The sequence below is a fragment of the Zonotrichia leucophrys genome, chromosome 29 (assembly GCF_028769735.1).
Source record: "Zonotrichia leucophrys gambelii isolate GWCS_2022_RI chromosome 29, RI_Zleu_2.0, whole genome shotgun sequence".
Taxonomy (NCBI): Eukaryota; Metazoa; Chordata; class Aves; order Passeriformes; family Passerellidae; genus Zonotrichia; species Zonotrichia leucophrys.
The window spans coordinates 3,378,786-3,637,178 of record NC_088198.1 but is presented as its reverse complement, the minus strand read 5'-3'; the positions used below and the strand labels follow the sequence as shown (position 1 = coordinate 3,637,178).

The window sequence follows — 258,393 nt, the reverse complement described above, 5'->3', positions numbered from 1 at the left end:
CTCTCCTTTTTTGGGGCGGTTTTTCTCTATTGATTTTTTATTTTTTCCCCCTATTTTTACCCCCTTTTTGGGCGGTTTTTCTCCGTTTATTTTTAATTTTTCCCCCTTTTTGTTTCTTTTTTTCCCCCTATTTTTACCCCCTTTTTGGGCGGTTTTTCTCCATTTATTTTTTAATTTTTTCCCCTTTTTTGGGCGTTTTCCAAGCCCTGCCAAGGAATTTTTCCCCCTCCAGGTACGAGGCGAGAATCAAAAGCCGCTGGAAGATTTTCAATCATTTCCCTCCCTTTTGTTCGCTGCATTTTTTATTTATTTTTCTGCGAAAAAAAATTAAATTCTTCCCCTCCGCCAAAAATTCCTGCCCGGGGCTCCGTTCCCTGCTGGAAAAGGGAATTTCTGCCCCAAAATCCCGATTTTTTCGGGGTTTCAAACTCCTGATTTTGGGCGTTTTTGCGGCCAAAAATCCAATTAAAAAATCGCGATTTTGGGGGCGGCGCTGCGGGGTTGAGCGGGGGGAATCGGGGTGAGAAAAGCGATTTATTTTTGGGGTATTTTGGGGTTTTTTTCACATTTTTCTCATTTTTTTCCCCCGTTTTTCCAAGCAGGAAAATCTCCGAACATCCCAAGCGTGGCCTGAGCTCCCGAACCAGAAATAAAACCCGAAATAAAAGCAGAAATGGGAATAAAAAACCGAAATAAAGCCAGAAATGGAAATAAAATAAAGCCTAAAAACCCCTCGGCGGCGCTCCCGCCTTTCCAGGGGGATTTTTCCCATTAAAATCCCATTTTTCTGCTCAGGGAATGCTCGGAAAAATCACTTTAAAAACCCCGGGGACGCCTTTTGTAAAAAAAGAGAAAAAAAAAAAAAAAAGAAAAATCCCAATTCCCGCTTAAATCGCTCGGAAAAACCCCCCGGATTTGGAATTCCTTTTTTAACTCAAAAAACCCCGGAAAAAAAAAATAATTAAAAACTGATTCAATCAGTTAAAGATAAATAAAAATAAAATTAAATATAACTTTTAAATATATCTAAAATAAATGGGAAAAATATTTTAAATACATTTAAAATAAATGGAAAAATATTTTTTAAAAAATTAAATATATTTTAAAAATGGAAAAAAACCATAAATTTAAAATAAAATAAAATTCCCTTTTTTTCCCTACTGAGAAAAATCCCGATTTTTCGGCAAAACCTCCCTGGAAAGAGAATTTATTTTGAATTTTCGGTCGTTTTTTGGGGGGGAACGGCCGGAAATTGCCAAGCTGGGTGGAAAAAAGGCGAAAATAATCAAATTGCAGGCCGGGCCATAAAAGGCGGCGCAGTTCAAGGTCACTGTCTCGGGCAGTAAAACGGGTCGGCATCCCATGCAAATGAGCGGCCGCCGAAAACCCCAAATATTCCCAATTTCCAGCCCAATTCCCGCTTTTTGGGAGCTTTTCCTTCTTTTTTATACCCGCCATTTTTCCCTTTTTTTGTTCCTTTTTTTCCCTTTCCCGTCGCGGCGCTGAAAAATTCAATTTTGGGGGATTTTTCCTCCTTGTAAATTCAATTTATTCCCAGCGCTCGGCTCGGCCCGGAGAGGGATTTTCAGTGCCAGAAATCCGAATTAAAAATGGAATAAATAAATTAAAATATCCCGAATTTTGCCAATTAAAAATGGAAGAGATGAATGGAAATATTCAGAATTTCGCCGATTAAAAATGGAAGGAATGAATGGAAATAACCCGAATTTTCCGTCTGGAAATGGGATTGAGCCCCCAAAAATAAAATGAAATTCCGTTAAAAAGCCGGAAAACGGGATTCCGACCCAAAAATAAAATACAATAAAATTAAATTAAACTCCATGGCAAAAATGGGAAATTTCTGTGAGCGGTTCCAGTTCGGGTCCCAAAGAGGGAAATTAATGGAAAATCCAATTTTTTCCCAAATTTTCTCATTTTCTGCCAGCGGAGAATCCCCAGAAGGGAAAATCCAACCCCAAATCGGGGAGGGAATTTCGGGTTTGACTCCAGCGCTGCTTTTGGGGCAGAAATTCGAGGTTTTTTTTCCCTGGAATTCCTAAAAAATCCCAAAAAATAACCTGGAAAAACCCGCGGGATTCTCCCGTCCCAATCGCGACTTAAAGAACCCCAAAAAAAGCGATTTTTAATCCATTTTAATCCCGTTTTTTGAGGAAAAAGAGGCGAAAAAAATGGAATTTCTGGGCCCCGAGCCCCGCCCGCAGCGCGGCCGCCAATTCCGGGCTCGGCTCCCAAAAATCCCCAAAAAATGGAATTTTTTCCCCACTTTGAGGCGGAGCAGCCAAGAAAGGAAAAAACCAAAAAAACCCCAAAAATCAAAAACACAAAACCCCAAAAAAACCAAACCCCAAAACCCCGGGAAGCGGCGCTGGAAACAATTCGGGAAAAATTTCTTGGCAAAGCTCGGGAAGATCCCAAAAATAAGAAAAAATCAACTTTATTTTCATTTTCTTCTCATTTTTTTCCTCCGTTTATTCCCCTTTTTAATTTTTTTTTTTTTAATTTTCCCCTTTTTAATTTTTCCTCTATTTTTCTCCTTTATTTTCCTTTTTTCCCCTCTTTTTTTTTTTCTTTCAAGGCCAAGTTTTTGCGGGATTTCGGGTAAAACGGGAGCTGCACTCACCTGGAGCTGAAATGAGAGAAATTCCCGATCCTGGCGGGGATTTGAGCCTTAAAAAATTGGATTTTGGGGAAAAAAAATAAACGGGGAAATGTCGGGTCGGGAGCGGGAATAAAGAGGGAGAAAAAAAGGGGAAATAATGGGGAAAAGTGGAAAAAATAAGGGGAAAAATGGGAAAAATAAAAGGGAAACAAGGAAGGGAAAATAGAAAAAAGAAAGGAAATAAGAAATGGGGAAAAAAAGGGAAAATAAAGAGAAAAAATGGGAAAAATAAAAGGGAAACAAGGAAGGGAAAATAGAAAAAAGAAAGGAAATAAACAGAAAAAGAAATAAAATCAGGTTTGAAGAGAGGGAAAGGATAGAAAAAGAAAGGAAATAATAGGAAAAAGAAAAATGAAGAGATAAAAGAAAGGAAACAAAGAAAGGAAAAATAGGAGGAATGGAAATAAACGGGGAAAGAAATAATAGGAGAAAGGAAAAATAGGGAAAAGGAAGGAATAATAGGGGAAAAAAGGAGATAAATGGGGAGAAAAGGAAAAAACGGGAAAGAAGAAAGGAAAATAGAAAGAGAAGGGGAAAGGGAAAAAATAAGGGATAAAAGGAAAATAATAGGGGAAAACAGGGGGGGAAAAAACGGGAAAAAATAAAAAAGAGGAGAAAATTCGCTAAAAACGAAGGAAAAAAAGGGAAAAATCAAAAATATCGAGGGGAGGGAGGGAAACGGGGCCGGGCCGGGCGGGACAGAGCCGGCCCAAACGGGATAAACCAAACCCGGTTAAACCAAACCCGGGATAAACCAAACCCGGGTTAAACCAAACCCGGGTTAAACCGAGCTAAACCCGGGATAAACCAAACCCGGGTTAAACCAAACCCGGGATAAACCAAACCCGGGATAAACCGAGCCCGGGTTAAACCAAACCCGGCCCGGGGCCCCCGGACCTCCCCCGTGATGTCAAGGTCAAGGGTAACCCCCGTGACGTCACCGCCCCGTGACGTCACCGCCGCCCGGGATCGAGTTTGGGGGCGAAAATCCGGGAAAAATCCGAAATTACCCGGAATTGCCCGACTTTACACGAATTTATCCGGAATTACCCGAACTGATCCGAATTTACCCGAACTGATCCGAATTTACCCGACTTTACCCGAGTTGATCCGAATCCACACGAATCGATCTGAATTCACCAGAGATTACCCAAACTGACCCGAATTTACCCGAATTTACCCGAATTTATCCGAATTTACCCGACTTTACCTGAATCCATCTGAATTTACCCGAATTTATACGAATTTACACGAATTTGCCATCAAATCCTGAACAGACTCGGGGACAGAATTCCCATTCAATTCCCGTTTTTCATTGATTTTCATTCATTCCAATTAATTCCAATTAATTCTAATTCATTTCCATTCATTCCAATTCATTTTCATTGATTCCAATTCATTCCAATGAATTTAAGTTCAATTTTCTTTCATCCCAATCCATTTCAATCCACCCCAATTAATTTTAAATAATTTTAATTCATTTTTCCCCTCTTCCCTCCAGGCGCTGTCACGACCCCGAAAATCCCAATTTTTGCCTTTTTTTCCCCCTCCTGAATTTCATTTTCTCCCTCAGCGCGGCCCCGGATCAGGAATTTCTATCCCAAAATCTTTCCAAGGTTTGGGTCAGAAATTCAATTTTTCGGGGTTTTTTTTCTTGGAAAAAAATGAAAGAAAACACCCCAAAATCCCAAATCAGCAGCGGGAGGAAGGATTGGTTAAAAAACACCCAAAAAAAGGGAAATTACGGAAAGAATTCGGGGATTATTTTGATTTTTCCAACCAAAAATTCACTTTTTTCCATTTGGATTAAATGGAGGAGGGGGAATCCCTGGATTTTCCCGATTTTTCCACCCAAAAATCCCCTGAAAATCCAACCTGAAGAGGAATAAATCAAAGGAATTTCTGAGTTTTGTCATTTTTGGGGGTTTTTTCCCGATTTTTGGAGGCTCAGGAATGAAAGAGAAGGAAAAGGAGGCGCAGGAGGAAAAATCGACCTAAAAATGACAAAAAATGAACCCAAAAGTGACCAAAAATGAATCCAGGAGTGACAAAAACTGAGATTGGAACCGACCAAAAATGATCCTGAAAATGCCAAAACTTGAGCCCAAAATGCCCCAAAATCTCCAATTTTCCATTTCCCACCCTTGGAAGAAAATCAGGAATTTTCCCCCCATTCCCAAATTCCCCCATTTTAAATTTTTTTAATCATCTATTTCTACAAATTCATCGATTTCTCTCCTTCTCCTATAAATTTCTCGATTTTTCCCAAATATTTCTGGCAGTTTCTATCAAACCCTGATGGAAATTTTAATTTAGGGCGAATTTAAAGGAAAAACCCCAAAATAAAAACCCCAAATTCTGAATTATTGAAACCCCCGGCTCTCCCACGCCCAAATCCGAATATTGGGAGCCCCAAAATCCGGAAAAAATGGAAAAATCCGCCCTGAAATCCTAAAAAAAATTGGGATTTTTGGAATTTTCGGGGTGAGATCCACGCGCCTGGAAGGAACACAGAAATAAATATTAAATGGATGTAAAATCTGCAATAAATTGATATTAAATCCACAATAAATTGAATATTTTGCCACCCTCACGAGCGGTTTTGCAGCCTCTAAAATTCCGATTTTTTCCCCCCATTTCCATCCCGATTCTGCCCTCGATTTTTGCCGCATTTCGGGCAAATTAAGCCCGAAAAAAATCGGGATTTTCAACCATTTCTGGCCCCTTTTCCTTCCCCTCGGGGGAGTTTAGGGAGGGAAAAATAAAGAGATAAAAAATTCCAATAAAATTGAAATTGGGCAAGAATGCAATGAAATAAAAACACATTCTATAAAAAAAAACCGTATTAAAGATGATGAAATCAAAACATGTGAAATAAAAATGCGGTCGAACACAAATATATCGAATTAAAATAAGTTAATTCAATTCAATTCAATGAAAAGATCTTACCTAGAAAGAGATTCAATGAAAAATGCATCAGAAACAGACTAAAAAAAAAAAAGACTAAATAAAATTAGACTAAAATAGACTAAGTAAAAAAAAGAATAAATAAAAATAGACCAACTAAAAATTAATTTAATAAAATACCCTCAAGAAAAATGAAATAAATAGAAATTAAACGCAATAAAAATCCCATTTTAGAGCTCTCCCTTCAACCCCTCGCATTTATTTTCTGCCCTTCCCATCCTTTAATTTTCCCTTTTTTTCTCCTTTTTTCCCGCTTTTTCCTCCCTCCATTCTCCTGAGGTTTTTAACCAATTTTCCTGCTTTTTTTCCCCCCAATTTTCCTGCTTTTTTCCCCTCAAATTTCCTGCTTTTTTCCCATTTTTTCCCCATTTTTCCCGTTTTCCCCAGGAATTCCCGCCGGGTGCTGAAAAAGCCGCACAAACAGAAATTTTTTTTTTTCTCTTTTTTTTTTGTCTTCCAGACAAAACAACGACCAAAAAAAGCGATTTATTTCCAAGGATCGGTACAAGGCGGACACCACGAGCTGACAGCGACAGCACAACCCCAAAAAATCCAAATTTCCCCCCCAAAAAAAAATCCAAAATCCGGCCAGAAATTCCCAATTTCCCCGTCCAAACCCGCGGGGGAGAACCCCAAAAAATCCCAAAAAAATCCCCAAAAATCCCCAAAATCCGACCCCAAACCCCGCTGGGGATTTTTCCCCATTCCCGATTTTTCCATCCTTAAAAAATTGGATTTTTCCATCCCTAAAAATTCGGATTTTTCCATCCTTAAACAAGCGGAGCCGACGCCGCCCTGGGGAAAATTTTTGGATTTTTTGGGGATTTTTGGGAGTTTTTTCACCATTTTTTTGCCACAGAAATAACGGCAAAAAAAAGGGGAAAATCGGGAATTTCCACTCTCAGCCCAAAATTCCGATTTTTTCCCCCAAATCCCGCTTTGGGATTTCGGAGTTTCGGGGTCGGAATTTTCCTTTTTTTGGGATTTTTCTCCTTAAATTCCCCGCGGGCACCGGGATAAATAAATACCGAATTTTTGCTCTTCTGCCTTCGCTTTTGGGGCTTTTTTTCGGGATTTTCGGCTTTTTCGGGGTTTTCTCCACCCCAAAGTCCCACGGGCACGAGGATAAACATTGAATTTTAACACTTTTTTCTCCTTTTTTCAGGGATTTTGGCCACCCCAAAGTCCTGCAGGCACGATGATAAATATTGAATTTTCCACCCATTGAAAATGGATTTTTTTTTCCCTTTTTTTTGGTGATTCTGGCAGCGCCAAAGTCCAGTGGGCACGATGATAAATATTGAATTTTCCACCCAATTTTTTCCATATTTTGGCAATTCTCGCCGCCCCAAAGTCCGACGACCAACACTGAATTTTCCACCCAATTTTTTGATTTTTCGGGTATTTTGAGCATCCCAAAGTCTCGCCGGCATGATGATAAATATTGAATTTTAACCCTTTGTTTTTCCATATTTTGGCGATTCCATCTGCCCCAAAGTCCGATGATAAATATTGAATTTTCCACCCATTTTTTTTCCATATTTTGGCGATTCTCGCCACCCCATAGTCCAAGGATAAATATTGAATTTTTAACCCTTTGTTTTTCCATATTTTGGCTATTCTCGCTGCCCCAAAGTCTTGCCGGCACAATGATAAATATTCAATTTTTAACCCAATTTTTTTCCATAATTCGGCGATCCTCGCCGCCCCAAAGTCCGATGATAAATACTGAATTTTCCTCCCATTTTTTGGCGATTCTGGCCATCCCAAAGTCCGGCGGGCACGATGATAAATATTGAATTTTGCACCCATTGAAAATTGATTTTGTTTTCCATATTTTGGCTATTCTCGCCGCCCCAAAGTCCAGTGGGCAAGATGATAAATATTGAATTTTCCACCCAATTTTTTTGATTTTTCGGGTATTTTGAGCATCCCAAAGTCTCGCCGGCACGATGACAACTATCGAATTTTTAATCCTTTGTTTTCCGTATTTTGGCTATTCTCGCCGCCCCAAAGTCCGATGATAAATATTGAATTTTCCTCCCATTTTTTGGCGATTCTCGCCGCCCCAAAGTCCAGTGGGCAAGATGATAAATATTGAATTTTCAACCCAATTTTTTCCATATTTTGGCGATTCCGTCCACCCCAAAGTCTGACGGTCAACATTGAATTTTTAACCCTTTGTTTTCCATATTTTGGCAATTCTCGCCGCCCCAAAGTCCGGCGGGCACGATGATAAACATTGAATTTTCCACCCAATTTTTTTCCATATTCTGGCTATTCTCGCCGCCCCAAAGTCCGACGACCAACACTGAATTTTCCACCCAATTTTTTGATTTTTCGGGTATTTTGAGCACCGCAAAGTCCAGTGGGCAAGATGATAAACATTGAATTTTCCACCCAATTTTTTTCCATATTTTGGCGATTCCATCCACCCCAAAGTCCGGCGGGCACGATGATAAACATTGAATTTTCCACCCAATTTTTTTCCATATTTTGGCGATTCTGGCCACCCCAAAGTCCAGTGGGCAAGATGATAAATACTGAATTTTCCACCCATTGAAAATCGATATTTTTCCTCCTTTTTTTTGGTGATTCTCGCCACCGCAAAGTCCTGTGGGCACGATGATAAACATTGAATTTTCCACCCAATTTTTTTCCATATTTTGGTGATTCCATCTGCCCCAAAGTCCAGTGGGCAAGATGATAAATACTGAATTTTCCACCCATTGAAAATCAATTTTTTTTTTCCGTATTTTGGCGATTCCGTCTGCCCCAAAGTCCGACGGTCAATATCGAATTTTTAACCCTTTGTTTTCCATATTTTGGCAATTCCATCCGCCCCAAAGTCCAGTGGGCGCGATGATAAACATTGAATTTTCCACCCAATTTTTTTCCATATTTTGGCAATTCTCACCGCCCCAAAGTCCGACGACCAACGCTGAATTTCCCACCCAATTTTTTGATTTTTCGGGTATTTTGAGCATCCCAAAGTCTCGCGGGCACGATGATAAACATTGAATTTTCCACCCCATTTTTTTCCATATTCCGGCGATCCTCGCCGCCCCAGAGTCCGCCGCCCACCGCTGACGTTGGCCCCCGTTTCCCGCCGGTTTCCCCCCGTTTCTCAGGTGTCGCGCGGGTGCGCGGGCCGGGCCTTGCCCTGCACCTTCTTCTCCTTGACGCGGCGGTTCTGGAACCAGATGGTGACCTGGCGCTCGCTCAGGCTGGTGGCGCCCGCGATGCGGCGCCGCTTCTCCTTGGTGATGAAGCGGCTGGCGGCGAACTCGCGCTCCAGCTCCTTCAGCTGCGGCTTCGTGTAGGGCACGCGCTTCTTGCGGCCGCGCCGGAACGGGCTGGGCTCCGGCTGCAGGGGAACGACATCTGGGATGGGGCAAAAATGGGGAGAAATGGGTAAAATTGGTAAAAAAATGGGTTAGAATGGGAGTTATGGGGTTAGAAATGGGGATAAAGGGGTCACTGTGGGGCACGCGCTTCTTGCGGCCGCGCCGGAACGGGCTGGGCTCGGGCTGGAGAGGAACGACGTCTGGGATGGGGGAAAAATGGGTAAAATTGGTAAAAATGGGAGTTATGGGGGCAAAATGGGGTAAAAATGGGAGTTATGGGGTCTGGGATAGGGCACGCGCTTCTTGCGGCCGCGCCGGAACGGGCTGGGCTCGGGCTGCAGAGGGACGACGTCTAGAATGGGGGAAAATCGGGGGAAAATGGGTAAAAATGGGAGAAAAATAGGTAAAAATGGCATTAGAATGGGAGTTACGGGGGTCACTGTGGGGCACGCGCTTCTTGCGGCCGCGCCGGAACGGGCTGGGCTCCGGCTGGAGAGGAACGACATCTAGATTGGGGCAAAAATGGGGAGAAATGGGTAAAATTGGTAAAAACTGCGTTAGAATGGGAGTTATGGGGTTAGAATGGGAGTTATGGGGCTAATAAAGGGGTCACTGTAGGGCACGCGCTTCTTGCGGCCGCGCCGGAACGGGCTGGGCTCGGGCTGCAGAGGAACCACGTCTAGAATGGGGGAAATTGGGGAAAAAATGGGTTAAAATGGTAAAAATGGCGTTAGAATGGGAGTTATGGGGTTAGAATGGGAGTTATGGGGTCTGGGATAGGGCACGCGCTTCTTGCGGCCGCGCCGGAACGGGCTGGGCTCCGGCTGCAGGGGAACCACGTCTAAAATGGGGGAAAAAATGGGGAAAATGGGTTAAAATGGTAAAAATGGGAGTTATGGGGGAAACATGGGAGTTATGGGGTTAATAAAGGGGTTACGGGGGTCACTGTGGGGCACACGCTTCTTGCGGCCGCGCCGGAACGGGCTGGGCTCCGGCTGCAGACGAACGACATCTAGATTGGGGCAAAAATGGGGAGAAATGGGTAAAATTGGTAAAAACTGCGTTAGAATGGGAGTTATGGGGGAAACATGGGAGTTATGGGGCTAATAAAGGGGTCACTGTGGGGCACGCGCTTCTTGCGGCCGCGCCGGAACGGGCTGGGCTCCGGCTGCAGGGGGACCACGTCTGGGATGGGGCAAAAATGGGTAAAATTGGTAAAAATGGGAGTAAAATGGGTAAAAATGGGAGTTATGGGGGAAATATGGGAGTTATGGGGGTCACTGTGGGGCATGCGCTTCTTGCGGCCGCGCCGGAACGGGCTGGGCTCCGGCTGCAGCGGGACCACGTCTAGAATGGGGCAAAAACGGGTAAAATTGGTAAAAAACTGCATTAGAATGGGAGTTATGGGGGAAATATGGGCATTAAAGTGTTAATAAAGGGGTTAATAAAGGGGTCACTGTAGGGCACGCGCTTCTTGCGGCCGCGCCGGAACGGGCTGGGCTCGGGCTGCAGGGGAACGACGTCTAGAATGGGGCAAAAATGGGGAGAAATGGTAAAAATGGGGTTAGAATGGGAGTTATGGGGGGAAACATGGGAGTTATGGGGTTAATAAAGGGGTCACTGTGGGGCACGCGCTTCTTGCGGCCGCGCCAGAACGGGCTGGGCTCGGGCTGGAGAGGAACAACATCTAGAATGGGGGAAAAATGGGTAAAATTGGTAAAAACTGTGTTAGAATGGGAGTTATGGGGGGAAAATGGGAGTTATGGGGGTCACTGTGGGGCACGCGCTTCTTGCGGCCGCGCCGGAACGGGCTGGGCTCGGGCTGCAGAGGCACGACATCTGGGATGGGGGAAAATCGGGGGGAAATGGTAAAAATTGGGTTAGAATGGCATTAGAATGGGAGTTATGGGGTTAGAATGGGAGTTATGGGGTTAGAAATGGGGATAAAGGGGTCACTGTGGGGCACGCGCTTCTTGCGGCCGCGCCGGAACGGGCTGGGCTCGGGCTGGAGAGGAACCACGTCTGGGATGGGGAAAAATGGGGTTAGAAATGGGGAAATTGGGAAAAAAACGGGAGAAAAATGGGTAAATATGGGAGCTATGGCGTTAGAATGGGAGTTATGGGGTTAGAAATGGGGATAAAGGGGTCACTGTGGGGCACGCGCTTCTTGCGGCCGCGCCGGAACGGGCTGGGCTCCGGCTGCAGGGGAACGACATCTAGAATGGGGGAAAATCGGGGAAAAATGGTAAAAATGGGAGAAAAATGGGTAAAAATGGGGTTAGAATGGGAGTTATGGGGTTAATAAAGGGGTCACTGTGGGGCACGCGCTTCTTGCGGGCTGGGCTCGGGCTGGAGAGGGACGACATCTAGGGAGGGGAGAAACGGGGAAAAAATGGGTAAAATTGGTAAAAAAAATGGGAGTTATGGGAATCCAAGGGTTAATAAAAGGTTGTTTAAGGGTTAATAAAGGGGACAAAGGGGTTAAAGATTTTTGGGGTGCAGAACGCGCTTCTTGCAACCCCGGCAGAACAGCCTGGACTCGGCCTGCAGAGAGACCACGCCTGGGATGGGGAAAATGGGGTTAGAAACGGGGAAATTGGGAAAAAACGGGGTAAAAATGGGGTTAGAATGGGGGAAATTGGGTCAGAAATGGCGATAAAGGGGTTAAAGATTTTTGGGGTACGGAACGCGCTTCTTGCAGCCCCATTGGAACGGGGCTGGGTCTGCAAAGGGACCCGGTCTGGGATGGGGAAAATGGGGTTAGAAACGGGGAAATTGGGAAAAGATGGGGGAATTGTGTAAAAGTGGGGTTGGGATGCGGGAAAGGGGTGAAAATTGGGTAAAAACGGGCAGAAATGGGAAAAAACGGCGATAAAGGGGTTAAAGGTGGGGTGAAGTGGAAACGGGTTAAAAATGGGGTCAGAAAGGGTCGAAATGGGTAAAAATGGAGTTAGAACGGGGAGAAATTGGTAAAAGAGAGAATAAAGGGGATAAAGGGGTTAAAAACAAAGGTGAAATGGAAACGGGTAAAAAAAACGGGAATAATGTGAATAAATTTGGTTTGGAGAGAAGCGGGGTGAATGGAAATGGGTAAAAAAATGGGAATTTTGGGAAATTAAATGAGGGGAAAAAAGGGGAATTGCGGCCTGTGGGGTTGGGGGAGGATTTTGGGGAGGGAGAGGGAAAATTGGGGTAAAATGGGGGAAAAAGGGGAAAAACCGATGGATAATGAGGGGGAAAGAGGGGAAGGAAAATGGGGGAAAAACGGGGGGAAAAGGGATCAAAAGGGGGAAAAAGGGGGAAAAAAAGGGGGGAAAAGGGGAGAAGAGGAAAAAAAGGGGGAAAAGGGAAAAAAAGGTGGGAAAAAGGAGGAAAAGGGCGGCGGGGGAGGCGCCAATGGCTGACGGTGTTGTGGGTAATGGGAATGCAAACACAGCGGGGATAATTCCTGTTTTAATTCCTGTTTTAATTAATTCCTTTTTAAATTCCCTTTTTTAATTCCTGTTTTCCTTCCCTGTTTGCCTTGGCCGCCGATGAAGGAGCAGCGCCCGCCCTCAGGCGCCTCAAATCCCGCAGATTTGGGCAATATTCGGAATTTTCCCCTTTTCCCTCCTTTCCTTTTTCTCCTCCCACCCCTTTTTCCTTTTCCCGCAGAGGAAAAATCCGCCCCGAGCAGCCCCGAAACCCCAAAATCCCCTCGGAATGGGCAAAATAATCCAAATTTTCCCATTTCCAGCGGCTTTTTGGGGGCGCTGGGGAAGGGGGAACGGGGGGCAAAATCCCCAAAAAATGGAATTTTGGGGTTTGGGGGGAGCTGGACCCCAAATCCGGCGCCCCAAAAGGGGCAGGAAAATGAGGACGAGCGCTAATTAATGCCTGGGCGTTAATTGGGGAGGTTTGGGGGGCAGCGGATCCGTTTTGGGGTCACAAAGAGGGGAAAGGGCCCCCAAAAAATAAAAATCCCCAAAAAATAAAAACCCCCAAAAAATAAAAATAAAAAGCAGCCGGATCCGCGTGGCCGAATTGCCAATCCTGGACCCCAAAATTCCCCGAAAAACCGAATTTGGGGGTTTTGGTGCGGATACAAAGGAAAATAAAGGGGAAAGGCGAATTTGGGGGGTTTTGTGCGGAAAAGGGGAATCAAAGGAAAACTCAAATTTGGGGTTTTGTGCGATAAAGGAAATAAAGGATAAGGAAAGGAAATTTGGGGGTTTTGTATCCATAAAAGGGAAATAAAGAGGAAAGAGAAAGGCGAATTTGGGGGCTTTGGTGCTAAAAAAAGGGAAATAAAGGGTGAAAGGAAAAGCCGAATTTGGGGTTTTTGGTGCCGATAAAAAGGAAATAAAGGGGAAAGGGAAAAGCCGATTTTGGGGCCGATAAAAGGGAATTAAAGGGTAAAGCCAATTTGGGGTTTTTATGCCAATAAAAGGGGAAATAAAGAATGAAGGGAAAAGCCGAATTTGGGTTTTTTTGCGCCGATAAATGGGGAAAAAACCTCCTTTCCCCGAACAGCTCCGGCTGCCACTTGACACCTCTGGCGTTAATTGCGTTAATTGGGAGCTGATTGAGCGCCCGGCCCCTGTCAGCCCCCCGAGCCGCTCCGCGATTCGCTTCCAGCGCGATTTTCATTTTTTTATTAATTTTTTTTTTCATTTTTTCCCTTTATTTGGAGCTCTCCGCCCGCGGGGGAGCGGCGGGAGGGGAGGGAGCAGGAAAGGCGGAATTCGGGAATTTTGGGGAATTTTGGGGTTGGATTGGGGCGAGATTGGCGAGGGAGAAAGGGCAGAATTCGGGAATTTTGGGGGGTTGGATTGGGGGGAGATTGGAGCTGGAGAAAGGGCAGAATTCGGGAATTTTGGGGGTTGGATTGGGCCGGGATTGGCGCTGGAGAAAGGGCAGAATTCGGGAATTTTGGGGGTTGGATTGGGCGAGATTGGCTGCGAGAAAGGGCAGAATTCGGGAATTTTGGGGGTTGGATTGGGCCGGGATTGGCTCCGAAGGGAGGGCAGTTTTAGGGAATTTCCGCGGAATTTTGGGGCCCGGATTGCTGCAGGAAAAATGGCAGAAATCGGGAATTTCCGCGGTCTTTTGGAGATTGGATAGTGCAGGGAAAATAGCAGAATTCAGGAATTAACTCCGGGTTTTGGGGCCGGGATCGGATCAGGAGAAAGGGCAGAATTCAGGAATTAACTCCGGGTTTTGGATCAGGAGAAAGGGCAGAATTATGGAATTAACTCCGGGTTTTGGGGCCGGGATCGGATCAGGAGAAAGGGCAGAATTATGGAATTAACTCCGGGTTTTGCATCAGGAGAAAGGGCAGAATTCAGGAATTAACTCCGGGTTTTGGATCAGGAGAAAGGGCAGAATTATGGAATTAACTCCGGGTTTTGGGGCCGGGATTGGATCAGGAGAAAGGGCAGAATTATGGAATTAACTCCGGGTTTTGGATCAGGAGAAAGGGCAGAATTATGGAATTAACTCCGGGTTTTGGGGCCCGGATTGTATCAGGAGAAAGGGCAGAATTCAGGAATTAACTCCGGGTTTTGGCGGGTGATGAAAAGGGCAGAATTATGGAATTAACTCCGGTTTTGATGGAGAAAGGCAGAATTAGGAATAACAGGTTTTGGGGAGAAGGGCAGAATTGTGGAATTAACTCCGGGTTTTGGATCGGGAAAGAAAGGGCAGAATTACGGAATTAACTCCGGGTTTTGGACCGGGAGAAAGGGCAGAATTATGGAATTAACTCCGGGTTTTGGATCAGGAGAAAGGGCAGAATTACGGAATTAACTGCGGGTTTTGGGGCCGGGTTCGGCTGCCGAGGAAGGGCAGAATTATGGAATTAAGCCGGGTTTGGGGCCGCGCTGGCCGCGCCCCGCCGAGCGTGCCCGTGCACATTGCCCGCTCCGCTCCGAGCATTCCTGAGCCGCTTCCCTCTAATTATCCGGGCCGCGCTCCGCGGGCGCACGGAATACACGGAGCGGGCGGAATCGGTGGGAAACGCGGAACACACCCGGATATACGGAATAAACGCGGCCGGATATGGGGGGGGAATGCGCCCTGGTACACGGAATAAATGCACCCTGATATACGGAATATAGGGAGTTAATATACCCGGATATAGGGAATTAATATGCCCGGAGAAATGGAATAAATGTACCCGGATATAGGGAATATAGGGAATTAATATACCCGGAGAAATGGAATAAATGTACCCGGATATAGGGAATATAGGGAATTAATATACCCGGAGAAATGGAATAAATACATCCTGATATAGGGAATATAGGGAATTAATATACCCTGATATAGGGAATTAATATACCCGGAGAAACTGAATAAATACACCCTGATATAAGGAATATAGGGAATTAATATACCCTGATATAGGGAATTAATATACCCGGAGAAATGGAATAAATGTACCCGGATATTGGGAATATAGGGAATTAATATATCCGGATATAGGGAATTAATATACCCGGAGAAATGGAATTAATATAGCCAGATATATGGAATATATAGAATAAATATACCCGGATAAATGATAAATGGAATATATAGAATAAATATACCAGGATAAATGGGATATATGGAATAAATGTACCCGGATATATGGAATTAATATACCCGGATACATGGAATAAATATACCCTGATATATGGGATATATGGAATTAATATATTGGGATATATGGAATAAATGTACCCCGATATATGGAATAAATATAGCCGGATATATGGGATATATGGAATTAATATACCGGGATATAGGGAATTAATAATTAATAAATCCGGATATATGGAAGAGATGGAATCATATATGGAATATATCTGGATATATGGAATAAATACACCCGGATATATGGGATAAATATATTGGGATATATGGAATTAATGGGCCCGGCTCTGTGGAATGGATGGGATAGATGGGATAAATGGGATAAATTGAATATATGGGACATATCCGGATATCGGGAGTGTGTGGGATAAATACATGTGGATATTTGGAATGTATGGGAAAGAATGGGATAAATAGATCGGGATTTATGGAATATATGGAATAAATCCGGATATAGGGGATAGGTGGAATATACAGAATATAGGGGATAGATGGGATACACGGGAATATGTGGGATAAATGGGATAGATGAAATAAATGGGATAAATGAGATAGATGGAATATATGGGATAAATGGGGTAGATGGAATACACGGAATATACAGGATAGATGGAATATATGGGATACACGTAAAATATGGGGATAGATGGGATAAATGTATTGGGATATATGGAATATATGGATAGGCGGGATAAATACATCGGGATTTATGGAATAAATCCGGATATATGGGACAGATAGAACAGGTAGGATACACTGAATAGATGGGATAAATCCGGATTTCTGGAATAGGTGGGATACACGGGATAAATGGGATTTCTGGGATACACGGGATATATGGGATAGAGAGGATAAATATATCGGGATATATAGAATATATGGGATAGATAGGATAAATATATCGGGATATATAGAATATATGGGTAGATAGGATAAATATATGGGGATATATGGGGTAAATCCGGATATATGGGATAGAAGGAATACATGGAATAGAGGGAATACATGGAATAGAGGGATAGATGTAATACACGGAATATATGGGATAGATGGAACAAATATATCGGGATATATGGAGAGATGGGATAGATATATCGGGATATATGGGATAAATCCGGCTAGATGGGGTAGATGGAATAGATGGGATAGGTGAGGTACACGGAATAGATGGGATTTCTGGGATAGATGGGATGCACGGGATATATGGAATAAACACATGGGGATAAATTGGATTAATCCGGCTAGATGGGGTAGAGGGAATAGATGGGATAGGCGGGAGACACGGAATAGATGGGATTTCTGGGATAGATGGAATAAATATATCGGGATAGATGGAATATATGGATAGATGGGATAGATAGATCGGGATATATGGGATAAATCGGGATATATGGGATAGACGGAATACACGGAATAGATGGGATTTCTGGGATAGATGGGATCCATGGAATATATGGGATAGAATGAATAAATATATCGGGATAGATGGAATAAACATATAGGGATAGATGGAATATAGGGATAGATGGGATAGATAGATCGGGATATATGGGATAAATCGGGATATATGGGATAGACGGAATACACGGGATCGACAGGACGGACGGGACAGATGGGATATACGGGACACGGGATTTCTGGGCTGCCCTGAGGAGCCGCTCCCGCTGCCGGTGCCGGTGCCGGTGCCGGTGCCGGTGGCGGTGCCTACCTGGGAACGGCGCCTTCCAGAGGTGCGCGGGCTGCGGCTGCTCCTTGGAGCAGTAAACCTGCCCGTCCCAGCCGGCGTTGGCCAGCGCCCAGCCCTGGTAGCCTTCCATGGGAAGCAAAGCCTCGTGCCGCGGCTCGGCCAGCGCCGGCACCACCGACACGTCCAAGTAGCCCGGCACGGCCTGGTACGAGCCGGGGAAGCCGGGGTAGAACGGGAACTCCTTGGCCCGCGCCGGCGGCAGCTCCTCGGCGCCCAGCGCGCCGCCGGCCTCGCCGAACTTCTCGGGCGGGTGGTACCCGCACGGCTTCTGCGGCAGGTTCAGGCGGCAGCCGTAGTAGCCCGGCGCGAACGGGTACGCGCCGTAGCCCAGCGAGCCCGACGGGCACTGCCGCGCCGGCTCCGCGCCCGCCAGCTCCGCGAACGCCGCTCCGCCGTCCGCGCCCGCTCCGCCGCCGCCGCCGCCGCCGCCCGGCGCGCCCAGGGGCAGCATCTCCCGGCAGTGCCCCAGCCCGTCCCGGCACTGGCCCAGGCTCTCCATGCGCGGCTTCTCCCGCGGCGCGTCCTCGCAGCGGCAGCCGAGCGCGTCGGGCCAGCGCGGGGGGAGCCCGAGCGGCGCCGTCATGTCATGCCGCGCTGCCGCCGCCGCCGCCGCCTCCCGCCGCCCGTGCTCTGCCGCCGCCTCCTCCTCTCGGAGCTGCTGCTGCTGCTGCTGTCGGTGCCGGTGCCGCCGCCGGTGCCGCCGCTCCGCCCGCTCCGCCCGCTCCGGTGCTGGCGGCGGGGGCAGCTCCGCGCCGCGCCCCGGGACCCCCCCGCCATCGCCGCGCCGAGCGCGCATGCGCCGCCAGCCCGCCGCCGCCGCTCCATTAAGAAATCCGCGCGGGCCACGCCCCTTTTACCGCGCCCGGGGACACGCCCCCCGCGGGACGCCGCGCGCTGATTGGTTCAGCCCCAACAGCGAGGACACGCCCACTCACCCCCCCCACCCCACTGCGGGCCCCCCCCCTTGGTGTCCCCCCCCCTCCCATGTCCCCCTCCCCAATTCCCGATTTTCCGCCGGATTCCAATGGGATAAACCGCCCCCCTCCCAATTTATAATTATTTACAATAATCCTAAATTATTCTTAATGCTTCCAAATTATTTTTTGTAATTTTTCCTGATTTTTTGGACCGTCGAGGGATTTTTTGGGGTTTTTTTCCCCTTTTTCAAGCGCTCTCCCCTTCCCGAAAATCCATTAAAAATAAGGAAAATTTCATCCCGTCTGTTCCCCACCTGCGTCTTCTTACCGGATTCCCGAGGAATTGGGTTTTCCCCAAAAAATCTGGGGTTTTCCCCCCAAAAAATCGGATTTTCTCGCATCCCGCCCCAAAATTTCGGGGGTTTCAGCTGCAGGGGTTAAGCGAGAGCAAGGGGGAAAAATGGGGAAAATCTGATTTTTTAGGATTTTTGTCCTCAGCGCGTCCCTATTTCAGACGCTCCCCACGGTTTGTGTGTCACTAAAAACCCAAAAATTCCCCAAATTTCCTCAAAATTGCGCAAAATTCCCCCGATCCCGCTGGTTTGGGGTCGCCCCCTTGTTCTGCTCCCACCTCCAGATCATCCCAAAGGGAAAAAAGCTGGAAAAGGGAAAAAAAACCCTAAAACAAACAAATTCCGGGAATGCCAAGTTCAAGTGGAAAGGGAAAATTCCCGGGTTTGGGAAAAAAGGGGGCGGGAATCGGGAAAACGAGGGAAAAAAGGGCAAAAACGGGCAAAAAATGGAATAAAACGGGAAAATAATTGAATGAAATAGGGAAAAGTGGCTATGGATGGGATTAAATAGGGAAAATGGAATTAAATGGGGGGAAAAAGGGAATAAAACGGGGAGAAAAAATTGAATTAAATCAGGAAAAACAGGCTTGGAATGGAAGGCGGTGGAATAAAATAAATGGATGAACAAGATGAAAACCGGCGGGGAATAAAACCCGTCAATAAATGAAATAAACCCAAAATAATTTTGGTTATATACATATATAAATAAAACCAGAAATAATTGTTAAAAACCCAGGAAAATTGGGGAATTCTGCTCCTTTGTGCCCGCGAGAATTCCCGGACAAAATTCCCAAATTAAACCCAACCGCGGCCTCGCTCCCGGTTTGGATTTGGATTTTTTTTTGTTCGCTTTTAATTTTTATGAAGTGCTGAACACGGGGCAGCACGTCCGGAACGGCCCCTAAATCCCGAGATTTATGGGGAAAAGCTGCGGCCGGGCGGGCGCGGCGGGAAGGGCCCGGCGCCGCCGAAAATGCCCCCAAAACGCCCCAAAATTCCAATTAAAACCGCGAATTTGTGGTTTGGGGAGCACGGAATTCGCGGGAATTTCACGGGAAAATTCGGGGTGGGAATTTAAGGGGTTTGGGGGTCGGGGAAGGGGGAAAAAAGGAAAAAATGAGGGGAAAAAGAGGAAAAAATCAGGGGGAAAAAGGGAGAAAATAAAGGGGAAAAAAGGAAAAAAAATAAAGGGAAAAATGGGAAAAATGGGAGAAATCCGAAGGAAAATGGGGAAAGGAGAAGAAAAGAGGGAAATGAGGAAAAAAATCTCATTTTTCGGAGGAAAAGGAGCAGAAATTCGCATTTCGGGCCGGAATTCCCGGGGGAGCGGCGGGAGCCGAACAAAGGAACCTTTGGGGAGGAAAAACGAGAATTCCATCAAATAAATCCATTTTTAAAAATCGCCATTTCCAGGAGTTTTGGGCATTTTCGGGGCTGGGATAAAAAATTGGGAAAAGGAGGCGCCAAAAATGGGGAACGGGAGGAAATCCCGGCGAAATCTCCCGGTCGGAAATTCGGGATTTTGGGGAATTTTGGGGTGAAAGCTGCGATCCCGGGGATCCCAAATCCCCGCTCAATTTGGGAATTGAGGAATTCCTGAAAATTCCATTTTTTTGCTCATCCCGGGCGCGCGGATCCCTCCTGGTAAATTGATTTTTACCGCGCAGAAAAATCGGAATTTTCCTCCCTCGAATCCCCCGTTTTTCCCCTTTTTTCCTGAAGGCAGATCCCGGGGAAAATCCACATTTTAATCTCTTTTTCCTCATTTTTTACCCCTGCCAGGAAAAAAGGCAGAAAAATCAGATTTCTCTCCCAATCCAAGAGGAAAATTCCCATTTTTTCCTCCTGGTTCTCGCTTCTCCCAACATTTTCCATGCAGCGCTTCACCCGTCGGGATTTGAGGAATTTTCCCATTTTTTCCATTTATTTCAGGAATTTATTCCCGGTTTTTCCTTTTAAAAAAACCCCAAAAATTGAGGATTGAGCCCAATTTTCGCAGGTGGAGCGGATTCGAGGTTTTGCACAAATTCCCCTTGGGAAAAGCGGATTTGGATGGGAAAGATTCCAGGGAGAGCGGCCAAAAAAGGGAATTTCGACCAAAAAAAGGGAATTCTGCCCCCAAAAAATGGAATTCTGCCCCAAAATCGCGAATCCCCAGAGCTGCGATTTTTTCCTTTTCCATCCCTGGGAAAGGAATTCCCTGGGAAAGCGGCGGTTTTGGGAAAAAATGATTAAAAACGGCGGCGAGAGAACAAAGAAAAATTCCAATTTCCATCAAATAATTCCCGGGTAATTCCCTGGGTTCTTTTTCCCTTTGTTTCCCGCTTTGATTTTTGCCCTAAAATGAAGGAAAATACCCCAAAACTCCTCGATTTTCCCTCGGGAAAAATGGGAATTTCTGCCTCTTCCCGCCTCCCCTTCCAAGAAAAATCGCGGAAATCGGAATTTTTCGGGAAGGAAAATCGGCACCAGCGCCGGGAAAATCCCCCGAAATGGGGAAAAAAGGATTTTCCATTATTTCCCATTATTTTCATTTTTTGGGGAATGAAGGAGGGAAACAACCCCGGGATTTTAATTCTGTTTTTGAGGGAAATCCAAACTCCAGCGGATTCTCCCCTCAAATCCCAATTTCGGGGGAATTTTCCGCCCATTCCCGGCTGAGTTTTCCCAATATTTGTCCCAAATATTTGGATAAATAAAAACCCCAAACTCACCTTTTTCCCCCCAATTTTTCCTCGCGATGATTTTGATATTTTGGGATAAAAAAGCGACTCCGAGCTGAATTCATTCATTCCTGCGGCCAAGCCCCAGCTCGGTTTTGCCTCAGACATCCCAGGAAAAACTTGGGAAAAGAAGAATAAATCCCATTTTTTTCTGCCCAAAAAAACCCCCACTCAAACCCCACCAAAAATCCGATTTTCCCTCAATTTCTGCATTTTCCTTCATTTTCCCCCAGCCCTTTGGCCCCAGAGCCCAAAAATTCCATTTTTCCCATCTTTTTTTCCGAGTTTTAAGTTTTGAATTCCCAGCCCGGTTCAGGGGGGGTTGATCCCTAAATTTGGGGGATTTTTTGGGATTTTTCCTTGGATTTCTCCTCATTTTTCTGCGCCTAAAGGTGACGCATAAAGGCACAAATATATAAATATATTTCTATATATATAATAAGGGTTGTTCCGTAAATGCCAGGACTTTACCCAGATAAACTCAAACTGAAGGGAAGCAAATAAATAAAAAAATAAATATAACTATTCCTTTATAAATGGGAATAAACAAACTCCGCTTTTCCCTTTCCCCCCATTTTTATTCCCTTTTTAATCCCCTTTTTTCCTTTTTATTCCCCTTTTATCCTATTATTTATTCTCTTTCTATTCCCTATTTATTCCCCCTTTTTTTCCCTTTCCTCCCATTTTTATTCCCTTTTTAATCCCCTTTTTTTTTCCTTTTTATTCGCCTTTTACCCCATTATTTATTCCCCTCTTATTCCCTTTCTATTCCCCTTTTTTTCCCTTTCTCCTATTTTTATTCCTTTTTTAATCCCCATTTTTTTTCTTTTTCTATTCCCTTTTGATTCCCCTTTATTCCCTTTTATTCCATTTTTATTCCCTTTCATTTCTTTTTAATCCTCCTTTTTTTTTCTCCCTTCTATTCCCTTTTGATTCCCCTTTTTATTCTTTTTTTCCCATTATTTTCCCCATTATTTTCCCCATTTTCCCCCCATTTTTTCCCCATTTTCCCCCATTATTTCCCCATTTTTTCCCCATTTTCCCCCCATTATTTACCCCATTTTTTCCCGTTTTCCCCCATTTTCCCCCCGTTTTCCCCCATTTTTTCCCCATTATTTTCCCCATTATTTTCCCCATTTTCCCCCATTATTTTCCCACATCATTTTCCACATTTTTCCCCATTATTTTCCCCATTTTTTTCCCATTATTTCCCCATATATTTTCCCCCATTTTTCCCCCATTATTTTCCCCATTAATTTTCCATTTTTCCCCATTTTTCCCCCATTTTTCCCCATTTTCTCCTCTTTTTCCCCCACTTTCCCCCATATTTTCCCCATTTTCCCCCAATTTTTCCCCATTTTTCCCCATTATTTTCCCCATTTTCCCCAATATTTTCCCCATTATTTTCCCCATTTTCTCCCCTTTTCCCCCAATATTTTCCCCAATATTTTCCCCATTATTTTCCCCATTTTCCCCATTATTTTCCCCATTTTCCCCCATTTTCCCCAATTTTTTCCCATTTTTCCCCCGTTTTTTCCCCATCCCCGCAGCCCCGATCCCTCCCCGCTGTTTTTTTGCCCTTTCCCGGCTTTTTCCGGGGCCGCTCCAGACAAAGGAAATTCCGGCGGCGCCGCCGAGTCCAAGTTCAAATCCAAGGTGAGCCCGGAGCGGCCCCGGCGCTCCCGGACCGCCAATTTCTTCCCCCAAAACTCCGTTTATTCCGGGTTTCAACTGATTTTTAAAAAAAAAATTAATTTAATTTAATTCTTCTTTAAATTGAATTTATTCCTTGCTTAAATTGAATTTATTTCTGACTAAAAATTGAATTTATTTTTAATTTAAATCTCATTTATTTCTTATTTAAGTTGGATTTATTTCTGGTTTAAATTGACTTTTAAAAATTTAAATTTAATTTAATTTAATTCTTATTTAACTTGCATTTATTTCTTGTTTAAAATGCATTTATTTCTTCTTTAACATGCATTTATTCCTTGTTTCAATCAAATTTTTAAAAAATTCATACTGAATTTATTTCTGATTTTAAGTTGAATTTATTTTTTATTTAAACTGAATTTCTTTCTGATTTTAAATTGAATTTATTCCCTACTTAAATTGAATTTATTTCTTATTTAAACCTCGTTTATTTTTAATTTTAATTGAGTTCCTCTTTTATTTAAGCCGGATTTCTTTCTGATTCAAACCGAATTTATTTGTTAATTGGATTAAATTTATTTGTTAATTAAACGGGATTTATTCCCGCTGTTGCTGTTGGGTTTTTTTGAATGTTTTCTCTTCCCAGGCCAGCGACCAAAAATTCCCTTTTTTGCCCCAAAATCTTTATCCAGAGTCCGGAATATTCCAGGCGATTTCTCCCCAAAAATTCCAATTTTTCCCCTTTATACCCAAATATTCCAGTCCTGGGAGGGATTCCCCAATTCCTTCCCATTTTTAGGGAAAACCACCGAAAATTGGAATTTCCAGAGACCCGACACCATCCCGAAATGCCAAATTTGGGGGTTTTAATATGAAATAAATTTAAATTATTGCTGGGAGGGACCGAGGGGGGGAAAAGGGAGAAAAATCCGAATTTCCGGGGAATTTCCACTCCCGAAATGCGCCTGGAAAAGCCGCAAATCCCGGGAAAAGGAAGGAATTCGTTAATTAATCCCCGTAATTAATGACCCCCGCCAATTAATGACCCCGGGAATTAATTAATGACCCCGCTAATTAAGAATCCGCGGGGATTTTGGGCGGAATTCCGCAATTTTCGGTTCATTCCCGCATTTCCCCAGCGGCTCCCGGGGCTCGGGAATTGGCCCGGGAATCAAAATTTGATTTTTTTAATATAAAATTGAATTTTTGGGGTCTCCCGGAGCCCAAAATTCCAACATTTCCCATCGGGCTCCGGATTTTTCCCGTTTTTCCCCAATTTCTGCCACCAGCGCCTGAAAAACCGAGGGGAAAATCGGAATTTTGGGGGAAAATCGGGGATTTTTGGGGGGAAAATCCAGCCCCAAAAATCGAATTTTACGCCCTAAAACCACCAAAATTTGGGGATTTAAAAGAATTCCCAAAACACCGAGATCCCGCTCCCGAGTGGCCGAATAAAACCGAGCAGAAATTCAGATTTTTCCATTTAAAAAAAAAGGGATTTTCCATGAAAAAAAGGGATTTTCCATTAAAAACCCTGGATTTTCCATGGGTATCGCTTGGCGCCTTTAATCCCTCCCGCAATTAATTTTTTCCTTAATTAATTCCGCTTTTCCCTCCCTTTCTTTGGGAAAAAGCGGCCAAAAATCCCGGGAAAATGGAATTAATTCCGTGGATGTGATTAATTTTAATATTTTACCAGGATATAATTAATTTTAATTGGTTTAACACCTTCGTTCTTATTAATTTTAATTAATTTAAATCCCTTTTTTATGATTTTTGTTAATTGTTTAATGATTCCCGGCTCCAGGAGCAGCGGCCCGCCTCCCTTTTCCCCATTTTTTCCCTTTTTTTTCCCCATTAAAAAATTCCATTTTTACAAATTCCTCCCCAAATCCCACCCCAAAAATTCCCGATATTTTCCCCGCCCCGCTCGGGAAATTTCCAAAGGGATTTTTCCTCATGGAAAAGCGCCTGGAATGGGAAAATTTGGGGTTTTTTTAAAGGAACATTTGACCAAAAATGAAGATTTTGCACCCAAATTCCTCCCCGAGATCCCGAACTCCCCATTCCCACCGGGAATTTCCGTGCTGGGAATTCCAGCGGGATTTTTCCTCTTTTTTCGGGCGATTTTGGGGATGAAAAAAGGAATTTTCCCCTCCTGGAATTGGGGTTCGGTTGCCGGGTTTGGGTTTTTCCTTTTTTCCCGTTTTTCCCTGGATTTGGGAATTCTGGGGAGGGTTTTGAGGGCAGACAGACGGGAAGGGGAAAATTAAAAATCCCATTTTTCCCCGATAAAAACCCATGGAAAACCATCGGGAGGAGAGGGGAAAAAAACCCAAAAAATGAGAAATTCCGCTCGAAAAAACCCTGGAAAAGCCGAAAATTGTGAATTTTCCGTGAGGACGGGTCCATTCCCAGCTCACCGAAATCCCGAATAATTTCAGGAATTTTTTCCTTCTCAGCTTGGAGCAGGGACCGTTTATTTGGGGATAATCCAATTTATTCGAGAATAAACCAATTTATTTGGGCATAATCCAATTTATTTGGGAACAATCCAATTTATTTGGGCACAATCCGGTTTATTTATGGATTGTCCAATTTATTTTGGGGTAATTTAATTTTTTAGGGATATTTTCTCTCGGGATAGTTTATTTTAGGGAATAATTTAATTTATTTAGGGATAATTTCTTTAAGAGATAATTTCTTTAGGGACGGTTTATTTAGGGATAATTTGTTTAGGGAAGGGAATTTTTCCCTCCAGGCTTCATTCTGATTTTCCATTTCCCTTCCCAGCGTTTCCCTCTCCTTTTCCCAGGCTTTTTAAATCTTTTTATTTTAAATTTTTTTTTTTTTTTGAGAAAAGCCGATCCCGGATCCTCCCGGGGCTTTCCTAGGAGGGGGAAATCGGGATGAGAATCCAAAAATAAAGGAAAAATTCGGAATAGAGGGGCAGGAATTGGATAAATGAAGAGTTCCAAAGGCATTCCCGAGCCCCGGAATTCCTCGTTTTTCCTGGGAAAATTCTTCTTCTTTTTTTTTTTTTTTTTCTGGTAAAAATCCTAATTTTTCCTCGGAAAATTCCTCATCTTTTTCTGGGAAAATTCCTCCTTTTTTTTTTTTTTTTTTCTGGGAAAATTCCTCTTTTTTTCCTGGAAAAACGCTGGATTTGGCAGCTCCGGGATCATCCTCGTCCTTCTCTCCCTCCCCAATTCCCGAATTTCCCTTCCCGATTTTTCCCTTCCCGAATTTTCCCTCTTCCCTCCCCGCCTTGGACAGGAAATTTTAGGAGGAATCGAAGCTTTTTTTCCTTTAAAAAACCGGGAAAATCCCAAAGTCCCTTCCGAGATCCCCCCTCGGGTTTTTTGGGGTTTTTTGGGGTTTATTTTTTGGGATTTTTGCTGTTTCCCGGCCTTTGCAATTTCTTTTTTTTTTTGAGCTCCCCAATTCCGTTGGATCCGGGCGCGGCTTTTCCCCGGATCCCCAAAAATTCCAGGCGGGAATTGCCCCAGCCCCTGCTGCCATCCCCATGGCATTTTTGGGGTTAACCATTCCCGGGGGAGGATTTGGGGATAAATATTCCCATTTTCCCTTTTCCTTTTCCCATTTTCCCTTTTTCCCTGTCCCTATTCCCTTTCCCCATTTTTCCCCATTTTTCCCCATTTTCCCCATTTTTTCCCTCCCCAATCCCATCGAGGACCCTCTCGGGCTGATTCCCTGTGGGATAGGATTGGGATGGATTTGGGATAGATTTTGGGATTGGGATGGAATTTTGGGATGGGCTTGGGACGGGGTTGGGATGGTTTTGGGATGTGTTTGGGATTTAGGATAGAATTGGGATGGGTTTGGGATTTGGGATGGGTTTGGATGGATAGGATTGGGATGGATTTGGGATAGATTTTGGGATTGGGATGGAATTTTGGGATAGGTTTGGGATGGGGTTGGGATGGCTTTGGGATTTGGGATGGGTTTGGGATTTGGGACGTGTTTTGGATTTGGGATTTGGGAGGATTTTGGGATTTGGGGTGTGGTAGGGATTTGGGATGTGTTTGAGACAGGCTTGGGATGGATTTGGGATGGGTTTGGAATTTGGGATGGATTTGGGATGGGGTTGGAGTGGATTTGGGATGGGTTTGGAATTTGGGATGGATTTGGGATGGATTTGGGATGGGTTTGGGATGGATTTGGGATGGATTTGGGATGGGTTTGGAATTTGGGATGGATTTGGGACGGGGTTGGAATTTGGGAAGTGTTTGGGCTCCGTCCCTCATTCCCGCATTCCCAAACCGGTCCGGCCGCTCCGGGATTTGGGCCACGCTTGGGCTTCGGCATTGCCGGAGCCGCCCGGGAGCGTCGGCAGCGCCGGAATTCCGGGTGACAAATCCTGGGAATTCTGCTCCTCTTCCTCTTCATCCACCCCAGCTCCGGCCTGGGGCCTGGGGAGGGAGGGAAAACCCGAATTCTGGGTGGAAAAATTGGGAATTTGGGGGGAAAAGTGGGATTTGTGGGCAGGGATTGGGATTCCTTGGTGGAAAAAAGGGATTTCGGGGCGGGAATTGGGATCTGTAGGTGGAAAAATGGGATTTCTGGGTGGAAAAACGGGATTTCTGCGTGGGAAAATGGGATTTCTGTGCAGAAATTGGGATTTTGGGGTGGAAAAATGGGATTTTGGGGTGAAAACTGGGATTGCCGTGCAGAGCTCTGGCAGGACGGGCCCTTTGCCCTCGGCCGATCCGGAATTTTCCGTGCGGGCGCGGCCCCGGCCCCGTGACTCAGCCCCGGCTCAGCCGTTCCCTGATCCCGAATTTCCCCAAACTGCCAAACCCGGCATCGGCCCCAAGGCGCCCACAAAGCCTCAGTTCTATCCCGAATTGAGGCCGGAGCGATCCCAAAGTTATCCCCAAAATTATCCCTGAAATGTTCCCAGAGTAATTCCAGAGTGATCCCAAAATTATCCCCAAAATTACCCCCAAATTATCCCAAAATTACCCCGAAGTGATCCCAAAGTGTTCCCAAAGTTATCCCCAAAATTATCCCTGAAATGTTCCCGAAGTGATTCCAGAGTGATCCCCAAAATTATCCCCCAAATTATCCCCAAAGTGTTCCCAAAATTGTCCCCGCAGTGATCCCCAAAGTGTCCCCGCAGTGACCCCCAAATTTAGGCCCGAAATTATCCCAGAGTGTTCCCAAAGTGTTCCCCAAAGTGATCCCAAAATTATCCCGAAGTGATCCCAAATTACCCCCAAAGTGATCCCAGAGTGATCCCAAAATTATCCCCAAAATTACCCCCAAATTATCCCAAAATTATCCCGAAGTGATCCCAAAGTGATCCCAAAATTACCCCCAAAGTGATCCCAGAGCAATCCCAAAATTATCCCTAAAATTATCCCCAAAATTATCCCAAATATTATCCCCAAATTATCCCAAACTGACCCCAAAGTTTGATCCCAAAGTGATTCCAGAGCGATTCCAAATTATCCCCAAATCATCCCAAAATTATCCCCAAAGTTATTCCCAAAATTATCCCCAAAGTTATTCCCCAAATTATCCCAGATTATCCCAAAATGATCCCAAGTGACCCCAGTGGGATTTTCCTCTCCCCAGCCAATCCTGGAAAATTTCTCCCGGGGCGATTTTGGGATTTGGGATCTTTGGGAATTATTGGGAATTACTGGGAATTCTGGGAATTATTGGGAATTCTGGGAATCCATGGGAAAGTGGGAATCCTTGGGAATTGTGGGAATCCCTGGGAATTGTGGGAATCCCTGGGAATTATGGGAATCCCTGTGAAAATGGGAATCTGTGCGAATTCTGGGAAAGTGGGAATTGTGGGAATCCTTGGGAATTGTGGGAATTCTGGGGATTCTGGGAATTTGGGCCTCCTGGAGCGCCAGCAAATCCCTTTGGCCAATCCAGCCCCATCCCTGGGAATTCTGGGGGTAAATCCCGGGAAAACGGGAACAGAGCGAAACCCCGGATTTGGGAGCTGCAGCTCTGCATCCCAAAACGGCAGAAAATTCCCAAATTTCCCTTTTCCCAAAGCCCCGGGGAAGGAGGGCAACCTGCCCAGATTTTCCCTATAAAGCAGAATTTCTCCCCAAAAACCAGGATATTTTCCCTATAAAGCACAGGGGGTTTTCCACTAAAAAAAGGAATTTTTTCCCCCTATAAAACAGGATTTCTCCCCTAAAAAACAGGGGTTTTTCCCCCTAAAAACCAGGGGGATTTTCCCTAAAAAACAGGGATTTTTTTCCCCTAAAAAACAGGGGGGTTTTCCCTAAAAAATAGGAATTTTTTCCCCCTATAAACCAGTTTTTTTCCCCTATAAAACAGGATTTCTTTTCCCCTATACAGCAGTATTTTTCCCCAATAAGACCGGTTTTTTTCCCCTAAAAAACCAGGATTTTTTTCCTCTAGAAAACAGGAATTTTTTCCCCTATAAGGCAGGCTTTTTTCCCCTAAAAAACCAGGATTTTTTCCCCTAGAAAACAGGATTTTTTTTTCCCTAAAAACCAAGATTTTTCCCCTATAAAGCAGGATTTTTTTCCCCTATACAGCAGTTTTTTGCCCCCAATAAAACAGGTTTTTTTCCCCAATAAAACAGGTTTTTTTCCCCCTATAAAGCAGCTTTTCCCTGTCTCTGCAGGATTTCTGGAAAGTTCCGCAGGACTCGGCGCTGATTATGGGGTGGGTAATTACAGCCGCAGCTCCGCGCTCCGGGCAGGAAAATCCCTTTTTTTTTTTTTTTTTTGTGGTTTTTTGTTTGGGTTTTTTTTTGTGTTTTTCCCGAATTTTTGGAGCCTGTCTGGGGGCGAACCTTAAACCTTTCAACAGGAGAGGGGCGGGGGAGCCCGAGGGGAGGAAATCAATCCTGGGGAATCGTAAATCCGTAAATCCATCGGTGCGGCCCCGCGGCGCAAACCCGAAATAAACCCGGAAAATATAAATAAATAAATAGATAAATAAAATAAAATAAATTAAATAAAGGAGGTTGGAGTTCTGAGGGGCCCAGGCTGGGAATGGAGGGGTGGATGGAGGGGATTTGGGATTCGGAAATGAGATTTGGAAAGGGATGGGATTTGGGATTTAGGATTTGGGATTTAGGGCTGGGATTGGAATTTGGGATTTGGAATTTAGGGCTGGGATTTGGGGGATCCTGGTGGGATCTTTGTGCCCCCAAATCCAGGCCCTGCAGCACCAAAATTTTGGATTTTGGGAGCTCAGGGGATCCTGGCAGTTGGGAATTTTGGGATTTGGGATTAAGGGCTGGGATTTGGAATTTGGGATTTGGGAGATCCTGGTGGGAGCCCTGTTCCCCCAAATCCAGGCCCTGCAGCACCGAAATTTTGGATTTTGGGAGCCTGGGGGATCCTGGCAGTTGGGAATTTTGGGATTTGGGGATCTTGGGGGGATCTTTATCCCTGCAGCACCGAAATTTTGGATTTTGGGAGCCCAGGGGATCCTGGCAGTTGGGAATTTTGGGATTTGGGATTAAGGGCTGGGATTTGGGATTTGGAATTTGGGATTTGAAGGATCCTGGTGGGATCTTTGTGCCCCCCAGTCCAGGCCCTGCAGCACCGAAATTTTGGATTTTGGGAGCCCAGGCAGGCGGGAATGTTGGGATGAAGGAGGGGAATTGATGGGTTGGGATTCTGCAGGGATGCTCCAATCCCAAATGAGAATTTGGGATTCTCCCACCCGGGACCGGCAGCAGCTCCGGGAGGATTTTAGGGGAAAACCAGGAATTTTCCGGAAGGATTTTAATGGAAAACCGTGAATTCTCCAGGAGGCCCTCAGGGGAAAAACTGGGAATTTACTGGGGGGATTTTAGGGGAGATTCCCACATAAATAAAATTCCGAGATTCCCAAGGAAAAGGCTGGGATTTTCACCGTACATTCCGAGATTCCCAGATAAATCCCGAGATTCCCACAGTGAATTCCGAGATTCCCAGATAAATTCCGAGATTCCCAGATAAATCCCGAGATTCCCACAGTGAATTCCGAGATTCCCAGATAAATCCCGAGATTCCCACAGTGAATTCCGAGATTCCCAGATAAATCCCAGCATTCCCAGTTAAACCGCGGCATTCCCGAGGCCCCGTTATGCTCCAGGTGGGTGGGCAGGATCCACCTGCTCGGGGATGATTCACCGATCCGAGATAAGGCCGGGGATGAATCAGCGATCGAGATAAGGCCGGATCCTCCCCCGCTCCCTCCCATTCCATTCCATTCCATTCCATTCCATTCCGTTCCGTTCCGTTCCCGCTGGAATTGTCCCGGAATTCCCGGGATTGGGCCCTTTCCCCTCGGTGCCCCCGTCTGTCCCACTGTGGCAATCCTGGCACTGCCTGGCTCCGCATTCTGGGTTTTATTCCTGATTTCGCTTCTCCCCTTTCTTTCCCTGTTTTTTCCCCCCCTTTTCTTTCCATTTCTTTCCTTTATTTTCCCTTTTATTCCCCTTTTTTCCCCTTTGTTTTCCCCTTTAATTTCCCATTCCTTTCCCTTCTCCCATTTCTGTTCTTTTTATTCCTTTCTTTCGTTTTTATTTCCCCATTTTCCCCCTTTTAACCCTTTATTCCCCCTTTTATTTCCCCTTACTTTCCTTTCCCCCATTTCTCTTCCTCTTAATCCTTTCTTCCCCTTTTATTTCCCCATTTTTCCCCTTTTATTTCCCCTTTCCTTCCCTTTTATTTCCCTTTCCTTTCCTCCATTTCTCTTTCTTTTATTCCTTTTTCGCCTTTTATTTCCCCATTCTTCCCCTTTTATTCTTTTTTTCCCTTTTATTCCCCTTCCTTTCCTTTTTATCCCTTTAATTTCCCATTCCTTTGCCTTTTATTTCCCTTTCTTCCCCTTTTATTTTTCCCTTTTATTTCCCCATTCTTCCCCTTTTATTTCCCCTTCCTTTCCTTTTTATTCCTTTTATTTTCCCTTCCTTTCCCTTCTCCCATTTCTTCTCCTTTTATTTCCCCTTCCTTTGCCTTTTATTTCCCCATTCTTCCCCTTTTATCCTTTTTCCCCTTTTATTTCCCCTTCCTTTCCCTTCTGTTTCCCCTTCCTCTCCCTTTCCCCCCATTTCCCAATATTTAATTTTATTTTATCTATATTTTGTGTGCTCCGGCCGCTCCCCGCTCCGGGCTCGGGGTGACTCAGGCGGGTCCTGCCCGGGCAGGCCGGGCTGGGCCGGGAACGGGAACGGGAACGGGCGACGCTGCCGGGGCGGGGTCACGGCTCGGTGGCACCGTGGAGAGCCCCAAATAGCCCTGGAAATCCCGGATTTGGGGTTCCTCTGAGAGCCCCAAATACCCCTGGAAATCCCGGATTTGGGGTTCCTCTGAGAGCCCCAAATAGCCCTGAAAATCCCGGATTTGGGGTTCCTCTGAGAGCCCCAAATAGCCCTGAAAAATCCCAGAAAATCCCGGATTTGGGGTTCCTCTGAGAGCCCCAAATATCCCTGAAAAATCCCGGATTTGGGGTTCCTCTGAGAGCCCCAAATATCCCTGAAAATCCGGGCTTCTGAGAGCCACAAATATCCTGAAAAACCCCACTTTTGGGATTCCTCTGAGAGCCCCAAATATCCCGAAAATCCCAGCTCCTGGGAGCCCCAATATAATCCCAGAAAATCCCGGATTTGGGGTTCCTCTGAGAGCCCCAAATATCCCAGAAACATCCCCACAAACATCCCAGGACATCCCGGCTCTGCCATTCCGGGCTTCCCGGGCCAGAGGGAGCTCGGGGCTCGCAGGGTCCCCAGGGTGGCCTTGGGGACTTTGGGTCCCTCGCAGGGGGCACCCAAAGGATTCCATTCCCGGCTGGAATTCTCCTGCAAAAGGGCACAAACCCGGGGCCATTCCCGGCTGGAATTCTCGTGGCAAAGGGCGCAAACCCGGAGCCATTCCCGGCTGGAATTCTCCTGCAAAAGGGGCACAAACCCGAGCCCATTCCCGGCTGGAATTCTCCCGGGAAAGCCCAGAAACCCGGGCCCATTCCCGGCTCCCAAGGATTCCATTCCCGGCCCATTCCCGGCTGGAATTCTCCTGGAAAAGGGCACAAACCCGGAGCCATTCCCGGCTCCAAAAGATTCCATTCCCAGCCCATTCCCGGCTGGAATTTTCCTGCAAAAGGGGCACAAACCCAGGCCCATTCCGGGCCCATTCCCGGCTGGAATTCTCCTGGGAAAGGGCACAAACCCGAGCCCATTCCCGGCTCCCGAGGATTCCATTCCCGGCCCATTCCCGGCTGGAATTCTCCCGGCACGGGGGCACAGCCGGGCCCTGCCCTGGCCGGGGGCGCCGCGCGGGCGATGCCGGGCAGGGAGCGGGGCAGGAGCGGGGCCAGGAGCGGGAGCGGGGCCAGGAGCGGGAGCGGGGCCAGGAGCGGGAGCGGGGCCAGGAGCTCCCAGGAACGGGGCCAGGAGCGGGAGCGGGGCCAGGAGCTCCCAGGAACGGGGCCAGGAGCTCCCGGAGCGGCGGCGGCGCCTCCAAAGCGGCGCTCGGGCGGTGCCGGGCGTGGGGCGGCACCGAGGGCGTGCCCGGAGCCGCTCGCACGCCAGCGCTGCCCAGGAGCGCTCAGAGGGCTCTCCAAGAGGCGCCAAAGAGCGCCCGAAAAGCTCCCAAAGAGGCGCCAAAGAGCGCCCAGAGCGCGCCCAGAAAGGGCCCAAAATGCTCCCAAGGAGCTGCCAAAGAGCGCCCAAAGAGCTCCTGAAAGGCTCCCAAAGAGCTCCCAAATAAATCCCAAAATGCTCCCAAGGAGCTCCCAAAGAGCTCCCAAATAAATCCCAAAATGCTCCCAAAGAGCTCCCAAATAAATCCCAAAATGCTCCCAAAGAGCTCCCGAAAAGCTCCCAAAGAGGTGCTAAAGAGCTCCCAAAAAACCCCAAAGAGCTCCCCAAAAAAATCCACAAAAGCTCCTGAAAGGTTCCCAAAGAGCTCCCGAAAAGCTCCCAAAGAGCTCCCAAAAAATTCCCACCCAAAGAGCTCCCAAGGAGCGCCCGAAGAGGCCCCAAAGAGTGCCCGAAATCGCCCCAAAAAACCCCAAAGAGCTTCCAGAAAGGTCCCCAAAAAGAGCTCAAAGAGCTCCCAAGGAAAGGTTCTGAAAAGCTCCCAAAGAGCTCCCAAAAAATTAAAAAAAAATTCCCAAAAAACTCCCAAAGAGCTCCTGAAAAACTCTCACAGAGCTCCCAAAAATTCCCCAAAAATTCCCAAAAACTCCCAAAAGCTCCCAAAGGCCCCGTCCCAGCCCGAGCCGCGGGTTTGGGGCCGCGCTGGGGAGGGGGCGCTGCCCCGGGGCCGAGGGAGAGGGAGGAGGAGGAGGAGGAGGAGGAGGAGGAGGAGGAAGGCCGCGCAAATGCCAGGGTGCGGAGCGTCCCGGCGCGGGGGGCGGGGCGGCAGCGGCCGCGGTGTTAATTACCGTAATTACCGTAATTAACGTCCCGGCCCGGGGGGGGCCCGGCACAAAGGGAGCCTTGTCTGCCTCGGGATGAAGGCTCCGAGCGAGCCCCGGCCTGCCCGGCGTGGGGGGGGCGGTGAGAATTGGGGCAGGAACGGGGCTGGGACCCCAAATCCGGGGCGGAAATCTGGGAATGACCCCAAAATCCAGGGGGCGATATCTCAGAATGACCCCAAAATCCAGGGGGATTTCTGGAAATTACCCCAAATCCAGAGGGGGATCTAAAAATGGCCCCAAATCCATAGGGAGATCTGGGAATGACCCCAAATCCGGGGGGAATTTCTGGGAATGACCCCAAAATCCAGGGGGCGATATCTCAGAATGACCCCAAAATCCAGGGGGATTTCTGGAAATTACCCCAAATCCAGGGGGGAGATCTTGGAGTGACCCCAAATCCGGAGGGAAATCTGGGAATGACCCCAACTCCAGGCAAACATCTGGAAATTACCCCAAATCCAGAGGGGATCCAAAATGGCCAAATCATAGGGAGATCTGGAAATTACCCCAAATCCAGGGGGAGATTTTTGGGAATGACCCCAAATCCAGGGGGATTTTTGGGGAATGAGCCCAAATCCAGGACGGATTTCTGGGAATGGCCCCAAATCTGGGGGCGATTTCTGGAAATTACCCCAAATCCAGTCAAACATCTGGAAATTACCCCAAATCCAGGGGGATTTCTGGAAATTACCCCAAATCCATTCCCATCCCATCCCATTCCCCTTCCCAACCCCGCAGCCAATCCCGCTCTGCCAGCTCCTCTCCCGACCAATCCCGCGCCGCCACCTCACGGCTCCGCCCACCAATCCCACCAATCCCTGAATCCCAAAAATCCCATAAATCCCCCAAATCGCCCCCTGCATCCCAATGCATCCCACCGATCCCAAAAATCCTCCCCTGCATCCCATCGACCCCACAAATGGGGATTTTTGGGGACAGAAATGGAGATTTGGGGTTTTTTTAGGGTCAGACATGGGGATTCGGGGCATTTTTAGGGTCAGAAATAGGGATTTTCGGGTCAAAAATGGTTGTTTTTTAAGGGTCAGAAATGGGGTTCTTGCTCAGTGCCTTCCCTGCTCCCCCCCCGCCGCCCCAATTAAAATCCGCAATTAATTAATCCGCAGCTCATTTGCATACGAGCCCTTCCCATCGCGGTTTATTTTTCCCGTTTATTTCTCCCCGTTTCGGGTTTTCACGGGGTCGCTCGCGAGGCGCCTCCCGCGGGAATGCGACATTCCCGTCGCCATGGCAACGCGACATTCCCGTCGCCATGGCAACAGCCGGGATGCCCTCAGGTGCGCGCGGGAACAAAGAGGGGGCGGCGGAAAATCCCCGAATCCCCGAATTTCCCGAATTTTCCGCTCCGGGATGGGCGCGGATGCTGCGCTGGGGAACCCCAAAAAAAACCCCAAAAACCCCAAAACCGCCCCGAATTCCCGCACGGGGTTTTGGGGTGGTTGTCCTGGGTTTTGGCACATCTTGAGGCCGGGCTGTACAATTTGGGGCTGCTTTGGGATTTTGGGGATATTTCCCATGATTTCCTGATTTTCAGTGCAGTTTATCCCAAACCTTCCAGGAGGATTTTGAGGATGTTTCCCTTGATTTTACTGCAGTTTAACCCAAAACCCCCAGGGGGACATTTTGGGGATGTTTCTCTTGATTCCCTGATTTTCATTCTGGTTTATCCCAAACCCCAGGGGGATTTTGGGGACATTTCCCCTGATTTTCACCCCAGTTTATCCCCAACCCCCAGGGGGATTTTGGGGACACTTCCCTTGATTTCCTGATTTTCATTCTGGTTTATCCCAAACCCCAGGGGGATTTTGGGGACATTTCCCCTGATTTTCACCCCAGTTTATCCCCAAACTCCAGGGGGATATTTTGGGGATACTTCCCTTGATTTCCTGATTTTCCCTGTGGTTTATCCCCAGCCCCCAGGGGGATATTTTGGGGACGTTTCCCTCGATTTCCCCATTTTCACCCCAATTCATCCCCATCATTTCCCCCCAGTTCCCATCCAGCGCCTCGCTTTCTGCGGAGCACCCGGGGTCAGTTTATTCCCAAATCCCGATTTTTTTACGGCCCTATTGAACCATTTCCCCCATTATTTACCCGTTAATGCGCCGGTCCCCGCGGAGACGGCCGTGCCTAATAAATAACGGCACAAATCATTAAGCAGGGCGATAAAATCAGAGCCATTTAAAAATGCATCAACCTGCGCGGGGAGCGGCCCCAGGGGCCCATCGGGAGCCGGGAGGAACACATGGAAAATAAAATAAAAACAGGGAAAAACAGCTGGGTTTGGTGAATTTCCTGGAAAACGAGGGATGGGGAAGGGGTGAAGGTGGGAAAGGTGAAATTCAGGAGGGGCTGAAGGCAGGAAAAGGAGATTTGGGATAAATCCCAACAGATCCCAGCCCGGGGAGGGAAAAGGGCGAGGCGTCGCCAGGGCCTGGGTTTGGGTGAGATTTGGGATGGGATTGGGTGAGATTGGGTTTGGGTGGGATTTGGGATGGAATTCCAGGTTTGGGATGGGATTCTGGGTTTGGGATGGGATTCCGGGTTTGGGACAGGATTCTGGGATTTGGGATGAGATTTGGAATGGGATTGGGATTGGGTGAGATTGGGTTTGGGTGAGATTTGGGATGGAATTCCAGGTTTGGGATGGGATTCCGGTTTTGGGATGAGATTCTGGGTTTGGGATGGGATGCTGGGATTTGGGATGAGATTTGGAATGGGATTTGGGTGAAATTTGGGATGGGATTTGGGACAGGATTCTGGGTTTGGGATGGAATTCCAGGTTTGGGATGGGATTCTTTGTTTGGGATGGGATTTGGGATGGGATTCTGGGTTTGGGTGAAATTTGGGATGGGATTTGGGATGGGATTCTGTGTTTGGGATTTGGGATGGGATTCCGGGTTTGGGTGAGATTTAGGAGAGGATTCTGGGTTTGGGATGAGATTTAGGACAGGATTCCTTGTTTTGGATGAGATTTGGGATGGGATTCTGGGTTTGGGATGGGATTTGGGACAGGATTCCTGGTTTTAGATGGGATTTGGGGTTTGGGTGGGATTTGGGGAGGACGGACCCTCCCCCAGCTGCACCAAACCCCAAAATCCCCAAAATTCGACCGTGGGCACCTCCCGCCCCTTCCCGGTGACGTCACCGCGCGTTGTTTGCGTGATTGCTGATTACACCAGCAGCGTAATTAGCGGCAGCCAATTACCGTAATTACACCGTGCCGGTCCGGGGGACTGCGGGAAAAACAGGTTTATTTGGGTTTATTTGGGTTTATTTGGGATTTTGGAGAAACAAGTGAAAAACGGCGCCGCCAGACCCTGGGGAACATGGAGCTCCCAAAAATTCCTCATCCCAAAAATTCCTCATCCCAAAAAAAATCCTAATCCAAAAAAAAACCCTCATGAAAATAATCCTTGTCCCCAAAAAATCCTCATCCCAAAAATTCCTCATCCCAAAAATCCTCATCCCAAAAACTGTGGGATAACCTGGAAGAGCCGTTCCCGTTCCAGCCGCGCTCCCTGAAAAAAACAATTCTGGAAAACATTCCGAGAAACAAATTCCAGAAAACATCTCCAAAAAAAGCAACTCCAGAAAACTTTCCTGAAAAAAAAAAAAAAAACCAATTCTGGAAAGATCCCCAAGAAGGAATTCCAGAGCTCCCCAGGGAAATTTTGGGGGAATTCTTGGGGAATTCTGCCCTTCCCAAGGCCGGCCCAGCCCCGGGTCTGCGACTGGAGAGGGGAAAATGAAAATAAAACAGAGCTGGGAGGGGAAAATGAGAAAAATGGGAATTGGGAAGGGAAAATCGATCCCTGAGATCCCTCTAATTTTTTAATGGGATTTTTTTCTCCTTTTTTTCACCCCTCTTTTCCCTTCCCAGATGTTTTTTCCCCTCCTCAGGGAAAATCCTCCCCAAGCCCCGGCCCAGCCCCAAAATTCACCTTTAATCCTTCCCCAGGCCCAAAATTCACCTTTAATCCTTCCCCAGGCCCAAAATTCACCTTGAACCCTTGAGAGGGGGGGAAAAACCCAACCCAACCCAGAGAGCCCCCAGGCCCCACAGAGCCCCCATTCCATCCATTCCGTCCCATTCCATCCATCCCCCCATTCCCATCCCATTCCCGTCCATTCCCGTCCCATTCCCCCCATTCCCATTCCCATCCCATTCCCATCCCATTCCCGTCCCATTCCCATCCCATTCCCGTCCCATTCCCGTCCCATTCCCATCCCAGTCCCCTCCCAGTGCCCCCAGCTCGGCTGCGAAGCCCAGGGCAGGGCAGGCAGCACCAAAATTCGGATTTTTAAGGAGAAAACCCTGAATTTCTGCCATTCTGGGGCTGCTTTTGTGACGTGAAATGGAGGAATTTGAGGGGAAGGGGGCCGGGATTGGGTCTGGGGGTGTCCGGGGGGCCCCGGGAGCGATTCCCGTTGTGCAAACACCGGGACCCCGCCGGGCAGGGGGAGGAGAAAATTCCCATTTTCTGTCCGGCCGTAATTCCTGTCAGCCTGTCAGCCGGGAGCGAGGGAGGGAGGGAGGGAAGGAGCCGCATTCCAGCGCCGAGCGCCGGCACAAAACCCCGAAAAATAATTCTGTTCCCAAAAACCCCCTCCCAAAATCATCCCCCTGCCAAAATAATCCCCCTCCCAAAATAATCCCCCTCCCAAAATAATTCCCTGCCCAAAACCCCCTCCCAAAATCATCCCACTCCCAAAATAATCCCCCTGCCAAAATAATCCCCCTCCGAAAATCTCCTTCCCAAAATCATTCCCTGCCCCAAAATCATTCATCTCCCAAAACCCTTCCCAAAATAATCCCTCTGCCAAAACTCCCTCCCAAAATAATCCCTCTGCCAAAATCATTCGGTTCCCAAAACCCCTCCCCAAAACCCCCTCCCAAAATCATTCCCTGCTCAAATTCCCCCCCCCCAAAATAATCCTCCTCCCAAAACCCCCTCCCAAAACAATTCCCTTCCCAAAATCTCCTGCCCAAAATAATTCTGCGCCCAAAACCCCCTCCCAAAATCATTCATTTCCCAAAATCCCCCTCCCAAACTCATTCAATAATTCCCTCCCCAGCACTTTGGCCTCTGGGCCTCCCCCCCGAGCAGCAGGGACCCAAATCCGCCAGGTTTTGCCCCATTTTCCTGCCAAGAGCGGCGAGCGCGGCCCCGTTCCAGCTGCGCCTTTGGAAACCAGGCCCCATTTCATTTTTTCTTTTTTTTTTTTTTTTTCTTTTTTTTTTTTTTTTTTTTTTTTAGGGATTCTGGAAGAGCAGCAGGAGGGGAGGAAGGGTTTGGAATTTTTTTTTATTTTTTTTTGTATTTTTTAAATTCATTTTTTAAGGGGAGGCTGTGATGCCGTTTATTTTAAAAGGAGGAAAAGGGGGAAACAAAATGGGTGGAAAATTGGGGGTTTTACACCGGGTTTTGGGGTTTTTTTTTGGTGGTTTCACCCCAAACCGTCCAAGCTGCAGGCCTGGGCTAAGAAATGCTGCCCAAACCTCCAACCTTCGATGGATTTGGGGACAAAAAGCAAAGGAAAAGGCCGAAAGGAGCCCGGGAGGTTTTCCCGCCCCCGGGAGCCGCCCTGGCCCGATTCCCGCGGGATTAACCCCAAATCCGCCGCTGCGTCACCGGCACCGACGGCGGCGCCAATTAACGCTCACGCGCTGCCAATTAACGCTTGCGCAAGGGACGCGGTCCCGGCCCCAATACCCAATTACCGATGCGGTTAATTGGGCTGGGCCGGGCCGGGCGTTAATCCCGGGCTCTCCTGCGATTTGGGTTTTTGGGATTTTGCGTTTTCCCTTTTTTGGGGGGATTTTTGAGCCCCGCTCCGGTTCTGCCGCGTCAGGGATGGGAACGGTGAAAAATTAATTGTGGGTTATGGAAAAGGGCCCCGGGCTCTGGAGCTGAGATTTAATTAATCACGCGGGGTTGTATTATCTCGGGCCAGCCCTTATCAGCGAGCCCTAAGGGATCCTTATCAGCGATCCTTATCAGTGATCCTTGTTACTGATTCTTATCAGCGATCCTTATCAGCGATCCTCGTCACTGAGCCTTATCAGCGGATGTCACCGATCCTTGTCACTGATCCGTATCACTGAGCCTTATCAGGATCCTTATCAGCGATCCCAGGCCCGGGTTTAACCCCTTAGGGCTCGGTTTTACCCTTTAGATCTCACTTTTACCCTTTAGGGCTCGGTTTTATCCTTTCAAGGCTCGGTTTTACCCTTTAGATCCCAGTTTGGTCCTTCAGGGCTCGGTTTTAGCCCCTAAACCCCCGCGCAATGCCCGGCTCTCCAAAGTCGGGTTTGGGGCCCAAATCCCCCCTGAGACCCCAAATCCCTCTGTGAGACCCCAAACCCCCCCCGAGACCCCTGACCCCGGCCCCATTCCCGGGGGTCCCCTCCCGGTTCCCTCTCCAGCAGCCCCGTTCCCTTTTTGTCTCTCCTTCCACCGGAGCTCCCGCCGGCTCTGGCTGCGGCCGGGGGTGCCCCGTTTCGGGGCATTTTGGGCCATTTTTGGGCCATTTTGGGCACTTTGGGCCGCTCCGCCGCAGCCGCGGCCGCCGCTCGGCGCTGCCATTTCCCCCCCTGGCGGCCGCTCCGCGCATTGCACCCAGCGCGGGCTCATCCGGCCCCGAACCCTTCCGAACTTCCCCGAACCTTACCGAACCTTGCCGAACCTTGCCGGACCCTTCCGAACCCCGCAGAATCCCCCGAACCGTTCCGAACTTCCCCGAATTTCCCCGAACCTTCCGAACTTTGCCGGACCTTGCCGAACCTTCCCGGAACCTTCCGAACCCCGCAGAACCACCCGAACCGTTCCGAACTTCCCCGAACCTTACCGAACCTTGCCGGACCTTGCCGAACCTTCCCGGACCCTTCCGAACCCCGCAGAACCACCCGAACCGTTCCGAACCGTCCCGAACCCTTCCGAACCGTCCCGAACCCTTCCGAACCGTCTCGAATCTCCCCGAACCCCGCCGAACCTGTTTGGCCTCAAACCCATCCCAGGTTTTTGGGGTTTTTCCCCGTTCTTTTCCCCCATTTCATCCCTGATCGCCGATTTCCCCATTAATTGATGGTTTGGCCCCAAAACTCAGCGAGCGCCCCCGGCGGGATGGGGACAAATCCTGCAGGGTTATCCCAAAATTCCCCATTTTCCCGAAATCCCCCATTTTCCGTGACCATTCCTCCTGCAGCTCCCAGCCCTGTTTGTAGCCCGGGGGGGTTGAGAAACAGGGAAGGGGCAAAAATCCCATAAAAATACTCAAAATCCTACAAAATCCCTCAAAATCAAAATCCCACAAAAATCCCACAAAAATCCCATAAAAACCCCACAAAATCCCATAAAATCCCACAAAAATCCCATAAAATCCCATTAAAATCCCTCAAAATCCCATAAAAATCCCACAAAATCTGGGGGGCTCGTGGGGCTGCTGATACAGAGCTGTGGCCACCAAATTCTGTATTCCTGCAGTGTCCCACCCAAAATGGGCCAAATTTCCCTCAAAAGAGCGAATTTCCCCCAAAAGAACACCCCAGTGAGTGGAGGCCGAGCCCAGGCCGGGAATGACCCCAAAAAGGGGCAGAAAATGGGGCAAAACCCCAGGATTTGGGGCAAAAGGACCCAGAGCAGAGCAGGGACACACAGGGGGTTTCAGAACAGGGGAAAAAGGGGGAAAATCGGATTTTTTCCCCATTTCTTTTGAATTTTATTGATTTTTTTTCTCCGATTTATTTTTAACTTTATGGATTTTTCCCCATTTCTTTTGAATTTTATTGCTTTTTTCCCGGTTTTTTTTGTTTTTTTAATTTTATTGATGTTTTTCCCTTTTCTTTTGAATTTTATGGATTTTTCCCCCCCAAAGCAGCGGATTTGCAGCGCCGGCTCCTCCCGGGAGGGATTAATAAATAAATTGGGCTGGAACCCGGGGGAATGAACATTTCCTGACCTTTTCCAAGACCATTCAAATCCCGCTGGAATTGGGGATTTTCAGCAGAAAAACCCAAGCTCTGCACGAGGAAAATAGAGAAAAACCCCAGATTTTTAAAGAAAATCACCATTTTTTCCTTTTTCAGCGCAGTTTTTGGGGGATTTAAGGGCGTTTTGGGGTCTCTGCACCTGCTGGGGGAGGCAGAATTTCCCCCCGGCGATTTTGAGGCAATAAAAGGGGATTTTGGGGCGGGGGAAATTCTGTTTATGGAGCCTCTCTGCGGTGCTCATTACCAGCGCCGAGCTGCTTTCGGGTTGTTTAACGGGGATTTTTTATTTTATTATTGCCTTTTATGGCTTTTATTTTTTTTTTCTCTCTCTCTTTTCTTTCCGAGGTAGAAACGAGGGCAAAAAAAAGGAAAAAAAGGGAAAAAAAAAAAAAAAAGAGGGAAAAAAAATCTCATCCGCAGCCCCCCCCGCGCCTGGGTGTAAAATCGGGAACAATTTGTCACTTCCAGCAGGAAATAAAAATGAAAAACGAGAGGGGTGGGAGGGCCGGGGCTCGGCGGAGGCTTCACCTCCTGAGCCGGGAGAAAAGGAGGGAGAAAAATTCCAGTTTTGGGGGAAAAAATGGGATTTTTGGGGGTAAAATTGGGATTCTGGGGGGAGAAATTGGGATTTTGGGGGGGATATCTGGGATTTTGGGGGAAAAAATGGGATTTTGGGTGGGCATATTGGGATTTGGGGGGGGATTCGGATTTTAGGGGAATATTGGGATTTGGGGGGATATCTGGGATTTTTGGGGGCTATTTGGGATTTTAGGGGGAAAATTGGGATTTTTTGGGGGGATATTTATGATTTGGGGGGGGAAATGGGATTTTGAGGGGGAAATTGGGATTTTGGGGGAGAAACTGGGATTTTGGGGGAGAAGCTGGGATTTTGGGGGGACAGGAAGGAAGGAAGGAAGGAAGGAAGGAAGGAAGGAAGGAATGAGAGAAAAAATAAGGAAAAAAAAAAGAGGAAAAATGGGGGAAATAGAGGAAAAAACAGAGAAAAAATGGGGAAAAATGGGGGGGAAAGGGCAAAAAGAGGGAAAAACAGGGGGAAAAGGGATTTCTGCCTCTCGGTGTCCCCTCCCCCGCCGGTGAATTTTCCGCAGTTTGGGTTTTTCTCGCTGCATACAAATGGCCCCGAGCCGCTCGCGCCGCCCCTGACGCCGTTTTCAGGTTTTTTTCCCATATTTCTGATTCCTTTTTTTTTTTCTTCTTTTTTTTTTTCCCCTGCCCGTTGCCATGGAAACCTTGCCGGGCTGCGCTGCCCCCTCCCGGGGGACAAACGGGACACGGGGACAAACGGGGGACAGACGGGGGGATTGGGGAATTTGGGGGGAATTTGGGGGGATTTGGGGTTGGGAATTGGGACTTGGATTTTGGGGATTCAGGGTTGGGAATTTTGGGGTTGGGAATTGGAAATTGGGGATTTAGGGTTGGAAATTTGGGGTTGGGAATTGGGGACTGGGAATTTGGGGATTTAGGGTTGGGAATTTGGAATTTGGGGATTCAGGGTTGGGAATTTTGGGGTTGGGAATTTGGAATTTGGGGATTCAGGGTTGGGAATTTTGGGGTTGGGAATTGGGAATTTGGGGTTGGGAATTGGAAATTGGGGATTTAGGGTTGGAAATTTGGGGTTGGGAATTGGGAATTTGGGGTTGGGAATTGGGGACTGGGAATTTGGGGATTCAGGGTTGGGAATTTTGGGGTTGGGAATTGGGAATTTGGGGTTGGGAATTGGAAATTGGGGATTTAGGGTTGGGAATTTTGGGGTTGGGAACTGGGGATTGGAGATTCGGGGTTGCGAATTGGGAATTGAGGATTTAGGATTGGGAACTGGGAATTTGGGGTTAGGAATTGGGGATTTAGGGTTGGGAATTTGGGGTTGGGAACTTGGGAATTGGGGATTTAGGGTTGGGAATTTGGGGATTGGGAATTTGGGGATTTAGGGTCGGGAATTTGGGAATTCGGGGTTGGGAACTGGGAATTGGGAGTTGGGGATTTAGGGCTGGGGATTTCGGGTTGGGAATTTGGGAATTGGGCATTTGGGGTTGGGAATCGGGGATTTAGGGTTGGGGATTTGGGGATTGGGAATTGGGGATTTAGGGTTGGGAATTTGGGGTTGGGAATTGGGGATTTAGGGTTGGGGATTGAGAGTTGGGAATTTTGGGTTGGGGATTGGGATTTGGGGATTTCGGGTTGGGGATCGGGAATTTGGGAATCGGGAATTTGGGAATCAGCCCGGGGCTGATGGCAGGATGGTGGCAGTGCCATCAGGGCCTGTCCCCAAGGCTCGGGGTGACCTTTCCCTTTTTCCCTTTCCCGCTGTCCCCGAGCCATTCCCGGGTTTTATTCTCCCAAATTCCCGCAGTCCCCGCCCCGCTCTTGGCCCAGAATTCCCAAAATCCCAAAATCCCGAATAATTCCCGCTGTCCCCGGCGCTGTCGGAGTCAATCTCCAGCCCCAATAAATTTCCCATTAAATTTCCCCATAAATTTCCCCATTTCCCCCTCCCCGTCCTGCAGGGAAGATCTGATCAGCCTTTAAATGTCAGGCGGAAAGGAAAGTTTGTCATAAAAGAGCGTGTAAAAAAAAAAAATAAAATAAAATAAAAAGGGGGAAAAAAATCGGGGAAAAGCAAATCCCGAACTGGGCCGGGCAGAGCTGAGCGGGGTCAGTGAGCACAGCCCACCCCAAAAGGGCCCCCAGACCCAAATCCTGAGTGAGAAACCCCAGTTCTGGGGGAGAAATCCCAATTTCTGCAATGAAACTCCCATTCCCAGGATCAGAACCTCCATTTTGGGATCAGAACCCCGATTTAGGGATCAGAACCCCAATTTTGGGATCAAAGCCCCCATTTTGGGATCAGAACCCCCCTTATTTGGATCAGACCCCCAATTTTGGGACCAGACTCCCCATTCCCGGCAATTCTGACTCCTTTTTGGGGCCGTTTCTGGGGATTTTCACAGCCCGGCTCCTCCTGCCCCTCCTCGAACCCAAAAGCCCCGAAACTGCCCCAAACCCAAAACCCCCGAAACTGCCCCAAACCCGAAACCCCCGAAATTGGCCCAAAGCCCCGCGGCTCCCCCGGCCCCTGTCGATGTCCCCGTGTCCCCCCGGTCCCGGTGTCGCCCCCGAGCATCAGCGGCTCCGATCGCTGCCCCCGCGGTGCCCGGGCCGGGTCGGGGTTCGGGGCCCCCCCCCCGCCGGAGCCGGAGCCCCCCCAGCCGCGGCTCCTCCGCATCGATTTCCCGTTCGTGGCCGTTAATTATCGCCCGGCTTTAATTAACGGCCGTGACGGCAGCAGCGCCACAGAAGAGAGCCGCGGACGGGGGGGTGGCGGGGTCCCCAAGGGGGGTGACAGCACCTGGGGGGGGCAGTGTCCTCAAGGGGGGGTGACACAGGACAGGGGGGTGACAGTGTCCGCAAAGGGGGGGGACAGCACCTGGGGGGGGCAGTGTCCTCAAGGCGGAGGGAGGGGGTGCCAGGGTCCCCCAGGAGGGGGTGGCAGTGTCCCCAAGGGGGGGTGACACAGGACAGGGGGGTGACAGTGTCCCCAAGGGGGGGTGGCAGTGTCCCCAAGGTGGGGGACACACCACCTGGGGGGACATAGACCTGACGGGGGACACTGCACCCAGGAGGGCGACGCAGCACCTGGGGGTGACACTGTGACCTGCCTGTACCCCCGGGGACACGGTGGTGGGGACACGGTGTCACACACACGCTCACGTGTCACGTGTCACGTGCTCTCCCCAGGTGCGCACACCTGCGCTCCCCAGCTTTCCCGCCAGAGGGCGCGCGCGACCTGGCCCCGCCCACCCCGCTCCAGGCCCCGCCTCCCCCGCTCCGCTCCGAGTCCTCCCGTCCGGCAGGGGGCGCCCCCCCATATCCCGGCCGCGCATGCGCACATGGAGAGGCCGCGACCTGCCCGGCGGAGCCCGGTGAGAGCGGGGGGGACAGAGAGGGGCGGGGACAGACCGTGAGGGGACACCGAGAGCCCCCCAGGTGTGCCCGACACCCCCGGGGCCCGTCTCGGCCCGGGGGCTCCGCTGCCGCACCGCCGGTGACACCTGCAGCGGCACCTCCGTCCCTGGGCTCACGGTGCCACCACCGCGGTGCCACCGCCGTGAGGGGACACCCGGGTGACAGCGGCACGCCCTGCCCCTCCCGTGTGTGCCCCGCCCTGCGTGACCCCCGAGCCGGGGGCACCCGTGGGGCCGCAGCCCCCGAGCCTCAGCCCCGTGGGTGGGGACGGACGGGGGGACAGGGACAGAAAGGGGGACAGGGACAGACAGGGGACAAGGACAGGAGGAGTGGGGGGCAAGGGGGGAAGGGGAGACAAGGAGGGACAGGGTTCTGGGGGTGACAGGGGGGCTTTGAGGGACGGGTGGGGATAGGGGCTGTGGAGGGGACTGGGGGTTATGAAGGGGACAGGGGGCTCCGGGGGACATGGGACTGTGGGTGACAGGTCCCTGTGAGGGGACAGGGACCGAGGTGGCCGTGCCCCCCAGGAACCCCTCTCTGAAGCAGCCGCTCTTCTCCTGCACCATCCTGGGCTTCGCCCTGTCCGAGGCCGTGGGGCTCTTCTGCCTCACGGTGGCCTTCCTCATCCTCCTCGCCATGTGGCAGCGGCACGGACGGCAATAAACACGGTTCGGTGACAGTCAATAAACACGGTTCGGTGACACTCGGAGCTGCTCGTGTCTCCTTGGTGGCCCTGGCAGTGTCACTCGTCTGCCAGCCCTGTCCCGGCTTTGGGGTGTCCCCAGTGCTGGGGGGACAGTGCCAGCCGTGTCCTCCTGGCTTTGGGGTGTGCCAGAGGCCCGGGCCTGGGATTCGGGGGGTGCCTGTGAGCCGGGGTGTCCCGGGTCTGTCCCAGGCTATCCCGGGCCTGTCCCGGGTCTGTCCCGGTCTCTCCCCACGTGTCGGGATCCCCGCGGGGCCTCCAGGGCGGGGCCTATGGCTGGACACGCCCACTGCGTGTGAGAACCACGCCCCTTCGCCGCTGAGGCCCCGCCCCCGGCGAGTCCCATTGGCCTCCGCGCCGTTACCCCCGCGCGGGTCTCGCGAGAGCCTGGCGCGCGGGGCGGGGGGAGCCCCAGCGCGAGCGGCGCCAGCGCGAGGACCCGGCCCGGCTCCCTCAGGTAACGGCAGCGCCGGCCCGGCGGGAGCGGGGCCGTCCCGAGCGGTTCCGCGGCGGCGGCGGCGGCGCCGGGGCAGCTCCGGGGGCGGCGGGAGCCCCGGCCGGCCCCTCCCCCCACAACTCTCCCCGAGTTTTCGTGCGGCGGCGGCTCCGCCCGCCCCGCCCCCGCGCTGAATGGCAGCGCGCCGCCGCCTATCGCAACGCGCGCCGCCCCTGAGCGGCGGGAGCGGCGGCCAATGGCGGGCGAGGGGGGCGCCGCTATGCAGTCAAGCCCCGCCCCTGGGGCGGGCCCGAGGAGCAGCGAGGGGCCCGGGCGGTGCCGGGGGGAGCCCCGGAATGAGGAGGGGGAACGGGGCTGAGAGAATGGGGAAGGGTCTGTGAGGGGCTGAGGGCAGCATCGGGGCTCCATCGTCCCGGGGAATGCGGAGGAGCTGGTGGGCAGCTGCGGTCGGTGCCTGCCCTGGCGCTGGGGAAGGGAGCAGCAGCAGCAGGGGCTGGGGGCTCTTCCTCCACATCAGGAATTGGGGGTTGAGGAGTTTGTTCTCCATCGGGGGGATTGAGGGCTGGGCTGGGGGCTCAGAGCAGCGGGGTCCCTCAGGCTCCCTGAGGAGGGGTCCCATCCCTGAGGAGGGGTCCCATTCCTGAGGAGGGGTCCCCATCCCTGCTGTCTGAAGAGGGGTCCCATCCCTGCTGTCTGAAGAGGGGTCCCCAGCCCTGCTCCCTTAGTGGCGGGGTCCCGTCCCTGCTGCTTTCAGCTCCTGGCCCAGCCCTGCTCCGGCTCCATCCCCAGCGGGCTCAGCACCGCTCAGGGAAGGGTTTTGCTCCTGCTGCTCTGGGTTGGTTGGGGTTTCACTGGGCAGGCGCTCTCCCACAGCCCTGCCTGCTTTGGGAACCCAAAACCAGCCCTTTTCCTGTGAATTTGGGTGCCCTGAAGGTCCTGAGCTGTGCAGAGCCCCAGGGGTGGTATCCACCAGGAATTCCAGCCTTTTCCCGGGATTCATCCGTGTTTTCCTGCATCCCTGGGCCGTGCCCGGAGCCCTGGGGTCTCTGGGAGCAGGCTCTCACAAACTCTGGGAATGCCAGGCTCCCTCTGAGATTCCTCTTTCGCTGTGCCAGGGGCTGTGACGCGCTTTGTTTCTGTTTTGGTTCTGCTTTCTCGGGGTTCCTCATTCCCGGGGCTCTCCCGTTTCCCGGCAGGTCCCTGTGCTGGGCCAGGTGCTCCCGGGGCGCTGAGCACACCTGGGCAGGTGCCCACGCCTGGCTCTGCCTTTGGGCTCCCTTCTGCCGCGTCCCACGTGAGGCTGCTGCGCCTGCTTGGGTTTATTTATCCTCGCGCTTTCTTGGGGCCTTCTCTTTCCTTCCCTTCTCTTTCCTTCCCTTCTTTTCCTTTCCCTTTCTTTCTCTTTCCCCTTCTTTCTCTTTCCCCTTCTATTCCCATTCCTGTCACTGTGAATCGAGGCCAGATTTCCCAAACTGCTTTTCCCCCCTCGTTCAGCACGGGCTGTGCTGCAGCCAGGACAGCTTGGAGGTGGTGAGGGATTCCCAAGGGGTGCTCCCCATCCTTGTCCCTCACCTTTCCTTTATTTTCCCTTTTTTTTTTTGGCATTTCCCTGTCCCCAAAACCTGCCAGGATCCCTTTAGGGTGCTGGTGCTCCATCCCATAAAGTTCAGTTGGAGTTGTGAGATTCTGTGGGGGAACGGGGGCTTTGCTGCCCACCAGAGCACAGCTCAAGCCATGGCTGCAACACCTGGGCTTTCTGCAGACCCCTCTGCAATCCCCTTTTCTGCAATCCCTTTCTGCAATCCCTTCTGCCTGGAGCGTTTCTCTCTCCCCTCGGATTTTCAGGGCTCGTGCATCAAACACTGTCACCCTAAAAGCCTCCAAAAGCCGAATAGAGGGAAGTGCCCAGGTGGGATGGGATAATAACAGGTGGGACAGAATATTTGTGTCACTCTGGGGGCTCCCTGTGTGCCCTGGCTCTGTTATTGGGGTTCATGGCAGGGTTCTTATCCAGGTGCTCATTCTCACCCCAGGCTCTCAGCCCTGACTTTGCTCTTCCCTTCAAACCATCCCCACACACACGTCGGGCAGGGAAAATATGTTCCAGCTCAGCTCGGGGCTCTCGTGCCTCGTTTGCAGCAGCTTTCATTGAAACAAGGGCTCTGAAGTGGTGAAATAATTTCAGGAAATGGGACTCGGGTTTCTGGGTCACTCAGGCATTTCCGAGGTAAAATACTGCTCCGTGCGAGGCCGTGCTGTAATTGCGGGGCCGGGCGGGAGCCGGGCCTCCCCTTCCTGCCCTAAAGCTGAATTATTTCCCCGCGCTGCCGTAGATCTCAGCAGCGCCGAGATGGATCGCCCGCTCCGAGGCCACCCCGGATCCTGCCGGGAGCCGGATTGCTGCTCGGGGAGGAAACGTTCTCCTGCATTAATGTGGGGAGGAAACCTTCTCCTGTGCAATCTGGGGAGGAAACCTTCCTTCTCCTGCAGCAATTTGGGGGGGGAAACCTTCTCCTGTGGCAGTTTGAGCTGCCGGAGCTCCAGGTCTGACAGGGCTGGGAGATCCTGGAGGTGTCTCGGAGATCCTGGGGGACACTCGGAGCTCCCAGAGCTGTCTCTGAGCTCCTGGAGGTGGCCCGGAGCTGCTTGGGGATGCTCAGAGCTCCTCAGGGACATTCGGAGCTCCCAGAGGTGTCTCAGAGCTCCCGGAGGTGGCTCAGAGCTCCCGGAGGTGGCTCGGAGCTCCCGGAGGTGGCTCAGAGCTCCTGGAGGTGGCTCGGAGCTCCTGGAAATGTCTCAGAGCTCCCGGAGGTGGCTCGGAGCTCCCGGAGGTGGCTCGGAGCTCCCGGAGGTGTCTCAGAGCTCCCGGAGGTGTCTCAGAGCTCCTGGAGGTGGCTCGGAGCTCCCGGAGGTGGCTCGGAGCTCCTGGCAGACACTCGGAGCTCTGGAGGCCGCTCCAGCCTCAGGGGCTTCCCTTTGGCTCCGCAGGTGCCAGAGCCACCGGCTGCCCCCAGACAGGGCCCAGACACTCCCAGTCCCTGTCCAGGTGCTCTGGCCGAGGCCAGGTCGGTGTCTGGCTTGGCTTTGTGGTGACAGCTCGGTGACAATGCCCCTGTCCCTCCCCACATCAGACCCTCTGCTCACGCAGAGCTCCAGGACCCTCCGTGCGCTCACCTGAGAGGCTCCAGGTGAGCGGCTCTGACAGCAATGGGCTCCCCAAGGCTGCTCTGAGGCACATCCCAGCCAGAAATGAGGGTTTGCACATCTCTGACACCCCGAGGCTGTGGGGTTTTGGCGTTTTTGGGATGCTCTCGGGGCCCGAACACCCAGAAAGGCCCAGCCCGAGGGACTTGGCTGAGGTTTCTGGTTAAACACGCTGTGGCTGGGGGGGATTCGTTTCCAGCGGGTTCCCTGCCAATATTCCAGTTTATACAGTTGGGTTTGCTTTGCTTTGTCAGGCCCGCGAAGCGTGAGGGTGTTGTGCCTCCAGAGCAGGTTTTATGGCCCGGGCTCTTGGCCTGCTTTCCCACACGACAGTTTTAAGCTCTCGCAGCTTTCTGGTTACAAAGCAAACACTCTCCCTCCTTCCCTCACACCCCAAAATAGCTCCAGAGTCGGAGTTCGGGCCCAAGAGCCGCCCTGGGGGGGCCTCTCCCTGCAAAACTGAGAGGGTTTCGCAATTTCCATGGGTGGATCCGGGCGGGGAGAGGCAGCGAGAGCTGCGGGCACCCCGAGGGGCAGGAGCGGGCCTGGCCGGGTGTGTGGAGCTCGGGATGGTTCTGAGGGACAGGAGTGGCCCTGAGCCTGATGTGTGGAACTTGGAATTGTTCTGATTGTTCTGAGGGACGGGAGCAGCCCTAGGCCCGAAGTGTGGAACTCGGGATTTCTGCATTTCTGGGTGGATGGGCGGCTAGGCACGAAGTGGGCACCGGGCAAGGCTGGCCTGATGTGGACTCGGGATGGTTCTGAGGGGCAGGAACGCCCTGACCGTGTGTGGCAGGGGCAGGAGCAGCCCTAGGCCCGAAGTGTGGAACTCGGGATTGTTCTGAGGGGCAGGAACAGCCCTGACCCGGTGTGGGCAGGGGCAGGAGCAGCCCTGGGCCCGGTGTGTGGAACTCGGGATGGTTCTGATTGTTCTGAGGGGCAGGAGCGGCCCTAGGCCCGAAGTGTGGAACTCAGGATTGTTCTGAGGGACAGGAGCAGCCCTGGGAGCAGCCCCAACCCAGTGCCCACAGCTCCAGCTCACCCCGAGGTCCCACAGCAGCAGGGATGAGGATGAGGATGAGGATGAGGATGAGGATGAGGATGAGGATGAGGATGAGGGACCCCCCTCCCGCTTTTCCCTTGGATGTTTGAAGGAACAGCTGGAGCTGTTCTTGCTCCCTTACATGAGGGTGGGTCATGGTGCTCACAGTCGCACTCAGGCTGGGGATGGGGACACCGGGCCCTGTCCCTGCCCTCCAGGGTGGCCCTGTTGACCCCAGCCCGTCCCAGCCTCGGGAAGCTCAGGGCTGGCCATGGCTGCCCTCAGGAAAACCACGGGAGCCTTTCCTGGCCGGCCTCGGAGCACTCGGCTTCCTGCCTCGAGCGTTGAGGGGAAACCTCCGAGCTTCTGGAGAGCCGGGGGACAGGCCAGGGGCACAGCCTGGGGACAGTGTTGGGGCACAGCCTGGGGACAGGCCAGGGGCACAGCCTGGGGACAGTTGAGGGACAGTGTTGGGGCACAGCCTGGGGACAATGTTGGGGACAGTTCAGGGACAGTGTTGGGGACAGTCAGACAGGTTGGGGACAGTTCAGGGACAGTGTTGGGGCACAGCCTGGGGACAATGTTGGGGCACAGCCTGGGGACACAGCCCTGCGGTTCCTCCTCCCGGGCTCTTAATGGCAGCCGGGGCCGCCTCCCCTCGCTGCTGCTCCCCCAGCACGATCCGGGGCTGGCTCTGGGGCTTGTGTGTTCTCCTGGAGGCCGCTCCAGCCCCGAGCCGCAGCCATCCATAATAATCCGGTTTATTGTGGCTCTCCGTGCTCTCCCCCTGGCCGTGCTCGGGGCTGGGCCGGTGCCCGGAGCGCCGTTTGTGTTTGAATGGGTTTGTTTGTGCTGCTGGCACGGCTCCCGGGCTGGCACGGCCGCCCCAGGAGAGGAGCGGGGCTGGGCCAAGAGTTAACCCCATGGAGCTGGGGGTGAATTAACCCCATGGAGCTGGGCTGGCCAAGAGTTAACCCCATGGAGCTGGGGGTGAATTAACCCCATGGAGCTGGGCTGGCCAAGAGTTAACCCCATGGAGCTGGGGGTGAGTTAACCCCATGGAGCTGGGGGTGAATTAACCCCATGGAGCTGGGCTGGCCAAGAGTTAACCCCATGGAGCTGGGGGTGAATTAACCCCATGGAGCTGGGCTGGCCAAGAGTTAACCCCATGGAGCTGGGGGTGAATTAACCCCATGGAGCTGGGGGTGAGTTAACCCCATGGAGCTGGGGGTGAGTTAACCCCATGGAGCTGGGTGGCAAGATTAACCCCATGGAGCTGGGGGTGAATTAACCCCATGGAGCTGGGGGTGAATTAACCCCATGGAGCTGGGGGTGAGTTAACCCCATGGAGCTGGGCTGGCAAGAGTTAACCCACAGAGCTGGGGTGAGTTAACCCATGGAGCTGGGGGTGAGTTAACCCCGTGGAGCTGGGGTGAGTTAACCCATGGAGCTGGGGGTGAGTTAACCCCATGGAGCTGGGCTGGCCTGGCACTCACTGGGCTCTGAGTTAACCCCATGGAGCTGGGCTGGCCAAGAGTTAACCCCATGGGGCTGGGCTGGCCTGGCACTCACTGGGCTCTGAGTTAACCCCACGGGGCTGGGCTGGCCACTCCTGGGCTCTGAGAATTAACCCAGGCCGGTTTTGTGGCTCCTCAGGCCCAGCCCGTTTTTGGGAGGCGGCTCTCGCAGCCCTGCTGGCTTTGGTTCATGGTTGGTGCAGCCCTCAGCTTTGATTGTGTGGTCACGTTAATGTGAAGTTTATCCTCGTGGTTTACGGGCATAGCCCAGAGCCGTGGTGCTGCTGGTGGAGGAGAGAGTGCTGGAGAGGGATCCCAGCTGGCACAGAGCAGTGCCTGCATCCCCCGAGTCGTTTTTGGGGCCTGCAGCATTCCCAGTGCAATTCCCAGGGCAATCCCAGTGCAGTTCCCAGTACAATCCCAGTGCAATTCCCAGTGCAGTTCCCAGTACAATCCCAGTGCAATTCCCAGCTCATTCCCAGTCATTCCCAGCTCATTCCCAGCTCATTCCCAGCTCATTCCCAGCTCAATCCCAGTTCATTCCCAGCTCATTCCCAGCTCATTCCCAGTACAATTCCCAGCTCATTCCCAGCTCATTCCCAGTACAATTCCCAGCTCATTCCCAGCGCAATCCCAGCTCATTCCCAGCTCATTCCCAGCACAATTCCCAGCTCATTCCCAGCTCATTCCCAGCTCATTCCCAGTTCATTCCCAGCTCATTCCCAGCGCAATCCCAGCACAATCCCAGTTCATTCCCAGCTCATTCCCAGCTCATTCCCAGCTCATTCCCAGCTCATTCCCAGCGCATTCCTGCCCGTCCCGCAGTGCCCAGCTGCAGTCCCTGGGCACCAGCATTCCCGCAGCGGGGTCACGTGCCAGGACAACAATAGAACTTTATTTTTAGAGCATTTCCAGCTCCGTGCCCGGCATTCAGCAGGGCCGAGCTCCAGGGAGTTCCTTCCGTCCCCACGCTGAGGGTGAAGGAAAGGTGATTTTTGCTGTTTGGTGGCGTTTCTCACGGGGATTGAGGCGCTGCAGCAGCCACAGCGTGGTTTGCAGTGAAGGAGAAACCCCCAAATTCCTGGGGGAGAAATCCCCAAATCCCTGGGGAGAAATCCCCAAATTTCTTGGGAGAAACCCCAAATCCTGGGGGAGAAATCCCCAAATCCCTGGGGAGAAATCCCCAAATTTCTTGGGAGAAACCCCAAATCCTGAGGGAGAAGAACATCCCCCTGGAGCTCCCCCAGACTAATCTGCCTTTCCCTGTTCCCAGAGCATGCCAATGCCACCCCAGCCGTGCCAACCCCGTGCCAGGGCTGCCAGGAGAGAGCTCCCAGCCCCAGCCAGCTCCTGCCTCGGCCTCTGCCCGAGCACAGGATTTATGGAGGGAATTTATCCCGGCTAAACGTGACATAAATCTGAGCACACGTGTGTGTGTGTGTGTCCTGTGCGTGCTGCGCAGCCAGGGGCGGCTGGGCCCTGCTTTGGGAATGGGGGGATCAGTTAAATCCTGCTTTGGGAATGGGGGATCAGTTAAATCCTGCTTTGGGGATGGGGGGATCAGTTAAATCCTGCTTTGGGAACGGGGGGATCAGTTAAATCCTGCTTTGGGAATGGGGGATCAGTTAAATCCTGCTTTGGGAATGGGGAATCAGTTAAATCTGCTTTGGAATGGGGAATCAGTTAATCCTGCTTTGGGAATGGGGATCAGTTAAATCCTGCTTTGGGAATGGGGGAATCAGTTAAATCCTCTTTGGAATGGGATCATTTAATCCTGCTTTGGGAATGGGGGATCAGTTAAATCCTCCTTTGGGAATGGGGGGATCAGTTAAATCCTGCTTTGGGAATGGGGGATCAGTTAAATCCTGCTTTGGGAATGGGGGAATCAGTTAAATCCTGCTTTGGGAAATGGGGGAATCAGTTAAATCCTGCTTTGGAAGGGGGATCAGTGATCCTGCTTTGGATTGAACGGGGATCCTCCCGGATCAGCGGGATCCATGCACAGTTCCGGTGTCACCTCCAGGCCTGGGCAGGGTTTGGTTTGTCCTTGCTGCTGTCCCTTGCTCTGCCCCCTCCCGTGTCCCTTTTGGGGTTCCTGGGCCCGCTCCTGCGTTTGGGTGCCTTTGTTCCCCCTGGGCCGGGCTCTGGCTGCCAGCCCGTGCCCCTGGTGACAGGGACATTCATCGCCATTGCTGCGGGTGACAGGGACATCCATCCCCATCGCCGTCAGTGACAGGGACATTCATCCCTATTGCTGTGCGCACAGCGCCCGGGGTTTGGCTGTGTGAATGCAGCCCCAAACCCAGCGCTGGGGCTCTGCCTTGTGGGGTCTGAGCTCTGTGAATCCCAAGCCCCAAACCCAGCGCTGGGGCTCTGCCTTGTGGGATCACAGCTCTGTAAATCCAGCCCCAAACCCAGCGCTGGGGCTCTGCCTTGTGGGGTCACAGCTCTGTAAATCCAGCCCCAAACCCAGCGCTGGGGCTCTGCCTTGTGGGGTCTGAGCTCTGTAAATCCGGCCCCAAACCCAGCGCTGGGGCTCTGCCTTGTGGGGCCTGAGCTCTGTGAATCCCAAACCCCAAACCCAGCCCAGCTCTGGGGGATCACAGCTCCTCTCCTGAGCCTGCCCTGTTGGTTTGGCTCCATAAATCCGGCCCCAAACCCAGCACTGGGGCTGTGCCTTGTGGGGTCACAGCTCTGTGAATCCAGCCCCAAACCCAGCCCAGCTCTGGGGATCACAGCTCCTCTCCTCAGCCTGCCGTGTTGGTTTGGCTCCATAAATCCAGCCCCAAACCCAGCGCTGGGGCTCTGCCTTGTGGGGTCACAGCTCTGTAAATCCAGCCCCAAACCCAGCCCAGCTCTGGGGTAATCACAGCTCCATAAATCCAGCCCCAAACCCAGCCCAGCTCTGGGGGTCACAGCTCCATAAATCCGGCCCCAAACCCAGCCTGGGGCTCTGCCTTGTGGGTCTGAGCTCTGTGAATCCCAAACCCCAAACCCAGCCCAGCTCTGGGGATCACAGCTCCTCTCCTGAGCTGCTGTGTTGGTTTGGCTCCATAAATCCAGCTCCAAACCCAGAATTGGGGCTCTGCCTTGTGGGATCACAGCTCTGTAAATCCAGCCCCAAACCCAGCCCAGCTCTGGGGGTCACAGCTCCATAAATCCGGCCCCAAACCCAGCCCAGGTCCGGGAGATCACAGCTCCTCTCCTCAGCCTGCCCTGTTGGTTTGGCTCCATAAATCCAGCCCCAAACCCAGCGCTGGGGCTCTGCCTTGTGGGATCTCAGCTCCATAAATCCGGCCCCAAACCCAGCCCAGCTCTGGGGGTCACAGCTCCTCTCCTGAGCCTGCCGTGCTGGTTTGGCTCCATAAATCCAGCCCCAAACCCAGCCCAGCTCTGGGGGATCACAGCTCCTCTCCTCAGCCTGCCGTGTTGGTTTGGCTCCATAAATCCAGCCCCAAACCCAGCCCAGCGTCCCTGCCTGGTGCCATCACAGCTCCTCTCTCGCCCTGATTCCCCTCCTGCAGCTGAGAACCAGCGGCTCCGTTCATTTTCAGCAGCTCATTGATCCCTTCCCGCTGTCCCTGCCGCATTCCTGGAGCTCCTTTCTCGCACAGCTCCTAAAAATACCGGCCCTGGGGCTTTGCTGCCAGCGCAAAGCCTGCCCAGCCCCGAGCAAACAGCGTGGCTTTATCACATCTCCCTGAAATCCTGCTCTGAAATATCAGTGTGTGGAGGAGGGAGCCGTCGTTCCCCAGTTTGAGTCTGGGGGGGAGGGTTTTGCTTTATTTACTCTTATTTTTTATTAATGAGAGCAGCTTCACTTGTAGCATAATAGGAGAGAGTGTTTTGTTATCCTTGGCTGTAATCCGTGATAAACTGCCCCTGCCATCAGCCTTGTAGTTTACCCACTGGGGAGCCCGATTATTGCCTTGTAAAACGGAGCACCACTCCTATAATCCCTTAATTAATTAAATGACAAATTTTAGTTCTCTCCCATTGAAAATATAACCGGTGCAGAGAGAGGCCGTGGATTTATTGGACGGCTGCTCGCTCGCACTTTGTGTTCTGTGCGCTGCCGCCGTCCCTGCTGGTTTGTTTGTGCTGGGGGGAACCGGGGCTGGCTCCGAGCATCCCGGGGGTCCCAGGGTGTTCCCTGAGCCCAAAACGCCCCTGTGCCTCCTGTTTGTGGGGAAAACTCTGCTCCTTTGCCTCCTGTTTGTGGGGAAAACTCTGCTCCATCCCTTTGCCTCCTGTTTGTGGGGAAAGCTCTGCTCCTTTTCCTCCTGTTTGTGGGGAAAACTCTGCTCCATCCCTTTGCCTCCTGTTTGTGGGGAAAATTCTGCTCCTTTTCCTCCTGTTTGTGGGGAAAACTCTGCTCCATCCCTTTGCCTCTGTGGGGAAAGCTCTGCTCCATCCCCTTTTCCTCCTGTTTGTGGGGAAAACTCTGCTCCTTTGCCTTCTGTTTATGGGGAAAACTCTGCTCCATCCCTTTGCCTCCTGTTTGTGGGGAAAACTCTGCTCCATCCCCTTTGCCTCCTGTTTGTGGGGAAAACTCTGCTCCATCCCTGTGCCTCTGTTTGTGGGGGAAACTCTGCTCCATCCCTTTGCCTCCTGTTTGTGGGGGAAACTCTGCTCCTTTTCCTCCTGTTTGTGGGGAAAACTCTGCTCCATCCCCTTTTCCTCCTGTTTGTGGGGAAAACTCTGCTCCATCCCCTTTTCCTTCTGTTTGTGGGGAAAACTCTGCTCCTTTTCCTTCTGTTTGTGGGGAAAACTCTGCTCCATCCCTTTGCTCCTGTTTGTGGGGAAAACTCTGTTCCATCCCTTTGCCCCTGTTTGTGGGGAAAACTCTGCTCCATCCCTTCTGTTTATGGGGAAAACTCTGCTCCATCCCCTTTTCCTCCTGTTTGTGGGGAAAACTCTGCTCCATCCCCTTTTCCTTCTGTTTGTGGGGGAAACTCTGCTCCATCCCCTTTGCCTCCTGTTTGTGGGGAAAACTCTGCTCCTTTTCCTCCTGTTTGTGGGGAAAACGAGGGGGGACAGGTGGAGCTGTGCTGGGGGGGGTTGTGCTGCTGTCCCCACCTCGGGATGTGACACCCGTGGGTGCTGCAGGAGGGGACACCCGTGGGTGCTGCAGGAGGGGACACCTCTGGGTGCTGCAGGAGGGGACACCCGTGGGTGCTGCAGGAGGGGACACCCGTGGGTGCTGCAGGAGGGGACACCTCTGGGTGCTGCAGGAGGTGACACCCATGGGTGCTGCAGGAGGGGACACCCGTGGGTGCTGCAGGAGGGGACACCCGTGGGTGCTGCAGGAGGTGACACCCGTGGGTGCTGCAGGAGGGGACACCCGTGGGTGCTGCAGGAGGGGACACCCGTGGGTGCTGCAGGAGGGGACACCCGTGGGTGCTGCAGGTGCCCAGGGAAGCTCCCACACCTCCCCAGGTTCCCCTCCAGCTGTAAAACCCTCCCAGATCCTGAACCCGGGCCGCGATAATTCCGTCCCAGCAGAGGGGCGGCTCCCGCGGGTGCTGTGGGGATTTTTGGGGCTGTTTAAGGATTTCTGTCCCTTCTCTGCTCCCCAGGCCGTGCAGGATGGGTGACGACCGGCCCTTCGTGTGCAGCGCGCCGGGCTGCGGACAGGTACGGCCCTGGGGGCTGCTGGGGGGTCTGGGGGCTGCTGGGGGGGCTGGGGGCTGCTCTGGGGTCTGGGGGCTGCTCTGGGGTCTGGGGGCTGCTGGGGGGTCTGGGGGCTGCTGGGGGGGCTGGGGGCTGCTCTGGGGTCTGGGGGCTGCTCTGGGGTCAGGGTTTGCTCCAATGGCCTTTTGGCTCCTTTGGCTTTGGGCTCTGCTCTGATGAGATTTTGGCTGCTTTGGGATTTGGTCTCATGGGATTTTGTCTGCTTTAGGGTCAGGGTTTGGTTTAATGTGATTTTGGCTGTTTTGTCTTTGGGGTTGTGGTTTGGTCCAATGGGATTTTGGCTGGTTTGGGGTTGGGGTTCGGCCTGATGGGATTTTGGCTGTTTTGGATTTGGGATTTAATGGGATTTTGGTTTAACGGGACTGTGGCGGGTTCATCCCCGAGCCAGAGCGCTCCGAGCTGCTGCTCCAGGGGATCCCAGGGGGAAAGCAGCCCCTGGATCTGTGGGGTGCAAACAGGGGGATCCTCCAGGATCAGCTGGATCCTGCTTTGGGAACGGGGGGATCAGTTAAATCCTGCTTTGGGAACGGGGGGATCCTCCTGGGTCAGCTGGGGCTGTCGCTGTGCCCTGGGCTGTTGCTGCTCCCAGGGATAAACGCAGGGCCCGGCAGGGCCAGGGGCTCCCCGTCCCCCTCTGGAGCAGCTGGGAATGTGACAGGTGACGGAGATGGTCCCCAAAACGCTATTTTGGGATGGGCTCCTGCCGTGCCCTGCGGGGATTGCTGCTCCTCCTTCAGCCTCTCCTTCCCATCCCCTTTTCCTTCTGTTTATGGGGAAAACTCTGCTCCTTTTCCTTCTGTTTATGGGGAAAGCTCTGCTCCTTTTCCCTCTGTTTGTGGGGAAAACTCTGCTCCATCCCCTTTTCCTTCTGTTTGTGGGGAAAACTCTGCTCCATCCCCTTTTCCTTCTGTTTGTGGGGAAAGCTCTGCTCCATCCCCTTTTCCTTCTGTTTCCATGGAAAATGCCCCAAAGCTGAGCTCGGGGGTCCCTGGCAGTTGGTACTGGGTACTGGGGATGATGGAATTGCTGCTGGTTTAATGGGATCTGCTGGGCACTGGGGGATCATGGAATTCCTGCTGGTTTAAAACCACATATTCAGGGTTTCCCAGCTTTCTGCTCATTGTGGCACGAGCCTCACCCAGATCCCCCTTGCACGTGAACTTCCTCCTTTTGCCTTTTCTTTTTTTTTCCTTTTTTTTCCTTTTTTCTTTTTTCTTTTTTTTTTTTTTTTTGGGAGGCTGCTTTTTATCTGAAACTTCTTTGCCTGTGAAATTGTGCAGGCCATTTATAAAATGTATTAGCTGTGTTTGAGCACTTAATGGTGTGAGCCCTTCAATCACGCAGCCCTAAAATCGGCTTCAAACAAGCAATTAAGGCAAACAACAATGTATTTAAATTTAATCTCCCACAATCTCCCACAAATGACATATAAAGGTGGCTGCTTCCTCCTCTGGCTGTTCCAGCCTGCTGCTTATGGGTAATTCCGACAATTCCTCATGTTAATATGGAAATGCTGGAATCCTGGCAATTGCGAGCGGGGTGATTCATGGGGATCCAGCCTGACCTCGGGGCTGCTGCTCCCAGGACGTCCTTCAGAGCCGGGCAGGGCTGGCGTGGGATGGCGTGGGATGGCATGGGATGGCGTGGGATGGCATGGGATGGCATGGGATGGCGTGGGATGGCATGGAGCTGGGCACACAGGGCTGGCATGGGATGGCATGGGATGGCATGGGATGGCATGGGATGGCATGGGATGGCATGGAGCTGGGCACACAGGGCTGGCATGGGATGGCATGGGATGGCATGGGATGGCATGGAGCTGGGCACACAGGGCTGGGCACACAGGGCTGGCATGGGATGGCACGGGACTGGGCACACAGGGCTGGCGTGGGATGGCATGGGATGGCATGGGATGGCATGGAGCTGGCATGGGATGGCAGGGCTGGCATGGGATGGCATGGAGCTGGGCACACAGGGCTGGCGTGGGATGGCATGGGATGGCATGGGATGGCATGGAGCTGGGCACACAGGGCTGGCATGGAGCTGGGCACACAGGGCTGGCATGGGATGGCATGGAGCTGGGCATCCAGGGCTGGCATGGGATGGCATGGAGCTGGGCATCCAGGGCTGGCATGGGATGGCATGGGACTGGGCATCCAGGGCTGGCATGGGTTGGCACGGGACAGCAGGGCTGGGATGGGCTCAGGGAATGCCTGGGGTGGCTTCATGATTTCCCCCCTCTGTCGCTGACACCAGACCCATCTTTTGTGCCATAAAACCCTTTTCCCTCCATTTTCCCTCCTTTTTTCCCTCGTTTTTTCTTCATTTTTTCTCTCTTTTCCTTCCTTTTTCGTCCTTCTTTTTCCTCGTTTTTCCCCCTCTCTCTTCCTCCCTTTTTCCTCCTTTCCCCCCCACTTTCTCCTCCTTTTCCCCCCCTTTTTCCTCTTTTTCCCCCCATTTTTTGCTCCCTTTTCCCCTCCTTTTCTCTTTCCCTTTTTCCCCCATTTTCTCCTCCTTTTTCCCCTCCCTTTTCCCCCCCCATTTTTCCCTCCCTTTTCCCCTCCTCTTCTCTTTCCCTTTCTCCCCATTTTTCCTCATTTCCCCTCCCTTTTTCACCCATTTTTCTCTCCTTTTTTCCCTCCTTTTCTCTTTCCCTTTTCCCCCTATTTTTCCCTCCATTTTCCCCCCATTTTTCCCTCCGTTTCCCCCTCCCTTTTCCCCCCACTTTCTCCTCCTTTTTCACTCCTTTTCTCTTTCCCTTTTCCCCCGTTTTCCCCCCATTTTTCCCTCTATTTCCCCCTCCCTTTTCCCCCCACTTTCTCCTCCTTTTCCCCTCCTTTTCCCTTTCCCATTTCCCCGTGCTGCCCGTCGCTCCCCTCGCCGCGCCGTGCTCGGTGCGTGCGCGGGGCTCGGCGGGGCTGTAAACACGTTTGGGTTGCCAGGGCTGCGGGGCCATCGTTCTATTCCGGGATTCTCCCGCTCCGTGCCGGGCTCGGGTGTCCGGAGCCGCCGCGGGGACAGGTGGAGGATTCCCGGCCCCGGGCTGGGAACGGGCTGGGAATGGAGCTGGAGCGGGGCAGGGCAGCCCTGGGAGCCGGGGTTCCCTGGGGAAATCAATCCAGGGGCTCCCACCCCCAAACATCTCCATTCGGGGTGCTGGGTGCTGCTGATCGCCCCAGAGCTCTCAATTCCCAGTGCTGTCACCCCAAAGCTCTCAGTTCTGGGTGCTGCTGATCGCCCCAAAGCTCTCAATTCCAGCCACTCCAGGGGCTGAGAGCTGGGACTGAGGGTATTCCATCAGCTCCACCTCGTTAATTAGGGAATTAAACCTTCAGGTTTGGGAAGAGTGGGGAATTAAACCTTGAGGTTTGGGGAGATTGGGGAATTCGACCTTGAGGTTTGGGGGATTGGGGAATTAAACCTTCAGGTTTGGGGAGATTGGGGAATTAGACCTTGAGGTTAGGGGGAATTGGGGAATTAAACCTTCAGGTTGGGGGGAAATGGGAATTAAACCTTCAGTTTAGGGGGAAATTGGGAATGAAACCTTCAGGTTGGGGGGAATTTGGGAATTAAACCTTCAGGTTAGGGGGAATTGGGAATTAGACCTTGAGGTTTGGGGAATTGGGGAATTAGACCTTGAGGTTTGGGGGAATTAAACCTTCAGGTTAGGGGAATTGGGAATTAAACCTTCAGGTTAGGGGAATTGGGAATTAAACCTTCAGATTGGGGGGAATTTGGGAATTAAACCTTCAGTTTAGGGGGAATTTGGGAATTAAACCTTCAGTGTAGGGGAATTGGGGAATTAAACCTTCAGGTTGGGGGGAATTTGGGAATTAAACCTTCAGTTTAGGGGGAATTGGGAATTAAACCTTCAGTTTTGGGAAAATTGGGAATTAAGCCTTCAGTTTAGAATGAAATTGGGAATTAAACCTTCAGTTGAGGGGGAATGTGGGCGCTGCTGTTGGCACTGGGCGCTGTTCCCAGCTCTGTGCAGTGGCACAGCTCCCCCTCATTAATCAGGCCATTAAGCCTTGCTCTGGCTCATTAAGGCCCCCCGAGCGCAGCGCTGGAGCCGGGGCTGCCTCGGGAGCTCTCCCCCCGTGTGGCTCCGTGTCCCCCCCGTAAAACGGCCCCAGAGCCCCCCGGGATCCCGGCAGGGCCGGCCTGGGGGCTGCGGGCTCTGCTGGGCACCCTCCTGCAGGAGCTTCCCTGCCAATGAACCCGCGCGGCCGCCCCAGGGCCAGGGCAGCGCCAGCGCCTGGGACTGAGGGTGCAGAACGTGCTCAATGTGGGCAGTGTGCTGGATATAGGGAATATACGGAATATACTGAATATAGGGAATATAGGAATGAACCCGCGCGGCCGCCCCAGGGCCAGGGCAGCGCCAGCGCCTGGCACTGAGGGTGCGGAACGTGCTCAATATGGGCAGTGTGCTGGATGTACAGAATACACTGAATATACCGAATATACTGAATATGGGGAATATAGGGAATGAACCCGCGCGGCCGCCCCTGCTGCCCAGGGCAGCGCCAGCGCCTGGCACTGAGGGTGCGGAATGTGCTCAATATGGGCAGTGTGCTGGATATAGGGAATATACGGAATATACTGAATATAGGGAATATGGGGAATACAGGGAATGAACCCGCGCGGCTGCCCCGGCTGCCCAGGGCAGCGCCAGCGCCTGGCACTGTGTGCGGAATGTGCTGAATATGGGCAGTGTGCTGGATATAGGGAATATACTGAATATAGGGAATATACTGAATATGGGGAGTGTGCTGGATATAGGGAATATATGGAATATACTGAATATGGGGAGTGTGCTGAATATACAGAATATATGGAATATACTGAATATACTGAATATGGGGAATATAGGGAATATGCTGAATATACGGAATGTACAGAATATACGGAATATACTGAATATAGGGAATATACTGAATATATGGAATATACTGAATATAGGGGATATGCTGAATATACAGAATATATGGAATATACTGAATATACGGAATATACTGAATATATTGAATATACAGAATACACTGAATATACAGAATATACTGAATATATTGAATATACTGAATATATTGAATATACTGAATATACAGAATACACTGAATATACTGAATACATTGAATATACCGAATATACAGAATACACTGAATGCACTGAATATATAGAATATAGTGAATGTACTGCATATACAGCATATACTAAATATACAGAATATACTGAATATCCTGAGCAGGGAGCACGGCTTCCCCAGCCCTGCCCTCCGCAGCGTTTCCCTTTGCAGGGCACACAAATCATCCTGCAGCCCCAGTTGCAGAGCTCCAGTTATCCAGGCCATTTCCTCAGACAGTTGTTTGCTTTTTAAACCCCCTTTAATTTGCCAATTTATTCCCCCAAGCCCCTGCTCGGCTCGGAGGTGCTGCTTTGTGCAGCGTCCAGGAAACGCCGAGCCCAGAACTTTTCACCAGGCCAGAAAATGATTTTTTATTTTTTTCCCCCTCTCCCTTCTTGCCGGTTTATTGTATCCTCTTATCTTGTCATATAATAGAAATAATGTTTATGGCGTCGAGCCTCAGCATCACTTGGCATTTAACCAAGCTCAAAAGCAGTTTATTGCTTTGTATACTCTGCTGCCATGGCCATTATCCCTTAAATCTCTATTGCCCGGTAATGGATGGGGCCGGGGCTGCTGCTGCCATTGGCTGGGCTGGGCTGAGGGGCTGCGCTGCCCAAAACGTGTGGGTCGTTCCCTTTGTGGGGTCTGAGAGGGGAGAGCAGCCCAGGCCGTGTGGGTCGTTCCCTTTGTGGGGTCTGGAGAGAGGGGGACAACATCCCAAAACGTGTGGGTCATTCCCTTTGTGGGGTCTGAGAGGGGCGAGCAGCCCAAACTGTGTGGGTCATTCCCTTTATGGGGTCTGACAGGGCAAGCAGCCCAAACCGTGTGGGTTATTCCCTTTATGGGGTCTGGAGAGAGGGGGACAACATCCCAAATCGTGTGGGTCGTTTCCTTCATGGGGTCTGGAGAGGGGAGAGCAGCCCAAACCGTGAGGGTTATTCCCTTTATTCACCCCAGAATTTTGGGGTCTGACAGGGAGAGCAGCCCAAACCATGAGGGTTATTCCCTTTATTCACCCCAGAGTTTTGGGGTCTGGCAGGGCAGAACATCCCAAACCGTGTGGGTTATTCCCTTTATTCACCCCAGAGTTTTGGGGTCTGGAGAGAGGGGGACAGCCCAAACCGTGAGGGTTATTCCCTTTATTCACCCCTGAATTTTGGGGTCTGGAGAGAGGAGAACAGCCCAAACCGTGAGGGTTATTCCCTTTATTCACCGCAGAGTTTTGGGGTCTGACAGGGCGAGCAGCCCTTTCCCCTTGCCAGGCAGTGGGGAGCTCACCCTGGCACTGCTGTGGGGTGGCACCGTGCCCGCCGGCTGTGGCTGCTCCGGGCTGTCCTGTGTGGGGTTCCCAGTGTGGGATTCCCAGTTTGTGGTTTCCAGTGCAGGGTTTGCAGTGTGGGGTTTCCAGTTTCGCGTTCCCAGTAGTTTGGGATTCCCAGTTTGGGGTTTCCAGTTTGAGATTCCCAATTTGGCATTTCCAGTGTGGGATTCCCAGTGTGGGGTTCCCAGTGTGGGATTCCCAGTTTGGGATTTCCAGTTTGGGGTTCCCAGTTTGGGGTTTCCAGTTTGGGATTCCCAGTTTGGGATTCCCAGTTTGGCGTCTCCAGTTTGGGGTTTCCAGTGTGGGATTCCCAGTTTGGGGTTCCCAGTTTGGGGTTCCCAGTTTGGCGTTTGCAGTGTGGAATTTCCAGTTTGGGGTTTCCCATTTGGGATTCCCAGTTTGGGGTTTCCAGTTTCGGGTTTCCAGTTTCGGGTTCCCAGTTTGGGATTCCCAGTTTGGGGTTCCCAGTTTGGCATTCCCAGTGTGGAATTTCCAGTTTGGGATTCCCAGTTTGGGGTTTCCAGTGTGGGGTTTCCAGTGTGGAATTCCCAGCTTGGGGTCCCCAGTTTGGGGTTCCCAGTTTGGGATTCCCAATTTGGCATTTCCAGTGTGGAATTTCCCGTTTGGGATTCCCAGTTTGGCGTCTCCAGTTTGGGGTTTCCAGTGTGGAATTTCTTGTTTGGGATTCCCAGCTGTGGCCCCTGAGCTGTGCCTGCAGGGGTGGGAGCTGCAGGCCCTGCACGGTGGCAGCTGCTGCAGCTGCTGCAGCCCTGCACTGCTGGGAGCTGCACTGGTGGGAGCTGCACTGCTGGGAGCTGCACTGCTGGGAGCTGCACGGGTGGCACCGGTGGCTCCTGGCAGGAAAAGCAGGAATTGGCTGAATTTGGGCGCTGCCAGCAGAGCCCGGCCGGCTCCCCCAGCTCTCGCCCAAGGTGTTTTTGGAGGTGGGCAGGGGGAAGGCTGATTTTGAATAATAATAAGCTCGGGAAGGCATCTGAAACCAGTAAACGTTTATTTTTTACACTCCTATAACTTAAAAACGGCCAAACCAATTTAAACCAAATTGGATAATAAAAAATATTGCTCCTAGGCTGAGCCCCTGTTTGCCAAGTTCCAGCCTAGAATGAATTTTTATGGCCAAATTATAAACCCCCTAGAAATGAAGGTTTAAAATGGAAATGTTGACAGACCTTTAACTACAAAAGCACCGTAATAGAACTTCTTTTTTTCTAAAATGGCCGGTTTAAAATATAATTAAGACTTAAATATTATTTAATAGCAGCATTTCCTGTAAGTTAAAATCTTTATCATTCCTCTGGCCGGGATTCCTTGGCAGCTCTTGGAAGCGTTTCTGTGGCGGAGCACGGGCGGGACACGGGCACGGGGGGCACGGGGAGGGCTGGGGATGGGCATGGGGCTGGGCATGGGGCTGGGCATGGGGCTGGGCACAACAGTGGGGCTGGGCATGGGGCTGGGCATGGGGATGGGCACAACAGTGGGGCTGGGCACAACAGTGGGGCTGGGCACAACAGTGGGGCTGGACAGTGGGGATTGGGCAGTGGGGATTGGGCAATGAGGCTGGGCATGGGGCTGGACATGGGGATGGGCATGGGGCTGGGCAATGGGGCTGGACACAACAGTGGGGCTGGACATGGGGCTGGGCAGTTGGCTGGGCATGGGGCTGGACAGTAGGACTAGACAGTGTGGCTGGGCAGTGGGGCTGGGCAGTGAGGCTGGGCAGTGTCCTGAATTCAGCCAGGCAGTGGGGCCGGACATGGGGCTGGGCAATGGGGATTGGGCACTGGGGCAGGACAGTGGGGCCAGGCAGTGTCCTGAATTCTGGCTGGACACTGGGGCTGGACATGGGGCTGGACATGGGGCCGGGCAGTGGGGCCGGGCAGTGTCCTGAATTCTGGCTGGACACTGGGGCTGGACATGGGGCTGGGCAGTGGGGCCGGGCAGTGGGGCCGGGCAGTGGGGCCGGGCAGTGGGGCCGGGCAGTGGGGCCGGGCAGTGGGGCCGGGCACTGTCCCAAACTCCGTCCCGGAGCCGGGGCCAGCCTCGGTTTCCCGAGGCTCCGAGGGGCACCAGCCCCGGGTCGTGCCCTGGGAGAGTCCCCAGCGCAGGCAGGCTCCCGGGGACACCGGGATGAGCCGGGATGAGGCTGGAAATGAGCCGGGGATGAGCTGGGAAGGAGCCGGGAAGAGCCGGGGTGAGGCTGGAGCTGTGCTGTGCCGGTGCCGCAGTGTCCTTGCAGGGAAGGGTTTCTGCTGCAGAGCCCGGTCAGGCTTCTGCCTGCTCCCTTCCGAGGGGTGCACGGGCCCGGGGTGGCACTGGGTTCAGGGTGACATTGAGCCAGGGTGGCACTGGGTTCAGGGTGACACTGGGTTCAGGATGGCATTGAGCCAGGGTGGCACTGGGTTCAGGGTGGCACTGGGTGCAGGGTGGCACTGGGTGCAGGGTGGCACTGGCCATGGGGTGGCGCTGGGTTCAGGATGGCATTGAGCCAGGGTGGCACTGGGTTCAGTGTGACACTGGCCCAGGGTGGCACTGGGTTCAGGGTGGCACTGGGTTCAGGGTGGCACTGGGTTCAGGGTGACATTGAGCCAGGGTGGCACTGGGTTCAGGGTGGCACTGGCCCAGGGTGGCACTGGCCCAGGGTGACACTGGGTTCAGGGTGGCACTGGCCATGGGGTGACACTGGGTTCAGGGTGACACTGGGTTCAGGGTGACACTGGCCATGGGGTGACACTGGGTTCAGGGTGACATTGAGCCAGGGTGGCACTGGCCCAGGGTGGCACTGGGTTCAGGGTGGCACTGGGTTCAGGGTGACACTGGGTTCAGGGTGACACTGGCCCGGGGTGGCACTGTCCCAAGGTGGCACTGGCCCAGGGCGGCACTGGCCGAGGGTGGCACTGGCCATGGGGTGGCACTGGCCATGGGGTGACACTGGCCCGAGGTGGCTCAGCCAGGTTTGGGCTGAGCCAGGCTCAGTTGGGCTGAACCAGGCTCAGTTGGGCTGAACCAGGCTCAGTTGGGCTGAACCAGGCTCAGTTGGGCTGAACCAGCTCAGTTGGGCTGAACCAGCTCAGTTGGGCTGGGCCAGGCTCAGTCGGGCTGTGCCAGGCTCAGTTGGGCTGAACCAGCTCAGTTGGGCTGGGCCAGGCTCAGTTGGGCTGAACCAGCTCAGTTGGGCTGAACCAGGCTCAGTTGGGCTGTGCCAGGCTCAGTTGGGCTGAACCAGGCTCAGTTGGGCTGAGCCAGCTCAGTTGGGCTGAACCAGGCTCAGTTGGGCTGAACCAGGCTCAGTTGGGCTGAACCAGCTCAGTTGGGCTGGGCCAGGCTCAGTTGGGCTGAACCGGCTCAGTTGGGCTGAACCAGCTCAGTTGGGCTGGGCCAGGCTCAGTTGGGCTGAGCCAGGCTCAGTTGGGCTGGGCCAGGCTCAGTTGGGCTGAACCAGCTCAGTTGGGCTGTGCCAGGCTCAGTTGGGCTGGGCCAGGCTCAGCGTTTCTGGTGCCCCTGGGCCCAGGGGGAGCACAGAGCTGCTCGGAACCGAGGTTGGAGCCTGAGCCCGGCTCAGAGCTGGGCCTGAGCCGGGTTTCTCTCGGGAGCTGCAGATCCTGCGTGCTGTTTGTCCCCAGACCCACGGAAATGGGGCTGTGCCCGCCTGGCCGGGCAGGGAGGGTCTCAGCGCGCTGCCAAACTCTCGGCTCTGAGCTTTTCCTCCCCCTCGCCAGCCCTGGGTGTTTTCCTGGCAAGTGCAATATTTCCCGGTGTTAAACCCAGCGTTTTGGAGTCAAGGCTGTTTGGTTTCGGAGCCTGCTGCTCTGAGACAGCCGTAAATCCTTTTTATTTTACTGTGAGAACAAATCACTGATTGCTGGGAGCAGCAGCCGCGCTGACAAAGAGCTCGTTATCGGCATCGCGGATATCCCGGCATCAGCAGGGCTGGCGCTGGGGGAAAGGATTTATCCGGCCTCAAAAACCTGCCTGGCTCGCAGGATTTGCTGTAAACTCCGTGTCCAAAGCCCAGCCAAGCTGTCACTTCGCGGTTTAAAGCCCAGTGTGAGGGAGGAATGGGGAATTTGCCGGGGTTCCGTCCCTTCCCCGCGGCTGCAGGAGGGACCGGCGGCTCTCAAACACCCCAACAATCGGCGCTGGGCTCCCGAGCCGCGGCCCCGCTCGCCGCCAGCCCCAAATCCGCCCTTTTTTCTCCCAAGGATGCTTTGTTGGCTGCGGAGGCCGCTCCGCCCCTCTGCGGCAGCCGCGGGATCCCTGCGGCAGCGGGAGCGCTGGGGACACCGGGGACACCGGGGATACTGGGAAAACTGGGGATACTGGGAAAACTGGGGATACCGGGGACACTGGGGATACTGGGGATACTGGGGATACTGGGGACACTGGGGACACTGGGGATACTGGGGACACTGGGGACACCGGGGATACTGGGGACACTGGGGATACTGGGAGGGACTGGGGATACTGGGGACACTGGGGACACTGGGGACACTGGGGATACTGGGAATACTGGGGGCACCGGGAAAACTGGGGATACTGGGGGCACTGGGGATACTGGGGACACTGGGGATACTGGGGACACCGGGGACAATGGGGATACTGGGAGCACTGGGGATACTGGGGATACTGGGGATACTGGGGGCACTGGGGACACTGGGGACACTGGGGACACTGGGGACACTGGGAGCACTGGGGATACTGGGGATACTGGGAGCACTGGGAGCCCGGGAGCGCGGGCAGACAGGACACGGCGTGTCCTGAGTGCCAGGGTGAAAAAGCCCCTTGAATTCCTGTGTTTCTACAGAAATACCTGGGGTTTCACTCACGTGGTTTTTCACTTTCGGGGGTTTTTATTGCTGATGTTTTCACCCTCAGTTTCTCGCTGCTGTGTGCGAGAGCCTTTCTGGGGGTCGGGTTTGGGGTCAGTAAAAGGGGTTTTGGGGTCAGTAAAGGAGTTTACGATCCATAAAGGGGGTTTGGGGTCGATAAAAGGGGTTTGGGCTCCATAAAGGAGGTTCGGGGTCAGTAAAGGGGGTTCGGGGTTGGTAAAGGGGTTTAGGATCCACAAAGGGAGTTTAGGATCCACAAAGGGGGTTCAGGGTCCATAAAAGGCGTTCGGGGTCCATAAAGGGAGTTCGAGGTCCAAGAAGGGGATTTGGGTTCGGTAAAGGGCTTTAGGATCTACAAAGGGGGTTCAGGTCATAAAGGGGGTTCAGTATCTCATAAAGGGTTCAGGGTCATAAAGGCTTAGATCCACAAAGGGGTTCAGGTCGTAAATGGGGCTGAAGTGCAGCAGGAGCAGGGCGGGCGCTTGGGGCTGGCTCCACGTCCTGCTGTCGGCACAAAGGGCTGGGGATGGGGATGGGGGCTCAGCAGAGGAACCAAACCCACATTTGGGGTTTTTCCTCAAGGCCAGAGCCCAGGCCGGGCTCCAGCGCTGCCCCGGGCTGGGCTTTGGCCCTCGGTGCTGCTCCCACAAACACCTGCTCGATGCTCCAGCACCAATCCTGCCCTGCCCGCACCCGGCCCAGCTGCTCCGCTCGAGCGGTTTTCTTTCTTTTAATTTTTATATGCCGGATTAAAACAATAAAAACATTACAGTGCTAAAATCCCCGCAGGGAATAGAGATGCAGACAATAAAGATTTGTGCGACAGGAGCTGGGCTGGGCTGGGCTGGGCTGGGGGGGCTTTGTGGCAGCGCACAAGGAGCCGGGAGGGGTTTGGGGTGTTTGTCCTGGGGGCGTTTGTAAACCGGAGTGTCTGCGAGGGTTTGGGGGTTTATCCTGGGGCTGTTTGTGGGGTGTTTGTCCTGGGGCTGTTTGTGGGGTGTTTGTCCTGGGGGTGTTTGTGGGGTGTTTATCCTGGGGTGTTGTGGGTGTTTGTCTGGGCTCTTTGTGGGTGTTTATCCTGGGGCTGTTTGTAACCCGGAGTGTCTGCGGGCAGGGAGGGCTCGGTGGTCCCCAGAGCATCCCCCCGGCTGCAGGGAGGGGACAGAGCCGGGTCTCAACCCCTCGTTTGGAGGATGAGGCCCCAGAGGAGCGGGGATGGAGGGAGGGAACGAGGAGGGAGTGAGGCCCCAGCCAGGCTTGGTTGAGGGCAGCGCTGCCATGAGCGCTTTTCCCTCCCCGTCCCTTTGTTGTGGCGCTCCGGCCCTTCCCCGCTGCAGTGCCGGGAGCCTGCGGAGGCACCGGGGGTGATCCCGGTGCCGGGGATTCGGGAATGAGCCTTTCCCTGTGCCGGGGATTCGGGAATGAGCCTTTCCCTGTGCCGGGGATTCGGGAATGAGCCTTTCCCTGCAGTGCTGGGAATTCAGGGTGAGCCTTTCCCTGTGTCCTGCAGTGCTCAGAATTCAGGAATGAGCCTTTCCCGATGCCTTGGAATGCCCCGGGCCGGTGAGTTCGATGCCTTTCCTGCCTGGGATTGGCATGAGCCTTTCCCATCCGCAGGGAATTCGAGAGCACATTCCGCGTCCGGGATCAATCAGTCTCCCTGCAGCTGGGTTTGGTGCAGCCCCCATGTCCGAGTGCACAAATTCAAAATGGCTTCCAGATGCCTATTCCAGGGCTCGCATGAGCACTTCCAGCAGCTCTCCCCGCCCATCCCGGGGGTGGTGTCCCGCCCCCGGTCCGGCCACAGTTCTGCGGCTCCCACCCAGCCGGGTTGGGTTAAAACCCTATCTCGGAAGTTTGGGGCCGCTCCAGAGCACAATTCCAGGTCTCCCAGCCCAGCCTGGGTGTGCAGCCCCCATCCAGAGCACAATTCCAATGCTCCAGAGCACAATTCCAGCGCTCCAGAGCACAGTTCCAGGTCTCCCTGCCCAGCCTGGGTGTGCAGCCCCCATCCAGAGCACAATTCCAACACTCCAGAGCACATAGGTTTCCAGAGCATTTCCCTCCGCCCAGCCGGGTGTGCAGCCCCCATCCCAGAGCACAATTCCACGCTCCACCCAGCACGGGTGTCAGCCCTCCAGGCACAATTGCAGGTCCCAGCCCAGCCTGGGTGTGCCGCCCCCATCCCGGGCGCAGTCCCAGCGCTCCCGCGGGGTTTGGCCGCCCGCAGCCCGAGCGGGGCCGCAGCAGCGGCTCGGGCTCTCCAGGGACGGCCCTGCTGACCTTGGCTTTGTGTTTCCGCACGGCTGCGCCGGCAGCTCCTCGCTGCGGGAAGGGCTCGGGGCCGTGTCTGCTGCAGGAGGGAGGGTCTGGGACGTGACTGGGGAGCCGAGAGCAGCCGGGAGGGAACGGGATGGTGGGAATGGTGGGAATGGTGGGATCGGGTCAGGGTGAGCTGGAACGAACAATTGTGGGCTCAAACATCCCAGGGGGAAATGGGGAAAGGCAAGGGAAACCCGGGAACACCCAGCGCCTCCTGAAAACAGACTGCAGAGGGTTTGGGGGAAGAAAGGGGGATCGGGGAGCTGAACCGTAAATCTGTGGGGAGAGGTGACCGAGAGCCTGGAAAGGCAAGGAAAACCTGGAACACCCAGCTCCTCCTGAAAACAGAGGGTTTGGGGAATAAGGGGATCGGGGACTGCAGAATGGAGCGTGGGGAGAGAACCGTAAATCTGCAGGGAGAGGAGGTCACCGAGAGCCTGGAAAGGCAAGGAAAACCCAAAACACACCCAGCTCCTCCTGAAAACAGAGGTTTTGGGGAATAAAGGGGGATCGGGGAGCTGCAGGATGGAGCCGGGCATGGGAGGGTGCCACAGGAACCGTAAATCTGAGGGGAGAGGAGGTCACCGAGAGCCTGGAAAGGCAAGGAAAACCTGGAACACCCAGCTCCTCCTGAAAACAGACAGGGATTTGGGGAATAAAGAGGGATCGGGGAGCTGAACCGTAAATCTGCGGGCAGAGGAGGTCACTGAGAGCCTGGAAGGCAAGGGCGTGCCCGCTACCCATCCCTGAAAAACGGGTGGCTTGGAGAAGCACAGAGGGATCGGGGAGCTGAACCGTAAATCTGCGGGGAGAGGTCACCGAGAGCCTGGAAAGGCAAGGAAAGCGTGGAACACCCAGCTCCTCCTGAAAACAGACAGTTTTAGGGAATAAAGAGGGAATAACGAGGGGTCGGGGGCTGCAGGATGGGCTGTGCCGGGATAAACCGTAAATCTGCGGGGAGAGGAGGTCACCGAGAGCCCATCGGGGAGGCAGCAGCGGCTCCGCGGTAATGGCCCATAAATCCGCGCTGAAAGAACAGGTGGCTCCTGCGAGAGGACAGGAGCGAACGCGGGGCTCTGGTGCCGCTGCCGATCTCCTTCCTAAAGCGTTAATCACCGCAGTGCCGAGCGAACGCGGGGCTCTGGTGCCGCTGCCGATCTCCTTCCCAAAGCTTTAATCACCGCAGTGCCGAGGCGCGGGCCGGGAATGCGGCGGGAGGGGAACACGGGCAGCGAGGCAGCGAAGGGAGCTGCAGGATGGCCGGAATGGCCAGGAAAAGGCACAGAAACGAGGGTTTATACAGGAAAAGGCACAAAAACAAGGGTTTACACAGGAATGGAGGCACAAAAACGAGGGTTTATACAGGAATGGAGGCACAAAAACGAGGGTTTATACAGGAATGGAGGCACAAAAATGACATTTTATACAGGAATGGAGGCACAAAAATGAGATTTTATATAGGAATTGAGGCACAAAAATGAGTTGTTATACAGGAATGGAGGCACAAAAACGAGGTTTTACACAGGAATGGAGGCACAAAAATGAGGTTTTGTACAGGAATTGAGGCACAAAAATAAGATTTTGTACAGGAATGGAGGCTCCTTTAGAGGGGACAAACCCCAAAGCCGTGAGTGACTGGAATTCTCTTTGTGTCTGACCTGCTGCCCTTCCCAGGCAGCTGCTGCTGTGCCGCAGCTTCCCCAGGAGATGAATCCGCACACAGATCCGCTCACCAACCCTTTCCAGGCGATAAAGCCATCAGCAGCGGCGGCTGCGCGCCGCGAACGGCTGGGCGCGTTCCCAGCGTCGCTCTGAATTGAAGGAAATCGGAAATCGCCACCGCAGGGCCCTGGAGGCTGAACGGGGCCGGGGCTGAGCCGCGGCGGAGCTCGGGCACGGCCGGGCCCTCGGAGCCCCGTCTGGGCTGGGGGCTCGTTTGGGGTCCCGGAGCCCGGTCTGGGTTAGGGGCTGTCTGGGCTAGGGGTTGTTTTGGGTTAGGGGTTGTTTGGGTTAGGGGTTGTTTTGGGTTAGGGTTGTCTGGTTAGGGTTGTTTGGGTTAGGGGTTGTTTGGGTTAGGGGTTGTTTTGGGTTAGGGGTTGTTTGGGTTAGGGGCTGTCTGGGTTAGGGGCTGTTTTGGGGTTGCGGAGCCCACGTTTGGGGTTAGGGGCTGTTTGGGGTCCTGGAGCCCGGTTTGGGTTAGGGGCTGTCTGGGTTAGGGGCTGTCTGGGTTAGGGGCTGTCTGGGTTAGGGGTTGTTTGGGTTAGGGGCTGTCTGGGTTAGGGGTTGTTTGGGTTAGGGGTTGTCTGGGTTAGGGGCTGTCTGGGTTAGGGGCTGTCTGGGTTAGGGGCTGTCTGGGTTAGGGGTTGTTTTGAGGGCACGGAGCCCACATTTGAGTTAGGGTTTGTTTTAGGGTTACAGAGCTGATATTTGGGTTAGGGTTTGTTTTGGGGCCATGGCATTTGGGTTAGAGTTTGTTTTGGGGTTGTGGAGCCAATGCTTGGGTTAGGATTTGTTCAGGTTAGGGTTTGTTTTGGGGTCGTGGAGGCCACGTTTGGGTTACGGTTTGTTTTGGGGTCATGGCGTTTGGGTTAGGGTTTGTTTTAGGGTCGCAGAGCCCACGTTTGGGTTAGGGTTTGTCTGGGTTAGGGTTTGTTTGGTTTAGGGGTTGTTTTGGCGTCGTCATTTGGGTTAGGATTTATTTTGGGGTCGTGGAGCCGACGCTTTGGGGACTGCCTTTGGGGAAGGGCCAGGACTGCATTTGGGAAGGCTGCAGCTGCATTTGGGAAGGGCTGCAGCTGCATTAGGAAGGGCCGTAGCTGCATTAGGAAGGGCCGTAGCTGCCTTTGTTCCCCGCCTGTTCCGTGCGCGGCCCCGCAGCCGCCGGGGCTCCGGGGGTTCGGAGCCGCCCCGGTACCGGGGTTCCCGGGGTTCCCGGGGCTCGGAGCCCCCTCCGCGCCCACCCGGGGATCCCGGGCTCCCCAGGGTCACCGGAGCGGCCCCGGTGCCGGCGCTCTCCGCGGCGCCGTGATTGGCTCACACCGAGCGGCTCCCGGGGGACGCGGGCCCGGCTCCAGCGCGGGGCGCACGGCGGGGCCGCTCCCCTGGCTCCGGGCTGCCGTAATTAACGCCCGGCCGGTAATCCGGTAATCCGTTAATCACCGCGCTCGGGCGGACGGGAGAGCGGCGCTTCAGAGCGCTCCGCCGGGCTCGGGCAGCGCGGCGTGCCCGCCCGCGGGGTTTGGGGCACGAAAATCCCCAATCCTGGAGGGTTTTGGGGGTTTAAAAAATCCTATCCCGCGGGGTTTGGGGTACAAAAAAAACCTCAATCCTGAAGGGTTTTGGGGGTTTAAAAAAATCCCATTCCGCGGGGTTTGGGGTACGAAAATCCCCAGTCCTGAAGGGTTTTGGGGGTACAAAAAAAACCTCAACCCTGAAGGGTTTTGGGGATTTAAAAAAACCCCATCCCGTGGGGTTTTGGGGGTACAAAAAAAACCCGTCCCGCGGGGTTTTGGGGGTTTAAAAACCCGAATCCACGGGATTTTGGGGGTACAAAATCCCCATCCCGCGGGGATTTGGGGATTTATAAACCCCATCTCGCGAGGTTTTGGGGATCCGCTCCGTGTGCCCAGCTGTGCCCAGGTGTGCCCAGGTGTGCCCAGCTGTGTCCAGCTGTGCCCAGGTGTGTCCAGCTGTGCCCAGCTGTGTCCAGCTGTGCCCAGCTGTGCGAACCGCGGCGCTGCTCCTGCCCAGGTGCTCCCAGCCCAGCCCGTCCATCTGCTCCTTCCCAAACCCGGAGGTTCCCTGGCTTTGCTGTGAGGGGTCCCTCGGCCTCGCCCCGTGCCCGGCGCTCCTGGCCCGGCTCCGCTCCCTGGGCCCGGCTCTGCCGAAATTCAAGGGGAAAACGAGAAGGGAAAAGGGCGCGGGGTGCGGAGGATTCGCCCCCGCCGTCCTTGGCTCCTCACGCACCGAGCCAGATGCTTCCTCCCCCTGCCCAGCACCTGCATCCAGGAGGGGGCCGTGCCGGAGGAGCCCTTGGGGATGAGCGAAGCCATAGAAATGTAAATTAAATTATTTACCTCCTCCCCGTTAAACGCTCTGCCCTTCTGGCCAAGGAGGATGGCGGTGGGATGGGGTGGGCTCCGGAACCCGCTCGGCTCTTTGTGTGAAATTGCGGGGAACTTTGGGCAGTAACCTACCGAAAAAAGCATTATCTGAGCAAACAGGGGAGAAAGGGGAAAATTCTCAATTGTGATGCTTTGCACAATGCTCCGTGGGGCTGCTGGGCCGGGGATTCCTCACCCAGCGCTGCCCACAGCGTGATTATTATTGTTATTCCTCCCTTTTTTTTTTCTTTTTTTTTTTTTTTTTTTTCCACACAAGGAAGGACCCGGCATCAATCACGGGGCAGGAGGGAGCAGCGTTTTAAAGGGAAAGGCAGAGACACAGCAGCGTCCCTGGAGCCGCCAGCGCCAAAATGGCCATGTCAGGGTTTAAATCTCGCTGCGGTTTTAGCCGGGGGCAGCTGCAGGGCGGGAACGGCTCCAAATGCAGCCCGGGAGCCGCTGGAGCCGCTTTCCGTGGAGCGGCTCTTCCTCCCCTCCCGCTTTCCGTGGAGCGGCTCTTCCTCCCCTCCCGCTTTCCCTGGCAAAGCGCGGCCCCGCCGGGCAGCCCGGGCTCTCCCAGCGCCTTTCCCGGCCTGGGTTTCCTTCCTGAGCTGCTCCCTCCGAGCCTTCCTCCCTCCTCCTCCTCCTCCCCCGGCAGCACCGGGAGCGGAGCCGCTTCCCGTCCCTGCTCCGGCCGTGGGGAGCGGCCCGAGCGCCCCCGGCCCCCAAAGCGGAGCCTCTGTGGGCGCTGGCACGGGTCGGTTTGGAGGAGGCAGACGGACAGACGGCTCCGTTTGTCCGTGCGGGGCTGGGTCCCTTTGGAGGAGGCAGACGGACAGACGGCTCCGTTTGTCCGTGCGGGGCTGGGTGGGTTTGGAGGAGGCAGACGGACAGACGGCTCCGTTTGTCCTTGTGGGGCTGGGTCCCTTTGGAGGAGGCAGACGGACAGACGGCTCCGTTTGTCCGTGCGGGGCTGGGTCGGTTTGGAGAAGGCAGACGGACAGACGGCTCCGTTTGTCCGCACGGGTCCCTTTGGAGGAGGCAGACGGACAGACGGCTCCGTTTGTCCGTGCGGGGCTGGGTCGGTTTGGAGGAGGCAGACGGACAGACGGCTCCGTTTGTCCGTGCGGGGCTGGGTCCCTTTGGAGGAGGCAGACGGACAGACGGCGCCGTTTGTCCGTGCGGGGCTGGGTCCCTTTGGAGGAGGCAGACGGACAGACGGCTCCGTTTGTCCGTGCGGGGCTGGGCTGTGCCGAGCCGAGCGAGTGCGCGGCGCTGGCCCCGCACCGACACCTCCTTCCCGCCGGTGCAGCGGGGCTCGGTCATTGCCGAGCTCCTTCCCTGCCGTGAATCACCGCGACCGGGGCGCTTGGGGCACATTAGCGAATTAATTCATTAATCCGAGTGGCCGGGGAGGAGGGAATTACCGGGCATTGCTCAGATGGGAGATGGGGATGGAGCCGGGGTCAGCACACCCGGGACAGCCCCCGCGGGTCCCCTGCCCACAGGGTCACCCCGACCCCGCCTGGGGCCCGGTGAGCAGGGAATGGCGATGAGCTGGGAACGTCTCTGCAGCCCGGGGATGAGCAGGGAAATGAGTTTGGGTCTCTGCAGCCCCGAACGCAGAGCGTGGCCGCGTTTCCAGGCGGTGACTTTGAGCTCAGCCCGTGCTCGCCCCGCGTCGCTTCCCTCCCGCTCCGCAGCGCAGCCTCCTGCCGCTCCCTGGTGTCCCCTCCGCGCTCGGCTGGCTCAGGGCCGTGTCCCCAAGGGCACGGCGGCTCCGGCGCTGTCACCGCGGTGGCCGCAGTGCTGTGATCGCAGTGGCCTCAGCCCCGTCACCACGGCGGTTCCAGCCCTACGGCCGCGGTGGCTCCAGAGCTGTCACCGCGGTGGCCCCGGCCCCGTCACCAGGGTGGTGGCCCCAGCCGTGTCACCCTGTCACCCATCCCCGTGGCCAGGGCGGCTCCAGTGCCGAGTCACGCTCGGAGCAGGGCTCGGCCTCCCCGCGCCGCTGACAGCTCGTTAATTAATCCCGTTAATGCCGCCCTGAGCGGCCCCGCAGCTCCCCGGCCCTGCCGAGCCCGGTACCGCCGGGAATTGCGGCCCGGTACCGCCGGGTTCCGCCGGGAATTGCGGCCCTGGAGCCGCTCGGTGCTGCCGCAGCCCGGTACCCTGGGGTTCCGCCGGGAATTGCGGCCCTGGAGCCGCTCGGTGCTGCCGCAGCCGGTACCGCCGGGTTCCGCCGGGAATTGCGGCCCGGTACCGCCGGTGCCGGGCTCGGAGCGGGCCCGGCTCGGCCGAACCCTGCCCCGGCTCCCCCTGGCGCGGCCGCTCCGGCTCTCGGGGGGCAGGAAGGGCCCCGAGCAGCCAAGCGAGCCCTCGTCGCTCGTGTCGCGCTCGTTAAGCGGCGGCACCAATCGCTCCCGCATGGTGTGTGCGCTACGGGCGGCTCGGAACGGCTCGGGACGGCTCGGCACGGCTCGGAACCAGCGCGTCCATCCCGGGGCTGTCACAGCCCGGGGGCACCGCGGGTTCGTCCCGCCCGGCCCGGCTCGGTTCCGTCCATTTTCCATGCGGAAAACGCCGAATTTGGGGCTGCGGGAAAGCCCGAGGGCCGCTGGCAGCGCTCGCCCTGCTGCTGTCCCTCGCCCCAAAGACTTTACAGCCAACATCTTCTTTTTAATTCCGACACCCGCAAAATAGCAGCTGAAATAACCCTGCTGCATGTCAGCTGCTGATGGAAGGAGATTAAATATTAAAGCCAGCGCTGTGGCTTTAACTCATTCCATTTTTTTTCCCCTCGTTCCCCCCCTGCTCTCCCCCTCCGCTTCCCCTCTCTGTGTAAAATGACATGATTTAGAGCCCGAGCGCCAGACTCAGCCTCTGGCTTTCGGCGTTTGGAAATGCGTGCGGGAAGATATATTGTGTCTGTGAGCATTTCTGCGCAGGGAAGGAGAGAGCTCCCGAGCTGCGAGCCCACATAAAGATGTTAAATAGAGCTGTAACGCGCGCCCGGCGCACCCAAAGTGCCGGGAAAAAAAAAAAAAAAAATTAGGGGAAAAAAAAAATCCGGCAATGAAGGAAAATGAAAGATTAAAATAAAGCTGGCGTTGGCGAGGCCGGGCTGGGGCTGCTGGGGGAGACACGACCCCGCGCTGCGCCTCCCGCTCTTCCCTCCCTGGCCCAAAAATCGCATTTATTCAGCGCAAAGCGGAGCGGGAGAATTGGGGATTTTCTTCTTTTTCGTTTCCCCCCACCGCCGTCTCAGGTGCTCGGGTTTCCGACGCCGCCCGCCTGCTCAGTATTCAAATATTCATCCCAGCCCCGCACAAAAGCCGGGTTCGTTTCCCTCCCTTCGCCCCATCCCAGCAGGGTCCCACCGCGGGCAGCCCAATTCCATAAAACCGGGGGATTTTGGGGCCAAAAACACGGAAAAACGTGGGTGTCCCTTCCCCTCAAAACCACGGAAAAACGTGGGTGTCCCTTCCCCTGCAGGGCCCCTCGGTGGGGCGATTCCCGAATTCCCGAATTATTGAATTCCCGAATTCCCCAATTATTGAATTCCCGAATTATTGAATTCCCGAGTTCCCGGATTATTGGATTCCCGAATTATTGAATTCCCGAGTTCCCGGATTGTTGAATTCCCGAATTCCCCCTGTCCTGCTCCTTTGTTCGGAGGTTTCGGGGATGGATCTGTGAGAGCTCCTCGGACAAAAAGCGTTTGTGGGAGGCCGGGGCCGAGCAGCGGGCAGGGCAAACAAGCCCGGATCAGGCAGATTTTGGCCGGGCTGCCGAGAAGTTGATGTGGGGTTTATTTAGGGTTGGGTTACGGAGCAGAGCCGGGGGAGATGGAGGGGCTCCGTGCCTGGCAAAAACCAGCTCCGATTTCTCTGAATCTGAGCCCAAATCGCGGGCGGCCAGCAGAGCACCTGGAGAGCTCCGGAGGATGCTCAGTGTGTGTGTGACCCCCTTGTCCTTGGGCCCGGGGACAGGGCCGGGGCCGGTCTGGGTGTCCCCGGGTCTGGGTGTCCCCAGGTGTGGGTGTCCCCAGGTCTGGGTGTCCCCGGGTCTGGGTGTCCCCAGGTCTGGGTGTCCCCGGGTCTGGGTGTCCCCAGCTCTGGGTGTCCCCACGTCTGGGTGTCCCCGGGTCTGGGTGTCCCCGGGTCTGGGTGTCCCCAGTATGGGTGTCCCCACGTGTGGGTGTCCCCGGATCTGGGTGTCCCCAGGTCTGGGTGTCCCCGGGTCTGGGTGTCCCCAGGTGTGGGTGTCCCCAGGTCTGGGTGTCCCCAGCTCTGGGTGTCCCCAGGTCTGGGTGTCCCCAGGTGTGGGTGTCCCCAGGAATGGGTGTCCCCAGGCTGGGTGTCCCCAGGCTGGGTGTCCCCAGCCTGGGTGTCCCCAGGTGTGGGTGTCCCCAGGTGTGGGTGTCCCCAGGCTGGGTGTCCCCGGGTCTGGGTGTCCCCAGGTCTGGGTGTCCCCGGGTCTGGGTGTCCCCAGGTGTGGGTGTCCCCAGGTGTGGGTGTCCCCAGGCTGGGTGTCCCCGGGTCTGGGTGTCCCCGGCTCTGGGTGTCCCCGGGTCTGGGTGTCCCCAGGTGTGGGTGTCCCCAGGCTGGGTGTCCCCGGGTCTGGGTGTCCCCGGGTCTGGGTGTCCCCAGCTCTGGGTGTCCCCGGGTCTGGGTGTCCCCAGGTCTGGGTGTCCCCGGCCATCAGGGAATTGTCCCCTGCCATTGAGGGGACGGATTGTCCCCTGTCACCGAGGGATTGTCCCCCCTGCGCTCAGCTCAAGAATCAGATTGATTTGCTCACAGAGCAGAGCCATAAATAAAGCCGTGGACAGGCCCGCGGTGCGTGTCCCCGTGGGGCAGCCCCACAGGAGCGGGTGGCTCTGGGTGGGCCTGGGAGGGAGGGAAGGGGAAAGGGCCGGAATGTGGAATGTGCTGCTGTTCTGCTGCTGTTCTGCTGCTGCTTTGCTGCTGCTTTGCTGCTTTGCTGCTCTGCTGCTGCAGCGTTTGTTGCCGTGCCCAGGGCGCTGCGGAGCCGGCCCGTTCCCCGCTCGCTTTGTCGCAGTCTATTAGGAGAGCTGCAATCCATCCTGCGCTTTATGGGGCTGTGCTTTAACCCCGTCCGTGCCGAGCTGCCCCTGCCTGCTCGGCCTTTGTGTGCCTCTGCAGCCCCACGGCCAGACCCAGAGCCTGCCCCAGAGCCTGACCCAGAGCCTGACCCAGAGCCTGACCCACAGCCTGACCCACAGCCAGACCCAGAGCCTGACCCACAGCCTGACCCACAGCCTGACCCAGAGCCAGCCCCACAGCCTGACCCAGAGCCTGACCCACAGCCAAACCCAGAGCCAGCCCCACAGCCAGACCCACAGCCAGACCCAGAGCCTGACCCACAGCCAGCCCCACAGCCAGACCCACAGCCAGCCCCACAGCCAGACCCACAGCCAGCCCCACAGCCTGACCCACAGCCAGACCCACAGCCCTCCATGGGATTTCACCCTCCCTGAGGGTGGGGTCCATCCTGCGGCTCCCCCCGGTTTGGGGTTTGGGTGGGGGGCAGATGCTGCCCCTCCCTCACTCCATAAAACCTCAGGAGCTGAACCTGCAGCTGGGGGCCAGCTCTGCCCTCGCCCCACGCAGCAAAAGTTGCCCAAATTGCACCAAATTCGCCTCTTCCTCAGCCAGCAACAGAGTGGGAATCTTGGGGTTCAGAATTTCATTGCGTTTACCCCTAACCCTTACCCTGCTCCCACAGCCCTGTCCCCTTCTGTCCCCTGCTCCCACAGCTGTCACCTTCTCACACAGCCCTGTCCCCTTCTGTCCCCTTGTCCCACACCCTGTCCCCCTCTGTCCCTTCTCCCACAGATCCTCTCCCCCTCCATAGGACGAGCCCATAACCCCCAGTGCTGATTGCCCGTTCTGTGCCCATAACCCCGAGCGCTGATCGCCCGATGTGTGCCCGTTTTGTGCCCGTTCTGTGCCCATAACCCGAGCGCTGATCGCCCATTCTCTGACCATGACCCCAAGCATTTATCACCCGTTCTGTGCCCATTCTGTGCCCATGACCCCGAGCATTGATTGCCTGTTCTCTGACCATGACCCCGAGTGTTTATCACCCGTTTTGTGCCCGTTCTGTGCCCATAACCCTGAGCGTTGATCGCCTGTTCTGTGCCCGTTCTGTGACCATTCTGTGGCCGTTCTGTGCCCATTCTGTGCCCATACCCCGAGCATTGATCGCCCGATGTGTGCCCGTTTTGTGCCCATACCCCGAGCGTTGATCGTCCATTCTCTGACCATGACCCCGAGCATTGATTGCCCGTTCTGTGCCCATTCTGTGCCCATACCCCGAGCGTTCTGTGCCTGTTCTGTGCCCATGATCCCGAGCATTCATTGCCCGTTCTGTGCCCATACCCCGAGTGTTGATCTCCCATCCTGTGCCCGTGCTGTGCCCGTTCTGTGCCCACACCCCGAGCGCTGATCGCCCATTCTCTGACCATGACCCCGATCATTGATCGCCCGTTGTGTGCCCGTTCTGTGCCCGTTCTGTGCCCATAACCCGAGCATTGATTGCCCGTTCTGTGCCCACACCCCGAGCGCTGATCGCCCGTGCTGTGCCCGTTCTGTGCCCATTCTGTGCCCATACCCCAAGCGCTGATCGCCCATTCTGTGCCCATTCTCTGACCATGACCCCAAGCATTGATTGCCCGTTCTGTGCCCATACCCCGAGCATTGATCGCCCGTTCTGTGCCCATTCTGTGCCCATACCCCGGCTGATCGCCTGTGTGTGCCGTTGCCTTGCAGAGGTTCACCAACGAGGATCACCTGGCCGTGCACAAGCACAAGCACGAGCTGACGCTCAAGTTCGGCCCCGCTCGCACCGACTCCGTCATCATCGCAGGTACGGCACAGCTGCGCCCCAGAGACCCCCTCATCTGCATTTCATCAGCCTCCCACGGTTTTTCTTTATTTTTTATGGTGGTATCAGGTTTTGTGGGGTTTGGGGTTTTTTTTTTAATATTTTTTTTTAAGCTCTCGCCGTTTTTTATTAAAGGCTGGAGGATTTATGGCCAGAAGGGCTTTCACGTCTCTGCGTGTGCTTTGAGCGCGATGAGCCAGCCCTGACGGAGCAGCTTCCCCTCTCAGCCCAGGTGTCAGTTTTCCCCGAGCTTTTGGGAAGCTGCAGTTAATAAATTAAATAAATAAAGTAAAATAAATAAATAAAATAAATTAAAGCCCCACGAGCTCTGCAGAGCCCCAGCCAGAGCTCCCACAGCCTCTGTAAAATGGGGGGAACCCAAACCCCACAAGACCCCCAGAGTCCCTCTGTGTCCCTGCTGGGTGATAGAGGGGACACCCTGGAGGGGTTTTGGGGAAAACGAAACAAAACAAAACAAAACAAAGCAAAACAAAACAAAACAAAACAAAACAAAACAAAACAAAACTGCAGCAGCAGCAGCAGCAGGCTGGCACCTCCTTCCCTGCTCATCTCCTGCCCAGCCCCGGGGCTCAGCCAGGGAACGGGAATGCAGGGAATGGGAATGCAGGGAACGGGAATGCAGGGAACGGGAATGCAGCTGGGCTCCCCAGGGCTGGGGTGAGCTGTGCCTGTGGGCAGAATTCATTCCCAGGGGGAATTTCAGGATTTCTCTCTCTGGAAAAGCACGAGGGGATGAAACGCTTCAGGAGCACAAGGAACAAGGTCACCCTGACACTCGGGGCCGCTCTGGGGTAAAACACAGAAAAAACCCCAAACAAACCCAATTTAGCCATGGTCACATCAGGACCAGCTGAAGCCCCAAAAATCAATTTATCCACAGCTGGTCCAGGACCAGCTAAACCCCCAAAAATCAGTTTATCCATGATCAGTTCAAGACCAACTAAACCCCCAAAAATCAATTTATCCGTGATGAGATCAGGACCAGCTAAACCCCCACACCAGTGCAGGCCCAGCGTGTCTGGCACAGACGGGGGAGTGAGGGCTGTAAAACCCTGCTGGCTGTGAGCAGAGAGATCTGGGCCCGTTATTGCCTGAAATTCCATTATCCCAGGCTTTTCTGAGCCACCATTTTGTCTCTGGGATTTTTGGGACCATTTTGTCTCTGGGATTTTTGGGACCATTTTGTCTCTGGGATTTTTGGGACCGTTTTCTCTCTGGGATTTTTGGGACCATTTTGTCTCTGGGATTTTTTGGGACCATTTTGTCTCCGCGATTCTTTGGGACCATTTTGTCTCTGGGGTTTTTCTTTACCATTTTGTCTCTGAGATTTTTTGGGACCATTTTGTCTCTGGGATTTTTGGGACCGTTTTCTCTCTGGGATTCAGAGCTGGCACAGGAGGGGAGAATTCCCAGGGAATCACTTTGGGGTGGGAGGGACGGGGATCCCACAGCCAGGAACTGACAGAAACCCTCAGAATGATCCCCTTGTGATTGTTCCCCTGAACAGCAGAGAGACAAACCCAGCTCACAGTGACTGTCCCGTTCCACAGTGTCACCGGCTGTCCCCAGGGTGACACCCACGGCCCCGGGGCTCCCACTGAGGGGTCTGGGTGGTAAAATGGGGATTTTTGGTTTTGCTCTCCCTGACCAATTCCCGGTGTTCCGACCCAGATCAGACCCCGACCCCGACGCGGTTCCTGAAGAACTGTGAGGAGGTGGGGCTGTTCAACGAGCTGGCCAGCTCCTTCGAGCACGAGTTCAAGAAGGCGGCCGAGGATGACGAGAAAAAGGCAAGAGGGGACACTGGGAGCACTGGGAGGGACTGGGAGCACTGGGAGGGACTGGGGGGACTGGGAGCACTGGGAGGGACTGGGAGCGACTGGGAGGGACTGGGAGCACTGGGAGGGACTGGGAGGGACTGGGAGGGACTGGGGGCACTGGGGGGGACTGGGAGGGACTGGGAGGGACTGGGAGCACTGGGAGCACTGGGAGCACTGGGGCACTGGGGGGCACTGGGGGGCACTGGGGGGCACTGGGGGCACTGGGGGGGACTGGGAGCGACTGGGAGGGACTGGGGGCACTGGGGGGGACTGGGGGGCACTGGGGGCACTGGGGGCACTGGGAGGGACTGGGGGGCACTGGGAGGGACTGGGAGCACTGGGGGGGACTGGGAGCACTGGGAGGGACTGGGAGCACTGGGAGCACTGGGGGCACTGGGAGCACTGGGGGCACAGAGGGCACTGGGGGCACTGAGGGCACTGGGAGGCACTGGGGGGCACTGGGAGCACTGGGAGGGACTGGGAGCACTGGGGGGGACTGGGGGCACAGAGGGCACTGGGGGGCACTGGGAGCACTGGGAAGGACTGGGAGGGACTGGGAGGGACTGGGAGGGACTGGGGGCACTGGGGGGCACTGGGAGGCACTGGGAGGGACTGGGAGGGACTGGGAGGGACTGGGGGCACTGGGGGCACTGGGAGGAACTGGGAGGGACTGGGAGGGACTGGGGGCACTGGGAGCACTGGGGCGGCTCCTGTGCAGGCACGGCCCTGGCGGGATCTGCTGCCCTGCGGGGCCTTGCTGGTGTCCCTCGGGTGACTTTGGCGCCGTTCCCACCGATGCTGGCCTGCCGAGAGCTGATTGAAGGGTTCATTATTCCTTTGGCTTTGCACTTCGGAAAAAGGGGGGAAATAGAGAGGGGGAGAGCCCAAAATACCTGACAGGGAAGGAGCTGCAGAAATAGAGAGGGGGAGAGCCCAAAATAATGGCAGGGAAGGAGCTGCAGAAATAGAGAGGGGGAGTACCCATAATAATGGCAGGGAAGGAACTGTGGAAATAGAGAGGGGGAGAGCCCAAAATAATGACAGGGAAGGAACTGCAGGGCCCGGGGAGGGATCAGAACCCCCGGACCCGGGGAGGGATCAGAACCCACCGGACCCGGGGAGGGATCAGAACCCACCGGACCCGGGAGGGATCAGAACCCACCGGACCCGGGGAGGGATCAGAACCCCCGGACCCGGGGAGGGATCAGAACCCACCGGACCTCGGATGGGATCAGAACCCACCGGACCCGGGGTTACAGCAGAACCCCCCGGACCTGGGTTGGGATCAGAACCCACCGGACCCGGGGAGGGAGCAGAACCCACCGGACCTCGGTTGGGATCAGAACCCCCCGGACCCAGGGTTACAGCAGAACCCACCGGACCCGGGGAGGGATCAGAACCCACCGGACCTGGGTGGGATCAGAACCCCCGGACCCGGGGAGGGATCAGAACCCCCGGACCCGGGTTGGGATCAGAACCCCCCGGACCCGGGGTGGGATCAGAACCCCCCGGACCCGGGGAGGGATCAGAACCCACCGGACCCGGATGGGAGCAGAACCCACCGGACCCGGGGAGGGATCAGAACCCACCGGACCCGGATGGGATCAGAACCCACCGGACCTGGGTTGGGATCAGAACCCACCGGACCCGGGGAGGGATCAGAACCCACCGGACCCAGGGTTACAGCAGAACCCCCCGGACCCGGGGAGGGATCAGAACCCCCCGGACCCAGGGTTACAGCAGAACCCACCGGACCCGGATGGGATCAGAACCCACCGGACCCGGGTTGGGATCAGAACCCACCGGACCCGGGGAGGGATCAGAACCCACCGGACCCAGGGAGGGATCAGAACCCACCGGACCTGGGTTACAGCAGAACCCACCGGACCTGGGTTGGGATCAGAACCCCCCGGACCCGGATGGGATCAGAACGCCCTCGGGGCCCCGGCCCGGCGGGACGGAGCCCGGGAGGGGCAGCACGGGCCGGGGGCACCGGGGCTCCGTCGCAGCTCGGTGGGCAGGAGGGAGCAGATTCGCTAACAAAGAGCTCCGCGCTCCGCCAGCGCCATCGATCCCGGCTGCCCCCGCAGGCCGGGAGCGCCGGCGGCTGAAGGACGCGCGGATCTCATCAGAAAGCAGCTAATTAAGGACATTTGCAGCCCCCGCCCCGCCCGCTGGCCGGGCGGGAGCGGCAGCAGATGCGTGCCGGGCGCGCAGCCTGGCACATACATTTACTAAATTGATGTATGGCCGCGCATACGCTCGCAGTCAGCGGCGCTGCTCGGAAATAAACTGCGGGAGCCGAGCCGCGTAAATCTTGCCGAGATGGGGAACGGAGGAATTCAGAATTAAAACTGAAACCTGCCTTCCCAGCCGCTCCCCCCCTCCGCCAATAACAGGCTCTTTAAACCGAAATTGATCTCTCTCATTGGTATGCGGCTGCGGCAAAGGCTCCTGCCCTTTGTTCTGGAGCGGGGAAGGGAGGCACGAACGGCCGGGAATGGGGGCAGGAATGGGCAGAGATGGGGGGCAGGAATGGGCAGAGATGGGGGGCAGGAATGGGCAGGGATGAGGGGCAGGAATGGGCAGAGATGGGGGCAGGAACAGGCAGAGATGGGGGGCAGGAACAGGCGGGGATGGGGGGCAGGAGCAGGCAGGGATGGGGGGCAGGAACAGGCGGGGATGGGGGGCAGGAATGGGCAGAGATGGGGGACAGGAATGAGCAGAGATGGGGGGCAGGAACAGGCGGGGATGGGGGGCAGGAACAGGCGGGGATGGGGGGCAGGAATGAGCAGAGATGGGGGGCAGGAATGAGCAGAGATGGGGGCAGGAACAGGCAGGGATGGGGGGCAGGAACAGGCAGAGATGGGGGGCAGGAACAGGCGGGGATGGGGGGCAGGAATGAGCAGAGATGGGGGGCAGGAATGGGCAGAGATGGGGGCAGGAACAGGCGGGGATGGGGGGCAGGAGCAGGCAGGGATGGGGGGCAGGAATGAGCAGAGATGGGGGCAGGAACAGGCAGGGATGGGGGGCAGGAGCAGGCAGGGATGGGGGGCAGGAATGGGCAGAGATGGGGGGCAGGAATGGGCAGAGATGGGGGCAGGAACAGGCCGGGATGGGGGGCAGGAATGGGCAGAGATGGGGGCAGGAGCAGGCGGGGATGGGGGGCAGGAACAGGCAGGGATGGGGGGCAGGAGCAGGCAGGGATGGGGGGCAGGAACAGGCAGGGATGGGGGGCAGGAATGGGCAGAGATGGGGGCAGGAGCAGGCGGGAATGGGGGGCAGGAGCAGGCAGGGATGGGGGCAGGAATGGGCAGAGATGGGGGGCAGGAACAGGCAGGGATGGGGGCAGGAACAGGCAGGGATGGGGGCAGGAACAGGCAGGGATGGGGGGCAGGAATGAGCAGAGATGGGGGCAGGAACAGGCGGGAATGGGGGCAGGGAAACGGGTATTGCTGCACCCCCGGCCGCGGCTGGGCTCTAAAAGGGCAGGGAAATGGGAATAAGGGCAGGGAAATGGGAATAAGAGCAGGTACGTGGGTATGAGGGCAGGTAATTTGGTTATTGCTGCACCTGCTGTGGGCAGACCCACCCGAGGAACCACACAGGAGGCTGGAGCTGTGATGCTGTGTGAAACAGCCCAAACGGAGGGGCTGGAGCTCTGAAATAGCCCAAAACACCCCAAAATGAGGGGATGGATGGACAGATGGAGCAGGGATGGACGGATGGATGGATGGATGGATGGATGGATGGATGGACGGATGGATGGATGGATGGATGGATGGATGGATGGATGGATGGATGGATGGATGGATGGATGGATGGATGGAGCAGGGATGGATGGATTGTGGATGGATGGATGGATGGATGGATGGATGGATGGATGGATGGACGGAGCAGGGATGGATTGTGGATGGATGGATTGTGGATGGATGGAGCAGGGATGGACGGACGGATGGAGGGACAGGTGGACGGACAGACGGACGGGCAGGGAGCAGGCAGGGACGGGGCGCAGGCTGGACGAGCAGCTGCCAGGGCTGCTTTGGGGCAGGAGCAGGGCCCGGGGGATTTGCCTGCTCTGGAGCAGCATCCCTGCCCTGCCACGGCCCCCCTGCACGTCTGGGACCCCAAACTCAGCCGTCCCCTGCCCCGGGGTCCCCTGCACGTCCCTGGCTGGTTCCGCCGGGCCACGTGGCTCTGCTGGATCCCAGGGTGGTGGCAAGGGGCCAACTCCAGGCATATGGTGGGGTTTTATTTTAATGGGGCGCTCATAGATATTTAATAACTTGCATGGCTCTTTGTTTGCTTTTGATAATCGGGTAATAAAATAATTCAGGCTGATTTATACAATGTTTTACAGCTCTTGTGTGAGTGGAAGTGGCTCCTGTAACTCGCAGGCGCTTGCCTGGGGTGCCTGTTCTCCTTCGCAGGGCCCTTTTTGTGCTGAAAATCCCAGAGACAGCCCGGGGGCAGTGCTGAGTGTCCCTGGGCCCCACACGGGGCTGCCACGGGGGCTGCTGCAGTGCCAATAAATAACAATGATAATAATGATAATAAATGGGCAAGGCCGGGGGCCTGAGCCTCCAGCCCGGGGAGCAGAGAGCCTTTCGCAGGCAGCGCGAGATGGGGGCTCCTTCCAGGGTGTCTGTCTGTCCTCCCAGCCTGTCTGTCCGTCCATCCCGGCTGACCGTCTGTCCCTCCCGCAGGGCTCGGCCGCCCTGGACATGTCGCTGCCCTCCACGCCGGACGTGCGGATCAAGGAGGAGGAGCCGCTGGACGTGGACTCGTCCCCGCCCGAGAGCCCCTCGGCAGCGCGGCCCCGCTCGCCCCCGCGGGACCGGGACCGGGACCGGGACCGGGACAGGGACAGGGACAGGGACCGGGACAAGGTGCGGCTGGGCCCTGGGGACCCGGCTGGGCTCCTCAGGGCGGGATTTGGGCTTTATTGAGACCTGATTTGGGCCTTTCTGGGGCCTGAGTTGGGCCTCTGAAGGGATGGAGGGGCTGGAGATTCACCCCTTCCTAAAGCACCCCAAATGGAGGGGCTGGAGCTCCTAAAACACCCTGAATAGTGAGGGGCTGGAGCTTCACCTCCATCCCAAACACCCTGAATAGTGAGGGGCTGGAGCTTCAGCTCCCTCCCAAACACCCCGAGCTCAGTGGCTGGAGCTTTGCCCCCTCACCGTGTGGGCCATGTGCTCCCCTGAGTTTCTGCGATGGGGTTTCTGGAGCCTGAGGATCTGGCATTGAGCAGCCCCTGTCTGTGCTCTGTGCCCCCCAGGAGGGCCCCCCCAAGGCCGTGGTCCTGTCCACCCCCACGCCCACCATCGTGCGGCCGGGCTCGCTGCCGCTGCACCTGGGCTACGACAGCCTGCACGCCGCGGCCACGCTGCCCTCGCCAACGTCGGTCATCACACAGGCACCGCCCGCCAGCCGGCACCTGGGGTGAGTGTGGGCTGGGAGAGATCCGACAGACAGACTGACACACAGACAGACTGACAGACAGACTGACAGACAGACGGACAGACACAGCTGGGTGAGTGCAGGCACCGCCCGCCAGCCGGCACCTGGGGTGAGTGTGGGCTGGGATCCTGACAGACAGACAGACTGACAGACAGACAGACTGACTGACAGACACACAGACACACGGACAGACAGACACAGCTGGGTGAGTGCAGGCACCGCCCGCCAGCCGGCACCTGGGGTGAGTGTGGGCTGGGAGAGATCCAACAGACAGACTGACACACAGACAGACTGACAGACACACAGACAGACTGACTGACTGACAGACAGACAGACACACACAGCTGAGTGAGTGCAGGCACCGCCCGCCAGCGGCACTGGGTGAGTGTGGCTGGGAGAGATCTGACAGACAGACGACACACAGACAGACTGGTGAGAGCTGACATGACTGACTGCACGGACAGACACACAGGCGGCGCTGGTGAGTACAGGCAGGGAGAGCTCCAGAGGCAGGAATTCCATCCAGGAATCATCCCCTGGGAGCCAGGGAGAGCTGCCACAGTGGGGCTGCTGGGCTGGCACAGCTGGCACAGCTGGCACGGCTGGCGCTGCCATGGCCCGGGCAGTGGTGCAGGGCTGCTGTTGTGTTTTGCAGCTCTCCCAGGGCAGTTTTGCAGAGCTGCTGTTGTGTTTTGCAGTTTTGCAGAGCTGTTGTTGTGTTTTGCAGTGGTGCAGAGCTGTTGTTGTGTTTTGCAGTTTTGCAGAGCTGTTGTTGTGTTTTGCAGTTTTGCAGAGCTGCTGTTGTGTTTTGCAGTTTTGCAGAGCTGTTGTTGTGTTTTGCAGTTTTGCAGAGCTGTTGTTGTGTTTAGCAGTGGTGCAGGGCTGTTGTTGTGTTTTGCAGCTTTGCAGAGCTGTTGTTGTGTTTTGCAGCTCTCCCAGCTCCTCCCTCCCTCTCGTCGTGCAGCTCGCCAACGGCCAGACCGTGCCCGTGCTGCCCGGGCCCCCCGTGCAGATGCCGTCGGTCATCTCGGTGAGAGAACCTTCCAGAACCTGCCCTGTGCTCCGTGCTGGTGTTCTGGCACCCAGGGTGGCAGGGGCTGAGCACTGCTCGGGGTTGGCAGCCCGGCCCTGCCAGGAGCTGCTCCGGTGCCAACGGCTCTGTCCCGTGCCCGCAGCTGGCCCGGCCCGTGGCCATGGTGCCCAACATCCCCGGCATCCCCGGGCCCCCCGGCAGCACCGGCGGCAGCAGCGGCGGCAGCAGCGGGTCCCTGTCGCCCTCAGCACTCCCGGTGCACTCGGAAGCCAAACTGGTGAGTGGGGGCACTGTCAGGGGTCCCCAGGCTCCTGCAGCTCCTGCCTGGGGCAGCCCCCAGAGCCAGGGAGGGGATTGGGCACCATTGGCACCATTGGCACCCCTGGGTCCCTCAGGGAAGGGATTGGGCACCACTGTCACCCCTGGGTCCCTCAGGGAGGGGATTGGACACCACTGTCACCATTGTCACCACTGTCACCCCTGGGTCCCTCAGGGAGGGGATTGGGCACCATTGTCACCCCTGGGTCCCTCAGGGAGGGGATTGGGCACCACTGTCACCACTGTCAGCCCTGGGTCCCTCAGGGAAGGGATTGGGCACCAGTGTCACCCCTGGGTCCCTCAGGGAGGGGATTGGGCACCATTGGCACCATTGTCACCCCTGGGTCCCTCAGGGAGGGGATTGGGCACCATTGTCACCCCTGGGTCCCTCAGGGAGGGGATTGGGCACCATTGTCACCCCTGGGTCCCTCAGGGAAGGGATTGGGCACCATTGTCACCACTGTCACCCCTGGGTCCCTCAGGGAGGGGATTGGGCACCACTGTCACCATTGTCACCAGGCACCCCTGGGTCCCTCTGCACCCTCAGCTCCCGCTGCGGGCGCTCGGGGACACCTGGGCCCTGCAGCCTGCCTGGCCCCTGGGGCTGCCAGCTGGGCAGGGCTGGGCTGGCACTGCCCGCTGGGCTGGGCGCTGCTGGTGCCCGTGTCCAGCGGGGTGGCTGCAGGGGCTGCAGGGGCTGCCGGGGCCCTGGCAGCTCCTCCGATGTCCCTCTCTGTCCCTGGCAGAGGCTGAAGGCCAGCCTGGCAGCCTCCTCCTCGCTGAACGGCAGCAGCCTGGCCGTGGGCTCGGCCAGCACCTTGGTGACCGCGCGGCCGGAGCAGAGCCAGGGGGGACAGCACCCCGACACGCCGTCCCCGGCCCAGCCACAGGTGTGTGAGTGTGTGTGAGTGTGTGTGTGTGCGTGTGTGTGCTGGGGCTGCTGCTAGTGCTGCTGATAATGCTGCACTGGAGCTGCTGCTGGGGCTGCTGATAATGCTGATAATGCTGCTAATGCTGCACTGGAGCTGCTGATAATGCTGATAATGCTGCTAATGCTGCACTGGAGCTGCTGGGGCTGCCCTGGGGCTGCTGATAATGCTGATAATGCTGCTAATGCTGCACTGGAGCTGCAGGGGCTGCCCTGGGGCTCCCAGGGCTGGCAGGGAGCACAAACCCTCCCCGCGCCCTCCCCACACCGCAGAAGGGGTTAAACCCTGTCACCCTGTCCATGCCAGGGCTGCTCAGCCCTGAGGCGCCCCCAGCGCACCAGGCAGGGCCTCCAGCCCTGCTCACCTGCCCGGCAGCCCCGGGGCTGGTGGGGAAGGAGCGTTTCCCCTCCTGCCCCTGCCCAGGCCTGCGTTAAACGCTCCCGCTCAGGCGATCAGCCGGGCTGGCTCTGCCGCAGCCGAGTGCCAGCAGCCTCCGTCAGCGAGGCCACCTGCTCCCCCCGGCTGGCTGTGCAGGGCTTGATCTCCATCTGCTGCACCGGGGCTGGGCCGGGCCCTCATTGTGTGGGGCTGGGCTGGGCTGGCCCCTCCTTGTGTGGGGCTGGGCCGGGCCCTCTCTCCATGGGGCTGGAGCTGCTCCACTGCCAGCCCTGGCTGTTCGCCCCAATAAAACTGAGGCCCTACAAACCCTCCCGTTCCCTACAGCTTGTTTGGCTGGAGGTTTTGAGGGGAAAATTAATTTTTAAAGCAAATTGCATTCTTGAAAGCCGGGATTATCTGCTGCCCCGGCGGTGGCAGTGGGACCAAGCTCCGCTCACTCTGCGGTGCCAGCGCCGTGTCCTGCCTGTCCCAGAGCCGCTGCTGAGCCTGTCCCTGTCCCCTGTCCCTGTCCCCTGTCCCTGTCCCCAGGTGTCCCCAGCCCTGCCCAGCTCTCCCCATGTCCCCCTGTCCCCTCAGGTGTCCCCAGGTGTCCCCAGCCCATCTCCCTGTCCCCAGGTGTCCCTGGCCCATCTCCCCCTGTCCCCTCAGGTGTCCCCAGGTGTCCCAGCCCATCTCTCCCTGTCCCCTCAGGTGTCCCCAGCCATGTCCCACTGTCCCCAGGTGTCCCCAGCCCATCTCTCCCCATGTCCCCCTGTCCCCGCAGGTGTCCCCAGGTGTCCCCAGCCCATCTCTCCCTGTCCCTGTCCCCAGGTGTCCCTGGCCCATCTCTCCCCATGTCCCCCTGTCCCCGCAGGTGTCCCCGGCCCAGCCCACGCCCAGCTCGGGCTCCGGGGGCCGGCGCCGGCGCGCGGCTGACGAGGACCCGGACGAGCGCCGGCAGCGCTTCCTGGAGCGGAACCGCGCGGCCGCCTCGCGCTGCCGGCAGAAACGCAAGCTCTGGGTGTCCTCGCTGGAGAAGAAAGCCGAGGAGCTCACCAGCCAGAACATCCAGCTGAGCGTGAGTGGGGCACAGGGCTGGGCACGGCCTGGCACGGGGCTGGCACGGCCAGAACATCCAGCTGAGCCTGAGTGGGGCACAGGGCTGGCCCCACGCCTGGCCACTGGGCTGGCACGGCAGAACATCCAGCTGAGTGTGGTGGGACAGGGCTGGGCACGGCCTGGCACGGGCTGCCCGGGCCCGGCCAGAACTCCAGCTGATTGTGAGGTGGCACAGGCCCTGGCCACGGCCTGGCACGGCTGGGAGGCTGGCCGCCAGTCTGCGAAGCTGGCTGAGGTGGGGACGCTGCGCAGGCCTGGCACGGAGCTCTGGTCCCTCAGAACAGTGACCGCCAGAACGAGTGGGCAGTGGCACTGCGCTGGCAAGGAGCCGGCACGGCGCCAGAACATCCAGCTGAGTGTGAGTGGGGCACAGGGCTGGGCACGGCCTGGCACGGGGCTCGGGCCGGCCAGAACACCAGCTAGCCTGATGGCCAGCCCTGCACGGCCTGGCACGGCCCAGCTGGACACCCTGATGGGTGGCCGGCTGGGAGCCTGCAGGGCTGGCTGGCCAGAACTCAGGAGCCTGAGGAGTTGGCAAGCCCTGGGTGGGCCTAGGAACCAGGTTTTTGGAAGCTCTGAGGGTTTTGGGTCACCGAGGGTGTTGGGACGCTCTGCGCAGTGACTCAGTGTCTCTGTGTCCCTCAGAACGAGGTGACGCTGCTCAGGAACGAGGTGGCGCAGCTGAAGCAGCTGCTGCTGGCGCACAAGGACTGTCCGGTCACGGCGCTGCAGAAGAAGAGCCAGGGCTACCTGGGTGAGTGATGGCACCCCTGGGCCGGGCTGGGCCGGCTGCCCCTCGGGCCGTGCCTGCCACCCGCTGCCACCCGCTGTCCCCCGGGGTCCCTGCAGGGCAGGGCTGGCACAGCGCCCATGCAGAGCGCCCGGGTGGGCCCAGGACACCCCAAAACCCCCTCGGAGCCCCCCAGCACATTCCTGCCCATCCCCCAGACTGTCCCTGCGACCGTGGGGTGGCACCTGCTGGCACGAGGGCAGTGCCAGGGCAGGGTGGGGGTCCCTGTGCCCCCCTGTGCCCCCAGGGCAGGGTCCCTGTGCCCCCCATGTCCCTGTGCCCCCCATGTCCCTGTGCCCCCAGGGCAGGGTCCCTGTGCCCCCCTGTGCCCCCAGGGCAGGGTCCCTGTGCCCCCCATGTCCCTGTGCCCCCCATGTCCCTTGGAAATTCCAAATTTGCTGCCCCACACCAAGGCCACACTCCCCCCATGACATCCTGGAGCTCCATTGCTCATTCTCTGCCATTCCCTCAGCTTGGCAGTTAAACCAAAAGAAAAAAAAGGAAAAGGCTGGTTTTTATCTCCTTTTCTTCCCATAATTTTCTTTTTTTAATGCTGGCTGTTTCATTATCACCGAGCCGGGAGCTGACAGGATCTGGGTCCTGCTGCCCTGCCTGCAGTGCCAATTCCAGGCTGCTGAGAGGCTTTGGGAGGACGCTGGAGTCCTCTAGTGTTCCTTGGAAAAACGGGAGCACGGGCTGAGAGTGCAGGAACACGGGCAGAAAAAGCAGAAAAAAATACCTAAAAAATGAAAATTCAATGTTCAGGGCTGTGCCTTGCCCCCTGTGTGGGTCTGTGGGGTTCTGCCCTGCCTGGTGGGACACAGGGGTCTGGCACAGCCACTGTAATCCCTGGAAAAAATACCTAAAAATGTGAAATTCGGTGTTCAGGGCTGTGCCTTTCCCCCTGCCTGGGTTCTGCCCTGCCTGGCGGGGCACAGGGCCACTGTCACCCCTGGGTGGCTCCGAGCCCCTCAGGTGTCCCCAAATCCCCAAAGCCCTGCTTCTCCCTGCTCGTCCCAATTCCCCTCAGCAGCAGCAGGAATTCATCGCGCATCTGCAGGCTGGGAATGAGATTCTCCCGTCCCCTGTGCCCCGTTTATGGCCGGGGTTTGTGGCCAGGCAGGTCCCGCACAGAGCCCCGGGTCCGGGGGGATTGCAGCTGCTCGGGGCTTCATTGGGAGCTGCGTTGTGGGTCTGCACTCTCGGGGTGCCAGGAGGGGCTGAGCCCCACACCGGATTGTATTGGGGTTCCCTGTGCCAGAAACATCCCAGCTGTGCCCTTGTTTGGTCCTTGAAAGGGAGATGGAATTCCCTGCTGGCGCCTCTGGGTGCAGAGCCCTGGGCGCTGGGGTTGTGGGATTTTATCGGGGTTTCCTGTGCCCAGCTGTGCCCTTGTTTGCCCCTGCAAAGGGAGATGGAATTCCCTGCTGGCACCTCTGGGTGCAGAGCTCTGGGGTTGTGGGATTTTATCGGGGTTTCCTGTGCCCAGCTGTGCCCTTGTTGGCCCCTGCAAAGGGAGATGGATTTTCCTGCCGGCGCCTCTGGGTGCAGAGCCCTGGGCGCTGGGGTTGTGGGATTTTATCGGGGTTTCCTGTGCCCAGCTGTGCCCTTGTTGGCCCCTGCAAAGGGAGATGGAATTCCCTGCTGGTGCCTCTGGGGTACCCGAGGGCTCCCAGGCCATCCCCAGGCTCAGGAGCTCTGAGCTCTGCCAAATTCCCCAAATTCCCGAGGAACAAAGGGAAGGAGGCTCTGCCTTTGTCTGGGGCTGCAAATTCCCCAAAACCCGAGCAGGCAACGCCTCGTGATGGGCTCTGATTGATTTCCATGGCGGGGGAGCAGTAAAGAGCAGAGCAGGTGATTTAGGGATAAAACCCCCCCAAATCGCAGCTCCAGGGCATCTGCTCCCGCTGGCAGGTGGGGAAGGGGCTGCTCCGCCTCGGCTCCAGGACCTGGGGGAAGTTCATTAACTCCTGTTAATGAGGGCTGGATGGGCTGGGGCTGAGCGTGGGAGGGCGGCTGTGCCAGGGCTGCCCTCCTGGGGAAGCTGCGCTGGAGCCGGGGAGGGTCAGCAGGGTCTGGGCAGGGGGCAGCGGTGCCAGCGGGCCGTGGGCAGGGGGCTCCACATGCCCTGGGCTTGGCTTCTCGCTGCTGCAGGCTGGAGTGCCCGGCCCGTTCCTGCTGCTCCTGATCCCCCTCGGGGCCAGCAGCGTTCCCAAACCCAGACAGGCCCCATTCCCACCCAGACCCAGACCAGCCCCATTCCCAAACCCAGACCAGCCCCGTTCCCAAACCCAGACCGGCCCCGTTCCCAAACCCAGACCAGCCCCATTCCCAAACCCAGACCAGCCCCGTTCCCACCCAAACCAGCCCCATTCCCACCCAAACCAGCCCTGTTCCCAAACCAGCCCCATTCCCAAACCCAGACCAGCCCCATTCCCAAACCCAGACCAGCCCCATTCCCAAACCCAGACCAGCCCCATTCCCATTCCCAAACCCAGACCAGCCCATTCCCAAACCCAAACCAGCCCCATTCCCAAACCCAGACCAGCCCCATTCCCACCCAAACCAGCCCCGTTCCCAAACCAGCCCCATTCCCAAACCCAGACCAGCCCCGTTCCCAGCCCTTCCCCATTCCCAAGCCAGCCCCGTTCCCAGCCCAGCCCCGTTCCCCCCGGTGCTGCCCCCGTCCCTGACCCGCTCTGTCGCGCTCCTGTCCCGCAGAGAGCCCCAAGGAGAGCTCGGAGCCCTCGGGCTCGCCCGCGCCCGTCATCCAGCACAGCTCGGCCTCGGCCGCCCCCAACGGGCTCCGCTCGGCCGCCGAGGCCGTGGCCAGCTCGGTGCTGGCCCACATGGCCGGGCAAAGGACAGAGCTGGCCGTGCCCGCGGCCTCGCCCGTCATCATGGCCCCACAGGGACACTCTGCCGGCAGATGATGGCCCGGCCCGGGGGGACCTGCATGGACTGAGCACAGCCCGCGGGGCGCCGGGCCCTCCCTTCCCTTCTGGAGCGTTGTGAGCACCGGCGGGACCTCCCTGTCCCCTGTGGAGCGTGTTCGTGGGCACCGGGACCTTCCCTCCTGCCTGGGGTCTGTTCTGAGGGCCCCAGGGCCTTCCCTGTCCTGTCCGGGGGTGTGTGATGGGGGGCACGGGACCCTCCCTGTCCTGTCTGTGGTTCTGGGGCACACAGCCTTCCCTCTCCCGGCTGGGTTCTGTTCTGGGGGTCCCAGGACATTCCCTGTCCCTTCTGGGGTTTCGTTCTTCCTGTTCTGGTTTGGTTTAAGGGCGGCTCTGGCGCTTTCCCCTCGACGGAGCCCCCGGGCAGGGCGGGTTCGGGGCTCCTGTGGCAAACACTAAATGTGGGGAGCCCCAGTGGGGGCCCTGTCCCCGGGCTGGGGGCTGTGACACTCCGGTGACACTCCCTGCTGTCCCCGTGTGCTGTCCCCGTGCTGCAGGGGGCTGTGACACTCCGGTGACACTCCCTGCTGTCCCCGTGTGCTGTCCCCGGGCTGGGGGCTGTGACACTCCGGTGACACTCCCTGCTGTCCCTGTGTGCTGTCCCCGTGCTGGGGGCTGTGACACTCCGGTGACACTCCCTGCTGTCCCCGGGCTGCTCCCAGGCTTGTCCCCACTCCCCAGACGGTTGCACCTTCACCAGGAGCCTCCCGGAGCTCTGAGCTCTGGCACCGAGGGCTCCTCCAAGGGCAAACCCAGCCCCGGGAGCTGCTGCCCCTCAGGGACCCCGATGACCTCAGAAATGGCCTTAAACGATGGGATTGTCCCGAGGGAGGGAGCGGGAACGGGCCGGGGTTTGGGGCCGAGCCTCGGTCACTGCCCGGCCGGAGCAGACAAAGGAGGGGCAGGAGCTGGGGTCGGGTCCTTGTCCTGCGGGGGGGGCACGGGGCTCTGTCCCCTCTGTGCCTGGGGGGCTCCGGAGCTTCCGCAGGTGCTGCAGATGGAGCGGGGAATGGGAGATAACAACGGGGAATGGGAGATAACGGGGAATGGGAGATAACGGGGAATGGGAGATAACGGGGAATGGGAGATAATGGGGAATGGGAGATGGGGATGGGAATGGGGGATTATGGGCAATGGGGAATTATGGGGAATGGGGGATTATGGGGAATGGGGAATTATGGGGAATGGGAGATGGGAATGGGGAATGAATGGGAATAAGAAATGAGGAATGGGGAATGGGAATGGGAAATAATGAGGAATGGGGAATGGGGAGTGGGGAATGGGAAATAGTGAGGAATGGGAATGGGAATTGGAAGGGCCCCGCGTGGCTCTGGGGTGCGGATGGAATCCTGTCCCGGTCCATGGCCCTGCCCCAGCCCCTGGAATCGCTGCCCCTCGGTCCCTCCTCAGCCGAGCCCCCCTCAGGTCGCACTCGCCACTTTGCAGCCACGTTGGTTGGTTGGTTGGTTGGTCCGGGTGATTTTGGTCGGTTCCTCCGCACTTGGAAGGTTCCCAGGGACAGCGCAACCCAAAGCCGGGGCTGAGCAGGGCCTGGGATCCCGGCGCTGATGGGAAGTCCTGAGGTTTGGGGTTTTCGCGGCCGTGGAATTCAGCTTCTGCCCTCCCTCCCTGCCTGCCTGCCCGCTGTGCCTCGCCCGGGGCCGGGTCAGGCGGGGTTTGTGTTGCTGCTCCTGCTCTCCCCTTTCTCCTCCTGCTCATCCCAGCTCCTCTCCTGCCGCAGCCTCGGGGGTCTCTCGTTGGGGTCCCACAGATCCCCCAGAGCCCTTTCCCCCCTAAAGCTGTTCCTGAAGCCCAGCCCCGGCACTGCCCGTCCCGACCGGGCTCTTGGTGCCGCAGGGCGCGGCCGGGAGGGCCCGGGGCCGTTCTGGGGAGCGGATTTTGGGCAGCAGCTCCCCCAGCCCCTCCTGGGATGGGGGGCGGGAGCAGCTCCCCCTCCCCACACCCCCACGCCAGTGCCTTGAGAATTCTGCAAATCCCGGAAAAGGAAAGCGCCAAAGGGGCTCAGGGACAGGCGGGAACGAGCGGAGTCCGGGTTCGGCTGTGCCTGGGTCACTCGCGGCGTTGGAGCTTCCCGTGCCCGTTCCCCGTGTGTTTTACCCCAAAAGCAGCGGCCCCTCCTCGCTTTGGGACCGCTTTTGGGGCGACCCGCCCCGATTCTGCTCCGAGCGATTCCTCCCGGGGGCGGCAGCGCCGGGGGCCCGCGCTTTGCTCTGCCCGGGACTCCGGGGGACGGAGCCTTCCTCCGGTGTCCTCCTGTGTCCGCCTGTGTCCCCCTGTCCCCGCTCCTGTCCCCGCTCCTGTCCCTCCCTGCCGCGACCCGCGGGACACCGGGGGCTCCCAAGGGCTCCGGCCTGGGGCGGGATCGGCTGCGGGGTTCGGGGTTTGTGGATTTTACCGGAGTTACGGAACAGGAACGGGCTGCAGGCCCCGGGGAGCCCCGCGGCGGGGCAGCTGCTGCTCCCTCCCTCCTCCTCCTCCCTCTTCAGCCTCCAGATCCTCGCGGATCGGGAAGAGTCGGTCCCGCTTCCCCCCGCCCCGGTGTTTGGTCCGGGATCCTTGGCCCGGGTGGGAATTGTGACGTTTTGGGGCTCCTGGACCCGTTCCGGCTCTGTTGGCCCCAGAACGAGCCCGGGAGGTGCGGAAGGGACAGGGCAGGAGGGTCCCGGCGCGCCCCCCACCCCCCCCAGCTGCTTTGTGCCACGAGCTTTGACGATCAATAATGGAAGAAGCCAAAAAGGACCCCGAGTACCTGTGTAGTATCTTATCAGTCCATATCGACGCGTATACGCACCCATGTATCGTAGAGCGGCCGCCGCGGGCCTGCCCCGACCCCCGGCGCCCCCGAGGGACCCCCGGCCCGCCCGGCTCCTGTGAGCGGGTCCTCACAGCCCCGCGGGGGCACCGGGGGCGCTCCCAGCCTGCCCGCCCTCGGCCGTGTCATACCAAACATGTAACGTGCCTTTTATTTATGCTGCAAATATAACATTAAATATTACCCAGGAGCCGCCGGCTGCTGCTGCCCTTTGTGGGGGGGCGGGCTGGGGACACCCTGGGGTCACTCACTCTGTCCCACGGACACCCCGGGGTCACTCACTCTGTCCCACGGACACCCTGAGGTCACTCTGTCGCACGGACACCCCGGGGTCACTCTGTCCCACGGACACCCTGAGGTCACTCTGTCCCACGGACACCCCGGGGTCACTCTGTCCCACGGACACCCTGAGGTCACTCTGTCCCACGGACACCCTGGGGTCACTCTGTCCCACGGACACCCCGGGGTCACTCTGTCCCACGGACACCCCGGGGTCACTCTGTCCCACGGACACCCCGGGGTCACTCACTCTGTCCCACGGACACCCTGAGGTCACTCTGTCCCACGGACACCCCGGGGTCACTCACTCTGTCCCACGGACACCCTGAGGTCACTCTGTCCCACGGACACCCCGGGGTCACTCTGTCCCACGGACACCCCGGGGTCACTCACTCTGTCCCACGGACACCCCGGGGTCACTCACTCTGTCCCACGGACACCCCGGGGTCACTCTGTCCCACGGACACCCTGAGGTCACTCTGTCCCACGGACACCCCGGGGTCACTCTGTCCCACGGACACCCCGGGGTCACTCTGTCGCACGGACACCCCCGGTGTCCCCGGGGTTCGCGGTGTGGGTGGCACCGGACCGAGGGTGACACCGGCTGGACCCGGGACGGCGTGGGACTGCCACCCCTCCGCGGGGGAGCTGCTTGCGGGGACACCGCAGTGCCCCGGGGCGCCCTCGGGTGCCTTTTTTGGGGCGATTTCGGCTGGTTTGGGGTCGGCGGAGCCGCGGCCGCGCCGTCGGGGCTGCAGGAGCGCGCAGCGGCCACCGGGGGGCGGCAGCGAGACCGGGCCGAGGGTGGGGGGCGCGGGGGGACCGGGGAGGAGTCGGGGGTTGGTGGGGAACCGGAGAGGGGTCCCGGTCTGAGGGTGGTGGGGAACAGGGGAGGGGGGTCCCGGTCTAGGCTGGTTGGGGAACCGGAGAGGGGTCCCGGTCTGGGGGTGATGGGTTTGGTGGGGAGCAGGGGAGGCGCCCCCGTCTCAGGGGGTCCCGGGGGTCTCGCTCCGCAGCCCCGGCGGTGCCGGTTGCGGAGCCCGGGCGGGGCGGGAGGTGCGGGGCTCCCCTGTCCGCCCATCCATCCATCCCATCCATCTGTCCGTCCGTCCCCGGCGGCGGCTGTCGCGGCTGCTAAATGGGTTTCATTAACGGCGGCGGGGCCCGGGCCGCTCCCGCCGCCCCCCGCTCCCCCGGGACCCCCGGCCCGGCCCGGCCCGGCTATAAGAGGCGGCGGCGGCGGCGGGGCGGGGGCGATGGCGATGGCGGTGGCGGGGTGCCCGGTGCTGCTCCCGCTGCTGCTGCTGCTGGCGGGGACCCCGCGCTCCGCCCGCGCCTGTCCCGGGACCCCCGGCCCGGCCCCGGTGAGCCCCGGCCCGGCCGCGCCGCCGGCTCCGGTTCGTGGGGGGTGCTCGGGGCTGGGGGCGCCGCGCGGTTCCAGGGCCGCCGTGAGCCCCGCGGCTCCCCCGCCTCCGGGGCCGCCCCCCGCCGCCGCCGCCGCCGCCCTGGGAGCGCTGCTCCGGTCCCTGCGGCGCCCCGGCCGCGCCCCCGGCGCCCCCCGGCCGAGGTGAGCGGGGACGGGGCCGGGCCGGGGGGTCCGGGGGGCGGGGACGGGGTCTGGGGACAGCGGGAGGTGGGGAGGGACCGGGGGGGCTTGGGGGGCCGGAGAAGGGTCGGTGGTGCGGGGATGGGGTCCCCGTCTCGTGTCCGTGTTCAGCCCATCCCCATCCGTCCGTCCGTCCATCCCCGCCCCTCTGTCTGTCCCCATCGCGTCCCCGGTGCGGATGAACGGTGCCGTGTCCCCCGGCAGGTGGGGCTGGGGGCTGCAGGGGGGTCCCCAGGCCCGGCTCAGCCCCCGCAGCCGGGACCCCCCGGCGGCCCCGTTCTGGACCATGGCGACCCCGCAGCGCTTCGGCCGCCGCCGCTGAGCCCGACCCCGACCCCGGCCCGGCCCCTCGGGGGCTCCGTCCGCGCCCCAATAAAGGATCTGTGCCCCCACCCGAGCCCTGGGGGCTCCGTCCGCACCCCAATAAAGGATCTGTGCCCCCACCCGAGCCCTGGGGGCTCCGTCCGCGCCCCAATAAAGGATCTGTGCCCCCACCCGAGCCCTCGCTCTGTTTCTGCCCCGCTCCCCGGCCCCAAGCAGACACCGACACGGGGCGTACAAACCCCCCCAGCTTTATTCTGGGGGCCGATGGCACCCGGGACCCTCCAGAACGGGAGGCCAGGACGGAGGGGGGCCCCGGGCCCTGAGGTCCGTCTGTCTGTCTGTCTGTCTGTCTGTCTGTCCGTGCACCCGCAGCGGGGTCGGGGCGGGGGCCGCGGGTGGGGCCGAGTCCGGGGGTCCGAGCGCTGCCCGGGGGCGGCTCCGGGGGCTGTGCCCGGGCCCGGGGGGCTCGACTGCCCCGAGCAGGGCTCGACTGCCCCGGGCAGGGCTGGATTGCCCCGAGCAGGGCTGGGTTGCCCCGAGCAGGGCTCGCTGCCCCCGAGCAGGGCTCGACTGCCCCCGGGCAGCGCTCCCTTGCCCCAGGAGTGGCTCCCTTGCCCCGGGCAGCGCTCCCTTGCCCGGGCAGAGCCCCCTGGCCCCGGCGGGGCTCATTTGCCCCCGGCCATGATGCGCAGGTACTGCAGCGCGTTCCGGGCCGCCTGGGCGCGGGCGCCGTCGCGGGACGGGGCTGTGCCGTGGCACACCGTGGTCGGCTGCGTGGAGAGCTCCACCAGGCACTGGTGCAGCCCGCTGAGGCTCAGCGCGTCTGGGGGCACAGCGGGTCACCCACGGCCCCCGGGCACCACCGGGGCTGGAGGGCACAGGGCAGGGCTGGAGGGGCACAGGGCAGGGCTGGAGGGGCACAGGGCTGGAGGGCACAGGGCTGGAGGGCACCGGGCAGGGCTGGAGGGGCACAGGGCAGGGCTGGAGGGGCACAGGGCTGGAGGGCACAGGGCAGGGCTGGAGGGCACAGGGCTGGAGGGGCACAGGGCTGGAGAGCACAGGGCAGGGCAGGAGGGACACCGGGGCTGAGCCGGGGCACAGGGCAGGGCAGGAGGGGCACAGGGCAGGGCTGGAGGGCACCAGGCAGGGCTGGAGCGCACAGGGCAGGGCTGGAGGGGCACAGGGCTGGAGGGGCACAGGGCAGGGCTGCAGGGCACAGGGCAGGGCTGGAGGGGCACAGGGCTGGAGGGCTCAGGGCAGGGCTGCAGGGCACAGGGCAGGGCTGGAGGGGCACAGGGCTGGAGGGCTCAGGGCAGGGCTGGAGGGGCACAGGGCTGGAGGGGCACCGGGCAGGGCAGGAGGGGCACAGGGCAGGGCTGGAGGGGCACAGGGCTGGAGGGGCACCGGGCAGGGCAGGAGGGGCACAGGGCAGGGCTGGAGGGGCACAGGGCTGGAGGGGCACCGGGCAGGGCTGGAGGGGCACAGGGCTGAAGGGCACCGGGCAGGGCTGGAGGGGCACAGGGCAGGGCTGGAGGGCACAGGGCTGGAGGGCACCGGGCAGGGCTGGAGCGCACAGGGCTGGAGAGCACCGGGCAGGGCTGGAGGGCACCGGGCAGGGCTGGAGGGGCACCAGGCAGGGCTGGAGGGCACCGGGCAGGGCTGGAGCGCACAGGGCAGGGCTGGAGCGCACAGGGCTGGAGGGCACCGGGCAGGGCTGGAGCGCACAGGGCAGGGCTGGAGCGCACAGGGCAGGGCTGAAGGGGCTCACCGATGTCCAGGTAGCTGATGGCGAAGCTCTGCTCCTCCGAGAGCTCCTGCAGCAGCGCGCAGGCGCCCCCCGGCGTGGCGCTGCCGCCCCGGCTCCGCAGCTGGCCCAGCTTCTCGCCCGCCGAGTTGCGCAGCGAGTCCCACGTGCAGCCGGGGGCGCGGCCCCGCAGCCCCTCCAGCCGCGGGCACGTCTGGGCAGGGGCACGGGGGGCTCGGGGAGCTGCCCGAGGTGTGGGAGCCCCCCGGGGACACCCCCAGAGCCACCCACAACCCCAAACCCAGGGGGTGCCCTCCCCATGGCCCGGAGCAGGGGGGCAGAGGGGACTCGGGGGGGCTCTGGGGAACTCTGGGTGACCCAGGGTGGCTCCGGGTGGCTCTGGGTGACTCTGGGTGACCCCAGGGGAACTCTGGATGGCTCTGGGTGACTTGGGGTGACCCAGGGTGTCTCTGGGTGACCCAGGGTGACTTGGGGTGACCCAGGGTGGCTCTGGGTGACCCAGGGTGGCTCTGGATGGCTCTGGGTGTCTCTGGGTGACCCAGGGTGACTCTGGGTGACTCTGGGTGACCCAGGGTGGACCCAGGGTGGCTCTGGGTGACCCAGGGTGGCTCTGGGTGACCCTGGGTGTCTCTGGGTGACTCAGGGTGTCTCTGGGTGGCTCTGGGTGACCCAGGGTGGCTCCGGGTGACCCAGGGTGACCCAGGGTGGCTCTGGGTGTCTCCGGGTGCCCGTGCCCCCCCCGTGCCCCCAGTACCATGTTGAACTGGTCCTCCTCGCCCTCGGCCTCGCTGCCGTCGCGCGGCTCCATGGGCACGTTGTGGATCCTCACCAGCATCTTGGCGGCCGCGTTGCGCTTGGCCAGCTTCTTGGAGGTGCCGCTGCCTGGAGGGGCCGGGGGTGAGCCGGGACCCCGGAGCCCTGCCCGGGACCCCCGGGACCCCCGCCCGGCCCTCACCGATCTCCACGAAGCGCTCCACCCGGCACGTCATGGTGAACTCCTTGCGGTGCGCCGGCCCCGACTCCTGCGTCACCGTGTACTCGGGCAGGCGCCAGCCCTTCTGCACCACCAGCTCCTGAGGGGACACGGGGACATGGGGACACGGCCGCGCCACCAGGGACAGCCCCGAGCCACCACCGGCGCGGTAACCTGAGACAGCCGGCCCAAAGCGGGGATAACCGGCCCCAAAATGGGGATAACCGGCCCCAAAACGGGGATAACCGGCCCCGAAATGGGGATAATGGCCCCAAAATGGGGATAACTGGCCCCAAAACGGGGATAACCGGCCCCGAAATGGGGATAACCGGCCCCGAAATGGGGATAACCGGCCCCAAAATGGGGATAATGGCCCCAAAATGGGGATAATGGCCCCAAAACGGGGATAATTGTCCTCAAAATGGGGATAATCAGCCCCAAAACAGGCATAACTGTCCCCAAAAGAGGGATAACCCACCCAAAGCAGGAATAACTGTCCCTAAATGGGGATGAGCAGCCCCAAAAGGGAAACAACCATCCATAAATGGGGATGAGCAGCCCCTAAATGTAGGTAACTGTCCCCAAATGGGGATGATCAGCCCCAAAATGGGAATGTTTGTCCCCAAATGGGGATGAGCAGCCCCAAAATGGAGGTTAACTGTCCCCAGGAGGAGGTGACTGTCCCCACAACAGGAACAATGTCCCAAAAAGGACCAAGCGCCCCCAAACCCCATCGTGTCCCCCCACCCTACAATGGGTGAGGTTCCCCCCCAGGGCCGTGTCCCCCCCCTGCCAGGGCAGGTTGGTGTCCCCTGTGGTGTCCCCTCCCGGGGGTGGCACCCACCTGCAGAGCCCCCACGGGGTTACACTCGGCCTGGGGGGGGGACACTGGCGTCTTCATCTCCAGGGGGGGGCCCCTGTGGGCACAGCGGGGTCGGGGGGCACCCACGGCCCATGGGGGGCACAGAGGGGTCAGGGGGCACCCACGGCCCCCCGGGGGGCACAGCGGGGTCAGGGGGCACTGGGGGTCAGGGGGCACAGAGGGTCAGGGGGCACCACGGCCCCCATGGGGGGCACAGCGGGGTCAGGGGGCACAGCGGGGTCAGGGGCACCCACGGCCCCATGGGGGGGCACAGCGGGGTCAGGGGGCACCCACGGCCCCATGGGGGGCACAGCGGGGTCAGGGGCACCCACGGCCCCATGGGGGGGCACAGCGGGGTCAGGGGCACCCACGGCCCCCTATGGAGGGCACAGAGGGGTCGGGGGCACCCACAGCCCCATGGGGGGCACAGAGGGGTCAGGGGGCACAGCGGGGTCAGGGGGCACCCACGGCCCCATGGGGGGCACAGAGGGGTCAGGGGGCACTGGGGGGGTGGGGACACGTGACTCCCTTACCTGGGCGAGGGCGGGGGCGCGGCGGGGGCCGGGGGGGGCGCGGCGGGGCCGGGCGCTGCGGGGGGCTCCGGGGGGAACGGAGAGCTGGGGGGGGCAGGGGTCAGAGACTCCCCCACAGGCATTGCGGGGACCCCCAGACCCCCCCAGAACCCCCCAGGCACCGCCAGACTGCCCAGACCCCTCCAGGGACCCCCAAACTCCCCTGGGAGCCCCCAGACCCCCCGGAACCCCAAATTCCTCAGACCCCCCCATAACCCCCAGACTACCCCGAGACCCCCAGCCTGCCCTGGGAGCCCCCAGACCCCCCCGAGCCCAGCAGAGCCCTCACATCCCGCAGGATCCCCCAGCCCCCTTTGGGTACCCACCCCCCCAGAGCCCCCCAAACCCGGGTACCCCCAGCCCCCCCAGCCCCCCCAGCCCCCCCAGCCCCACCTGTGCTCCAGGGGCTCCAGCATGGCCCCCCCCCCTCTGAGCAGCCTCAGGGCCACCTCGGCCGCCTTGTGCTTGGCCGCCTTCTTGCTGGGACCCTGCCCTGGGGGACACGGGCACGTCAGGGACAGCAGGGACACTCAGGGGACACCAGGGGACACCGAGGGGCCCTGGGAGGTTCGGGGTCCCACAGCGGCAGTGATGTCCCCACAGGGACAAGAGGGACAGGGCGGCCCAGGGGGTCCCACTGGTGATGTCCCCGAGGGGACAGCAGGGACAGGGGGGCCCAGGGTGGCTGTGGGGGCTCCCCAGGGGTCCCACCGGTGCAGCTGATGTCCCCGAGCGTGACGCGGAAGGTGAAGTTGGGCTGGTGGGCCTGGCCCTCGGCCTTGAGCAGGTCGTAGCCCGGGGTGCGGCCTAGGCGAGTGCCATACTCCTGCAGGAGGCTGATGGGCGTCTTGCCGGGGCTGGCCGCCACCATCTGCTCCAGGCTGCGGGACACCGACACCGTCAGGGCGGGACAGGGACAGGGGTGGCACTGCCACAGAGTGCCACTTGTGCGTGATGTGGTGACCCGGGGACAGGGATGGAGCCCCAGCGGTGGGAGGGGAAGCGGTGGCACTGCCACCCAGCCTGGGGACACAGCGACAGGGATGGAACCCCGGCACGGCGTGGGGGTGTGGCACTGCCAGCTGGGACACGCGCGTGGCACGGCCGGGACACGGGCAGGGATGGCAGTGCCACACACCGCGGGGACACGGGCAGGGATGGCAGTGCCACACACCGCGGGGACACGGGCAGGGGATGGCCCTGTCCCACACCGCCGGGACACGGGGACAGGGATGGCAGTGCCACACCGCCGGCACAGCCCTGTCCCCCCATCCCTCTCCCCTCCCCGCCCCTCCCCGCCCGAACCCGGCCTAGGCCGCCGCCGCCCCCCGCCCGCCGCCGCCAGCGCGGGGTCCCGGGCGGTGCCGGGCAGCCCCGGAGGGCCCCGGCGGTGCCGGCGGTGCCGCAGGGCCCCGGGCAGCCCCGGGGGTCCCGGTACCTGGGGAAGGCGCCGCCGCTCCGCCGGGCCCCGCCCGCCCCCTCCTCGCTCATCCCCGCCGCTCCGGCCGCCGCCCGCGCCGCCAGGGGGCGCGCGGCATCACGGGAGCGCCGCGCCGCGCCGGGGGCGATGGGAACTGTAGTCCGCCCGCAGCGCGCGCAGCCCCCGTCAGCCCGCCGGAGGACTACGCTTCCCATAACCCCCCGCGCCAAGGGGAGGGCGGGAGGGCGGAGGAGGCGGGAAGCGGGGTCACGTGGTGCTGGAGGGGCGGGAAGGGGGCCGTGCCTCAGTTTCCCCCAGGAGGGGTCAGGGGACAATGGGGACAGTGGGGGTAATGGGGACAGTGAGGGACAGTGGAGACAGTGGGGAATAATGGGGGTAATGGGGGATTATGGGGACAGTGGAGGTAATGGGGACAGTGGGGGCACTGGGGGATAATGGGGGCAATGGGGACTGTGGGGAATAAGGGGGGTAAGGGGGGTAATGGACAGTGGGGGTAATGGGGACAGGGGGGACATTGGAGGATAATGGGGACAATGGGGACAGTGGGTAGATGAGGGACAATGGGGACAGTGCGAACAGTGGAGACAGTGGGGGATAATGGGGACAAGGAGGACCATGGGGGACAGTTGGGACATGGGGACAGTGGGGACACTGAGGGACAGTGGGGACTGTGGAGGTAATGGGGACAGTGGGACATGGGGGGACAATGGGGAGAGTGGGGACAGTGGGGACAGTGGGGCAGAGGTGGCACTGGTCAGAGCGGGAGCGCTGGCGATGGAGGGACCCCGCACTGGGAGCACTGGGATGGCCCCCATGGCCCGTGCGCTCTGGGCCCGGTGCCGGTGTTGGTACCGGCGGGGTCACGGCGGCACCGGCAGGGCCGGGGCTGGAGTCCCGCTGCTGACGCCGGGAGGTGCCGGTGCAGGCCCGGGAGCGGTGCCAGTGTCAGAGCGGGGGTCCCGATGCGGTAACCGGGTCCCGTGCAGTATCTGGGTTCCGGTGCGGTACCGGGGTCCCAGTGTCGGTCACTCCGGGTGTGGTATCGGGGTCCCGGTGCAGTATCCGGGTCCCGGTGCCGGTCTCTATCCGGGTCCCGGTTCGGTATCTGGGTCCCAGTTCGGTATCCGGGTCCCGGTGCAGTATCCGGGTCCCGGTTCGGTATCTGGGTCCCGGTTCGGTATCTGGGTCCCAGTTCGGTATCCGGGTCCCGGTTCGGTATCCGGGTCCCGGTTCGGTATCTGGGTCCCAGTGCAGTATCCGGGTCCCGGTGCCGGTCTCTATCCGGGTCCCGGTTCGGTATCCGGTCCCAGTTCGGTATCCGGGTCCCGGTTCGGTATCTGGGTCCCAGTTCGGTATCCGGGTCCCGGTTCGGTATCCGGGTCCCGGTGCAGTATCCGGGTCCCGGTGCCGGTCTCTCCGCTGCGGCGGTTCCCGGGGCGGTACCGGCGGGGTCCCGGTGCAGCATCGCGGTCCCGGGGCGCAGCCGGGGGGGCTCCCGGTGCCCGTGCCGGTCTCTCCGGTGCGCGGGGCGGGGCCGGGGCGGGGCCGTTCCCGTCGGGCGGGGCCGTTCTCGCCGCTCGCCCCGACCGCGGCCCCGGCCCCGGTACCGGCCCCGCCCGCCGGGCCCAGCCCCGCAGCACCGGCAGCGCCGGGCCCCCCCCGGCCCCGGGACCCGCCGGGACCCCCCGGCAGCAGCGGCGCCCCCGGGCAGGGCCCGGAGCCCCCCCAGGTACCGGCACCGCTCGGGGGGGATGCGCGGGATGGGGAGGGGGCAGGGCCGGGATGCGCCGGGATGGGGAGGGGGCGGCGGGGCCGGGGGGGCTCGGGGGGGGCTCGGGGCCCCCCCATCAATCACCGGGACCCCCCAGGCCCGGGGGGGCCGCGCCCTCCCCTCCCCCCTGGGCGCGGGGGGCAGGGGGGGCCGGGGGGGGAGGGGATGCGCGCGGCCTCTTGCACGCGCGTGACCCCCCCTTGCACGCGCGCGTGCACGCGCCTGACCCCCCCCATTCCCATCCCCCCCCGGCCGTGCGCGCGCTCGTGACCCCTTGCACGCCCGCGTGCAGTCGGCGGCAGGTGCGTGTGCGCGCGCCCGTCGGGCCCTGCGCGTGCCCGCGGGTTCCCCTGGAGCGCGCAACCCCCCTGTGCACGCGCGTGCCCCCCGCCCCCCCTCTGCCCCTGTCACCCCCTCCATGTCGCGACAGGGCGCCATGTCCCGACATGACGCGCCGGCGGGGGCGCTGTTCCGCCCCCGCTCCCTCCTCCCGCGCTGCGCTGTCGCGACACGGGCCCGGCGCTGTCGCCTGTCGCCAGGGCCGCCCCCCCCCGCTCTGTCCCGGCCCCCCCCGGGTCGCGCCCCCCCGCTCCTGCCTCAGTTTCCCCGGGGGTGGGGAGGGGGGGAGGCCCCATCCCTTACCGGGATGACGTCACCGTGTGACGTGATGTCACCGCGGGGGGACACGCGCGACACCTGGAGGGGCGGGAGGCGCCCCCTCCCCCGCGGGTCCCTCGGGGTGACGCTCGGCCCCTCCCCCGCCCCAACCCCCCCAATTCCTGTGATGACATCATCGCTGGCCGCGCTGTTGCCATGGCGACCGTCTTCCCCCCTCCCTCCCCCCCGGGGACCCCTCGTGCCTCAGTTTACCCCGAGCGTGCCCGGGGCTGACCGGGCGGTGGGGGAGGGGCAGAGGGGTCACACGCGTGTGGGGGTCACCGCCACTGCCGGGGGTCCCCAGGGCCCCGCTGACCGCTCGCTCCAATTCTGGGGTGCCCCGCTGACCGCTCGCCCTGGTTTGGGGGTGTCCCTTTGACCGCTCGCCCCCAGCCCCATGGCCTGCCTGCCCCATCCCCGCTGACCGCTCGCCCCCAGCCCCATGGCCTGCCTGCACGAGACCCGCACCCCGTCGCCGTCGCTGGCGCTGCCGTCGGACGGGACCCCCGAGCAGGAGCTGACCCCCACGCAGTGCGTGCTCCGGGATGTGCTGCCGGCGCCCAGCGCGCCCCCCGAGGCCTGGCCCCGCCGCGGGGGCGCCCGGGGCCCCGAGCTCGGCCCCGAGGCCGCGGGGCCGCTGGCGGCCGACGCCGCCCACCTGCGCTGCCAGGCCGGGGGCGGCTTCCTCGAGGGGCTCTTCGGCTGCCTCAAGCCCGTGTGGACCATGATCGGCAAAGCGTACGCGGCCGAGCACAAGCACCCGCCCGAGGGTGAGCGGGCACCGGGGCACCGGGAGGGCAGGGGGGCACCGGGGGCACGGGGTAAACGGGAAAAGAACGGGGGAAAGGGGCAAACGGGGGTGAGGGGGCAAAGGAGCTTCAAAGCAGGGTGCAAGGGGGTAAGGGAGGGTGTGAGGAGAAAAGAGGGGGTGAAGGGCAAAAGCAGGGGTGAGGGGGGCAAAGCCAGGGCTGGGGGTGCCAGGGGGCTCTGGGTGCCATGGTGGGGGTGCCGTGGTGGGGGTCCTGCTGAGCCGTGGGTGCCATGGTGGGGGTGCCATGGCTGTGGGTGCCATGGGCTGAGTGTGATGCCATGGTGTGGGTGCCATGGCTGTGGGTGCCATGGCTGTGGGTGCCATGGCTGTGGGTGCCATGGTGGGGGTCCTGCTGAGCCGTGGGTGCCATGGTGGGGGTGCCATGGCTGTGGGTGCCATGGCTGTGGGTGCCATGGCGGGGGTCCTGCTGAGCCGGGCGCGCCTGCCCCCCGTGCCCGCAGACCCCTGGGAGGTGCCGTTCGAGGAGATCCTGGACCTGCAGTGGGTGGGCAGCGGGGCGCAGGGCGCCGTGTTCCTGGGCCGCTTCCACGGCGAGGAGGTGGCCGTGAAGAAGGTGCGGGACCTCAAGGAGACCGACATCAAACACCTGCGCAAGCTCAAGCACCCCAACATCATCACCTTCAAGTGAGAGGGGCTGCTGGCACCGCGGCACGGGGACAGCAGGGGCAGGGGGCAGCAGGGGCAGGGGGCAGCAGGGGCAGGGGACAGCAGGGGCAGGGGACACCGTGGGCAGGGGGCAGCATGGGCAGGGGGCAGCAGGGGCAGGGGGACAGCAGGGGCAGGGGGCAGCATGGGCAGGGGGCAGCATGGGCAGGGGGCAGCATGGCCAGGGGACAGCATGGACAGGGGGACACTGCAGGAATGGGACATGGGCATGGCATGGGGCATGGAGCACGCTAGAACATGGGCATGGCATGGGCATGGCATGAGCACAGCATGGGCACGGCACGGGCATGGAATGGGCATGGAATGGATGTGCGATGGACATGGCATGGACACAGCATGGACATGGCATGGAATGGGCACAGCATGGGCACAGCATGGATATGGCATGGACATGGAATGGGCATGGAATGGACATGGCACAGACATGGAACGGGCATGGAATGGACACAGCATGGACATGGAATGCACGTGGCATGGACACAGCATGGACACAACGGGCACAGCATGGACATGGAATGGACACGGAATGGACATGGAATGCACATGGCACAGGCATGGCATGGCCATGGAATGGACACAGCATGGACACGGTGCCCAGCATGGGCACGGCCACAGAGGTCACGGCCACCGCGGCCCGGGGCCCCGTGCTGGGTGTCCCCTGTGTCCCCTGTGGCCCCGCGGGCGCTGAGGTGGCGCTGAGGCGGCGCTGTGCCCGCAGGGGCGTGTGCACCCAGGCCCCCTGTTACTGCATCATCATGGAGTTCTGCGCCCAGGGCCAGCTCTACGAGGTGCTGCGCGCCGGCCGCAAGGTCACCCCCTCGCTGCTGGTCGACTGGTCCATGGGCATCGCCGGCGGCATGAACTACCTGCACCTGCACAAGATCATCCACCGCGACCTCAAATCGCCCAAGTGAGCCGGGCACAGGGACGGGGGCAGCCCGGGGACCCCCGGGCGTGGGGCTGTGCATGGGGTGGGTGCCTGGCACAGCGGTGCTGGCAGGGACAGAGCCGTGCCCTTGGTGGTGCCCTGTCCTCGGTGGTGTCCCATGGCAGGGCAGTGTCCGTGCTGGCATTGTGCCCATGGTAGTGCCGTGTCCGTTTTGGAATCACATCCATGCTGGTGCCATGTCCATGGTGGTGGCATTGTTCCGTCTGATTGGTTTCCCACGCCAGTGCTGTGTCCGTGTGGCCGTTGTCCCATTCTGTGTCTGTGTCAGTGCTGTCCCCTGTCCATGTCACCACTGTCCCCTGCCCATGTCACCGCTGGCCCTGCCCTGCCCGTCCCCGCCGTGCCGTGACCCGCTGGTGCCCGCAGCAGTTGCATGCCCGCGACGGTGCCGTGCCCGTGCCTTGGCGTGTCATTGGCGTGTCATTGGCGTGGCGCTGAGCGCGTGTCCCCAGCATGCTCATCACCTACGACGACGTGGTGAAGATCTCGGACTTCGGCACCTCCAAGGAGCTCATTGACAAGAGCACCAAGATGTCCTTCGCCGGCACCGTGGCCTGGATGGCCCCTGAGGTGATCCGCAACGAGCCCGTCTCCGAGAAGGTGGACATCTGGTGAGGCCACGGGGACACCGGGGACACCGGGGACACTGAGGGACACTGGGGACACTGGGGACACCGGGGACACTGGGGACACCAGGGACACTGAGGGACACCGGGGACACTGGGGACACTGGGGACACCGGGGACACTGAGGGACACTGGGGACACCGGGGACACTGGGGACAATGGGGACACTGAGGGACACCGGGGACACTGGCGACACCGGAGACACTGAGGGACACCGGGGACACTGGGGACACCGGGGACACTGCCAGCTGTGCTGGCACTGGGGACACTGCAGCGGCAGGCAGAGGGGACAGGAGACATTGTGGGGATGCCAAGGACATGGGGGGACAGAGATTGGGACAATGGGAGTGACGTGGCAGGGCCAGGGGACATCAGGGACTGCAGGAGTGGGGACACCAGAGGGGGAAGAGGTGAGGGGACAGCAGGAGGCCTCCGTGGGTGCCCACAGGTCCTTCGGGGTGGTGCTGTGGGAGCTGCTGACGGGCGAGATCCCCTACAAGGACGTGGACTCGTCGGCCATCATCTGGGGCGTGGGCAGCAACAGCCTGCACCTGCCCGTGCCCTCCAGCTGCCCCGACGGCTTCAAGGTGCTGCTGCGCCAGTGCTGGTGAGTGCCCACCCCGAGGGCCGCCCTGGGCACCGCTGTGGGCACCCGAGCCACGGGGGACCCCGCCACAGACAGGGTGGGCAGGGCAGGGGGGACCCCTGGCTGTGTTGGTGCCCCCCCTGTGTCCTGTGCCCCCCTCTCTGCCCCTCGTCCCCAAATCCTTCAGCGCTCCCTGAACCCCCCGAGACCCCCCAGCCCCCCTGAGAGCCGCGTCCTCCCCCCAGGAACAGCAAACCCCGGAACCGCCCGTCCTTCCGCCAGATCCTGCTGCACCTCGACATCGCCTCGGCCGACGTCCTCTCCACCCCGCAGGAGACCTACTTCAAATCCCAGGTACCGACCCCGGCCGCCCAGGACCCCTTCCTGCGGCTGGGCGGTGCCCGCAGCCCTGGATGGGCGGGGGTGGACAGGGCACAGGGTGGACAGAGCACAGGGTGGCCGGAGCCCAGTGTGGCCGGAGCCTGGGGTGGCCGGAGCCCGGTGTGGCCGGAGCCCGCTGTGGCCGGAGCCCTGTGGTGACCAGAGCCCAGTGTGGCCGGAGCCCGGTGTGGCCGGAGCCCGGTGTGGCCGCAGCCCGGTGTGGCCGCAGCCCGGTGTCACGGCGGCGCTGTCCCTGTGCCGCAGGCCGAGTGGCGGGAGGAGGTGAAGCTGCACTTCGAGAAGATCAAGTCGGAGGGGACGTGCCTGCACCGGCTGGAGGAGGAGCTGATCAACCGCCGGCGCGAGGAGCTGCGGTGCGGCCGTGCTGGGAGCGCTGGGAAGGGACCGGGGGGCAGCAGGGGCTGGCGGGGCACGGGGGGGGCAGCGGGTCGCTGTCCCCGTCCCCGCTGTCCCCGCTGTCCCCGTCCCCGCTGTCCCCGCTGTCCCCGTCCCCCGCGCGGTGCTGACGCCACCCGTGTCCCCAGGCACGCGCTGGACATCCGGGAGCACTACGAGCGGAAACTGGAGCGCGCCAACAACCTGTACATGGAGCTGAGCGCCCTCATGCTGCAGCTGGAGCTCAAGGAGAAGGAGCTGCTCAGGTGGGTGGGCAGCGCCCGAACAGCACCCCCGAACAGCCGCCCCACAAATAACACCCCCAAACAGAAACTCCCCTAAATAACACCCCCAAACTTCACTCCTCCCAAAGAGCACCCCCAAACAGAATCCCTGAAATGACACCCCCAATGACAACCCTCCACAAATGACACCCCCAAACAGCACCCCCACACCCTCTGTGCCCATCCCACGGTCACTCCCTCGCCATGGCCATCCCTTTGTCCCCCCCATGGCCGCTCCCCCCCGGCCATGGCCGCCCCCCGGGCCCCGCTTGCCCCGGGCAGGGGCGCGGGTGCCCACGCGTGGCCCGTGCAGGCGGGAGCAGGCGCTGGAGAAGCGCTACCCCGGGCTCTTCAAGCCGCGGGTGCCGCGGGGGCTCCTGCACGGCAACGCCGTCGAGACCCTCATCAAGAAGCGAAACGTCCCCCAGAAGCTCTCGCCCCACGGCAAGCGGTGAGGGGGCCGGGGGTCCCTCGGGGGGCACCTTGGGGCGTTTGGGGCGGGGGGAGATGGGGGTAAATGGGGGTGCCGGGGATTTGGGCTGGGGGGCGTGTGGGTCCAGCAGGGGGGGGTGTCTGGGGACCTGGCTGTGGGGTCGTTGAGGGGACTGGGAGGACGGCGTTCTTTGGGGTGGGGGTGTCTGGGCTCTTTGGGGAGGGGGCAGATGCTCTGGGTGTGCAGATGTTGGGAAATCTGGATTTGGGGTCGTTGAGGGGACTGGGGGTGTCTGGGTTCTTGAGGGGAGAAATGCTCCGGGTGTGCATTTGGGGACCTCGGAGTGGGGCTCGGGGGGGTCCGGTCTTTGGGGGAGTTCCGGTGCTGCGGACCCCGGTGTCCCGGGGCGGGAGGGGTCTCTTCGGGGCTGTGGCGGCGCCGGATCCCCTCCCACAGCCTCGCCCCTGTCCCTCCCGCGCCAGCCCCGACATCCTGAAGCCGGAGGTGCTGCTGCCCAAGCTGGACGCGGCCATGGCGCAGGTGGCGCTGCCGGGGTGTCCCAAGGGCCCCCCGTCCCCCGGGCGCAGCCGCCGCGCCAAGGGCCGCCACCGCAAGGCGGGGCCGCGGGGGGGCTGCGCGGAGCCGGGGCCCGAGGCCGGGACCCCGCGGGGCCCCCCCGCCGCCGCCGCCAGCCCCGACATCCTCGGGGGCACCCTGGAGGCCGCGGGCGCGCCCCCGGCCGCCGAGCCCGACGCGGGGCCCGAGGGCGCCTCGGGCAGCCAGGGCTCGCCCCCGGCGCAGCCCCCCACGCCCGGGGAGCCCGAGCGGGAGAGCGGCGCCGGCCGGGGGGGCAAAGGCGCGGCCGGGCAGCACCTGACCCCCGCGGCCCTGCTCTACCGGGCGGCCGTCACCCGCGGGCAGGTGAGACCCCCGACCCCGCGGCCCTTTTTGGGGGGGCGAGGGGACCCCAGGGCCGACCCAAAGTGGGAGGGGGGATGGATCCTCGGGGGAGGGGGCGCCAGTGTTCCCCGCATCTCTGCCGGGTCCCTGGCGGGGTGGGGGGCGGGTCAGAACCGGGGGTCCTTCCCGAGGGGCCTCAGGAGGACCCCAGGACCCCCTCCCTGCGCCCCCAGAAGCGGGGGGTCTCGTCGGAGGAAGAGGAGGGCGAGGTGGACAGCGAGGTGGAGCTGCCGCTGCGGCAGAGGTGGGTGCGACCCCCGGCCCGGGCACACCCCCCTCGCTGGAGCCCCCCGCGCTCACCCCCTCGCCCCTGCCCAGGTGGCCCCCGGGGATGAGCAAGCGCCAGTCGCTGTCCACCTTCAGCTCCGAGAACTTCTCGGACGGCGACGGCGACGAGGGCCACACGAGCGAGCCGTCGCACAGCGCCACCCCCGACGTGGGCAGCACCAACACGGACGAGCGCCCCGATGACCGCTCCGAGGATCTGCTGTCCCAGGGCTCCGAGATCCCGCTGGACGCGGCCCCGCCCGACGGGCCCGGCCGCCGGCACGGGGGGCTCAGCCCCACCAAGGTGAGACCCCCACCCAGGGATGGGCGCCGGGGAGTGGGGGTCCGCCGAGCCCCCCAGGTGGGGTTGGCAAAGGGAGGGGGGTCCACAGGCCCACCAGGAATGGACTCTACGGGGTGGGATTGGGAAAGGGGTCCCTGTCCCTCAAGAATGATCCCCATGGGGTGGGGGTTCCCTGAGCCCCCAGATGGGGTTGGCAAGGGGAAGGGGGTCCACAGGGCCCCAGGAATGGTGCCCATGGGGTGGGGGTCCCCAAGCCCCCACAGTGGGGTGCCAAAGGGAAGGGTGGGGGGTCCCTGTTTGCCCCGGAATGGCCCCTATGGGGTGGGATTGGCGAAGGGAAGGGGGGCTGTAGGGCCTCCCAGCAATGGCCCCCGTGGGTTGGGTTGGGGGTCCCTGTCCCCAGCAATGGCCCCCGTGGGTTGGGTCGGGGGTCCCTGTCCCCAGCAATGGCCCCCGTGGGTTGGGGGTCCCTGTCCCCAGGCATGGCCCCCATGGGTGGGTCGGGGGTCCCTGCCCCCAGGAATGGCCCCCATGGGTTGGGTTGGGGGTCCCTGTCCCCAGGCATGGCCCCCGTGGGTTGGGGGTCCCTGTCCCCAGCAATGGCTCCCGTGGGGTGGGTCGGGGGTCCCTGCCCCCAGGCATGGCCCCCGTGGGTGGGTGGGGGTCCCTGTCCCCAGCAATGGCCCCCGTGGGGTGGGTCGGGGGTCCCTGTCCCCAGCAATGGCCCCCATGGGTGGGTCGGGGGTCCCTGCCCCCAGGCATGGCCCCTATGGGGTGGGTCGGGGGTCCCCGCCCCCAGCCCCGCCGCGATGCCCCATTCCCGCGCGCCCCCAGGTCTCCGAGGACTCGGACTGCGACAGCGCGGAGCTCGACCACTCAGGCAGCGGCGAGGGGCCCCCCCGGCCCACAGCCCCCCCGGGCCTGTGACCTGCGCGCCCCCACAGCCCACCCTGCACTCCCCCTCCTCACTTGTACAGCCCCAAATATTTATATAAATATCTATCGCTCTCTACTGTGGCTGCTGCCTTGGGGAACGGGAGGGGAAAGGGGCAGGGGGGTCCTGGAGCCCCCCGTTTGTGCAGGTCCTACTGGAGCTGCCCCAGTTCAGACTGGGGAAAATGGGGAGGGGGGTTTGTCACTCCTGGAGGTGCCAGGGGAGTTGGGGGGAAGAGCAGAGAGGGAACAGAACCAACAGCAGGTTCCCATTTCAAACCAGTCTGCAGGGAAATGGGAAAGATCCCCCAAAAATTCACCCGGAGGGGCAGAGCTCCCTCCCCGGGCCTGGTTGGTCCCAGCCCAGCCGGGCCGCACTGGGAGCACCAGTCTATGTCTGTCTGCCCGTGGCACCCTCGGGCAGGATCCCCAGCACCAGCTGGGGCGGTTCGTCCCTCTGCAGAACCAAACCGGGCCATCCTGGGAGCACTGGGAGGAGCCAGGGGCATTTCAAATAAAGACCGAGACAGGCAGATCCATTAACCAAAATATCCTGCAGGTTCTATTCACAAGGAAAAGCTCCAGTCCATCTTTTTATTCAGTTTTTTTTTTGAAAAATTTCCTGACGTTACAGAACTAAACTGAAATGGTTTTTTTTTTGGTTTTTTTTGCTTTTTTTTCGTTTTTCTTCCACTCTTACATGTCATGACAAAAACAGAAACTTCATGAGCCGAAAAAATGGGGAAAGGAGGGGAGAAGGTGCCGGGGGGTGGGGAGAGGAGAGAGAGAAGCTTTATAAAACTAAGATTTGGGGTTCAGCAATTTTAAGAGCTGAACGAAGGAATTAAAATGCTTTTAATTTGAGAAGGGGGAAAAAAAAATATAACCCCGAAAAACAGAACAAAAACGAAAAAACAAAAAAATCGAAACAAACTGAACCTGGTGAGTGGCGCGAGGCTGGAGGAACCGAAAATGTACAAACTAGTTTAAAACCTGGGTCGGTGCTAAGGGGCCGCAGATGGATGGCGAGGCGGGGGGGTCCGGGGCCCCCCTAACTGCTGCCCATGCCCCCGGTCTCCGAGGAGAGCCTGCAACGAGAAAAGGGCGTCAGAGGGACCCCCGGCACCGAGACGGGGCGGCAGGGACGCCCTCGGGGGGCTCTGGGGGGGTTGCAGAAGCAGCCGGGGAAGGAGGAGCCCCCCGCCCTGGAATGGTCTGGGCTGAGCGTGGTGGGCTCTGCTGCGAGGGCTGGGGAGGGGGAGATCCAGGGCCCCCCCGGGTGGGCGGGGCAGGGAGGAGGCAGCACAGGAGGGGGTGCAGGGAAAGGGGGGCACCCCCAGCAGGGACCCCCGGGCGGGCGGGCAGGGCACACACAGACACTGCGCAGGGTCCCTGGGCCAGCAGGGACCCCCGGGGCAGCCCACCCCCCAGCCCTGCCGTGGGCTCGGCCCTCGCTGAGGTTTGGGGGCGCGGGTGGGGGTGGAGACCCCCGGGCGGGCAGAGGGGACCCCCGGGCCGGGCCCCGCTGCGGCACACATCTACCAGAGCAGATTCTCACCGTGGCAACTTTATTACAGGTACAGACAGTTAAGAGAGGACAGGTGAGGCCCCCAGGGCACCGGGGATGCAGTTCCCCCTCCCCCAAAAAATCACAGAGTCCCTTCCCTCCCTCCACCCCCTATCCCACCCCAAACCCCACAGCTGCACCCAAACTACTCAAAAAAGAAAAAATGGGAAAAGGAGGAGAAATGGAAAAAAAAAAAATTAAAAAATAACAAGCAACAACTGGAGGCAGGCAGAGAGGGAGTTGTGACCGCTCACAGGACAAGGGGACACAGTCTCTCGGCCGGCAACAACAGCTCTGCTGCTGCCACGGCAGCGCGAGCTCGGTACAAAGGAAAACTAAAAAAACCCCAAAAAGAATTAAAAAAAAAAAGAAAAAAAGAGGAAAAAACTGGTGTTCCAAGTCTCCTCTCCGGGGTCCTGGTGCTGCCACCCCCTGGAGCAGGCTCAGTACGGGGAAAACCTCTGCTTCTCGGCTTTGAGTTTGTTAGTGACACAGGGCACGGCGGGCGCCGCGGCGCCTTTGGCCGCAGACACGACATTTAGCGCCAGGAGAGGGACAGGTTTCATGCCAAGCAGACTGGAGACACAAGGGGCGGTCGGAAGAGGGTTGGGGAGGCTGGAGGGCGCGTCGGAGGCCCCCGCGGTGGCGAGCGAGGGGGTGGTGGTGGAGGAGGAAGAAGAAGAAGGGGTGGAGGGTTGAGAGAGGTTGATGCTGAGGTGGTCAGGGATCGTGACGGAGGCTGCCTGGGAGGAGGGTTTAGCGCTTTCTAAACTGTAACAGAGGAGAAAAGGAAAAACAACAACAAAAAAAAAGAAAAAAAAGAAAAATAAAAAAGAAAAAAAAAAAAAAACAAAACACGGGTGTGGGTGGGAGGGAAGGAACAGCACAAAATGCGAAAAAAAAGCACAGGACAAACAGCGAAAACGGCGCAGGAGCCGAGCTGGGGAGGAGGAGGGAGGGCAGGAGGGAGGGAGGAAGGGATGGCGCTGCCAGGCCCGGCCCAGCTGCACACGGGACCCCCACACCCCCCGAGGATCCCCCAGGAAGGAGCCAAAGGGCAGAGGAGCCTCCCTGAGGGAGCAGGGACACAGCCCAGGGAGCCCAGAGCCCAAGAGCCAGGAGATGCCACTGCCAGCTCCAGGCAGGGAGCAGGGACAGGGGACACCAACAGGACAGCCCCGAGCAGAGCGGAGCAGGCGCTGCCAGCAGCACCAGCAGCTCCGCGATGGCAGCAGGGACAGGGCTGGGCAGCCCCTCCTGGCACCCCTGAGGGTGGCACAGCAGAGCCAGGCTCCCCCCAGCCCCTTCCTCACCCTGCAGCACCCCTGGGTGGAGCGGGGAGGGGACAGCAGGCAGGGGAGGGGACAGGGAGGGCACAGGGAGGGAGAGGGGACGCTCCCCTCATGCGGGGCACGGGCAGGGAGGGCACGGCGAGAGCAGCAGACTCACCTGACATTAATTAGATACTGGGCCAGGCTGATGCTCGCTGCAGATCCAGTTATGGTCACCTGCCTGTCAGTAGAGCCTTCCACGGGGTTGGCAATCTTGATCTGAGCCCCGGACATCTGGCGGATCTCGTTGATCTTGGCGCCCTGACGCCCGATGATGCAGCCAATCAGCTGGGGAGGGACAGCAAATGGGGTCAGCTCGGCCTCATCCTGCCCTGCCACCTCGGGGGGACAGCGGGGACATTCCTGCCGGAAAGGGCTGTCCCGGCCCCACAGGCCGCCCAGGGCAGGAGGGGACGACACCGTCCTGGGAGGTGTCCAAAAGGAATGGTGAGGATGTGGCCCCTGGGGACATCCCCTTGGCGACATGGGGACATGTCCTTGGGGACACAGTTCAGTGGTGGGGGACAGCTGGACTTGGTGGCCTTGAAGGCCTCCTCCAACCTCGACAGCTCCAGGATTATGGGATTCCTGGGAGTGGGGCGTTAGTTGGAAAAGAGGGGTTAAAGGATTGAAAAAAGGCTTTTTTGCCTTGAAGATCACTGGAATGGGGACAAGGGACGTGGTGGCAGCCAGAGCGGCCTGAGGAGGGGGTTTGGGACACAGCCACGAGCCCAGCACAGCCTCAAAGGCAAGGACAGCGAGCCCAGGGCCCCCGTGAGGGGGCAGCCACCCCCAGCCCAAGCCCCGGGATACTCACATCGTTTGGAATGGTGAGTTCATGGGAGGTGGTTTGGGCAGAGGCATCCAAACCTGCTCGGAGACAGAGAGAGGGGCCCGGGTGAGGCGGGGGCGGCGGGGGCTGCAGCACCCACGTGCTGCCAGGGTCAGGCGCCCGGGAGGGCTCCGAGCCGGTGGGGGGCACAGCAGGCTGGGGGGCTCCGAGCCCCCTGCTCCCCTGCCCCGCTCCCTCCGCCACCCCAGGGCTCTCCCCGCGCCCCCTCCGCCAGGCGGGACAGCCCCAGAGCGGGGGCTGGCACCGGGGGCTCCAGCCGGGCACTGCCTCCACTCCCACTGCGGGTCCAGCCTCCAAAGGCCACAGCCCCTCATCCTCCTCCTCCTCCTCCTCCCTGCCACCCTGCAGGGCTGTGCTAAGGCAGGCACTGGCTGGGAGGCTGCTCACACCCCACACGGGGCTGAGCTGTGTGCCTGGGGCGTTCTGCACACACTTGTCCAGCTCTCCCCCCTTCCCCAGCTCGCTCCCTGCCAGCGGGAGCAGCGGCGGTGGCCTCGAGCCCTCACGCGGGGCTGTGGCAGGGGGACAACACCCAGGGCTGTCCCCCGACTCCTGGGGCAGCTCCAGCCCCTCCTCGGCCGGGGGCTGCTCCCCTCTGTGTGGGTTTTGGGTGTGGGGTCACAGCTCGGGGCCCACAGCTCAGTGCTGTCCTGCTGCTCTCCACTATCCAGCTGTGCTCCAGGGCCCAGGCAGCTGAGCCAGGCTGCACCTCCAGCCCTTCTGGGGCTCCCCTCAACCCCCTTTCCTTCCCCCCATCCGGGCAGCATCTATCAGGGAGAATGAGACCCCGGGCAGCATCAATACACAACAGAGTAACTACAGATGGTGTGTTTGGATCATTACCCCAATAGCCTTTCACCTCTGCAGAGCTGGAGTCAACGCCTGTTAAGATACAAGTCACAATGAGTTTGGCTGTCTCAAGTTTAGTTTAGAGCCCCAAATGGGTAATTTTGATTTTCTTTCTTTTTTTTTTTTTTTTTTTTTTTAGGTGGCCTGGTTTTCTTCCAGCCATCTTAGCAAATCTGCAGTGAATTTGGCACAGTCAGCAGTGGCCTGCAGTGGGCCTGGAGCAGCCGGAGGGGAGAGAGCGGGCGCTGCTCTGAGGGCACCAGGCAGGGCGGGAGGGAGGGCAGCAGCGTGGCTGGGCGGACGGACGGAGCCCTGGCCCTGCAGCCCCAGACACGTCCCCAGAGCAGCGGTTACCTGGCCGGGCCCGGGCAGCGTTTGGGGTTAGGTTTGTGTGAGCTCGGCCCCACACGGGGCTGGGCTGCGGCCGCGCGCGAACGCACACGGAGAGAAGGAGTTTCCATACCACTGAATCCAGTGTTGCCATGAGACATTGGAAAGTGTGACTGTTGCATTGCCAACTGGTGCAGCTTGGTCAGCTAAAGGAGGGACAGGGGAAGACAGGGAGAGGGAGAAAGAGAGAGAGAGAGGCTGGCGTTAGCCTTGGGCCGGGGGCAGCACTCGCCGCGCGCACCCGCACGGACACGGCCCCGCGCCCGCCCCTGCCCCTGCCCGGCCACTGCGGGCCGGGGGCTGTGCCCTCCCCCCGGTGCAGCAAGGGCTGGAGCAGCGCAGGAACAGAAGCGGAGAGGAGCGGGAGGAGGGAGCAGGTGCCCTGGCACGGCGGGGAGCGCAGGGCCCGGGCACGGAGCGCGCTCGGCTCTGCCGCGCCAGCCCGGCCGCCGCGGAGCCCCCGAGCCCGCGCCAGACCCCCCTCGCTGCCCTACGGGTGCCAGGAGCAGAGAGCAGCCCCTACGGGATGAGGATGGGTGCCAGAGGATGGAGGTGTCCGACGGCGCCGGCCGCTCCCGGGCTGGGCCGGGGCCAGCCCCCCTCCCCGACTGCCACCTGCGCCCGCCCGCCGGGCCAGCTGTCCCCTGCCCCGCGAGAGCCACCGCGGGGACACCGCCACCGTGTGCCGGCGGGGGGGGCGGTCTCGTGCCAAATTGGGGGGGGGGCGGGGGGGCAAAGGAAAAGCCAGAGCTGGTGTGAAATGCCAAGCCAGGGAAAGGTGGGTTTGGAAAAAAAATATAATATAAGGAGGAGGGAAGTGTCAGAGAGGAGGTGGGGGAGGATCCAAGGAGAGATCTGAGGCCGGATGGAGCTGGCTGCAGGACGGCCAGCTGAGGGGGTGAGTGGTTTTTTTTTGGGGGGGGGGGAGGTTCTGGGGAGCTCAGATCAGATCGAGTATTCAGCCCCAAGCTGAGCCAGCTCGAGTGGAGAAAGCACGGAGAAAATTTTTTGGAAGGTGGGGGAGGAAAAGGGTGGATTTCAAGACAAGAAGTTGTAAATAAAAACTTACATCTGGCTGTGGAATGGCATACTGTCCTTGAATGGTATAGGCCTACAAAAGGAGGAAAACAGTCCTATTAACAACCATCGGACAGCCACCCAGGGACAGACAGATTTCAACTAGCCAGGAAGTCAGAGAGCCAAGGTGGAGAGTTCTCCGGGGCGAGGGAAGTGGGGCAGGAGAGGCGGGGACGGATAAATGCTGTCACAAGCAGTTTCTAGGCTGGCGGTTACTCGAATTGGCCTGACGTGGCGGGTACGGGGAGGGGGTGGGCAGAATCGGTGCCGTCCCCCCCCCAAAAAAAAGGTGGCAGACAAAAAATAAGGAAAAAAAAAAAAAAAAAAAAGAAAAAAGGAAAAAAATAAAAACCAACAAGAGAACGGCTGGGATCTTGATGAAGATGTTATGGTGTGGTGAGTCCGACAATGCTGCTATCCCTGCGCCCCCGCGCAGGCAGGGAGGATCCAACGCCCCCGCCGGCCCTGCTGCTGCTCCTGGCCCCTCTCTGCCCCGGCCCGGCAGCTCCCCCGCCTCCCCTCCCACCCCAAAAAAAAGGTTTTGCCCCGTTCCGAGTCCTCTCGTCACTCCACACGCCTAGGACAACGTCGCCGGGCAAGCTACAGGTCAGTGCTGGCGCTGGCTACCACTGCTCACACGGCCCAGTGCTCGGAGGGGAACGAGGCGAGGGCCTGACCTGCCACAACTCCGTGTCCCCGGGTTACAGGGGACAGCCACACACTTCAGACTCCTCCTGAAGCTACCCAGGAAGGGCGAGGCACTGGCTGGGGCCTGGCTGGCTAAGGTTCGGGGAGGTCTGGGGGGGCCGGGCAGGTGGGGGCGGGTGGGAGAGGAGGGGGAGAGGGGGGTACACAGCCTCACTTCCAGGTCACCGGAAGAACTGCAGCCCAGGCTGGAATTGGCCCAAGTTCGTTGCCATGCAGTGGCTGCCGGGTGGCCTGCGTGAGGAGAGGTTGGTGGGCTCAGAGTCCAGTTCCCAGTGGACAGGAGTCCACAGCACAAAAAGCCACCGTTGTCGGTTTTGGGGGACGGGGACAGGGATGCCACCCTTGTTGGCAGTCTCAGAGAGGCCAAGGATTGAACGGGCCGTGGAGACTGAACTCCCCTCTCACCTCCTGAGGTGGTCCCTCCAAGTCAGAGTTGAGGCACATGGATGGGGCGGTGTGGGGGTAGCTCGCACTGCCGCTGCTGTACCTGTCCTGTGGATAAATTAGAGGACTTCAGTCTCCAGGGCTGTCAATCCGAAACCTTTCGCTAACACCAAACTCAACATCCACATTAGCTCAGTGCTGATCGAGGGCTCGCCCTGCTCTACGCGCGACTCTGAGCTGCAGACAGAGAGCGCAAGGCCCACCGGGAGCGGGGCCCGGGGGCTGCTGCGGGCCTGGGCCGGGCACGGGGGCGGAAAGAAGGAAGGAAGGGGGAGAAGAGGGGCAAGGGGAGGGAAGAGATGCGTGGCTGTGGAAGCCTGCTCCTCACTGCTCTAACGGGGAAGGCGGCCGGCTCCCGCCCCGGTGGGAGCAGAGCGGCGGGAGAAGCTGTCGGGGAGGCGGGAGGGGGGGCTGACCGGGTTCAGGTGGGGAGGAAGAGGCAGGGAGAGGGGCGGGGCGGGGAGGAAGGGGACGGCGGAGGGTCCGTCCCCACAACAAGCGTGGCGGGGCTGGGAGGGGGCAGAGCAGAGTCAGGCCTGGCTCTCGGGGAGGCCGGCGGCAGCTACAGCCCTTCCCTGACCCCCTTCCCTGCCTACTGAGGCCCCCACTGACAAAGCCAGGCCCTGCCCACCCCGAGGGGCGTCCCTGGCAGCAGGAAGGCAGCGGATGCGTTGTCGCCATGGTCTCTCCGAGCGTTGGGGCAGCCCCGGGGGCGCAGGGTGGGAGCAGCTGACCCGCACCCGGGCCCGTTACGGCGGGACAGGATCCCAAGGGACACCCGTCCCCCGTAAGGCGGCTCGGGGCAGGGCTCGGGCCACCGCCCAGCTCAGCGCAGGAGGGACTAAAGCCCAGTCACCTGGCACTACTCCTATCTGACACCCTCCCCTCCTGAGAGACGAAGCCTTTGCGCACCCCAACCCTACCCAGGCACAGGCTGAGCCTTTGCACCCCGAGAACCAGAGGCAGAGAGCAGAGAACCGCCAGCCTCCGGGCCAGTCACCCACAGAGGTCACAGCGAGTCCTTGGAGCCAGCCCGAGGCAGGGGGGCAGAGCCCGGGTGAGGCAGCTCGGCCCCGTTCGAGCCCCCACTGCCGCCACCACACTGCCAACCGATTTTTTTTGGCTGGTAAATTCCAGGAGTGTTTTCCAGCACCCTCTCCTCCCAAATCAGCCGTTTTCTGTTCGCTGCTGCCGTCCCTCAGCAGGGGAGGGGCCGAGGGCACAGCGTGGGTGACGGGCACGCGGAGCGGCCGGGGCGCGCTGGCAGCTCGGAACGACCCTGCCCGCCCTCCCTGCCCACCCCGCACCCCAGGAGCAGAGGAGAGGCCTTACCTGGCCGCCTGCAAAGATGACGGGAGAGCTGGATGGCTTGGGTCGGTACGGGATGGTGACACCCTTCGGGGGAGACTGTGACAGGCAGGGAGGACAGGTCAGACACCGAGCGCCGCTGGCACCGACAGCCCCCTCCCCCCCACAGCCCAGGGGCTCTCTCTGCACTTCCAGCTGGCCCTCAGTCACCCAGGGCAGCGGGACTTGTTCCTCACCCTGGGCACAGGGCCGAGGGAGGACACCCAGCAGCACAGCAGGGCCGTGGGTGACACCATGAGCTGCTCTGAGGCCCTGCTCGACCCTGGCTTTAAGCAGCTCCGAGCCTCACCTGGATGAGGCTGTAATCCCCAGCTATCCCTTTATCCCCCAGCAGCTCCTCGCTTCTCCCTCCTCAGCACTTCCACCCCTCCAAGGGCAGCGGGATCCCCTGCAGCACCCGTGTCCCAGGGCACGGGCCCAGGGAGGGGCCCTACCTCAAGCATGACGACGCAGATCTGTTTGACGCACTCGATGATGGACTGTGGGATCCCAGCGATGGTGATGGCTCGCTCAGTCGAGTTGGGCAGCATGTCCCCTGCCACCTGGACCTGTGCCCCCGTGCTCTGCCAAGTCGAGGGGTAAAAATAGCCCGTCAGAGCCCGGGCAGGGCTGAGACCTCAGCGATGAACCCCGTGCATGGTTATACAGCGCCAAAGCTGCCCCCCCAGCTCCTCCTGTCCCCCAAAATAAAGTCCTTTAATCCCAGCTGGATACAATTCGGTCACCAGGAGCCTGAGGCAGTAGAGGGGGACCTGGCCTCAGCCTGTCCCTGTAACCCAAGCCAAGCCAGCCTCCACGCCAGCAGAGTTAATCCAACAGCACCCAGTGCTAAATGGCATGGCCAAGGGCAGTGCTGGCCTGGAGCCCATCTGCCTCTCCAAAATCTGGGAAAGGCTGGGGAGAGGGCATTCAGGAGCCATGGAAAGGGGGGAACAGGAACCCAGGCTGTGAGAGACAGCAGCGGGCAGACAAGGGTCTGGCCTGAGTCTCAGTTTGCCAAGCACTAAAACACAGGGAGCACCAAAACCTCCCAGTGATGCCACATCCCCAGGGCAGGGACAACACAGGGATTTGTCCCTGGGGACACCTGAGCCCCCCGTGGGTCCCCCGGGCTGGGCAGCACGCACCTCTCGGATCTCCTTGATCTTGCAGCCTCCTTTGCCAATGAGGGACCCGCACTGGCTGGCGGGCACCACGAGCCGGAGGGTGACCGGGGGCCGGCTGGCAGCTGTGCTGTTGGTCATGGAGCTGCTGATGTCCTGCGAGGAAGAGGAGGTGTTGAGGGCTCAGCCCTGCTGGGACGGCACGCGCTGGGGCCGTGCCCGGCACAGGGACAGGGACGTGACGCTGGCACCGGTGGCTGAGGCCAAGGTGACCTCGGGGCTTTCCCAGGACTTCCTCAGCAGCCCAGAAAAAACACAGATGTATTTTGGGGAAGCAGCAGCCAAACTCTGCTGCCTCGCTGGAAATGGGTTTAGGCACCGGCCCAGGCCGGGTGCCACCTCAGCCAAGCAGGAGCCGGCCCCGGAGGGGGACAAGGACGGGGCAGGGGGGCTCGGGGACGCCGCGGCTCCAGGGCCAGCGCGGAGCCTCGCGCTGCACCAGGGATCAAGGCAGCAGCTCCGGGAAAACAATCCCGGCGCCGATTACAGCGGTCATGTGCTGGCAGGGGGAGGGGAGGCACAAGGCCAGGGCTCAACTGACCTACTAAAAGCAAAGCTTCAGCTCCAAGGCCGGTGCCCAGAGCGCTGCAGAGCCCGTGGAGGACTCCGGCTCCCTGCATTCGGCACAAACAGCTCCAGGCCCTGCAGCCTTTAACGCCGCAGTGAGGGCAGGGGGGTTTGGCTCAGAGCTGCCAGCACAGGCTTGTTTCTCCCTGAGTAGTGTCCCACATCTAAAGGGCAATAGAATTTGTACCCCCACAGGCAGGGTGAGGGCCACAGAGCTCTGCCCCACAGCAGGCGAGGAGCACTCCCAACTCCTGCTACCTCCAATGCAGAAACATCAACATCACAGCTCTGAGAGCAGGCTCTAACACCTGCAAGATCCAAGTTATGCAGCAGCAAAATCTGCCCTGGAAATCACCGATTTAACAGGACCAGGGACACGATGCAGCTCCTCCAGCCCCACACAGCTGCAGCCCCATTTCCTCCTTGGCAGGGCTGGGGAGAGTTGAGCCCTGGGGTGTGCTGGGGGAAGTGACACCAGCACCAGCTGAGTCGGGGGGATTCCAGGCCCTGCTCTGCCCCACGCTGCGGGCAGGAAGTCCCTGTGGGGCCCCAGCTCCAGCAGTGCCTGGACCTTGCCCCAGCACAGCACTGGACAAAGATCGGGGCCGGGCAGGGAGACGCCGGCTGCCCGTGTGGAACAGTGGCCCTGGGCCCCCCGGGGCCTGTGCCGGGGTCAGCTCTGCTAGAGAGAAAGGACAACCGGAGCAGCGACTGCAGGGGGCCGTAGACACACCTCTTCCAGTTTGTCAATGATCATCGCAAAAGCTTTGAAGATGGCGTTGGTGGGTCCCGCCAGGGTGATGATCCGCTCGGGGCAGTTCCCTTCAGAGATGTTGATGCGAGCTCCGCTCTGCGGGGAGGCAAACGCCACCTCAGTGCTCCGGGATTCCTGCGGATCCCCCGCCGGGGACAGAGCCCTCCCTCCTCCTCCCCTCCCTCGGCTCGGGCAGCCATCTTCTCCTCCTCGGCTTCCTGCCGCGCCTGCCCACAGCTCCCGGCATTCCCCGCGCCTGCCGCCGCGCCGCGCTGCCTGCGGAGCCCGCGCCGGGCCCGGGCCCGCCATCCTCTCCTCGCCGCCCTGCCCGGCTCCTGCCGTCCTGATCCTGCCCCGCTCCCCGCTGTCCTGCCCTGCTCCCTGCCATCCTGATCCTGCCCCGCTCCCCACACGCCATCCTGATCCTGCCCTGCTGTCCTGCCCCACTCCCCACACTCACCTCCTCACGCATCTTCTTCACGGACTCCCCTTTCTGTGAGGGAACAGAGAAGGGAGAGAGGCGTCAGCGCCGCGGTGGCAGGCAGGGAGGGAGGGAGAAGGGGAAAGGGAGGGCTAGGGGAGTTTGTTCCTCACTTACCTTCCCAATGATGCTTCCCACCTCCTGGGATGGAAACAAAAGCACCGTTAGTCAGCGTTTTAAAAACTCCTGGAGCCCCAAGCCTAAACTCGGCTCTTTTCACAGTCAAAACAAGCTCCTGAGCACTTGAGCTCTGCCCCTCAGATAACTGGGGTTTATCCCAATTGTGCTGATCTTGTTTCCACCTTAACTCCCATCGGGACATTCTGTCCCACCCCAATAATGATTTCCTTTGCTGGCTGCACCCCAGGATCTGCCCAGGCACCAGCAGCACATTCCTGGCCCCACAGCAGCTCCAGGAGACCCCGCGGAAGCTCCCAGCCCACCCCGTGCCAGGCCAGGGCTCCAGGCAGGGGCTGGGGACACGAACCTTGCCGTGCATGAGTAGCCGGATGGTGAGCGTGACATTGAGACCCCCTTCGATGACTCCGGTGTCCATGGTGGGCAGCGCGGGGTCAGCTCAGGCTGCGGCAGCGCTCGGGCCTCGGCTGGGGGGAGAGGGGCTGCGTCAGTGGGGGGCTGTGACCTGAGGGGCTCTGCCAATCCCCCCAGCCTGTCCAGGCAGGATTCCAGCCTCCCTGTGCTGCTTCCACCCTCAAATCGCCCCCTGAAGTGTTGGGATGATCCGTGGTGGTTTGGCTCCGTTCCTATGAATGTCCAGTGCTGAACTGGCCCAATCCCACCTGGATCCAGCAACTCTCGGGGTCATGAGGGTCCTGCTCAGCCCCTGCCTCGTCCCAGCCCTGCTCCTTGCAGGGCTTTCTCTGAGGGAACGCTGAATACCTCAGGGTGACCCCCGGTAGCACTGGGGACACAAACGGTTCCTGGACACAACCAGGGATGCCGAGGGGGCACTGAGGACTAATCGTGGTCCCTTACAGTTCCGGGGAAGCCACCGCTCCCTGCGAGCCCCACACTTTTCCCAGCCCAAGTCTTCCTGCAGCTGCCCGATAGAAGCGGGCACCCCAGTCGCGGGGGTTTGGCCCTCTGGGCAGCCGGGATTGTGGAGAAAATAAACGGCATCTGCGTTCCCGAGCCCGCGCGGGGCCCCTCGGAGCAGGTTCCGAGGCGATTCCCTCAGACCCAGATAAGGCCACATGAGCGCACGATCAGGTTTCAAACCACCTGAGTCGGCAGCGTTGCAAAACAGCCCGGCCGGCCTCAGCCGAGCTTTTCATAGGAATCCGGTAAATAAACTCCCATTTCGGCCCCCGCTTGTGCCCCATCAAAGTTTAACCACGGCCGAGGCAGGCCGGGGCCGCGCTGCCTCGCTGGCACCGGAGGGCTTTGCCGCGGCCTCCATGAGCCCGGCCCGGCCTCCCCCCCGCAACCAACCCGGTCCGGGGAGCGGAGCCCGGGATCGCAGCCCCGGCAGCGGGGCGAGGGCAGGACGGGCCCCGAGCCCGCCCGCCCTGGGGACAAAAGGGGCCGAGAGGCCCCGCCGGGGGTGAGGCGGGCCCGAGCCGGGCTCCGGGTGAGGCCCTTCCGCAGGGAAACTTCCCCGAGAGCTCCGTCCCAAAGCCGGGGCCGCGGCTGCTGCGGCGGGGCCGCGGCTCTGAAACGAGCCCGTCCCTGAGGCGGGGACGCGGCACCGGAGCCAGCTCAGCCCTGCGGGAGGGGCGGGGGGGGGGGACCGGGCCGGGGGTACAGGCTCCGAGCTGGGCCGGGGGGAGCGGAGCGGCTGTCCCGGAGCGACCCCGAGTCGCGATGGAGCCCCCGGAGGGGCCCGATCACAAGGTGGGTGAGGGGGATCCCGGGTCAGGAGGCACCGGCCCGGGGCTCCGAACCCACTCTGGACCGGGGATCACCGTTCGGCTCCGGGCAGGCGCGGGGGGAAGCTCCCGGATCGCCCGGGGAGGCGGCGGCCCCGCGCGGGCCCGTCCGGGGCCCGGCCGTGCGCCCCCTTCCCGCTCCGGCGGGGGAAAAACAACAGCGCGGGATGGCGGAAAAACTGGGCCCGGGCGGGAAAAGAAAAACTACTAGAATAAAAAAAAAAACCTAAAAGAAAAAAAAATAAAAAATTAAACTCAAAAAAAGCGGAGAAAAAAAAAAGAAAAAAAATCTCCCCACGCCCCTCGGGGCCCCCCCGCAGCCGGCCCGGGCGGGGGGCGGCGGCGCCATGTGACGCACGCGGCGCCCCGAACCCCCCCGGCCCGGTTCCGGCGGGGGGGCGAGCCGGGGGGGGGCGGCGGGAGGCGGCAGCGGCGGCCCCCGAGCCCCCCGGGGCCGTTTGTGCCCCCGGCCGGCGGCGCGGGGCGCGCGGGCCGCACAGGCCGCACAGGCCGCGCAGGCCGCGGGCGCCGTGAGGGCGCGGCCGGCGGGGGGGCGGCGGGGGGGCCGCGCTGAGGGCCCGGCCCGGGGGGGATCGGACCCGGATGGCGGCCGGGGGGGCGCGGGGAGCCCGCGGGGAGGGCCGGGGGCGGCGGTGGGGGGGCGATGGGGGGGGGGGCGGGGGGTCGGGCCTACCTGTGTCGGCGCCGGTAACGGCGTTGGGCGAAGGGCGCTCCGGGCGGAGCGGGAGGAGGGAGGGCGGGAGGGAGGGGGGGGGAGGCGGGGAGGGAGCGCGGCGGGCGGGCGCGCGGGATGGCGGCGGCGGCGGCGCGGGCGCGGCTGCTCCGACTGCGGCGGCCGCGGGTCTGGGAGGGGGCGGCGGGCGCGGCCCGATTTACACCCGCCCCGACCCGGAAACGCACCGCGCGTGCGGGGCGGGACGGAGCGGCCGCCGCCCCGCACAGCGCCCCCTGGCGGCGGGGAGGTCCGGGAGCGGACTGGGGGCGCTGGGGGAGAACTGGGGGACACTGGGGGGGCAATGGGGGGCAATGAGGGAGTAATGGGGGGACAGGGGCAGCTCTGGGGGAAATGAGGGTAAAGGTGAGCGAATAAAGGTGTAATAGAATTGTGTATGGGAGACATGGGGCAACTGGGGGGCAATAGGAAGGGCTGGGGGCAATAGGGGCACAGGGGGCACAGGGCAGCCCCCCCCTCCCTGGGAGCATTGGGGTTTGTGTCCCCCCGAAGCCCAGGCCCCTCGGCGCGAAGGAGACGCTGACGCACATTGGGGTGTCCCAGAGCTTTATTGGGGGACAGCGGGGACAGCCCGGAACCCCCTCGGCAGCAGGGGATGGGGGACATGGGGACAGGATGGGGGTCCCCAAGTGGTCCCAGGCGGTTCCTGGTGGTCCCAGAGGTTCCAGGAGGTCCTGGCGGGTCCCAGGTGATTCTGGGGGGTCCTGGGGGTGCCTCAGTCGGAGCTGCTGGACGAGGAGGAGGAGGACGAGGACGAAGAGCGCTGGGGGGAACAGCAGAGCCATGAGCCCCGCACCGAGGGGTCTGGGGGTGACCCCCCGTGTCCCTCCCCGGGTCCCCCCCACCTTGTGCCTCTTGTGAGCCTTCTTCATCCTCTTCTTCATCTTCTTGGCCGCCTTCTTGTCCAGCCCGGGGGGGAGCGAGGGGAGCACCCCCGGGTGCGGGAGCACCCCCGGGTGGGGGGGCTGCGGCAGGGGGGGGCCCAAGGGGGGGCCCGAGGGGGCCAGAGGCGGCCCCGGGGGGTACGGGGGGGGCCCAGCGGGGTACGGGGGCTGCCCCGGCCCCCCCAGCGGGTTGGGGGGCGCCGCGGGCGGCGGGTACACGGGGTTGGGGGGTGGGACCTGGGGGGGGTACGTGGGGTTCGGGGGGTACGCGGGGTTGGGGGGGGGCGGCTGTCCTGGGGGGGGAAAGGAGGAGATTGAGGGGGGAGTCTGACCCCTGAGGGGTCAAGGCAGCCCCCCCAGTTTGGGGCGTCCCCCTGTACCTGCACCAGGGTTCCACATGGGGGGAGACTCCAGGACCTGAGGGGGGGCACGGGCGGTGAGCGGGGACCCCCCGAACCCCCGCCGGCACCCAGGGTAAACTGAGTCAGGGGTTTGGGGGGCGCCCCCGGCACTGGATGGGGCCGGGCGGCGGGGGGGCTGCGGGGGAGTCAGAGGGTTTGGGGTGCGGGGGGGATTTGGGGTTTGGGGTGCGTGGGGGGGTCCTGGGACTTCGCTCCCACCTTCGCTCCGGCCGCGGCCCCTCCCGGAAGGAAGGAGGGCGGGGCTGCACCAGGGGCGGGGCTTGGCTCGGGCTCCTCCCAGGGGCGGAGTCTCGTCCTGCCCCCTCCCGCCCCGTTCCCGGTGTCCCCGTGCCCGCCCCGTGCCTAAGTGTCCCCGCAGATCCCCGGTGGGTTCCCGGTGTCCCCCTGCCCTGCCCGTGCCTCAGTTTCCCCGCAGATCCCCGGTGGGTTCCCGGCGTCCCCGTGCCTCAGTTTCCCCGCAGATCCCCGGTGGGTTCCCGGTGTCCCCATGCCCTGCCCGTGCCTCAGTTTCCCCGCAGATCCCCGGTGGGTTCCCGGTGTCCCCCTGCCCGCCCCGTGCCTCAGTTTCCCCGCACGCACCTGGCGGGGGGCGGCCCCCGGGCCGGGGTCCCCCGGGGCCGGTGCGGGTCCCGCGGCCAAGCGCTGGAGCCGCTGCAGCGCCCGCTCGGCCGAGAGCCGCGCCTCGGGGTCCGGGTCCCAGCAATCCTCCAGCAGCTCCGGCAGAGCCCCCCCGGCCTGTGGGACCCCCACCCACCCCGGGTCGGCGGGGGATGTCACCCGGGGATGTCACCCCCGAACGGGGACAGCCCCCGGTGCCCTCGGCACCATCGCTCCAGCGGGGAGGGGACCCCAGGGCAGGGACCCCCCAAACACCCCTGAGACCCCCTCGGGCATCCTCAGCCACCCCGCACCCCCCTGAGACCCCCGGGGTGACACCCAAAGCACGGGCACGGCACCCTGGGCACCCTCAGCATCCCCGGGCACCCCAAATACCCCCGGGCACCCAGGCTGGGACCCCCCCCGGACTCCCTGTCCCCCTCGGGGGTCACCCCTGTCCGCGCCCACCCGGGGGGCTCCCGGAGCCGCGGGGCTCTGACCTGCGGGGTGCGGTGCCAGGCCGGGGGGATGAGCGGCCGCCGCCTCTCGTCCGCGGCCAAGCGGCGCAGCTGAGCCCCGCTGGGGCTGGAGCCCAGCTCGGCCTCGTAGGCCAAGCGGAACGGCGGCACCGGGGCTCCTGCGGGGCGGGACGGGGCGGCCAGAGGGGTCAGCGGGGCCGGGGGGCCGCGGGCAGCGCGGGGGCAGCGCGGGGCTCACCGGGGCTCAGGGCCTGGCACCGGGACAGGATCTCCCAGAGCAGCAGCCCCAGCGCGTAGACGTCGGCCTGGCGCAGCGCCCGCCCCCAGGCCCGCAGGTCCAGGCTCTCGTCCAGGATCTCGGGTGCCAGGTACCGCTGGGTGCCCGCCTGCGCCACACCGGGCCCTGAGCGTGGGGCTCGGGGCCACCGGGGCCGCTGGGGCCACCGGGGCTGCTGGGGCCACCACAGCCACCGCGACCACCGGGGCCATCGGGGCCACCAGGGCCAGGGACGGGCTCAGCTGGCAGCCACAGCCCACACTGCCAGTGACATCCAGGGTGCGTGCCATCCCCAACCCAGGGCTGTCACCTCCCCATCCCATCCCATTCCATGGATCCCATCCCATCCCATCCCATCCCATCCCATCCCATCCCATCCCATCCCATCCCATCCCATCCCATCCATCCCATCCCATCCCATGGATCCCATCCCATCCCATGCCACCCCATCCCTGTCCCCCCTGTCCCCCCGTCACCTTGCGGATGGCCACGCTGTGCCGGCTCCCGGCGCTGTCCTGGGCACGCGGTGGCAGCGCCAGCGCCAGCCCGAAGTCGCCGATGGCGCAGGTGCCGTCCTCTCGCACCAGCACGTTCTGGCTGCTCAGGTCTCGGTGCACCACGCTGGGCTTGTACAGCCCTGGGGACACCGGGGGTCACGGGGGGACGGGGCAGGGACAGGGACAGGGGCAGGGCCGGGGGAACCCAGAGCAGAGCCCAGAGTGGGACAGGGCAGGGGAGCCCCAGGCAGGGGGACGGGGGACAGCAGGGGTGCCACCCTCACCGTCACGCCACAGCTCCTGGTGCAGGAAGGCCAGCCCGCGGGCCAGGGACAGCGCCAGGCGCACGCTGCCCGCCCAGGTGCCCACGTGCTGCCCCAGGAAGTGGCGCAGGGAGCCCTGGGGACAGCGAGGGACACGGGAGGGGACGTGGGGCACCCACAGAATCTCCCGCACATGTCCCCCCACCGCGCCCCCATCCCCACCGCTGTGCTCCCCGACCGTCCCACGCACCCCCCCAAGCCCCCTCAATCCCTTGCACACCCCCAGGCCCCCCAAGCCCCCGTTACAATCGAGGCCCCCGAGCCCCCCAAACTCCTATTATCCCCCCCGTCCCAGTATCCCCCAAGTCCCCAAACTCCTGTTACACCACCCCTGTTGCCCCCCATATCTCCCGAGCCCCCCCAACTCCTGTTACCCCCTCCCCAGTCCCCCCCAGCCCCCGGGGTGACGCACGGCCGGGTAGAGCTGCAGCACCAGGAGCCCCCCGCGGGCCCGGGGCGCGGCCGCCCGCGTGTGCAGCAGCCTGGCCACGTTCTCGTGCTCCATCAGCGGCAGCGAGTGCACGGCGCGTTCGGCCGCGAACCTCCGGCGGGCCCCGGCCGCGAACGCCTTGATGGCCACGGGCCGCTGGCGCAGCGTGCCCCGCCACACGGCCGAGAAGCGCCCGGACTGCAGCACCTGCCCCGCGGCGGGGACACACGCGGGGGACGCGGCTGGCACCGGGCGGCCCCAGCACAACGGGACCCCCACACGGGGACCCCCTCTGGGGGTCCCTCAGCGCTGTGTGCCCCCCCCGGACTGATGCTCCCTCTGCCATGGGTGTCCCCACATCCCCTCCCCATGTGGGTGCCCCCTCCCAGCATGACCTCCTTCCCTGCCCTCCCACTTGGGTGCCCCCGTTGGGTGTCCCCTGCCCCGCTGGGTGTCCTTTGGCCCATGGGTGTCCCTTGGCCCATGGGTGTCCCTCACCCCGTGGGTGTCCCCCGGAGGACGTCCCTCCCCCTGTGGCTATCCCTCCTCCCGTGGGTGTCCCTCTATGGGTGTCCCTCACCCCGTGGGTGTCCCCCGCCCCGGGGTGCCCCGCACCTGCAGGAAGCGCAGCGCAGGCAGGTCCGGGCTGGGGGGCTCCGGGGGGGGGACCCCGATTCTCCGCCCCCCCCGCGGTGGCTGCCCCGCGCGGGCCCTCGTCCAGCGCAGTCCTGGATGGGGGACACCAGGGACACCCCGATCCGGGGACCCCCCCACAGGAACCCCCCAAATCAGGGACACGGCACCTGGGGGCACCAGGGACCAATAGCCCCCCCTCGCCTCGCCGGGCAGGGGGTGTGGGGAATGTGGCATCCCGGGGGACACCCACCCGGGACACCCACCCGGGACACCGCACCCAAGGGAGTCACAAGGACACCGGGGACCCCCGCCCCAGGGACAGTGTGACACCACACTTGGGGTCTCCCCCACCTCCACCCACTCTGGGAACACCAGAGATGTGGCCTTTGGGGACAGCCAGGGGACATGGGGTAGGGGCTGGCTGTGCCCGGGGGTCCCCCCGTCCCCGCCGTGTCCCCGTCCCTACCGAGGACACCGAGACAGATGAGGAGGATGAGGAGGGGGCTGGCACCCAGCAGCCACAGGGTCCCCGAGGACCCGCCCCGGCCGGCCACTGGGGACAGAGACCGAGGTGACACAAAGCCCCTCGACCCCGGGGGTCCGGGGTGGTGGTGGGGGACACTTTGGGGGATCCTGCAGCTTTAAGGGATCCTACAGCTTTAGGGGATCCTACAGCTTCAGGGGATCCTGCAGCTTTAAGGGATCCTACAGCTTTAGGGGATCGTGCAGCTTTAGGGGATCCTACAGCTTTAGGGGATCCTGCAGCTTCAGGGGATCCTGCAGCTTTAGGGGATCGTGCAGCTTTAGGGGATCCTACAGCTTCAGGGGATCCAACAGCTTTAGGGGATCCTGCAGCTTCAGGGATCCAACAGCTTTAGGGGATCCTGCAGCTTCAGGGGATCCTACAGCTTTAGGGGATCCTGCAGCTTTAGGGGATCCTGCAGTTTTAGGGGATCGTGCAGCTTTAGGGGATCCTGCAGCTTTAGGGGATCCTGCAGTTTTAGGGGATCGTGCAGCTTTAGGGGATCCTGCAGCTTCAGGGGATCCTGCAGCTTCAGGGGATCCTGCAGCTTTAAGGGATCGTGCAGCTTTAGGGGATCCTGCAGCTTTAGGGGATCCTGCAGCTTTAGGGGATCCTGCAGCTTTAGGGGATCCTGCAGCTTCAGGGGATCCTGCAGGTTCCCCTACAGCGCCCTGAGAACCCCAGGCTCTCCCATGGATCCCCCTGCGGGCAGATATCGCGATGTCACGCTCAAGATATCGCGATGTTACGCTCAGGCAGAATCCTTCCCCTATTACCGGTACCGTACCGTTCCCCGTGTTATAAATCACCCAGTTCCGCCGTTAATAAACACCATTTCCCCGTCCAGCACATTGGTGTGTGCGTGTGCTCGGTCCGTGGGGCAGGGCTGCTGCCGCCGAGCCGTGCTCGGGCCAGGACGCCGCGGCCCCAGCGGCGGCAACACCCCCCCGTGGGTCCCCTGAGGGTGCCGGGGTGCCCCGTGGGTCCCCTGAAGGTGCCGGGGTGCGCTGTGGTCCCCAGCCCCGAGTGCCCCCCAGCACCCCCCCAGCCCCGTACCTGGGCCCTGGCGGGGCCCCCCCAGCCCGCCGGTGGCCGCCGCGGGCCCGGTGGCGTTGCCGTTGCAGAGGTGGCCGTGGCACAGGCACAGCAGCACGGAGCTGCCCGGGTGGCCCGCGGGGCTGGGGGCGCAGGTGGCCGAGGGACAGGCGTCCCCCCGGCCCCCCCAGCAGCCTGGGGACAGCGGCACGGTCACCCGGGGGGCGGGGGACAGGTGGGACCCCCGTGCGGGTCCCCCCCCGCCCGCAGCGGCTCCTCCCCAGCGCCGCCGCAGCCGCTGCTCAAGGCCAAGGCCAAGGGAGCCGCTGGGGAGGGACCAGAACCTCCCCAGTGCCCCCGGCCCGGATCAGCCCCCGCTCCTGCCCCCCCCGGCCCGGATCGGACCCCTTTTGCCTCCCCAAGACCCCCCCAGGGCAGCACCAAAGCCCTCAGTCCTGCCCCAGCCCCTTCTATCCCTTCAAATCCCCCCCCGGGGCAGGACCAGGCTCTCCATCCTACCCCAAATCCCCCCCTGGGGCAGGACCAACCCCTCCAGCCTCCCCCATCCCCTTCTGCCCCTCCAACCCCTCCCGGGGCAGGCTCAAAGCGCAGCCACCTTTCCCCCTGCCCAGAGCGGGGGTCCCGGGGGTCTCCCCCTTTCCCCTGCCCAGAGCGGGGGTCCCGGGGGTCTCCCCCTTTCCCCTGCCCAGGCCGGGGGTCCCGGGGGTCTCACCCTGCACCAGAGCGTGGCTGCGGTTCCAGATGCCCACGCAGCACTGCCCGGGGGGGCAGCGCACGGCTCCGGCCGCCGCCCCCCCCGCGTCCCCCAGCGCGCCCCGCACGCTCGGGTGCTTGTAGGACACGCAGGTCAGGTTCTGGGGACCTGCCAGGGGACACCTCGCACCAGGGGGGGCTCTGAACCCCCCAAAAGGGACCCCCAGCCCCGGCTGAGCCCCCCCAGCACCCACCTGGGCGCCCCATGGGAGCCTCCGCGGGGCCGGTGGGAAGAGGAGCGAGCGGGAGCAGCAGGAGCAGGAGCAGGAGGAAGAAAAGGAGAAGGAGGAGGAGGAAGAAAAGGAGAAGGAGGAGGAAGGTGCTGCCCCCGCATCAGGGAGGAGAGAGCCAGGGTGTCTGGTGGGAGGGGGGCAGCCAGGCCTGGCCCCCTGCCCTGCATCACCCAAACGGAGCTCAGTGTCCCCTGCACCCCCCAAAACCAGCCTGTGACCCCCCAAAAGGGGCTCAGTGTCCCCTGTACCCCCCAAAACCGGCCTGTGACCCCCCAAAACCGGCCGTGCCCACCAAGGGACCCCCCCCTCAGACTTCCAGACAACGCCAGCGACTTGTGTTTATTACAAAAAGAACTCGTCGTTCCCCATTTACAAAGGAGCCCCCCAAAACTAACAGTTTCATCTAAGTCTTTTTGTACAAAAAAATAGCACTTTGGGACCCAAAAAAAAATCATCCACCACCCCCTCCCCCCAAAAAAAATCGCCTTTGGGGGGGGAGGTTTATGACATCAGCCACCGGATTTGTGAAAACCAACCCCCCCTCCCCTCCCCTTCCCCAAATTAAAACAACAGAGACGGGACGAGATCAAACAGGGAGAGAATTATTGCCAGTTTGGGGGGGCTGGACCCCCCAGGACCCCCCCGCTGCATAGAGAACCGGCCCCGGCCCCCCGGAATGAAGGGGTGACAGTGGATTAAAGCTGGGGGAGGGGGCAGCCCCCAGAGCCCCCCCAGCCCCTCTGTGGGGCGGGGGAGCGGAGCAGGGGGGCTCACCCCAGCCTGACACCCCCTTGTCAAGGCACGTTTGTGTTTTGTGTCCCGGGAATGGCTGGGGGGGTCTGGGGGCTGCTGGGGGAGTTTGGGGTGCCGGGAGCAGGGAGGGGACCCCGGTGCCAACAGAGCCAAAATGGGGGCGGTGGGATCCAGCTGCCCCCCACCCCCCGGCACTGGGAGCAGCGCTGGTGGTGTGGACCCCCCCAAAATGCTCTGATCCCCCCAAAAACCGCAGGGGAGCAGCCCAGGCTCTGAGAGAGCCCCCCGGGGGTCCCCGGGGTCCCCCTCCCTCCTCGGGTCCCTTTCCATAGGAAAGCCGAGCTCCTTGGGGACAGTCCACGGGGAGGGAGGGGACACCGGGGACACCACCCGGGACATCCCAGCGCCGGAGCCGGGCTGGGGTTTGGCACTTGATCCCCTCTGGGGACAGAGCTGGGCTCGGGGGGCGTCGGGGTGGGGGTAAAATCACCAAATTGACCATTAAATTAAGAAACCTCCTGTTGTTTGTCCTAATCCTTTGTGGATTTCGGGCTGGGGGGGGTCGGGGGGAGCTCATAGTGCTTCACAGGGTTATTAAAATACAAATGCTTAAAGTTTCCTATATAAAAATATACAAATGCAAAAATAGATATCAAGAGAGAGAGCCGGGGGGGCCGGGCCCTGCGCCCCCTCCCCGGGGAGCTTCTGCTGCCTTTCCTTTTTTTGCGTGTTTTTTACAAAAAAAAACCAACCCCAAATCAAAACAAGATTCCTGCTTCCCGCCGGCTCCCGGAGCTGCCGAGCGAGCGGAGCCAAGCTCGGGATGGAGATGGGGCAGCTCCGGCTGTCCCGAGGGACCGCGGCTCCTCCCCGGGCGCCTGGCACGGCTGGAGCTTCTCCCGGGACAACCGTGGGCAGCGGGACACGGGCCGGGCCGGGAAGCACTGAGGGGGCGTGGGGTGGCTGCTCTGCACCTGCCCTGGGGGGACAGGTGGGAACAGCACGGGGCAGGTGGGGATGGCCCGGGCAGGTGGGGATGGCCCGGGCAGGTGGGGATGGCCCGGGCAGGTGGGGATGCACGGCCCGGGCAGGTGGGATTCACGGACCAGCTCCCATGCCGGGGGGCTCCCCACTGCCCCGACCCCAAAACGGGAGCAGGGAAGTTGGGGGTCCCCTCGTGGGCCCCTGCCCCGCTCAGGCCCTGCTGGGCTCGCCCCAGAGCTGCTGCTGGGAACAATCCCAGATTTCCTTTTGGGGATCCACCCCTGCACCCAGAGCCCCGCTGGGGACGAGCCCGGGCAGGGCAGCCGGGACGGGGCTGGGGCAGGAAGAGGAGGGTATGGGAGGAAGAACGGAAAGGACCGAGCCCTCCCCCGGCGGGAGGAGCAGGATCCTGCAAAACCCTTTTTGGGGGTTTTTCTAAAAACTGTCCCTGTTTCCAGCACCCTTTTTCTTTGTCAGGAGCCACCTCCAGCGGTGCCACAACAAAACCCTCGAGTGTCCCTCGTGTCCCTGCGGTGCTTCCCCCTCACTCCAGACCGGCTGAGCTCCGCAGATGCTCTTTTTTCCCGATTATTACTATAATTATTATTAATTCCAATGCTGGCTGTAATAAAAAAAAATCAACTCTTCTCCCCCGAGGAGGCTCCAGTTGTCCCCCCAGGGCTGCGTCCCAGCCCCTCTGTCCACGACCTTCCCATGGAGCAACTCCACTCCCACGGGACAGGGAGCCTTGCCAAGAAAACGGCTGGAAAAAACCAAGATCTGAGAAAAAAAATAAAAACAACACCTGCCAAGGCAGGGGAGGGCAGTGGGAGTCCAAGGGTGAAACATCCAGCGGGATCTCCCCCCGAGAATGCCAAAGGAATTACAGAGTCACCTCAAAGCAAAGCGCCGACAGCCCGGGCGGGGTCGGGGGCTCTGGTGGGAAATGGGATCGGGGAGGGAAGGGGAGCTCGGGCTCGCCCGGCGCGCCCCAGAGGGGCCGACCTGCTCCAGGATAAGGCATCAAAGGGACCACGCCATGGTCACAGCAACATCTCTCCTCTCTCAAACGAACACATTTTATATTTTTATATATATAATAATAATATAGAATCTTTTCTCTTCTTTTTTTTTTTTTTTTTTTTTTTTTTTTTCTTTTTTTTTTGTGTTTGTTTTTGTTTTTTTTTTTTTGTATTGTTTTGTTGGTATTTCTGTCGTTGGGTTTTTTTTTGTTTGCTTTTTTTTTGTTTTTTTGCTAAAAGGACCAAGGCATGATGACGCCAAGGGACCTCGGGTTGGGGGGAGAGGCAGGAGGGGAGGAAAAAGGGACAAAAAAGGGGGGGGGGGGAATCAAGCCAAAATTAAAAAAAAATATATATATAGCTCTGGCCTTCAGGTGGAGGAGGCGGCCGGGCAGTGCTGGAGGTGCCGCTCAGAAGCCTCAGAAGCCGTTGCCGCTGATGTTGATGGACTGCAGGTCGGCCACCTGCATGACGTTGATGCCGCTGCTGGCCAGGCGGGCGATGCCCTCGGGGCAGATGGCCTCCATGGCCACCATGTTGGTGGCGATCAGCGCCGAGGGCGTGGCGCCGCCGTTGCCCTCGGCCGAGGCCGCCGTGTCCATGGGGACGGCCGAGACGTTCATGGCCACGCTGGCGGCGCCTCCCTTCTTGTTCTGGTGGGTCTTGATGTGCTTGGAGAGGTGGTCGCTGCGCATGAAGCGTTTGGGGCACTCCGGGCAGGCGAACTTCTTCTCTCCTGCGGGAGGGACAGCGCCGTGAGGGACGGAGGGGGGAAGGCTGGGACTGGGGAGGGGGTCCTGCCCTCTGAGAGGGGGTCAGGCCCTGGAGCGAAGACATGAAGGCCAACGCTGCAGGGTGCTCGAATTTTGGGAAAAGATTCCTCCCCACAAGAATGCTCAGGCTCTGGAGGGGCTCTCAGCCCCAAGAGCTCAAGGCCAGCACTGCAATTTCAGCTCCACAGATCCCTGAGGCTGCCCCACGAGGCAGAGCAGCCCCCCCAGAGCCCCCCGGAGCCCCCAGCCCCACCTGTGTGCGTGCGCTTGTGCCGCTGCAGCTCGTCGGAGCGGGTGAAGCGCTTCCCGCACAGCACCCAGGTGCAGATGAAGGGCCTCTCCCCCGTGTGCCACCGCAGGTGCGCCCGCAGGTGAGACGTCTTGCCGTACACCTTCCCGCAGCCCGGCACGTGGCAGATGTGCTGCTTCTTCTTGCCTGGATCCCCAGAGCTCCTGCGGGAAGGGAAAGGTTAAACCTGGGGGAATTTCAGGGGATACGGGGAGAAGCTGCTGGATTAGGATCGGACCTGTGGGACTGATGGGTTTGGGGAGAGCCAGGTCCTGTCCTTGGCTGACAACAGCCCCATGGGACACGGGGAATTGGGGCTGGAAAGCTGGGAAAGGACCTGGGGGAGCCCAGGTGGCCACGTGCATGTGGCACTTGGGGACACGGGTGGCCTTGCCAGGGCTGGGGGAACAGCTGGAGCTGATGATCTGAGGGACCCTTCCCAACCCAAATAACCCCATAAAACGAGGCCCTGTGGGGCTGATGGGGCGCTCCTGGTGGCAGGGCCTCACCTGCCCTCTCCTTCCTTGCAGTAGGGACAGGTGCAGGCTTCCCTCCGCGTTTTGCGGCCCTGCTGGGGCTGGGGGTCGGGGCTGGTCTCGCCCTCCTCCACGGCCGTGCTCTCGTCGCCCAGCCCGTCCCCGCTGCCGCCGTGCAGCCCCAGCTGGGCCCCGTGCTCACCTGCAAGGCAAGGGACAGGCACGTTACAGCAGCTCCTCCCTGGAACCAGGCTCTCCTCTGCCAGAGGCGAACCCCATCCTTTTCCCTCGGCTTTCCGGACATTCCCCGGCCTGGGGCTCTCCCTGGCTTCCCCTGGAACTCTGCATTTCCCCCATTTTGGCCCAGGTCTTTAATTTATTTCCAGGGGCTGTGATTCCAGCCCCAAATCCACCTTTTTCACCCCAATTTCCTGACAGGAAGGGCATGCTGTCACTGAACGTGGCAGGTTTGAGACAAGCACACCTGGGGTTTTATCTCATTCCAGGGTTGCTCTCCCAAGGCCGGGAAATGAAGCTCCAGGCAGGAATTATTCCCAAAAATCCCATCTGGGGCTTTTCCTGGTGCTGTCTCCAGCAGCTGCAGTGAGGAGGAGGCAGCAGGAAGGCCAGTGGGGGTGTCCTGGGGCTGCTGGTCACTCGCTGCCCTTTCCAAAGCTGGCACTCCCAAACCCCAGCCCACGATCCTTCTGGGCAGCCCTGCTGGGAGCAGCACCTCGGCCAGGCAGGGAAATCTCCTTTACCATCCCGGTTTTCCCCACAGGAGCTCTGAGGCAGGAGCCAGGGGGGTTGGAGAAGGACAAATTTCAAATGCCCCATGAGGCACAGGCTGGGCACGCCTGGAGGTGCCAGGAGGGAGTTTCACAACCCGGAGACAGCGCTGGGAATGAGGAAGAATTCCTGGCAGGAGCAACCGCCCCAGTCCCTGCTGGTGCCAGTGCCAGCAGGCGTCAGTGGCGCTTGGGCAAAGCTCCACGAGGGACAGGAGGCACCAGAACGGATCCCGGCGGCTCAGGGGCCACCAGAGCAGATCCGTGGGGCTCAGGGGCCACCAGAACGGATCCCTGCGGCTCAGGAGCCACCAGGGCAGATCCCTGGGGTTCAGGGGCCACCAGAGCAGATCCCTGGGGCTCAGGAGCCACCAGAGCAGATCCCTGGGGCTCAGGAGCCACCCTGCACATCCCTGGGGTTCAGGAGGGACAGGAGCCACCAGGAAAGTGAAGAAATCTTCCCTAAAATCCAAGCTGAAGCTTCCCAGCACAGCCCGAGGCTCCTCTATCACCGGGGAGGAGAGGCAGTGGGAGGTTGGCTGCCCCCCAGCCCACAGGGATCCAGATTCCCTGGGAAAGGCAGAGCTGGCCTGCCAGGGACACCCAGAGCTCCAAAGAGCCCCAGGAGCAGAGCCCGGCGCTGTCACACACTGGGGACAGGGCGGGAGCGGCCAGGATGCCACCTGGCACGTACACCCCAGGCATGCCCAGGACTGTCCCCTCACCCAGCCCTGCGCTCTGCCCTCAGCCCCGGCAGCACGGCAGTGCTGGGGAGGAAATGTCCCCTGCAAAGGGACACGGTTTGAAGGCTGGCCCGCGGTGCCACACTCCCCAGGGTTCCAGGAGCTCCCCAGGCCCTCCCTGCAGCTCCGTGACGTGTCTGCAGTCACAGCCCTGCACGCAGCCGGCCGGGGAGGGCTTTGTAAGCTCCCTAAGCCAGCACCGACAGCTTTGTGCTCCAGCCACGGATTAGAGACTTCCCCGGATGGGAAGAGCTGCTGGGGAAATAAAAAAAATAAAAGCGAGAAAAAATAAAAGGAAAAAAAAAAAAACACCACAACTTCTCTCCCCCACAAAAATCCCAAACCAGGAGAAACACAAGTTCTTTCCCCAAAAATGCAGCAGGGAAGGGGAGAACCCAGCCAGGATGCCTTGGAATGGCTTCAATCCTCCAAGAGGCAAAAGCCTACATGGCGTTTTCTGGCCTTTCGGCGCTGGGGGAACAAACTCAAATCCTGCTGCTGGAGATCTGTGGCCGCCTCTCAGTGAGGCATAAACCCAGGGCAGCAGATCCCCGACCTGCAGGGATCATCCCACCCCAAGCAGGAGCTCTGAAATCCCTGGGATACGACAGGTTCAGGGGAAAACGGGCAGAGAGGATAATTCACGTTTATTATCCCCCCTAATGCACATCCCTGCTAAGACTAAAGCTTCCCCGGAGGCTCCACACTCGGGTCAGCAAAGCCCTCAAAAATACATTATTAATAGAGCAAGAGGAGGTTTAATCCCTGGAAAAAGCCTGGGGAAAAAGAGGGATTTTGGGAAGGCAGGAGAGGGGAGCTGCCCCTGGCCCAGCTCCAGCAGCGACCTCTGAGACGCCCCAGGAACGGGGCAGTTTCTGGTGTCCCACTAAAAAACCCCAAACCCCGGAATCTTGGCCGGGGGATTCTCTGCAGACAAGGTGCTCCTTGTGCAGGAAAAAGCTGGGGCTTGTTTGCTTTATTTAGCAAACTACCAGGAGGTGAGAAATGCTCGGCAGGGAGGAGGGAGCAGCTCTCACACCCACCCCGGCCGGCCTCAGGCAGGGGAACAGACCCCGTGTTCACTTTTAGGGGAAGAGCAGGAAATAAAACCCAAAACCAACAGAGCAGGGCTGATTGTGCAAACTCTGCACCTCTGGCAGCTGTGCCTGGGCAGAGGGCGAGGGGGGAGAGCTGGCACCAGGCACGACGTGGCTTCCTGGCACGAGGAAGTTTTCGGGTGAAAATAAAGAAAAGCAAAACCTGGGACACTCAGCCCCAACCTCTCCGGGTGTGTTCCTGAAAACACCTCCAAAATCCACATTTTCTAGCTCACAACTCGAGTTCTCCCCATTCCCTGCCTGTTTTTTGGGGTCACTGCCCTGCCCAGAACAAACCCTAGCTGCTCCAGGCACACCAAGAGCTGCACAAAGGGACAAAGTGGCTTTGGAACGATGTCCCCTTGGTTGATTCCCTCCCTGGTTTGCCAAACGAGTTAATCTGCACCAGGAGCTTATCCATGTAAATGAGCCAAGCTCTGGCTCAGCAATTCCTTGGAGATCGGGGCCGTGGAGAGGGAACCAGGGGATGGGGCAGGCTGGAAGCCTGCAGCCCAGTGAGTAATTGGGCTTTAATTTGGACTCTGATGACTCCAGAGGCCACTCCTTGGGCAGCTCCTGTAATTGCTGGAGGTTTCTGTGCATCAGGATGAGCGACCCGTCCTTTGGAGAGGGGATAAACTGGGATGGAGCCGATGGAGTGAGGGAGGTGGGCTGTAAACGGGGACAGAGCTGAGGCAGGGAATCACCTCATCATCCACCTTGCCAGATCCCTGAATCCTCCGGGATTTGCCAAATGCCTCTGTTGAGCTGCAGATGACAGACAGAGCCCCTGTGCCCTTCAAATCCCCGCCTGAATGGTCACAAAACTGGGATGAAGCCTCCAGTCCTGCCTTGGCGGGGGTGAAAGCACCCAGAGCAGCTCACCCTGCAGCACAGGCAGCTCCCACCACAGCACCCCTGCCAGCCAGGCAGAAATCCCTGTGGCAGGAGGAAAATGCATGGCTTTTGCCAAGGTAATTCCAATAATTTCCAAGGCAAAGGTAATTCCCCAGGTGGGGAACCCCAGCAGGCGGCTCCCACCTCACCCGAGCCTCTGTGCGCCTCTCCCTCACAGCAACCAGGAGCGGGAGCTTTCCTGAGCCACAAATCCCAAGTGTTTGATCCCAAGGAGGAACTGACGCCTGTATCAGCCCCAGGATCTGACCCAGGCCTGCCGGGACGGGGTGGGAGGGGATGAGGAGCCGTCTGGAGGCTGCCGGCCGGGCTGAGGTGGGAGCCCACGCTCTGGAGAGGAGCCACGCGGAAACTCCCCCGAAGGCGGGAGCCAGGACGGGGCTCCTGCGTGGGGCGATAAGGACGGGGCTCCAGCAGGGCTGGGGCTGGCCCAGATAAAAGGAAAAGGCAGATCAGGGCCCGGCAGACGGGCCTGGAGCCGGGACCTGTCCCGGGAGGAGTCACAGGGTGGGTGCCGCACACCCGACCCGTCCGACCGGCCCGGCACGGCCGCCGGCCCTTCCCAGCCCCGCCGAGCCGGGCCCGGAGCAGCAGCAGGGACAGCGAAAGGAGCAGCAGCAGGGACAGCAAAAGGAGCAGCAGCAGGGCTGCCCCACTGCGCCCAGCACCCACAGACTGCCCCCTCCATGGGGCCCAGCAGCAGGGCTGCCCCACGGCGCCCAGCACCCACAGACTGCCCCCTCCATGGGGCCCAGCAGCAGGGCTGCCCCACGGCGCCCAGCACCCACAGACTGCCCCCTCCATGGGGCCCAGCAGCAGGGCTGCCCCATGGGGCCCAGCACCACAGGGTGTCCCCTCCATGGGGACCGTGTGTGGGGCACAACCTCAGCCACACAAAGCCGGCACAAGGCAGGCTCTGCCGGGAGCGCTCCCCTTCCTCCCAGGCAAACCAAGGCTCTCTGGGGGTTCGTGTCAGCCCCCAGGGAAGGACACGGATGGCGGTCAGCCCAGGAAGCCAGAGGGGATGTAAAGTCCAGCCTGGCCGGGATTCAGAGCAGGAAGTTTCACAATGCGCTGGTTTGTGCCGTGATGTCACGGCTGCGGTGAGACAAACAAGGGCCGCGCGTCACGGCAGGCTCGGCTCCCTTCTCCCCTCCCCGTGCCATGGGGATGCCTCACCCAGGCCCTGCCACAAGGCTGCCCTTAAAAACCAGCACGCAGCACACAATGGGGGCTTTGTGCCACGGGCCCGGCTCTGGGAAGGGCCCTGGAGCAGGGGGCCATGAGGGGATTGTGGCACACGTGGCCGAGGGCTCCTGTGCCCACCAGGGATGGTCCTGACGGCCCAGCTCCCCCACATCCTCGCCCAAGGAGCTGGAAGGGAGCTCGTGCTGCCCAGAAAATCCCAACCCCACCCAACAGCTCTTTCCAGCCCTGGAATCAAACATCCCAAAATGAGGGATATCCCTTGAGTGCCCCCAAAACAAGGGTGTTTAATTCCAGTGCTGACGTCTCTGGTGGTCACCTGTTTACGCAGCACATTCCTCAGCCAGGTAGGGCTGGGACGGGGACGTGGGGACAGCAGGGCTCTGCCAGGGACAAGGACATGGGGACAGAGCCACTACAAGGACACCGAGCTCAGAACAGCCCCTCCCTAGGGCAAAAGAGGAAGAGAAACTGCGATGTCACAAAATCGCCACCATCATCCCCCTCACACAGGATGTCCCCTCCCTGGGCGGGCTGGGGTGGCACTGAGGTGGCTCTTGGGCCCCTCTGAGGTGTCCCAGCCCCTGGCGGAGCCCCAGACCCCATCCCACCCCAGGAGGGTTTTGGGGCGCTGCCGGCTGAGGACCCCCCCTGCCTGGCTCTGGGTGCCCTCCCCAGGGGCACAGCCAGTGGAAGCAGAGCCTGTTTGCCCACATGCCACCCCTGGGGCCACAGACCTGCCCCTGCCTCTGCCCCTGCCCAGCCCGGCCAGGGAGGAGGAGGAAACAGCCCCTGAGCCACCCCATTAACACAGGGTCAGACCTGCACAGAGCTGGGCTCTGCATTCCACGCAGGAAGAAAAAAATCCGAGTTTTAAAGACCTTTTCAGGTATTGCTTTCTCCCTGAGGGATTTTCCCCTGTCAAAAACCAGGAGAAAACCTCATTGGCAACAGAGCCAAGGGGCTGGGAGGCACAGCCCCCCATCGCTGGGGCTCATGAGGGGACACAGAACCCTCTGGAAGGGGCAGGACACGCAGCGCTGCCCGCCCGGGTGGCACTGCCTGGGCACCTCCTTCCCCCGGAGCACAAACCCAAGGAAAAGCAGCCCCAGTCCCCTCCCCAGCCAGGGCTCATTTTCCATCTGCCTCCCCCGGAAGCAGAGGAGCTTTTCCTGCTCCAAAAACCCTCCCCAACTCCTTGCCTGGAGCAGAAAATTCCAGCACACGTGGAGGCTTGGAAAGCTCTCAGGGAATTGGGGAGCGTTGGGAACAAATCCCTCCCTCACATTCCCATGGCAGAGCTCGGATCCGGAGGGACACAGGCCTGGGGGGCTCAGCACCCCCTGGAGAGGGGCTGGTGGTGCCTGGGGGACAAAGGGACCCACTGCCACGTCTGAGGGACACGGCCAGGGAAAGCTGGAGGCAAACCCTGTCCCTGGGCGGGCGCCAGGCAGCTCCGTGCCGGCCTCAGCTCTCCCCATTTCACCCCAGGAGCCTCCCGGACCATCCCACCGAGCTGGGGCTCCCCAAACAACCGCCCTGAACCCTGCCCGGGCTTTTCCTTTAAAATGTCCCCGTGTCACAGCGACAGTGCCAGCGTCACTCAGGGCTGGGGACAGAGCCACGAGGCCCCGCTGCGACTGCTGCTGCTGCTGCTCATGGGGAATTCTCCACGGCAGATCAAGGGCTGAGAGCGGCTGAGCTAAAAAAAAGGAGAGAAGGAGGAGGAGGAGAAAGAGGAGGAGGAGGAGGCGGTTGCATGGGTGGTCTCTAGAACGTTCCTCCCTGTTCCTCCTCCGAGGGCAGAGCCAGGCACGAATACAGGAACTGGGCTCGCCCATGCCTTTCTGCAGCGCCTTCAAAACAAGGAAGGAGCCCGGGAGCACGGAGGAACGAGCCCCGGCCGGGCAGGAGCCGCCCCCGGTGCGGGGATGGCACCGAGGGGACCCTGCAGGTCACCCGCGTGTCCCCCCGGTGCCAGCCCCGCCTGTGGGAGCCCCGCGGGTCCCTGCGCTCCGGGAAATCCAAGGATCAGGCTAATCCCCAGGCTAGAGTGACCCGTGGCCTGCCTGCGAGCCAAGCTGCTGTAGCAACAGCCCAAAATAATGCTGCAAAACAAGCCCGGGGGAGCAGCAGCCGCCTCTCGCGAGAGGGAAGCTCGGGCTGGATTGAGCAACATTTTCTGCTGCCTCTCAACTGTGACTAAATCCAGCAACAGCCCCTTTTAGCCAGAGCCAGAACACAAAAAAAACCCGGAAAAAAACCCCCAAGGAAAACAGTGGAAAAGCAAGTGGAGAGCGTTCCCAGAGCCGATCCCTTCCGCGGCAGCAGCCGAGCAGGCTCCAGCTCAGCTGCCACACTCCATATCCTGCTTTTCCCAGGCGTGGGACACGGTGGGGTGGATCCCTGGGGATCCGAGCAGGGTGCCCGTGCCCACGGGACCGGCTGGGCCACGCTGAGGTCACGCTGTCCCGCACCCAGACACTTAATGAGCCCTTTCTTCCGCCCCTGGGAGGAAATTCCCCGCAGCTCCGTGACTGTGTTTGTTTTCTCGGGCTTTTCAGTTAATCCCTGTGTTTTACGGCCATGACTCCTTGCAGGCTCAGCCAAGGAGCCGAGCTGCACTCGGGTCCTCAGCCCAGCCCTGACCCGAGGCTCCTGGGTGGCCTCCAGAGCAGGACAGTGGCACAGAGCCAGTGTCCCCTTTCTTCTCCACTTTGCCCCCACTGCCACCTCCTCCCTTTATTTCCAAGACTTAAACTCCCCAAAAAGGCCTTTAGTGTCTCCTGGCGATCAACACACTCCATCCCCAGGGCCAGCACAAGCCCCACCCCGGCCACCAACACCATTTGACACCAACCACGCCCAGCCCGGCCGGGCCGAGTCCAGCGTTTCTCCTTGGCGGGCAGCCGAGCACTCACCGGGGGCGTTGGCGATGGTCAGGGGCAGCCCCTGCAGCTGGTGCACCTGGATCCCGGACGCTCCCAAGGCACTGAGGTTAATAGTCTGGAGGCCCGGCACGGAGGAGAGCTGGGCGGCGTTGACGGTGACGGTGCCGCTGGGCAGGGAGGCGATGGGGGTCAGCGTGGTGCTGGTGCTGCCCGTCTGGCCCAGCGACACGCCCTGCATGGGGGCCAGCGTGATTGTCTGCGCCTGCGGGTTCTGCACCTGCAGGTTCTGCAGCTGGATGGTCTGCCAGCTCACCTGCCCGTTGGGACCCACCGTGGGCGTGCGGATGATGATGGGCCCGGAGTTGGGCACGGCTTGGAGCTGCAGGTTCTGCAAGGTGTCTTGGGAGATGGCTTGAGTGGCAAAGGTCTGGCCGGACAGCGGGGTGGTCTGGAGGGCTTGGATTGTCTGCCCTCCCTGGACCAGCTGCGGCTGGATCAGGATCTGCTGCTGCTGCTGCTGCTGCTGTGACTGCTGACTCTGATCGCCCTCCTTCTGCTGGCCCGGCTGCAGGGCCACCCCCGACACCGGGGTCTGCAGAGAGTCCGAGCTGGGGACGCTGCTGGCCCTCTGGGGGGTCTGCGCCTGCATGTTGGTGCCCACCGTGGCGCTGGTGGAGAAATTCATGACGCCCACGTTACTGGTGGTGGTGGTGGTGGAGTAGCTGTTGGCATTGGTGAAGAAGGCGCCCGAGCTGGCCTGGGACGTGGCCGTGCTGGCCGAGCTGCTGGCAGCCCCCGAGGTGGCCGGCTGGGAGCTGCTGTCCGGCGAGCCCGAGCTGCTCAGGGTGCCCGTCTGGGACGTGGGGGCCAGGCTGGCGGCCACGCTGTTGACCGGCAGCAGGGTGATGTTGCCGTTCAGGGCCACGGGCACGTTGGCCACGTACTGGGTCTGCCCGGAGAGGCTGTTGTTGGCCAGCCCCACGCCCTGGATGGGCACGGCCTGCTGCAGCAGGTTGGGCATGGCGATGAGGTTGCTGCCGCCCGCGCGGCTGGTGATGATCTGCTGGTTGGAGCCGGGGATGATCTGCAGCTGCCCCGAGGCATCCTGCTGCACGTTCACCTGCGCCGGGGTGGTGGCAAACTGCAGCTGCTGCCCGTCGATGGTCTGGAACTGGGGGATCACCTGGTACTGGATGTTGGGGATGACGCCCGGCAGGCCCGTCAGCACCTGCTGGTTCTGCAGGCCGGACGCCGAGGTGACCACATAGGGCCCGGTGCTGACCGGGCGGCTCTTGGAGGCGTCACCGCCGTTGCTGCCGTTGCTGCCCGGCTCCTTGGAGCCCGTGGGGGTGCTGGAGCCCGCCGAGATGATCTGCCAGCCGTTGGCCGACTGGGTGAGCTGGGCGGCGGCCGCGTTCAGGTCCAGCTCGCCGCTCCCGCCCTGCTGGCCCTGGGAGCTGTTGGAGTTCTCATTGGGAGACTCGATGCGGCTGCAGGTGGCTGCCAGCAGGGCCAGCGGGGACGGCTGTGACTCCTGGGGACGAGAGAGGAGGAGTTATGGAGGTGGGAGGAGGCCCGAGGGGCAGGCCCGGAGTGAAAAAAAAAAACAAATAGGGAAACAAAAAAAAAAAAAAAAAAAAAAAAAAAAAAAAAAAAAGACCAACTTAATAAGAGAAAACAGGGAGGAGCATACTCGGAAAAGATAAACACTCCTTCCTGAACAAACCCACCCACAGCCGGAAAAATACAACTGCCAGGCACAAGGCTGTCAGGCCGGGACAGCCTGAACCCACACGGAAAAGCATTTTGGGAGGGAGCCTGCCTGGGAAAGCCAAGAGAGGAGAGGGCTCCTCCACCCCCAAGGCGGGGAATCCCCCTGAGGCAGGACAAACCCCCAGGAAGGAGGCTCATTCCTGGGCTCCCCGAGCTGGAGGAGGGCCAGGGGCCCGTGGTGTCAGGGGAGCAGGGGAACTGCGTGTTTCCGAGGAGAGCAGGGGAAGCCACGGGCGCTGCTTGGCAGCGCTCGCCCTCCTCTTCCTGCCCTGCCGAAACGCTTGCCTGGGCCCAGCAAACAGCTCGGCCCGGGCCTGGACTTTGCCACGGGATCCCCGGGGCCAGCGGGGCCGATCCTTCCCCCGCTCACCTGGGCCTCCCCACCGCCGGCGCTGCTCGTGCTGCTGGCGTCGCCTTCGCCCTTGTCGGGCTTCACAGCCGACATCTCCTCGGTGCTCTCTTGGTCTGCGCGGGAGGGAAGTGACAGCCCCGGTTAGGGACATTTTGGGGCAGGGCAGCGGCACGAGGCTCGGCAGGCCCGGAGGAGACACGGCGGGCTGGCCCTGGGGGGCCCGTGTGCTCCTGGCGCGGCCGGGAAGGGGCTGCGAGGAGCGGGGAGCTGCCAAGGAGGAGCTGGCAGCGGGACAGGGGGGGAGGACCCGGCCCTGCTCCAGGCGCGGCTCCTCCCCGGCCGCCCGGGACACTCCCTGGCCCCCGCCGAGGCGCTCCCCGGGCCTCCCCCTCGCCCTGCCCGCGGCCCGGGGCACGCACCTCCCGCGGATCCACCCCGGGATTCCCCCGCGCGGGTCCGGCCCGGGGGCTGCCCCGCCCGCCACCCCGCGGCGCGGGGGTCCCCGCTCCCACCGAGTCCTTCCTCTCCCAGCGCTCAGGAGCCTCCTCATCCTCCGCCGGCCACCGGGGCAGCGCCCCCCGCTCCTGCCCTCGCCCCCAGCGCCCCGCACCGGGGGCTGCCCCGGGCAGGGGACGCGGAGCGCCCCCCGCCCGCTCGCTCATTCGCACGGCCCCCCCGCTCCCGGGCCCCGCATCCGCCCCCGCAGGGCGCCGTGCCCGGGAACGGGGGAAAGCCCCCCGGTGCCTGCGCTCGCAGCCGCCCACACCCCCGGCCTCCCCCGCCATCTCCGCGCCCGATCCCCCGGGAGCTCGCCCCCCCCCCCGCCGCCCCCAGCCCCGATTCCCGGGGCCTCCCCATCACTCCCCGCCGCCCCCTCCTCCGCTCCAGCCCTGCCCGGCGCGGCCGCCGGTCCCTCCCCCGAGGCCTTCCCCCCTCCCCCGGGTCCCTCCCCCGGCAGGTCCCCCCGGCGCGGCGCGGCGAGGCCCGGCCCGGCGGGGCCCGGCCCGGCGGGGCGGGGCCGCCTCTGGCCCCTCCGAGCGGGCGGGCGCCGCCGCCTCTGCGTGTGCCCGGGGCCCCGCGCGGCGCTCGGCCCCGGCCCCGTCCTTACCGCTCATGGTGCCGGGGCCGGGCCGGGCGCGCGGGGCGGGGCGGGGGCGCGGGCGGGCGAGCGGCCGAACCCGCCGGTGCCGCCGAGGGGCTGCCGAGGGAGGGGCCGCGCGCCGCGGCCGCAGCCCCGCGCCCCGCCCCCGCCGCCCCCGCAGCCAATGGGCGCCGCGCGTACCGCGGAGCGACGGACGGCGCGGCCAATGGGAAGAGAGGGCGGCGCGGCGCGGGGGGAGAGAAGGGCGGGCGGGCCCCGCCCCCGGCGCCCCGCCCCGTGGGGGAGGGGGAGCGCGGCGGGGCGGCGGCCAATGGGGGCGCGGGGGGGAGGGGGCGGGCGGCGGCTCAGCCAATCGGCGCCCGCGCGGGCTCGCAGGGAGACCCCGTATGGGCGCGGCCGCGGCGGCGCGGGCCGCGGCGTGATGAACGTGCGCCGCCGCCAATGGAGCGCGGGAGGCGGGGCGTAGCGGAAACTGGCAGAGCCCAGCACCAACCGGCTGCGCGGGCCGCGCCGCGGGGCGGGAGAGGAGCGGATATTGATGGTAGCGCCGACTAATCCCAGCGCGGAGGCGGCAGCCGCGGCGCGGCTCGGTGCCAATCAGCGCGCCGATCGGTCTCAAACGAGCCAATGGGCGCCGCGGTGGGGCGGGGCCAGCGGCCGGGCTGCGCCCTTGGGGGGACGGCGCGGCGAATGGCGGAGCCGGCGCCATGTTGTGTTCGAATCCCTCCGAGCCGGCCGGGCTCCCCCGGGCACTCCCGGGGCTCCCCTCGCCCTCGGTACCGCGGGTTACGTGCGGCCGCTTCCAGCCCTGAGTCCCCGCTCCATGCCGCAAGCCGGCTCGGCCGTGTCACGACAGCCGCCATAGCGGTGCGACACGTCCTCACGGGTCCGCGGCTGTGTGAACACCTCAGAGCCTGTCACGACATCGCCCAGCCCTGTCCCGCCATGGCGGGCGCCACAGCGGGGAGCCCGGACCGCCCTTGCCCCGGGAACGCAGCTTGGGGAGTTTGGGGGCGTTGCGGGATTTGCGGGTTTGGGGCCAAATCCTTCCTTTCACATCAAAACAAGCGGTTTGGGGGCGAACGGGGACCGCGGCCAGCGACACTCCAGGGAGGGGACAGCAAGGGACACGCAATGGCGTTCGTTTCGCTTTCCAGCATCAGAACCGCCCCCCCGTCCGTGACCTTCCCATTTCCCGGTGTTTTCGGCCCAATTCCCGCCCCACAGCCCGGGAAGGCCCCGCGGCCTCGCCCCCGCACCCGACGGGGCTTGGGGACAGCCGGTCCCTGTTCCGTCCCCGTCCTGTCCCTGTCCTGACCATGCCCTGTCCCCCCCGTCCTTGTCCTGCTCTCCCCAGACTCTTGGGGTCGCTCGGTGTCCCCTTGTCACCTGCAGTGGTGGCACCTGGGGGCAAAAGGGCCCAGCACGCCCTGCCCCAGGGCTGGGGGACACCGGGACTGTTCCCGTCCTGTCACCGCCCTGAGCCCCGGGGCTGCGCTGGGCTGGGCAGGTCGAGGGGGGCACGGCAGGACCTGCCCCCGTTAGCCCCCCCCCCCGTTTAAATCCCCTCACCCCTTTAGTCCCAGCAGGATCCTTGTCCCCTCCAGTGACTCCCACCATCAGCACCCGAAGCCCCATCGGGACTCCCCCAGTTAACACCCCCAATTAACCTCTCATTTCCCCCCCACCACGAGACCTCCCCCCATTAACCCCTCACTGCCCCCCATGGGGACCCCTCCCCAGTGCGCCCCCGGGACCCCTCCCCAGTGTTTTTGGGCGCCCCCCGGTGGTCGCGGCCGGGTGGTGCCACCCCCGGGCCCGCGGCTTTGCTGCCGCCTGGCGGGGGCGCCACGGCGGGACCCGGGCACCGACTGGCACCGACTGTCACGACAGTGTCACCGACAGTGTCACCAGCCGTGTCCTGTCACCCGCCACGGTGGAACCCGGGCACTGACTGGCACCAGTCCTGCCCTGGCACCAACACTGTCACCGACCCTGTCCTGCCCCCAAAAGTGTCCCTCGCAATGTCCCCAAAGCCGCCCTGTCCTGTCCCAATAGTGCCCCCATCCCTGCCCTGCTCTGTCTCCAACCCTGTCCTCACCCGTGTCCTGTCCCCGGGGTGCTCACATCAGGGTGCTGTCCTGTCCCGTGTCCCCAGCCCTGTCACTGCCCCTGCTCTCTCTGCTGCTGTCCCCAAGCCTGCCCTGTCCCCACCTCCCCCTGGCCTCTCAGGGCACACGGGACAGGGACAGCGGAACCCTCAGCCTCGGACTGGGGCAAACTGGGAGCACTGGGGCGAGCCGGGGGGGCCCAGCCTGGGGTGCCCCACCCCCGCTGCCACCCCCCGATTGTCCCTCTGGGTACCCCCCCCGGCAGGTCGCGGCCGCGGAGGAATCAGGGCGACGCCGGGCGACTCCCAGCAATTTTGGGTTGGGAACCGCAGAAATGCAGCGCGGCGCGAGCCAGGGCGGACCGGCCCGGGGACAGCGGCGGGCGGGGGGACCGGGGGGGTCACAGGGCCCGGGGGGACACTGGCAGCTTTGGGGGGGGAGGGGTCCCAGGACAATTCGCGGTGGTCCCTGGGCTTGGGGGCACGTGGGTACCCCAGATTTGCATGGGGGGATCTTTGGCAGCTTGGAGGGGACGCGGGGCACGGTGGCAGCTTGGGGGGGCCCTCTCGGCAACCGGGGGGTCGTTCAGCAGCCGGAGGGGGGTCGGGCTCCCGGTGCCGCCCCCGCCGCTGCCGCCGCTCTGATGTGGCTGCGGCACCGCAGCGCAATGGGAGCCACATGGCGGGGGGGACACGGGGGGAGCACGGACCGCCCTGTCCCCCCGCGGCCCCCCGTGTCCCCCCAGGGGCACCGCTGTCCCGCGGGCTCTGTCCGGCCGGCCCAGGGTCCGTGTGTCCCCGCCGGGGTCCGTCCGGGCTCGCTGCCCGTGTCCCCCCCGGCCCCCGCGGTTATTTCCAGGGATAATTCCGGGATAATTAAAGGGTGGGAGGAAACACCGGGGCCGTGGGCGCAGCTCAGCCCTGGGGCCACCCTGCCCTGGCTTCCCCGTGGGTGGGAAGCCCCCAGCCCCATTCCGGGCGCCCCTCTGTCCCTGCAGGTCCCTGGCTCCCATCCGCCCCTATGTCCCCACACGTCCCCCGGCTCCTCCTGCCCCGCGACCCTCCCTGTCCCCCACCTCTGTGATGCTGGGGGGGCTCCGAAAACCGGGGTGCCCCCCGTGGGTGGTGCTGGGGGGGCACAGCCCCGTTCCGAGCCCTCGGAGCCTCCCCGGCCCCCCCGGTCCCGCGGGGCCCGTGGGCGGCCGTGGCCGGCGCACCCAGCGCGGGGGCCGCGCTATTTCGGGGCCTCCGACCGCAAGGGAAACATCCGGGGGCCGGAGAGAGCGGGCGGGGCCGGGCCGGGGGGGACACGGGGGGACCCCGCGCCAGGTGAGGGCTGGGGGGCGCGGGGTCACCCGGGGCCGGTTCCGCTTCCTCTCCCGGAGCCCGAGGGGCTGCGGTGCCCCCGCCGTCACCGGGGGGGACAGCACTGCCGGGACCCCCGCGCTGGGCTGGGGGCGTTCCTGGCCCTGGGGACCGCGGTGGGGACAGGGACACCTCCAGCCCTGCAGCCTCGGTGGTGCTGAGTCCCCCGGACTCATCTCAGGGGGCTGAGACCCCCCAAACTCGTGTCATGGTGGGGCTGAGATCCCCCAGACTTGGGGCAGAGGGCCTGAGACCCCTCAAATTCCTGTTAGGGTGGGGCTGAGATCCCCCAGATTTGGGGCAGAGGGGCTGAGACCCCTCAAATTCGTGTCAGCTTCTGAGCAGGCTGATGGATGGGCTGAATGAGGCAGAGGAGGGACGGAGATAAGAGAAGGAGGGATGGAGAGGAGGACGGAGGGAGGATGGACAGACGGACGGCCGGACGGTGGCTGGCCGGCTGCCCGCGGCCGGAGCCCCCCCGCTCCGTGTCCCCCCCGCGCTGGCGAGGTCCCGGCGTCCGGCCGGGTATAAATACCGGGTAATTGCGGGGGCCCGGCGCGGCCGCGGGGCCGTGGGCGGCCGAGCCCGGCGCCGCCCTGTAATCAGCCCCCGCCGCCGCCCCCCCGCGCGCTTTGAAGGGTCCCCACCGCCCCCGGGCCGGGGAGAGACCCCCGCCCCAACCGACACCCCCGGCCCAGCCCGGCCGCTCGGGCAGCGCCGGAACCCCCCGTGAGCCGGAGCTGGTGGGAGTGAAACCCCCCAAAAATGCACGCGGGCTGGCTGAGGAGGAGGAGGAGGAGGGCTGGAGTGGCCGTCCCAGTTCGCTCCCAGTTTGTGGGCAGTGGAAGCCCCAGCGAGGGGGGGCCGGCGGTTGTGGCCCTCGGCGGCGCCGGCGGCTGCGGAGCGGAAAGCCCTGACTCAGGGCTGGGAAAGGGCCCCGCTGGCTCCGGCCGGGGGAAACGGCGACGGGGAAAGCGAGGAGAAAACGGCAACCATGGGGGAGTAATACAATTTAAAAAAAATGCAGGGGAGGGGGTGGTAAAAGAGCAGTTGGAACAATTCCTTCATGTGGGGAAACTGAGGCACAGGGGGTCCCCAGCCCTATCGCCAGAGCCACGTGTGTCCCTGTCCCCCTGCACATGTCCCCTGTCCCTGTCCCCAGCTCTGTTCCTATAGAACCCAGCTCTGACCCCCATCCCTGGTCCCTCCAGCCCCATCGCCGCTCCATTCCCAACTCCCGTCCCCATACTCACACCTCTGACCCCATTCCTGAAGCTCCAGCCCACGTCCCTCTCATCCCCATCGGTTGTCCCCTCCTGTCCCCATCCCCATCCCTGCTCCATCCTGGGACCTTCTGGGGTCACGAGCCTCTGGGTGCCCCAGCTGTCCCGTCCTGCTTTGTCCCTTTGTCCCCCTTCCCCTCCGCATCTGTCTATTCCCTCTTTCCTTCTCCCCTCTCCAGCCCTTTCCCTATTCATCCTCTTCCCCTTCCCAGCCCCTTCCTCCTCCTTTTCCTGCTGTCCATCCCTTTTCCCCCTCTTTCTCCTTCCCCTTTCCCTCCTATTTCCTCTCTCTTCTCCTTTCCTTTTCCCTCCTTTCCCTCTCCCCACTCTTCTCTTTCCTTTTCCCCACACTGGTCCCTGTCCCCTCTCTCCCCTCCTTCCTCCAGCTCTCAGCCTCCTCATCTTCCTCCCTTCGTAACTTTTTCTTCAATTTTTCTTCCATTTCCTTATTTAATTTTCTTTCCTCTTCCCTCCCTTTTCATTTCCTTTTTAACCTTTCCTTTCCCCTTCCTCCCTTTTCCTTTCTTCATCTCTTTTCTTTCTCTCCTTTTCTCTCTACCTTATTTCCCTCTTCCAATTCCTTGTTCTTTTCCCCCTTTCCCTTCTCTCCCCCCCCTTTCTCTTCTCTCCCCCCTTTCTCTTTCTTTTCCCCTCTCTCATCTTTTCCTTCCTCCTTTCCTTTTCCTCTTCCCCTTCCCCTGCCCCCCTCGCCGCGCTCCCCCGGCCCCCCCGGCTGGGGGCGGTTCGGGGCCGGGCTCCGCTGCCGTCCCCGGTGCCGGCCCGGCCCAGCCCCGCCGCAGCGGCACAGCGGGGCGGGCGGCGGCCGCGGTGCTCCGTCCCTCCCTGTCCCTCCCTCTCCGTCCGTCCCTCCCTCCGCAGCGAGCCCCGGCATCCCGGGACACCGGCATCCCGGGACAGCGGCACACCGCGACAGCGCGACAGCGGCAGCCCCGCGGGCAGGACCCACCCCCGGCATCCCGGTAAGGACCCCCGGGACCCCTCGGGCTGGGGGACACTGCCCCGGCACCGGGAGAAAGGAACACGGCGTGGGGGATCCCCCCGAGGGACAGGGACACTTTGGGGTGGGGGATCCCCCTTTGGGATGGGGATCCCTGCTCTGGGGCAGGGACCCTTTGGGATCCCCTTCGAGGGACAGGGGCACTTTGGGATGGGAGGGGACAGGGACACTTTGGGATGGGGGATCTCCCTCTGGGTTGGAGGATCCCTGCTTTGGGACAGGGACTCCGGGATTTGGGACCCACAGAGTGGCAGAGTTGCTCCAGGATGGGGGAGCCCCCTGGGATATGGGACCCCCCCAAGGACAGGGACCTGTGTGGGCCCTGAGCATCCCCCTGGGGTCCCTGTGCTGGGGGACACGTGTGTCCCCTGCCCCAGCAGGGACTGCCCTGCCATCCCCAGAGGGGGAACAGGGACAGGGGATGGTGCTGAGTGCCACTGTCACCCTGAAGTGCCCCTCTGGCTGGGGACAGCGCCGCTGCACAGGAGCCAGGCCCAGGTGTCCTCGGGCTCAGGGCACAGGGGGTGGCACTGACAGGGTGGGGGAAACTGAGGCAAGGGCTGTGGGGACACTTGGGGCTAGGGACCGGGGACTGGGGACCAGGGATGGAGTTTGGGGATTGGGACTGGGGACAAGGACTGGGTTTGGGGCCCAAGAAACTGCGGACTTAAGGGACCAGGCACTGGGGGACAAGGGGACAGGGAATGGAGAACTGGAACTGAGCATCAAGAACTGGACACTGGTGGTCAGTGACAAGAGACCGGGAATTTGGGACACAGAATTTGGGACTGGAGACCCCCAGAGCAGGGGCTCGACCCCTCCCCAGGCCGTGAGGGGACTTGGGAGGGGTCAGGATCCCCGAGCCAGCCACAAAGGGACTGTCACCCTCGTGCGGCGCTCAGCCCGCAGCTCCCGGGGCTCCTTCCCTGCTCCTTAATTTCCCGGCGCAAGCGGAGCTGATTTATGGGAGTTTGACACTATTTTAAGCGTGCGCCTCCGTTTGCCGCTCGCCCTGGTTTTAATTACCTCGGCTCTCGCGGCAGGGCAGCGTTCCCGGGGCACAGGCCTGGCCCTTGTTATCCTTGGAAAACCGGGAGCGCGCTTGCGGCCACGGCCGGGGCCGGCGTAAAAATAGGCGCAAAAACCACGGAAAAAAAAAAAAAAACCAAAAAAAAAAGAAAGGGGGGAGAGGGGGGAACACCCTAAAAAACTCCCAAACAAACAAAAAAGCCAAAGTGGAAATGCACCAAAGAAGTGGGTGAAGAGATTAATTTAAAATAAAATAATTTCAATAAAGGGAATGGTGGGGGTGATGGAGGTGAGGGGCAGCTCACGACACCCCGGGCCAGCCCGCGCAGCTGAAAGCCATGACGGGTATAAAAGCAGAGGAAGTCACCCGGGGAGGGGGAGGCCACAGCATAATTCGATTAAAAGGCCATAAAGGCAAAAGGAGCCGAGATTGGGGGTGGGGGGAGGCCCTGCCACGAGAAGCCCCTTTGGGGGGGATGCTGGGCTGGGGGGTGATGGGGTGGCTCCAGCTCTGTGGGGGGAAACTGAGGCACAGGGGATTGGGAGCATTGGGGGTGGTGGGAATCGTGGGACTGGGGGTGCTGCTGGGTGTCCCAGCAGGGCTGACAGCCCGGTACAGCTGACACCCCAGTTGGGCTGACACCCCAGTACAGCTGCCCCCAGTGCTGACCCCCAGGACGGGTACCCCGTGGCACACGGTGCCCCTCGGAACCCTCAAGCCCTGTTCCCCTTTTCCACAGGCTGCCAAGTGCCATGGCCGCGAGCCCCCGCTGACATCGCCCCCCACGCCTCGGGGTCGCCGCCGCAGCCATGGGTGACTCCTACGCCGCCGCCTTCCCCAGCGCCCCGGGGCTGCTGTCGCCGTCCGCCAGCCCCCAGGCGTCCCCCGGCCCCTACGGCCCCGACTACGGCCCCTTCGGGCACCCCTTCCCCGCGCCCTCGGGCGCCCAGGAGGTGCTGGGGGCGCCGGTGGTGGTGGCGGCCAAGGGCCACCCCCCGAGCGAGTGCCTGCCCGGCGTGTACCCCTCGCTGGAGATGCCGCACCCCTACGGCTCCTGGTACAAGGGCGGCATCGGCGGGGGGCTGCCGGGGGGCTCCGGGCCCGCCGCGCCGTCCTGGTGGGATGTGCACCCCAACGGGGGCTGGCTGGGGGGGCCGGCGGGCGCCGAGGGGCTGCAGGGCTCGCTGCAGGGCCAGCCCGCCCTCAGCCCCCCTCTGCCCACCTACGGCTCCGATTTCGGCGCTCTGAACCCCCCTCCTTACAGCAACGCCCCCGCGGCGCCCCCCGCCCCCAAACCCGCGCCGGGCGAGACCCCGAAGGGTCCCCGCGGCGGCTCCTTGGGGGGACGCCCGGCGTGCGATTGTCCCAACTGCCAGGAGCTGGAGCGGCTCGGGGGCCCGGCGGGGTCGCGGCGGAAGCCGGTGCACAGCTGCCACATCCCGGGCTGCGGCAAGGTGTACGGCAAGGCCTCGCACCTGAAGGCGCACCTGCGCTGGCACACGGGCGAGCGGCCCTTCGTGTGCAACTGGCTCTTCTGCGGGAAGCGCTTCACCCGCTCCGACGAGCTGGAGCGCCACGTCCGGACCCACACGCGCGAGAAGAAGTTCACCTGCCTGCTGTGCAGCAAGCGCTTCACCCGCAGCGACCACCTCAGCAAGCACCAGAAGACCCACGCCGACCCCGGCCCCCCCAAGCCGCCCCCCGGCGCCGAGCAGCCCCCCGCGTCCCCCCGGCCCGCCTCGCCCGCCAAGGACGGCGGCAGCCCCGAGGCCGGCAGTTTGTTGGAGATTTGAGCCTTTCCGCCTTCATCTTCGTCTTCCTCCTCCTCGCCGCTGGGGATATTTATTACGGGGTGCTGCTCCCCCCGAGCCCACTCCCCCTCAGTTCCCCAGCTCCTCGTTAGCCATTCTAATTTATGTCTTAAATTATGGGGGGGCTCTCCGAGCGCTCTGCGGCTCACGGGGGGGTGTCAAGGTGAGACCCCCCCCTTTTCTCTTTTCCCTTCCACCTCCCCCAGCCCTTCTTGCCCCCCAGCCCTCGCCTCACGCCCCGCACTCAGGGACAGGGTTTGCCCCCCTCCCCTCCCCCGGCCTGGTTCATCAGTGCTCATGTAACGTGTCCCCCCCACTTTTTTTAGCTGCCTGCCCCTCCTGCCCCCTAGAAAAAAAGCAATAAAAGATTGAGAGTGGAGCCGGGCCCCTTCTGTGGCTGAGGCTGGGCGGCTTCATCGCAGAGATGTGTTCAGCTTCCTCCTCCCTGCAGGCCTCCGGGGGAAACTGAGGCACGGGGGGTGCACACGCGCCTGCTCAGGGTCACTGTGCCCCCCCTCTCTGGGGGTGGCAGGAGCTCGGCGGGGTTGGAGACAAGCTGGGCTGTCCCCTTGTCCTCAGCCCCTGGGGTGCTGTGTCTTGTGCCTCTTCCCTTCCCCAGGACCCTGTCCCCTGTGCTCCCCACAGTCTCCTTGTCCCCATGGCCCTGTGCCCCCAAGACCCTGTCCCCATGTCCCTCCTCATGTCCCCAACCTCAGGGACAGCCAGCAGGGCCTGGCAGGATTGTCCCCTGCCTGCCTCACCCTGCCCATGTGTGGGCACTCCCAGGGACATTGTGTGCACGGGAACACGCGTGTGCACAGCCCCGTGCCTCAGTTTCCCCCCGGCCACATCCCAGGGCCCACGTGGCAGCAGCGAGCACGCGGCGGGGCCACGTGTCCCCGAGGACACCCCAATTTTGGGCGCTGTGGGCTGGCGGGGACCCCGCTGCGCTCCCCCTCCCCCTGCCCTGGGCTCCCGCCAGCCCTTTGATGCGCTCAGCCCTGGTTTGGGGCTTTTCCTGAAAAAAAAAACCCAAAAAGCCACGGAAAAAGGCAACAGGAGGCGGAAACGAGCTCCAGTGCCAGCACGGAGCGGGGGGGGGCAGCTGCTGGCACCAGGGCCCCGCGGGGGGACAGGGACAGGGGTGGCAGCAGGTCCCGTGCCAGCCCCGGGTGAGTCACGGTGGCCACGGGCTGGCCAGGACCCAGCTGTCCCCAGGGAAAGGGGGACACGGGGCGGGGAAACTGAGGCACGGAGGCGGCAATGGAGCGGCCGGAGCTCAGCGCCACCACACAGAGCTGTCCCAGGGCGGCTCCCGGGGGGATTCAGAGTGGCAGTGCCACCTCTCCATGCAGCCCCCCAAGCCAGCCACACCCTCCCCGACACAAATTCGCCGATTTCGGGGTTTCCCCCCAGAACAGCAGCCCTGCTCGCCGTGGGTGGGCCAGTGCCAAGCAGGGCAGGGAGCCACGTCCCGGAGCCAAACCCCGGCCCGGCGGCCACCGAGGGCTCGACCGCCCGGAGCCTCCCAAACCACAGAGCCCAACCCCATCCAGCGACCCCCCCAACCCCACCGGGGACCCCCCCTCCGCCGCCACCGCCTTTTTTCCTGTCTCGCTGCCCCATCAGCCGCGTTTGGGGGGGTCCGAGGGACGCCACGAGGCCACGCCAGCCCTGCGGTGGCTCTGATGTCGGCGCCATCCCAAATCGTCGTCTCCTATCGAACCCCGCTCGCTCCGTAACGGGCGAGGAATGTGGGGCCCCCCGCCGCAGCTCCCCCCGCCGCCTTTATTTAATATCCTGAGAAAATTAAAATAACTCTTGCGGCCGCTAAGGAAAACACGGGGATAAACACGAGAAAAGCGGGAGCCCCGGGAGAAGGGCTGGGAGCGAGCCAAGGGGGGCACGCGGCGGGAGCGGCACCCAGGGCACACGGCGAGAACGGACACGGGCGCCCACGAGAGGGGACACCGGGGGAGGTGGCACCGGGGACACGGCAGCGCAGGACAGCGGGATGCCGCGGAAGCCCAAGAGGGGTCCGGGACCGGGGTGCCCGTGGGACACAGGGTGCCCGGAGGACACGACGATGTCCCGGGGGTCCCGGTCCCGGTCCCAGCGCAGCCCCGCTCGGCCACCACGTGACCCGTCGGCAGCACACGCCCCCTCGCCCCGCCCCTCAAGGGCGGCTCCGCCTTTCTTAAAGGGGCAACGACAGTAATAAGTGGTCCCATTTTAATCAATCCTCGTTACACCCGTAGAGCCACTAAGTCACCGGTGGGAGCGCGGCTGTGCAGGGCAGGCTGATATTCTCTCTCCTCCGCTGAGGAAAATCGGGGAGCGTGGCGTTGACCCTCAGCGAGGACTCCGCGTATTTCCCACGCGAGCGGCGGCCCTTTTAATTCCCCTCCCACACGCGCCCGGAGCCGCGAGGGCGGCGCGCGGCGGCGATTGGCGCGAAGCGGGAGCTGGAAGGGGTGAGAGGAGCCAAGATGGCGGCGCCGGGGGCTGAGGGCGGGGAGCGGGTGAGGGGGAGCCGGGGAGAACCCGGGGGGCACCGGGGGTTGTGAGCGGGTGTGAGAGGGACGGAGGGAGGGTCTCCGGCCTGGAGCCGGCGCACCCTGACGGCAGCGGCGGTTTCAGCTCTCGCCCCCCGGCCCGGTCTCGCCCCCAGGCTCGGTGCCGCCATGTGCTCCCTGGGGCTGTTCCCGCCGCCGCCTCCCCCTGGGGATGTCACCCTGTACGAGCTCAACAACGCCCTGGTCTGCGGCCGCCTCAGCGAGCAGCTCCCGCTGGCCTTCCAGAGCCAGGTGAGACCCCTGGGCCAGGTGAGCCCTCCTCGCTCCAGAGCCGTGCCAGCCCCCTCCAGCCTTGGGACTGCCACATTCGTCCCTCTCAGCCGTGGCTGCAGCTCTGTCCCCTCTGCTGGGGTCTCTCCAGGCACCCTCAGGCTGCTCCTTCGCTCCTTGTGCCCCTGCTTTCCTCCCATCGCCGTTTGCCCGCTGCCCTGGGGGCGTCCCTTTGTTCCCGGGGGCTCAGGGGGTCTCAGGGGTCTCTGTGTGCTGCAGGTTCCCGACCTGCCCGTGCTGACCCTGCCCAAGGAGCCCCTCAAGGCCCACGGCCGCCTGGAGCCCAGCGCCCGCCCGCCCTTCATCCACCACCGCGAGTCCCTCTGGAAGCGCTGCCTCAGCGCCTGGTGAGTGCCCCGCTGGCCCCAGAGAGCCCGACCTGTCCCCAAAGAGCCCGGCCTGTCCCCAGGACGGGCAGTGACCCCGCTCTCGCCGCAGGCGCGATGCCGGGCTCTGCGGGCTGCTCCGGGAGCTGGCCAGCGCCGAGGAGGAGGGTGAGTTTGGGCTGCCCGGGGGTCTCCGGTCTCGCTGTGATGCTTTGGCCGGGCCCTGCTGTCCCTGCCATGTCCCCGTGGTGCTGCAGGGACGCTGAGGGTCCCTTTGGCCTTTGCCAGGGCTGCAGTGGCTGCAGACGGGCTCGAGCCACGCTCTGGCTGTGTGCCGCTGGCTGTCCTCGCTGCACGGATCCCTGTTCCCACACCTGTCCGTGAGTCATTCCGCCTGATCCCTGCTGCTGCGGGAGCCAGGGGCAAGGGGAGCAGCCATTCGGGATGCGGGGTGGTCCCTTCCCCACTAACCCCCCCCCCCCCCCCCCCAAAATGCTCCTCCTGATGGTGCCCCGCTCCAGACACTGCTCCTTCCTCCACTGGTGGAAAATGGACACTGGGAAGGTGTTTGGTGTTCCAAGAGGGGCCCAGATCCAGGTGGGGGAGAGGGAGAAAGGGCTGGGAACTGGGGGTCCCTGATGCCAGCTGGGTGTTCTCCTGTCCCTGCAGCTGACCAGTGAGGACATGATCGCAGCCTTCTCCCAGGCCGTGGACTGGTGAGTCCTGGGTGTCCCGAAATCACTGTGCCAGGGTGGGAGTACAAGGACAGGGTGGCCCCGTTTGGGTGGGCCCAGCAATTAAAGGCAAACATTGCCCCACTGGCTCTGGCTGCTCTGCTTTGTGTGCCCTGGGTGGAGAGATATCAGGGTTAAAGGAGATCAGAGCCTGGAAAATTCCTTCCAGTTCCAACCCCAGCCCCTCAGCAGAGCCCTGTCAATAATTCCCAGAAACAGAGAATTTCTCAAAGAAAACGGTCCTGTTGGGCAGCATCAAGGAAGTTTTTATTTCTCTGAGAACTCTGAGCGGGGTCTTTGCCAGCCCAGTGGGTGCTGGGGGGGTCTCACCCTGCCCTGTGCCCCCTCCAGGGCCGGCTGCACCATCAGGGCCTTCGCCTGGCACCCCCACACCAACAAATTTGCTGTGGCTCTTCTGGACGATTCCATCCGTGTCTACAACTCCAACAGGTGGGACTTTGTCTGGGATTTGGGCAGCCTGGGGTTGGCACTGCCCTGGGGCTGCTGCCCGTGGCCCACCTGGCATACCTGGGCTCTCATTCAGCCCCCCTGCTCCTTCCTCGCTCTGCCCCGAGCCTCAAGAGCTTTGCCTTTCCTTTCCCTGCCTGCTCTGTGCCTCTGGGGACATCCCGGGGGTCACCCAGCGCTGGGGGTGGTGACAGAGCTGGGGGGACACGGGCTGAGTGTCCTCTGTCCCCCAGGTGTCCCTGCTCCCCCAGGGAATGCCAGTCCCTGCTCAGGAGAAGACTCTGCCGGCTGCTCCTGCAGCCCCCCCGGGTGTCCCCAGGCTGGGCCCTGGCCGGACTGGGGACACCTCGGCTCAGTCACACCAGGTGTGTGACACCTGGCTCGCTCCGGTGTCACCTGGCTGGGAATCGCTGTCCCCTCCCCGGCAGGGCACAGCCCCTCCCACCCTGCTGTCCCCCCTCACTGCGCTCAGGGCTGGCAGGGGACACTGTGGCTGCACCAGGGCTCTGTGCCCCACAGCTGTGTCACCTGTCCCCTCCCCGCAGTGCCACCGTGCCCTCGCTGAAGCACCGCCTGCAGAGGAACGTGGCTGCCATGGCCTGGAAGCCTCTCTGTGCCTCCATCCTGGCCGTGGCCTGCCAGAGCTGCGTGCTCGTGTGGCACCTGGACCCCACCTCCCTCTCCACCAGGTGACAGCTCCCACCTTCCCTTCCCGGCCATTGTCACCCCGCTGGGGCTGGCTTTGGGACAGCACCGCCATCCTGCCAGCAAACCCCAAGTCCTGCTGGCTTCTCGCTCGTCCTGTGCAGGCCCTCGTCGGGCTGTGCCCAGGTGCTGTCCTGCCCCGGGCACAGCCCTGTCACCAGCCTGGCCTGGGCGCCCAGCGGGGAGCGGCTGCTGTCGGCGTCACCCGTGGACACGGCCATGCTGGTGAGGACCCTCTGGGGACACCCAGGGACACTCGGGCTGGACACACACAGTGCCACCTGGGCCTGAAATGTTCCCTCTGTGTCCCCTAATCCCGGTGTCGCCATCATCCCCCGTGTCCCCTGCAGGTGTGGGACGTGTCCACCGAGACCTGTGTGCAGCTGCAGTGGTTTGGGGGTGGCGGTGTCACCTACTTGGCCTGGTCCCCCGACGGCAGCAAGGTGCTGGCAGCCACCCCCTCGGCCGTGTTCCGGTGAGCTCCTCATGCCCATCCTCATCCTCGCTCCAGAAAATCTGGATCCCAAACATCCCCCCAGCTCCTGCTCCTGCTCCTGCTGTGGGGGCAGAGTGGGGAGTGGCTGGGGGACAGGGTTGGACACTCTGGATTCCCAGAGCAGCAGGATTGGGGCAGATTCCCAGGAATTCTGCTCCCTAAAGCCTTCTGCATCCCCTGCAGGGTGTGGGAGGCCCAGATGTGGACCTGTGAGCGCTGGCCCACCATCAGGGGACGCTGCCAGGTAGGGTGGGATATTCCCCTCCCAGGGAATCATTGAGGCTGGAAAAGCCTTCTAGGACCACCCAGGCCAAGCCCTGGCACTGCCAAGGCCACCACTGACCCCTGTCCCCAAGTGCCACATCCACAGGGCTTTTCAATCCCTCCAGGAATGGGGACTCCACCCCTGCCTTGGGCAGCCAGCCCAAGAAATTGTGGAAATTTTCCCTGACTGTGTGGAAATCTTCTGAACCTCTCCTGGCACAGCCTGAGGCCATGTCCTCTTGTCCCTTGGCTGTCCCCTGCCATCAGGGACTTGTGGAGTGAAAAGTCCCTCCTGAGCCTCCTTTTCTGCAGTCTGAGACACGCCAGACAGGGTGGCAGTGTCCCACAGACAGGTGACAGGGTGGCACTGTCCCCAGACAGGGTGGCAGTGTCCCACAGACAGGTGACAGGGTGGCACTGTCCCCAGACAGGGATGAGAGGGTGACACTGTCCCCAGACAGGGATGACAGGGTGGCACTGTCCCCAGACAGGGTGGCAGTGTCCCACAGGCAGGTGACAGGGTGACACTGTCCCCAGACAGGGTGCTGGAGCCCCGATGGCAGCCGGCTGCTCTTCACCGTGCTGGGCGAGTCCGTCATCTACTCCTTGTCCTTCTCCGAGTACCGGGGTGAGTTTGTCCCATCTGGAGCTTCCCAGATGTCCCCACAGCTTTGGGGTGAGGAGCTGGGACACACAGGGAGTGTGTTGGAGTCTCCAAGCATGGAATCTCTGGAATTCAGGTTTTTCCATCCCTCCTGCTCCTCAGTCACAGTTGTGGGGTCTTGAAGGGATTTCAGGGAGACTCCGGTGGCTCCAGAGCCAGCTTGGGGGTCCTGGTGTTTGCTGTCCTCGTCCTCCATCCCTGTCACTCCTGGGACACCAGCACAGCTGCTCTGAGAAAGAAATAAATGCACGATCATCCGGGGAATGCAGTGGGCTGATGGAGTGTGGGTTTGTCCCGTGCAGGGGAGATGCAGGGGCAGGTGGGAGGCTCCAAGACAGCCTCGATCGTGGCAGACCTGTCCGAGACCACCTTCGAGACCCTCTACGGGGAGGAGAGGTGGGTCTGGCTGGGGGCACAGGGGGGTCCCTGCTCCTCCTGGCAGCCACCCCTGGCTGCTGAGCACACCTGGGGGTCTCTGCCCCCAATTTTGGGACTTGTGCTGTTGCAGGATCGGAGGAGAGGTTCATTCCATGGTGTGGGACCCCACCGGGGAGAGGCTGGCTGTGATCATCAGAGGTCAGTCCTGCCCCGTTCCCTGCTTGGCCTGGGGCTGCTGCTGCCCTGGGAGAAGGGACAGGGGGGACAAGGGAGAGCCCTCGTGCTGCTGTCCCCCCACAGGACACCCCGAGTGCGCGGGCAGCCAGCCGGCCGTGGCCGTGTTCCGCACCCGCAACAGCCCCGTCTTCGAGCTCCTGCCCTGGTGAGGGGGCTCGGGGGGGTGGGGAGGGGGCTTGGGTTCATTGCAGGTGGTTTGGGTGGGTTTGGATGGGTTTGGGTTCATTTGGATGGGTTTGGGTTCATTGCAGGGGGGTTGGGTTTGTTACAGGGGCTTTGGGTTCATTGGGTTCCCCACCTCACCCCCTTGGCTTTGAGTTGTCCTTTTCCAGTGCATCCCCCCTTGAACCCCAGACACCCCCAGTTCCTGGGATGTGCTGTTTCCCCTCAGACACCCCCAGTTCCTGGCATGTGCTGTTTCCCAGCCCATAACCCTGCCTGTTCCCCCACCCCACAGCGGCTTCGTGCGGGGAGAGCGTGGCGCCCAGCCCCAGCTCATCTCCTTCCACCCCTGCTTCCCTCAGGGCGCCCTCCTGACCGTGGTGAGTCCCTCCTGGGGCACTCCCAGTTCCAGGGGACACTGGTGGCACTGGGGAGGGGGCTGGGACCAGGGTGAGCCATGGGGGGCTCCGGGGAGAGGAGGCTTAACCAGGCCAAGGGTTGGGTGCTGTGTTTTGGGGACAGAGGGGTTGGACCTTTCCTGGTCCCTGGGAAGGGACCTGGAGGGACTGGGGGGCAGTGCTGGACGTGAGCCAGGTGTGCCCAGGTGGCCAAAAAGCCTGGTGGGATCCGGGCCTGGCTCAGGGGTGGTGGGGCCAGCAGGAGCAGGGGATTGTTTCTCCCCCTGGCCACACCTCGAGTGACATGTCCAGGTCTGGACCCCCCAATTTAGGAAGGATCTTGGGATCTGGGTCATGTCCAGAGAAGGGAATGGAGCTGGGGACGGGCCTGGAGCTCTGGGGGGCTGAGGGAGCTGGGGAAGGGGCTCAGCCTGCTGAGAAGGAGGCTCAGGGGGAACCTCATCAGTTCCCGTAACTCCCTGGCAGTCTGGTCACGGGCTGGGCTCCATCCCAAGGGGTTTCCCCGTTTCTGTGCTGTTTGGACGCTGACCCCTGCCCACCCTGTCCCCTGCAGTGCTGGTCCTCGGGGAGGATCTCCCACATCCCCTTCTTCTTCGTCAGCGCCCTGGAGCCCCGCGGCAGCCCCTGCCGCAGCCCCGCGCCCATGCTGGGCAGTGTCCGCGAGCAGCCGCTCTTCTCCGAGCTCTGAGAGCCTCCCAGGGGCTCCTGGGGCACCTCGGGGCCTCATGGGGCACCCCAGAACCTCCCTGGGCACCCCAGGGCATCCTTGAGCACCCCAGAACCTCCTCAGGCACCCCAGAACCTCCCCGGGCACCCCAGGGCTTCCGAGGGCATCCTCAGGCACCCCAGGGCTTCCTCGGGCACCCCAGAACCTCCTCGGGCACCCCAGGCCTCCTCTTCCTCCTGCTCAGCCTCCTCTCCCTGCAGGAGCCCCAGACCGGCTCAGGGTCTGGCAGTGTTGATCCTGCCCCAATTAAAGGTGGATTTTCTCTCCCTCTTGTTTTCTTTCCTCACCCGATGGGACTGGAGGATTTTTGGGGGTGAATTTGGGAAGTCTTGTGGGTCTGGAGGGCTTCTGGGGGCTCCAGAGTTGATTTTGGGGTCAGGAAGAGCTTGGAGTGGACTCACAGAAGCTGTTGGTGTGATCCCACTGCAGCCCATGGGCCAGGGCTGCTCTTTTGGGATCAAAGAGCCCCGTTTTGGGGACAGGTGATGGCTGAAGGGCTTTGGGGTGGGTTTTGGCCACGCACACAATCCCCAGCTTTGACTCGAGGGTGAACAAAAGTGAACCAAACCCCTAAAGTGAACCAAACCCTCCGGGGGTCCCCAAATCCCAGCCCTGGGGTCCCAGGGTGCTGCCCCAGGGGAGCCCCCCCGACCCCACAGGGTGGGGGCAGCAGCTGAGCCCCCCCAGAGGGGATTAATGCTGCTGCTGCTGCTGGGGGTGGCACAGTGAAATCCTGGGATTTCACTGTTTTTAATCAATCCCAGGATTACAGACCCTTAATCCCAAGATTACACTGCCCTGGCAGGGGGGACTGGGAGAGCACAAGGTCCCTGCTCCCCCCACCCCAACAGCCCCAGGACCCCCCAAATCCTTCCCGGAGCAAGGGGGAGACCCCCCTCTTTCCCCCCAGAGACCATCCATCCCCTTCCTGAGGCTGAGTATGATCCAGGGGGATCCGGGGTGATCCAGGCTCCAAACCCACCGCAGCTGCTGGGGCCAGCCGGGGCTGTTTCAGCCCCCGGGCCCGCCCGGTTGGCTCCCGGTGCCGCCGCTGAGCGGCTCCTCCTCCTCGCGGTGTTGCCGGTGCGCGGCGCAGGGCAGGGCCCGCAGGTAGCGCAGGTGCAGCCGCGTCTCCTCCCGGCTCCGGCGCACGAAGCGGCGCACGCAGAGCAGCACCAAGGCCAGCCATCCCCCCAGGGCCAGCAGCGCCACCACGTCCGGGGCCCGCGCTGTCCCTGCGCCCGTCCCCAGCGTCTCGTTGTGGCCGCTGGGCGGGAGCGGCACCGGCGGAGCCTCCCCGGGGCACCGGGAGCCGGCCCGGGGGTGCTGGGGCAGCCCCAGCAGCAGCAGCAGCAGCCCGGCCGCCGGCATGGCCCCGAACGAGCGGGAGGGAGGGGACACCGCGACCCCCCCGCGGTGCTGTGACACACAGCAGGGAGGGTGACACGGTGCTGGTGACACGCAGGATGGTGGCAGTGCCAGCAGGGGGGGTGCAGTGATTGCTGTCCCCATGCTGGGGGGGGTCACGGCTGTCCCTGGGTCACAGCACCCCCCCAGTGTCACATGCAGCCCCCCGGGACCCCTCAAACAGCCACTCCACTGGGCACACACTGGTTTTTACTGGTGTTGGCAGCACCTCGGTGCAGGGATGTGACAGAAACGGGGTCAAACTCCCAGGAAATGGAGCCAAAGAGTCTCTGGCTGGGCCGGTACCCAGCCAGCACGGGGGGTGGGTGCTCCGAGACCCCCGGGAGGGGCTGCTGCCCCCCCAGCACAGCAGATTGCTCGGAGAATCCAGGATCCAAGCGGGAACGGTCCCTGCACATCCCACACTGGGCCAGGGGCTCCCTTCTGGGGTGACCCAGCTGGGGAGGGGGCTCACGTGCTCTCTGTGCCCCCCCCGAGCTCCAGCGCCCTCCGGGCCATCTCCAGGGCCCCCTCCCGGGTCCGGTTGCCCCCGATGAAGCCGCTGGCATGGACGAAGACGCAGCCGGGGATTCCGGCCAGCTCGGACAGCGCCTCGTCCCGCAGCCCCCGCCAGGCCTCGGGCAGGGGGAGCCTGGGGGGGAACACGGGGCTTGAGAGTGATCCCTGCCACACTGGAGGGCGGTGTCAGGGCAGGGGAGGGCTCTCACCGGCTCTGGAAGCTGTGGGGGGCTGTGGGGACGCTCTGCACCCGCCACTGCCCGCCCCGGTCCGGGAACAGCACGAGCAGCAGCGGCCGGGGCAGGGCCAGCTCCCGCTCCAGCTGGAACAGGTGCTCCTTCCAGGGACAGCCGCCCTGGGACAGCTCCAGGACCTGCCCGCTGGCATCCACCTGCGGGGGGGACACGCTGGGGACATGGGGGAGACTCCCCAAACCACCCTGGGCTGCTGCCCCAGAACCTCCCAGTGCCCTCCTGCAGGGGCCGTGCAGGATATGGGGTGCAGGGCCCCCCTGGGAGGTTTCTGCTGAAGGGATTTAACCTCCCCACGCCCCAGTTCTCTCCCAAAATCACAGATTCCCCCAGACCAGCTCGGCGTTACCTCGAGGCGGCGCCGCACGGCCTCTTCCACCAGCGCCCGTGCCGGCAGCCAGGCCCGGTGGTAGAAATCCAGGCGCTGCAGGAACTCAGTGCCCACCAGCTCCATGGCCCTCCTGAACCCTGCCTGGGGACACGGGGGTCAGCACTGTCCCCGAGCAGGCTGTCCCCAGGGTCTGTCCCCAGGGCCGTCCCCACCTCAGTGTCCTGGTCGGGGTCGTTCCAGCGGGGGTTCAGGTGCCCCACGCGGGCGCTCAGGGTGGTGCTCAGGGCGTAGCGCGGCTCCCCCGCCGCCGGTGCGATCCCGTTGTCCATGGCATCGATCTCCTCCACAAAGTTCTCGTACAGCTGGGGACAGCGAGGGGACAGAAACATGAGGAGAAGTGAGGGAACAGCAAGGGAGGACAGAGGGGACAGCAGAGCAAAGCCTGGCTGGAAGCACGAAGGCCCCAGCCACTGCCACAAACTGCTCCCCTTTGCCCACCGAGGACAAGCCCCGGGGCAGACCCGTCACCCTGTCACCGCTGTCACCTTGTCATAGAGCGCTGTGACCACGGGCCCGTCCTCGGGCTGCCCCAGGAGCCCCGCCAGGATCTGCGCCCCGAAGTGGCAATAGACGAGCCCGGCGCTGCTCAGCTTCGTGCTCCAGGGCTTGTCCGGCCGCAGGCTCCGCATGGACTCCGTGAAGGACCTGCGGGGCCACGCGGTCACCGCGGGTCCCCCGGGGGTGCCGCCGTCCCCGGCGGGGTCTCACCTCTGGTGGTGGTCGTAGCGGTGCCGCCCCGGGTCGTACTCGCCCCCCACGTCCACCACGACATCGCAGCCGGCCAGGCGCTGCGGGTCCCGCGTCCGCACGATCTCCGCGTCCTGCAGGGGACACGGGTGAGGGTCCCCAGGGCCACCGGGACCCCCGGGAGCGGCTCCGGGTGACGAGGGACCGCGGGGACGGACCTTGAGGAGGGGGTGGGGGAGACAGGGGTGACCCCAGGTGGGACCGGGGACAGAACAGTGAGCCCCAGATGGGACCGGAGACCCCGAGGAAGGACCGGGGACACGAAGGGGACCCCCAGGTGGGATCGGGGACAGAAGAGCGGCCGCTGGGTGGGCTCAAGTGTCCCCACATGGAACCGAGAGAGGAGCGACCCGGAGGAAGAGCCCGGGACCCGGCACCGCACGGTGCTCCCGTCCCGTTCATGCCCCGAGCCGGGCGCGCTGCCGGTGCCGTACCTGGTAGCGGGGCAGGAGGCGCAGCAGGAAACACGCCAGCGCCTCGTCGCAGTGGAAGGTGCCGTCGTGGGTGCCGATGCGGGCGGCGGGCTCGGGGTGCGGCCGCTTGTGCCCGGTCCCGATGCCAGCGCTGGTTCCGGTGCCGGTGGCGGCCATGACCACGAACCGGACGGCGCGCGCGGCACCGCGCATGGCAACGGAGAGGCCACGCCCCCACAGGGCCACGCCTCCTCATCGGAAGCGCTTCCCGCCAATTTTGTCCCCGCGCTTGCGCGGGATCAGCCCCGCCCCCAGCGAGTGCGCACGCGCACGAGGCGGGGGGCCCAGGAGGCGGTTTGGTGTGGCGAGCGCCCTCTGGCGGGCGGGACCGGGATCGAGGGACGCGGACACACGGACACCTCCGGGACAGACACACACGGTCCTCCACGGCCCCCGGGGACCCAGGGATGGTCAGATACACAGGGATGGATGGATGGACGGACACACGAGCCTGGCGCTGAGTTGGTTTGCCCAAGCAGGAGTTTATTGGCCCGAGCCGGAGACCCTCTGGACACCGGGGACCCTCTTACCATTGCTCGTGGCCGCGGGGGGTTGTCATGGCTCTTCCCAGGGCTCTGGAGCCCCCCAGCTCCCAAAGCCCCCTTGCTCCGGGTGGGTACAAGGGCCTGGAGCCGCCTCCAGAACATGGCAGGGGAAGGAGGCCAAGCTGGAATTGGGGTCCCTGTCCCATCCCAGCAGTCATCACCCCATCCCGCAGAGGGGTCCCGCTCCAAAGCGGGGCTGTCTCCTGGAGATGCCCCTGCTCCCCCCTTCCCAGGGAGTGCAAACAAAGCTCGTCCTGCTCTTCCCTTTGAGGGTCTAGGACATTTCCCCCCTCGGGGCTTTCTCGGCTGCCTCTGGCTCATCCCAGTTCATCTCCCGGCACTTGCCCTTCCATACATTCGCAAAAAGAAGGGATTCGAGGCAGCCCGGCCCCAAACCACCCGCGGGGATGCGGGGAAGCTGCTCCTGGAGCAGCGACCCCAGACCCCGACCCCTGCCTGGGCTCAGCTCCTCCCGCACACCCAGCGCCGGTTCCCCGTCCCGCGGGGCTGCGGGGCCGCTCCTGCCGTGCGGGCGCTCAGGAGATCTCGTTGCCGAAGACCTCGAGCAGCAGCGGCGTGAGCTGCATGCTGTGCTCGGGCTGGAAGGACAGACAGCGGTACTGCCGAGAGTGCTCCTCGTTGAGGCTGCGCAGGTCCGCCAGCTTCTGGATCATCTTGGCGTAGAGCAGGCGGCCGCCGGGCGCGGCGTGCCGGGCGCGGATGTAGCTCTGCAGCACCTCCGAGAGCCGCTCCTGCAGCGCCTCCACCCGCAGCGGCTCCCGCACGCCCGGCCGGTCTGCGGGACGGGCAGCGCTCAGGGAGGCGACAGGGCTCTGGGGGGATTCCCTGCCTTTTGGGGCTTTTTATGGTCTGGGGTGATTCCCTTCCCTTTCACCCCTTTTTATGGTTTAGGGGGATTCCTTCCCTTTCACCCCTTTCTAGGGCTTTGGGGGATTCCCTGCCTTTTTTGGGTTTTTAGGGTTTGGGAGGATTCCCTCCCTTTCACCCCTTTTTAGGGTTTGGGATAATTCCCTTCCATTTTGTCCCTTTTTATGGTCTGGGGCTTTTCCCTTTCTTTCATCCCTTTTTAGGGTCAGCCGTTCTGATGGGTTTTTCCCCTCCCTTCTGTGGGTTTTTAGGATTTGGGGTGGGTCTGTCCCTACCTGGGGACAGGATGCAGATGGCCATGAGCAGCACATGCTCCTCCTCGTGCAGGTTCAGCTTCTTCAGCCCCACCTGGAACTTCACCAGCGGCTCCAGCAGGGCCATGCTGTGCCCGGCTGTGGAGAGAACGGGGCCTCAGGGGGGCTCTGGAAAAGGCTCATTTTCCTCTGGAAGGGGATCTTTCCCTTTGGACGGGGATTTTTTCCAACACATTGGGGTGGCACTGGGGCCATTGAGGAGGTGGCACTGGAGACCCTGAGGTGCCACTGCAGACCTTGAAGCACCACTTGTCACCTCCCAAACCCCCAGAATTTGGGGCAGGACCCACCCCCATTCTCAGCCAGGTACAGAGAAGGCCCAGCAGAGGGAAAGTCAGGGAATTTCAGGATTTGGGGCTGGGGCTCCCTTACCCTGGGTGACGTCGCTGACCCTGTACTTGAAGTCGCTGCTGCCGCAGGTCCAGGACATGTCCTCGAGGGTGAAGGACTCGTTGGAGCGCAGCATGATCACCTCCATGGCGCTGCACTTGAGCAGCACGATCTGGTCCTCCACAGACAGATCCCTGCAGGAGGATTTGCCGTCTGGGTGGGGAGCGGGGCACTCAGGGGACACAGGACAGAGACAGGAGGGTGCTCGCCAGGCCCTCAACTGAGGCTCCCTCTCCAGGAATTCCCATTCCAAGGTTTTTTCAGGTGTGTTTTGGTCCCAAATCATGGAATGAACAGAGCCTGAGGTGCCTTCTCAGGAATTCCCATTCCAGGGTTTTTTTCAGGTGCATTTTTGCCTCAAATCTTGGAATGAACAGAACCTGCGGCCCCTCCTGGGCCCCTCGGGAGCTGCAGGAGCTCTGGGTAGAATCTGTGTGTGTTTTCCAGGGTATTGGAAAAAGGGGAGAACCCCAGGGAAGGGGAGAGACAGAGAGCAGAGCTGGGAAGGGAACAGGGCGGAGGAATGGCTGGGAGGGGCAGCACGGGGTTCCCAGGGGCAGGAAATACCAGATTTGGGATCTGCAGCCTCACCTGAATCCCGGGATCATCTTGGCAAAGCCGATCACCTTCTGGATGCTGTAGCTGACCAGGTCAGCCAGGTGTGGGAGCATGGAGAGCTGGGAGAACTCCAGGTTCACCGAGGAGCTCTCATCCTGCTCCTCCTGCAGCGCCAGGCTGGGGAATGGCGGTGGCTCCGTGGGGTCTGCAGGGAGAAACGCTCTGAGCACCCCAGCGAGCCCCCCAGAGCTGAGCAGAGGCTCTGGAATCCCAAATCTGGGTGGAGGAGCTGCCTTTCTGCCCCTCTGAGCCCTGGAGGGGTGAGGGGAGGGAATCTGGGGGCTTTTGAGGCCAGGTTCTCTATAGGATTCAGGGGCTGGTTTGGGATCCCAGTCGGGGAATGTGGGATGAGGAAGAGGAGGAGCATGGCAGACCCTTGTGCTGGGGTTAATTTGGGCTCTGGCACAGCCCATCCCCTCCCCTGGAATTTGGGGTGGTTTGAGGTGTCACCTCCAGCCCAAGCGGGCCCTGGGGTCCCTCCCTGGCTGCCAATCCCAGTTTGGGGCCAGGAGGAGCTGGGGCACACCTGGGAATGTGCTGAAGGCCTCGGAGCTGAAGAGATCCGAGGAATCCTCTGAGGACAGGTCCTGGGTGAGCAGGGACGAGGATTTTGTGGCCCCTCTGCTGCTGGGTTGGCTCCTCACGGGGGGCTGGGGGAGAAAACAGAGAAAACTCCTTGAGGAACGGGGCTGGCAGAGGGGTCTGTGGATTTTGCAGGGGAAATTTGAGGGATGAAAGAGATCTTTTGGGGTCAGTACCCGAAATTTGGTGAAGTCAGCATAGGTGGGGTCGTAGGTTTTGCGATGGGCCTCGAGCAGGATGTCAATGACTTTCTGTTGCTCCTCTGAGAGTTTGGGTTTGAGGCTTTCCCTCAGGGCTTCCTCCTCCTTCCTCTTCAGGATCATCTCCCTCTTCCTCTGCACCTCCTCGTCCGTAAGGATGACTGGGAGAGGAAAAGGGGTGGAATCAGGGATTAGAAAGAGCCCTGGATGCCACACCCAGCCCCTGGAAAATTGCTTTTGCCACCTGGAAAATCCCTTTGTGCCCCTACAACAGCTTGGCCCCATTTCCTGCTGTGCCCAGGAGGTTTTTGGTGCTTTCAGGGGAGGCTCTGGGGGCACCGAGGCCGTGCCAGCCGTGCCCGTTCTGCTCCCTCCCTGTTTGCTCAGCCCTCTCAAATCCCCAAACCCTCGGCTCCCAGCTGCCACCAGGGGTGTCCAGCGCTGCTTCGGGGCAGATTTAATCTGATTTTTAAGGTCAAGGCACTCAGGGCTGGGGATTTATGGCTTTTATTGGGGTGGCGGCGCTCGGCAGCGGCCAAAGGTTGGGCTCCACGCAAGGCTGGGCCTGTTTGCTCAGGAAAAAGGAGCAGCTGAGGGCAATTTGGGCTCAAATCTTCACTTTTTTATCAATCACTCCAAGCCCTGAGCAACCTCAGAGGGGCTGGGAGTGACAAAGGCAGCGGGGAACTGCAGAAATCTCTGGGGTCACAGCAGAGCCCCCTCAAAGCGCTGTTTTGAGGAGGAGGAAAGGAAAAAGTAGTTCCTTTTCCTCAGCCCTTTCTGCAGGGACTGGACACCTCAGGGGCTGTTTCTGAAATTTCTGGTGCAGGGACCCCGTGCTGGGAGGGCCAAGGTGGAATTTGGGGCGAGAGGTCAGCGGGAGGAGCTCAAGGCAAGGAGGCCTCGGCCTTGCTGGCTCCTTTGGCCCAGGGCGATTTTCCATTCTCCATTTTCCATTCCCCAGCCTTGCACAACCTCACAGGGGCCTGGGACACCTCAGGAGGGGCCGAAAGGTTGCTCCCACCTCCACCATCGGGGAGGAGAATCAGGATTTTGCCATTTCCCTTTGCCAGTTTTTATCACAAAAAGCATCAGATCCACAGGGGCCTGCTCGGGGTCACCCACCCTGGTGCTGCACAGAGAGCAGGAGCTGTTAAAAAATCCCATTTTTAGGGACTATTAGGGAAGGATCCAAGGAAGCCTCAACATCCCTGAGGGACAGACACCCCTCCCTCAGCTGCAGGCAGCTGGAAGAAGGCAGGGAAAGGGTAATTCCACATTTTCTGGCCACCTAGAAAGTGGGAAAGGCCGGATTTCCCAGGCCATCCTGTGAGGAGGGGACAGGCCCTGGCTGAGAATTCCCCTATCCCAAGGCCTGGAGGGGTTTTCTCTGCCCTTCTTGTCCCCAGACAGGCAGAAAACCACAAATATTTGCCCAAGCTGGAAACGCCACGTGGTGACCTGGGCCTGGCACAGGGCTGGGAGAGTTGGGGTCACCAAACCCCTCAGCTGGCCAGACCCAGCTCCTCCTGCCCCAAACTGGGACAAACCCCAAATTTCAGAGGTGTGGAAGAGCCCAAATTATCCCCAGCTGAAGGCTCTGCCCTGCTCCTCTTCCTCCCTACCCCACATTCCCAGCCCTGAATCCCAACACTCTGTGGAAAACAAGGCCTCAAAACCTTCCCGATTCCCTTCTTCCACCTAAAAATAACCCCAACCCTTCGTCCTCCCTCATTTTTCCAGCAGCAAAGTCCATTTTTAGCTATTTTTAGCCTGTCTGGGTCAGTTTTGGTTAATGCAGGCAGGATTTGCTAACGGGGCTGTTTACACGTTAACTCCTGTGGGGAAAACGTGGAGAAAACCCCGTGGAATTGCTGCCCAGCAACTTGCCAGCCCTTCCTGGGTAATTAATTGGCTGCTGGTACAAATTACAGCACTTCCCTCATTAGAGGCTCCCAAAACACAGGGACAGCTCCCCAGAATTTGGGGACAGCCAGGGTGGGGTGCGGCCTTTTCCTCCCTCATCAACCTGCCAATCCCAAAGAATAAGATCCAGGGATTCCCATCAGGGTCATTGAAAATGTAAGCATTTTTGCCCTCACAAATACTCCAAACGCTGATTTTCTGGAGGCCCTGGGGTGACATCAGGCTCTGTTTAGCACATCAGAGAAAGGGCTCTGCTTCCATAGCCCGAATTTCCAGCTCCATGGACACCCTGGCCACAATCTCCCAGCAGAAAATGTTTGGTTGGAGCTCTCCAGGAGCACCCAGCTCCTCCCCAGCACCTCAAACATGTTTTAATTTTAAAAGCCACTTATCTCTAAATACACCCGGAGAAAACAAACATTTGGGCCACATTTGTGTGTTTGGACTGGGCTTAAAAACCGCTTTTATTCCCTCTGCTGTTGACTTAAGTCCCTGCTTTATCCCACATGGAAAAAAGGGTCAGGAAAAAAAAATCTCAGAGGGAGAAGAGGAAAACCCAACCCAGCTCCATGGGGATGGGAAAGCTCATCCAGCTCTCCCTGTGGAGCATAGAAAATGCTGGAAAAGAGAATTTTCAGAGCCATTGGGAGCCATGGAGCTGATTTTCCTCAAAGAAAACGCCGGGAGAATCCATGAGAACACAACTCTGGGATGGGAAGGAATCATTAAACCAGCTCCTCTCAATCATTACCCGCTGCTTCCTCTGCCCTTTGCATTCCTGGGAGGTTCCCTGTGGCACCAGGGAGGTGGCAGAGGCACAGCCAGGGCCCCATGAGCATTCCCTGGGCTGGACACTCACATTCACCGCCCTCGCACACTCACAGCCCTCGCACACTCACACTCCTTCATCATGCCGATGTCCAGGCAGCGTTTCAGCCGGCAGGCCTGGCAGTGCCGCCGGTTGTCCTTGGTGATGTGGCACTCCCCGCTGAAGGGACAGGTGAACATGGCCTTCCTCTTCATGCTCCTCCTGCAAAAGGGACAAAACCCCTTTTTGGGCTCCATTCCTGCTGGTTTGGCTGGTGCTCCAGACATCAGCTGGGTTGGGAGCTGCAGGCACTGCTGGGAAAGGAAAATTCCCCCCAGGGAAACACCCAAGGGTTTATCCCAAAATGGTTTGGGGGAAATGACCTTAAACCCAGCTTGATCCCCTTCCACTAAACCAGGCTGCTCTAAGCCCAGTCCAGCATGTAAGTTTAAGAAGGCTTTGGGTTTAAACAGGGATTTTTAAGGCCAGGAGGGTGGAAGGATTGCAGGATTGCAGAGAAACCCCCCCGGCAGCAAAATAAACCCGAGCTGGGGCCGTGTGGTTTAAACCCAGCCGCCCTAAGCCCGGCTTTGCTGGCAGAACTGGCCCGAGCACATTTTGGGTGTGCAGGGAGAGGAATTCTCGCTGCAGGACACAGAGAAAGGAGCCTGAAAATGACAACCCTGAGCTGCAGGGAAACCACAGCGGAATGGGAACGTGGAGCCACCGGGACAAAGGGTCAGAGCCAAAATAACCCAGGGAAAAGGGTCAGAGCCTGCCAGCCAACGGGGCAGAGCCAAAACCTTCCAAGGAATAACGGCCAGAGCCAGAATTTCCAAGGAAAAAGGGTCAGAACCTTCCAGGACAAAAGGTCAGAGCCAGAATCTTCCTGGGGTAAAGGGTCGGAGCCAAAATACCCCAAGGACAAAGGGTCAAGGGCAGAAACTTCCAAGGAAAAATGATCAGAATCTTCCCAGCACAAAGGGTCAGAGCCAGAGTTTCCCAGGAAAAAGGTGGTAGATGGGATATTGGGAAGAAATTCCTCCCTGTGAGGCCCTGGAATAGAATTCCCAGAAAAGCTGTGGCTGCCCAATCCCTGCAAGTGCCCAAGGCCAATACTCAGATAAAAAATGGGTCAAAAATTTCAAAACTGGGTAAAAAAAAAAAATTAAATTGGGGTAAAAGATGTCAAATATGGGCTAAAATATCACATATGGGTAACAAAATAAAAATTTTAGTAAAATATAAAGTAAAATATTTTAAAATGGGTAAAAGAATCAAATCTGGGTAAAAATCTTCAAGATTCCCTCGCCTGCAGCCCCAGGAATTAAAAGCTGCATTTAGAAAGGGAGAGGTAAACAAAGTGGCTGCACTCTGCCTTTTCCTGACAGGAATTTTGGATTTTCAGGAATTCATCCCAGAAAAATGGATGGCAGGGCCCTGTTTTCCCCCATTCCTCCAAAACCTTTGGAATTTTGCTGCTCCAAGTGGGGAAACACAATCCCAGCCCTTGGAATTCAGCCCTGGACACCCCAAAATTCCAGATTTTGGTGCACAAGAAGCTTATTTTTTTCCACAAAACCCCAAGGAAAGGCCGGGAATGCACAAGCAACGAGGCCTTGGAGGAGGGAAAAACATTCCCAGGGCTCAGGGCAGGCCAAAATTCCAGGTTTGGAATGAAAATTGCAGCTTGGGTGGCTCCAGAGGCTCCCAGGGTGACACCGGAGCCAGGCTGGGCTGGAATTCCATGGAAACCTTCCTGAGCCACCCATTCCCAGGCGGATTTGGGATCCCAGGGGCTAAAAATAGAGAATTCCAGGCCTCATTCCTGGCCTGGAATGAGGGATTGGTGCTGGGAGCTGGGGAGGGCTTCAGCAGGGAGCGGGGATGGGGGCACAATTCCCAGGGTGACCCAGAATTCCCAAGGGGGACAGCAGAATTCCCTGGAAATGCTGGATTTTGCAAAGAGCTGCTCCAGGGCATCCCCTGCCCTTCCTCATTCCCCAGTCCCAGAAGTTTTTGAGATTTTAGGGCTGGGGATAAATCCCAATTTGTAACCCCAGGGGAGTTTTCCCACACTCCCCCCTTCTCCTGAAGCACTGCAAATCTCCCAGATCCATGAAAAACCCTGGAAAAATGGCGCAAAACCCATCCCACAAAAGAAATCAATGATTTTCCCTCCTTTTACACCATGGGAAAGCAGCACCACCAGGAATTCCAGGCCTATTTCAGCACCCTGTTCATTTCCCATTGGGACTCCCAGAGTTTTTTGGGATGGGGGGGTGCAAAGTTCCCAGATCCATGAAAAACCCTGGAAAAACAGGGGGAAAAACCCCATTCCACAAAAGAAATAAACAATTTCCCCCCTTTACACCATGGGAATGCGGCACCACCGGGAATTCCAGCACCCCATTGGTTTCCCCTTGGGGTTCCCGGGTTTTTTTGGGATGGGGCAGTCCCAGAGGCCCGGGCCCACCTGAAGAAGCCCTTGCAGCCCTCGCAGGTCATGGCGTTGAAGTGGAAGCCGGTGGCTCTGTCCCCGCAGACCCCGCAGACCCTGGGCACGCCGCGCTCGCACTCCCCGGCGGGATCCGCCACCGAGGTGCTGCAGGCGCCCGGGTCCATGGCTGCCAGAGGAAAAAATGGAATTTGTCACCGATTTTCTATTAATTCCACCCCATCTGCGGCAAAGTCAGGGGCTCAGTGTAAAATTATCCCTAAAATCTAGGCGTTTTCCTTGCATTCCCCCTGATTCGGGCAAGGAATTTTTATTCCCATTGGCTCTGGGCATTAAAACTGCCCAAAAAGATTCCAATAGATTTTTGGGATTCTGGAATGCTGGGAAAGCTCTGGGGTTGGGAGAGGCTCACTTAACAACCCCAAGGCTCCTTAAAAATTCCCGGTGCCTCTGGAATGTTTTCCTTTAAAAAAAGGAGAGAAAAAAAGTGCTTTTTTCCCATTCCAAACCCTCCCATTCCCAAATTCCAGGTGCACCTTTAAATCCATTAAATCCCATTAAACTCCCAATTAAATAATTCCCTCTGCTTTGGGGCTGTTTTCCAGGGATTCCTGAGGGGGATTTTGGGGCAAGATCTGGATTTTTGGGAATTCCCTGGGACACCATTCTCAGGTCTCCTCTGCCACCATTCCCAACCAAAGCCTGGATTTTCACCTTCATTCCTTTAATTCCTTTGGAATTTTGTTTTCATTTGGATTTTCCCAGCTGGGCTTTGGGGTTGGGGCTGGGCTGGAGGATCCCTGGGGATCCCCAGACAAAGAATTCCCAAAACCCCACAGGAGCCACTGCACTGGGACATTCCAGATGAATAAAAATCCATGGAAAGCCGGGAGAGGGAAGGGGTGAAAGTTTCCCAACGGAATCGGAGCAAAGAGCAGGGACAGATCCAATGCCCCTGGGAATTCCAGCTGGGAAAAACGAGCCTGGCAACTCCAGAGCTCCCAGCCCTGGCACAGGAGGGAACTCCGGGGTGAGGAATTTGGCACCCTCAGATCCTGGTTTTCTCTCTATCCCATAAAAAATGGGGAATATTCCAGGTTAGCCCCTTGGATTGCCATTCCCTGGACTCCAAACACATCCCACTGCTCCTTCTAAATGGGAAAACCCAACTGAGCCCAGCTTTTCCTGGGATTTTACCCCAAAAAAAGATCCCTCCAGCACCCCTGTGGTCATTCCATGGAGAAGCCTTCCCCCCTTTCCAAGGAAAAATTTAAAAAAATCAAGGAATGGGATTTTTTTCCACAAAGTCTTCCCTGGTGTCTCCTGAACCCTTCCTGGATTTCCTCCTCCTGCCCCATATCCTTCCCCTTGCTCCTTTTTTTCCTAATCCCTAATTCCAGGCTGTCCAATTCCTTCCTCTCGTATCCCAGACAAAATCCGGGGAAGGCTGACAGGCAGAAGCTGCCCCTGCTTGTGGGAAATTCCAGAACTCCTCCGGAGCTTCTCCCTGGATTTCGAAATATTCCCAAACAGGTTTTTGCTCTGTCACCCTCCGGAGAGAGAAAGCCACCCCGGGAAAACACAATTCACAGGAATTTTCCACATGGATTTTTATTTTTTTGCCATTTCCAGCCTCCCTTGGAGCTTGTTTTTTGCCCCAGAGGGAGGAAAAATCCAGCAAAATTCCAGCACAATGCTCCTGAAATCTGCCCTGAAAACAGGGACTGGGGAGAGGAGCTGGAATTTGGGGAAATTCTACCTTAATTCCAGGGATTGGAGCAAGGATTATCTGAAGCTGCTGGGACAGGATCCCTGGGAAGGTTTAGGGTGGATTTTAGGGAAAATTCCTCATGCAGAGGGTGGAAAAGCTTCCCAGGGAATGGACAGGGCCCTGAGGCTGCTGCAGCCCAAGGAGCTTTTGCAGAATGCTCGTGGATATTTGGGATTTTTGTGTCCAGTGTAGGGCCAGGGGTTGGAGGGGATGATCCCAATTTGGGATTTTCCAGGATTCCACGGAAGAGTCTGGACTCCATGGCCTTGGGATCCCACATGGGGTCAGGGCCTTTCCAGGAATGAAACAGCCCCAAAATCCCAATTTTTGTGCCCTGTCCCAGGCAGTGTCCCCAGGGCCACCCTGGGCAGCAGCAGGACAGAAATCCAGGTTTTCCCCATGGAATTCTTAGAGGGTCCCAGCCCCTCAGGAAGGGATTGTAGAGCCCAGGACTCCCTTAGGCATAGGACACCAGGAGGAAATGGGAAAAGACCCCATAATTCCAGAAAAACTGCGCTGGGAAGGGCTCTCCCTATGGAAAAATTCCCAAAGCAGAAGTGGAACGGCAGCACCAGCCCCAAATCCTCTTTTGTGCTGGAAACAGCCCTGGGGAGGTGTGCAGCCACACAGGTGATTCCCAGCTGCGGCAATTCCCAGGAAATCTGGGATTTGCTGTCCCCTCCCAGGCGAGCCCAAGGCCAGGGGACACGTCCTAAAACTAGAGCTGGGCCTTGTCAGAATTTTGCTGGAATTTTGCTGATTTTTGGAGCAGGGAATTTAAAATCTGGAGTCAAAAGCTGGAGCAGGGGATTTATGGGGATGGGAGGGATCTTTGGGGGGAGGAACGGATTTTAGGGAGCTCCCTGGGGCAGCAAAGAGCCCAAATCCCTGTCCAGCCCTTCCCTGGGATGTGCCCACTGGAAAAGGGAATTCTCATTCCCTAGAACCTCGACCTGCCCAAGGAGGGAGGAGGAGGAGGGGATGATGCAGCAGCCGGAGCTGTTGCCGCCTGGAATTGGGAAATTGGAGCAGCAGCCACGCCTGGGGCACGGAGAAGGTGGGAAAACCCTCAGGAAACGGCCCCAATTTTTCCAGAGAAAAACGAGGGAGGCTTCGTGTGCCAGAAATGCCCTTTTCCACCCAGGGGGAAGCAGGAACAGGATCAGGAACGGCTCCAGGCAAGGAGAACCCCTGCCCAGGAGAGCCCGGAGCAGCTCCTGGGGTTCCTGGGAAAGAGGAAACGCCTTCGGGCGCCCGGATAAAAATCCAGGTGTTGTTTTCCACCCATTTCCGTTTATTAGCGAGGGAAAAAGGGCGAGGGTTGAGCAGATAAGGGCCGAGATAAGAGAAATGGGCCCAAGGAGGAGCTGAGTCAGCAGAGGCTGGAAATGAGGGGGTGGCACTGGGGACATCCTGGCAGTGCCACCCCTGGCACGTTTTTGTTCCATTCCACCTCAATTTAATCCTAATTTCCCCGGATTTTGCTCCCCTTGCTTTCCTCAAATTTTCCCTGGATTCTTTGCTCCTCTCACCCCTCACTTTCACCATCATCTCCCTGAATTTATTTATCTTCTTTTTAATTCCCAGAACCATTTCCATTCCCATTCCTCTCCTTTTTATGCTCCTATTTGCATCCTAGTCCACCTCCAAGAGGGATTTTCTCTCTCTCAATCCCTGACAATTCCAGAATTTCCCCTCAGGGAGCTCAGGCCAGGCTGGCTCTGCTTTGGCTCAGCCACAAGAAGTTAAAAATTATTCTCTGGAGCAGGATTAGCCATTAAATCGGGAAAAAACCACCTGGATTTTCCATTTATTCCTCCCTAAACACAGCAGGATTCAGGGAAACAAACCCCAGCCATGATCCCAGGCGTGTTTTTACCTGGGAAAAATCTGATTTTTGGGATTTTTGTTATTGCTAGGACATCTCAGTCCTGATCTGGTCACGCCCTGGAGATCTGGGGCAGACATCTCCTATCACCCTCATCATCATCTGCATCATCATATCCCAGATTTTCCTTGCTCCAGGACTCCAGAGGGAACCCAATCTCACCCTGGCATTTTTTTCCCTTTATTTCACCCCATTTCCACCAGGTCCAGCCCAACATCGGAGCTTTTTAAACTTTATTTAACTTTATTTGCACCATTTTTGCTCCCCTTGGTTTCCCCATATTTGCCTGGATTTCTCTCCATTCATCCTCGGGTTTAATCTTTATTTCCCTGGACTTTTCTCCCCTTACTGCTCGATTTCCCTGGATTTAATCTCAATGTCCTGGGATTCCTGTCCCCCTTGATTTCCCCATCACTTCCCTGGATTTTTCCTCCCTCTTCCTGGGTTTAAACCCCAATTTCCCGGGATTTTCGCTCCACTCACACCTTGCTTTCCCCATCACCTCCCTGGATTTTTGCTCCCCTTGGTTTCCCGGGATTTTTCCCGGGTTTGACCGCAATTTAAACCGCAATTTCCCGGGATTTTCGTGTCCCGCCGCAGCCGCGGCTCCTTCCCCGGCCGGAGGAAGATGAGTCACGGGCGGCTCCGGGGGAGGAGGAGGAGACGCCGCAAAAACGTCGCTTCTCCCGAAAACCTCTTTCCGAGAAAAAACACCCAACTTTTCTCAAAGCTCCAGCCTTGAAACGGAGAGGAAGGAGAGGCTCAGCCGCCTCTGCCGACCCCAAACCGCCCCAAAAACTCTTTTGGGATGCCCAGAGAGGATCCCTCAATTCCTGGTGCATAAAAATCCCCCCGTACCTTGATTTTCCTGGGGCTGGCACGGCTCGGGATCCTCCGAAATATGGAAGGCGCTGGGGAATCAAGAAGTAAGGCGATTAATTCCGGGTCGGGGGGCTCAGCCCCCCCAACCCCCCAAAAATCCCGAACTGGGACCTTGAACGTGGGTTTAAATGGGGTGCTTGATCATGAGAGCAGCCAAAAACCCCAAAATCAGCCTTACAGGAAACGCTAAAATCGCCTTACGGGAAACCCTAAATTCACATTGACACCCCCTCGGCACCCCAAAAATCACCTTACAAGAAACCTTAAATTCACATTAATACCCCCTCGGCACCCAGGAACCCCAAAATCACCTTACAGGAAGCCCTGAATTCACACGAACACCCCACGGCACCTCGGAATTTCCCGGTTTCGAAGGCCCCCCAAAAAGGGGGCGCCCCACAGGGGGGAGGACAGTGGTGCCTTTCCGGGATGTGGGGACGCCCCGGAACAGCCCAGAACTCCCGGATTACTGGGGGTGCTCGGGGCTGAGCCCCCCAAAACCAGGAGCCACCCCCAGAATGGGATGGGGACACCCCAAGGGGGGGGTCCGAATTTTGGCAGGGAAGCCCCAAAGCTCCCAGTTTAGGGGGTCACGTGGAGTCGGGGAGCGGGGGGGCACAGGGGACCCCCGACAGCTCCCAGGGCACCAGAGGGGGGTCAGACACGCACGGGACCCCCAAAGCAGCACGGGAACCGCAAACCAGGAAGCACCGGGGAGCCTCAGCGCCCGGCCCGTGTCGCTGCTGCCGCCGGGGACAGCCCGGGAGCTGGGAACCATCCCGCCACCCCCGGGGCCCCCGCACCGCTCCCGCACCCCCGGTTCGCCCGCAGCGGCCGCCCCCGTGTCCCGGGGAGCGCCGGTGGCACGGCCGGGGCGGCGGGCGCGGAGAACGGCTGGCCTTGGCCGGGTCCGGTGTCCCCTGTCCGGGACCTGAGCCCCGGTGTCCCCCTGTCCCCTGCCCCGTACCTGAGCCCCGGCCTCGGTGTCCCCGGTACCTCCGCTGTCCCTTGCCCAGTACCTGGTCCCCGGTACCTGAGCCCCAGCCCCAGCGTCCCTTGCCCGGTACCGGTACCTGAGCCCCGGCCCCGCTGTCCCTGTCCCTGCTGACCCCCGTGCCCAGTACCTCGGCCCCGGTGCCCCCTGTCCCCCGGTACCAATACCTGAGCCCCGGCCCCGCTGCCGCCCCCGGCCCGCCCGCTGCCGCGTTTTGAGGGGAACCGGCGCCCCCGGCCCCGCCCCTGCCTGCGCGGCCCCGCCTTGGCCCCGCCCATACACTCCACATAAGGGCAGGGATGGGCGCGGTCAGGGCGGAGGGGGTGTGGCGGGAATTTCACGTGGCCCCGGTAGCGCGGGGGCTTCCTCGGAGGGTCCCGGACCCCGCTGACCACCCGGTGCCCACCCGGCCCCGCTGCCCACCCGACCTCTCTCCGCCACCCGGAGGCGCCCCGATGGGCAGGGCACTCTTGGGGTGCCAGCGCCCGGCGCTCCGGGGGCTGCCGCCCCTCCCGAAAGCCCGGTGGGCTCGGGCAGCCGATCCAGCTCCCAGTGAGTGCCCGGTGCTGCACCGGGACAGAATGAATGCCACCGGTACTGGAGTGCCACCCCCAGCACTCCCGGCTCTTTGCAGGCTCCGGCTGCTCCTGCTGTCCCCTCAGAGCCCGAGGGTGATCCCGGCCTGGGGACCCGCAGGACACCTGGATTTGGCTGCTCCTGAAGGATCTGAGAGTATTTGGGATAGAGCAAGAACCGACCTTGACCATACAAAATCCTCTTATTGGTGGCTTGGAATGTGGGATTTTGGGCAGAACCAGCTCAGCCCACCCCAACCCAAGGATTGGGCACCCTGCACCCCCAGTCTAAAAAATCGGGATATTCGGCAATTTCCCCATTTCCTTCCTCACATCCCCACCCGGGTGCAGCCACCTGCAGCACCGAATAAAGCAGCGAGAGAGCTCCCAGAGAACCCCTGCTGCTGCCGCTCCAGGGTTTATCGGGTGTCCCCTAAACCCAAAATCCCGGGAGCAAACGAGCCCCCGGCGCAGCAGAGCCCCCGCAGCCGCGGGCACCGGGTTCAGCCGCCGCGGTTTGCGTGGGGAAAACGCTTCGAAATCGCCTTTAAATTGATTTAATGAGGCCGAGGAGGGGAAAACAACGTCTGGGAAGAAATAGGAGCTCATCAGAGGCAATTTCGTGGCGCGGAAGGATTTCGGGAGAGTGGTGGAAGCTGCTCATTCCCATCCTGGTGCTTTTGGGGTTATCTTTCCATGCCAAAAAAAAGGTCCCAAAATCTTCTAAGGCTTTTCCCCACTGGCACGGCCATGCCAGCGAGACGCGTTTTCCATACAAATTTTTACATTTTTCCCACCGGGAATTTGTGTCCCCCGAGCTTTTGGGAAAGTTGGTGGCCGAGGAGGGCTTGAATTCTCTCCCTCTCTCCTGATTCCCTGCTGCTTTTCTGCCCTCAATTCACCCGGCACGAGGGGTGTGGGGCCAAATCCCGGCTCTGCTCCGCATACCCGGGACAGCCGGCACGGGCAGGATTCGGGAGGATTTAATTCCTGCACGGAATTTCATTCCTGCCTGCAAATCCCAAGAGCTGTGAGCGGGAGCCGCGGTTTTTGTGCTGCTCCAGCCTGGAAAAAGGGATCGGCGGGGCTGGGAGAGGAGGAGGAGGATGGCCCGGGGATGTGGAGTGGCAGGAAGTGGGATCTCCAGATCTTCATGGAATGGTTTGGGCTCGGAAGGAACCTTAAGGATCGTCGTTGCCACCCCCGGAATTGTCCCTGCACGGGGCTTGGAGCACCTGGGAGGGCGGCACCTGTGGGACAAACGGGGCTGGATGAGCTCCAAGATCCCTCCTAAAAAATCCTGCGATTCCACGACCCCTTTTCAAGGCTCAGAAATCCCTGAAGGACACATGGAAAAGATGAGAAAAGCCCCAGTCCGGTATTTCCCGGTCCTTGGAGCAGTGATCCGTCATCCCGGGGATGGGTCCGGGCTCGCCCCATCCCGGGAGAGCGGAGATTTCCCGGGAAGCGCTTCCACAGTCCCGCCTGCTGGCTGGAAAAGGGGCTTTTCCCCCTTCCGCCCACTCCCGCTGGGTTTGGGGGCAGAAAAAAACTGGTAAAAAAACAGGGATCTAACCCAGGACGCGACAGGAGCCGAGGGGAGGCTGCGGGGGGAATTTTCGCTTCTTTCCCTGCTCTGGGGATTCTCTGCGGGGTCGAGCTCGTCCCAAGGGACTGGCAGGGATTTCTGCTTTCCCAATCCCTCTTCCTTCTCCTTTCCCAGCCCTTCTTCATGCCTCAGCCCCCGGGACGGTGCGGGAAGGAAGGAGAGCAGGGAATTCTACCCTCCCTGAAATTTCGCTCCTGGGAAGGAGAGGAGAAATGATCCATAAAATTTCCATGGGATACGTCTCCCGCGGTCAGGCAGGAGGTGCCTCTGGAGCTCGCAAAATATTTTAATTTTGCCATTAAATTTATTTTGGTAGTTTGGATAATTGGGAGAGGGAGGGATTTTTTTTTCCCATCGTTTTTCTCTGGGGTGTGCTGGGGGAAAGTCCCGCGGGAGGGAATTTATTGAAGTAAAACGGACCCGGGAGCTGTCGGGGCTGGGGGGGAGGTGGGAGGGAATGGCCTGGGGGCGTTTCCTCAGAAATTGAATGGGGCTGGAGGTGATGCTGGGCTGGACCGGGACAGGGGGCTCGGGCCGCTCGGGACCGCTCCGGACCGGGACAGGGGGGCTCGGACTGCTCGGGATCGCTCGGTCCCGGTGTGAGGCCGCTCCGTGCTGGGAGCAGGGCTCTCCCACTGGTGCGGCCCGAGTCTGTACTGGTGTGAGGGGGCTCATACTGGGACAGCGATCCCCAAACTGGGGCTCCCGAGATCCACACTGGTTCAAGCCCCGCCCCCCGCCCTCCAGCGCATGCACGCTCCTAACGGGACGCCCCCCCGTCGCGCGCACGCGCGCGACTCACGTCACGCCCCGCCTTGCCCCGCCCTGCCACGCCCAACCGGAACGACACCTTGTTTCTGCGCCTGCGCGAATATGACCACGCCTATCACATGCAAATGAAGGGTGTGGTCACTGACCACACCCCTGATTATTGGCGCGTGCGCTTTGGGTGAAATGACGGGGCGCGGCTCTCTAAACCCCGCCCTACACTGTGACGTTTGTCCCACTAGATGGGCGTGGTATTTGTAACCCCGCCCATCTCACGTGAGGAGAAACGGGCGGGGTCATATGAGTCCCCGCCCACGTCCACCGCCCTCAGTTGCCATAGCGACGGCGGCTGCGCGCGGGGACGGGGCGGGGCCGCGGCGGCGACGGGAGAGGGGCGCCCCCTGGCGGAGAGCGCTGAGGGAAGGGGTCTGTGAGGGGCGCGCCGGGACAGGGGGGCTCTGAGGGAGGAGGTCCCGAGGGTGGGAGTCTGTGAAGGGGAAATTCCTGAGGGAGGGCGTCTCTGAGAGAGGGGATCTTCAAAGGGCGGTTCCTGAGGGAGGGGGACCTTGAGGATGAGGGAGTCTCTGAGATGGGGTCCACAGTGGGGCCTGTTCCTCTCGGGGCGTCTCAGGGGCTCTGGGCTGTTCCTGAGGGGACGCTCCGAGCCCCGGGGCTGTGTTTTGGGGCGGGGTCTGCCTGAGGAGATGCTGCTCTCACTGGAGGAGGGGGTGCCTGGGCAGCGCTGGGTTTTGGGTGGCTGGAAATGGAGCCCATCAAGGTGTCCCCTTCTCCAGGGAAGCCCCGTGTGGATGGGGTTGTGGTGGCTTTGGGACTGTGGTTTAGAAATGGCTCAAAACCCCCTTTAACAGCCCAGAGCCGCTCCTGCCGCCTGTCCCAGGTGACACAGCCGTCCCCATCACCGCCACCATGGGCTCTGTGCGTTCCCTGTCCGCCGCCAGCGCCGCCCCGAGCTGCAGGAAGGCCGAGGATGAGGAGGTGTTGGTCAGCCAGGAGCCTGTGCAGGACGGGGCCAAGAATCCCTACGTGGAGTTCACGGGCCAGGACAGCATCACCTGCCCCACCTGCCAAGGCACCGGCCGCATCCCTTCAGGTGGCTGCTCCTCTGGGGCCTAAGCACCCCAAAATCCAGCTCTAAACAGCAAAAAAAAAAAGTCACTTATGTGATATTCCCATAAAATGTCACTTTTTAATGTGTTATTCCCATTTTGCTTCCCAGAGCAGGTGAACGAGTTGGTGGCTCTGATCCCCTACAGCGACCAACGGCTTCGTCCTCAGAGAACGTAAGGGAGGAGTTCTTTTATTGCTTTAGGGGCTGTTTTCACCCCAAAATATAGGGTATAAGTGTGATTTTAAATATTTCTACCATGAATACCACAAACTCACTCCCACCTTCCATCCCCTCACTGGAGTTTTGGGAGCAACTGCAAAAAGACCCCAAAATGCTGCTTTGGTTGCTCATTACCCAACCCTAAATGTGCAAAGGGAGGATTTTGAGCCATCTTGATATTAAAAATGTGACAGCAGCTCTTGGGTGCCTCTTCCAAGGAAACCAAACAGGGGGTGGGGTTTTTTAGGATCCTAATCTTGCAGAAGAGGTGAAGAATTTTTTTTTTTCTTTTCCCCCAGGAAACTCTATGTGCTGCTCTCAGTGCTGCTCTGCCTGCTGCTGTCTGGCCTGGGGGTTTTCTTCCTGTTCCCTCACTCGGTGCTGGTGGACGATGATGGCATCAAAGTGGTGCAGGTGTGGTTTGACAGGAAGAACTCCACTGTCCTCCTGGCCATCACGGTAAAGTTTCCATGGATTTGGGAAAACAAATCCCCAGGGGAAAGAGCCAGCAAGGTCAGGGCTGTTTTTGTCCCCTCCAGGCCACGCTGAGGATCAGGAATTCCAACTTCTACTCAGTGGCAGTGAGCAGCCTGAGCAGCCAGGTGCAGTACATGAACACCGTGGTGGGCAGGCAGCAGCTCACCAACGTCTCCAGCATCCAGCCCCTGAGGGACAAACTGGTACTGACCGGGAGCTCTGCGAGTTCACCTCGTGATTTCAGTGCCCAGGGGCCACAGCTGCTTTTGCTCTGTGCAGTCCCTCAGAAATGGGGTTGAAAGGTGATGAAGCTGCACTGAAATCTGATTTTTTTCCGCTCTGTTGCAGGTGAATTTCACCGTGAAGGCAGAGCTGGGTGGATCCCTGTCCTATGTGTAGTAAGGATTTACTGCTCCTTGGAGATACCTGGGGAGGGAGAGGGTTGGAGCTGCTTTGATTAAAATTTGGGGAATTAATTGTAAATCACTCACTTTTCCTGCTCAATTCCTTTGCCAGGAATTTTCTCAAGGTGCTGTGGAGATGGTTTTGTTAACACCAAAGTGAAAAATACCAGCAAGAGCTGCCAAAAAATCCCAAATTCCTCAAGTTTCTCACTTGCTGACCAATTTCCTTGATCTTTTCCAGTTTTTTCTGCACTTTGCCCAAGGTGAAGGTCCACAACATCGTGATCCTCATGAGGTGGGTGCTGCTCCTGGAGCTCTTTTCCCACCTTAAGATTCTGTTCTGTGGTTCCTGAATCCCAGGGGAATTCCAGCCACAGATTTGGGCCCCAGGGAGAAAATCCTGCTTGGATTTTTCCCCAGATCCACCTCAGGGTCAGGTTTTAATCCAGCCCAGGGTGGGTAAATATGGGGTGGAGCACACAGCTCCTTCCAGAGGCTGCAATCGCCACCTTTTCACCAAAACCCGCAGGAATTTGGGGTGTTTTTTTTGAGGAAAAGAGGAGTCTGTGATGAATCCAAACCTGCTGGGCTGTCCCTTTGCCCTGCCAGGACCTCGGTGAGGCTCTCCTACATCGGCCACAGCGCCCAGAGCACCCTGGAGACCTTCCACTACCTGGACTGCAGCTCCAACTCCACGGCGCCGGCCCGGGGGACGCCCTGAGGGCCCCGCGGGCACCCCGAGCGGCTCTGCGGGGACAGACCCGGCGCCTCCTCCACCGCCCTGCCGGGGATGCTCCTTCCCTTCCTTCCTGCCAAGGAATCCGGAACCGAGGGCTGAAATCCCAGAGATTTGCAGTGGTTTGCACCTGTTCTGGAAGCTTGGCACCATCAGGGTGTTTTGGGGTAAATGGATTTAATTTTTGAGAGTGAATGGGTTTATTTTTTTCAGGGAAAATGAGTTTGTTTTCCTGCTCAATGGTGGCAGCACCTCAAGACCCCAAAAAAGGGAGAATTCCCACCTGGAATGAGCCTCTGTTACACCTTTGGAAGGAGCCAAAGGAACCCAAGCCTTTGGAATAAACCTCTCCCTCATTTTCCCCCTGTGGCTCCGACCCCTTTGGCATCCAGAGGCTCTTCCCTGGGGTTTGAAATCCGGGAATTTGCTGCTTTTTGTGCTCCACTTCCCAAAGCAGCGGGGATTGGAGGGGGTTCTGTGGGAGGCTGGGATTCCAAGGCCTCCCTGCCGGGAGCTGGACATTCCTGCCAGCCGCTATCCCGAGCAAAGCCCAGCTGCCAGCCCGGCCCCCGCAGCCCTTTGGCATTTTGCCCCTTTTTGGGAGGTTTTTTCTGGAATTTCAGCCCTCCTTTCCCGTGGGATTCGGGAGCCAGACACAGTTACATGGGAGGGGATCTTCCCTGGATTTTGGGGTGACAGTGGCACAAAATCCACACTCCGCTCCCTTTTCCAGCAAGAGATTCCTGCCCCTGCAGCATTTGTGAGGCTGAATTCTTCTGAAATCAATAAACCTGATTTGGATCTTTCCATGTGCTGTCCTTTATTGTTTTAAGGAAAAGTTCTGGATTTGTCCTAAATCCAGTGCTCTGCTGGGGTTGCTCCTGTGTTGTTTTTTGCCCAAAAATCCCTGTTTTGCTGATGGATTTCCGCAGAATCCCAGAATGGGTTGGGGGATGCTAAAACTCCTCCGCAGCGATGGGGAATCCTCTGGGAATTCCATCCTGGGGCCTCCCTCCCCTCACAGGGAGGAATTCCTTCTCCAAATCCCACCCAAACCTCCAGACCCCAGTGGGAAGCCACTCCCCACGTCCTGTCCCTCTGTCCTTTATCCCAGGTCTGTCCCTGGCTCTCCTGAGAGGTCACCCTGGAGCCTTCCCTTCTCCAGGCTGGAAAACCCCATTTTTCCCAGCCCTTCCCAGGAATTCTGGGGGGAAAATGAGGGGGGAAAAACTCGACCAGGTTCCCGTTCCCAGCTGGGACCGGTGCCCAGAATCCCAATCCCAACCTCCTTCCCTGGTGACCAATTCCCACTGAGTTTTCCCTTTTTTTTTAGGAAAAGGAAGAAATCCCAAACTTGGCTTTTTCTCAATTTTTTTCCCCTCCTGGCTGGGTTTAATCCTGATTTTCTGGGGGTCTCCCCTCATTCCCTTTCCCCCTCTTAGCCCCCAGCCCCATCCCACTTTTCCAAGGATCCTGGAGGGTTTTTTGGGTGGGCGGCCCCCAGGAGGGACCCCCGAATTTTCTGCTTGGCTGCACCAGGAGGGGAAAGATTTGACCCCAAACCCTTGGTGCAGAGCCCCCATCATTAGGAGAGCGTCTCAAAGGGCACTTTTGGGTGGAAAATCCTCTTTAATCCCCCAATCCTCCTTAATGAATTTCCCCTGCCAATGTTTTGGTGCTTGGCCACAACTGGCAGCTGCTGCACTTGAAGCTGTGAGGGTTTAAAACTCAAATTCTGCCCCAAAATGGCTTTTTAAAAGCTGTTTTTAAAAATCTTTTCAAGTTTTAATTTCTCCAAGAGAAGCTTTGCCATCCACAGAGGCAAAAAGAGGAGTTTTGACCCAAAAGAATTGGGGTGAAACTCAGGAATTCCTCACCCAGGAGCTGCCTGGGGCCTCTTGCGGGAGAGATCTGAGCAGGTTTGGGCCTCTTCGGGGTCACTGGGCTGATTTTTGTCAAGATCATTAAAAAAATCCCATTTCTGAGCTTTTTGCCTGTAATGAACAGCATGGTGAGGAGAGGAATTTCCATGTGGGATTTTTTGTGGCACAGCAAGAGTGGAGTCTCCTACTTCCAGTGCTGCAAAACAGCCTCAAAATTGAGTTTTTGCAGGTAGAAAACAGGATAAAATTTGTAGGGAGGAAGGGACAGCCGCCCCTTGCCCTGGTGACACCAAGATTGTCCCAATCCTAATTATAGGACAAGAATTCCACAATTAAGCCTCCTGCTTTTCCAAAAATTTCTACTTCAAAATTTTTCACTTTCAAATTTTTCCTTTTTTTTTTTGGCTTTTCTGGGGGATTTCGCCCCCCTCTTCCCCCTTAGCTTGAAGTATCCCAACCCAAAAAATGTGCAGTTTTAACCCAAAATGAGGACTTCAATAGGATTTTTTCCCAACCTAAAGAACTTTATGGTGGTTGAAATGGGGAGAAAATATTTAAATTACTGCAAACACACCCAAAAGAAAGAGACTCAACTCAACTTTTACTTTCGACCAAAAGTGATTTTTTTTAGATTTTTTTCATTTTATACCAACAGATGTTAAAAAATACAGACTTGTTTTACAAGAATAGCACCATTTTTTGATTTTTTTTGTGTGTTTTTTAACTCATATTATACATGAACACTCCTGCTGAGGGGAAAGGGGAAAATTCGGGGTGAGGAGGGGATTTTTGATACCTGGATTGGTGAAATCCCATCTTTTTTTCAGGGAAAAAGGGATCACTGACATTCCCACCTCCACCTGACCTCAAAAACAGGTCTTCCAGGAAGAAAATAAATAAATATTAACGGGTTTTTCCTTTGATTCTGGTGTTGGGATGAGGTGGTTGCTCCCTGATTTGGGGTGAGCCCTTTCAGTGCAGAACTTCTCAGCTCCTTTTTGGGGTGGATCCCGTTTCTTGTGGTTTTTTTCTTTTTTTAAGGAATCGGGCCGGGCTTTTTAAAAAAACAAAAACCAAACCAAACAAACAAAAACCACGACAACCAAAAACAAACAACCACACCAAAAAAATCCTTTTTTTTTTACAAGAAGCAGACGGGGCCGAGGTCAACCCCAAACTCCTGCTCGGGTCCCCCAATGTCCATAGGTGCAATGTCCACGATGGGCAGGCGCGAGGTCTTCTGCGAGCGGTACTCGATGACAGTCCTGCCCCACTTCCCCGTGTGTTTCTGAGGTAAAAACAGACAAAATTGGGGTCATTTAACCTGTTACATCCTCGCCAAACCCTTCAAACCCCAGTTGGAACCCACATTTGTCGTCATCAGGCATAGAGAGGCCCCACTTCTTGGTGTATTTATAAGGAAAAAAATGGGTGAAAATGGGGTTATTTAATCCTCCAGAACTAAGTTTGAGCCCAAATTTATCATTAGCATTGGAAAAATTGAGTTATTTAATCCTCCATAATTTTCCTAATCTCAATTTGTGCCCCAAATTTATCATTAGCATTGGAAAAATGGATTTATTAATCTCCTAGAACCTTCCCAATCTCAGTTTGAGCCCCATTTCATTGTTAAACCAAGAAGGGCCGTGTTTCTCAGTGTATTTCTAGGGGGAAAACACTGGAAAATGGGGTTTGGAGTCCCCATCCCTGGAGCACCGCAGCCAGCTGGAGGTGTTACCCAAATCTTGGCCGTGGTGACACTTGGTAACACAAGATGCTGTCCCCTCACGGGTTGGTGGCACTTGGTGACAAGATGCTGTCACCTCCCAGGTCGCTCTCTCTGACCTCCCAGGTTCCTCCCTATGTGGTGAACCCCGCGATTTACGGATTTGCCCCTATTTGCCCCCTCTCCCTCCCAGCACGCACCGTGCAGCCGTCCTCCAGCACGCTGTAGGTGAACCTGCTGTTGCCCTCGGCGCGGATCTCGACGTCGTTGGAGCCCTGGATGAGCAGCGCCTTCCTCAGGCTGCCCGACTCCTCGTCCAGGTAGGCCACGCTGTTGCGGCAGTGGTAGGTGACGTTCTGGGAGCCCTCGGTGGACAGCAGCCTCAGGAAGGTCATCTGGATGTTGGCCGTGTTGGGCGCCAGCTCCTCAGCGCCGTAGCTGAACTGAAGGGGGGAGGGAAGATTTCAGATGGCATTTTTGGGGAATTTTGGGCTTTCTTGGGGGTATTTTTGGGGAATTTCCACAGTTTGCTTTCCAAGACCTGGAAACTGTCATGGCCTGGTGCCAAGAGTTCCATGAAAGTCTCTAAATCAACTGGTTCTGATACAAAACCCATCAATTTCACCTCAAGGAAGGACATTGCTCCGAGTTTTCCTTAAATTCCCTAAATCCACCAATATCTGATCCAAACCTTATCAATTTCACCCCAAAGAAGGACACCACTCCAGGATTTACATAAAGTCCACTGGATCCACCAGTTCTGATCCAAATACCCCCTATTTCACCCCGAGGAGGGACATCAACTCCAAAGTTTCAGTAAAATCCCCTAAATTAACCGTTTCTGATCCAACAACCACCAGTTCCACCCACAGGACGGACATCAGCTCCAAAATTTCCATATAATCCTCAAACCACCCAATATCTGATAGAACCACCAAAAGTTCCACCCCCAGGAAGGTAAGCAGCTCCAACTCTTCTGTGAAACTCCAGGCACCCGTTTCCCCTCCATGCCCTTCCCAGACACCCACGTGGAAGCCGCCATTGATGGTCTCGCCGAACCAGACGTGCTTCTTCTCCTTGGCCTTGCTGCTCCACCAGTTCTTCCTGGGGATGCTGCCGGGGCTGGGGTACACGCACGTCTCCCCCGTGGCCATGTTGCAGAAGACCTTGATGGCGTCCAGGGTGCAGCCCTGGTTGGGGTCGATCCAGTAATCACCTGTGGACCGAGGGCGCGGGGTCAGTGAGTGACCGCCCGTGGTGGGGTCAGTGTGGGCCTTGGTGGCCGGGAGGGTGGTGGAGGAGACAAGGAGGAAGATGGGGACACAGGGATGGAGGCAGGGATGGACACAGAGGGACGCAGGGATGGACACAGGGACAGACACAGATGGACAAAGGGATGGACACAGATAGACAGGGATGGACACAGGGCCGGGGCCTCTCTCTCACCGCTCTTCCAGTCGGGGTGGCAGAGTTTGATGTCTCGGCAGGTCCTGGCTGGGTTCTTGCGGGAGCCCTCGGGGCTGCGGATGCTCTCGATCTGGTTGTTGAGGGCCTTGAGGGTGGCGTCCACCTCGGCATCGTGCGGACGCAGCCCCGGCGCCGCCTCGTCCGCCCGCATGTAGCGCCCGGGGTCGGGGCCTTTCTCGGGCTGCCCCAGCCCCGCAAACGCCGACATGTCGATACCGGTGCCGGGGGGCCCGGGGGGGCCGGGCGGGCCGGGGTTCCCGGGAGGACCCTGCGGGAGGGAGGAGCGGTCATGGGGTGATTGGCCGGGACTTGGATCCCTCTGTTCCCTGCTGAATCCCACTGTCCCCCACGGGATCCCTCTGTGGCAGGTTCCCTCTCTCTCACAGGATCCGTCCCCTCCTGGATCCCCTCCCCTCCTGGATCCCCTCTCTTCTTGAATCCCCTCCCCTCCTGGATCCCCTCCCTTCCTGGATCCCCTCTCTCTCGCAGGATCCCTCCCCTGCAGGATCCCCTCTCCCCTCCTGGATCCCTCCTGTTCCCCACAGGATCCATCTCCTCCTGGACCCCTCCACTCCTGGATCCTCTCTCCTCCCGGATCCCCTCTCCCCGGTGTTCCTGCTCACCGCAGGGCCGGGCTCGCCGCTCCTCCCGCGGGGTCCAGGGGGGCCGATGGGTCCGGGCATCCCATTGGAGCCGTCCTTGCCTGAGGGGCCCACTGGGCCGGGGGGACCCTGAAAAACCCCAAACAGGGCTCAGGGCACAGCAGGGATGGGGTTGCCACCTCCAGGCGTGGCACCAGTCCAGGGGCTGCTCCTTTTCCCTTTTTCCCCCAAAATTCCGGGACTTACCCTGGGTCCGGAGGGACCTGCGGGTCCAGCAGCACCCTGGTCTCCAGAAGGACCCTGGGAAAGACGGGAGGATGGAGGATTTGGGGTTGCACGGGAGATGTGGGATTGGGGTGTGGGATGTAGGATTTGGGACCTATGGGGGGCTGTGGTCCCAAATCCCAGCACTTACGGGGGGCCCGGGCAGCCCCTGGAGCCCGGTGAAGCCCCGGTGTCCCTTCAGGCCGCGCTCTCCAGCCTCGCCCGCCTCGCCTTTGTCACCACGCGGCCCCTGGGGACCCTGCAGGGGGGACACGGCGGGTCAGGAGTGGGGGTGATCCCAAACCAGGGTGCCAAGCTGTGATCCCAAACTGGGATCCTAGGAATTCCAGGTGGGACTCACTCACCGGCATCCCCCGGGCGCCTGCGGGGCCAGAGGGACCCATGGGACCCTGAGCACCCTGTGGGAGAAAGGAGGGCAGTCAAAAACGGCGGGAATGGGATTTGAGGTGTGGGAATGCGGGGTGTGAGATTTGGCGTTCCCAGCTGCCCAGGGCACTGCAGGTGTTCCCAGTTTTATCTCCTGGGGTGCCCAGCTCATTCCCAGCTCCAACCTCTGGAGCTCCCAGGCAGATCCCAAACCAGGAATCCTCAGGAAGTCGCTCGGAGCTGCTCCCGGTGACATTTCCAGATGATCCCAAACAGCTCCATGGCGTGGATTTGGGAGGATTCCCAGTAATTCCCGTCTCCCCCCCATCCCGAGGTGTCCCACTCACCGTCTCTCCCCTGTCTCCCTGTTTTCCAGTGGGTCCCACGGGGCCGGGAGCTCCGGGAGCGCCGGGAGCGCCCGGAGCGCCCACGGGGCCGGTCTCACCACGATCGCCCTGGGAACAGGGAATGGGGTCAGGAATTCTGGCATAACGGGAATTCCCAGGAATTCCAGCCTTTGAGAAATCCAGGATGAGCTCACCTTCACTCCTGCTGCCCCATCCCTGCCCGGGGGTCCATCAGCGCCGGGATTTCCCTGGGAAAAGAGGAGGAATTCAGCTTTTGCCTTTGGGATGGCGGGAAAACTCCTTTATCCAGGCAAAATTCTATGGGGAAAACGTGCTGGGATTTTCTGGGATCAACCTGAAGGCTGTCTCCACCCAGGGTCAGCCAGAGATCCATCCTGGATATTCCAGACATTCCTAAATTTCTTACCTCCCTTCCAGGCTCTCCAGCTGGTCCAGTCAGCCCAGGGGGTCCCACGGGCCCAGGGGGTCCCCGGTCACCGGCAGATCCAGGTGCTCCCTGTTTTCCAGGCTCTCCCTAAAAAACCAGGAACCCCCCCCATGAGTGTGTCTGGGTGGACTGAGGGCAGAAAAGCAGCAGGGAATCAGGAGAGAGGGAGGGAATCCAAACCCTCCTCGGCCACAAATTTTCCCCAGAGCTCAGGGGGCACACATTCCCGGTGGGAAAAAGGAATGGAAAATGCATCCTGCTGGTCTGGTGCATGGCCGTGTCAGTGGGGGAAAAGCCTTGGGAGATTTTGGGACATTTTTTTGGCATGGAAAGAGAATCCCAAAAGCACTGGGATGGGGATGAGCAGCTTCCACCACTCCCCACCTCCTGAAATCCTTCCACACCACGAAACTGCCTCTGATGAGCTCCCATTTCTTCCCAGATTTTGGGATTTTTTTGGTGTTTGGGGTTTTTGTGTGTGTTTTTTAGGGTTTTGCTCACCGAGGGTCCGGGCAGCCCCGGGAAGCCGCGTTCGCCACGCTGCCCCGGCAGCCCCACGATGCCGCGCTGTCCTGCCAGCCCCTGGGGGCCGGGGGGCCCGTCCGGACCCTGTGGGGACAAAAAGCGAGGGGAGGGAGGGGTCAGCGCCGCTCGGAGGCTGGCGGAGGGGCCGGGGGCAGCGTCCCCAAATCCCAAATACCGCGGGGCCGTCCTCGCCGGGCTCGCCCTTCTCGCCGGGGGGGCCGGCGGGGCCCTGCAGCCCCGGGTCCCCCGCTCGGCCCGGGGGTCCCGCGTCGCCCCGGGCGCCCTTGGGGCCGTCCTTGCCCGCGGAGCCGGGGGGTCCGGGGGGTCCGGGGTTACCCTGCAGGAGAGATCGGGGTTAGAGGGGTTTCCATATTCCTGATCCATCCCTGAGCCGTGCCTGATCCCGTTCCCGATCCATCCCTGATCCCAGCCCTGGCACTGCTCGAGGATTGGGGAGCACTGGTGATGCCTCTTAGGAAGGGCTGAGTGGTGGCACCCGGGGGTGGCTTTGGTTCGGGGACATCGTGGGGAGCTGCCCGCCCCCGAAGCTGGGGGCAGCGATCCTGGCTGATCCCGACTGGCCTGAGTGATCCCAGAGCTTCTGAGCGATCCTGACTGCCCCAACGTGAGCTGTTCCCACATGATCTCGGTTTTTCCCCAGGGATCCCAACGGACCTGAGCAATCCCTGATCTTCCCAAGAGATCCTGGCTGCTCCCAGTGATCCCAGTTCCCCCCCAGTGACCCCAGTTCCCCCCAGTTGCCCCCAGCTCACGTTGGGACCGGGGGGTCCGACGCGCCCGGCAGCTCCAGGGAATCCGGTGGCTCCCTGGGGACGGAGGCAAGAGGGGGTCAGACCTGGCTCCTCCCCCACTCCCCTCCCCCCTCACCCCTCCCCTCCCCCCACTCACCGGGGGTCCCTGAGCACCCCGGGCTCCTTTGGGACCGGTGACACCAGTGGGACCCTGGGAAGAGGCATAAAACCAATCAGGACACTCAGGACCTGGAGATTCCCGGGATGAGGGACCCCCCACAAGGGCTCAGCCCTAATTGTGGGGGTCTCGGCTGGACCCACCTGCGGTCCAGGAGCCCCGGAGGGACCCTGAGGCCCGGGGGCTCCGGCGTCACCCTTCTGGCCAGGCTCGCCTTGCTCGCCCTTGGCTCCGGGCTGGCCATCAGCACCCTGGGAAAGAGTCGTGGTCAGTGGTCAGCAGCCGCTGGGGACGCTAGGATGGACTGCGGACAGAATTGGAATGGACTGGGGACAGAACTCACTGGGGGTCCAGCGAATCCAGCAGGGCCAGGGGCTCCGGGCTCTCCGCGCTCTCCCTGTGGGGGAAACGGGGTGAAAATCAAGGGAATGGGGCCAATGTGGCACTGCCAGTACCGGAGGGGGACAGGTGGCACTTACGGGGGCACCGCGGGCTCCAGCGGCTCCGGACGGGCCGGGGGGGCCAGACTCGCCCTGGAAAGGAAGGAAAGGAAGGGGGAGCTGTGGGGGATGGATGGGGTCTGTCTGGGCAGGGCTGCCCCAGGGATCAGGTGGGATCTGCCCCAGGGATCAGGTGAGATCTGTCCCTGTGGGAGCACTGGTGAGGCCACCCCGGTCTCACCTTCTCGCCGTTGGGGCCAGCGGGGCCGGGGGGACCGATAGGACCGGTCAGACCCTGTAGGGACAGAGGGGACAGTGAGGTCACCAAGGCTCTGGGTAGCCACCATGGACATCCCTCACCAACCACCATGAGGAGGAGGCCACCAAGAGCATCCCTGGCTGGCCACCAAGAGTGTCCTTGCTTGGCCCCCTCCCTCCCCGTCCCCATCCCACTCACGCGAGCTCCGTCCTTTCCAGGGGCTCCCTCAGGTCCTTTCTCTCCAACGTCTCCCTGTGGGGTGGCACAGGGCCAGCGTGAGCCCAGCTGAGCCCTGGTGGCACTGGTGGCACCCCGTGCCCCCCATGTCACCGTCACTCACCCTGTCCCCCTTGGGACCGGCGATGCCAGCAGCTCCTCTCTCCCCGGGCATCCCCTGCAGCCCCGGGGGTCCCTGGGCGCCGTTGGGGCCAGCGGGGCCGGTGGCACCCTATAGCAGCAAAGGGACATTATTGGGGTGTCACCCCCCGCGGTGGCACCGCCATCGGCGCTGTCCCCTCCTTGTGTCACCCACCTTGGGTCCGTCGGTGCCGGGGGTGCCAGGGAGGCCGCGGGGCCCCTGCAGGCCCTGGGCACCGGGAGAACCGCGCTCGCCGGGGAAACCGCGCTCGCCCTGGGGACAGAGGGGACAGCTCAGTGAGGACAGTGGGGATTGCTCAACAGGGACATGGGGACATGGACATGGGGACAGCTCAGCGGGGACACAGGGACAGGGGGACAGCTCAGCGAGGACAGTGGGGACAGCTCAACAGGGACATGGAGACATGGACATGGGGACAGTTCAGCGGGGACATCGGTACGGGGGACAGCTCAGTGGGGACACAGGGACAGGGGAACAGCTCAGCAGGGACACGGGGACCAGCAGGGACATGGGGACATGAACATGGGGATGGCTCAGTTGGGACAAGGGGACAGCTCAGCAGAGACATGGGGACAGCTCAGCAGGGACATGGGGACACCATAGGGGTGGCACCAGGGGATGGGGAGGGCACTGTCTCATGCTACCCTGGAGGGACTGGGATGAGGATGGAACCAGCATGGATCTGGTGGCCCTGGGTGGGGACAACCAGGCCCTCCAAAGTCCCTGTGGGATGAACACATCCCCAAATGGGAGGACAGGTGACACTGGCCCCTAAAAGCCCCCCACAGGGGACACTCTGTGACCCACCCCCAGGTGACAGGTGACACTTACCCTGGGACCCACGAGCCCGGGGGCTCCGGCTTCTCCAGGAACGCCCTGTGGGAAGGGGACAAACGGGTTTGGGGTCAGGCCTGAGGGATTTGGGGTATCCTGACCCCACCTGGGGGGGGACTGGGGAGTCTCACCTGGTCTCCAGGTTTGCCGCTCTCGCCGGGGGGACCTGGCGGCCCTGGCAGTCCCTGGGAGGGGACAGGAGCCATGTGAGAACAGTGACAGCAGGACCCTGGGGGTTGGGGTGGCATCACCCCAAACGCCAAATCCCTGAGCTCACCTGGAAGCCGGAGGGGCCGGGGGCTCCTTGCTCTCCCCTCTCCCCTGCCGGGCCCTGTGGGATGGACGCTGCTCAAGGACCCCAAAAACCTTTGGGATTTCAGACTTCTCCCACCCCAAGATTTTGGGGATCCCACAAGGCCCCAGCACCACAGGGGCTAAGGATTTGTGGGTTTTGGGATCCCCCAGCAGATCCAGGGGGGCTTTAGCCCAAATCTGGGGTTTTTAGCCCCAGTCCTGAGCTCGCCCAGTTGCACTCACAGCAGGTCCTGGGGGTCCGGCGGCTCCAGTCTCTCCATCCTTTCCAGGAAGTCCCTGAGGAGATGGAAAACTGAGCCCCAAATCCCATAATGCCTATTTCCCCCCTTCCCGTGCCTCAGTTTCCCCCTTTGGGGGCTTTTAGGGTGGAGTGGCACCAAAAGGTGAATTTTTGGGGTTTGTGTGATAGAAAACCTCACCCTCAGCCCCGGTGCTCCAGGAAGTCCTTTTTCACCAGCTTTTCCAGGCTCGCCCTAAACAAGGATGGAGGATTTGGGGTTCTGGCCCCAGGGAGAACTCCCGGGTATTTTTAGAGGGAAAAGGGTCCTTACTCACATTGGCACCTTTGGGACCAGGGAACCCCATAACACCAGGTTGGCCCCGAGCCCCCTGGGGGCCGGGGGGTCCGGGACGTCCGTCCTCGCCAGGGGCACCCTGTGGGGACAGCGGGGTCAGTGGGGACAGGAGCCCACCCCAATCCCAAACCATCCCCAACACACCCCAAACCCCAAACCCTCCCAACCCCAAACTACCCCCAACCCCAAACCACCCCCAAACCACCTCCAACCCCAACCCCAACCCACCCCAATCCCAAACCCCAACCCACCCCCAACCCCAACCCCAACCCCAAACCACCCCTGACCCCAAACCCCAACCCCAAACCACCCCAAACCCAAACTCCAAACCACCCCTGACCCCAAACCATCCCCCAACCCCAAACCCCAAACCACCCCAATCCCAATCCACCCCAACCCCCAGACCAGCCCAAACCCCAATTCTTTTATGGGGTGTCACTCACTGTGGGGCCGACTTTGCCTTGGGGCCCAGCATCCCCGGGGCGACCTGTGAGACCCTGTGGGGACAAAAAGGGTTTGTGGTGTGACCATGACCCCATGGCCGTGGGGTGACCCCCAAAAGGCACCCCAAAGAGCAAGGAACCCCAAGGAGGGGTTTTGGGAACCCCAAATGCACCTTGGGAATCCCAAAGAGCATCTGAATTAGCAGAGAGCATCTTAATTAACCTCAGAGTTTCTTAATTAGCACCAAAGAGTGCCAAGAGACCAAAAAAGGTCTTAATGCCAAAGGGCATCTTGGCTAACCCCAAAGGGGCCTTATTGACCCTGAAAGCTCCTTAAACAACCCCAAAAGCACCTTGAACAACCCTAAGAGCATCTTATCAACCCCAAAGCACCTTATCAACCCCCAAAATCTCTTTAACCACTCCCAAAATCACATTATTGACCCCAAAACCACCTTGACCACCACCAAAATCTCCTTAAACCAACCCCAAAATCACCTCACTGACCCCAAAATCATCTTTACCACCCCCAAAACCACCCTTACCAATCCTAAAAGCACGTTAGTGACCCCAAACCCACCTTCACCACCCCAAAATCAGCTAATTGACCCTAAGAGCACTTTAACCACCCTCAACCCCCCCAATCCATCCCCCTGTCCCGTGTTTGGGGTCACTGCTGTCCCTCACCCTGGCTCCAGGCAGGCCGGGCTCTCCGGGGCGTCCGGGGTCGCCGGTGGCTCCTTTGGGGCCGGCCAGGCCAGCGGGGCCGCGCTCGCCCGGGGCTCCCTGTGGGGAATTTGGGGTCAGTGTGGGGGATTTGGGGTCAGTCTGGGGTCACTTTGGGGTTGTCACCCCCGGGACACCCCCGGTGTCCCCAGAGTCCCACCTTGGGGCCGGCCAGCCCATCTTGCCCGGGGAAGCCGCGGTTGCCAGGAGCTCCCTGTGGGGGAAGACGAGGATTTGTAGGGTCAGGGGAGGGTTTTAGGGCTGAGTGAAGGGGTTTTGGGATTGGGGTCAGTTTTTTGGGATCAGGGTTATTTTTTTAGGGTCAGAGTCAGTTCTTTGGGATTGGGGGTATATTTGAGGCTGAGGGCACCACAGACCCTCTCTCCAGGTGGCCCCAAAGGTCCAGCAGCTCCGGGTTCTCCGCGGGCTCCTCTCTTCCCTTCCTCCCCGGCCGGTCCGGGGGCGCCCTGGGGTCCTGCGGGGCCCTGAGGGCGAGGAGGAAAAGGGGTCACAAGGAGCCTTCATCCCCTCCCTGGACCCCCGGGAACAAACCCCATAAACCCGAGTCCCCTCGTGCCCCCCTGTCCCCGCTGGCGCCGGGCGCGGCGGGGCCCCATTGATGGTGGTTAATGAGGCGAGGGGGGAATGTCCCCAAGGCGGGGGACGGCCCCACGGGGGGACACCGAACACTGCGGCCATTGTCCTTCTGTCCCCCGGCCACTGTCCCCCCGCGGGGGGGTGGGGGGGATGCTGCTGCCCCAAGGGGCCTCGTTAGGGGAACGGCTCATTAGGGCCCAGAGGCACCGGAGGGGAGAGAGGGGCCGGGATGGACACTGGGGTGGACACTGGGGTGGGATGGACACTGGGATGGATACTAGGATGACCAATGAGGGGCTGGGACTGGACACTCCATGGACAGTGAGGGCTGGAGTGGACCCCCGGCCAGGGGCTCTGGCGTCCCCCAGCCCTACTCACCGTCTCTCCCTTGGGTCCCTGCTCGCCTTTGAATCCCGCGATGCCGGGCTCGCCCTGATAAGGGGGGATAGAGTACAGTGTCCCCACAGCTGTCCCCACCCCGTCCCTGGCCTGGGCTCCAGGTCCTTGTCCCCATCCCATCCCATCCCATCCCATCCCATCCCATCCCATCCCATCCCATCCCATCCCATCCCATCCCAATTTCCACTCCCAGTGTTCCCTTAAGGGTCAGGGCCAGGTGACCCAGGAGTGACCCAGGAGTGACCCGGGGGTGACTCTGGTGAGGGGACACCCAAAGGGAGAAGGTATGAAGGGGGCGTGGCCTGGGCATAAAGGGGCGTGGTCATTGGCTGGTAGATGGGCGTGGCCAAAGGGCGTGGCGTGGTCAGTGGCCAGGGGTGTGGTCAGGGTCCGGGCGCGGTCACCGGGCGTGGCCGTGTCCCCGGGGGGACATCGGGGGTCTCTCACCGTCTGTCCCTTGGGGCCCAGCGGGCCGGTGGCTCCCTGGGGTCCGGGTGGGCCGCGGGGGCCGGGGAATCCTGGAGCGCCGGCGATGCCTGGAGCGCCCTGCGGACACCGGGGGACATCAGGGACCCGCCACAGCCCTCAGTGTCTCCAGCGTCACCGGTGTCCCCACTGTCCCCATCTCTGCCGGCAGTTGCTGTCCTCCTGCAGCTCAAATCCCACCCTGTCACTGCAGCTCCAGGGTCCCCAATACCCCCTCAGTGTCCCCACACATCTCTGTCCCCCAGTGTCCCCCATCCCTGAGTGCCCCACGACCCCCAGGGGACCCAAATGTCCCAAAATGCTAGCACAGCCCTCCCTGGGCACCTGCTCCTCACCCCGGCCCATCCCTGTCCCTGTCCCCACTCACCGCCGATCCCTTCGCTCCGGGGATGCCATCGGTCCCTGGGTTCCCCTACAAGAAAACCTCGCTGAGCTCCGTGCCTCAGTTTCCCCGGATCCGGCCCCATCCCCGCCACTCCCAGCTCAGGGGACAACGCCGGGGGACAAAGCCACCGGGGCGAGGGAACAAAGCCACCAGGGCGAGGGGACACAGGCACTTACGGGGGCGCCGGCGGGGCCGGGCGAGCCGGGAGTCCCGGATTCCCCGCGGGGGCCCTGGGCACCCTCGGGTCCTCGCGCTCCGGTGGGACCCGCTTCACCCTGAGGGGGAGGTGACCGAGAGGTTCAGGGGTCACATCGGGACCCTGCTGTCCCCACCGGGACCATCCCTGTCCCCTCACCTTGGAGCCGGGGGCGCCGGGGAAGCCGGGGGCTCCTGCGGGGCCGACGGGACCCTGGGGGCGAGAGGAGCGTGAGGGTCCCCCCGGGCTCCGGGGGGCCTTGAGGCACCTCGCTGTCCCCTCGGGGGGGTGATACAAGGGCGGGGGTCGCGCCAACCCCCCCCGCACTTACCGGGGGTCCGGCCGGGCCCGGGAGGCCGTCGTTGCCACGAGCGCCCTGTGGGGAGACGGTGCCGGGGGTGAGGGGGGGTCCCCAGGGCGGGGGTCGGGTCCTCCCCGCCACCCCCGGATGCCACCGGTGCCACCGCACTCACCGCAGCGCCCGAGGGGCCCGGGCGTCCTCGCTCTCCGGGCAGCCCGCGGGGACCCTGTGGGGACAGAGAGCGACACGTGAGGGTGACAGAGGCGAGGGTGACAGAGGTGAGGCCGGGGGGGGCTGGCCCTGGCCGAGCCCACCCGGCCGTGCCTCAGTTTCCCTCTCGCAGCGCTCACTCACCATGGGTCCGGGGGAGCCGTTCTCGCCGGGGGAGCCGGACTCGCCCTGCGGGGAGGGACACAGGTGACACAGGGCGAGGACGGTCCCCTGGTGCTACGGGGACGGCCACCAGAGCCAGGGGACTGCCACCCCAGCAGGGGACAGCCACTGCACCCCAGAACTGTCCCCAGTCCAGGTACCACCACCCCCTCTCACCTTGGCTCCAGGTGCTCCCGCCTCTCCCTTGGCGCCGTCCAGGCCGGGGTAGCCCTGGGGACAGCGACACGGCGGGGGTGTGACAATGACAGAGCCGCTCCGGGGGGACGCGGGGACAGGGAGGGGACAGGGAGGAGACACGCACTCACCCGGTGGCCTTTGACTCCAGGCAGGCCGGGGGTCCCGGGGAAGCCACGAGCGCCCTGCGGGCAGCGGAAAAGGGACAGTTGGGGACAGGGAGGGGACAGGGAAGGGACAGCCGTGGCTTTGTGGCGGGGCCACCGGTGCCACGCTCACCTGGGGGCCGGGGGGGCCGCGGTCACCGGATTTCCCGGGTTTGCCAGTCTCGCCCTGCGGGGAAAACGAGATTTTTCAGGGGTTGGGGACACAAAAATGTCACTTTTTGTCCCTTCTCAGCCCGGCTGCCACCGCTGCTGAATGTCACCAGTGTCACTCACGTCGTCACCGGGTTTGCCAGGAGGTCCCGGAGGTCCCCGGGGACCCATCGGACCCTGCAGAGGACAAAGAGGCGGCGATGAGCGGCACTGGGGGCTGGCAGTGCCCGGGTTTGGGGACGTGTGGGGACGTTTGGGGACACTCACAGCAGCGCCGGGCTCGCCGGGCTCACCGGGGTTGCCTTGGAATCCTTGGGGACCCTGCGGGGACAAGGGGACATCAGCGGGGGTGGCCCCAGCCGGCCCGGCCAGCCCGAAATGTGAGGAGGGGGGCGATACTTACGGGGGAGCCGGAGGGGCCGGGGGGGCCGCGGGGTCCCATGGGGCCCTGGGGGACACAGAGATGTCACACGGGGGGGACGACACCGGCTGGGGACACCCCCGGAGCCACCAAAGACCCCCCAAAACTGGGGGTCCTGGAGGGGGGTCCCAAATGGGATCGGCTTGCACGGGGGTGGGGAGGGGTTCGGGGGGAATTGAGGGGATCTGGGGGGGTTTCATGGAATATTGGGGGGATTTTGGGGTGCCATTACCATGGGTCCCTGCATGACGCCCATCTGAGCCCCTCCAGCCTTCTCATCAAAGCCCCCAGCCATCTGAGCCGCGAAGTTCTGCCAGGGAAAGGAGGCTCAGCACCCCGGAGACCCCCCAAAAAACCCCAAATTCCCCTCAGAAAAATCCAATTCTCATTAAAATCCCCCCAATTCCTATCGAAATCACTGCTACTGCACTCAAAACCCATCCAAATTCCCTCAAAACCTCCCCAAATCTCCTCAACCACCTCAACCCCCTCCCAAAATCCCCTCCCAACCCTCCTCAATTCCCACCAGACTCTCACGAACCCCCCCCAAATTCCCCTCCACATCCCCAAATCTCCTCAATTTCCCCCCAAACCCCCCAAATCCCATCTCCCCCCCCCCCCAATACTCACCCCTCCCCCGAGGCCGGGGGGTCCCGGGGGTCCGGGGGGCCCGGGGGGGCCGGGGTTTCCTGGGGTTCCGGGCTCCCCATCCCTGCCCCGTGGGCCGGGGGCGCCCTAGGATGGGGAGGGGGGACAAAGAAAGCGATTTTGGGTGAGTTCTCAGCTGGTTTTTGGTTTTTTGGGGGAGGTCAAAGAGGATTTTAGGTTTTCACAGCGGATTTTGGGTGAGGGGACTTTTAGGGGTTTTGGGAGTCTCACCTTCTCGCCCTTCTCGCCGCGGTCCCCTCGCTGTCCCTGCTCACCTGCGGGGCCCTGGGGGGGAGGAACAGGATGGGGGAGGGGGGGGTCAGGAGTCCCCTCCCGCCCCTCCCCCGCTCTCCCAAACCCCCCTCCCCCAAAAATCCCAGCCCGGAGCTGCTCCCACCTGCGGGCCCGGGGGTCCTCGGGGTCCTACGACCTGTGGGGACACAAAAGGGGGGGGCATCAGGACTGGAGGGGTCCCAGCCCCTTTGTGGGGTCTCCCAGCCCTGCCCCTCCCACCTCAGCCCCTTTTTGGGGTCTCCCCCCCACTCACATCTTTGATGTCACCAGGTTCACCTTTCTGTCCCTGCAAAGAGAAGCCAAGGGTGAGACCCCAGAACTGCCCCAAAATTCCTCTCTCTGACCCCCCAAGGGCCCAAAACTACCCCAAGATTGCTCTGTCTGACCCCCCGTGATGAGCAGAAAACTGCCCCAAAAGCCCCCTCCAAATTCCCAATTTTGGCCCACCAAAACCACCCCAAAATTCGGGACAATTGCTCCCAAATTCACTCACCTTGGGGCCAGGCTTCCCTGTAGGAAATTAAAAAAAAAAAGAAAAAAGAAAAGTAAAGAGAAATTAATGGGGAGGTGACACAAGAATTTGGGGTGGGGGCAACACGAGGTGGCTCTGTCCTGGTCGGGCTGTTGGGCCAGACTGGGGGGCACTGGGGGCTCCCCCAAAGCAGGGCCAGCAGCGAGGGGCTCGAGGGGGCTTCTCGTAGGGGTTTGGAGGCTTTTTGGGGGTGCTCAACCCTTTAATCCCCCCCAGCTGGGGAAGGGAAGGGTTAAAAAAAGGCAACTTTGGGGGTTTTGGAGGTTTGGGGGAAGTGGGTTTAGGGTTTTCTTTCACTTTGGGGTGAAATTCCACAATTGGGAACCCTGCTTGGGGCTGTCTGTGGGGTTTCCATTCATTTTGGGGTGCATTCCCACAGTTTCTGGGGATTTCCACCAAAGCCCTTTTGCTGGGGGTGCAAAATCCCCTCCTACCACCCTTTCCCCCATTTTTTTTCTGTCTATCCCCCCCCAAAACCTCCAAATTTTCAACCAGGGCTAAAAACCTCGATGATTTTTCCCCTGGGGCCGATTTTTCCCCGTTGTTTTGGGGTGAAGTTGCCTTTTCCCTGCGCTGCCGCATGGATGGCGCCATCCATGGCCGGGTAATTTATTTATTAATTCTCTAATGAAGGGAAATAAATAAATTACAACCGCTGGGCTGCTCGGTGGGGCAAATGGGGCAGCACTCTCCGAAGGGGATCTCGGGGCTGGGGCAGTCCCGCAGCTCTTCGCACATGATCTCGTCGCACAGCACCGTCCCCGTGTCGCACACGCAGATCCGGCACGGCTCCGGCTTCCACACGTCCTTGTCGCTGTAGCGGTGCCCGTCCTGCAGGCAGCTGCCAGCCTCGGCTGCGGGGACAGCGCGGGGACAGCGTGGGGACAGCGCGGGGACAGCGCGGGGGAGGCGGTGGCACTGCCAGGCTCGCTGTGAGCGCGGCGGGGAGGAGGAGGAGGAGGAGGAGGAGGAGGAGGAGGAGGAGGAGGAGGGAGGGGGACGCCAGAGGGGCCCCGCAGCCCCCAGTGAGGGGGGACAGCTCGGGTACAGCTCGGGGACAGCCAGGAGGGGGTGGTGGCACTGCCAGCCCCGTCCTGCAGGCAGCTGCCAGCCTCGGCTGCGGAGACAGCGCGGGGACAGCGAGGGGACACGCGGATCGGGGGGAAGGCACTGAGCACCAGGAGGAAAAAGAGAAAGAGGAAGGAGGCCAAGGCAGCCCGGCATAGCCCCAGTGAGGGGACAGAGCGGGGACAGCCAGCAGGGGGATGGTGGCACTACCAGCCCCCCTCTGAGCCCCCTCTGGGACACAGCCCCGAGCAACGACACCCCTCGAGTGTCCCCGCAGCTCTGGTGGCACCAGTGTCCCCACGGGCTGGGGGACAAGGGGCGCTGGTGTCCCCAGGCTGAACTCACGGGTGACCCGGAGGTGCTCCTGGAGGGTCCCGGGGGGCCCCCAGGGTCCCCAGGAGGTGCCTCGGGGTCCCCGGGCTGCACACGGGAGCTCCCAGGTGTCCCCAGGGTCCCTGGAATGTCCCCAGGGATGTCCCCAGGGCTGGCCCTCAATGCACTCCCTGTCCCCAGCCTGTCCCTGCTCCGGGTCACCGCCCGCTCCCCCGGCTGTCCCTCTGCCCCCTCACCGTCACCTGCTGCCCCCATGTCCCACCTGTGCCCCTCCAGCCATCTCAAACTGTCTCCTTCCTGTCCCTCTCCGTCCCTACTGTCCCTAAACTCCGTCCACGCCACACACCTGGACCCCAAACTGTCCCCCAGTGTCCCCACCATGTCCCCCCTGCCCCGCCTCGTGCCATCCTCCAGTGTCCCACGCTCCCTGCCCCATCTTGTCCCCCCACTGTCCCCCAGGCTGCCCCGGGTGTCCTCCACCCTGTCCCACTCTGTTCCACTTAATTTCCCACTGTCCCCCGACGTCCCCAGCTCCCTTCGTGCTCTCCCTCCCTGTCCCCCAGTGCCCCTCCGTGCCACCAAGCTTGTCACACATTTCCCTGACACTTTCCCCGCTGTCCCCCACTCTCACCCGCGCTGCTGTCCCGGGATGCCTCGAAACTTTCCCCTTTGTTCTGTGCCTGTGTCCCCAGGAAGCCCCCGATGTCCCCACGCAGCCCCGCGGTGTCCTCAAACTCCACTCTGCTCCCTCCCCGCCCCACTGAAACTTTCCCGGTGCGTCTCACGCTGTCCCCCGATGTCCCCAAGCTATCCCCCGATGTCCCCTCGGTGTCCCCAGGCTCCAAGCCGTCCCCCCCGCCACTCTGAAACTTTCTCTGTCCATCCCAAAACGTCCCCTAGTGTCCCCCGAAGTTCTCTGCTGTCCCCCATCCTCTTTCTGTTCCATCTCCCCTCTGTCCCCATTGTTCCCCGCTGTCCCCTCGCTGTCCTCCCCTCCCCTTCTCCAACTTTCCCTCAACGTGTCCCCCTCGCCCCCCCCGGCGATGCCCCAAAAGTTTCCCATCCTTCACCGCTGTATGTTCCCTCTATGTCCCCGTTGTGTCCCCGCTGTGTCCCCTCTGTGTCTCCGCTCTGTCCCCTCTGTGTCCCCATCCCCGCCACTCACGGAGGTCTCGGTCCTGCGCGGCGGCGGCGGCGGCGAGGCAGAGCAGGAGGAGGAGCAGGAGCCCGGGCCGGGGGGCGGCTCCCGGGGCCGCGCCGGTGGCTGCGGGCTCGGGGAGGCGGCAGCGGCGCCCGCCGGGGGCCGGGCGGTGTCCGGGCATGGCGAGGCGGCTGCGCCCGATCCGCGCCCGGGGCCGGCAGTGCCCGCTCGGCCCCGCGGCCCCGTTTAAGTCCCGGCCCCGCCGCCCCCCGGAGCTGTAACCCGAGCCGGGCCGGCCCCGTCGGGCCCCCCGGACCTTCCCCCGGTGGCTCCGGACCCTCCCCCGGCCCCCGAGCGGGGCCGGCCCTCCCGAGCCCTCCTCGGGCCCCCCGGGCCCTCCCCCGGCCACCACCGGGGCCAGAGCGGGCGGAGGGACCCGGGCTCAGGGGGGCTGTGGGGTCTGGGGGATGTGGGGTTTGGGGGGATGAGGGGGGTGAGGCGGCACAGCCCATCCCATCCCATCCCATCCCATCCCATCCCATCCCATCCCATCCCATCCCAATTTTCCCATTTTTCCATCCCATTTTTACTCCATCCCCATCCCACTTTCCCATCCCATTTTCCCATCCCATCCCCATCCCATTCCCGGGTCCTGGGAAAACCGGATACCCCCGACCCGCCCAGGGATGGGACTCCCCCCGCTCCGTCCTCCCCCGCCTCCCTCGCGGTGTCCCCGAATCCCCGCCCCCCTCCGGGGCCCCCTCGGGTCCAGCTCGACCCCTCCCCCTTTCGCTGTCCCCATTCCCTGCGGAATTCCCAGCACCAGTTTTGGGATCAACAGGGGGACACGGGGAAACCCCCCCCCGACCCCAAACCCAGCGCAGACCCCCGCCCCCAAATTGCCCAGCCTGGATAGGGACCATCCCCTTCCCCAAATGCCCCCAAATGCCCCAGAAAACTCTCCCAAGTTTTTGGGAGTTAGGGCGGGATTTGGGGGGGATTTAAGGGGCCGTTAAGGGAGTTTTGGGGGAGATTCTGGGGGAGGTTGGGGGGATTTTTTGGGGCGGGATTTTGAGGGGTTTGGGAGGAATTTTGGAGGCGATTGGGGGGATTTGGGTGTTCCCAGCCCCAGCAGGTGGACGAGCGCTCGGCGTGGCCGGATCTGGCCGGGACCGGGGCCAGGCCTTGGCTGCGGCCGCCGCTTTCCGATGGAACAGAAAATTTGGGAATGAATCAAAGCGCCAGGGAGGGGCTGCCCGACCCCTCCCCAAATTCAGGGGCGGCTCCGCTGCCGTCCCCAGGGTGACAGAATCGGGACAGGGCCGGGGACGAGCCCAAATCCCCCTGAACCCTCCCCACATTCCCCCAAAAACTCCCCCAAAAGCGGGGTGGGGACAGCGGGGTGGGGAGATCGCCTCCCGCCCTCCTCGGAGCGCGGACACACCGGTGGCACAGGTGCCGCTGGTGCCACTGGTGACAGCTGACAGTGGCACTGGTTGAAGCGGCAGGGACACAGGTAAGGCCGGGCGCCCCCAGTTTCCCCCCCGGCCCCTGATGGCCTCTCCAGAGCCGGGGACAGGAGGGGACCCCGGGATGGGGCGGGGGGCAGAGCGGGGGGCGTGGTTTGGGACCGAACCGGCACAGGGGTGGCACCGCCCCAATGTCCCCACGGGATCCTGGTTGCCGTGGGGGATCACGGTGCCACCACCCGCGAGCGTCACCGGCCCCGTCCCGATGGATTTGGGACTCAATTTTCTCACCCCAAATTCCCCAAATCCCCCAATTTAGGCTCAAAATTACTCTGAGAGAGGAAGGGGAATTCAGTTTTTACCATTTTTCCCCATTCCCCCCCCAATTTTTATCCTATTTCCCCCCATTTTTACCCCTAATTTTCCTAATTTTTCACTCCACTTCTGACCTATTTTTGTATCATTTGGCTCTTAGCTCCCTCCATTTCTGCCCCATTTTACTCCGTTTTGGTCCCATCTTAACCCAAATTTTCCCACAATTTCACCTGATATAAACCTCATTTCTGCCCTATTTTTACCCCATTTTGCCCTATTTTAATTCCCATTTCTCCTAATTTCTGCTCCTTTTCCACCCCATTTTTACCCAAATTTCCCCCCACTTTCCCCCCCATTTGCCTCTTGATTTTTCCCACTTTCCCAAACCACCCAATCCCATCAAAATCCCAAACCCAGAGAGGGAACTCCTTCACTGGGGGATGAGCCAGGAATTTATTTTTCCCTTCTAAAAGGGCTTTTTTCAACACAAAAACTCCCCAATTTTCATTTTTTCCCTCTGGCACCTTGCAATAACCTCAGATCTGGCCCCAAATATTCCCTAGGATCCTTTTGGGATTGAGGAGCAGAAAAAAGATCTTTGTCCCCACCTAAAACTCCCAGATTTTACTTTTTCCTCCTAATTTTACAGCTATTTCACTCCATATTTTCAATTATCCCATGACATTTCCTATTAAAAATTAAAATTTAATAATATAAAAACAATATCAGTTTTTGAGCCTCTAATTGATTTTTTTAGGGGATGAAAAAGCCCCCAAATCCCCAATTTTGCAGTGGATTCATGTGAAAAAAGCAATTTTGAAGACCCCAAGCCTTACAGAAAACCTGATTTTGGGGTGAATTTACCCCCTAAAAATTAATTGTAGGGACACAAAATTTGCTTTTAAGCCCTAAAAAACTCAAAAATCCCAAATTCCTTTTTTCCATTTAGGGTTTTCTCTTCCCCTCCTTTTCCCTGTGGGAAAATCCCCAAAATTTCCTTTTTCATCCCGTTTTTGGGGTTTTGTCACACAGAGCCTCTTTGTCCCTTTTCCCCCTGGAAAGGTGGGAAGGGGCCCGAAATGGGGGAAAAATCCGGGAATTTTTGTGGGATGAGGTCAAAGCCTTCCCCCCTCACACGGCCTCTTCCTCCTCCTCCTCCTCCTTTCCCTCCTCCCCCTTTTTTGGGATGAAAAGGCGATTTTTTGGGAAAGGTACAAAGGGATCCTTTCAGGGATCGAGGGGGAGGGCGCTCAGGGCCTCACCGGGGATTTTTTGGGGGCTATTTTGATTTATTTTGGTTTATTTAATTTTTTAGTTTTTAATGTTTTTATTAGGGCGGGGGTATTTTTTAGATTTTTTTTTTGTTATTTTCTGTACATTTTTAAGGATATTTTTGTGTATTATTTTTATTTTTTTCTGGGGGCTTTTTTATTTATTGAATATTTTTAATATTATTTGTGTATTTTTCAAATATTGCTTGGAATTTTCAAAAGATTTTTGTGTGCATTTGTATATTTTGGGGGTATTTTAAAAAAATTGGGTGAATTTTAAAATATTCTTGTGTATTTAAAAATATTTTTTAAATATTTTGGGGGTATTTTTTGTGTGATTTTTATTTCTGGGGTATTTTGGGGTGAAACGTTAGGAATTGGATGAATGGGTTTGAGAGATACCTTGGGATTATTTGGTGTCCCTTAAGGGATTTTTCCCATTCCCAAAGCTGGTTTTTCCCCTGGAATTCCCAATTTTTTCCCTCGGGGTCACTCTATGTTACAGGGGGGTCACTTCACCCTTTGATATTTTAGGATCCCCCCAAAACTTGGGGAGTTTTTTGCCCCCTAAATGCCTGAAATTCAGGATTTTCATCCAACTCCAAACCCTAAAAATTTCCTTTTTTTCTCCTGTCTGAAGCGAGGAAGAGGTGAAAAAAACTCCTGGATTTTGGATCCTTTGATGGCGAATTCTCCCATCCCCCCATCCCAAAAAATCCCTATTTGGGGTGGCACCGAGCCAGGGCCCCAAAAGCCACGGGGACAAAGACGCCCCTGTGTCCCAGAACCGGAAAAATCCCAAAAAATAAATAAATCCAGGGGAAAAAAAATTTTAAAAACCACCAAAAACACCCAAAATCCCAAAAAACCCCCAACCTTAAAAGAGATTTTTGATGAGGGCTGGGCTGAGGGTCCCAGGGTTTGAAGGGAGATCAGGTTCAGGGATTTTTTTTGATTTTTGGGCATTGTTTTGGGGTGTGGGTTTTTTTTTTTTTTGCTTTTGGGCAAAACCAGAAAAAGAAGCCCAGCAGGGCTGTGGGTTAATTAATTAATTAATGAGGGCTCAAGCCTGTGGGGGATTAATGGGGTCGGGGTTGTTAGGAGGAATTAGGATCAGGAGGCTCCTGGAGTGTGAGGACCCTGCCCCAGCTCAGGGTTAAAAATGGCCCCCAATTACCCCAAGTCACCCCAAAATTGGGGTTTGGGGAGAGCAGCCCTGACCCGGAGGGTTTGGGGTGAAAAATAACCCCAAATTGCCCCAAAATTACCTTTAAAGTTTCTCCAAAATGACCCCAAAATAGGGGTTTGGACGGTTAAAGCACCCTGCTTGGGGTTTGGGATTAAAAATGCCCCAAAATTACCCAAATATGACCCCAAAATGACCAAATAGGGGTTTGAGGGGTGGTGTTGGGGGGGTAGCTCAGACCTGGCTGGTGTTTTGGGGTAAAAAATGACCTAAAATGACCCAAAGTGACCCAAAATTGAGGGCTTTGAGGGGCAGCTCTGAACTCTGGGGTCTCCCAGCTCAGAATTTGGAGTCCCAGCCCTGAATTATGGAGAATCTTTCTCAGATTTTGGGGCATTTTTCCTGCATTTGTGTCTGATTGGTTTTGGGGGCATCTTTTTGTGGTTGGGGCATTTTCCCTAGATTTTGGGGCATTTCCTGGGATTTTGGGTCATTTTCCCGCTTTTCAGGGTGCCTTGCCCAGGCAGCATGGGGGGGAATGGGGGCTCCATGTCCCAGACTTTTTTGGGATCCTGGGATTCCCGGGAAAGATGAGCTCTGCCAGGCCCAACCACGGCCCTACAAAGGGAGCTTTTATCCAAATCCCGGCTTTTTCTGGGAATTTTTGTAAAAATAGCAGTGGATCCAGCGGGGGGGTGGGCAGGCGAGTGAAAGGACCTTTGTCACCTGGATGGGGGGGAGGGAATTCCAGGTGGGATTTGAGGGGGCTCCCGGGGAATTTGGGGTAATTTTCTGATGGATTTTGTGGAATCTACATCAGATTTGGGGCATCTTGCATGGATTTTGGGGCATTCCCTCTGATTGTGGGTCATTTTCCCTGAGTTTTGAAAGATTTTCCCTGGATTACAGGGAATTTTTCCCAAGTTTTGGGGCACCTTCTCTGATTTCTTCAGCTGAGGAGGAACCCCAAACCCTTTTCCAGAGATTCCCACTGTGAACAGGAATGGAGACAGATAAATAAATGTACAACTGCATCTGAACGTCACCTAGCACATGAGGAGTTGGCAAAAAAAAAATTAAATTTATCGCACATTTATAAACTCATAATTAAAATGTGTTCTTATCTAGCACAAAAAGCAGGAAAATTCCTCAATTCCAGTTTTTTTTTTTCAGATCTTTAATTTCAATAAAAGATAAAAAAAGTAGGAAATGAATCTGGTATAAAACATGGGAGGGAATTTGGGATCCAAAGGGACACGAAGGGATGGGAAAAACCAGGAAAAGAGGCTCCAAAAATTTGGGAATTTGGTACAAAACTTCATCTCCCAGCTCGGGAAAAATAGAAAAAATTCCCAGCTCCTGCAGGAGAGGGAAAATACAAAAACTTGGGATTTTCCCCCACTCTTCTTATTAAAAATCATCTTTTCCACCAGGAAGAGCAAATCCAGAGGCTTGGGAAGGACCAAAACATTTGGGAATAAATTAATCCAGGGAAAGGGGTGGGCAAAGCTCCCCAAATAAATCCTGGCATTGTTTGGGAAAAATGGAAGGAATTCCAGGATTTTGGGGTTTTTCCCATGGCTCTGCAGTTCCTGCAATTTGGGAGGATTTCTTCATGGAAAACGTGGGAAAAGCAACTGGAAAAAGCAACAGGAGCTGCTGGGATGAAGCAGCCTGAAAGGGAAAGGAAAATTCCCAAAAATTCACCAAAAATCCCAGATTTTGCTCAGGTTTTGGGATTTTTCCCTTGGAAAAGCAAAGTTTGGGTGTAAATCCAGAGGAATTCTGGCATTCCAAAGCTTAATCCTGGAAAAATCACCCTAAAGTGAGAATTTGGGAAGAAAAAACAGGATTTAAGCAGGAATTATTCCCAGGGATTCCAATCCAAGTTTTCCTGTGGATAAAATACACAAACTTTAGGAATGAGGTGGAAAAAATGGGAATGATCCCCAAAAATTCCCTCCAGAACCAAACCTTTCCCCTGCTTTTCCCAAATCCAGGTTTTCCCAACACAAATCCACGGAGGCTCCTCCCTTTTCCCGAAAATCCAGCTCCAAAATTCCCAAATTTCCCCATCCCAGCAGATGGAAAAGCGGGAAAATCCATCCTGGAATCACAAAAAAGAGGGAAAGAAACTTCAAAAAATTCCCAGCTGTGCTTCCAAACTTTTCTATTCCCCCAAATCTGGGGGGGTTTTGGGAGGAGCAGGACCCGGAGTTCCTTGGCTGCGTCCCCAGGAGAATCCTGGGATTCTTCTGATCCAAATCTTTGGAATTTCAGAATTTTTCTGGCATCAGAGGAGCTTCCTGTGCAGGATTTCCCAGGCCATCCTCTTCCTGAAGTAGGGCATGTGTTGCTTTGGGAATTTTGGGGGAGAAAATAGGAAAAAATGGGAATTTTGGTCAGGTTTGCTCATCCAGGGGCAGATTCAGGCTTTTTTTCCCCCATGGAAAATAATGGAAAAGGGGGAAATTTGGAGCTTTGGGGTTGTGGGAATGGGGGGAAAAAATGGGAATTTCTGGGGATTCAGGCAAAAAATGGGGGAATTTATCCCAGATTTTGCTGGGATTTTGGCGAGTTTGGGGTTTTCCTGGCCCTGGGGTTCTGGGACCTGAGGGAATTTCGGAGTGCTGGGATCTGGAAATGCTGGAGGAGGGAAGTGGGATATTCCTGGAGGTTGGGAATTACCCAGGAATTCCTTGGAATTTTGGGGAGGAATGGGGAATTTGTCTCAGATTTTGGGGGGAATATTTGGGATTTTCCCTGGCACTGGGGCTTGGGAGCTTTTTCCAGGGACTTGGGGACAATTCCATGGAAGGGGGGAGGGTGGCTAGGAATGGGAAATTGGGTGGGGATTCCTTGGATCGGATGAGGAATACTGGAATTTCCCCCAAATTCCGCTGGAATTTTGGGATTTTTCCTGGCCCTGGCGGTTTGCAGGATGGGATTTGTGGAATTTATTTCATTTGCAGCCCCTGGGGTACCTGGGTGAAGTTGATGGGTTTGTCCTTGGAGATGCACTCGGCGTAGCGGCAGGCGAACATTCCGCAGTCGCTGCCGTTCATCTGCTGCGGGATCTCCTGGGGACAAAACAGCAATCGACATTCCCAAATTCCCGCATCCCCCCCGTCCCTCAGCCCCCAAGCACCCAAGGGCAGGAAAAGCCCCAAAATCCCAGTGAAATCTGGAGGAAGGTCCCAGAATTCCGGAATGTTTTGCATTCCCACCTTGCCCAAATCCCACCCAAACCCTTCCCCTGTGGAAAATTTCCTCTTCCAAGGTTTGGGATTTGTTCCCTCCTTTTCTTCCCTGAGGGAAAAGGGGCCCAAAAAGGGCTGGGAATCCAAGGAAATGCTGAATTCTTTGGGAATTCTGGGCTGTCCAAACCTGGCTCTTCTTGCTCAGCAGGGCCCATCCATTGGTGTCAAATTCCTTCCTTTTCTTATCCAAACTTTCCTGTTTCAGGTACTGCCTGTGGGAAAAGGATCAGGAAAAGCTGGAATTCATGGGAAAATGGCAATTCTGAGGTTCTGCTCTGTCTGGCTGTTCCCTAAGGGATTCAGGGTTGGGATTCACAAATCAATTACCCCCAAAAATCTAAAATTGGATCAGGAGAGGCTGAAATCCCATGGGAAGAAACAGGGAGAGAATTCCAGGGAAGAGAAGGAATTTTTCATGTCCTAGCAGAGGAGAATGAGCCTTAAAAAGGGAGCAAAAATGACCCTAAAGGAGCCTCCAAAAAATGACCCTAAAGGGACCTAAGAATGACCCTCAAAAGGCTCAAAAATGACCCCCAAAAAGCCCCAAAATGGGTAAAGTTGATGTTTCAAAGGCTGGGGAAGCAGGAGTGGGATTTTGCCAGGGAAGGGATTTTACTCACAGCAGGATCCTGCAGGCCTCACTGTTGATCCCTCCCATGGAATCGTAGTAGGTGATGGTTTTTTTCCTGAAATCCACGACCTGCACAGAGAAAAATTCCTTAAAATGGGGAAAAAAATCAGGAATGCTTTTCTTGCAAAAACAATGTAGGGTACCTCACACCACAGGAGGATTTCCCCCCAGAAATCCCCGTTTCCTGCTGTGTTTTTAATCCCTGAATGTCTAAATGAGCCATTATTATTATTATCATCATCATCATCATCATTATCATCATCATTATCATTCCTCCCAAGGGTTTACAACAATTTTGCCCCATTTCTCAAGGCCCAGATTTAGGTGATTTTCAGTGTTTTCCCTCCCCATTCCCATGCCATTTTTGCTGGAAATTACCTCTTTTCCATGGAATTAATTAACAATTCAAGCAGGAATTAATAAATTAAGGAGGCTTTTGCTAAAGGAGCTGAAAATCCCTGCAGGATCCCAGGAGCCAAGGCAGGGGATGGGACAAAGGAAGGGGAAAAGCGAAATATCTGTGGCCTAAATCTCTTTAACAAGATCCTGTGGCACCAGTTGGTGGGAACGGGGAAATCAGATCTTCCCAAGGGAATACATTTCCTAAAATGACCTCCAGCCTGAATTTAAGGACTAAAAACCCCACAAAAAGCTGCTCCTACATTTGTATTTCCCTTTAAACTCAGATTTGAGACACAAACGCAATTTTTTCCTGTCTGCATCACCCAAAACCAACAAAATTTGGGCCCTAAATCCCAAACTGAAGATTTTTTGGGATAATTCAAGCACTCACAGCCAGGCACCAGTGCACTCCCAGGTGGATGGGCACCAGGAGCAGATCCACAGAGAAAATATCCACTTTTTTTGTCCATCTTTTCACAGCTTGGTACCCTGCAGTCTTTAATTTGGTGAAGAAAAAGGTGTTGAAGGCGTGGACTGCAGGCAAATCCTTGTCCTTGCTCCTCTCCATCAGCAAATTCATGTAGAAATTTATAATCTGGAGGGAAAAAAAGGGAAAACAGAGTTTTTGATTTCTTTAGTAGATTTTTATTTATTTTATTATGGTGTTTGGATTTGTGGCCCTGTGTAAAGTTAGGGAATAAACCCCCACAAAGGAGGATTTGCATTAAAACCTTCAAAAAACCCAGGTGAGTTTGCAGTAGCTCCATTGTAGTAAAACATTCCAGAGAAAACTCAAGGATTTTTAGGAATTTGCCTTTATTTAGGTCGGAATTTAAGATTTACTTACTGTTTCCCTGGTTCACAAAAATCCCATCCTCCCACTATCATTAATTCCCCACATAAATTCAATTATTTTTATTTTGTGCAGCTTCCCCCATAGATTTATCAGTCCAGGGTGGAATCCCAACCCACAAACCCCCTCCCAGCACCCACCCAATCATTTTCCCCTCCCAAGCTGCTGGAAATGGGTAGGAAATGGGAACTGTTGGGCTCTCACCTCGTCGTTGAGCCAGTTGAGGTTGTTGAGGGTCTGGATGTCCTTCCTGGTGATGGTCAGGCGGAAAGCCTCGCTCAGCACCTCATCCTGGTTCCCTCCTCGGAAAAGGCTCTTGATTTCCTTCTCCATTTCCTGGGGAAAGGGAAGGTGGAATTCCTGCTTTTCCTGACCCCAAATAACCAAAGGTTTAATGCCCAATAGTCCCTTAAGCCATGAATTCACCAGGAGGAGGGTGCAGGGCTCCATCCCCGTGCCCAAACCCCAGGAGTTCCCTGAAGCTAATTCTCTGAACTGACCCCAAATCCCTAAATCCCAGGAATTCCCTGAACTGATCTACCTCAGGTGAGGTAGAATTCCTGCTTTTTCTGCCCCAAATCCCCAAGGGTTTAATACCAAACGCATTCTTGAGCCATAAATTCACTGGGAAGAGGGCACAGGGCTCCATCCCTGTCCCCAAATCCCAGAAATTCCCTGAACTGAGTTCTATCTGAGGAAGAACTTTTCCTGTCCCCAAAACCCCAGGGCTTGAACACCAAACTGATTCTTGAGCCATAAATTCACCCTGAGGAGGGCTCAGGCCCCCATCCCTGTGCCCAGAGCCCAGAGCCCCCTGCGGGGCAGCCCCAACCTCGGTGATCTCGGGGAAGTCGTCGTCGCCCTGGCCAGGCCGGGCGCGCTCCAGCCCCTCGGGCCCCACGGCCACCGGGATCTCCTTCTCCAGGGGCACGCGCAGGTGCAGATCCACCAGGTCCTGCACCGAGCGCTCCTGCTCCTGCAGCCGCTGTGGGGGGACAGAGAGGGAAAAGGAGGGGTTGGGATTGATGAAACTGGGATAAACCTCCAGGATTATGGAATTAAACCTTTACAGAGCCACCCAGGCCTGTCCCCTGTGCCACATCTGCATTTCTTCCCCATTTCCCTGGATTCTGACTCCTTTTCCAAGCCCTGACCACCCTCCCAGTGACAAAATTTCCTGTAGTTTCCAATGTGAGACGATATTCTCTCTTTTCCTTGCTGTTTATCCCAGGATTGAGAAGAACAAAGGCCTAAAAAAAGTTGATTTTTCCTGTTTTCCAACTGTTTTTCCCCAATTGTCCCAGTCCGGGGTATTTTTCTGTGTAATTCTCACCTGGCTCTGGAGCTGCAGGGCCAGAGCTTTCTGCTCCTCTATTTGCCTCCACCTCTCTCTGGCTCGGGAATCATAGACACTGGTCCTAGAAAAAACAAAAATTTCATGGACAAATTCATTAAAAAAAAATCAGGATTTTGGTTTTTCCACCCCAAAAATCCCAGGAAAAGCCAGCAGGGAAAAGTAACTCACAGCTCTTTGATCCATAGCTCAGCCTGGAAAAAGGGGAGGCTGAAAAGAGAGAAAAAGGAGGGTTGGAAATTACCAAAAATACCGGAATTACCCCAGAATTCCCTCCTTTCCCAAATTCTCACCCTGTCCCTCTTCATTGTCACCTCCCCGTGTCCCTGAAAATCCCCAAAACACCCCCATTTCGCACCCCTTACCTTGGAGCTGGAGTTCTGGAATCCTTGACCTTGAGCAAAATGACAGAATCTGACCCTAAAAATGGGAAAAATTCCTGGATTTCTGTCCTCCTTGATTCCTACTCCAAATGTCTCCCAATCCTGAATAAATACCCCAGACTGGCCACAGAATTTAAATCCCTTTCCCAGAGTTTGGGGTTATTTGGGATTTGGTTTCATTTTTTTGGGGATTTGGGGGATTTTGGGGGGTATTTTCTTTGGGACTTTCTTGAGAAGTTCTTAGGGATTTTTTTTTTTTTTTTTGGTTAATTTCAGATTTTTTGGGGGTTTTATTTGTGGTCTTGTTTTATTTGAGATTTTGGTGGTTTTGGGGTTATATTTCTGGAATTCTCAGGAATCTTTACCTTCACTCTGTGCCTCAGCTCCTGGCTCCTCCTCCCGCTGGTGCGGAGCCGCAGAATTCCGGGGCTGGAACTCCCCAGGAAACCCTGGAGAGGGGCCCAGGGGAGGATTTTGGGAATTCTGGGGTGGCTCTGGGGAATGTGGAACAGGAGCTGGAATTTTGTGAATTTCCGGTGCCTCGGGATCATCCCTGGGAGCCTCCTGGGACAGGGAGGGGCCGGAACGGGGACAGCGGGAGCTGCAAAAAAATAATCAAAACATCCAGTTAGGGAAATTCCTGGAAAAAGACTGGAAATTTGAGATTTGGGGAGAAGATTTAGGATTTTTCTGGGGGGTTAGGAGAGAGGTTTTGAAGTTGGGGTTTGGGCAGGGTCTCTGATGATTTTCAGGGATTTGCAGAGGGTTTTTTGGGATTCAAGCAGGGATTTTGAGGTTCTTTGGGATCTGGGGCAGGTTTTCAGGGATTTTTTGGGATGCTTCTGACTCACAGGTGGAAGGGCAGCAGCGGGGAGGGTTTGCAGCTGGAGAACCTCTTCCCAGTCACCATCTGCAGCAGCTGCCGGTAAATCTCCCGCTCCTCCTCCCGCACCGTCTGCAGGCAAAGAGCACAGAAAAAACTCCTCTCAAAACCCTGGAATTCACTGATCCCAGGGATTCCCCCCAAATTCAGGGATCTGATGGAATCCCACAAAGGCAGTGCTGAGAAAAACTCCCAAAAAAATGGGATTTAGGGCTGGAAAACCCCAGGAATTTGGTGTTTAACCCCAGATGTGCCCCCAGCTCTGCCAGAACACCCCAACCCCACAAACCTCTGGGATTTCTCAGGATTTCCATTCCCAGCCTTGCCGGAACACCCCAACCCCACATACCCCAGGGCTTCCCAGCCCCACAAACCCCACAAACCCCTGGGATTCCCAGCCCCGCAAACCCCCGGGATGCCCCAGGGTTTCTCCGTCACCTCCTCGGCCGCGCTCAGGAAGCGGCGCGGGGCCTTCTTGGGGCTGCGGCGGCTCCAGGAGGGGCTCGGGGCTGGCTTCAGGGGGAAGGAGGCTCCATGGAGGGCGGATTTTGCCCCAAAAGTGCTGGGGTTCCCGCTGGAAGGAGGGAAAAACACCGCAGGTTTGTTGTAAATCCTGAAAATTGGTTTAAAATCCCGAATAAAATCACAAAAGGTTGCATGGAAGGAGAAATGAAAGGGCCCAAATTCCAAATAAAGCCCCAAAAAATCCCACAAATTAAAAAAAAAACCATAATCCTCAAACCCCCCAATTAAATTGCCCAAATCCCCCTACTACAAAATCCCAAATAACATTTAAAAAAACCAAGAATCCCAATCCCCACCAAAAAAATCTCAAAAAATCCTTCCCCAAATAACCAAAATCCCAAATTAAACCCACCAAAAAATCCCCCAAAAAAGAAATTAAAACCTTCAAAAAATCCCAAAAATAAAACCCCCTCAAAAAATCTTCTAATCACTGTCAAATCATCAAAACTCCAAAATCCCAACTAAAATCCCCCAAAAGTATCAACCAAAACCTGGAAATCTGAGATCTGCGGCACCCACCTGGAATTTTTACGGGTCTCCAGGAAGGAGCCTCGGCTACCCCTGGGCTTGGAGCTCCTCCACTGCCCGTTGGCTCCTGGGAATCTCTCAGGAATTTCTGAGGGGAAAAACACTGGGAGTTCCCAGAAAAACTCAAATTTCCCCTTCTCCAGGGGTTGTTTTTAGGGAAAACACCCCCAAAACCCAAATTCCAGAGGGAAAACTCACCTGGGGTGTAGCTGAGGGAGCAGGAGGAGTTCCCAGCAGGGCAGGAGAAGCTGCTGAGTTTGGGGAGGAAAAACTGGGAGAAAAAAAAAATGGGGAAAATTCCAATATTTTGCTTAGAAGTGGGAAAATACCAGGAAAGAATCCAGGAAAAATACAGGGGAAAGGGAAGGGTGTTCCCAGGGCTGGTTGGGAATGGTGGCAGGACTTCACAATTCCCAAAATTCACAATTCCTAAAATTAATAATTCTCCAAGTTTACAATTCCTAAGGTTTGCAATTCCTACCCATCACAGCTCCCCAAACTCCCCAAATTCCCAGCTTCTAAAGGTTACAACTCCCATATTTTGTGGAGCGAATTTATGGAGCAGCAAGAACCCAAAAACTGCTGGGAAAATCCTGAATTTCGCAGCTCTGGACCCGCGGTGGGTCCCACACTTGGGCTCCCCATTCCCGGCACATTCCAGGCGGAATTCCCACGCCGGGAACCGGGAATTCCCAAAAACGGGATTGGGATTTGACTTCTGCGGTTTCCAGGCTGCGTTTCCCCAGAGAAACCGCGGCTGGAAGTGCCCTAGGATTCCCTGGGATGGGGGAATTGTCCCGAATATTCCGAAATCCGCTTCCCGCCCAAATCCCGCGGTGGTTCCGTGAGGGAAGGAGCTGCGGCGGCTCCGGCCCGGTGGAAACGGAGCCCGGGAACGCCCCGGCCCCGCGCCCCCCCGCTCCGCACCTTGCTCTCGGCGCCGAAACCCTTGAAGGCCGGGCCGGGCCGGGCCCGCGCCGCCTCCCGGGCCTCCATCCTCATGGAGGGCAACGCCGCCGCCTCGGCCCTGGGCAGCGGCCGGACCGGGCACGGGAAAAGGCCCAGTGGTGGCGGAGTCGGGTGTGAGGGCAGCGGGAGAGGGAAGAGCTCGGTCCGGGAGCGGAGCAGGGTCCGGAGCCGCCGCCGCTTCTCTTGCCTCAGCCGGCCCGGCCGCCGCACCGGAAGCGGAAATGGAACCGGAAGCCTCCCGAGCGCGCGCGGCTCTCCCGGACTCCGCGGCGGCAGCGAGGGGGAAGCAGCGGAAGCGGAAGTGAGCGGCGGCAGCGCTGCCAGAAGTGCTGCCGCCAGAGCAGGGGAGGGAGCCGCGATTTGCTGGAAGCGGAGAGCGCCCCCTGGCGGCTGGGAGGTCCAGGGGGGCAGCCGGAAAGGAGGGGCCACCCTGGACGGGGGGGCTGACCCTATAGGGGTCCCTCTGTGGTGGGGGTCACTCTGTGGGAGCTGTGACCCTATAGAGGGTCATTCTCTGGGGGCTGTGACCATATGGAGGGTTCGCTCTGTGTGAGTCCCTACCACCGATCCCATCACAGTCGATCCCGTTACAGCTGATCCCATTCCAAGTTTGTCCCTATGGTCAGTCCTGTTACAGCTGGTCCCTACATCCAATACTGTTACAGCCTATCCCATAATAGCCGATCCCATTACAGTCAATCCCACAGCAGCTGGACCCTACAGCCGATCCCATTATAGCTGATCCCATAACCGGCGATTCCATAACGGGCGATCCCATTACAGCCGATCCCGTTACAGCCGATCCCATTACACCGATCCCGTCACCCCGATCCCTTTACAGCGACCCCGTCACAGCCGATCCCGTTACACCGATCCCGTTACCCTGATCCCCTAATGGGCGATCCCATTACAGCCGATCCCTCCACCCCGATCCCATTATAGCGCTCCCCGCGGCCAATCCCCGGTCCCAGCCCGTGTCCCTGCGCTGTCCCCAGGCCATGGTGGCGCTGTGCCCGGGCCATGGTGGCGGTCCCGGTGGCCCCGGCTCTGTCTCGGTTCGCGGCCCCGGCCGCGCTCTCCGTGGCCGCGCTCCTCCTCCTCCTCCTGCTGTCCTTCCTCCCGCCCGGGCCGGGCCGGCGGCGCTCCGCAGGTCAGTGCTCCCGGTGGGCAGCGGGACTGGCGCCACTAACGGCCCCGGGAGGGCAACGGTAACGCCCGCGGACCGGCACCGGTAACGCCCTCGGACCGGGACCGGGAGCGAACCGGAGCCGGGAGAGGCAGCGGCAGGGAACGGGGACTAGGAGCAGTAAGGAAAGCAGAGCAGATCCCACCGGGAACAGCGACCCGGGCCGGTAACGGCCCTGCACCGGGACCGGCAACGGCCCTGCACCGGGACCGGCGATGAACTGGAACCGGTTAGGGACAGGTACTGGAACCAGCAGGGAGCAGGAACTGGCACCAGTAACAGCCCCGCACCGGGACCGGCGGGGAGCTGGAACCGGGAGAGGTGGAGAATGGGGACTGGGACCAGTAAGGAAAGCAGTCTGGAACCAGTGGGGAGCGCAGAGTCCCACAGGGAACACAGACGGGGACTGGTAAGGATGGACTGGGACAAGTAAGGAGGATAAACTGGCACCAGTAAGGAGGGCAGACCAATAACTACAGGGAATAGAGACTGGGCTGAACAGACTGGAACCAGTAAGGACAAACTGGGACCAGTAAGGACAAAGTGGCACCAGTAAGGACAAAGTGGCACCTGTAACGAGGACACAGCAGCTCCCACTGGGAACAGGGATTGGGACCAGTGAGGACAAACTGGCCCCGCTAAAGAGGGACTGGGACCATTAAGGAGAGCAGGGCAGGGAAAACAAACTGAGACCAGTAAGGACAGACTAGCACCAGTAAGAAGGACGGAGCAACTCCCAGAGGGAGTATGCACTGGGTCCAGTAAAGACAAACTGGGACCAGTAAGGAGAGGCTGGGACCGCTAAGGACAGCCTGGCCCCAGTAGGGAATCGAGACTGGGACCGGTAACGAGCATTCCCAGTAAGGAGTTCCCCCCACGCCCCCCCGGGCGGGAGTGTCCCGGCGGTGGCAGCGGGGCTGTCCCAGTGTCGCCGCGTTCCTCCCCAGGGTGCCACTCTGCGCTGGCAGCGTCACCCAGAGGGACAGAGCCGCCCGTCCCGCCTTGGGATTTGCCCGAATTTCCCGATTTTTTCCAGGCAGGAAAATGCCCCCGAGCCCCGCGGGACCCCAGCACACTGAGACCCTGGGGGTCGGCAAAGCCATCGCCGTCCTCACCTCCGGAGGGGACGCGCAGGGTAAGAGCACCTCAAAACCCCCGGGATCCAAAATCCCTTGAAATCCCCAGCCCGAAATCCCTGGAAATCCCCCCAAATTCTCTCGAATGTCTGCCCCCTCCTCCAAAACTCCGCAAATCCCCTGGGATCCCCAGAATCCCCGGGATCCCAAAGCCCCCCCCCCCAAATCCCCCTCCCCTAAAATTCCCCCCCCAAATCCCTAAAAATCCCCCCCCCCCAAGTCCCTAAGCCCGCTCATTTGGAGGTAAAAATCAGGATTTTGATGCCACAACCATCAGGGTTTTCCCTGGACTGAGGTTCTGGGAATGACCTTGGTGGGGGTTTGGGGTCGGGTGGAGCTCGAGGGGTTTTGGGATAGCAGAGGGGAACAACGGTGACAAAATTCGGGCAGGGGACTCCAAGTGGGCACCGGTGGCACTTTGGCACTGAGCCAAAATAATCAGGATTGCCCAAAATTCCAAGGATTCATCCCCAGATTTGGGATTTTTCTGGGGGTCCCAAGGATGGGGGGTGGACAGACATGGGGGGGTGCCAGGCCATGGGGGCCCCCCCCGAGTGTCCCCTCCCCCCACCCCCGTGTTTGTCACCCATGTCAGGCACTGCCACCAAAGGTCACCGGGGCAAAAATAACCCAGGCGGTGGCAGCTGCGAGGGGGGGGACAGGGGGGGTACGGGGAGGACAGATTGGGGGTGTCCACCGAGGGGTGGCAGCTGCAGGCAGGTGACAGGGTCTTGGGGAAGTCACCAAGGGGTGACAGGATGATGGCGGTGCCCCACAGGGATGAACGCGGCCGTGCGTGCCGTGGTGCGTGTGGGGATCTACACCGGGGCCAAAGTGTTCTTCGTGTGTGAGGTCAGTGTCAGCCCCAACCCCGAAATTCCACAGCCCCACCACAAAATTTGGGAAAAGGTGTCCTTGAACCACTGTCCGTTCTGTCCCCACAGGGCTACCAGGGGCTGGTGGACGGTGGTGACCACATCAGGGAGGCCACGTGGGAAAGTGTGTCCATGATGTTGCAGCTGGTGAGGGACACATGGACAGGGGGACAGTGGGGAATCACCTCCTGGGCTGGGGAGGCACTGGGCATGCTCCTCACTGGTCCCAGTTTGTCCCTCACTGGTTCCAGTCTGAGCCTGGGCTCAGCAGAAAATGACCCAGAAGCAGAGCTGGGATGGGGGGAGGGAGGGAAGGGTGGACACAGGGAGGGACACAGGGACGGACATGGGGATGGGATGGGTGGATGGATGGATGGATGGATGGATGGATGGACGGATGGAGGGATGGACATGAGGATGGGACAGAGATATGGACATGGGGATGAGATGGGTGGATGGACAGAGGGGTGGATGGACACAGGGATGGACATGGGGATGGGATGGATGGATGGACACACAGGGACAAATATGGGGATGGGATGGGTGGACAGACACAGGGATGGATAGCCAGCCCCAAGGCCAGCTGTGCCCCGCCGTCCCTCCCCAGGGTGGCACGGTGATTGGCAGCGCACGCTGCCAGGATTTCCGCACGCGCGAGGGGCGGCTGCGCGCCGCGCGGAACCTGGTCAAGCGAGGCATCACCAACCTGTGCGTGATCGGCGGCGACGGCAGCCTCACCGGCGCCGACACCTTCCGCGCCGAGTGGGGCGGGCTCCTGGCAGAACTGCTCAAAACCGGTATGGGGGGGACATCGGGGGAGCCCCCCCTGGGGTGAGGGAGAAGGGAGGGGGGCACAGGGAAAGGGTTGGGGTCAAAAGAGAAAGGTTTGGGTTCAAAAGCACACAAAAATTTGGGTTTTCACACATAATAATGTGGTGTTCTTCCCTAATTATGGAAGTTTAGGACACTTTTGCTCCCCAAGGGGACACTTTGGAGGAGGGCAGAGAGAGAACAGGGGGTGTGGAAAAGTTTGGTTTTGAATCAGGATGTGAAACTCAAAAATTGGGGTTTTTTCCATAATTTTGGAGGTTTGGGGCACTGTTGAAGATGTTTTAAAGGGGGACACAGAAGGAAAAAAGGGTGTGGTTAAAAAAAGCAGGGTGCGGCACTCAAAAATTTGAGGTTTTCCTTCAAAACAGAGATTTGTGGCACTGCTTCCCCCTAAGGGGACATTTTGGGGGGGTCCCACGTCAGGAAAGGAGGGTGTGGGAAGGTTTGTTGTTGCAGTGTGATATAAGTTTGTGATTCCAAAAAAACTTTGGCTCCAAAATCAAGGTGTCCTACACAAAAATACGGTGTTTTGTTACCCAAAGCTGAGTGTTTTTCCCCCAGACAATCCCTTTGACACCTCTATCCCCCAAGTGACCATCTGGGGATGGCGTCCCCCTCCTGCCCACCCTCTCCCCAGGTGGCATCACGGCAGAGGAGGCGCAGCGCTCGAGCCACCTGAACATCGTGGGCATGGTGGGCTCCATTGACAACGACTTCTGCGGCACTGACATGACCATCGGCACCGACTCGGCGCTGCACCGCATCATGGAGATCGTGGACGCCATCACCACCACAGCACAGAGGTGACAAGGACACTCTTGTTGTCCCCCAGCCCCCGGTGTTCCTGTTTCGGGTGGGTGACGCTTTCTTGTCCCCACAGCCACCAGAGGACTTTTGTGCTGGAGGTGATGGGGCGGCACTGCGGGTACGTTCTGGCACCTAGGAGGGGTTCTTGTCACCCCAAAAATTGGGGGAAGTGGCTCAAAAGCAGGTTTTGGCCCCATTTCAGGTACCTGGCGCTGATCACAGCCCTGGCCTGTGGTGCTGATTGGGTTTTCATCCCTGAGTCACCCCCTGAGGACGACTGGGAGGAGCACCTGTGCAGGAGGCTGACTGAGGTGGGAGGGAGGGATGGACATGGGGATGGAGGGATGGAGGGATGATCTCCCCCATCCCTATCCTTGTTGACACCCTGTGATCCCCCCAGACCCGTGATGGTGGCTCCAGGCTCAACATCATCATTGTGGCTGAGGGCGCCATCGACAAGCACGGCAAGGCCATCACCTCGGACGAGATCAAAGCTGTGAGTGGGGATGGGGGGACATGGGGGACATCCCCCTTTGCCCCCTCCCTTTTTGGGGCCAGTCCCAGAGCTCTCCTGTGTCCCTGCAGCTGGTGGTGAAACGTCTGGGGTACGACACCAGGGTGACCATCCTGGGCCATGTCCAGCGTGGGGGGACCCCCTCAGCCTTCGACCGCATCCTGGTGGGTACCTCCTTCCTCACCCTGGTCCCAAACAAAGGGACCTGGAGGTGACTTACAGCCCCCCTTGGGAGGTGACACCCCTGATGTCCCCTCAGGCCAGCAGGATGGGTGTGGAGGCTGTGATGGCGCTGCTTGAGGGGACACCAGAGACGCCGGCCTGCGTGGTCAGTCTGTCCGGCAACCAGGCCGTGCGCCTGCCCCTCATGGAATGTGTCCAGGTGGTGAGTGGGGATGGGGGGACGCTGGGAGTGGCCCCAGACCCAGTCTGGGTCCCTAAGATGGTTCCCATCCCTAAGATGTCCCCAAATCCTCCAGGGAGTGTCACCAAACCAGCCCCAGGGATGGATCCCACCCCAGGACACCCCATTCCACCCCAAACCCATCCAAAACACTCCAACCCTACCCAGGACACCCTGATCCCACCCCAGGACACCCCAATTCCACCCAGGAAACCCCAATCCCACCCCAATCCCCCTCTGTGCCCCCAGACTAAGGACGTCACCACAGCCATGAATGAAGGACGCTTTGAGGACGCGCTGAAGCTGCGGGGCCGGTGGGTGGCACCTCCATGTCCCTGTCCCTGAAACCCCAATGTCCTCAAACCATCTCAAAACCCCAACTTCCCCGATTTTTAGGAGCTTTCAGAACAACTGGAATGTCTACAAGCTGCTGGCTCACATCCGCCCGCCTGCCACCAAGGTAGGGAGCACTGGGGAGGGGCCCGAGCTGGGACACCCCAATTTCATCCCAGGCACGGATACCACCCAATCCCACCCCAATCCAACCCCAACTCCCAGTGAGCCCTGTCCCTGTCCCCAGAGCGGGTACACGGTGGCCGTGATGAACGTGGGCGCTCCGGCCGCAGGGATGAACGCAGCCGTGCGGTCGACCGTGAGGATTGGCCTCATCCATGGGCACCGCATGCTCGCTGTGCACGACGGCTTCGAGGGGCTGGCCTTTGGCATGGTGAGGGTCCCAAGGGGAATGGGGTGGGAAAAGGGTCAGGAGAGGGACTGGGATGGGGAGATTCGCACAGGGAATAGGGCTTGGGATGGATATGAGGGGCTGGCATTCGGGATAGTGAGGGTCCTATGGGGGAAAGGAGTTGGGATGGGGAGATCCCTATGGGATGAAGGGGTGGCCAGGGCATGACGGATTTGAAGGGTTGGGTTTTGGAATGGGGAGATCCCAGTGAAAAGACAGGCCAGGAAAAGAGTTTGGGAAGTGCAGGATGGATTTGAGGGGATGGATTTTGGGATGGGGAGATCCATGTGGGAGGAGGGCGCAAGAAAAGGACCTGGGAAGGGACAGTTGTGGCACTGCAGGGATGGAGATTCCTCAGGATGGGGGTGTTTAATCCCTGTCCAAACCCCAGCCCTGCTATGGGTCTGATCTGCTGCTGTCCCCAAGCCAGGGGACATTGTGTGACCTTCTGAGAGGGCTGAGGGGACATTGTGTGAGCCCAGTGTCACTCTGAGAGGGCTGAGGGGGGCCATTGTGACCCCAGATCCTTCTCCCACCCCATTAAACCCCTGTTTCACCCCCCAGGTGGAAGAGATCGGCTGGAATACTGTGGGCAGCTGGACAGGGCTAGGAGGATCCAAACTAGGCACCAAGAGGTCACTCCCCACTGCATGTAGGGTCATTTGGGGTCCCTCTGGGGTCCCCCTCTGATCAGGCTCATCCCAAGGAGTCTCCCCTTCCCAGGACTCTGCCCAAGAAACATTTTGAGGAGATCAGCGCCAACATCAGCAAATTTGGGATTCATGGTCTTATCATCATTGGTGGCTTTGAGGTCAGTGCCGTGTGGGCAGGGTGTGGTCAGCAGGGTGGGGTCAGTGGGGCTTGGTCAGAGCATGGTTGGGGTGTGGCCAGGATGGGGTTAGAGAGGCATGGTTGGGGTGTGGCCAGGGTGGGGTCAGGGTCCCTCTGCCATCCCCCAGGCATTCACACAGGCAGCCTGGAGCTGGTGGAGGGCCAGGTCTGGTCAAGGTGTGGTCAGTGCCCCCACTGTTCCTCCCCTCTTTGCATTGTCCCCTGATGTTCCCATTGTCTCTCAGGCGTTCACAGGTGGCCTGGAGCTGGTGGAGGGCCGGGCACGCTTCGAGGAGCTCTGCATCCCCCTGTGCATCGTGCCCGCCACTGTCTCCAACAACGTCCCCGGCTCTGACTTCAGCATCGGCGCCGACACCGCCCTCAACACCATCACCACTGTGAGACCCCAGATACCTCCCCAAAATCCCCCTTGTCCCAAACACTACCACCCTGGTCGGACACCCCATCCTGTAGGCTCTGCTCCCAAACATCATCACCACAGTGAGAACCCAAATCCTGTATTCCATATCCCTCCTGATGCTAAACACCATCATCACAGTAAGATCCCAGTGGAAGTCTCAAATTCCCCTGATCCCAAAGCACTTCTCCTACCTCTATCACCTCTCTGAGACCCTGATGGAAATCCTCCAACTGCCCTGACATTAGACCCCTTTTCCTGACCCCAAATCCCACATTTCAGACATGTGACCTGATCAAGCAGTCTGCAGTGGGCACCCCAAATTCCCTGGGCCCTAAATCCCTTTTCCTGACCCCAAATCCTGTCCCCACTGCAGACGTGTGACCTGATAAAGCAGTCAGCTGCAGGCACTAAGCGCCGTGTGTTCATCATCGAGACCATGGGTGGCTTCTGTGGCTACCTGGCCACTATGGCTGGGCTGGCGGCCGGCGCCGACGCCGCCTACATCTTTGAAGAGCCCTTCAGCAGCCGTGACCTGCAGGTGGGGACAGTCTTGTCCCCAGTCCCCAGTGGCACCCGGGTGGTGTGGAATGAGTAGGTTCCCCACTGACCCCACTCCCACCTCCATTCCTGACCCCACAGGCCAATGTGGACCACCTGACGGAGAAGATGAAGACCACGGTGAAGAGGGGGCTTGTGCTCAGGTGGGTTCCAGCCTTGGGGGGACCTCATGGCACCCCCGTGGGGATTGGGTTTGGGATCAGGGGAACTGGGCTTTCACGGTGGTGATGGGCAAGGGATGGAAGATTTGGAGTCTCATTGTGGAGCTGCTGTTTCGGATCAGTGGAATTGTTTGGGATGGGGTGAACTGTGGGATTTGGGCCTGATCCTGTCCCTGGTGCAGGAATGAGCGTTGCAATGAGAACTACACCACAGATTTCATCTACAACCTCTACTGCGAGGAGGGCAAAGGGATTTTTGACTGCCGGAAAAACGTCCTGGGGCACATGCAGCAGGTGGGAAAGGGGTGAGGGTTTGGGAATTCCCCCAGGAACAGGATCGGTGTTCAGGGGATTGGGATTTGGGGGATTTCATTGGCTCATCCTGGATTCTCCTGGGGCAGGGAGGCAGCCCCACCCCCTTTGACCGTAATTTCGGCACCAAGATGGGCGCCAAGGCCGTGGCCTGGATCACCGGGAAGATCAAGGAGTGCTCCCGGCATGGTGGGTGCTGCTGGATGGGGGATCCCAAAGGGGCCCCAGAGTGACCCTACATTCCCAAACCATTCCCAAAAAGCCCTCCTGTGGATTCTGGGGGATGTTCCCCACTCCTGGATGATCCCAAACATTCCTAACCTCCCCTCCCATGTTTTTGAAAGGTCCCAAATATTCCCAACCTACCCTCCCATAGGTTTTACCCTCATGCAGCATCCCCAGCATTCCCAACCCCTGCTCCAGGAGGATCCCAAACATTCCCAACTTCCTGTCCCAGATGTTTTCCCATCCCTGAAGATTACCAAACATTCCCACCCTTCCCTCCCACATCCCTGGAGGATCCCAACCATTCCCAACTCGCCTCCAGGAGGTTCCCCACCATTCCTGTGTTCCTCCCAGGCCGGATCTTTGCCAACACGGCGGACTCGGCGTGCCTGCTGGGGATGCGCAAGCGCAGCCTGGTGTTCCAGCCCATCGCTGAGCTGCGCCAGCAGACGGATTTCGAGTGCGTCTCCCTCCCTGTCCCTCCCTTCCCCACCCTGGGAAAGTGGGACAAAGCCTGGGATCCCTCCCCAGGGATATCCCCAGTCTGTCCCTGTCCCCTCAGGCACCGCATCCCCAAGGAGCAGTGGTGGCTGAAGCTGCGGCCCATCCTCAAAATCCTGGCCAAGTACAACATCGAGCTAGACACGTCTGAGACGGCGCACCTGGAGCACCTGACCCGCAAGGTCCTGGTCCCCGAGGCCACCCTGTGACAGGGACAGCAGCCACTGCCAGCCTGAGAAACCCCAAAAATCCCCTTTTCTCACAGTGTCCTGGGGCTTTTCAGGGATTTTATGGGATTTTGAGAAGGGGTCCCCAAGCGGTATCAGGATAAATTGAGGATGGATGGTGGAGGTTGAGGTTTTTAGGGTTAAAAGTCATAAAGTGGAGATGTTTCAATAAATTCAGTGCTTGTCCAAGTGCTCCAGGTGTCTGTGAATCCATGGAAAGGCAAACCTGGACCCCACTGACACCAAATCCCTCCTCATCCTCAGGATTTCCCTGCCCAGCATAACACAGAGGGATAAAACAGGTAAAATTTGTGCCCCAAGTTCATCCCAGAAAACAACAATGACAGTTTTTAGCCACTTGGTTTCACCTTGGACATCTGCTCTTCCATTGGATCCTGGAATATCTGATCCCAAACCCCCCCCCTAAACCAACATCAAAGGGTGAATTCCTAGAGGGAAACCTCAGGAACCTTGAAGAGGTGGGAGGGAAGCCCTCAGCTTCATGTGCAGCTCTCTGGAAAAGATTTCTTTCACCTACAAGAATTCCAGCCCTGCAAAATTCTGGTTTTCGAGGTGGTTTCACTCTTGATGCAGCATAAAAGTACAGGCAGAACTTCACTCTCCATGCTGGAGAAACACCTGGATCTTTGATTTTCAGCCAACCCATCCCACAGGATTACTCTGCATCCCAACCTACAATTTCTTGCCTTGGGTCCTTCCTCAAAGGAGACTTTTCCTTTAAAACCTTCCTTTTGCAAGGAAAAAAAAACAAAAAAAAGAGGGGAAAACCAGATTATTCCAACAGCTGGGATATAATTTGCCATCAGAGGGATATTGTTCATTGCAGGAGAGTGAAACGGGGGGACAGGAAGAGAAGCAGAGGGAACAGAAAGGAGGAAATGAAGGGAGCGTGACAGAACAGGGGGAGAAAGAGACGGGACAAAATGGAAGGGCCAAGGGGAGGAAAGGAAGGCAGCGTGAGGGGCCAGCAGGGTACTGGGTGGCTGAGGGGAACAAAAACTACGGAGAAGAACCTGGGAAGTGACAAAGTGAGCGGAGATCCTCCGGGGAGGGGAAGGGCAGCTGTCCCTGGCTCAGGTGAGCAGCAGCAGGTACTCTTTGAGGCAGGCAGGCAGCGGCAGCTGCTGCACGGCCTGGGGCAGGAAGCGCAGGCCGAGCGAGCGGCGCACGGCGTAGCGCGACAGCGCCTGCAGCGTGCCCGGCGCCGAGCACAGCAGCGTCAGCCGCTGGCACAGCTGCGGGTCACGGGCCACCTCCCAGGGCAGGCTCCCGTTCTTGCGCAGCTCGAAGTGTCCCGTGGCTCTATGCAGCAAATCCAGGCAGGAATCCTCCCGCTCCGTGCCCAGGCCCCGCACCAGCAGCGCCACTAGGCGCGAGATGGGGCTCTGGCCCTTCAGGTTGACCACGCGCACCTCGGCGCCGAAGTCCAGCAGGACGCTGACGCTCTCCAGGTTGCCCTTCATGGCCGCCCAGCTCAGGGGGGTGTCGTTGTTGTAGTCCAGGGCGTTGACCAGGGCGCCGTTGGCCAGCAGGGCCCGCACGCACTCGGCGTTGTTCTTGAAGGCCGCCCAGTGCAGGGGCGTGTCCTTGTTGCCGTCCAGGGCGTTGGGGTTGGCTCCGTACTCCAATAAAATCTCCACGCAGGTTTCATCTTTTTCTGCTGCGTAGTGAAGGGCTGTCCGGTTGTAGCCATCCAGGGCGTTCACCTGGGGGAGAAAAAAAAAAGGTTTGGGAGTCAGGGAGTGGCTCCAGCTGGATCCCGCAGCAAGGGAAGAGCTAAAGGTCCCAAATCCCAAATGTAGGGAAAAATAAGGAAGGGTTTTAGCCAAGTAGCCAGGGGAAAGTGGGGTAAAAAATCTAGCAAATGTAGGGTTTAATTCTTCCTTCCCAGCCTCCTGAAATCTCAGTGCAAAAATTTAGGTTTCAATCCTTCCTCCTCTCCTGAAAATCTCAGCCCAAGAATTCCTTCCCTGTTGGGACAGTGAACCTTCCCCTGGTGCCGCTTTGTGAGGAGATACAAGCCCATGGAATATCCTGTGGTGGAAAAGACCTACAAAGATCTCCAAATCCAAGCCCTGGCCCTGCACAGGACACGCAAAAATCCCCCCCTATGCTGGGAGCATTGTCCAAACCCCAGTTTCCGGAGCTTGCGACAATCTGGGGGAAGAACGTTTTCCCAAAATCCAACTTAAACACATCAGCTCCAACATCAGGTCTTAATCAGCTCTTCCTGACTTCCCTGCGCCTTATCTCGGAATTTTCCACCTGTTTTCGGTTTTTCCAAAGCTTTACCTCAGCTCCTTTTTGCAGCAGCAGCTCCACACAGTCGGCATCAGCCACCATGCAGGCACAGTGCAGGGGTTTGAGGGTGCCGTGCAGGCAGTTCACATCGGCGCCCTGGGGAGCACAGGAACACCCCCGGTAAGGAACTCCCCATTTCCATCCCTTCAGAAAGCGTTAATTCACACAAACCCCGAGGGTTTGTAGGAACCGCCTCGGTGTCAGCAAAACCCACCCTTTCCCTGCCCTTCCCATCCCTTCAAGAAAGGCTTAATTAGGAGAAATCCCGGGAGTTTGTTCGCAAAAACACTCCCGGTCTTAATTCCAGCTCCCGCTTGTGTTTCACTAATTCACTGTCACCAAACGGTACCTGGAGACCCCCAGACACAACGCCAGCCCCGGGGGTTCGGAGGGTGGAAGAAAAAGCCTGAAGTCTCTAAACCAACCGGAGATGCCCTGATCTTCCCCTCCCGGGAAAACCCCTCCAAGGGATCCCCACGGAAGCTCCTCAGGGAGCGGGACAGCCGGCGACAGCTCGGCAGTGCCCGTCAGAGGCACCCGGAGTCCGGGGGGGGACTCAAGCAGGCCGGCCCGACCGCGGAAGGGCTGGGATGTCCCGGCCACAGGGCCTCACCCGGCCGATGAGATCCTCCACGTTGTCCCGAGGGAAGGAGCGGATGGCGGCGATGGTGCGGATAAGGCGCTCGGACAGCGAGTACTTGCTCTGAATGCTCTGCATGATGTACCACATGGCGCGGGCGGCGCCGCGGCATCCCCGGCCGGCCCCGCCGAGCCCCGCGCCGGACCCGGGGCGGGGAGGGAGCGGCCCGGGCCGGGCCGAGCCGCAGGAGAGTCCGGAGGTGGAGCGGCGGCTGTTCCGGAGGAATGCGGAGTGGCCTCGGAGCGGTCGCGGGGCGGTTCCGGGCGTCGCGGGGCGGTTCCGGGGTCCCGAGCCGCTCCCGGACCAGCAGCGGCGGCTGGCCAAGCTGGACGCGGAAATACCGCTAACCAGAAGTGACGTCACACCAAGTGCCCTGCCCGACCGCCTCGCCACAAATCCGGCTCCGGCTCCCGAGCTGGTCCCGCCCCCTCCATGCCTGTCCTCCAATCCCCAGCACCGGTCGCTCTTAAGCCACGCCTCCCACCGGATTTTCACCAATCCGCGCTTTCCTAAGATCCCCTCCTCCATAGACCCCCTTAATTTTCCCCCAATTTTCCCCATTTTGTCTCCATATCCCGCTTTCCCCTTAGGCCACGGCCACACCGAGCTACCAACCAAAAGGAACGCAGCAACACAACCTCGATACGCCCGGGGGGCGGGGCCTCGCCGTAGAGAGGCCACGCCCCCCTACCCCGGCCCCACAAACGGACCCAAAACGGCACCAAAATTGGATTTTTTTTTTTTTTTTTTTATTCCTTTTTAACAACTTCTGCCCCCAGCTATCTCCAGGTATAACATCCAGGGAAGCCCCGGAGCTCCTGTTCAGGAGCCTCGGATCCCGTCAGAGATCTCTGTCCTTTATGGCCGTCGGTTGAGATCCCACTGGGAGCACCCGCCCCTCGCCAGCCGCAGAGCAGAGCCCTAAATAAAGAAGATTAAATTCCTGGCTACCGAATATCGGGGTGGCTATCGCAATTTGGGGGGTGGCTACTGAATTCTGGGCGGGCTTGGTTACACAATTTGGGGGGGTTGGCCTCTGAATTTGGGGAATAGCTACTGCATTTGGAGGTTTTATCTTGATTTCGGAGGAAAAGCGGTGGGATAAGGGAGGGGCAAGGAGGAGGGGGTGGAGCTGGGGTCCTCCCAGTGCTCCCAAGTATCACCAAGCCCCCCTACCAGTAATCCAAACACCCCCTCCCAGTGCTCCCAGGAATCCAAATTCTCTCCCAGTAACCAATCTCCCAGCCCCTCCCAGAGCCCCCAGGTCCCTCCTGGGGCTTCCTATATCCCCTCCCAGTCCCTCCCAGTTTATCCCAGTCCCCACAGATTCCCCTCTCCACATCTCCCGGTTTATTCCAAGGCCCCCAATCCCCTCCCAGTTCCTCCTAGTGCCCCCAGTACCTGTACCTCGCTTGTCCCAGCCAACGGGGGCCCTGAGGGGGGAAAGGGGAGTTAGGGGTTTTTTTAAGGTCACCCCACAGATCAGGGTCAGGGGTTTCTCTGGGAGGGCTTGGGGTCCTGCAGGGGGTTTGGGGAGCTCTGGGCTCCTTCCGTGGGGGTTTGGGGTCCCTGTGGGGAGAGATCAGGGGTTTGGGGTCACACCATGGGGGTATGAGGCCCTATATGAGCTTTTACGGTCCCTCCTCCCTAAAAAGGGAGGAAAGGGGATGGTGCTTGGAGCTGAAGGGCGGGGCTTGGGACATTACTTTGGGGTAAATCCTGTAGGATTTGGGGTCACTCACCTACACTGGAGGTCCCTGAATTTCTGTAGGCTACGCCAGCCTGTTTGGGGAGAGCAAACCATTATGGGAAGCCCCCTATTTTGAGGTGGCCCCCATTTGGGGTGAGGTCTCACCTGCCATCCTGGGGTGCTGTGGGACTGGGGGGGCTCCAGTGGGGCCAAGCGGCTGCAAAAGAGAGGAGGGAAGTTTGGGGGACCTCCCCCCTGTGAAACTGAGGGACCCCCATCCCAAGTTAGGATGCCCCACACCCCTTACCTGACCACTTGACTGCTGAGCTGCCGGCGGGGCTGGGGGGTGACTGGAAAGGAGACAGAAAGTTTGGGAGAATCCCTATGGGCAAGGAGGGGATGAGGAGCTGTTTTACGGTGTGGAAGACTCCCCTACAAATTTGGGGGGCACTTACCTGAATGTGTGGGGGAGGGACGGGGGGTGCTGCTGTGGCTTCTCCAGTGCCAGCCTGGGGAGAGCTGTGTGGGGAGATTTGGGGGGGACAGTTTTGGGGGTGAAAGAAGGAGCAAGAGGGCTTTGGGGGGGAGTTTGGGGGCCAGGGAAGGGGAAGGGGGGCTTTAGGGGCCACCTGCATGCGGCGCAGCTCCTCATTCTCCCGGCGAAGTGACTCCAGCTCCCTGGGAAGGGGGAAGATTTAATGGAGGGTGGGTTTTCCCCCACATTTGGGGTGGGGGTCCCTCCATAGTGCAGCTGAGGGGGGCAGAGCAAGGGGGTGGGAACTCGCCAAGATGGCAGTGAATGGCAGAACATGCTGTCACCAATGTGGCAGCCAAGGGGGGATAAGACCCTCCCAAAAAAGGGGCCAGAAGGCTGAGGACTGTCATTAAGGTGTTGACCAAGGAGTGCTGCCTCACCCACATGCCCAGAGGAGCCCAAGATGGAGGTGTGAACCCCCTTCCACAGCGTCCCCCTCACCTCCTCCTCTCCCCCAGCTCCTCTCTGGCCTTGTCCAGCTCTGCCTGCACCCGCCGAGTTCTGTCCCGGTGCAAGTCCACCAGAAGTTGTGCCTGTGCCGTCTGGAACCGCCACACCTGGGGGATGTGGGTCACTCCCTTGTACCCCCCAGCGTGTGGGGTGGGGACAGTGGTGGAACTTCATCCTCCATCACCCGTGTCCTCCTTACCTGCGTGATGTGGGCAAGGTGCTTGAGGGCGAGGGCCACTGGGTTCTTGAAGAAAACCTTCTCCTCTGGGCGCATCTGTTGGGCATGGGGGTGTCAAAAGGATGAGAAGAAGGTTGGGAACGGGAAGGGAAAAGGGTAGGAAGGGGATGTGGGGAACAACATGGAGGACACTGGCCTGATCAGATATGGGCAGGTAGCGGCAGGCAGTGCCACAGACTGGGCAGGGACCTGTGGGAAGGGGAGAAAAAAGTGAGAAAAGTGAGAGAAAAATATGTAGAAAAGCCCCAAAAATTGTGTTCCTTGAGGGAAATGGACCATTTCCCTTCATTTTAGGGTTTTAAATTGAGGCAGGATCCTCCATTTCCACCATGCTAAGGGTGCAAATTGAGGGGAAATTTTTCTTTTCCCATAATTTAAAAGACAGAAATTGAGGGGAAACCCTCTTTCCCCGATATTTTAGGAGTTTAAATTGAGGGCAGAGCCCTCACTTATTTATTTCCTTGAGTTGAGGTGACCCTTCCTTTCCCTCCCATTTTAAGGGGCTAAATTGAAGGAAACTCCCCCTTTCTCAGCATTTAAAGGGCTTAAACTGGGGGTTTCCCTCAATTTTACCTGAGCCCCCACAGCCCTCGCACAGGATGTGGCCGCAGTTGGTGATGGCGAAGCGGGCGCCATCCTGGCGGAAGCAGCGACAGCAGTGGAACCAGTCCATGGTGGTGCTGGAGCGAGGACCTGCCTGTGCTGCCTCCACACAGGAGAGCCTGGGAGGGAATGAGGGGGAAAGGTGAAGGGAAAAGAGTGGGAAAAGGTGAGAGGAAAAAGAGATGGAAATGTGAGGGGGAAAGGGTCAGAAATGTGAGGGAAGAAGGGCTGGAAGCGTGAGGCCAAAAAGGGCGGGAAACGTGAGGGGGAAAGGGTCAGAAATGTGAGGGAAGAAGGGCTGGAAGCATGAGGCCAAAAAGGGCGGGAAACGTGAGGGGGAAAGGGTCAGAAATGTGAGGGAAGAAGGGCTGGAAGCATGAGGCGAAAAAGGGTGGGAAACGTGAGGGGGAAAGGGTCAGAAATGTGAGGGGAAAAGGGTTGGAAACATGAGGGGAAAAAACAGCAGGAAAGGTGAGAGGAAGAAGGGTGGGAAAAGGGAGGAAAAAAAAAGTGTGAGAAACATGAGAGAAAAAAGGGTGGGAAATGTGAGGGGGAAAAGGGCAGAAAAGGTGATGAGGGAAACGGTGGGGGAAAAGAAGAGAAAAAGAGCAAGAAAAGGGAGAGATGAAAAAAGTGGGAAATGTGAGGGGGGAAAGCGCCACCTGGATGGGGACAGGGAAACCAGGATTGGGACATGAGGATGGGGACAGCAACACCTGGACCTATGGGGGCAGATGGGGATAAGGACACCAAGATGGAGACACAAGGATGGAAACAGGGACACCAGGGCAAGCCTGTGGAGACATTGGGAGTGGCATGGGGACACATGAATGGGGGTGTCAGGATGGGGACACTGTGATGGGGATGGGGACCCCACGGTGGGGACAGCGATTCCAGAACCCTGGGGATGGGGTCCCCAGGATGGGAATCCTGGGATTTGGGCACATGGATCTGCTGATGACATCAATTAAATGTCTCTGAGCAGACTTGTTCCACTATATGGATTTGGGGACACCAGCCAGGGGTGATGACATTGTCCAACTGTGAGATTTTGGGGTCACCCCCAGTGATCCCAGTATGGCCATGCAGAGCTTTTCCCATCCTTCAGGAACCAGTGCCTGGGGTGAGGGAAGGAGATGGAGACCCCATACTCTCACTCCAGCACCCCTAAACCCTTTGGGGGGCTTTGGGGGCATGGGATGCAGGGGGAGCACCCCAAAACCCTGATCTTACTATTCCATGCTCCCAGAATCACAAAATTCTGCTAAATCTTTGGCTGTGTTGCATAATCCCAACAATTAATTGGGAGGCAACAAAAGCACCCCCAGAATATTGGGGGAGGAGCTCAGAGTTTGGAGGGCACAGGAGTCACCCCAGAACCGCAATCCTATCATGACCTGATCCCAAAATCCCTCCATGCCACTGTTGAACCCTCTGGCCTCGCTGTGCGATTCCAACCAGTTTTAATTATAGGGATGGCGGGGGCGGGCAGCAGAAATGCATCCCCAGGCCCTCGTGAGGGAGAATCTGGGGGGCATAGGGGCCACCCCAAAACCCCGATCCCCCCGAATCCCTCTATCTCGGGATCCCGTGATCCGTCATTGTGTAATTCCAACCAATTTCTAATTCCCGGGGGTCGGAGGGAGAGGGGCAGGAAACGCCCCGATAAAACCCTCTGAGGGATCATTCAGGGATTTGGGGGGGCGCAGGGGACGCCCCGAAGCCCCCATCCCGCCGTTCCCGGAATCCCTGCATGCCGCTGCCGAGCCCTCCGCCCTCGTTGCGTAATTCCAACCATTTTTAATTCCCGGGGGGGCAGGAAACGCGTCGCTGCCGTTACACAAAGCAGGAAGGGGGGAGGGAGAAGTCTGGGGGGGCTCTCTGTCCTTATTCCCCTTAAACCCACCCCGCCTCCCCCCCTTCCTCCCCGAGATCCATCTCTCGCTTGGAAAACACCCCCTTTATAACAAAATAACCAAACCTCAACAATTCGGGCAATTCGCACAATTCCCCCACTCAATACCGGGCGGTTCGGTGGTGTCCCTGCTGCGACCCGCTCTTTTTTTTTCCCCTAGGGGTTCCCCCCGCCCAAATTCCCTTTTTCCAAGGTTTCCCCCCCACTTTTCCCAGCGTTTTTTCCCCGCTTTTTTCCCAGCGGCGCATCCGGCGGGGAATGGGATGACGGGACCTTCCTGTTCCCGGCCCGCGCTCGCCTCACGCCCGGGGGACGCCCCCGCCACGACCCCCCCTCCCCCCCGGAGCCACCCCCGGAACCCTCCGGAACGCCCCCGGCCCCTCCCGCGCCGCGGAGCCGCCGAGGTGAGTCGGGGGGCGCGGGGGGAGGGAAACGAGCCCGTTTTTTTGGGGGAAAAGGGGACGGGAAAAAGCGGAGACACCCCCTCCAGAAAATTTGGGAGATCCCCTTCCCCCCAATTTGGGATACCCCGATATTAGATTTGAGATGGGGGAGGCGATGGCGGAGGGGCGCCGTTGGGGGGGCTGGAAATGAGGGAAAAAGGAGAGTGGGAACCCTCCCACAAAAAACCTGGGAGGACATCCCCCCCCCACCCCCCCTCCACCAACTGGATATACCCCCGGGCATGGATTTGGGATGGGGAGGCGACGGCGGAGGCATGGCAAAAGATTTGGGGCGGGGGGGATGTGGATGAACGGCGGATTTTGGGGGTGGAAAGGAGAGAGAATAGAGCGGGGACTCCCCCAAAAAAATGTGGGAGATCCACCCCGTCCAGCTGGGGATATCCAGGGGATAGAGCGGAACGATGGATTGGAGCCGGGGGGGTGGGGCAGTGGAAATGAGGCGCCTTCTGTAGGGTTGGAAAAGACGGAAAAAGGAGAGCGGGGAACACTCCCGCCCCCCCCCCCCCCCCCCCCCCCCCAATTCAGGAGATCCCTCTCCGATTTGGCATACACCCGGTCTTGGATTTGGGAAGGGGAAGGCGGTGTTAGGGGGGCGACAATGGAAGGGAGAGGGGGGTGTGTGCCGTTTTTAGATTCGGAAAAGAGGGAAAAAGGAGAGTAGGGACCTCCCACAAAAATTTGGGAGACCCCTCCTGCAGTTGTGGATAACCGCCGTCTTGGATTTGGGACGGGAGGGCAGATGGATTTGGGACTGGGAGGAGGGATCAGGCTCTGGTTTGCGGGGGGCAGAAAGGGGGCAATGACAGTGGGGACCCCCTCAAAAAAATTTGGGAGTCTCCCCCCAAAAATTTGGGTTGCCTCCATTTTGGATTTGAAGGGGGGCACTGTGGATGAAGCGTTTTGGAAGGGGGGGAAAGAGAGTGGGCATCCCTCAAAAAAAACCTGGGAATCCCCCCCAGTATTCGATTTGGGGTGGGAGGTGAGTTTTGGGGAAGGCTCCTGGGGCTCTGTTGTTCTTTTGTGCCCCCTTCGAAAAATTAAAGTGGGGGGGAGCAAACTTGGGGGAACTGGGAGTAATTTGGGAGCACCCTGGGTGATTTGGGGGGTCCTCGGTGATTTTGAGGGGCACTGGGTGACCCCCCTCTTTGTGACCCCCCCCATCTGCATCCCTCCATCCCCCTCACCTCAGATTTTAGGGGCTGAGTCCGGAGCAGCTGCAAGACCCCCCTGCCCGAGACCCTCAGAGAGCAGGTGGGAGGGGAATTGGGGAGCACAGAGGGATTTGGGGTCACACAGAAGGATTTGGGGGGACACAAATGGATTTTATGGGGGGAACAAGGATATTTGGGGGTGCACAGAGGGATCTGGGATCACATGGAGGAGTTTGAGATTACACTGAGGGATTTGCGGGGACATGAAGAGATTTAGGGTGACACAGAGATTTTGGAGGGAATAGATGGATGGGGGGGCAGAGAGGTTTTTGGGGGGATGAGACTTAGGGGGGTACGAGGCGATTTCGGATCTCCCTGAAGGTTTGGACAGGTAACCCAGAAGGATTTTGGTGGGGTACATGGAGATTGAGGGGGCAAAAAAGGATTTGGGGTCACACTGAGAAATTTGGGGGGCACAGCAGAAACCAAGATGCAAACAATCCTTTGGAATTGTTTTGGAATTGTGGGGGGAGGCGGTTGTGGTTTTCTGCTGCTCAGGGGGGTCCTGGGGCGTTTTGGGGTGCTCAGGGCCCCCCTTGACTCTGCAGGAGGCCCTATGGAGCAGGACGAGCCGGACGTGGTGGAGCTGCAGGACTCAGACGAGGGGGACGTGGTCCGGAGGGTCTTCATTGGTGAGGGGGGACCCCAAAAGTGGATGGGGGGAATGAGGGGCTCCAGATAACCTAGAAAAGCAGTACAGAAAATTTTGGGGGGATCCGAATACTTTTGGGGGGGCTGTAGGAAAATTTGGGGGGCCCCAGGCACCCCAAGAAGGGGGTGCAGGCAATTTGAGGGGCTCTAAGCAAATTTGGGGGGGCTCCAGATGCACCTAGAAGAGGGTAGAGGCATTGGGGATGGGGTTCAAGGCACTTCTGGGGGTCTACAGACATCACTGGAGAGGGGTAGAGGCATTTGAAGGGGGCTTAAAACACTCTTGAAAGGGTTCCAGACCCCCCAAGAAGGGGTTATTGGGAATTTTGGGGGCCTTCAGGTACTTTTGGGGGGCTCCAGACACTCCAGGAGGGGGCATAGCCCTTTTTTGGGGCACAGTGAGCATTTGGGGAGGGGTTGCAGCCCCTTTCTGGGGTGCACTGGAGAGGGCTACAGTCCCTTTTTGTGCCCCCTTTTGGGTCACAACAAATATTTGGGTCAGGGGTCCAGCCAATTTTTGGGATCCAGTGAACATTTGGGGTGAATGTCTGGCCCTTTTTGGCACACAATGAATATTTGGTCAGGGGTGCAGCCCTTTTTTTGTCAAAATGAACATTTGGGTCAGGGACCCAACCCCTTTCTGGGGCTCAGTAAATATTTGAGGAGAAGGCCCAGCCCCTTTTTGGGTCACAACAAACATTTTGAGGAGGCTCCAGGCACCCTTTTAGGGTGCAATGAGCATTCGGGGAGGGGCCCAGCCCATTGTAGGAATACAGGAAACATTTTTGTTGGGGTCCCAGCCCATTTCAGGGTCACAGCAAACATTTGGTTTGGAGGTCCAAATGAGACCAGTGAAAGCCCTTCTGTGCTCTCACCCCCTCCCCATGTCCCCCCAGCCGATGATGGCATCGTGAGTGACGGCGAGGCCGAGGTGCTGCCACACGAGATCATCCGCACAGTGATCCCGCACAGCCCCCTGCGTGCCCCACCGCCCCGCGGGACCCCCGGCCCGGCCCCGGGGGGCTCCGAGGAGGGCGGGGGGCGGCGGGGCGGGGGCCGCCAGCGCCCCTTCATCTGCAACGAGTGCGGCAAGAGCTTCAGCCACTGGTCCAAGCTGCTGCGGCACCAGCGCACGCACACGGGCGAGCGGCCCAGCACCTGTGGCGAGTGCGGCAAGAGTTTCTCGCAGAACTCGCACCTGGTGCAGCACCGCCGCACCCACACCGGAGAGAAGCCGTACAGGTGCGGCCACTGCGGCAAGAGCTTCTCATGGAGCTCCAACCTCATCCAGCACCAGCGCATTCACACCGGGGAGCGCCCGTATGGCTGCGCCGAGTGCGGCAAGAGCTTCACGCAGAGCAAGAACCTCATCAAGCACCAGCGCACCCACGCCGGGTCCGGGGCAGCGCGGCCGCGGCGCTGCGCCCACCCCGCCGGTGCCCCAAGAGCTCTGAAGGGGCCTCGGCCGGGGGGCGAGGGCGAGGGGCCCGCAGGGGCCGAGGGCGGCTGCGGGCAGGAGCCGCTGATCTGCGTGGAGTGTGGGGAGAGCTTCGCCCGGAGCGCCGCCCTCAGGAGGCACCGCCGGGGGCACCGCCCGCTCTTCGTGCCCTGAGGGGACAATGCGGGGACAGTGCCCGCTCTTTGTGCCCTGAGGGAACATGGGGACACTGTGGAGGGGGCACAGGGACAGTGGGGCACTGTCCTTGCACTTCTGGGGGCACCACCCGCTCTTCGTGCCCTGAGGGAACATGGGGACACTGCGGAGGGGGCACAGGGACAGTGGGGCACTGTCCTTGCACTGCTGGGGGCACCGCCCACTCTTTGTGCCCTGAGGGGCACTGGGACGGTGGCACCGGGACATGGGGACACACGGATAGTTGGGGCATCATCTGCTTTTCATGCCCTGAGGGGACACCGTAGTGGGGACACGGTGGTGGGGACTGTTGGATAATGGTCTGGCAGTGCCTGCTGTCGGAGACCTGTGGGGACACACAGACAGTGGGCCACCCTGGTGGGGGACACAGAGACTGTGCTACAGACAGGAGACATGGTGCCACCATGTGAGGAGACACAGGGAGTGTTCCATGGGCAGGACGTGGTGACAGAGCTGGGGTCACACGAGTTATGCCACAGGTAAGGGAATGTGACACCAAGCTGGGAGACTGTGGGGGGGGCACCTGGACTGGGACAAGGACAGGACACAGTGACTCCAAGGTGGAGGACACACAGACAGGACAGAGCTGATGTCCCCAAGCCTACCCCGCGCTCTGTGTCACCCTCGGTGCCCCTCGCTGTTCCGTGTCGGTACCACATCCCAGAGCTGTAAATAGGGCAAAGGACACGGGGAAGGAGGTGGGGGGGTAGGGGGGTGGGGAAGGTGACACCGGGACCCCCCTGTGGGGTGTGGAGAGGGCATGGACAGGGCTGGGCTGTGAATAAAGTTGTGTTTTGGGGGACCTGGGTGTTGGTTTTAGGGGGTGACCAAAATGGGGGGGGGAAGTGGTGGGGGGAGAACCCTGGGAGAGAGAGTTGAAATCCCTGAGGGAGGGAGGGCAAAAAGCCCCCGGGAGGGAAGTTTGAGGGCCTCAGAGGTTTGGAGAGTCTCAGGTCAGTCTCTGCAAAGCCTAAGAGGACAGGAGAAGTGACAGAGCGAATTTGGGGGTCAAAAAAGGGGTCTCAAAACTTGGAAGGGATTGCAGGGAGGTCCCAAATTGGAAGGGTGTTGGGGGGACCCCAAAACCGAGAAGGGTGTTGGAGGGGCTGTTTCAGAAGGTGGCCGCCCACTCCGGGCATATATTTTTCTTTGATTTCTTTTGCTTTTTTGAGAATGACTTTTCTGTGGTCATCAATTTTCAACAATCTGATATATTAAACTTTCCACAAACACCCCCTTCTCTGGCCAATAAATAGTCTAAAGCCAACTTATTCTGATACCCTACAGTTTTTGGTTGGCTTAGCTGACTTGATATTAAGTCTAATGCCTGGGTGGCTCCATTTGCTATCATTTCTATAACTGCCTGGAGTCTTGTAATATGACTCAATAGATAATTTGGGGTCAATACAGAGTTAAATTGCTGTGCTGGTTTTACCTTTTTGTTTATTATTTGTTTTTTTACCAAATCTTGAACCCTATCTTCAAGATTAAATTTAAACCAAATCCATCTCTCTCCCTTTTGACATTCAATTCCAAATCTATTACCACTTTTTCCTAAGTTTCTTGTAATCCAATAATTTACTCCGTTTTGCCTACAGGTTCTTAATTTGGATGGGTTATAACAGTGACATAGGTGGGTGTAATAAAGGAGGAATTTTGGTTTCTTTCCATGTGATGCTTTCTGTAGCATTTGTGACTTGCTGGTATCCCTAAGGGGAAAAGACAACAAATGAGTGCCAAAACCAGGAATAACAGAGGTCCAGTATGGCTTATACTCCCACCTCCCATGCCTGTGAGGTTGCAACCCACAGCAGGTGTATTTGATCTTCTCGGTGGCGAAATACAGAGGCCAATCTGGTCTTGCTCTCTATTTCCTTGTCACTTTCTCTTAACTAATTTCCAGGCAAATTGGTTTTGACACTCTTAACTGTGGTCTCTTACTGTTCCTCAGGTATCTCTCATTCAACAGGCACTAATAATTCCCATCCACAAAGCTAAGTTATTACTTTACCACTTTTTGCAATAAGAGCATGAATTTTGTGAACTACAATACTAATTATTCTCACAATTCAAGCATTTACTTATGACCCAGCTAGCATGTCCAGTATTGGAATGAATCAAATAAAGTTTACTGATGGAAATGGTAATTCCCCTTTTCCCCTGTGCAATTCTCAGGCTAAGGTCAGAATACAAAAACAGTCTTGATCTTTTTGTCTGAAGTATTCCTCCCTGAAGGAGATGTTTTATTCAGGCAGTGCTTGAAACCAGTGATCTAAGCGTTATCTTATTTCTTAATTCAGTGTTATTCTTTGTACATTTCTTGGATCATTTGGCTTTTTCCAAACTATTACCACTCAGTCCTCATTGGAAAGTCAGTTTGGTATTGCCCGGTTTCAATGTGATAGTCCATTCCTCAGGTTTCTTCACAAGTCCTTTGATTCTGCTGGCATGAATTCACCCTCTTTCTGTGATTCTGATTGTTGCTTCGGCAGTACCTGGAAAGGACTTCTTAATAGCATAGTAATAAAAGAAAGATAATACTGCATTAACTTTTACCATTTGCTTTTCTTCCAGACTCTCTGGGTTTAGCTAAAAGCTTTTTCCACAGCAGCCCCTTGTTCTATCCAGCTGTGCTAATAGCTGCAGAGGCAAATCCTTCTTTTTGTGAGTTAGAGTTAGTTAAATAAGAAAACCTAGACCAATTTTAACATGAGAGCTATTACATCTATTGCTTTTTACTTTTTGGGCAGCATTTATTGTTTCAGCCTTACAAACCCATTCTTCAGGAAAAAACCCAACTGTTTAGGGCTAGGGTATTCTTAGGGTTTTTGAGGGAATTTTTAGGGTCTTATCAGGGCATTTTAAGGATTTTTGGGGTATTTTTAGAGCTCTTTTTGGACTATTTAGAGTATATTTAGGGATTTTAAAAGGTTCTTTGGGCATTTTTAGGGGTGTTTTAGGGGTTTTTTAAAAGTAGGGTATTTTCAGTGTATTCTAACAGTATTCTGAGACTGTCGTAAAATCGGCCGTAAAGCGCCACTGTCGTAAAAGGTGCCGTAAAGCGCGACTGTCGTAAAATCGGCCGTAAAGCGCGACTGTCGTAAAAGGTGCCGTAAAGCGCGACTGTCGTAAAATCGGCCGTAAAGCGCGACTGTCGTAAAACTGCCGTAAAGCGCGACTGTCGTAAAATCGGCCGTAAAGCGCGACTGTCGTAAAATCGGCCGTAAAGCGCGACTGTCGTAAAATCGGCCGTAAAGCGCGACTGTCGTAAAAGGTGCCGTAAAGCGCGACTGTCGTAAAATCGCCGTAAAGCGCGACTGTCGTAAAACTGCCGTAAAGCGCGACTGTCGTAAAATCGGCCGTAAAGCGCGACTGTCGTAAAAGGTGCCGTAAAGCGCGACTGTCGTAAAATCGGCCGTAAAGCGCGACTGTCGTAAAAGGTGCCGTAAAGCGCGACTGTCGTAAAAGCTGCCGTAAAGCGCGACTGTCGTAAAAGGTGCCGTAAAGCGCGACTGTCGTAAAATCGGCCGTAAAGCGCGACTGTCGTAAAAGGCGCCGTAAAGCGCGACTGTCGTAAAAGGTGCCGTAAAGCGCGACTGTCGTAAAATCGGCCGTAAAGCGCGACTGTCGTAAAAGGTGCCGTAAAGCGCGACTGTCGTAAAATCGGTCGTAAAGCGCGACTGTCGTAAAAGGTGCCGTAAAGCGCGACTGTCGTAAAAGCGGCCGTAAAGCGCGACTGTCGTAAAATCGGCCGTAAAGCGGACTGTCGTAAAACTGCCGTAAAGCGCGACTGTCGTAAAAGGTGCCGTAAAGCGCGACTGTCGTAAAATCGGCCGTAAAGCGCGACTGTCGTAAAAGGTGCCGTAAAGCGCGACTGTCGTAAAATGCTGTAAAGCGCGACTGTCGTAAAATCGGCCGTAAAGCGCGACTGTCGTAAAATCTGCCGTAAAGCGCGACTGTCGTAAAAGGTGCCGTAAAGCGCGACTGTCGTAAAAGCGGCCGTAAAGCGCGACTGTCGTAAAACTGCCGTAAAGCGCGACTGTCGTAAAATCGGCCGTAAAGCGCGACTGTCGTAAAAGGTGCCGTAAAGCGCGACTGTCGTAAAATCGGCCGTAAAGCGCGACTGTCGTAAAAGGTGCCGTAAAGCGCGACTGTCGTAAAATCGGCCGTAAAGCGCGACTGTCGTAAAACTGCCGTAAAGCGCGACTGTCGTAAAAGGTGCCGTAAAGCGCGACTGTCGTAAAATCGGCCGTAAAGCGCGACTGTCGTAAAATCGGCCGTAAAGCGCGACTGTCGTAAAATCGGCCGTAAAGCGCGACTGTCGTAAAACTGCCGTAAAGCGCGACTGTCGTAAAATCGGCCGTAAAGCGCGACTGTCGTAAAAGGTGCCGTAAAGCGCGACTGTCGTAAAAGGTGCCGTAAAGCGCGACTGTCGTCAAAATCGGCCGTAAAGCGCGACTGTCGTAAAATCGGTCGTAAAGCGCGACTGTCGTAAAAGGTGCCGTAAAGCGCGACTGTCGTAAAAGCGGCCGTAAAGCGCGACTGTCGTAAAATCGGCCGTAAAGCGCGACTGTCGTAAAAGGTGCCGTAAAGCGCGACTGTCGTAAAATCGGCCGTAAAGCGCGACTGTCGTAAAAGGTGCCGTAAAGCGCGACTGTCGTAAAACTGCCGTAAAGCGCGACTGTCGTAAAAGGTGCCGTAAAGCGCGACTGTCGTAAAATCGGCCGTAAAGCGCGACTGTCGTAAAAGGTGCCGTAAAGCGCGACTGTCGTAAAATCGGCCGTAAAGCGCGACTGTCGTAAAAGGTGCCGTAAAGCGCGACTGTCGTAAAACGGCCGTAAAGCGCGACTGTCGTAAAAGGGGCCGTAAAGCGCGACTGTCGTAAAAGTGCCGTAAAGCGCGACTGTCGTAAAACGGCCGTAAAGCGCGACTGTCGTAAAAGCGGCCGTAAAGCGCGACTGTCGTAAAATCGGCCGTAAAGCGCGACTGTCGTAAAATGCCGTAAAGCGCGACTGTCGTAAAAGGTGCCGTAAAGCGCGACTGTCGTAAAACACGCTCTAAAGCGCGCCTGTTGTAAAGCACGCCTTAAAGCGCGACTGTCGTAAAACTGCCGTTAAGCGTGACTGTCATAACAGATGCCGTAAAGCGCGACTGTCGTAAAAACGGCCGTAAAGCGCGACTGTCGTAAAATCGGCCGTAAAGCGCGACTGTCGTAAAACGGCCGTAAAGCGCGACTGTCGTAAAACGGCCGTAAAGCGCGACTGTCGTAAAATCGGCCGTAAAGCGCGACTGTCGTAAAAGCGGTGTCCGTAAAGCGCGACTGTC

General features: G+C 59.2%; 20 protein-coding genes and 1 long non-coding RNA gene across 52 annotated transcripts; 9 read left to right on the top strand and 12 right to left on the bottom strand.

Annotated features, from left to right (window-relative positions):
* Positions 1-8,772: 8,772 nt before the first annotated feature.
* HOXC13 (homeobox C13) lies at positions 8,773-17,942 on the bottom strand. The gene is made up of 2 exons (XM_064734911.1): positions 17,321-17,942; positions 8,773-9,031 (listed from the first exon to the last, which is right to left on the bottom strand). The coding sequence occupies exons 1-2, from the start codon at positions 17,940-17,942 to the stop codon at positions 8,775-8,777; spliced, it is 879 nt and encodes a 292-aa protein (XP_064590981.1). The 3' UTR covers positions 8,773-8,774.
* Positions 17,943-35,689: 17,747 nt separating this feature from the next.
* Positions 35,690-47,102, top strand: ATP5MC2 (ATP synthase membrane subunit c locus 2). The gene is made up of 3 exons (XM_064734673.1): positions 35,690-35,739; positions 46,212-46,396; positions 46,924-47,102. The coding sequence occupies exons 1-3, from the start codon at positions 35,690-35,692 to the stop codon at positions 47,100-47,102; spliced, it is 414 nt and encodes a 137-aa protein (XP_064590743.1).
* A 399-nt stretch (positions 47,103-47,501) lies between these two features.
* On the top strand, positions 47,502-101,540 carry LOC135459075 (cyclic AMP-dependent transcription factor ATF-7-like). The gene is made up of 12 exons (XM_064734692.1): positions 47,502-47,599; positions 58,942-58,999; positions 83,578-83,674; positions 85,385-85,503; positions 90,240-90,422; positions 90,815-90,978; positions 91,927-92,026; positions 92,172-92,306; positions 93,094-93,237; positions 94,529-94,732; positions 95,419-95,527; positions 98,285-101,540. The coding sequence occupies exons 2-12, from the start codon at positions 58,952-58,954 to the stop codon at positions 98,494-98,496; spliced, it is 1,515 nt and encodes a 504-aa protein (XP_064590762.1). The 5' UTR covers positions 47,502-47,599; positions 58,942-58,951; the 3' UTR covers positions 98,497-101,540.
* Positions 101,541-102,632: 1,092 nt separating this feature from the next.
* On the top strand, positions 102,633-103,729 carry NPFF (neuropeptide FF-amide peptide precursor). Its single transcript, XM_064734725.1, has 2 exons — positions 102,633-103,196; positions 103,440-103,729. Exons 1-2 carry the CDS (start codon positions 102,886-102,888, stop codon positions 103,555-103,557), a joined length of 429 nt encoding a protein of 142 aa, XP_064590795.1. The 5' UTR covers positions 102,633-102,885; the 3' UTR covers positions 103,558-103,729.
* A 92-nt stretch (positions 103,730-103,821) lies between these two features.
* On the bottom strand, positions 103,822-111,665 carry TARBP2 (TARBP2 subunit of RISC loading complex). Of its 4 annotated transcripts, XR_010442962.1 has the most exons (10): positions 109,170-109,314; positions 108,443-108,612; positions 108,125-108,224; positions 107,693-107,776; positions 107,142-107,214; positions 106,280-106,397; positions 106,079-106,206; positions 105,328-105,517; positions 104,157-104,382; positions 103,822-103,987 (listed from the first exon to the last, which is right to left on the bottom strand). XR_010442962.1 is itself a non-coding variant. In XM_064734712.1 (9 exons), exons 2-9 carry the CDS (start codon positions 108,600-108,602, stop codon positions 104,225-104,227), a joined length of 1,011 nt encoding a protein of 336 aa, XP_064590782.1. In that variant the 5' UTR covers positions 108,603-108,612; positions 111,586-111,665; the 3' UTR covers positions 103,822-104,224. The 4 variants fall into 4 exon arrangements, 3 of the variants coding, with proteins under 3 accessions (XP_064590782.1, XP_064590780.1, XP_064590781.1); XM_064734712.1 differs by lacking the exon at positions 109,170-109,314 and adding an exon at positions 111,586-111,665 and having other exon boundaries at positions 103,822-104,382; XM_064734710.1 differs by having other exon boundaries at positions 103,822-104,382.
* On the top strand, positions 110,586-119,296 carry MAP3K12 (mitogen-activated protein kinase kinase kinase 12). Of its 2 annotated transcripts, XM_064734678.1 has the most exons (14): positions 110,586-110,901; positions 112,039-112,370; positions 112,873-113,056; positions 113,817-114,008; positions 114,500-114,658; positions 115,122-115,280; positions 115,505-115,613; positions 115,905-116,014; positions 116,186-116,302; positions 116,634-116,771; positions 117,236-117,674; positions 117,887-117,957; positions 118,032-118,284; positions 119,119-119,296. In XM_064734678.1, the coding sequence occupies exons 2-14, from the start codon at positions 112,043-112,045 to the stop codon at positions 119,209-119,211; spliced, it is 2,352 nt and encodes a 783-aa protein (XP_064590748.1). In that variant the 5' UTR covers positions 110,586-110,901; positions 112,039-112,042; the 3' UTR covers positions 119,212-119,296. The 2 variants fall into 2 exon arrangements, with proteins under 2 accessions (XP_064590748.1, XP_064590750.1); XM_064734680.1 differs by lacking the exon at positions 110,586-110,901 and having other exon boundaries at positions 111,774-112,370; positions 118,077-118,284.
* Positions 119,297-119,797: 501 nt separating this feature from the next.
* Positions 119,798-133,504, bottom strand: PCBP2 (poly(rC) binding protein 2). 14 transcript variants are annotated; one of them, XM_064734704.1, is made up of 16 exons: positions 133,353-133,504; positions 131,257-131,374; positions 130,887-130,910; positions 130,749-130,781; positions 130,268-130,384; positions 128,932-129,063; positions 128,239-128,367; positions 127,769-127,843; positions 126,398-126,484; positions 126,158-126,223; positions 125,277-125,318; positions 124,281-124,353; positions 123,812-123,850; positions 122,933-122,985; positions 122,234-122,403; positions 119,798-120,305 (listed from the first exon to the last, which is right to left on the bottom strand). In XM_064734704.1, the coding sequence occupies exons 2-16, from the start codon at positions 131,323-131,325 to the stop codon at positions 120,269-120,271; spliced, it is 1,146 nt and encodes a 381-aa protein (XP_064590774.1). In that variant the 5' UTR covers positions 131,326-131,374; positions 133,353-133,504; the 3' UTR covers positions 119,798-120,268. The 14 variants fall into 14 exon arrangements, with proteins under 14 accessions (XP_064590774.1, XP_064590775.1, XP_064590776.1 ...); XM_064734693.1 differs by lacking the exon at positions 119,798-120,305 and adding an exon at positions 121,062-121,555; XM_064734705.1 differs by lacking the exon at positions 126,158-126,223.
* A 437-nt stretch (positions 133,505-133,941) lies between these two features.
* LOC135459087 (uncharacterized) lies at positions 133,942-134,390 on the bottom strand. Its single transcript, XR_010442965.1, has 2 exons — positions 134,258-134,390; positions 133,942-134,175 (listed from the first exon to the last, which is right to left on the bottom strand). It is a non-coding gene; the product is annotated as an uncharacterized LOC135459087 (long non-coding RNA).
* Positions 134,391-134,563: 173 nt separating this feature from the next.
* On the bottom strand, positions 134,564-140,615 carry AMHR2 (anti-Mullerian hormone receptor type 2). 2 transcript variants are annotated; one of them, XM_064734687.1, is made up of 12 exons: positions 140,484-140,615; positions 140,249-140,398; positions 139,537-139,710; positions 138,424-138,510; positions 137,937-138,124; positions 137,304-137,528; positions 136,853-136,967; positions 136,548-136,708; positions 136,033-136,180; positions 135,816-135,952; positions 135,298-135,453; positions 134,564-134,713 (listed from the first exon to the last, which is right to left on the bottom strand). In XM_064734687.1, exons 1-12 carry the CDS (start codon positions 140,494-140,496, stop codon positions 134,639-134,641), a joined length of 1,629 nt encoding a protein of 542 aa, XP_064590757.1. In that variant the 5' UTR covers positions 140,497-140,615; the 3' UTR covers positions 134,564-134,638. The 2 variants fall into 2 exon arrangements, with proteins under 2 accessions (XP_064590757.1, XP_064590758.1); XM_064734688.1 differs by having other exon boundaries at positions 134,565-134,713; positions 137,937-138,049.
* A 2,868-nt stretch (positions 140,616-143,483) lies between these two features.
* SP1 (Sp1 transcription factor) lies at positions 143,484-158,997 on the bottom strand. Of its 4 annotated transcripts, none has more exons than XM_064734684.1 (6): positions 158,873-158,997; positions 154,603-154,697; positions 152,490-153,993; positions 144,853-145,021; positions 144,308-144,507; positions 143,484-144,017 (listed from the first exon to the last, which is right to left on the bottom strand). In XM_064734684.1, the coding sequence occupies exons 2-6, from the start codon at positions 154,675-154,677 to the stop codon at positions 143,701-143,703; spliced, it is 2,265 nt and encodes a 754-aa protein (XP_064590754.1). In that variant the 5' UTR covers positions 154,678-154,697; positions 158,873-158,997; the 3' UTR covers positions 143,484-143,700. The 4 variants fall into 4 exon arrangements, with proteins under 4 accessions (XP_064590754.1, XP_064590751.1, XP_064590752.1 ...); XM_064734681.1 differs by lacking the exon at positions 158,873-158,997 and adding an exon at positions 155,693-155,762; XM_064734682.1 differs by lacking the exon at positions 158,873-158,997 and adding an exon at positions 155,097-155,316.
* Positions 158,998-161,295: 2,298 nt separating this feature from the next.
* On the top strand, positions 161,296-164,603 carry SP7 (Sp7 transcription factor). Its single transcript, XM_064734714.1, has 2 exons — positions 161,296-161,424; positions 163,232-164,603. The coding sequence occupies exon 2, from the start codon at positions 163,302-163,304 to the stop codon at positions 164,283-164,285; it is 984 nt and encodes a 327-aa protein (XP_064590784.1). The 5' UTR covers positions 161,296-161,424; positions 163,232-163,301; the 3' UTR covers positions 164,286-164,603.
* A 1,965-nt stretch (positions 164,604-166,568) lies between these two features.
* Positions 166,569-172,995, top strand: AAAS (aladin WD repeat nucleoporin). 2 transcript variants are annotated; one of them, XM_064734690.1, is made up of 17 exons: positions 166,569-166,777; positions 166,975-167,110; positions 167,369-167,496; positions 167,588-167,643; positions 167,764-167,855; positions 168,145-168,191; positions 168,561-168,659; positions 169,223-169,366; positions 169,487-169,607; positions 169,733-169,857; positions 170,062-170,122; positions 170,680-170,770; positions 171,109-171,202; positions 171,315-171,382; positions 171,485-171,566; positions 171,879-171,963; positions 172,556-172,995. In XM_064734690.1, the coding sequence occupies exons 2-17, from the start codon at positions 166,988-166,990 to the stop codon at positions 172,688-172,690; spliced, it is 1,551 nt and encodes a 516-aa protein (XP_064590760.1). In that variant the 5' UTR covers positions 166,569-166,777; positions 166,975-166,987; the 3' UTR covers positions 172,691-172,995. The 2 variants fall into 2 exon arrangements, with proteins under 2 accessions (XP_064590760.1, XP_064590761.1); XM_064734691.1 differs by lacking the exon at positions 166,569-166,777 and adding an exon at positions 166,801-166,825.
* Positions 172,996-174,329: 1,334 nt separating this feature from the next.
* Positions 174,330-176,786, bottom strand: MYG1 (MYG1 exonuclease). Its single transcript, XM_064734713.1, has 7 exons — positions 176,479-176,786; positions 176,006-176,118; positions 175,783-175,942; positions 175,450-175,599; positions 175,256-175,378; positions 174,865-175,046; positions 174,330-174,788 (listed from the first exon to the last, which is right to left on the bottom strand). Exons 1-7 carry the CDS (start codon positions 176,668-176,670, stop codon positions 174,608-174,610), a joined length of 1,101 nt encoding a protein of 366 aa, XP_064590783.1. The 5' UTR covers positions 176,671-176,786; the 3' UTR covers positions 174,330-174,607.
* Positions 176,744-190,970, bottom strand: VDR (vitamin D receptor). The gene is made up of 10 exons (XM_064734708.1): positions 190,949-190,970; positions 189,764-189,816; positions 185,265-185,415; positions 182,880-183,010; positions 180,031-180,215; positions 179,799-179,922; positions 179,246-179,417; positions 178,637-178,788; positions 178,226-178,342; positions 176,744-177,858 (listed from the first exon to the last, which is right to left on the bottom strand). The coding sequence occupies exons 3-10, from the start codon at positions 185,411-185,413 to the stop codon at positions 177,599-177,601; spliced, it is 1,290 nt and encodes a 429-aa protein (XP_064590778.1). The 5' UTR covers positions 185,414-185,415; positions 189,764-189,816; positions 190,949-190,970; the 3' UTR covers positions 176,744-177,598.
* A 3,075-nt stretch (positions 190,971-194,045) lies between these two features.
* On the top strand, positions 194,046-197,505 carry TMEM106C (transmembrane protein 106C). 3 transcript variants are annotated; one of them, XM_064734718.1, is made up of 8 exons: positions 194,046-194,159; positions 194,632-194,844; positions 194,971-195,034; positions 195,381-195,540; positions 195,621-195,761; positions 195,907-195,956; positions 196,204-196,257; positions 196,572-197,505. In XM_064734718.1, the coding sequence occupies exons 2-8, from the start codon at positions 194,661-194,663 to the stop codon at positions 196,681-196,683; spliced, it is 765 nt and encodes a 254-aa protein (XP_064590788.1). In that variant the 5' UTR covers positions 194,046-194,159; positions 194,632-194,660; the 3' UTR covers positions 196,684-197,505. The 3 variants fall into 3 exon arrangements, with proteins under 3 accessions (XP_064590788.1, XP_064590789.1, XP_064590787.1); XM_064734719.1 differs by having other exon boundaries at positions 194,058-194,159; positions 194,603-194,844; positions 195,381-195,495; XM_064734717.1 differs by having other exon boundaries at positions 194,058-194,159; positions 194,603-194,844.
* Positions 197,506-199,218: 1,713 nt separating this feature from the next.
* Positions 199,219-217,047, bottom strand: COL2A1 (collagen type II alpha 1 chain). The gene is made up of 54 exons (XM_064734675.1): positions 216,958-217,047; positions 215,045-215,245; positions 214,353-214,369; positions 214,113-214,145; positions 213,963-213,995; positions 213,797-213,850; positions 213,548-213,652; positions 213,150-213,227; positions 212,900-212,944; positions 212,764-212,817; positions 212,620-212,673; positions 212,459-212,512; positions 212,311-212,364; positions 212,162-212,215; positions 211,967-212,011; positions 211,785-211,838; positions 211,643-211,687; positions 211,471-211,524; positions 211,292-211,390; positions 211,098-211,142; positions 210,692-210,790; positions 210,224-210,277; positions 209,626-209,733; positions 209,409-209,462; positions 209,210-209,308; positions 208,523-208,576; positions 208,060-208,158; positions 207,924-207,977; positions 207,727-207,780; positions 207,467-207,520; positions 207,321-207,374; positions 207,187-207,231; positions 206,509-206,607; positions 206,317-206,424; positions 206,175-206,228; positions 205,959-206,012; positions 205,757-205,810; positions 205,621-205,674; positions 205,421-205,528; positions 205,257-205,310; positions 205,121-205,174; positions 204,523-204,684; positions 204,324-204,431; positions 203,802-203,909; positions 203,569-203,622; positions 203,375-203,482; positions 203,006-203,059; positions 202,792-202,899; positions 202,623-202,676; positions 202,398-202,505; positions 201,754-202,042; positions 201,336-201,523; positions 200,508-200,750; positions 199,219-199,869 (listed from the first exon to the last, which is right to left on the bottom strand). Exons 2-54 carry the CDS (start codon positions 215,127-215,129, stop codon positions 199,723-199,725), a joined length of 4,260 nt encoding a protein of 1,419 aa, XP_064590745.1. The 5' UTR covers positions 215,130-215,245; positions 216,958-217,047; the 3' UTR covers positions 199,219-199,722.
* A 5,324-nt stretch (positions 217,048-222,371) lies between these two features.
* On the bottom strand, positions 222,372-232,002 carry SENP1 (SUMO specific peptidase 1). 2 transcript variants are annotated; one of them, XR_010442961.1, is made up of 17 exons: positions 230,921-232,002; positions 230,192-230,264; positions 229,985-230,081; positions 229,379-229,514; positions 228,909-229,012; positions 228,423-228,658; positions 228,040-228,094; positions 227,846-227,884; positions 227,654-227,738; positions 227,153-227,305; positions 226,525-226,656; positions 225,859-226,062; positions 225,055-225,134; positions 224,562-224,646; positions 224,159-224,254; positions 223,149-223,530; positions 222,372-223,068 (listed from the first exon to the last, which is right to left on the bottom strand). XR_010442961.1 is itself a non-coding variant. In XM_064734686.1 (16 exons), exons 1-16 carry the CDS (start codon positions 230,993-230,995, stop codon positions 223,468-223,470), a joined length of 1,713 nt encoding a protein of 570 aa, XP_064590756.1. In that variant the 5' UTR covers positions 230,996-232,002; the 3' UTR covers positions 222,372-223,467. The 2 variants fall into 2 exon arrangements, 1 of the variants encoding a protein (XP_064590756.1); XM_064734686.1 differs by having other exon boundaries at positions 222,372-223,530.
* Positions 231,935-240,888, top strand: PFKM (phosphofructokinase, muscle). Of its 2 annotated transcripts, none has more exons than XM_064734676.1 (23): positions 231,935-232,112; positions 233,185-233,283; positions 234,063-234,136; positions 234,229-234,306; positions 234,767-234,956; positions 235,628-235,793; positions 235,871-235,915; positions 236,000-236,108; positions 236,198-236,293; positions 236,383-236,475; positions 236,571-236,696; positions 236,964-237,028; positions 237,111-237,174; positions 237,295-237,441; positions 238,024-238,094; positions 238,183-238,270; positions 238,536-238,688; positions 239,085-239,249; positions 239,351-239,412; positions 239,613-239,724; positions 239,832-239,931; positions 240,322-240,427; positions 240,530-240,888. In XM_064734676.1, exons 1-23 carry the CDS (start codon positions 231,983-231,985, stop codon positions 240,675-240,677), a joined length of 2,487 nt encoding a protein of 828 aa, XP_064590746.1. In that variant the 5' UTR covers positions 231,935-231,982; the 3' UTR covers positions 240,678-240,888. The 2 variants fall into 2 exon arrangements, with proteins under 2 accessions (XP_064590746.1, XP_064590747.1); XM_064734677.1 differs by lacking the exon at positions 231,935-232,112 and adding an exon at positions 232,170-232,388.
* Positions 240,889-241,488: 600 nt separating this feature from the next.
* Positions 241,489-243,999, bottom strand: ASB8 (ankyrin repeat and SOCS box containing 8). The gene is made up of 3 exons (XM_064734715.1): positions 243,631-243,999; positions 243,009-243,113; positions 241,489-242,422 (listed from the first exon to the last, which is right to left on the bottom strand). Exons 1-3 carry the CDS (start codon positions 243,745-243,747, stop codon positions 241,790-241,792), a joined length of 855 nt encoding a protein of 284 aa, XP_064590785.1. The 5' UTR covers positions 243,748-243,999; the 3' UTR covers positions 241,489-241,789.
* Positions 244,000-244,384: 385 nt separating this feature from the next.
* On the bottom strand, positions 244,385-249,407 carry RNF212B (ring finger protein 212B). Of its 6 annotated transcripts, none has more exons than XM_064734723.1 (12): positions 249,362-249,407; positions 247,144-247,292; positions 246,707-246,759; positions 246,532-246,606; positions 246,324-246,439; positions 245,977-246,025; positions 245,803-245,866; positions 245,655-245,697; positions 245,513-245,564; positions 245,400-245,439; positions 245,059-245,090; positions 244,385-244,578 (listed from the first exon to the last, which is right to left on the bottom strand). In XM_064734723.1, exons 2-12 carry the CDS (start codon positions 247,241-247,243, stop codon positions 244,516-244,518), a joined length of 687 nt encoding a protein of 228 aa, XP_064590793.1. In that variant the 5' UTR covers positions 247,244-247,292; positions 249,362-249,407; the 3' UTR covers positions 244,385-244,515. The 6 variants fall into 6 exon arrangements, 4 of the variants coding, with proteins under 4 accessions (XP_064590793.1, XP_064590790.1, XP_064590792.1 ...); XM_064734720.1 differs by having other exon boundaries at positions 245,655-245,729; positions 249,362-249,401; XM_064734722.1 differs by lacking the exon at positions 249,362-249,407 and adding an exon at positions 249,155-249,288.
* LOC135459082 (zinc finger protein 787-like) lies at positions 249,326-255,606 on the top strand. The gene is made up of 4 exons (XM_064734716.1): positions 249,326-249,492; positions 250,742-250,803; positions 251,312-251,395; positions 252,311-255,606. Exons 3-4 carry the CDS (start codon positions 251,320-251,322, stop codon positions 253,024-253,026), a joined length of 792 nt encoding a protein of 263 aa, XP_064590786.1. The 5' UTR covers positions 249,326-249,492; positions 250,742-250,803; positions 251,312-251,319; the 3' UTR covers positions 253,027-255,606.
* Positions 255,607-258,393: the final 2,787 nt, after the last annotated feature.

What these genes read in the sequence shown, in the direction of transcription:
- SP1 (XM_064734681.1), bottom strand. An exon ending in GACCATCGCCAACGCCCCCG is followed by an intron (nt 145,022 to 152,489) that starts GTGAGTGCTCGG and finishes CTTGCCTTGCAG; the next exon opens with GTGAGCACGGGGCCCAGCTG. An exon ending in GCACAAGCGCACGCACACAG is followed by an intron (nt 144,018 to 144,307) that starts GTGGGGCTGGGG and finishes TCCCTCCCGCAG; the next exon opens with GAGAGAAGAAGTTCGCCTGC.
- LOC135459082 (XM_064734716.1), top strand. Translation starts at nt 251,320, where the DNA reads ATGGAGCAGGACGAGCCGGACGTGGTGGAGCTGCAGGACTCAGACGAG. An exon ending in GGTCCGGAGGGTCTTCATTG is followed by an intron (nt 251,396 to 252,310) that starts GTGAGGGGGGAC and finishes ATGTCCCCCCAG; the next exon opens with CCGATGATGGCATCGTGAGT.
- MAP3K12 (XM_064734678.1), top strand. Translation starts at nt 112,043, where the DNA reads ATGGCCTGCCTGCACGAGACCCGCACCCCGTCGCCGTCGCTGGCGCTG. An exon ending in AGACCTACTTCAAATCCCAG is followed by an intron (nt 115,614 to 115,904) that starts GTACCGACCCCG and finishes CCTGTGCCGCAG; the next exon opens with GCCGAGTGGCGGGAGGAGGT. An exon ending in CTCTCGCCCCACGGCAAGCG is followed by an intron (nt 116,772 to 117,235) that starts GTGAGGGGGCCG and finishes CTCCCGCGCCAG; the next exon opens with CCCCGACATCCTGAAGCCGG.
- TARBP2 (XM_064734710.1), bottom strand. Translation starts at nt 109,222, where the DNA reads ATGAGCGAGGAGGGGGCGGGCGGGGCCCGGCGGAGCGGCGGCGCCTTC. An exon ending in CGGGGACATCAGCTGCACCG is followed by an intron (nt 108,225 to 108,442) that starts GTGGGACCCCTG and finishes CGTGTCCCCCAG; the next exon opens with GGCAGGGTCCCAGCAAGAAG. An exon ending in GCGCCCCCGCCCTCGCCCAG is followed by an intron (nt 107,215 to 107,692) that starts GTAAGGGAGTCA and finishes CTGTGCCCACAG; the next exon opens with GGGCCCCCCCCTGGAGATGA.
- TMEM106C (XM_064734718.1), top strand. Translation starts at nt 194,661, where the DNA reads ATGGGCTCTGTGCGTTCCCTGTCCGCCGCCAGCGCCGCCCCGAGCTGC. An exon ending in CACCGGCCGCATCCCTTCAG is followed by an intron (nt 194,845 to 194,970) that starts GTGGCTGCTCCT and finishes TTTGCTTCCCAG; the next exon opens with AGCAGGTGAACGAGTTGGTG. An exon ending in CGGCTTCGTCCTCAGAGAAC is followed by an intron (nt 195,035 to 195,380) that starts GTAAGGGAGGAG and finishes CTTTTCCCCCAG; the next exon opens with GAAACTCTATGTGCTGCTCT.
- RNF212B (XM_064734720.1), bottom strand. Translation starts at nt 247,206, where the DNA reads ATGGCGCCCGCTTCGCCATCACCAACTGCGGCCACATCCTGTGCGAGG. An exon ending in ACCTTGCCCACATCACGCAG is followed by an intron (nt 246,440 to 246,531) that starts GTAAGGAGGACA and finishes CACATCCCCCAG; the next exon opens with GTGTGGCGGTTCCAGACGGC. An exon ending in CTGGGACAAGCGAGGTACAG is followed by an intron (nt 244,579 to 245,058) that starts GTACTGGGGGCA and finishes TTCTTTATTTAG; the next exon opens with GGCTCTGCTCTGCGGCTGGC.
- SENP1 (XM_064734686.1), bottom strand. Translation starts at nt 230,995, where the DNA reads ATGAGGATGGAGGCCCGGGAGGCGGCGCGGGCCCGGCCCGGCCCGGCC. An exon ending in CTCCCTCAGCTACACCCCAG is followed by an intron (nt 230,082 to 230,191) that starts GTGAGTTTTCCC and finishes TTTTCCCCTCAG; the next exon opens with AAATTCCTGAGAGATTCCCA. An exon ending in CCGCTGCTGCCCTTCCACCT is followed by an intron (nt 228,659 to 228,908) that starts GTGAGTCAGAAG and finishes ATTTTTTTGCAG; the next exon opens with CTCCCGCTGTCCCCGTTCCG.
- PFKM (XM_064734676.1), top strand. Translation starts at nt 231,983, where the DNA reads ATGGTGGCGGTCCCGGTGGCCCCGGCTCTGTCTCGGTTCGCGGCCCCG. An exon ending in TCATGGAATGTGTCCAGGTG is followed by an intron (nt 236,697 to 236,963) that starts GTGAGTGGGGAT and finishes CTGTGCCCCCAG; the next exon opens with ACTAAGGACGTCACCACAGC. An exon ending in TCCGCCCGCCTGCCACCAAG is followed by an intron (nt 237,175 to 237,294) that starts GTAGGGAGCACT and finishes CCCTGTCCCCAG; the next exon opens with AGCGGGTACACGGTGGCCGT.
- MYG1 (XM_064734713.1), bottom strand. Translation starts at nt 176,670, where the DNA reads ATGCGCGGTGCCGCGCGCGCCGTCCGGTTCGTGGTCATGGCCGCCACC. An exon ending in GCCTCCTGCCCCGCTACCAG is followed by an intron (nt 176,119 to 176,478) that starts GTACGGCACCGG and finishes TGTCCCCTGCAG; the next exon opens with GACGCGGAGATCGTGCGGAC. An exon ending in TCACAGCGCTCTATGACAAG is followed by an intron (nt 175,600 to 175,782) that starts GTGACAGCGGTG and finishes CGCTGTCCCCAG; the next exon opens with CTGTACGAGAACTTTGTGGA.
- ASB8 (XM_064734715.1), bottom strand. Translation starts at nt 243,747, where the DNA reads ATGTGGTACATCATGCAGAGCATTCAGAGCAAGTACTCGCTGTCCGAG. An exon ending in TGGAGGATCTCATCGGCCGG is followed by an intron (nt 243,114 to 243,630) that starts GTGAGGCCCTGT and finishes TGTGCTCCCCAG; the next exon opens with GGCGCCGATGTGAACTGCCT. An exon ending in TGCTGCAAAAAGGAGCTGAG is followed by an intron (nt 242,423 to 243,008) that starts GTAAAGCTTTGG and finishes TTTCTCCCCCAG; the next exon opens with GTGAACGCCCTGGATGGCTA.
- AAAS (XM_064734690.1), top strand. Translation starts at nt 166,988, where the DNA reads ATGTGCTCCCTGGGGCTGTTCCCGCCGCCGCCTCCCCCTGGGGATGTC. An exon ending in CGCTGGCCTTCCAGAGCCAG is followed by an intron (nt 167,111 to 167,368) that starts GTGAGACCCCTG and finishes TGTGTGCTGCAG; the next exon opens with GTTCCCGACCTGCCCGTGCT. An exon ending in TTCTCCCAGGCCGTGGACTG is followed by an intron (nt 168,192 to 168,560) that starts GTGAGTCCTGGG and finishes TGCCCCCTCCAG; the next exon opens with GGCCGGCTGCACCATCAGGG.
- ATP5MC2 (XM_064734673.1), top strand. Translation starts at nt 35,690, where the DNA reads ATGGCAACGCGACATTCCCGTCGCCATGGCAACAGCCGGGATGCCCTC. An exon ending in AACAGCCGGGATGCCCTCAG is followed by an intron (nt 35,740 to 46,211) that starts GTGCGCGCGGGA and finishes TGCTCTCCCCAG; the next exon opens with GTGCGCACACCTGCGCTCCC. An exon ending in GACCTGCCCGGCGGAGCCCG is followed by an intron (nt 46,397 to 46,923) that starts GTGAGAGCGGGG and finishes TGTGGGTGACAG; the next exon opens with GTCCCTGTGAGGGGACAGGG.
- COL2A1 (XM_064734675.1), bottom strand. Translation starts at nt 215,129, where the DNA reads ATGTGCGAAGAGCTGCGGGACTGCCCCAGCCCCGAGATCCCCTTCGGA. An exon ending in CCGGCCCCTCCGGCTCCCCC is followed by an intron (nt 212,818 to 212,899) that starts GTAAGTATCGCC and finishes TTGTCCCCGCAG; the next exon opens with GGTCCCCAAGGATTCCAAGG. An exon ending in CTGGAGTCAAAGGCCACCGG is followed by an intron (nt 212,216 to 212,310) that starts GTGAGTGCGTGT and finishes CGCTGTCCCCAG; the next exon opens with GGCTACCCCGGCCTGGACGG.
- PCBP2 (XM_064734693.1), bottom strand. Translation starts at nt 131,325, where the DNA reads ATGGACACCGGAGTCATCGAAGGGGGTCTCAATGTCACGCTCACCATC. An exon ending in TCATCTTTGCAGGCGGCCAG is followed by an intron (nt 126,485 to 127,768) that starts GTAAGGCCTCTC and finishes ATTTATCCACAG; the next exon opens with GACAGGTACAGCAGCGGCAG. An exon ending in CAGTATCTAATTAATGTCAG is followed by an intron (nt 121,556 to 122,233) that starts GTGAGTCTGCTG and finishes CCTCTGTTACAG; the next exon opens with TTTAGAAAGCGCTAAACCCT.
- VDR (XM_064734708.1), bottom strand. Translation starts at nt 185,413, where the DNA reads ATGGACCCGGGCGCCTGCAGCACCTCGGTGGCGGATCCCGCCGGGGAG. An exon ending in CTGACTTCACCAAATTTCGG is followed by an intron (nt 179,923 to 180,030) that starts GTACTGACCCCA and finishes TTTCTCCCCCAG; the next exon opens with CCCCCCGTGAGGAGCCAACC. An exon ending in GGTCAGCGACGTCACCCAGG is followed by an intron (nt 178,343 to 178,636) that starts GTAAGGGAGCCC and finishes TTCTCTCCACAG; the next exon opens with CCGGGCACAGCATGGCCCTG.
- SP7 (XM_064734714.1), top strand. Translation starts at nt 163,302, where the DNA reads ATGGGTGACTCCTACGCCGCCGCCTTCCCCAGCGCCCCGGGGCTGCTG.
- HOXC13 (XM_064734911.1), bottom strand. Translation starts at nt 17,942, where the DNA reads ATGACGGCGCCGCTCGGGCTCCCCCCGCGCTGGCCCGACGCGCTCGGC. An exon ending in CTGGAAGGCGCCGTTCCCAG is followed by an intron (nt 9,032 to 17,320) that starts GTAGGCACCGCC and finishes GCCCCATCCCAG; the next exon opens with ATGTCGTTCCCCTGCAGCCG.
- NPFF (XM_064734725.1), top strand. Translation starts at nt 102,886, where the DNA reads ATGGCGATGGCGGTGGCGGGGTGCCCGGTGCTGCTCCCGCTGCTGCTG. An exon ending in CCCGGCGCCCCCCGGCCGAG is followed by an intron (nt 103,197 to 103,439) that starts GTGAGCGGGGAC and finishes GTCCCCCGGCAG; the next exon opens with GTGGGGCTGGGGGCTGCAGG.
- LOC135459075 (XM_064734692.1), top strand. Translation starts at nt 58,952, where the DNA reads ATGGGTGACGACCGGCCCTTCGTGTGCAGCGCGCCGGGCTGCGGACAG. An exon ending in GCGCGCCGGGCTGCGGACAG is followed by an intron (nt 59,000 to 83,577) that starts GTACGGCCCTGG and finishes GTTGCCTTGCAG; the next exon opens with AGGTTCACCAACGAGGATCA. An exon ending in CCCGCCAGCCGGCACCTGGG is followed by an intron (nt 90,979 to 91,926) that starts GTGAGTGTGGGC and finishes TGTGTTTTGCAG; the next exon opens with CTCTCCCAGCTCCTCCCTCC.
- AMHR2 (XM_064734687.1), bottom strand. An exon ending in CTGCGCTGCGCTTCCTGCAG is followed by an intron (nt 137,529 to 137,936) that starts GTGCGGGGCACC and finishes GCCGCGGGGCAG; the next exon opens with GTGCTGCAGTCCGGGCGCTT. An exon ending in ACAGCGTGGCCATCCGCAAG is followed by an intron (nt 136,181 to 136,547) that starts GTGACGGGGGGA and finishes GGTGTGGCGCAG; the next exon opens with GCGGGCACCCAGCGGTACCT.